We start from the raw sequence: 284201 nt of genomic DNA, 5'->3' as shown, positions 1-284201 counted from the left end.
CAACTTCTTGCGTGCGTTTATGTTCGCCGCGGCCAACACTTACCATGCACTGACCACAAAACATGGAGGAGCCGGGGCTTGAACCCGAGACCGTTCACACGCTAAGCGAACGATCTGCCAACTGAGCTACAGCTACACTCACGATCAAGCCTGGCTATTCTCCATTGTTTGCGACTCTGATGTGCACGGACACGATGGTTGGTTGGTTTGTAGCGGCGAAGGTACCAGAATACAAAGGCGCGGACACGTTCATATACACAAGAGTTCCAAGTACTTTCGATGCTCTGGCATTACGAATGCAAATTCCGTCTGTTTTGAACGTCTTAAATTGAAAGGGCGGTCACAAATTGGTCCATTTCACTCCTTGTCCACAATCACACAGCACCTGAGGTAACAAGCACATCTCGAGCCCCATTGTGCTCTCCATTGTTCATGCCAACTCAGTGCCTCGCTCTTTGCTACTGCGTAAAACTCTTGTCGTCCAACTGCAAAACACTGGGACACAATAAGTTTCCGCGTCCCCTTTGCACTGATCGTACTACGAAACGCTCCCCAAACTTGGCAATCACCCATGCAGATGACTTTTCCGACTTTACACTACGCTCACGCAACGCTCACGCTAGTGACAGCCTTATTTATAGTTCGACGTCGCGCCAAAGCGAATGAGCACATTTCGCCTACGGCTTAGGCCGCTCTTCTAGTGTGGCTGCTCTGTGTCTGCAGGCAGCGAGGGGCTGCAAGCTTCCTGTGTTCGCACCTATATCACCTGTGCTCCCTTGTCAGAGACAGACTATCGCAAAACATACAACTCACTCCATGAATTGATTGCTACGGCATCTGTTATCAGCAGTCACAACCAGCAACACCAGTAGCAGACGACTGCACGCAAAGAATGGGAACGTGCAGTGGGATTTACGTGAAATCGGCGCAATTGTGGATGCTAATCGTTCGCTTGTATCTGCCTACACACCTCTGCCGGTTGGGAATTATCCCACTTGCATGGCAAGGTGCGCATGTAGGTGTGTTAAAAATTCTGGAGGCGCTGGGTATCGATCCCAGTACCTCTCACACGCTAAGCGAGCGCCCTACCATCTGAGCTACGTCCACCTCCCCGATAACTAGTAGTGCTACATACAGTCATATCAACGTCACAGACCCTTGCACTCCCATTATTCCGCAGACAAACACTACTCTCTATGTATCAGTGAGGGTGTCTTTCAGGTTTCGTGCATTCTGTATAGAATCGTAGTTGGCCACAATGAAAGTGGCACGCATAACGTCGAAAATAGAGTTCAGACACCGCTCTGAGTAAGACGAACGTTTTGTCCACCTCTAGACTTCAATGACGTTAAGCCGTGATACCTAAGACAGATCTGCACTCGATGACACCACGATAACAGCCGGTCCCCACACTTACATCTTGCTCTCCTTATGACAGTATACATCATATCAGTCTGTGACGCTGGTTTTGCAACTTCTTGCGTGCGTTTATGTTCGCCGCGACCAACACTTACCATGCACTGACCACAACACATGGAGGAGCCGGGGCTTGAACCCGAGACCGTTCACACGCTAAGCGAACGATCTGCCAACTGAGCTACAGCTACACTCACGATCAAGCCTGGCTATTCTCCATTGTTTGCGACTCTGATGTGCACGGACACGATGGTTGGTTGGTTTGTAGCGGCGAAGGTACCAGAATACAAAGGCGCGGACACGTTCATATACACAAGAGTTCCAAGTACTTTCGATGCTCTGGCATTACGAATGCAAATTCCGTCTGTTTTGAACGTCTTAAATTGAAAGGGCGGTCACAAATTGGTCCATTTCACTCCTTGTCCACAATCACACAGCACCTGAGGTAACAAGCACATCTCGAGCCCCATTGTGCTCTCCATTGTTCATGCCAACTCAGTGCCTCGCTCTTTGCTACTGCGTAAAACTCTTGTCGTCCAACTGCAAAACACTGGGACACAATAAGTTTCCGCGTCCCCTTTGCACTGATCGTACTACGAAACGCTCCCCAAACTTGGCAATCACCCATGCAGATGACTTTTCCGACTTTACACGACGCTCACGCAACGCTCACGCTAGTGACAGTCTTATTTATAGTTCGACGTCGCGCCAAAGCGAATGAGCACATTTCGCCTACGGCTTAGGCCGCTCTTCTAGTGTGGCTGCTCTGTGTCTGCAGGCAGCGAGGGGCTGCAAGCTTCCTGTGTTCGCACCTATATCACCTGTGCTTCCTAGTCAGAGACAGACTATCGCAAAACATACAACTCACTCCATGAATTGATTGCTACGGCATCTGTTATCAGCAGTCACAACCAGCAACACCAGTAGCAGCCGACTGCACGCAAAGAATGGGAACGTGCAGTGGGATTTACGTGAAATCGGCGCAATTGTGGATGCTAATCGTTCGCTTGTATCTGCCTACACACCTCTGCCGGTTGGGAATTATTCCACTTGCATGGCAAGGTGCGCATGTAGGTGTGTTAAAAATTCTGGAGGCGCTGGGTATCGATCCCAGTACCTCTCACACGCTAAGCGAGCGCTCTACCATCTGAGCTACGTCCACCCCCCCGATAACTAGTAGTGCTACATACAGTCATATCAACGTCACAGACCCTTGCACTCCCATTATTCCGCAGACAAACACTACTCTCTATGTATCAGTGAGGGTGTCTTTCAGGTTTCGTGCATTCTGTATCGAATCGTAGTTGGCCACAATGAAAGTGGCACGCATAACGTCGAAAATAGAGTTCAGACACCGGTCTGAGTAAGACGAACGTTTTGTCCACATCTAGACTTCAATGACGTTAAGCCGTGATACCTAAGACAGATCTGCACTCGATGACACCACGATAACAGCCGGTCCCCACACTTACATCTTGCTCTCCTTATGACAGTATACATCATATCAGTCTGTGACGCTGGTTTTGCAACTTCTTGCGTGCGTTTATGTTCGCCGCGACCAACACTTACCATGCACTGACCACAAAACATGGAGGAGCCGGGGTTTGAACCCGAGACCGTTCACACGCTAAGCGAACGATCTGCCAACTGAGCTACAGCTACACACACGACCAAGCCTGGCTATTCTCCATTCTTTGCGACTCTGATGTGCACGGACACGATGGTTGGTTGGTTTGTAGCGGCGAAGGTACCAGAATACAAAGGCGCGGACACGTTCATATACACAAGAGTTCCAAGTAGTTTCGATGCTCTGGTATTACGAATGCAAATTCCGTCTGTTTTGAACGTCTTAAATTGAAAGGGCGGTCACAAATTGGTCCATTTCACTCCTTGTCCACAATCACACAGCACCTGAGGTAACAAGCACATCTCGAGCCCCATTGTGCTCTCCATTGTTCATGCAAACTCAGTGCCTCGCTCTTTGCTACTATGTCAAACTCTTGTCGTCCAACTGCAAAACACTGGGACACAACAAGTTTCCGCGTCCCCTTTGCACTGATCGTACTACGAAACGCTCCCCAAACTTGGCAATCACCCATGCAGATAACTTTTCCGACTTTACACGACGCTCACGCAACGCTCACGCTAGTGACAGCCTTATTTATAGTTCGACGTCGCGCCAAAGTGAATGAGCACATTTCGCCTACGGCTTAGGCCGCTCTTCTAGTGTGGCTGCTCTGTGTCTGCAGGCAGCGAGGGGCTGCAAGCTTCCTGTGTTCGCACCTATATCACCTGTGCTTCCTTGTCAGAGACAGACTATCGCAAAACATACAACTCACTCCATGAATTGATTGCTACGGCATCTGTTATCAGCAGTCACAACCAGCAACACCAGTAGCAGCCGACTGCACGCAAAGAATGGGAACGTGCAGTGGGATTTACGTGAAATCGGCGCAATTGTGGATGCTAATCGTTCGCTTGTATCTGCCTACACACCTCTGCCGGTTGGGAATTATTCCACTTGCATGGCAAGGTGCGCATGTAGGTGTGTTAAAAGTTCTGGAGGCGCTGGGTATCGATCCCAGTACCTCTCGCACGCTAAGCGAGCGCTGTACCATCTGAGCTACGCCCACCCCCGATAACTAGTAGTGCTACATACAGTCATATCAACGTCACAGAACCTTGCACTCCCATTATTCCGCAGACAAACACTACTCTCTATGTATCAGTGAGGGTGTCTTTCAGGTTTCGTGCATTCTGTATCGAATCGTAGTTGGCCACAATGAAAGTGGCACGCATAACGTCGAAAATAGAGTTCAGACACCGCTCTGAGTAAGACGAACGTTTTGTCCACCTCTAGACTTCAATGACGTTAAGCCGTGATACCTAAGACAGATCTGCACTCGATGACACCACGATAACAGCCGGTCCCCACACTTACATCTTGCTCTCCTTATGACAGTAAACATCATATCAGTCTGTGACGCTGGTTTTGCAACTTCTTGCGTGCGTTTATGTTCGCCGCGACCAACACTTACCATGCACTGACCACAAAACATGGAGGAGCCGGGGTTTGAACCCGAGACCGTTCACACGCTAAGCGAACGATCTGCCAACTGAGCTACAGCTACACACACGACCAAGCCTGGCTATTCTCCATTCTTTGCGACTCTGATGTGCACGGACACGATGGTTGGTTGGTTTGTAGCGGCGAAGGTACCAGAATACAAAGGCGCGGACACGTTCATATACACAAGAGTTCCATGTAGTTTCGATGCTCTGGTATTACGAATGCAAATTCCGTCTGTTTTGAACGTCTTAAATTGAAAGGGCGGTCACAAATTGGTCCATTTCACTCCTTGTCCACAATCACACAGCACCTGAGGTAACAAGCACATCTCGAGCCCCATTGTGCTCTCCATTGTTCATGCCAACTCAGTGCCTCGCTCTTTGCTACTATGTCAAACTCTTGTCGTCCAACTGCAAAACACTGGGACACAACAAGTTTCCGCGTCCCCTTTGCACTGATCGTACTACGAAACGCTCCCCAAACTTGGCAATCACCCATGCAGATAACTTTTCCTACTTTACACGACGCTCACGCAACGCTCACGCTAGTGACAGCCTTATTTATAGTTCGACGTCGCGCCAAAGTGAATGAGCACATTTCGCCTACGGCTTAGGCCGCTCTTCTAGTGTGGCTGCTGTGTGTCTGCAGGCAGCGAGGGGCTGCAAGCTTCCTGTGTTCGCACCTATATCACCTGTGCTTCCTTGTCAGAGACAGACTATCGCAAAACATACAACTCACTCCATGAATTGATTGCTACGGCATCTGTTATCAGCAGTCACAACCAGCAACACCAGTAGCAGCCGACTGCACGCAAAGAATGGGAACGTGCAGTGGGATTTACGTGAAATCGGCGCAATTGTGGATGCTAATCGTTCGCTTGTATCTGCCTACACACCTCTGCCGGTTGGGAATTATTCCACTTGCATGGCAAGGTGCGCATGTAGGTGTGTTAAAAGTTCTGGAGGCGCTGGGTATCGATCCCAGTACCTCTCGCACGCTAAGCGAGCGCTCTACCATCTGAGCTACGCCCACCCCGATAACTAGTAGTGCTACATACAGTCATATCAACGTCACAGACCCTTGCACTCCCATTATTCCGCAGACAAACACTACTCTCTATGTATCAGTGGGGGTGTCTTTCAGGTTTCGTGCATTCTGTATCGAATCGTAGTTGGCCACAATGAAAGTGGCACGCATAACGTCGAAAATAGAATTCAGACACCGCTCTGAGTAAGACGAACGTTTTGTCCACCTCTAGACTTCAATGACGTTAAGCCGTGATACCTAAGACAGATCTGCACTCGATGACACCACGATAAAAGCCGGTCCCCACACTTACATCTTGCTCTCCTTATGACAGTATACATCATATCAGTCTGTGACGCTGGTTTTGCAACTTCTTGCGTGCGTTTATGTTCGCCGCGACCAACACTTACCATGCACTGACCACAAAACATGGAGGAGCCGGGGCTTGAACCCGAGACCGTTTCACGCTAAGCGAACGATCTGCCAACTGAGCTACAGCTACACACACGACCAAGCCTGGCTATTCTCCATTCTTTGCGACTCTGATGTGCACGGACACGATGGTTGGTTGGTTTGTAGCGGCGAAGGTACCAGAATACAAAGGCGCGGACACGTTCATATACACAAGAGTTCCAAGTAGTTTCGATGCTCTGGTATTACGAATGCAAATTCCGTCTGTTTTGAACGTCTTAAATTGAAAGGGCGGTCACAAATTGGTCCATTTCACTCCTTGTCCACAATCACACAGCACCTGAGGTAACAAGCACATCTCGAGCCCCATTGTGCTCTCCATTGTTCATGCCAACTCAGTGCCTCGCTCTTTGCTACTATGTCAAACTCTTGTCGTCCAACTGCAAAACACTGGGACACAACAAGTTTCCGCGTCCCCTTTGCACTGATCGTACTACGAAACGCTCCCCAAACTTGGCAATCACCCATGCAGATAACTTTTCCGACTTTACACGACGCTCACGCAACGCTCACGCTAGTGACAGCCTTATTTATAGTTCGACGTCGCGCCAAAGTGAATGAGCACATTTCGCCTACGGCTTAGGCCGCTCTTCTAGTGTGGCTGCTCTGTGTCTGCAGGCAGCGAGGGGCTGCAAGCTTCTTGTGTTCGCACCTATATCACCTGTGCTTCCTTGTCAGAGACAGACTATCGCAAAACATACAACTCACTCCATGAATTGATTGCTACGGCATCTGTTATCAGCAGTCACAACCAGCAACACCAGTAGCAGCCGACTGCACGCAAAGAATGGGAACGTGCAGTGGGATTTACGTGAAATCGGCGCAATTGTGGATGCTAATCGTTCGCTTGTATCTGCCTACACACCTCTGCCGGTTGGGAATTATTCCACTTGCATGGCAAGGTGCGCATGTAGGTGTGTTAAAAGTTCTGGTGGCGCTGGGTATCGATCCCAGTACCTCTCGCACGCTAAGCGAGTGCTCTACCATCTGAGCTACGTCCACCCCCCCCCCCCCCCCGGGATAACTAGTAGTGCTACATACAGTCATATCAACGTCACAGACCCTTGCACTCCCATTATTCCGCAGACAAACACTACTCTCTATGTATCAGTGAGGGTGTCTTTCAGGTTTCGTGCATTCTGTATCGAATCGTAGTTGGCCACAATGAAAGTGGCAAACATAACGTCGAAAATAGAGTTCAGACACCGCTCTGAGTAAGACGAACGTGTTGTCCACCTCTAGACTTCAATGACGTTAAGCCGTGATACCTAAGACAGATCTGCACTCGATGACACCACGATAACAGCCGGTCCCCACACTTACATCATGCTCTCCTTATGACAGTATACATCATATCAGTCTGTGACGCTGGTTTTGCAACTTCTTGCGTGCGTTTATGATCGCCGCAACCAACACTTACCATGCACTGACCTCAAAACATGGAGGAGCCGGGGCTTGAACCCGAGACCGTTCACACGCTAAGCGAACGATCTGCCAACTGAGCTACAGCTACACACACGACCAAGCCTGGCTATTCTCCATTCTTTGCGACTCTGATGTGCACGGACACGATGGTTGGTTGGTTTGTAGCGGCGAAGGTACCAGAATACAAAGGCGCGGACACGTTCATATACACAAGAGTTCCAAGTACTTTCGATGCTCTGGCATTACGAATGCAAATTCCGTCTGTTTTGAACGTCTTAAATTGAAAGGGCGGTCACAAATTGGTCCATTTCACTCCTTGTCCACAATCACACAGCACCTGAGGTAACAAGCACATCTCGAGCCCCATTGTGCTCTCCATTGTTCATGCCAACTCAGTGCCTCGCTCTTTGCTACTGCGTAAAACTCTTGTCGTCCAACTGCAAAACACTGGGACACAATAAGTTTCCGCGACCCCTTTGCACTGATCGTACTACGAAACGCTCCCCAAACTTGGCAATCACCCATGCAGATGACTTTTCCGACTTTACACGACGCTCACGCAACGCTCACGCTAGTGACAGCCTTATTTATAGTTCGACGTCGCGCCAAAGCGAATGAGCACATTTCGCCTACGTCTTAGGCCGCTCTTCTAGTGTGGCTGCTCTGTGTCTGCAGGCAGCGAGGGGCTGCAAGCTTCCTGTGTTCGCACCTATATCACCTGTGCTTCCTTGTCAGAGACAGACTATCGCAAAACATACAACTCACTCCATGAATTGATTGCTACGGCATCTGTTATCAGCAGTCACAACCAGCAACACCAGTAGCAGCCGACTGCACGCAAAGAATGGGAACGTGCAGTGGGATTTACGTGAAATCGGCGCAATTGTGGATGCTAATCGTTCGCTTGTATCTGCCTACACACCTCTGCCGGTTGGGAATTATTCCACTTGCATGGCAAGGTGCGCATGTAGGTGTGTTAAAAATTCTGGAGGCGCTGGGTATCGATCCCAGTACCTCTCACACGCTAAGCGAGCGCTCTACCATCTGAGCTGCGCCCATCCCCCGCGATAACTAGTAGTGCTACATACAGTCATATCAACGTCACAGACCCTTGCACTCCCATTATTCCGCAAACAAACACTACTCTCTATGTATCAGTGAGGGTGTCTTTCAGGTTTCGTGCATTCTGTATCGAATCGTAGTTGGCCACAATGAAAGTGGCACGCATAACGTCGAAAATAGAGTTCAGACACCGCTCTGAGTAAGACGAACGTGTTGTCCACCTCTAGACTTCAATGACGTTAAGCCGTGATACCTAAGACAGATCTGCACTCGATGACACCACGATAACAGTCGGTCCCCACACTTACATCTTGCTCTCCTTATGACAGTATACATCATATCAGTCTGTGACGCTGGTTTTGCAACTTCTTGCGTGCGTTTATGTTCGCCGCGACCAACACTTACCATGCACTGACCACAAAACATGGGGGAGCCGGGGCTTGAACCCGAGACCGTTCACACGCTAAGCGAACGATCTGCCAACTGAGCTACAGCTACACACACGACCAAGCCTGGCTATTCTCCATTCTTTGCGACTCTGATGTGCACGGACACGATGGTTGGTTGGTTTGTAGCGGCGAAGGTACCAGAATACAAAGGCGCGGACACGTTCATATACACAAGAGTTCCAAGTAGTTTCGATGCTCTGGTATTACGAATGCAAATTCCGTCTGTTTTGAACGTCTTAAATTGAAAGGGCGGTCACAAATTGGTCCATTTCACTCCTTGTCCACAATCACACAGCACCTGAGGTAACAAGCTCATCTCGAGCCCCATTGTGCTCTCCATTGTTCATGCCAACTCAGTGCCTCGCTCTTTGCTACTGCGTAAAACTCTTGTCGTCCAACTGCAAAACACTGGGACACAGTAAGTTTCCGCGTCCCCTTTGCACTGATCGTACTACGAAACGCTCCCCAAACTTGGCAATCACCCATGCAGATGACTTTTCCGACTTTACACGACGCTCACGCAACGCTCACGCTAGTGACAGCCTTATTTATAGTTCGACGTCGCGCCAAAGCGAATGAGCACATTTCGCCTACGGCTTAGGCCGCTCTTCTAGTGTGGCTGCTCTGTGTCTGCAGGCAGCGAGGGGCTGCAAGCTTCCTGTGTTCGCACCTATATCACCTGTGCTTCCTTGTCAGAGACAGACTATCGCAAAACATACAACTCACTCCATGAATTGATTGCTACGGCATCTGTTATCAGCAGTCACAACCAGCAACACCAGTAGCAGCCGACTGCACGCAAAGAATGGGAACGTGCAGTGGGATTTACGTGAAATCGGCGCAATTGTGGATGCTAATCGTTCGCTTGTATCTGCCTACACACCTCTGCCGGTTGGGAATTATTCCACTTGCATGGCAAGGTGCGCATGTAGGTGTGTTAAAAATTCTGGAGGCGCTGGGTATCGATCCCAGTACCTCTCACACGCTAAGCGAGCGCTCTACCATCTGAGCTGCGCCCATCCCCCGCGATAACTAGTAGTGCTACATACAGTCATATCAACGTCACAGACCCTTGCACTCCCATTATTCCGCAAACAAACACTACTCTCTATGTATCAGTGAGGGTGTCTTTCAGGTTTCGTGCATTCTGTATCGAATCGTAGTTGGCCACAATGAAAGTGGCACGCATAACGTCGAAAATAGAGTTCAGACACCGCTCTGAGTAAGACGAACGTGTTGTCCACCTCTAGACTTCAATGACGTTAAGCCGTGATACCTAAGACAGATCTGCACTCGATGACACCACGATAACAGCCGGTCCCCACACTTACATCTTGCTCTCCTTATGACAGTATACATCATATCAGTCTGTGACGCTGGTTTTGCAACTTCTTGCGTGCGTTTATGTTCGCCGCGACCAACACTTACCATGCACTGACCACAACACATGGAGGAGCCGGGGCTTGAACCCGAGACCGTTCACACGCTAAGCGAACGATCTGCCAACTGAGCTACAGCTACACACACGACCAAGCCTGGCTATTCTCCATTCTTTGCGACTCTGATGTGCACGGACACGATGGTTGGTTGGTTTGTAGCGGCGAAGGTACCAGAATACAAAGGCGCGGACACGTTCATATACACAAGAGTTCCAAGTAGTTTCGATGCTCTGGTATTACGAATGCAAATTCCGTCTGTTTTGAACGTCTTAAATTGAAAGGGCGGTCACAAATTGGTCCATTTCACTCCTTGTCCACAATCACACAGCACCTGAGGTAACAAGCTCATCTCGAGCCCCATTGTGCTCTCCATTGTTCATGCCAACTCAGTGCCTCGCTCTTTGCTACTGCGTAAAACTCTTGTCGTCCAACTGCAAAACACTGGGACACAGTAAGTTTCCGCGTCCCCTTTGCACTGATCGTACTACGAAACGCTCCCCAAACTTGGCAATCACCCATGCAGATGACTTTTCCGACTTTACACGACGCTCACGCAACGCTCACGCTAGTGACAGCCTTATTTATAGTTCGACGTCGCGCCAAAGCGAATGAGCACATTTCGCCTACGGCTTAGGCCGCTCTTCTAGTGTGGCTGCTCTGTGTCTGCAGGCAGCGAGGGGCTGCAAGCTTCCTGTGTTCGCACCTATATCACCTGTGCTTCCTTGTCAGAGACAGACTATCGCAAAACATACAACTCACTCCATGAATTGATTGCTACGGCATCTGTTATCAGCAGTCACAACCAGCAACACCAGTAGCAGCCGACTGCACGCAAAGAATGGGAACGTGCAGTGGGATTTACGTGAAATCGGCGCAATTGTGGATGCTAATCGTTCGCTTGTATCTGCCTACACACCTCTGCCGGTTGGGAATTATTCCACTTGCATGGCAAGGTGCGCATGTAGGTGTGTTAAAAATTCTGGAGGCGCTGGGTATCGATCCCAGTACCTCTCACACGCTAAGCGAGCGCTCTACCATCTGAGCTACGCCCACCCCCCCCCCCCCCCCCCGATAACTAGTAGTGCTACATACAGTCATATCAACGTCACAGACCCTTGCACTCCCATTATTCCGCAGACAAACACTACTCTCTATGTATCAGTGAGGGTGTCTTTCAGGTTTCGTGCATTCTGTATCGAATCGTAGTTGGCCACAATGAAAGTGGCACGCATAACGTCGAAAATAGAATTCAGACACCGCTCTGAGTAAGACGAACGTTTTGTCCACCTCTAGACTTCAATGACGTTAAGCCGTGATACCTAAGACAGATCTGCACTCGATGACACCACGATAACAGCCGGTCCCCACACTTACATCTTGCTCTCCTTATGACAGTATACATCATATCAGTCTGTGACGCTGGTTTTGCAACTTCTTGCGTGCGTTTATGTTCGCCGCGACCAACACTTACCATGCACTGACCACAAAACATGGAGGAGCCGGGGCTTGAACCCGAGACCGTTCACACGCTAAGCGAACGATCTGCCAACTTTTTTTTTTTTTTTTTTTTTTTTTTTTTTTTTTATATTTCTTTTTTTTTTTGTCTTTTTTTTTTTTTTTTTTTTTTTTTTTTTTTTTTTTTTTATTCTTTTTTTATTTTTTTTTTTTTTTTTTTTTTAATGAAGTAGTGGCAGGCAGGCGGCGGCAAAGAGGGCAGGGGTCAAGAATCCTGAGGCCTGGCCTCGATGTCGCCCCCATACCAGTCACCCATTTGTATATGTGAAATTTTTTTAATTTTTTTATTTTTTATTTATAATTTTGTTTGAACCACTTTTTTTTTTCCTCTTTTTTTTTTTTTTTTTTTTTTTTTTTTTTTTTTTTTTTTTTTTTTTTTTTTTATGAGGATCTTCCAGAAGGGATCGATTCTTCCACCAGAACTCAATCCATTTCTTCTAGGTGAGTGAGGCGTTAACGGCAAAAAAAAAAATGATGACACTATCAACTATGTTAAGCAGTGTCGAACTAAAGTACCTTTTCTGGTTAGGATTAATAAATAAATAAATAAGAAATAAGTGATTAAAAAGGAATCTTCTCCTTTGTTGGTGCAAAATATAAGAAAACGAAAAGTGTTTGTTTTTTTCTCTAGTGTTGTCTTCACATCTTTCGTCTGTTATTGTCCTCTGCTGCTCCTCAATGATGTAGCGAATAGTCGGTTTCGCCTTACTTCGAAAGAAGGTTAAACATGCATTCATGTCTCGTGGTATAGTTTCGGGCGTTCTTTAAATATTACGTTCCCCGTCATGGCAAGACTGACGGGTCGAGTGTCGAATCGCATATCACACAATGGTCTTGCTTAAAAAGTTGGCAAAGGTCGCCTTGTAGTTACGTTCGCGTGCGATCATGCTGTGCTGCAGGGTCAGGTATAGAACGAAATCGTCTTTGTTCTTATCGCCAGTACTAAAAATATAGTGCACTGTGTGACCTATTATCCAGTTGACAGCATTCCGCTTTGTCCTGGGAAATGGGATTGCTTCAGGGTTGAGAAAGTCAGCTGGCGTTATCGCAGATGGTGAGGTCCTCTTGATGCTCGACAGTTTCTGTCGGGCGTAACCCCATATATCTTTCGTGGTACCACAGACGAAACGGTGTTCTTCGCTGTCTATGAGATTACACGTGACACACATTGGCGAGTCCTGCAAATGAATTGCATGAAGCCTGGACTGCGTCGGGATTTTTCTATTGACGGCAGCGTACCACGTCGCCTTTACTTGCGAAGGTAAGTAGGGGCTGTGGATGTTTTGCCACGTCGCGTCCCAGTTGTAGTTTGGAAATTTTTGTTCGATAACATTCCGTGATTTAGTTGCCACAAAGGAGTTGTAGATTGCCTTAACTGTCGTCAAATTCTTTTCAGAGACTGTTGTATGGACATAACTATACTCTAAGAGAAAACTCTTGAAGTGGTAGAGCGCAGTCGGTATATGGTGCACATCAATTGGCGGTTGAAGATCAGTCGGTGCGATTTCATTCAGGACAAGAGCGGTCAGACTGGTCGGTGACTGTTTCCATAGCTTGTAAGTTTTGCAGAAATAAAGAGCTTTCGCTTTTTTGTGTACATCGGTGAGACTGAGTCCGCCATCTCGCGTTGGGAGTGTCAAGGTGTCATATCGAACTTTAAAGATCTGGCCACGACATACAAAGTGTCCAAGCGCGGACAGCATGCATTTGGCTATATCGGTGGGGATGGGCAAAACTTGAGCCACATAATTGATTTTGGCAGTGATATAAATATTGGCCAATTCAACCTTTTGAAGCTCGTCCAATTTCCTGACGCTATGTAACTTCGCACAAGCACGAATTTTGTTGAGCAATTGCTTATAATTGGCGGCAATGGTGTGGCGGATGGTGTTCCGAAAATCGACACCGAGACACGTCATCCTAGTGATTTCTTTAAGCTGGCCATGACCGATCGCGCCTATGCCTTGCCCAACGTTCATGATCCCTGATTTCGTCCAATGCAGTTTCGCACCAGATGCCTTTTCATATTGTGAGATGATCAGGAGACCCCTCTCGACCTCATTGACATTCATAGCTAGGAAGGTAACATCATCAGCGTAAGCTCGGCACACTATCTTCTGCCCGTGTATGTGGAGTCCTTGTAAACGTTCCGTCAAGGTGACTAGCAGCGGTTCGATCGCAATGGCAAACAGCGCCATCGACATAGGGCAGCCCTGCCTAACAGAACTGTTTATCGGGACGGCGCGACTTGGCTGACCGTTAACGACAAGTTTGGATGTACTATTCCGTAACAATTTCTGTATGATGCTGATGAACTGCGGAGGAAAACCCAGAGTCTGCATTATCTGGAAAAGGTAAGGATGGTTCACTCTGTCGAAAGCCTGTGCGAAATCTAAAGTTACGATAGCACATCGGATTTTGCAAGCGTCCGCAACAGAAATCACATCTCGATAGTCTGATAATGTCTGATATATATCTCTGTCCTTTCCAACACTCGTTTGATGTGATCCAATGACGGTATGCATCACAGTTTTCATTCTCGTTGCGAGAATGCGAGCAAAAATTTTGTAGTCGCTGTTGAGCAACGTAATGGGTCGCAAAGTTGCGACGGTGTTATTGCTCGTCCGTTTCGGGAGTAAGACCACAAGTCCTTCACTGAATGGCGGAGGAATGGGCATGTCCGGTTGGAGAAGTTCGTTGCAGAGCACCGTCAGCTTTGTCTTCAGTTGTGGCCAGAAGACTTGATAAAGTTCCACCGGGAGACCGTCACATCCGGGAGATTTGTTTTTTGGACTGTGGAACACCACATCTTCCAGTTCATCTTCCGTGACATCGGTGACGAGTTCGGCTACATCCGCAGGGCGAAGCCTGTGCGTTAAGCTGCTCCGGAACTCTGCAAGGGCTTCGTCGTCGGTAGGTTTATTGGACATCAAGTCAGTGTAATAAGTTTGAACGGCGTCTCTGATATCGTGTTGCCGAGTTAGAATCGTGCCGTCTTCGGATTGTAGTTCAGTTAAGATCTTTGTCCGTGCTCGTTTAGTTTCACGTATCAGGTGATAAATGGATGGCTGTTCGCCTTTTGCCATAGTCGAAACCCGACCTCTAATTTTGTAACCTTCCATCTGTTTTCGTTTCAAAAGTAATATTTTTGCTTGCAGTCTTTTAATGCGGGGGTAGTTGTCAATCACAGTGGCATCAAGAGTATATAAGTCTCGAAGACATTGATAATAAAACTCCATCGTTCTCTTAAACCACCAGTTCTTATTCCGGGAATATTGTATCATGGATTTACGAATTTTCGGTTTAGCGCATTCGAGCCACCATTGCAATGCCGAGCCGTACGTACTGAATTTGGCTTCACTTTCATTCCACGCTCGAGTGAAGGCTTCTCTGCATTCAGGATCGTCTAAATGTGCAACATTTAGTTTCCATAGTCCTTTGCCTCGGTAGGTTTCCTGTTTCCCCAAATTCAGCGTGCAAATATAAGCCGCATGGTCGGAGAAACTGGTTGGCCAGACCTCAGTTTGTAAAATTCGCTGTCTGAGAGTGTCCGATACGTAAATGCGGTCCAATCTACTCGCTGAATGATTCGTGACGTGAGTAAAACCAGGTGTTGTACCAAACTTGTGCTCCCACGTATCGACTAAACGTAAATCCTTGACGATCTGTTCTAATTCAATCGATTTATTGAAATGCGGCGTCTGATCTTTGGCGTTAAGTACACAGTTAAAATCTCCCGCCAATATTAGGTGGTCATATTGTGTTGCAAAAAGCGGAAGTATTTCTTCCTTGAAAAAGTCCGCTCGGCGTCGCCTATTAGTTGAGCCGGATGGTGCATACAGATTTAGGAGTCTAACATTATTGATAGTCACGCCAATTCCCCTACAACTTATGAGTCGTTCTACATTCTGGACGATAATTCCTTCTTTCGTGAGAATAGCGGTGCCTAAATCGGAACCGTGTCCCGGATTGGCCGTCACATTATAACCGGGAATGTGGTTCAAAGCAATGTCGGCGACCTCCTGAAGCAAGAGGATATCAATGTCGGCGGCGTATAAGAGGTCTACGATGTTGTCGAGTTTGAGGGAACTGCGGATTTTATTTATATTTAATGTACCAATTTTATACGCCTGCTGATCAGTCATTCACGCTCTTACGAGAGTAAGAAGGAATCGGCGCCGTTTTAAAAGAAGTCAGAGTCCTCTTCTTTGTTTGCCTGCCGTGGATCCAGTAACTTATCATCATGTGCCGGTTCTACTGCCGTAGAAGGCTGTTCGGGAAATCGGGAAGTGACTGGAATATCAGTTGCATCAGCGTCCATGTGTTCGACCTCTGGTTCCGCCGCCCAGTCTATAGTGCTGGGGTTCTTGGACGCAAGAGGATGATGTTGTCGTTGTTCTTTTAAACAATGATCAACATCGTCACTGCACATGGGAGACACCTGGCCGGTAGCATCGCGAGAGGGCTCAGTTAGCGTGATTTCACGATCTTCATCCCGCAGGTGTGCAGAAGTTAGCGCCTGTTGTCGGGAGGATTCTGGTGATTTTGCACTGACTTTGTCCATGATTTGCTGCACCTTTCCCCGCAACGACGCCGCCGCCTCTTCCGCACCCTGGCGGGCGATTCTGCGTTTCTTGTTCTTCCGCGGGGATTTAGCAGGTGGACAACGCTCATCGGAATCCGAGATTTCATGGTGGGGTTGTGGGGAACGACATTCAGCAGTCACAGTCCTGACCTGCGTCTCTGAGGAGGTGGAATTTTGTTCTGTTGACAGAGTCGGGGACTGCGCTACGGAATCAACCACGTCACTCACACTCAGGTGTTGCTCTTGTCGCTCAGAAATGTCAACAAGTTGCTCGGCCGTTGGAGGAAGGGTTGGTTGGGGGCGAATGTCTACTTCGGTATCCATGGGCAGTTGGTCGGTCGGTTGGTCGCGAGCCACCGAAGCGTAAGTGGTGGACAAAATAGTCATCTCCGCGGACTTCACCGGTTCACCTGTCGGCAGCTGCACAACACGTCTTTGAATACATTCAGAACGAATATGACCTGGAGAATTGCAAGCTGCACACGTTCGTGGTTGACCATCATAAATGACGATACCTCGATAACCGCAAACGTTAATGTAAGACGGAATATGTCGTAATAAGTCCACCTTCAACTGCCTGACACCGTTCAAAACCGGATATTTGTGAGCACCGGACCATTTTTCTGCAAAATTACTGAGGACCTTCCCAAAGGGTGCAATAACAAGATTGATCGCATCTGTAGGAACTTCAAAGGGTAGCTCAAAAATTCGAATTGTTCGAATACCAAGTCCCACATGATCGACAGTAACTTCGCCAATATTTCCATCACTGTGTTTAAACTTAAGCTTACCACCGGTATTATTGACAACTCGTTCGCATAACTCAGGGTTTTTCAGCTTCAAGTACATCACACTACTCACAATTGACAAGTGAAAACCAACAGTATCTTCAAACGGAACTTGAACAACTTCCTCTAACCAATCCTCAATTTCGAAAGATTTAGGTCGAGCAAAACGTCGATCAAAGGTAAATTTCAGAGTGTCCTTTCTACTAAGTTGAGCCATTACTGCATTTTCGAACGTTGACAGAATATCTAACTACTGCGAAGCGCCGGCGAAAACGCACAGACTTACACAGCGGATGTAAACAAAGCCAGCCGCAGAGCGAAGCACAGCACGACGAACCGCTCGCCACCGCCGCTGCAGGCAGACTTGCCAACTGAGCTACAGCTACACACACGACCAAGCCTGGCTATTCTCCATTCTTTGCGACTCTGATGTGCACGGACACGATGGTTGGTTGGTTTGTAGCGGCGAAGGTACCAGAATACAAAGGCGCGGACACGTTCATATACACAAGAGTTCCAAGTAGTTTCGATGCTCTGGTATTACGAATGCAAATTCCGTCTGTTTTGAACGTCTTAAATTGAAAGGGCGGTCACAAATTGGTCCATTTCACTCCTTGTCCACAATCACACAGCACCTGAGGTAACAAGCACATCTCGAGCCCCATTGTGCTCTCCATTGTTCATGCCAACTCAGTGCCTCGCTCTTTGCTACTATGTCAAACTCTTGTCGTCCAACTGCAAAACACTGGGACACAACAAGTTTCCGCGACCCCTTTGCACTGATCGTACTACGAAACGCTCCCCAAACTTGGCAATCACCCATGCAGATAACTTTTCCGACTTTACACGACGCTCACGCAACGCTCACGCTAGTGACAGCCTTATTTATAGTTCGACGTCGCGCCAAAGTGAATGAGCACATTTCGCCTACGGCTTAGGCCGCTCTTCTAGTGTGGCTGCTCTGTGTCTGCAGGCAGCAAGGGGCTGCAAGCTTCCTGTGTTCGCACCTATATCACCTGTGCTTCCTTGTCAGAGACAGACTATCGCAAAACATACAGCTCACTCCATGAATTGATTGCTACGGCATCTGTTATCAGCAGTCACAACCAGCAACACCAGTAGCAGCCGACTGCACGCAAAGAATGGGAACGTGCAGTGGGATTTACGTGAAATCGGCGCAATTGTGGATGCTAATCGTTCGCTTGTATCTGCCTACACACCTCTGCCGGTTGGGAATTATTCCACTTGCATGGCAAGGTGCGCATGTAGGTGTGTTAAAAGTTCTGGAGGCGCTGGGTATCGATCCCAGTACCTCTGGCACGCTAAGCGAGCGCTGTACCATCTGAGCTACGCCCACCCCCCCCGATAACTAGTAGTGCTACATACAGTCATATCAACGTCACAGACCCTTGCACTCCCATTATTCCGCAGACAAACACTACTCTCTATGTATCAGTGAGGGTGTCTTTCAGGTTTCGTGCATTCTGTATCGAATCGTAGTTGGCCACAATGAAAGTGGCAAACATAACGTCGAAAATAGAGTTCAGACACCGCTCTGAGTAAGACGAACGTGTTGTCCACCTCTAGACTTCAATGACGTTAAGCCGTGATACCTAAGACAGATCTGCACTCGATGACACCACGATAACAGCCGGTCCCCACACTTACATCTTGCTCTCCTTATGACAGTATACATCATATCAGTCTGTGACGCTGGTTTTGCAACTTCTTGCGTGCGTTTATGTTCGCCGCGACCAACACTTACCATGCACTGACCTCAAAACATGGAGGAGCCGGGGTTTGAACCCGAGACCGTTCACACGCTAAGCGAACGATCTGCCAACTGAGCTACAGCTACACACACGACCAAGCCTGGCTATTCTCCATTCTTTGCGACTCTGATGTGCACGGACACGATGGTTGTTTGGTTTGTAGCGGCGAAGGTACAAGAATACAAAGGCGCGGACACGTTCATATACACAAGAGTTCCAAGTAGTTTCGATGCTCTGGTATTACGAATGCAAATTCCGTCTGTTTTGAACGTCTTAAATTGAAAGGGCGGTCACAAATTGGTCCATTTCACTCCTTGTCCACAATCACACAGCACCTGAGGTAACAAGCACATCTCGAGCCCCATTGTGCTCTCCATTGTTCATGCCAACTCAGTGCCTCGCTCTTTGCTACTATGTCAAACTCTTGTCGTCCAACTGCAAAACACTGGGACACAACAAGTTTCCGCGTCCCCTTTGCACTGATCGTACTACGAAACGCTCGCCAAACTTGGCAATCACCCATGCAGATAACTTTTCCGACTTTACACGACGCTCACGCAAACGCTCACGCTAGTGACAGCCTTATTTATAGTTCGACGTCGCGTCAAAGTGAATGAGCACATTTCGCCTACGGCTTAGGCCGCTCTTCTAGTGTGGCTGCTCTGTGTCTGCAGGCAGCGAGGGGCTGCAATCTTCCTGTGTTCGCACCTATATCACCTGTGCTTCCTTGTCAGAGACAGACTATCGCAAAACATACAACTCACTCCATGAATTGATTGCTACGGCATCTGTTATCAGCAGTCACAACCAGCAACACCAGTAGCAGCCGACTGCACGCAAAGAATGGGAACGTGCAGTGGGATTTACGTGAAATCGGCGCAATTGTGGATGCTAATCGTTCGCTTGTATCTGCCTACACACCTCTGCCGGTTGGGAATTATTCCACTTGCATGGCAAGGTGCGCATGTAGGTGTGTTAAAAGTTCTGGAGGCGCTGGGTATCGATCCCAGTACCTCTCGCACGCTAAGCGAGCGCTGTACCATCTGAGCTACGCCCACCCCCACCCCCGATAACTAGTAGTGCTACATACAGTCATATCAACGTCACAGACCCTTGCACTCCCATTATTCCGCAGACAAACACTACTCTCTATGTATCAGTGAGGGTGTCTTTCAGGTTTCGTGCATTCTGTATCGAATCGTAGTTGGCCACAATGAAAGTGGCACGCATAACGTCGAAAATAGAGTTCAGACACCGCTCTGAGTAAGACGAACGTTTTGTCCACCTCTAGACATCAATGACGTTAAGCCGTGATACCTAAGACAGATCTGCACTCGATAACACCACGATAACAGCCGGTCCCCACACTTACATCTTGCTCTCCTTATGACAGTATACATCATATCAGTCTGTGACGCTGGTTTTGCAACTTCTTGCGTGCGTTTATGTTCGCCGCGACCAACACTTACCATGCACTGACCACAAAACATGGAGGAGCCGGGGTTTGATCCCGAGACCGTTCACACGCTAAGCGAACGATCTGCCAACTGAGCTACAGGTACACACACGACCAAGCCTGGCTATTCTCCATTCTTTGCGACTCTGATGTGCACGGACACGATGGTTGGTTGGTTTGTAGCGGCGAAGGTACCAGAATACAAAGGCGCGGACACGTTCATATACACAAGAGTTCCAAGTAGTTTCGATGCTCTGGTATTACGAATGCAAATTCCGTCTGTTTTGAACGTCTTAAATTGAAAGGGCGGTCACAAATTGGTCCATTTCACTCCTTGTCCACAATCACACAGCACCTGAGGTAACAAGCACATCTCGAGCCCCATTGTGCTCTCCATTGTTCATGCCAACTCAGTGCCTCGCTCTTTGCTACTATGTCAAACTCTTGTCGTCCAACTGCAATACACTGGGACACAACAAGTTTCCGCGACCCCTTTGCACTGATCGTACTACGAAACGCTCCCCAAACTTGGCAATCACCCATGCAGATAACTTTTCCGACTTTACACGACGCTCACGCAACGCTCACGCTAGTGACAGCCTTATTTATAGTTCGACGTCGCGCCAAAGCGAATGAGCACATTTCGCCTACGGCTTAGGCCGCTCTTCTAGTGTGGCTGCTCTGTGTCTGCAGGCAGCGAGGGGCTGCAAGCTTCCTGTGTTCGCACCTATATCACCTGTGCTTCCTTGTCAGAGACAGACTATCGCAAAACATACAACTCACTCCATGAATTGATTGCTACGGCATCTGTTATCAGCAGTCACAACCAGCAACACCAGTAGCAGCCGACTGCACGCAAAGAATGGGAACGTGCAGTGGGATTTACGTGAAATCGGCGCAATTGTGGATGCTAATCGTTCGCTTGTATCTGCCTACACACCTCTGCCGGTTGGGAATTATTCCACTTGCATGGCAAGGTGCGCATGTAGGTGTGTTAAAAGTTCTGGAGGCGCTGGGTATCGATCCCAGTACCTCTCGCACGCTAAGCGAGCGCTGTACCATCTGAGCTACGCCCACCCCCACCCCCGATAACTAGTAGTGCTACATACAGTCATATCAACGTCACAGACCCTTGCACTCCCATTATTCCGCAGACAAACACTACTCTCTATGTATCAGTGAGGGTGTCTTTCAGGTTTCGTGCATTCTGTATCGAATCGTAGTTGGCCACAATGAAAGTGGCACGCATAACGTCGAAAATAGAGTTCAGACACCGCTCTGAGTAAGACGAACGTTTTGTCCACCTCTAGACATCAATGACGTTAAGCCGTGATACCTAAGACAGATCTGCACTCGATGACACCACGATAACAGCCGGTCCCCACACTTACATCTTGCTCTCCTTATGACAGTATACATCATATCAGTCTGTGACGCTGGTTTTGCAACTTCTTGCGTGCGTTTATGTTCGCCGCGACCAACACTTACCATGCACTGACCTCAAAACATGGAGGAGCCGGGGTTTGAACCCGAGACCGTTCACACGCTAAGCGAACGATCTGCCAACTGAGCTACAGCTACACACACGACCAAGCCTGGCTATTCTCCATTCTTTGCGACTCTGATGTGCACGGACACGATGGTTGTTTGGTTTGTAGCGGCGAAGGTACAAGAATACAAAGGCGCGGACACGTTCATATACACAAGAGTTCCAAGTAGTTTCGATGCTCTGGTATTACGAATGCAAATTCCGTCTGTTTTGAACGTCTTAAATTGAAAGGGCGGTCACAAATTGGTCCATTTCACTCCTTGTCCACAATCACACAGCACCTGAGGTAACAAGCACATCTCGAGCCCCATTGTGCTCTCCATTGTTCATGCCAACTCAGTGCCTCGCTCTTTGCTACTATGTCAAACTCTTGTCGTCCAACTGCAAAACACTGGGACACAACAAGTTTCCGCGTCCCCTTTGCACTGATCGTACTACGAAACGCTCGCCAAACTTGGCAATCACCCATGCAGATAACTTTTCCGACTTTACACGACGCTCACGCAACGCTCACGCTAGTGACAGCCTTATTTATAGTTCGACGTCGCGTCAAAGTGAATGAGCACATTTCGCCTACGGCTTAGGCCGCTCTTCTAGTGTGGCTGCTCTGTGTCTGCAGGCAGCGAGGGGCTGCAATCTTCCTGTGTTCGCACCTATATCACCTGTGCTTCCTTGTCAGAGACAGACTATCGCAAAACATACAACTCACTCCATGAATTGATTGCTACGGCATCTGTTATCAGCAGTCACAACCAGCAACACCAGTAGCAGCCGACTGCACGCAAAGAATGGGAACGTGCAGTGGGATTTACGTGAAATCGGCGCAATTGTGGATGCTAATCGTTCGCTTGTATCTGCCTACACACCTCTGCCGGTTGGGAATTATTCCACTTGCATGGCAAGGTGCGCATGTAGGTGTGTTAAAAGTTCTGGAGGCGCTGGGTATCGATCCCAGTACCTCTCGCACGCTAAGCGAGCGCTGTACCATCTGAGCTACGCCCACCCCCACCCCCGATAACTAGTAGTGCTACATACAGTCATATCAACGTCACAGACCCTTGCACTCCCATTATTCCGCAGACAAACACTACTCTCTATGTATCAGTGAGGGTGTCTTTCAGGTTTCGTGCATTCTGTATCGAATCGTAGTTGGCCACAATGAAAGTGGCACGCATAACGTCGAAAATAGAGTTCAGACACCGCTCTGAGTAAGACGAACGTTTTGTCCACCTCTAGACATCAATGACGTTAAGCCGTGATACCTAAGACAGATCTGCACTCGATAACACCACGATAACAGCCGGTCCCCACACTTACATCTTGCTCTCCTTATGACAGTATACATCATATCAGTCTGTGACGCTGGTTTTGCAACTTCTTGCGTGCGTTTATGTTCGCCGCGACCAACACTTACCATGCACTGACCACAAAACATGGAGGAGCCGGGGTTTGATCCCGAGACCGTTCACACGCTAAGCGAACGATCTGCCAACTGAGCTACAGGTACACACACGACCAAGCCTGGCTATTCTCCATTCTTTGCGACTCTGATGTGCACGGACACGATGGTTGGTTGGTTTGTAGCGGCGAAGGTACCAGAATACAAAGGCGCGGACACGTTCATATACACAAGAGTTCCAAGTAGTTTCGATGCTCTGGTATTACGAATGCAAATTCCGTCTGTTTTGAACGTCTTAAATTGAAAGGGCGGTCACAAATTGGTCCATTTCACTCCTTGTCCACAATCACACAGCACCTGAGGTAACAAGCACATCTCGAGCCCCATTGTGCTCTCCATTGTTCATGCCAACTCAGTGCCTCGCTCTTTGCTACTATGTCAAACTCTTGTCGTCCAACTGCAATACACTGGGACACAACAAGTTTCCGCGACCCCTTTGCACTGATCGTACTACGAAACGCTCCCCAAACTTGGCAATCACCCATGCAGATAACTTTTCCGACTTTACACGACGCTCACGCAACGCTCACGCTAGTGACAGCCTTATTTATAGTTCGACGTCGCGCCAAAGCGAATGAGCACATTTCGCCTACGGCTTAGGCCGCTCTTCTAGTGTGGCTGCTCTGTGTCTGCAGGCAGCGAGGGGCTGCAAGCTTCCTGTGTTCGCACCTATATCACCTGTGCTTCCTTGTCAGAGACAGACTATCGCAAAACATACAACTCACTCCATGAATTGATTGCTACGGCATCTGTTATCAGCAGTCACAACCAGCAACACCAGTAGCAGCCGACTGCACGCAAAGAATGGGAACGTGCAGTGGGATTTACGTGAAATCGGCGCAATTGTGGATGCTAATCGTTCGCTTGTATCTGCCTACACACCTCTGCCGGTTGGGAATTATTCCACTTGCATGGCAAGGTGCGCATGTAGGTGTGTTAAAAGTTCTGGAGGCGCTGGGTATCGATCCCAGTACCTCTCGCACGCTAAGCGAGCGCTGTACCATCTGAGCTACGCCCACCCCCACCCCCGATAACTAGTAGTGCTACATACAGTCATATCAACGTCACAGACCCTTGCACTCCCATTATTCCGCAGACAAACACTACTCTCTATGTATCAGTGAGGGTGTCTTTCAGGTTTCGTGCATTCTGTATCGAATCGTAGTTGGCCACAATGAAAGTGGCACGCATAACGTCGAAAATAGAGTTCAGACACCGCTCTGAGTAAGACGAACGTTTTGTCCACCTCTAGACATCAATGACGTTAAGCCGTGATACCTAAGACAGATCTGCACTCGATAACACCACGATAACAGCCGGTCCCCACACTTACATCTTGCTCTCCTTATGACAGTATACATCATATCAGTCTGTGACGCTGGTTTTGCAACTTCTTGCGTGCGTTTATGTTCGCCGCGACCAACACTTACCATGCACTGACCACAAAACATGGAGGAGCCGGAGTTTGATCCCGAGACCGTTCACACGCTAAGCGAACGATCTGCCAACTGAGCTACAGCTACACACACGACCAAGCCTGGCTATTCTCCATTCTTTGCGACTCTGATGTGCACGGACACGATGGTTGGTTGGTTTGTAGCGGCGAAGGTACCAGAATACAAAGGCGCGGACACGTTCATATACACAAGAGTTCCAAGTAGTTTCGATGCTCTGGTATTACGAATGCAAATTCCGTCTGTTTTGAACGTCTTAAATTGAAAGGGCGGTCACAAATTGGTCCATTTCACTCCTTGTCCACAATCACACAGCACCTGAGGTAACAAGCACATCTCGAGCCCCATTGTGCTCTCCATTGTTCATGCCAACTCAGTGCCTCGCTCTTTGCTACTATGTCAAACTCTTGTCGTCCAACTGCAATACACTGGGACACAACAAGTTTCCGCGACCCCTTTGCACTGATCGTACTACGAAACGCTCCCCAAACTTGGCAATCACCCATGCAGATAACTTTTCCGACTTTACACGACGCTCACGCAACGCTCACGCTAGTGACAGCCTTATTTATAGTTCGACGTCGCGCCAAAGCGAATGAGCACATTTCGCCTACGGCTTAGGCCGCTCTTCTAGTGTGGCTGCTCTGTGTCTGCAGGCAGCGAGGGGCTGCAAGCTTCCTGTGTTCGCACCTATATCACCTGTGCTTCCTTGTCAGAGACAGACTATCGCAAAACATACAACTCACTCCATGAATTGATTGCTACGGCATCTGTTATCAGCAGTCACAACCAGCAACACCAGTAGCAGCCGACTGCACGCAAAGAATGGGAACGTGCAGTGGGATTTACGTGAAATCGGCGCAATTGTGGATGCTAATCGTTCGCTTGTATCTGCCTACACACCTCTGCCGGTTGGGAATTATTCCACTTGCATGGCAAGGTGCGCATGTAGGTGTGTTAAAAGTTCTGGAGGCGCTGGGTATCGATCCCAGTACCTCTCACACGCTAAGCGAGCGCTGTACCATCTGAGCTACGCCCACCCCCCCCGATAACTAGTAGTGCTACATACAGTCATATCAACGTCACAGACCCTTGCACTCCCATTATTCCGCAGACAAACACTACTCTCTATGTATCAGTGAGGGTGTCTTTCAGGTTTCGTGCATTCTGTATCGAATCGTAGTTGGCCACAATGAAAGTGGCACGCATAACGTCGAAAATAGAATTCAGACACCGCTCTGAGTAAGACGAACGTTTTGTCCACCTCTAGACTTCAATGACGTTAAGCCGTGATACCTAAGACAGATCTGCACTCGATGACACCACGATAACAGCCGGTCCCCACACTTACATCTTGCTCTCCTTATGACAGTATACATCATATCAGTCTGTGACGCTGGTTTTGCAACTTCTTGCGTGCGTTTATGTTCGCCGCGACCAACACTTACCATGCACTGACCACAAAACATGGAGGAGCCGGGGCTTGAACCCGAGACCGTTCACACGCTAAGCGAACGATCTGCCAACTGAGCTACAGCTACACACACGACCAAGCCTGGCTATTCTCCATTCTTTGCGACTCTGATGTGCACGGACACGATGGTTGGTTGGTTTGTAGCGGCGAAGGTACCAGAATACAAAGGCGCGGACACGTTCATATACACAAGAGTTCCAAGTAGTTTCGATGCTCTGGTATTACGAATGCAAATTCCGTCTGTTTTGAACGTCTTAAATTGAAAGGGCGGTCACAAATTGGTCCATTTCACTCCTTGTCCACAATCACACAGCACCTGAGGTAACAAGCACATCTCGAGCCCCATTGTGCTCTCCATTGTTCATGCCAACTCAGTGCCTCGCTCTTTGCTACTATGTCAAACTCTTGTCGTCCAACTGCAAAACACTGGGACACAACAAGTTTCCGCGACCCCTTTGCACTGATCGTACTACGAAACGCTCCCCAAACTTGGCAATCACCCATGCAGATAACTTTTCCGACTTTACACGACGCTCACGCAACGCTCACGCTAGTGACAGCCTTATTTATAGTTCGACGTCGCGCCAAAGTGAATGAGCACATTTCGCCTACGGCTTAGGCCGCTCTTCTAGTGTGGCTGCTCTGTGTCTGCAGGCAGCAAGGGGCTGCAAGCTTCCTGTGTTCGCACCTATATCACCTGTGCTTCCTTGTCAGAGACAGACTATCGCAAAACATACAACTCACTCCATGAATTGATTGCTACGGCATCTGTTATCAGCAGTCACAACCAGCAACACCAGTAGCAGCCGACTGCACGCAAAGAATGGGAACGTGCAGTGGGATTTACGTGAAATCGGCGCAATTGTGGATGCTAATCGTTCGCTTGTATCTGCCTACACACCTCTGCCGGTTGGGAATTATTCCACTTGCATGGCAAGGTGCGCATGTAGGTGTGTTAAAAGTTCTGGAGGCGCTGGGTATCGATCCCAGTACCTCTCGCACGCTAAGCGAGCGCTGTACCATCTGAGCTACGCCCACCCCCCCCGATAACTAGTAGTGCTACATACAGTCATATCAACGTCACAGACCCTTGCACTCCCATTATTCCGCAGACAAACACTACTCTCTATGTATCAGTGAGGGTGTCTTTCAGGTTTCGTGCATTCTGTATCGAATCGTAGTTGGCCACAATGAAAGTGGCAAACATAACGTCGAAAATAGAGTTCAGACACCGCTCTGAGTAAGACGAACGTGTTGTCCACCTCTAGACTTCAATGACGTTAAGCCGTGATACCTAAGACAGATCTGCACTCGATGACACCACGATAACAGCCGGTCCCCACACTTACATCTTGCTCTCCTTATGACAGTATACATCATATCAGTCTGTGACGCTGGTTTTGCAACTTCTTGCGTGCGTTTATGTTCGCCGCGACCAACACTTACCATGCACTGACCTCAAAACATGGAGGAGCCGGGGTTTGAACCCGAGACCGTTCACACGCTAAGCGAACGATCTGCCAACTGAGCTACAGCTACACACACGACCAAGCCTGGCTATTCTCCATTCTTTGCGACTCTGATGTGCACGGACACGATGGTTGGTTGGTTTGTAGCGGCGAAGGTACAAGAATACAAAGGCGCGGACACGTTCATATACACAAGAGTTCCAAGTAGTTTCGATGCTCTGGTATTACGAATGCAAATTCCGTCTGTTTTGAACGTCTTAAATTGAAAGGGCGGTCACAAATTGGTCCATTTCACTCCTTGTCCACAATCACACAGCACCTGAGGTAACAAGCACATCTCGAGCCCCATTGTGGTCTCCATTGTTCATGCCAACTCAGTGCCTCGCTCTTTGCTACTATGTCAAACTCTTGTCGTCCAACTGCAAAACACTGGGACACAACAAGTTTCCGCGTCCCCTTTGCACTGATCGTACTACGAAACGCTCCCCAAACTTGGCAATCACCCATGCAGATAACTTTTCCGACTTTACACGACGCTCACGCAACGCTCACGCTAGTGACAGCCTTATTTATAGTTCGACGTCGCGTCAAAGTGAATGAGCACATTTCGCCTACGGCTTAGGCCGCTCTTCTAGTGTGGCTGCTCTGTGTCTGCAGGCAGCGAGGGGCTGCAATCTTCCTGTGTTCGCACCTATATCACCTGTGCTTCCTTGTCAGAGACAGACTATCGCAAAACATACAACTCACTCTATGAATTGATTGCTACGGCATCTGTTATCAGCAGTCACAACCAGCAACACCAGTAGCAGCCGACTGCACGCAAAGAATGGGAACGTGCAGTGGGATTTACGTGAAATCGGCGCAATTGTGGATGCTAATCGTTCGCTTGTATCTGCCTACACACCTCTGCCGGTTGGGAATTATTCCACTTGCATGGCAAGGTGCGCATGTAGGTGTGTTAAAAGTTCTGGAGGCGCTGGGTATCGATCCCAGTACCTCTCGCACGCTAAGCGAGCGCTGTACCATCTGAGCTACGCCCACCCCCACCCCCGATAACTAGTAGTGCTACATACAGTCATATCAACGTCACAGACCCTTGCACTCCCATTATTCCGCAGACAAACACTACTCTCTATGTATCAGTGAGGGTGTCTTTCAGGTTTCGTGCATTCTGTATCGAATCGTAGTTGGCCACAATGAAAGTGGCACGCATAACGTCGAAAATAGAGTTCAGACACCGCTCTGAGTAAGACGAACGTTTTGTCCACCTCTAGACATCAATGACGTTAAGCCGTGATACCTAAGACAGATCTGCACTCGATGACACCACGATAACAGCCGGTCCCCACACTTACATCTTGCTCTCCTTATGACAGTATACATCATATCAGTCTGTGACGCTGGTTTTGCAACTTCTTGCGTGCGTTTATGTTCGCCGCGACCAACACTTACCATGCACTGACCACAAAACATGGAGGAGCCGGGGTTTGATCCCGAGACCGTTCACACGCTAAGCGAACGATCTGCCAACTGAGCTACAGCTACACACACGACCAAGCCTGGCTATTCTCCATTCTTTGCGACTCTGATGTGCACGGACACGATGGTTGGTTGGTTTGTAGCGGCGAAGGTACCAGAATACAAAGGCGCGGACACGTTCATATACACAAGAGTTCCAAGTAGTTTCGATGCTCTGGTATTACGAATGCAAATTCCGTCTGTTTTGAACGTCTTAAATTGAAAGGGCGGTCACAAATTGGTCCATTTCACTCCTTGTCCACAATCACACAGCACCTGAGGTAACAAGCACATCTCGAGCCCCATTGTGCTCTCCATTGTTCATGCCAACTCAGTGCCTCGCTCTTTGCTACTATGTCAAACTCTTGTCGTCCAACTGCAATACACTGGGACACAACAAGTTTCCGCGACCCCTTTGCACTGATCGTACTACGAAACGCTCCCCAAACTTGGCAATCACCCATGCAGATAACTTTTCCGACTTTACACGACGCTCACGCAACGCTCACGCTAGTGACAGCCTTATTTATAGTTCGACGTCGCGCCAAAGTGAATGAGCACACTTCGCCTACGGCTTAGGCCGCTCTTCTAGTGTGGCTGCTCTGTGTCTGCAGGCAGCAAGGGGCTGCAAGCTTCCTGTGTTCGCACCTATATCACCTGTGCTTCCTTGTCAGAGACAGACTATCGCAAAACATACAACTCACTCCATGAATTGATTGCTACGGCATCTGTTATCAGCAGTCACAACCAGCAACACCAGTAGCAGCCGACTGCACGCAAAGAATGGGAACGTGCAGTGGGATTTACGTGAAATCGGCGCAATTGTGGATGCTAATCGTTCGCTTGTATCTGCCTACACACCTCTGCCGGTTGGGAATTATTCCACTTGCATGGCAAGGTGCGCATGTAGGTGTGTTAAAAGTTCTGGAGGCGCTGGGTATCGATCCCAGTACCTCTCGCACGCTAAGCGAACGCTCTACCATCTGAGCTACGCCCACCCCGATAACTAGTAGTGCTACATACAGTCATATCAACGTCACAGACCCTTGCACTCCCATTATTCCGCAGACAAACACTACTCTCTATGTATCAGTGAGGGTGTCTTTCAGGTTTCGTGCATTCTGTATCGAATCGTAGTTGGCCACAATGAAAGTGGCAAACATAACGTCGAAAATAGAGTTCAGACACCGCTCTGAGTAAGACGAACGTGTTGTCCACCTCTAGACTTCAATGACGTTAAGCCGTGATACCTAAGACAGATCTGCACTCGATGACACCACGATAACAGCCGGTCCCCACACTTACATCTTGCTCTCCTTATGACAGTATACATCATATCAGTCTGTGACGCTGGTTTTGCAACTTCTTGCGTGCGTTTATGTTCGCCGCGACCAACACTTACCATGCACTGACCTCAAAACATGGAGGATCCGGGGTTTGAACCCGAGACCGTTCACACGCTAAGCGAACGATCTGCCAACTGAGCTACAGCTACACACACGACCAAGCCTGGCTATTCTCCATTCTTTGCGACTCTGATGTGCACGGACACGATGGTTGGTTGGTTTGTAGCGGCGAAGGTACCAGAATACAAAGGCGCGGACACGTTCATATACACAAGAGTTCCAAGTAGTTTCGATGCTCTGGTATTACGAATGCAAATTCCGTCTGTTTTGAACGTCTTAAATTGAAAGGGCGGTCACAAATTGGTCCATTTCACTCCTTGTCCACAATCACACAGCACCTGAGGTAACAAGCACATCTCGAGCCCCTTTGTGCTCTCCATTGTTCATGCCAACTCAGTGCCTCGCTCTTTGCTACTATGTCAAACTCTTGTCGTCCAACTGCAAAACACTGGGACACAACAAGTTTCCGCGTCCCCTTTGCACTGATCGTACTACGAAACGCTCCCCAAACTTGGCAATCACCCATGCAGATAACTTTTCCGACTTTACACGACGCTCACGCAACGCTCACGCTAGTGACAGCCTTATTTATAGTTCGACGTCGCGCCAAAGTGAATGAGCACATTTCGCCTACGGCTTAGGCCGCTCTTCTAGTGTGGCTGCTCTGTGTCTGCAGGCAGCGAGGGGCTGCAAGCTTCCTGTGTTCGCACCTATATCACCTGTGCTTCCTTGTCAGAGACAGACTATCGCAAAACATACAACTCACTCCATGAATTGATTGCTACGGCATCTGTTATCAGCAGTCACAACCAGCAACACCAGTAGCAGCCGACTGCACGCAAAGAATGGGAACGTGCAGTGGGATTTACGTGAAATCGGCGCAATTGTGGATGCTAATCGTTCGCTTGTATCTGCCTACACACCTCTGCCGGTTGGGAATTATTCCACTTGCATGGCAAGGTGCGCATGTAGGTGTGTTAAAAGTTCTGGAGGCGCTGGGTATCGATCCCAGTACCTCTCGCACGCTAAGCGAGCGCTGTACCATCTGAGCTACGCCCACCCCCACCCCCGATAACTAGTAGTGCTACATACAGTCATATCAACGTCACAGACCCTTGCACTCCCATTATTCCGCAGACAAACACTACTCTCTATGTATCAGTGAGGGTGTCTTTCAGGTTTCGTGCATTCTGTATCGAATCGTAGTTGGCCACAATGAAAGTGGCACGCATAACGTCGAAAATAGAGTTCAGACACCGCTCTGAGTAAGACGAACGTTTTGTCCACCTCTAGACTTCAATGACGTTAAGCCGTGATACCTAACACAGATCTGCACTCGATGACACCACGATAACAGCCGGTCCCCACACTTACATCTTGCTCTCCTTATGACAGTATACATCATATCAGTCTGTGACGCTGGTTTTGCAACTTCTTGCGTGCGTTTATGTTCGCCGCGACCAACACTTACCATGCACTGACCACAAAACATGGAGGAGCCGGGGTTTGATCCCGAGACCGTTCACACGCTAAGCGAACGATCTGCCAACTGAGCTACAGCTACACACACGACCAAGCCTGGCTATTCTCCATTCTTTGCGACTCTGATGTGCACGGACACGATGGTTGGTTGGTTTGGAGCGGCGAAGGTATCAGAATACAAAGGCGCGGACACGTTCTTATACACAAGAGTTCCAAGTAGTTTCGATGCTCTGGTATTACGAATGCAAATTCCGTCTGTTTTGAACGTCTTAAATTGAAAGGGTGGTCACAAATTGGTCCATTTCACTCCTTGTCCACAATCACACAGCACCTGAGGTAACAAGCACATCTCGAGCCCCATTGTGCTCCCCATTGTTCATGCCAACTCAGTGCCTCGCTCTTTGCTACTGCGTAAAACTCTTGTCGTCCAACTGCAAAACACTGGGACACAATAAGTTTCCGCGTCCCCTTTGCACTGATCGTACTACGAAACGCTTACCAAACTTGGCAATCACCCATGCAGATGACTTTTCCGACTTTACACGACGCTCACGCTAGTGACAGCCTTATTTATAGTTCGACGTCGCGCCAAAGCGAATGAGCACATTTCGCCTACGGCTTAGGCCGCTCTTCTAGTGTGGCTGCTCTGTGTCTGCAGGCAGCGAGGGGCTGCAAGCTTCCTGTGTTCGCACCTATTTCACCTGTGCTTCCTTGTCAGAGACAAACTATCGCAAAACATACAACTCACTCCATGAATTGATTGCTACGGCATCTGTTATCAGCAGTCACAACCAGCAACACCAGTAGCAGCCGACTGCACGCAAAGAATGGGAACGTGCAGTGGGATTTACGTGAAATCGGCGCAATTGTGGATGCTAATCGTTCGCTCGTATCTGCCTACACACCTCTGCCGGTTGGGAATTATTCCACTTGCATGGCAAGGTGCGCATGTAGGTGTGTTAAAAATTCTGGAGGCGCTGGGTATCGATCCCAGAACCTCTCGCACGCTAAGCGAGCGCTCTACCATCTGAGCTACGCCCACCCCCCCGATAACTAGTAGTGCTACATACAGTCATATCAACGTCACAGACCCTTGCACTCCCATTATTCCGCAGACAAACACTACTCTCTATGTATTAGTGAGGGTGTCTTTCAGGTTTCGTGCATTCTGTATCGAATCGTAGTTGGCCACAATGAAAGTGGCAAACATAACGTCGAAAATAGAGTTCAGACACCGCTCTGAGTAAGACGAACGTGTTGTCCACCTCTAGACTTCAATGACGTTAAGCCGTGATACCTAAGACAGATCTGCACTCGATGACACCACGATAACAGCCGGTCCCCACACTTACATCTTGCTCTCCTTATGACAGTATACATCATATCAGTCTGTGACGCTGGTTTTGCAACTTCTTGCGTGCGTTTATGTTCGCCGCGACCAACACTTACCATGCACTGACCTCAAAACATGGAGCTTCCGGGGTTTGAAGCCGAGACCGTTTACACGCTAAGCGACCGATCTGCCAACTGAGCTACAGCTACACACACGACCAAGCCTAGCTATTCTCCAGTCTTTGCGAGTCTGATGTGCACGGACACGATGGTTGGTTGGTTTGTAGCGGCGAAGGTACCAGAATACAAAGGCGCGGACACGTTCATATACACAAGAGTTCCAAGTAGTTTCGATGCTCTGGTATTACGAATGCAAATTCCGTCTGTTTTGAACGTCTTAAATTGAAAGTGCGGTCACAAATTGGTCCATTTCACTCCTTGTCCACAATCACACAGCACCTGAGGTAACAAGCACATCTCGAGCCCCATTGTGCTCTCCATTGTTCATGCCAACTCAGTGCCACGCTCTTTGCTACTATGTCAAACTCTTGTCGTCCAACTGCAAAACACTGGGACACAACACGTTTCCGCGTCCCCTTTGCACTGATCGTACTACGAAACGCTCCCCAAACTTGGCAATCACCCATGCAGATGACTTTTCCGACTTTACACGACGCTCACGCAACGCTCACGCTAGTGACAGCCTTATTTATAGTTCGACGTCGCGCCAAAGTGAATGAGCACATTTCGCCTACGGCTTAGGCCGCTCTTCTAGTGTGGCTGCTCTGTGTCTGCAGGCAGCGAGGGGCTGCAAGCTTCCTGTGTTCGCACCTATATCACCTGTGCTTCCTTGTCAGAGACAGCCTATCGCAAAACATACAACTCAGTCCATGAATTGATTGCTACGGCATCTGTTATCAGCAGTCACAACCAGCAACACCAGTAGCAGCCGACTGCACGCAAAGAATGGGAACGTGCAGTGGGATTTACGTGAAATCGGCGCAATTGTGGATGCTAATCGTTCGCTTGTATCTGCCTACACACCTCTGCCGGTTGGGAATTATTCCACTTGCATGGCAAGGTGCGCATGTAGGTGTGTTAAAAATTCTGGAGGCGCTGGGTATCGATCCCAGTACCTCTCACACGCTAAGCGAGCGCTCTACCATCTGAGCTACGCCCACCCCCCCGATAACTAGTAGTGCTGCATACAGTCATATCAACGTCACAGACCCTTGCACTCCCATTATTCCGCAAACAAACACTACTCTCTATGTATCAGTGAGGGTGTCTTTCAGGTTTCGTGCATTCTGTATCGAATCGTAGTTGGCCACAATGAAAGTGGCACGCATAACGTCGAAAATAGAGTTCAGACACCGCTCTGAGTAAGACGAACGTTTTGTCCACCTCTAGACTTCAATGACGTTAAGCCGTGATACCTAAGACAGATCTGCACTCGATGACACCACGATAACAGCCGGTCCCCACACTTACATCTTGCTCTCCTTATGACAGTATACATCATATCAGTCTGTGACGCTGGTTTTGCAACTTCTTGCGTGCGTTTATGTTCACCGCGACCAACACATACCATGCACTGACCACAAAACATGGAGGAGCCGGGGTTTGAACCCGAGACCGTTCACACGCTAAGCGTACGATCTGCCAACTGAGCTACAGCTACACACACGACCAAGCCTGGCTATTCTCCATTCTTTGCGACTCTGATGTGCACGGACACGATGGTTGGTTGGTTTGTAGCGGCGAAGGTACCAGAATACAAAGGCGCGGACACGTTCATATACACAAGAGTTCCAAGTAGTTTCGATGCTCTGGTATTACGAATGCAAATTCCGTCTGTTTTGAACGTCTTAAATTGAAAGGGCGGTCACAAATTGGTCCATTTCACTCCTTGTCCACAATCACACAGCACCTGAGGTAACAAGCACATCTCGAGCCCCATTGTGCTCTCCATTGTTCATGCCAACTCAGTGCCTCGCTCTTTGCTACTGCGTAAAACTCTTGTCGTCCAACTGCAAAACACTGGGACACAATAAGTTTCCGCGTCCCCTTTGCACTGATCGTACTACGAAACGCTCCCTAAACTTGGCAATCACCCACGCAGATGACTTTTCCGGCTTTACACGACGCTCACGCAACGCTCACGCTAGTGACAGCCTTATTTATAGTTCGACGTCGCGCCAAAGTGAATGAGCACATTTTGCCTACGGCTTAGGCCGCTCTTCTAGTGTGGCTGCTCTGTGTCTGCAGGCAGCGAGGGGCTGCAAGCTTCCTGTGTTCGCACCTATATCACCTGTGCTTCCTTGTCAGAGACAGACTATCGCAAAACATACAACTCACTCCATGAATTGATTGCTACGGCATCTGTTATCAGCAGTCACAACCAGCAACACCAGTAGCAGCCGACTGCACGCAAAGAATGGGAACGTGCAGTGGGATTTACGTGAAATCGGCGCAATTGTGGATGCTAATCGTTCGCTTGTATCTGCCTACACACCTCTGCCGGTTGGGAATTATTCCACTTGCATGGCAAGGTGCGCATGTAGGTGTGTTAAAAATTCTGGAGGCGCTGGGTATCGATCCCAGTACCTCTCGCACGCTAAGCGAGCGCTGTACCATCTGGTATTACTTTGCACTGATCGTACTACGAAACGCTCCCTAAACTTGGCAATCACCCACGCAGATGACTTTTCCGGCTTTACACGACGCTCACGCAACGCTCACGCTAGTGACAGCCTTATTTATAGTTCGACGTCGCGCCAAAGTGAATGAGCACATTTTGCCTACGGCTTAGGCCGCTCTTCTAGTGTGGCTGCTCTGTGTCTGCAGGCAGCGAGGGGCTGCAAGCTTCCTGTGTTCGCACCTATATCACCTGTGCTTCCTTGTCAGAGACAGACTATCGCAAAACATACAACTCACTCCATGAATTGATTGCTACGGCATCTGTTATCAGCAGTCACAACCAGCAACACCAGTAGCAGCCGACTGCACGCAAAGAATGGGAACGTGCAGTGGGATTTACGTGAAATCGGCGCAATTGTGGATGCTAATCGTTCGCTTGTATCTGCCTACACACCTCTGCCGGTTGGGAATTATTCCACTTGCATGGCAAGGTGCGCATGTAGGTGTGTTAAAAATTCTGGAGGCGCTGGGTATCGATCCCAGTACCTCTCGCACGCTAAGCGAGCGCTGTACCATCTGAGCTACGCCCACCCCCCCGATAACTAGTAGTGCTACATACAGTCATATCAACGTCACAGACCCTTGCACTCCCATTATTCCGCAGACAAACACTACTCTCTATGTATCAGTGAGGGTGTCTTTCAGGTTTCGTGCATTCTGTATCGAATCGTAGTTGGCCACAATGAAAGTGGCACGCATAACGTCGAAAATAGAGTTCAGACACCGCTCTGAGTAAGACGAACGTGTTGTCCACCTCTAGACTTCAATGACGTTAAGCCGTGATACCTAAGACAGATCTGCACTCGATGACACCACGATAACAGCCGGTCCCCACACTTACACCTTGCTCTCCTTATGACAGTATACATCATATCAGTCTGTGACGCTGGTTTTGCAACTTCTTGCGTGCGTTTATGTTCGCCGCGACCAACACTTACCATGCACTGACCTCAAAACATGGAGGAGCCGGGGTTTGAACCCGAGACCGTTTACACGCTAAGCGAACGATCTGCCAACTGAGCTACATCTACACACACGACCAAGCCTGGCTATTCTCCAGTCTTTGCGAGTCTGATGTGCACGGACACGATGGTTGGTTGGTTTGTAGCGGCGAAGGTACCAGAATACAAAGGCGCGGACACGTTCATATACACAAGAGTTCCAAGTAGTTTCGATGCTCTGGTATTACGAATGCAAATTCCGTCTGTTTTGAACGTCTTAAATTGAAAGGGCGGTCACAAATTGGTCCATTTCACTCCTTGTCCACAATCACACAGCACCTGAGGTAACAAGCACATCTCGAGCCCCATTGTGCTCTCCATTGTTCATGCCAACTCAGTGCCACGCTCTTTGCTACTATGTCAAATTCTTGTCGTCCATCTGCAAAACACTGGGACACAACAAGTTTCCGCGTCCCCTTTGCACTGATCGTACTACGAAACGCTCCCCAAACTTGGCAATCACCCATGCAGATGACTTTTCCGACTTTACACGACGCTCACGCTAGTGACAGCCTTATTTATAGTTCGACATCGCGCCAAAGTGAATGAGCACATTTCGCCTACGGCTTAGGCCGCTCTTCTAGTGTGGCTGCTCTGTGTCTGCAGGCAGCGAGGGGCTGCAAGCTTCCTGTGTTCGCACCTATATCACCTGTGCTTCCTTGTCAGAGACAGCCTATCGCAAAACATACAACTCACTCCATGAATTGATTGCTACGGCATCTGTTATCAGCAGTCACAACCAGCAACACCAGTAGCAGCCGACTGCACGCAAAGAATGGGAACGTGCAGTGGGATTTACGTGAAATCGGCGCAATTGTGGATGCTAATCGTTCGCTTGTATCTGCCTACACACCTCTGCCGGTTGGGAATTAGTCCACTTGCATGGCAAGGTGCGCATATAGGTGTGTTAAAAGTTCTGGAGGCGCTGGGTATCGATCCCAGTACCTCTCGCACGCTAAGCGAACGCTCTACCATCTGAGCTACGCCCCCCCCCCCCCCCCCCCGATAACTAGTAGTGCTACATAAAGTCATATCAACGTCACAGACCCTTGCACTCCCATTATTCCGCAGACAAACACTACTCTCTATGTATCAGTGAGGGTGTCTTTCAGGTTTCGTGCATTCTGTATCGAATCGTAGTTGGCCACAATGAAAGTGGCACGCATAACGTCGGAAATAGAGTTCAGACACCGCTCTGAGTAAGACGAACGTGTTGTCCACCTCTAGACTTCAATGACGTTAAGCCGTGATACCTAAGACAGATCTGCACTCGATGACACCACGATAACAGCCGGTCCCCACACTTACACCTTGCTCTCCTTATGACAGTATACATCATATCAGTCTGTGACGCTGGTTTTGCACCTTCTTGCGTGCGTTTATGTTCGCCGCGACCAACACTTACCATGCACTGACCACAAAACATGGAGGAGCCGGGGCTTGAACCCGAGACCGTTCACACGCTAAGCGAACGATCTGCCAACTGAGCTACAGCTACACACACGACCAAGCCTGGCTATTCTCCATTCTTTGCGACTCTGATGTGCACTGACACGATGGTTGGTTTGTAGCGGCGAAGGTACCAGAATACAAAGGCGCGGACACGTTCATATACACAAGAGTTCCAAGTAGTTTCGATGCTCTGGTATTACGAATGCAAATTCCGTCTGTTTTGAACGTCTTAAATTGAAAGGGCGGTCACAAATTGGTCCATTTCACTCCTTGTCCACAATCACACAGCACCTGAGGTAACAAGCACATCTCGAGCCCCATTGTGCTCTCCATTGTTCATGCCAACTCAGTGCCTCGCTCTTTGCTACTGCGTAAAACTCTTGTCATCCAACTGCAAAACACTGGGACACAATAAGTTTCCGCGTCCCCTTTGCACTGATCGTACTACGAAACGCTCCCCAAACTTGGCAATCACCCATGCAGATGACTTTTCCGACTTTACACGACGCTCACGCAACGCTCACGCTAGTGACAGCCTTATTTATAGTTCGACGTCGCGCAAAAGCGAATGAGCACATTTCGCCTACGGCTTAGGCCGCTCTTCTAGTGTGGCTGCTCTGTGTCTGCAGGCAGCGAGGGGCTGCAAGCTTCCTGTGTTCGCACCTATATCACCTGTGCTTCCTTGTCAGAGACAGACTATCGCAAAACATACAACTCACTCCATGAATTGATTGCTACGGCATCTGTTATCAGCAGTCACAACCAGCAACACCAGTAGCAGCCGACTGCACGCAAAGAATGGGAACGTGCAGTGGGATTTACGTGAAATCGGCGCAATTGTGGATGCTAATCGTTCGCTTGTATCTGCCTACACACCTCTGCCGGTTGGGAATTATTCCACTTGCATGGCAAGGTGCGCATGTAGGTGTGTTAAAAATTCTGGAGGCGCTGGGTATCGATCCCAGTACCTCTCGCACGCTAAGCGAGCGCTGTACCATCTGAGCTACGCCCACCCCCCCCCCCCCCCCCGGATAACTAGTAGTTCTACATACAGTCATATCAACGTCACAGACCCTTGCACTCCCATTATTCCGCAGACAAACACTACTCTCTATGTATCAGTGAGGGTGTCTTTCAGGTTTCGTGCATTCTGTATCGAATCGTAGTTGGCCACAATGAAAGTGGCACGCATAACGTCGAAAATAGAGTTCAGACACCGCTCTGAGTAGGACGAACGTGTTGTCCACCTCTAGACTTCAATGACGTTAAGCCGTGATACCTAAGACAGATCTGCACTCGATGACACCACGATAACAGCCGGTCCCCACACTTACACCTAGCTCTCCTTATGACAGTATACATCATATCAGTCTGTGACGCTGGTTTTGCAACTTCTTGCGTGCGTTTATGTTCGCCGCGACCAACACTTACCATGCACTGACCACAAAACATGGAGGAGCCGGGGCTTGAACCCGAGACCGTTCACACGCTAAGCGAACGATCTGCCAACTGAGCTACAGCTACACACACGACCAAGCCTGGCTATTCTCCATTCTTTGCGACTCTGATGTGCACTGACACGATGGTTGGTTGGTTTGTAGCGGCGAAGGTACCAGAATACAAAGGCGCGGACACGTTCATATACACAAGAGTTCCAAGTAGTTTCGATGCTCTGGTATTACGAATGCAAATTCCGTCTGTTTTGAACGTCTTAAATTGAAAGGGCGGTCACAAATTGGTCCATTTCACTCCTTGTCCACAATCACACAGCACCTGAGGTAACAAGCACATCTCGAGCCCCATTGTGCTCTCCATTGTTCATGCCAACTCAGTGCCTCGCTCTTTGCTACTGCGTAAAACTCTTGTCGTCCAACTGCAAAACACTGGGACACAATAAGTTTCCGCGTCCCCTTAGCACTGATCGTACTACGAAACGCTCCCTAAACTTGGCAATCACCCATGCAGATGACTTTTCCGACTTTACACGACGCACACGCAACGCTCACGCTAGTGACAGCCTTATTTATAGTTCGACGTCGCGCCAAAGCGAATGAGCACATTTCGCCTACGGCTTAGGCCGCTCTTCTAGTGTGGCTGCTCTGTGTCTGCAGGCAGCGAGGGGCTGCAAGCTTCCTGTGTTCGCACCTATATCACCTGTGCTTCCTTGTCAGAGACAGACTATCGCAAAACATACAACTCACTCCATGAATTGATTGCTACGGCATCTGTTATCAGCAGTCACAACCAGCAACACCAGTAGCAGCCGACTGCACGCAAAGAATGGGAACGTGCAGTGGGATTTACGTGAAATCGGCGCAATTGTGGATGCTAATCGTTCGCTTGTATCTGCCTACACACCTCTGCCGGTTGGGAATTATTCCACTTGCATGGCAAGGTGCGCATGTAGGTGTGTTAAAAATTCTGGAGGCGCTGGGTATCGATCCCAGTACCTCTCACACGCTAAGCGAGCGCTCTACCATCTGAGCTACGCCCACCCCCCCGATAACTAGTAGTGCTACATACAGTCATATCAACGTCACAGACCCTTGCACTCCCATTATTCCGCAGACAAACACTACTCTCTATGTATCAGTGAGGGTGTCTTTCAGGTTTCGTGCATTCTGTATCGAATCGTAGTTGGCCACAATGAAAGTGGCACGCATAACGTCGAAAATTGAGTTCAGACACCGCTCTGAGTAAGACGAACGTGTTGTCCACCTCTAGACTTCAATGACGTTAAGCCGTGATACCTAAGACAGATCTGCACTCGATGACACCACGATAACAGCCGGTCCCCACACTTACACCTTGCTCTCCTTATGACAGTATACATCATATCAGTCTGTGGCGCTGGTTTTGCAACTTCTTGCGTGCGTTTATGTTCGCCGCGACCAACACTTACCATGCACTGACCACAAAACATGGAGGAGCCCGGGCTTGAACCCGAGACCGTTCACACGCTAAGCGAACGACCTGCCAACTGAGCTACAGCTACACACACGACCAAGCCTGGCTATTCTCCATTCTTTGCGACTCTGATGTGCACGGACACGACGGTTGGTTGGTTTGTAGCGGCGAAGGTACCAGAATACAAAGGCGCGGACACGTTCATATACACAAGAGTTCCAAGTAGTTTCGATGCTCTGGTATTACGAATGCAAATTCCGTCTGTTTTGAACGTCTTAAATTGAAAGGGCGGTCACAAATTGGTCCATTTCACTCCTTGTCCACAATCACACAGCACCTGAGGTAACAAGCACATCTCGAGCCCCATTGTGCTCTCCATTGTTCATGCCAACTCAGTGCCTCGCTCTTTGCTACTGCGTAAAACTCTTGTCATCCAACTGCAAAACACTGGGACACAATAAGTTTCCGCGTCCCCTTTGCACTGATCGTACTACGAAACGCTCCCCAAACTTGGCAATCACCCATGCAGATGACTTTTCCGACTTTACACGACGCTCACGCATCGCTCACGCTAGTGACAGACTTATTTATAGTTCGACGTCGTGCCAAAGCGAATGAGCACATTTTGCCTACGGCTTAGGCCGCTCTTCTAGTGTGGCTGCTCTGTGTCTGCAGGCAGCGAGGGGCTGCAAGCTTCCTGTGTTCGCACCTATATCACCTGTGCTTCCTTGTCAGAGACAGACTATCGCAAAACATACAACTCACTCCATGAATTGATTGCTACGGCATCTGTTATCAGCAGTCACAACCAGCAACACCAGTAGCAGCCGACTGCACGCAAAGAATGGGAACGTGCAGTGGGATTTACGTGAAATCGGCGCAATTGTGGATGCTAATCGTTCGCTTGTATCTGCCTACACACCTCTGCCGGTTGGGAATTATTCCACTTGCATGGCAAGGTGCGCATGTAGGTGTGTTAAAAATTCTGGAGGCGCTGGGTATCGATCCCAGTACCTCTCGCACGCTAAGCGAGCGCTGTACCATCTGAGCTACGCCCCCCCCCCCCCCCCCCGATAACTAGTAGTGCTACATACAGTCATATCAACGTCACAGACCCTTGCACTCCCATTATTCCGCAGACAAACACTACTCTCTATGTATCAGTGAGGGTGTCTTTCAGGTTTCGTGCATTCTGTATCGAATCGTAGTTGGCCACAATGAAAGTGGCACGCATAACGTCGAAAATAGAGTTCAGACACCGCTCTGAGTAGGACGAACGTGTTGTCCACCTCTAGACTTCAATGACGTTAAGCCGTGATACCTAAGACAGATCTGCACTCGATGACACCACGATAACAGCCGGTCCCCACACTTACACCTTGCTCTCCTTATGACAGTATACATCATATCAGTCTGTGACGCTGGTTTTGCAACTTCTTGCGTGCGTTTATGTTCGCCGCGACCAACACTTACCATGCACTGACCACAAAACATGGAGGAGCCGGGGCTTGAACCCGAGACCGTTCACACGCTAAGCGAAAGATCTGCCAACTGAGCTACAGCTACACACACGACCAAGCCTGGCTATTCTCCATTCTTTGCGACTCTGATGTGCACTGACACGATGGATGGTTGGTTTGTAGCGGCGAAGGTACCAGAATACAAAGGCGCGGACACGTTCATATACACAAGAGTTCCAAGTAGTTTCGATGCTCTGGTATTACGAATGCAAATTCCGTCTGTTTTGAACGTCTTAAATTGAAAGGGCGGTCACAAATTGGTCCATTTCACTCCTTGTCCACAATCACACAGCACCTGAGGTAACAAGCACATCTCGAGCCCCATTGTGCTCTCCATTGTTCATGCCAACTCAGTGCCTCGCTCTTTGCTACTGCGTAAAACTCTTGTCGTCCAACTGCAAAACACTGGCACACAATAAGTTTCCGCGTCCCCTTAGCACTGATCGTACTACGAAACGCTCCCTAAACTTGGCAATCACCCATGCAGATGACTTTTCCGACTTTACACGACGCTCACGCTAGGGACAGCCTTATTTATAGTTCGACGTCGCGCCAAAGCGAATGAGCACATTTCGCCTACGGCTTAGGCCGCTCTTCTAGTGTGGCTGCTCTGTGTCTGCAGGCAGCGAGGGGCTGCAAGCTTCCTGTGTTCGCACCTATATCACCTGTGCTTCCTTGTCAGAGACAGACTATCGCAAAACATACAACTCACTCCATGAATTGATTGCTACGGCATCTGTTATCAGCAGTCACAACCAGCAACACCAATAGCAGCCGACTGCACGCAAAGAATGGGAACGTGCAGTGGGATTTACGTGAAATCGGCGCAATTGTGGATGCTAATCGTTCGCTTGTATCTGCCTACACACCTCTGCCGGTTGGGAATTATTCCACTTGCATGGCAAGGTGCGCATGTAGGTGTGTTAAAAATTCTGGAGGCGCTGGGTATCGATCCCAGTACCTCTCGCACGCTAAGCGAGCGCTGTACCATCTGAGCTACGCCCACACCCCCCCGATAACTAGTAGTGCTACATACAGTCATATCAACGTCACAGACCCTTGCACTCCCATTATTCCGCAGACAAACACTACTCTCTATGTATCAGTGAGGGTGTCTTTCAGGTTTCGTGCATTCTGTATCGAATCGTAGTTGGCCACAATGAAAGTGGCACGCATAACGTCGAAAATAGAGTTCAGACACCGCTCTGAGTAGGACGAACGTGTTGTCCACCTCTAGACTTCAATGACGTTAAGCCGTGATACCTAAGACAGATCTGCACTCGATGACACCACGATAACAGCCGGTCCCCACACTTACACCTTGCTCTCCTTATGACAGTATACATCATATCAGTCTGTGACGCTGGTTTTGCACCTTCTTGCGTGCGTTTATGTTCGCCGCGACCAACACTTACCATGCACTGACCACAAAACATGGAGGAGCCGGGGCTTGAACCCGAGACCGTTCACACGCTAAGCGAACGATCTGCCAACTGAGCTACAGCTACACACACGACCAAGCCTGGCTATTCTCCATTCTTTGCGACTCTGATGTGCACTGACACGATGGATGGTTGGTTTGTAGCGGCGAAGGTACCAGAATACAAAGGCGCGGACACGTTCATATACACAAGAGTTCCAAGTAGTTTCGATGCTCTGGTATTACGAATGCAAATTCCGTCTGTTTTGAACGTCTTAAATTGAAAGGGCGGTCACAAATTGGTCCATTTCACTCCTTGTCCACAATCACACAGCACCTGAGGTAACAAGCACATCTCGAGCCCCATTGTGCTCTCCATTGTTCATGCCAACTAAGTGCCTCGCTCTTTGCTATTGCGTAAAACTCTTGTCGTCCAACTGCACAACACTGGGACACAATAAGTTTCCGCGTCCCCTTAGCACTGATCGTACTACGAAACGCTCCCCAAACTTGGCAATCACCCATGCAGATGACTTTTCCGACATTACACGACGCTCACGCAACGCTCACGCTAGTGACAGCCTTATTTATAGTTCGACGTCGCGCCAAAGCGAATGAGCACATATCGCCTACGGCTTAGGCCGCTCTTCTAGTGTGGCTGCTCTGTGTCTGCAGGCAGCGAGGGGCTGCAAGCTTCCTGTGTTCGCACCTATATCACCTGTGCTTCCTTGTCAGAGACAGACTATCGCAAAACATACAACTCACTCCATGAATTGATTGCTACGGCATCTGTTATCAGCAGTCACAACCAGCAACACCAATAGCAGCCGACTGCACGCAAAGAATGGGAACGTGCAGTGGGATTTACGTGAAATCGGCGCAATTGTGGATGCTAATCGTTCGCTTGTATCTGCCTACACACCTCTGCCGGTTGGGAATTATTCCACTTGCATGGCAAGGTGCGCATGTAGGTGTGTTAAAAATTCTGGAGGCGCTGGGTATCGATCCCAGTACCTCTCGCACGCTAAGCGAGCGCTGTACCATCTGAGCTACGCCCACACCCCCCCGATAACTAGTAGTGCTACATACAGTCATATCAACGTCACAGACCCTTGCACTCCCATTATTCCGCAGACAAACACTACTCTCTATGTATCAGTGAGGGTGTCTTTCAGGTTTCGTGCATTCTGTATCGAATCGTAGTTGGCCACAATGAAAGTGGCACGCATAACGTCGAAAATAGAGTTCAGACACCGCTCTGAGTGGGACGAACGTGTTGTCCACCTCTAGACTTCAATGACGTTAAGCCGTGATACCTAAGACAGATCTGCACTCGATGACACCACGATAACAGCCGGTCCCCACACTTACACCTTGCTCTCCTTATGACAGTATACATCATATCAGTCTGTGACGCTGGTTTTGCAACTTCTTGCGTGCGTTTATGTTCGCCGCGACCAACACTTACCATGCACTGACCACAAAACATGGAGGAGCCGGGGCTTGAACCCGAGACCGTTCACACGCTAAGCGAACGATCTGCCAACTGAGCTACAGCTACACACACGACCAAGCCTGGCTATTCTCCATTCTTTGCGACTCTGATGTGCACGGACACGATGGTTGGTTGGTTTGTAGCGGCGAAGGTACCAGAATACAAAGGCGCGGACACGTTCATATACACAAGAGTTCCAAGTAGTTTCGATGCTCTGGTATTACGAATGCAAATTCCGTCTGTTTTGAACGTCTTAAATTGAAAGGGCGGTCACAAATTGGTCCATTTCACTCCTTGTCCACAATCACACAGCACCTGAGGTAACAAGCACATCTCGAGCCCCATTGTGCTCTCCATTGTTCATGCCAACTCAGTGCCTCGCTCTTTGCTACTGCGTAAAACTCTTGTCGTCCAACTGCAAAACACTGGGACACAATAAGTTTCCGCGTCCCCTTAGCACTGATCGTACTACGAAACGCTCCCTAAACTTGGCAATCACCCATGCAGATGACTTTTCCGACTTTACACGACGCTCACGCAACGCTCACGCTAGTGACAGCCTTATTTATAGTTCGACGTCGCGCCAAAGCGAATGAGCACATTTCGCCTACGGCTTAGGCCGCTCTTCTAGTGTGGCTGCTCTGTGTCTGCAGGCAGCGAGGGGCTGCAAGCTTCCTGTGTTCGCACCTATATCACCTGTGCTTCCTTGTCAGAGACAGACTATCGCAAAACATACAACTCACTCCATGAATTGATTGCTACGGCATCTGTTATCAGCAGTCACAACCAGCAACACCAGTAGCAGCCGACTGCACGCAAAGAATGGGAACGTGCAGTGGGATTTACGTGAAATCGGCGCAATTGTGGATGCTAATCGTTCGCTTGTATCTGCCTACACACCTCTGCCGGTTGGGAATTATTCCACTTGCATGGCAAGGTGCGCATGTAGGTGTGTTAAAAATTGCGGAGGCGCTGGGTATCGATCCCAGTACCTCTCACACGCTAAGCGAGCGCTCTACCATCTGAGCTACGCCCACCCCCCCGATAACTAGTAGTGCTACATACAGTCATATCAACGTCACAGACCCTTGCACTCCCATTATTCCGCAGACAAACACTACTCTCTATGTATCAGTGAGGGTGTCTTTCAGGTTTCGTGCATTCTGTATCGAATCGTAGTTGGCCACAATGAAAGTGGCACGCATAACGTCGAAAATAGAGTTCAGACACCGCTCTGAGTAAGACGAACGTGTTGTCCACCTCTAGACTTCAATGACGTTAAGCCGTGATACCTAAGACAGATCTGCACTCGATGACACCACGATAACAGCCGGTCCCCACACTTACACCTTGCTCTCCTTATGACAGTATACATCATATCAGTCTGTGACGCTGGTTTTGCAACTTCTTGCGTGCGTTTATGTTCGCCGCGACCAACACTTACCATGCACTGACCACAAAACATGGAGGAGCCGGGGCTTGAACCCGAGACCGTTCACACGCTAAGCGAACGATCTGCCAACTGAGCTACAGCTACACACACGACCAAGCCTGGCTATTCTCCATTCTTTGCGACTCTGATGTGCACGGACACGATGGTTGGTTGGTTTGTAGCGGCGAAGGTACCAGAATACAAAGGCGCGGACACGTTCATATACACAAGAGTTCCAAGTAGTTTCGATGCTCTGGTATTACGAATGCAAATTCCGTCTGTTTTGAACGTCTTAAATTGAAAGGGCGGTCACAAATTGGTCCATTTCACTCCTTGTCCACAATCACACAGCACCTGAGGTAACAAGCACATCTCGAGCCCCATTGTGCTCTCCATTGTTCATGCCAACTCAGTGCCTCGCTCTTTGCTACTGCGTAAAACTCTTGTCATCCAACTGCAAAACACTGGGACACAATAAGTTTCCGCGTCCCCTTTGCACTGATCGTACTACGAAACGCTCCCCAAACTTGGCAATCACCCATGCAGATGACTTTTCCGACTTTACACGACGCTCACGCATCGCTCACGCTAGTGACAGACTTATTTATAGTTCGACGTCGTGCCAAAGCGAATGAGCACATTTCGCCTACGGCTTAGGCCGCTCTTCTAGTGTGGCTGCTCTGTGTCTGCAGGCAGCGAGGGGCTGCAAGCTTCCTGTGTTCGCACCTATATCACCTGTGCTTCCTTGTCAGAGACAGACTATCGCAAAACATACAACTCACTCCATGAATTGATTGCTACGGCATCTGTTATCAGCAGTCACAACCAGCAACACCAGTAGCAGCCGACTGCACGCAAAGAATGGGAACGTGCAGTGGGATTTACGTGAAATCGGCGCAATTGTGGATGCTAATCGTTCGCTTGTATCTGCCTACACACCTCTGCCGGTTGGGAATTATTCCACTTGCATGGCAAGGTGCGCATGTAGGTGTGTTAAAAATTCTGGAGGCGCTGGGTATCGATCCCAGTACCTCTCGCACGCTAAGCGAGCGCTGTACCATCTGAGCTACGCCCCCCCCCCCCCCCCCGATAACTAGTAGTGCTACATACAGTCATATCAACGTCACAGACCCTTGCACTCCCATTATTCCGCAGACAAACACTACTCTCTATGTATCAGTGAGGGTGTCTTTCAGGTTTCGTGCATTCTGTATCGAATCGTAGTTGGCCACAATGAAAGTGGCACGCATAACGTCGAAAATAGAGTTCAGACACCGCTCTGAGTAGGACGAACGTGTTGTCCACCTCTAGACTTCAATGACGTTAAGCCGTGATACCTAAGACAGATCTGCACTCGATGACACCACGATAACAGCCGGTCCCCACACTTACACCTTGCTCTCCTTATGACAGTATACATCATATCAGTCTGTGACGCTGGTTTTGCAACTTCTTGCGTGCGTTTATGTTCGCCGCGACCAACACTTACCATGCACTGACCACAAAACATGGAGGAGCCGGGGCTTGAACCCGAGACCGTTCACACGCTAAGCGAAAGATCTGCCAACTGAGCTACAGCTACACACACGACCAAGCCTGGCTATTCTCCATTCTTTGCGACTCTGATGTGCACTGACACGATGGATGGTTGGTTTGTAGCGGCGAAGGTACCAGAATACAAAGGCGCGGACACGTTCATATACACAAGAGTTCCAAGTAGTTTCGATGCTCTGGTATTACGAATGCAAATTCCGTCTGTTTTGAACGTCTTAAATTGAAAGGGCGGTCACAAATTGGTCCATTTCACTCCTTGTCCACAATCACACAGCACCTGAGGTAACAAGCACATCTCGAGCCCCATTGTGCTCTCCATTGTTCATGCCAACTCAGTGCCTCGCTCTTTGCTACTGCGTAAAACTCTTGTCGTCCAACTGCAAAACACTGGCACACAATAAGTTTCCGCGTCCCCTTAGCACTGATCGTACTACGAAACGCTCCCTAAACTTGGCAATCACCCATGCAGATGACTTTTCCGACTTTACACGACGCTCACGCAACGCTCACGCTAGGGACAGCCTTATTTATAGTTCGACGTCGCGCCAAAGCGAATGAGCACATTTCGCCTACGGCTTAGGCCGCTCTTCTAGTGTGGCTGCTCTGTGTCTGCAGGCAGCGAGGGGCTGCAAGCTTCCTGTGTTCGCACCTATATCACCTGTGCTTCCTTGTCAGAGACAGACTATCGCAAAACATACAACTCACTCCATGAATTGATTGCTACGGCATCTGTTATCAGCAGTCACAACCAGCAACACCAATAGCAGCCGACTGCACGCAAAGAATGGGAACGTGCAGTGGGATTTACGTGAAATCGGCGCAATTGTGGATGCTAATCGTTCGCTTGTATCTGCCTACACACCTCTGCCGGTTGGGAATTATTCCACTTGCATGGCAAGGTGCGCATGTAGGTGTGTTAAAAATTCTGGAGGCGCTGGGTATCGATCCCAGTACCTCTCGCACGCTAAGCGAGCGCTCTACCATCTGAGCTACGCCCCCCCCCCCCCCCCCCGGATAACTAGTAGTGCTACATACAGTCATATCAACGTCACAGACCCTTGCACTCCCATTATTCCGCAGACAAACACTACTCTCTATGTATCAGTGAGGGTGTCTTTCAGGTTTCGTGCATTCTGTATCGAATCGTAGTTGGCCACAATGAAAGTGGCACGCATAACGTCGAAAATAGAGTTCAGACACCGCTCTGAGTAGGACGAACGTGTTGTCCACCTCTAGACTTCAATGACGTTAAGCCGTGATACCTAAGACAGATCTGCACTCGATGACACCACGATAACAGCCGGTCCCCACACTTACACCTTGCTCTCCTTATGACAGTATACATCATATCAGTCTGTGACGCTGGTTTTGCACCTTCTTGCGTGCGTTTATGTTCGCCGCGACCAACACTTACCATGCACTGACCACAAAACATGGAGGAGCCGGGGCTTGAACCCGAGACCGTTCACACGCTAAGCGAACGATCTGCCAACTGAGCTACAGCTACACACACGACCAAGCCTGGCTATTCTCCATTCTTTGCGACTCTGATGTGCACTGACACGATGGATGGTTGGTTTGTAGCGGCGAAGGTACCAGAATACAAAGGCGCGGACACGTTCATATACACAAGAGTTCCAAGTAGTTTCGATGCTCTGGTATTACGAATGCAAATTCCGTCTGTTTTGAACGTCTTAAATTGAAAGGGCGGTCACAAATTGGTCCATTTCACTCCTTGTCCACAATCACACAGCACCTGAGGTAACAAGCACATCTCGAGCCCCATTGTGCTCTCCATTGTTCATGCCAACTAAGTGCCTCGCTCTTTGCTATTGCGTAAAACTCTTGTCGTCCAACTGCACAACACTGGGACACAATAAGTTTCCGCGTCCCCTTAGCACTGATCGTACTACGAAACGCTCCCCAAACTTGGCAATCACCCATGCAGATGACTTTTCCGACTTTACACGACGCTCACGCAACGCTCACGCTAGTGACAGCCTTATTTATAGTTCGACGTCGCGCCAAAGCGAATGAGCACATATCGCCTACGGCTTAGGCCGCTCTTCTAGTGTGGCTGCTCTGTGTCTGCAGGCAGCGAGGGGCTGCAAGCTTCCTGTGTTCGCACCTATATCACCTGTGCTTCCTTGTCAGAGACAGACTATCGCAAAACATACAACTCACTCCATGAATTGATTGCTACGGCATCTGTTATCAGCAGTCACAACCAGCAACACCAATAGCAGCCGACTGCACGCAAAGAATGGGAACGTGCAGTGGGATTTACGTGAAATCGGCGCAATTGTGGATGCTAATCGTTCGCTTGTATCTGCCTACACACCTCTGCCGGTTGGGAATTATTCCACTTGCATGGCAAGGTGCGCATGTAGGTGTGTTAAAAATTCTGGAGGCGCTGGGTATCGATCCCAGTACCTCTCGCACGCTAAGCGAGCGCTGTACCATCTGAGCTACGCCCACACCCCCCCGATAACTAGTAGTGCTACATACAGTCATATCAACGTCACAGACCCTTGCACTCCCATTATTCCGCAGACAAACACTACTCTCTATGTATCAGTGAGGGTGTCTTTCAGGTTTCGTGCATTCTGTATCGAATCGTAGTTGGCCACAATGAAAGTGGCACGCATAACGTCGAAAATAGAGTTCAGACACCGCTCTGAGTAGGACGAACGTGTTGTCCACCTCTAGACTTCAATGACGTTAAGCCGTGATACCTAAGACAGATCTGCACTCGATGACACCACGATAACAGCCGGTCCCCACACTTACACCTTGCTCTCCTTATGACAGTATACATCATATCAGTCTGTGACGCTGGTTTTGCACCTTCTTGCGTGCGTTTATGTTCGCCGCGACCAACACTTACCATGCACTGACCACAAAACATGGAGGAGCCGGGGCTTGAACCCGAGACCGTTCACACGCTAAGCGAACGATCTGCCAACTGAGCTACAGCTACACACACGACCAAGCCTGGCTATTCTCCATTCTTTGCGACTCTGATGTGCACTGACACGATGGATGGTTGGTTTGTAGCGGCGAAGGTACCAGAATACAAAGGCGCGGACACGTTCATATACACAAGAGTTCCAAGTAGTTTCGATGCTCTGGTATTACGAATGCAAATTCCGTCTGTTTTGAACGTCTTAAATTGAAAGGGCGGTCACAAATTGGTCCATTTCACTCCTTGTCCACAATCACACAGCACCTGAGGTAACAAGCACATCTCGAGCCCCATTGTGCTCTCCATTGTTCATGCCAACTAAGTGCCTCGCTCTTTGCTATTGCGTAAAACTCTTGTCGTCCAACTGCAAAACACTGGGACACAATAAGTTTCCGCGTCCCCTTAGCACTGATCGTACTACGAAACGCTCCCCAAACTTGGCAATCACCCATGCAGATGACTTTTCCGACTTTACACGACGCTCACGCAACGCTCACGCTAGTGACAGCCTTATTTATAGTTCGACGTCGCGCCAAAGCGAATGAGCACATTTCGCCTACAGCTTAGGCCGCTCTTCTAGTGTGGCTGCTCTGTGTCTGCAGGCAGCGAGGGGCTGCAAGCTTCCTGTGTTCGCACCTATATCACCTGTGCTTCCTTGTCAGAGACAGACTATCGCAAAACATACTACTCACTCCATGAATTGATTGCTACGGCATCTGTTATCAGCAGTCACAACCAGCAACACCAGTAGCAGCCGACTGCACGCAAAGAATGGGAACGTGCAGTGGGATTTACGTGAAATCGGCGCAATTGTGGATACTAATCGTTCGCTTGTATCTGCCTACACATCGCTGCCGGTTGGGAATTATTCCACTTGCATGGCAAGGTGCGCATGTAGGTGTGTTAAAAATTCTGGAGGCGCTGGGTATCGATCCCAGTACCTCTCGCACGCTAAGCGAGCGCTGTACCATCTGAGCTACGCCCACACCCCCCTGATAACTAGTAGTGCTACATACAGTCATATCAACGTCACAGACCCTTGCACTCCCATTATTCCGCAGACAAACACTACTCTCTATGTATCAGTGAGGGTGTCTTTCAGGTTTCGTGCATTCTGTATCGAATCGTAGTTGGCCACAATGAAAGTGGCACGCATAACGTCGAAAATAGAGTTCAGACACCGCTCTGAGTAAGACGAACGTGTTGTCCACCTCTAGACTTCAATGACGTTAAGCCGTGATACCTAAGACAGATCTGCACTCGATGACACCACGATAACAGCCGGTCCCCACACTTACACCTTGCTCTCCTTATGACAGTATACATCATATCAGTCTGTGACGCTGGTTTTGCAACTTCTTGCGTGCGTTTATGTTCGCCGCGACCAACACTTACCATGCACTGACCACAAAACATGGAGGAGCCGGGGCTTGAACCCGAGACCGTTCACACGCTAAGCGAACGATCTGCCAACTGAGCTACAGCTACACACACGACCAAGCCTGGCTATTCTCCATTCTTTGCGACTCTGATGTGCACGGACACGATGGTTGGTTGGTTTGTAGCGGCGAAGGTACCAGAATACAAAGGCGCGGACACGTTCATATACACAAGAGTTCCAAGTAGTTTCGATGCTCTGGTATTACGAATGCAAATTCCGTCTGTTTTGAACGTCTTAAATTGAAAGGGCGGTCACAAATTGGTCCATTTCACTCCTTGTCCACAATCACACAGCACCTGAGGTAACAAGCACATCTCGAGCCCCATTGTGCTCTCCATTGTTCATGCCAACTCAGTGCCTCGCTCTTTGCTACTGCGTAAAACTCTTGTCATCCAACTGCAAAACACTGGGACACAATAAGTTTCCGCGTCCCCTTTGCACTGATCGTACTACGAAACGCTCCCCAAAATTGGCAATCACCCATGCAGATGACTTTTCCGACTTTACACGACGCTCAAGCATCGCTCACGCTAGTGACAGACTTATTTATAGTTCGACGTCGTGCCAAAGCGAATGAGCACATTTCGCCTACGGCTTAGGCCGCTCTTCTAGTGTGGCTGCTCTGTGTCTTCAGGCAGCGAGGGGCTGCAAGCTTCCTGTGTTCGCACCTATATCACCTGTGCTTCCTTGTCAGAGACAGACTATCGCAAAACATACAACTCACTCCATGAATTGATTGCTACGGCATCTGTTATCAGCAGTCACAACCAGCAACACCAGTAGCAGCCGACTGCACGCAAAGAATGGGAACGTGCAGTGGGATTTACGTGAAATCGGCGCAATTGTGGATGCTAATCGTTCGCTTGTATCTGCCTACACACCTCTGCCGGTTGGGAATTATTCCACTTGCATGGCAAGGTGCGCATGTAGGTGTGTTAAAAATTCTGGAGGCGCTGGGTATCGATCCCAGTACCTCTCGCACGCTAAGCGAGCGCTGTACTATCTGAGCTACGCCCCCCCCCCCTCCCGGTAACTAGTAGTGCTACATACAGTCATATCAACGTCACAGACCCTTGCACTCCCATTATTCCGCAGACAAACACTACTCTCTATGTATCAGTGAGGGTGTCTTTCAGGTTTCGTGCATTCTGTATCGAATCGTAGTTGGCCACAATGAAAGTGGCACGCATAACGTCGAAAATAGAGTTCAGACACCGCTCTGAGTAGGACGAACGTGTTGTCCACCTCTAGACTTCAATGACGTTAAGCCGTGATACCTAAGACAGATCTGCACTCGATGACACCACGATAACAGCCGGTCCCCACACTTACACCTTGCTCTCCTTATGACAGTATACATCATATCAGTCTGTGACGCTGGTTTTGCAACTTCTTGCGTGCGTTTATGTTCGCCGCGACCAACACTTACCATGCACTGACCACAAAACATGGAGGAGCCGGGGCTTGAACCCGAGACCGTTCACACGCTAAGCGAACGATCTGCCAACTGAGCTACAGCTACACACACGACCAAGCCTGGCTATTCTCCATTCTTTGCGACTCTGATGTGCACTGACACGATGGATGGTTGGTTTGTAGCGGCGAAGGTACCAGAATACAAAGGCGCGGACACGTTCATATACACAAGAGTTCCAAGTAGTTTCGATGCTCTGGTATTACGAATGCAAATTCCGTCTGTTTTGAACGTCTTAAATTGAAAGGGCGGTCACAAATTGGTCCATTTCACTCCTTGTCCACAATCACACAGCACCTGAGGTAACAAGCACATCTCGAGCCCCATTGTGCTCTCCATTGTTCATGCCAACTCAGTGCCTCGCTCTTTGCTACTGCGTAAAACTCTTGTCGTCCAACTGCAAAACACTGGGACACAATAAGTTTCCGCGTCCCCTTTGCACTGATCGTACTACGAAACGCTCCCTAAACTTGGCAATCACCCATGCAGATGACTTTTCCGACTTTACACGACGCTCACGCAACGCTCACGCTAGTGACAGCCTTATTTATAGTTCGACGTCGCGCCAAAGCGAATGAGCACATTTCGCCTACGGCTTAGGCCGCTCTTCTAGTGTGGCTGCTCTGTGTCTGCAGGCAGCGAGGGGCTGCAAGCTTCCTGTGTTCGCACCTATATCACCTGTGCTTCCTTGTCAGAGACAGACTATCGCAAAACATACAACTCACTCCATGAATTGATTGCTACGGCATCTGTTATCAGCAGTCACAACCAGCAACACCAGTAGCAGCCGACTGCACGCAAAGAATGGGAACGTGCAGTGGGATTTACGTGAAATCGGCGCAATTGTGGATGCTAATCGTTCGCTTGTATCTGCCTACACACCTCTGCCGGTTGGGAATTATTCCACTTGCATGGCAAGGTGCGCATGTAGGTGTGTTAAAAATTCTGGAGGCGCTGGGTATCGATCCCAGTACCTCTCGCACGCTAAGCGAGCGCTGTACCATCTGAGCTACGCCCACCCCCCCCGATAACTAGTAGTGCTACATACAGTCATATCAACGTCACAGACCCTTGCACTCCCATTATTCCGCAGACAAACACTACTCTCTATGTATCAGTGAGGGTGTCTTTCAGGTTTCGTGCATTCTGTATCGAATCGTAGTTGGCCACAATGAAAGTGGCACGCATAACGTCGAAAATAGAGTTCAGACACCGCTCTGAGTAAGACGAACGTGTTGTCCACCTCTAGACTTCAATGACGTTAAGCCGTGATACCTAAGACAGATCTGCACTCGATGACACCACGATAACAGCCGGTCCCCACACTTACATCTTGCTCTCCTTATGACAGTATACATCATATCAGTCTGTGACGCTGGTTTTGCAACTTCTTGCGTGCGTTTATGTTCGCCGCGACCAACACTTACCATGCACTGACCTCAAAACATGGAGGAGCCGGGGATTGAACCCGAGACCGTTCACACGCTAAGCGAACGATCTGCCAACTGAGCTACAGCTACACACACGACCAAGCCTGGCTATTCTCCAGTCTTTGCGACTCTGATGTGCACGGACACGATGGTTGGTTGGTTTGTAGCGGCGAAGGTACCAGAATACAAAGGCGCGGACACGTTCATATACACAAGAGTTCCAAGTAGTTTCGATGCTCTGGTATTACGAATGCAAATTCCGTCTGTTTTGAACGTCTTAAATTGAAAGGGCGGTCACAAATTGGTCCATTTCACTCCTTGTCCACAATCACACAGCACCTGAGGTAACAAGCACATCTCGAGCCCCATTGTGCTCTCCATTGTTCATGCCAACTCAGTGCCTCGCTCTTTGCTACTGCGTAAAACTCTTGTCGTCCAACTGCAAAACACTGGGACACAATAAGTTTCCGCGTCCCCTTAGCACTGATCGTACTACGAAACGCTCCCCAAACTTGGCAATCACCCATGCAAATGACTTTTCCGACTTTACACGACGCTCACGCTAGTGACAGCCTTATTTATAGTTCGACGTCGCGCCAAAGCGAATGAGCACATTTCGCCTACGGCTTAGGCCGCTCTTCTAGTGTGGCTGCTCTGTGTCTGCAGGCAGCGAGGGGCTGCAAGCTTCCTGTGTTCGCACCTATATCACCTGTGCTTCCTTGTCAGAGACAGACTATCGCAAAACATACAACTCACTCCATGAATTGATTGCTACGGCATCTGTTATCAGCAGTCACAACCAGCAACACCAGTAGCAGCCGACTGCACGCAAAGAATGGGAACGTGCAGTGGGATTTACGTGAAATCGGCGCAATTGTGGATGCTAATCGTTCGCTTGTATCTGCCTACACACCTCTGCCGGTTGGGAATTATTCCACTTGCATGGCAAGGTGCGCATGTAGGTGTGTTAAAAATTCTGGAGGCGCTGGGTATCGATCCCAGTACCTCTCGCACGCTAAGCGAGCGCTGTACCATCTGAGCTACGCCCCCCCCGGTAACTAGTAGTGCTACATACAGTCATATCAACGTCACAGACCCTTGCACTCCCATTATTCCGCAGACAAACACTACTCTCTATGTATCAGTGAGGGTATCTTTCAGGTTTCGTGCATTCTGTATCGAATCGTAGTTGGCCACAATGAAAGTGGCACGCATAACGTCGAAAATAGAGTTCAGACACCGCTCTGAGTAAGACGAACGTGTTGTCCACCTCTAGACTTCAATGACGTTAAGCCGTGATACCTAAGACAGATCTGCACTCGATGACACCACGATAACAGCCGGTCCCCACACTTACACCTTGCTCTCCTTATGACAGTATACATCATATCAGTCTGTGACGCTGGTTTTGCAACTTCTTGCGTGCGTTTATGTTCGCCGCGACCAACACTTACCATGCACTGACCACAAAACATGGAGGAGCCGGGGCTTGAACCCGAGACCGTTCACACGCTAAGCGAACGATCTGCCAACTGAGCTACAGCTACACACACGACCAAGCCTGGCTATTCTCCATTCTTTGCGACTCTGATGTGCACGGACACGATGGTTGGTTGGTTTGTAGCGGCGAAGGTACCAGAATACAAAGGCGCGGACACGTTCATATACACAAGAGTTCCAAGTAGTTTCGATGCTCTGGTATTACGAATGCAAATTCCGTCTGTTTTGAACGTCTTAAATTGAAAGGGCGGTCACAAATTGGTCCATTTCACTCCTTGTCCACAATCACACAGCACCTGAGGTAACAAGCACATCTCGAGCCCCATTGTGCTCTCCATTGTTCATGCCAACTCAGTGCCACGCTCTTTGCTACTATGTCAAACTCTTGTCGTCCAACTGCAAAACACTGGGACACAACAAGTTTCCGCGTCCCCTTTGCACTGATCGTACTACGAAACGCTCCGCAAACTTGGCAATCACCCATGCAGATGATTTTTCCGACTTTACACGACGCTCACGCTAGTGACAGCCTTATTTATAGTTCGACGTCGCGCCAAAGCGAATGAGCACATTTCGCCTACGGCTTAGGCCGCTCTTCTAGTGTGGCTGCTCTGTGTCTGCAGGCAGCGAGGGGCTGCAAGCTTCCTGTGTTCGCACCTATATCACATGTGCTTCCTTGTCAGAGACAGACTATCGCAAAACATACAACTCACTCCATGAATTGATTGCTACGGCATCTGTTATCAGCAGTCACAACCAGCAACACCAGTAGCAGCCGACTGCACGCAAAGAATGGGAACGTGCAGTGGGATTTACGTGAAATCGGCGCAATTGTGGATGCTAATCGTTCGCTTGTATCTGCCTACACACCTCTGCCGGTTGGGAATTATTCCACTTGCATCGCAAGGTGCGCATGTAGGTGTGTTAAAAATTCTGGAGGCGCTGGGTATCGATCCCAGTACCTCTCGCACGCTAAGCGAGCGCTCTACCATCTTAGCTACGCCCACCCCCCCGATAACTAGTAGTGCTACATACAGTCATATCAACGTCACAGACCCTTGCACTCCCATTATTCCGCAGACAAACACTACTCTCTATGTATCAGTGAGGGTGTCTTTCAGGTTTCGTGCATTCTGTATCGAATCGTAGTTGGCCACAATGAAAGTGGCACGCATAACGTCGAAAATAGAGTTCAGACACCGCTCTGAGTAAGACGAACGTTTTGTCCACCTCTAGACTTCAATGACGTTATGCCGTGATACCTAAGACAGATCTGCACTCGATGACACCACGATAACAGCCGGTCCCCTCACTTACATCTTGCTCTCCTTATGACAGTATACATCATATCAGTCTGTGACGCTGGTTTTGCAACTTCTTGCGTGCGTTTATGTTCGCCGCGACCAACACTTACCATGCACTGACCACAAAACATGAAGGAGCCGGGGTTTGAACCCGAGACCGTTCACACGCTAAGCGAACGATGTGCCAACTGAGCTACAGCTACACACACGACCAAGCCTGGCTATTCTCCATTCTTTGCGACTCTGATGTGCACGGACACGATGGTTGGTTGGTTTGTAGCGGCGAAGGTACCAGAATACAAAGGCGCGGACACGTTCATATACACAAGAGTTCCAAGTAGTTTCGATGCTCTGGTATTACGAATGCAAATTCCGTCTGTTTTGAACGTCTTAAATTGAAAGGGCGGTCACAAATTGGTCCATTTCACTCCTTGTCCACAATCACACAGCACCTGAGGTAACAAGCACATCTCGAGCCCCATTGTGCTCTCCATTGTTCATGCCAACTCAGTGCCTCGCTCTTTGCTACTATGTCAAACTCTTGTCGTCCAACTGCAAAACACTGGGACACAACAAGTTTCCGCGTCCCCTTTGCACTGATCGTACTACGAAACGCTCCCCAAACTTGGCAATCACCCATGCAGATGACTTTTCCGACTTTACACGACGCTCACGCTAGTGACAGCCTTATTTATAGTTCGACGTCGCGCCAAAGTGAATGAGCACATTTCGCCTACGGCTTAGGCCGCTCTTCTAGTGTGGCTGCTCTGTGTCTGCAGGCAGCGAGGGGCTGCAAGCTTCCTGTGTTCGCACCTATATCACCTGTGCTTCCTTGTCAGAGACAGACTATCGCAAAACATACAACTCACTCCATGAATTGATTGCTACGGCATCTGTTATCAGCAGTCACAACCAGCAACACCAGTAGCAGCCGACTGCACGCAAAGAATGGGAACGTGCAGTGGGATTTACGTGAAATCGGCGCAATTGTGGATGCTAATCGTTCGCTTGTATCTGCCTACACACCTCTGCCGGTTGGGAATTATTCCACTTGCATGGCAAGGTGCGCATGTAGGTGTGTTAAAAATTCTGGAGGCGCTGGGTATCGATCCCAATACCTCTCGCACGCTAAGCGAGCGCTCTACCATCTGAGCTACGCCCACCCCCCCGATAACTAGTAGTGCTACATACAGTCATATCAACGTCACAGACCCTTGCACTCCCATTATTCCGCAGACAAACACTACTCTCTATGTATCAGTGAGGGTGTCTTTCAGGTTTCGTGCATTCCGTATCGAATCGTAGTTGGCCACAATGAAAGTGGCACGCATAACGTCGAAAATAGAGTTCAGACACCGCTCTGAGTAAGACGAACGTTTTGTCCACCTCTAGACTTCAATGACGTTAAGCCGTGATACCTAAGACAGATCTGCACTCGATGACACCACGATAACAGCCGGTCCCCTCACTTACATCTTGCTCTCCTTATGACAGTATACATCATATCAGTCTGTGACGCTGGTTTTGCAACTTCTTGCGTGCGTTTATGTTCGCCGCGACCAACACTTACCATGCACTGACCACAAAACATGAAGGAGCCGGGGTTTGAACCAGAGACCGTTCACACGCTAAGCGAAAGATCTGTCAACTGAGCTACAGCTACACACACGACCAAGCCTGGCTATTCTCCATTCTTTGCGACTCTGATGTGCACGGACACGATGGTTGGTTGGTTTGTAGCGGCGAAGGTACCAGAATACAAAGGCGCGGACACGTTCATATACACAAGAGTTCCAAGTAGTTTCGATGCTCTGGTATTACGAATGCAAATTCCGTCTTTTTGAACGTCTTAAATTGAAAGGGCGGTCACAAATTGGTCCATTTCACTCCTTGTCCACAATCACACAGCACCTGAGGTAACAAGCACATCTCGAGCCCCATTGTGCTCTCCATTGTTCATGCCAACTCAGTGCCACGCTCTTTGCTACTATGTCAAACTCTTGTCGTCCAACTGCAAAACCCTGGGACACAACAAGTTTCCGCGTCCCCTTTGCACTGATCGTACTACGAAACGCTCCCCAAACTTGGCAATCACCCATGCAGATGACTTTTCCGACTTTACACGACGCTCACGCTAGTGACAGCCTTATTTATAGTTCGACGTCGCGCCAAAGCGAATGAGCACATTTCGCCTACGGCTTAGGCCGCTCTTCTAGTGTGGCTGCTCTGTGTCTGCAGGCAGCGAGGGGCTGCAAGCTTCCTGTGTTCGCACCTATATCACCTGTGCTTCCTTGTCAGAGACAGACTATCGCAAAACATACAACTCACTCCATGAATTGATTGCTACGGCATCTGTTATCAGCAGTCACAACCAGCAACACCCGTAGCAGCCGACTGCACGCAAAGAATGGGAACGTGCAGTGGGATTTACGTGAAATCGGCGCAATTGTGGATGCTAATCGTTCGCTTGTATCTGCCTACACACCTCTGCCGGTTGGGAATTATTCCACTTGCATGGCAAGGTGCGCATGTAGGTGTGTTAAAAATTCTGGAGGCGCTGGGTATCGACCCCAGTACCTCTCGCACGCTAAGCGAGCGCTCTACCATCTGAGCTACGCCCACCCCCCCGATAACTAGCAGTGCTACATACAGTCATATCAACGTCACAGACCCTTGCACTCCCATTATTCCGCAGACAAACACTACTCTCTATGTATCAGTGAGGGTGTCTTTCAGGTTTCGTGCATTCTGTATCGAATCGTAGTTGGCCACAATGAAAGTGGCACGCATAACGTCGAAAATAGAGTTCAGACACCGCTCTGAGTAAGACGAACGTTTTGTCCACCTCTAGACTTCAATGACGTTAAGCCGTGATACCTAAGACAGATCTGCACTCGATGACACCACGATAACAGCCGGTCCCCTCACTTACATCTTGCTCTCCTTATGACAGTATACATCATATCAGTCTGTGACGCTGGTTTTGCAACTTCTTGCGTGCGTTTCTGTTCGCCGCGACCAACACTTACCATGCACTGACCACAAAACATGAAGGAGCCGGGGTTTGAACCCGAGACCGTTCACACGCTAAGCGAACGATCTGCCAACTGAGCTACAGCTACACACACGACCAAGCCTGGCTATTCTCCATTCTTTGCGACTCTGATGTGCACGGACACGATGGTTGGTTGGTTTGTAGCGGCGAAGGTACCAGAATACAAAGGCGCGGACACGTTCATATACACAAGAGTTCCAAGTAGTTTCGATGCTCTGGTATTACGAATGCAAATTCCGTCTGTTTTGAACGTCTTAAATTGAAAGGGCGGTCACAAATTGGTCCATTTCACTCCTTGTCCACAATCACACAGCACCTGAGGTAACAAGCACATCTCGAGCCCCATTGTGCTCTCCATTGTTCATGCCAACTCAGTGCCTCGCTCTTTGCTACTGCGTAAAACTCTTGTCGTCCAACTGCAAAACACTGGGACACAATAAGTTTCCGCGTCCCCTTAGCACTGATCGTACTACGAAACGCTCCCCAAACTTGGCAATCACCCATGCAGATGACTTTTCCGACTTTACACGACGCACACGCAACGCTCACGCTAGTGACAGCCTTATTTATAGTTCGACGTCGCGCCAAAGTGAATGAGCACATTTCGCCTACGGCTTAGGCCGCTCTTCTAGTGTGGCTGCTCTGTGTCTGCAGGCAGCGAGGGGCTGCAAGCTTCCTGTGTTCGCACCTATATCACCTGTGCTTCCTTGTCAGAGACAGACTATCGCAAAACATACAATTCACTCCATGAATTGATTGCTACGGCATCTGTTATCAGCAGTCACAACCAGCAACACCAGTAGCAGCCGACTGCACGCAAAGAATGGGAACGTGCAGTGGGATTTACGTGAAATCGGCGCAATTGTGGATGCTAATCGTTCGCTTGTATCTGCCTACACACCTCTGCCGGTTGGGAATTATTCCACTTGCATGGCAAGGTGCGCATGTAGGTGTGTTAAAAATTCTGGAGGCGCTGGGTATCGATCCCAGTACCTCTCGCACGCTAAGCGAGCGCTCTACCATCTTAGCTACGCCCACCCCCCCGATAACTAGTAGTGCTACATACAGTCATATCAACGTCACAGACCCTTGCACTCCCATTATTCCGCAGACAAACACTACTCTCTATGTATCAGTGAGGGTGTCTTTCAGGTTTCGTGCATTCTGTATCGAATCGTAGTTGGCCACAATGAAAGTGGCACGCATAACGTCGAAAATAGAGTTCAGACACCGCTCTGAGTAAGACGAACGTGTTGTCCACCTCTAGACTTCAATGACGTTAAGCCGTGATACCTAAGACAGATCTGCACTCGATGACACCACGATAACAGCCGGTCCCCACACTTACATCTTGCTCTCCTTATGACAGTATACATCATATCAGTCTGTGACGCTGGTTTTGCAACTTCTTGCGTGCGTTTATGTTCGCCGCGACCAACACTTACCATGCACTGACCTCAAAACTTGGAGGAGCCGGGGATTGAACCCGAGACCGTTCACACGCTAAGCGAACGATCTGCCAACTGAGCTACAGCTACACACACGACCAAGTCTGGCTATTCTCCAGTCTTTGCGACTCTGATGTGCACGGACACGATGGTTGGTTGGTTTGTAGCGGCGAAGGTACCAGAATACAAAGGCGCGGACACGTTCATATACACAAGAGTTCCAAGTAGTTTCGATGCTCTGGTATTACGAATGCAAATTCCGTCTGTTTTGAACGTCTTAAATTGAAAGGGCGGTCACAAATTGGTCCATTTCACTCCTTGTCCACAATCACACAGCACCTGAGGTAACAAGCACATCTCGAGCCCCATTGTGCTCTCCATTGTTCATGCCAACTCAGTGCCTCGCTCTTTGCTACTATGTCAAACTCTTGTCGTCCAACTGCAAAACACTGGGACACAACAAGTTTCCGCGTCCCCTTTGCACTGATCGTACTACGAAACGCTCCCCAAACTTGGCAATCACCCATGCAGATGACTTTTCCGACTTTAGACGACGCTCACGCTAGTGACAGCCTTATTTATAGTTCGACGTCGCGCCAAAGTAAATGAGCACATTTCGCCTACGGCTTAGGCCGCTCTTCTAGTGTGGCTGCTCTGTGTCTGCAGGCAGCGAGGGGCTGCAAGCTTCCTGTGTTCGCACCTATATCACCTGTGCTTCCTTGTCAGAGACAGACTATCGCAAAACATACAACTCACTCCATGAATTGATTGCTACGGCATCTGTTATCAGCAGTCACAACCAGCAACACCAGTAGCAGCCGACTGCACGCAAAGAATGGGAACGTGCAGTGGGATTTACGTGAAATCGGCGCAATTGTGGATGCTAATCGTTCGCTTGTATCTGCCTACACACCTCTGCCGGTTGGGAATTATTCCACTTGCATGGCAAGGTGCGCATGTAGGTGTGTTAAAAATTCTGGAGGCGCTGGGTATCGATCCCAATACCTCTCGCACGCTAAGCGAGCGCTCTACCATCTGAGCTACGCCCACCCCCCCCGATAACTAGTAGTGCTACATACAGTCATATCAACGTCACAGACCCTTGCACTCCCATTATTCCGCAGACAAACACTACTCTCTATGTATCAGTGAGGGTGTCTTTCAGGTTTCGTGCATTCTGTATCGAATCGTAGTTGGCCACAATGAAAGTGGCACGCATAACGTCGAAAATAGAGTTCAGACACCGCTCTGAGTAAGACGAACGTTTTGTCAACCTCTAGACTTCAATGACGTTAAGCCGTGATACCTAAGACAGATCTGCACTCGATGACACCACGATAACAGCCGGTCCCCTCACTTACATCTTGCTCTCCTTATGACAGTATACATCATATCAGTCTGTGACGCTGGTTTTGCAACTTCTTGCGTGCGTTTATGTTCGCCGTGACCAACACTTACCATGCACTGACCACAAAACATGAAGGAGCCGGGGTTTGAACCCGAGACCGTTCACACGCTAAGCGAAAGATCTGTCAACTGAGCTACAGCTACACACACGACCAAGCCTGGCTATTCTCCATTCTTTGCGACTCTGATGTGCACGGACACGATGGTTGGTTGGTTTGTAGCGGCGAAGGTACCAGAATACAAAGGCGCGGACACGTTCATATACACAAGAGTTCCAAGTAGTTTCGATGCTCTGGTATTACGAATGCAAATTCCGTCTTTTTGAACGTCTTAAATTGAAAGGGCGGTCACAAATTGGTCCATTTCACTCCTTGTCCACAATCACACAGCACCTGAGGTAACAAGCACATCTCGAGCCCCATTGTGCTCTCCATTGTTCATGCCAACTCAGTGCCTCGCTCTTTGCTACTGCGTAAAACTCTTGTCGTCCAACTGCAAAACACTGGGACACAATAAGTTTCCGCGTCCCCTTAGCACTGATCGTACTACGAAACGCTCCCCAAACTTGGCAATCACCCATGCAGATGACTTTTCCGACTTTACACGACGCACACGCAACGCTCACGCTAGTGACAGCCTTATTTATAGTTCGACGTCGCGCCAAAGTGAATGAGCACATTTCGCCTACGGCTTAGGCCGCTCTTCTAGTGTGGCTGCTCTGTGTCTGCAGGCAGCGAGGGGCTGCAAGCTTCCTGTGTTCGCACCTATATCACCTGTGCTTCCTTGTCAGAGACAGACTATCGCAAAACATACAACTCACTCCATGAATTGATTGCTACGGCATCTGTTATCAGCAGTCACAACCAGCAACACCAGTAGCAGCCGACTGCACGCAAAGAATGGGAACGTGCAGTGGGATTTACGTGAAATCGGCGCAATTGTGGATGCTAATCGTTCGCTTGTATCTGCCTACACACCTCTGCCGGTTGGGAATTATTCCACTTGCATGGCAAGGTGCGCATGTAGGTGTGTTAAAAATTCTGGAGGCGCTGGGTATCGATCCCAGTACCTCTCGCACGCTAAGCGAGCGCTCTACCATCTTAGCTACGCCCACCCCCCCGATAACTAGTAGTGCTACATACAGTCATATCAACGTCACAGACCCTTGCACTCCCATTATTCCGCAGACAAACACTACTCTCTATGTATCAGTGAGGGTGTCTTTCAGGTTTCGTGCATTCTGTATCGAATCGTAGTTGGCCACAATGAAAGTGGCACGCATAACGTCGAAAATAGAGTTCAGACACCGCTCTGAGTAAGACGAACGTGTTGTCCACCTCTAGACTTCAATGACGTTAAGCCGTGATACCTAAGACAGATCTGCACTCGATGACACCACGATAACAGCCGGTCCCCACACTTACATCTTGCTCTCCTTATGACAGTATACATCATATCAGTCTGTGACGCTGGTTTTGCAACTTCTTGCGTGCGTTTATGTTCGCCGTGACCAACACTTACCATGCACTGACCACAAAACATGAAGGAGCCGGGGTTTGAACCCGAGACCGTTCACACGCTAAGCGAAAGATCTGTCAACTGAGCTACAGCTACACACACGACCAAGCCTGGCTATTCTCCATTCTTTGCGACTCTGATGTGCACGGACACGATGGTTGGTTGGTTTGTAGCGGCGAAGGTACCAGAATACAAAGGCGCGGACACGTTCATATACACAAGAGTTCCAAGTAGTTTCGATGCTCTGGTATTACGAATGCAAATTCCGTCTTTTTGAACGTCTTAAATTGAAAGGGCGGTCACAAATTGGTCCATTTCACTCCTTGTCCACAATCACACAGCACCTGAGGTAACAAGCACATCTCGAGCCCCATTGTGCTCTCCATTGTTCATGCCAACTCAGTGCCACGCTCTTTGCTACTATGTCAAACTCTTGTCGTCCAACTGCAAAACCCTGGGACACAACAAGTTTCCGCGTCCCCTTTGCACTGATCGTACTACGAAACGCTCCGCAAACTTGGCAATCACCCATGCAGATGACTTTTCCGACTTTACACGACGCTCACGCTAGTGACAGCCTTATTTATAGTTCGACGTCGCGCCAAAGCGAATGAGCACATTTCGCCTACGGCTTAGGCCGCTCTTCTAGTGTGGCTGCTCTGTGTCTGCAGGCAGCGAGGGGCTGCAAGCTTCCTGTGTTCGCACCTATATCACCTGTGCTTCCTTGTCAGAGACAGACTATCGCAAAACATACAACTCACTCCATGAATTGATTGCTACGGCATCTGTTATCAGCAGTCACAACCAGCAACACCCGTAGCAGCCGACTGCACGCAAAGAATGGGAACGTGCAGTGGGATTTACGTGAAATCGGCGCAATTGTGGATGCTAATCGTTCGCTTGTATCTGCCTACACACCTCTGCCGGTTGGGAATTATTCCACTTGCATGGCAAGGTGCGCATGTAGGTGTGTTAAAAATTCTGGAGGCGCTGGGTATCGATCCCAGTACCTCTCGCACGCTAAGCGAGCGCTCTACCATCTGTGCTACGCCCACCCCCCCTATAACTAGTAGTGCTACATACAGTCATATCAACGTCACAGACCATTGCACTCCCATTATTCCGCAGACAAACTCTACTCTCTATGTATCAGTGAGGGTGTCTTTCAGGTTTCGTGCATTCTGTATCGAATCGTAGTTGGCCACAATGAAAGTGGCACGCATAACGTCGAAAATAGAGTTCAGACACCGCTCTGAGCTAGACGAACGTGTTGTCCACCTCTAGACTTCAATGACGCATAGCCGTGATACCTAAGACAGATCTGCACTCGATGACACCACGATAACAGCCGGTCCCCACACTTACACCTTGCTCTCCTTATGACAGTATACATCATATCAGTCTGTGACGCTAGTTTTGCAACTTCTTGCGTGCGTTTATGTTCGCCGCGACCAACACTTACCATGCACTGACCACAAAACATGGAGGAGCCGGGGCTTGAACCCGAGACCGTTCACACGCTAAGCGAACGATCTGCCAACTGAGCTACAACTACACACACGACCAAGCCTGGCTATTCTCCATTCTTTGCGACTCTGATGTGCACGTACACGATGGTTGGTTGGTTTGTAGCGGCGAAGGTACCAGAATACAAAGGCGCGGACACGTTCATATACACAAGAGTTCCAAGTAGTTTCGATGCTCTGGTATTACGAATGCAAATTCCGTCTGTTTTGAACGTCTTAAATTGAAAGGGCGGTCACAAATTGGTCCATTTCACTCCTTGTCCACAATCACACAGCACCTGAGGTAACAAGCACATCTCGAGCCCCATTGTGCTCTCCATAGTTCATGCCAACTCAGTGCCTCGCTCTTTGCTACTGCGTAAAACTCTTTTCGTCCAACTGCAAAACACTGGGACACAACAAGTTTCCGCGTCCCGTTTGCACTGATCGTACTACGAAACGCTCCCCAAACTTTCTCAATCACCCATGCAGATGACTTTTCCGACTTTACACGACGCTCACGCTAGTGACAGCCTTATTTATAGTTCGACGTCGCGCCAAAGCGAATGAGCACATTTCGCCTACGGCTTAGGCCGCTCTTCTAGTGTGGCTGCTCTGTGTCTGCACGCAGCGAGGGGCTGCAAGCTTCCTGTGTTCGCACCTATATCACCTGTGCTTCCTTGTCAGAGACAGACTATCGCAAAACATACAACTCACTCCATGAATTGATTGCTACGGCATCTGTTATCAGCAGTCACAACCAGCAACACCAGTAGCAGCCGACTGCACGCAAAGAATGGGAACGTGCAGTGGGATTTACGTGAAATCGGCGCAATTGTGGATGCTAATCGTTCGCTTGTATCTGCCTACACACCTCTGCCGGTTGGGAATTATTCCACTTGCATGGCAAGGTGCGCATGTAGGTGTGTTAAAAATTCTGGAGGCGCTAGGTATCGATCCCAGTACCTCTCGCACGCTAAGCGAGCGCTCTACCATCTGAGCTACGCCCACCACCCCAATAACTAGTAGTGCTACATACAGTCATATAAACGTCACAGACCCTTGCACTCCCATTATTCCGCAGACAAACACTACTCTCTATGTATCAGTGAGGGTGTCTTTCAGGTTTCGAGCATTCTGTATCGAATCGTAGTTGGCCACAATGAAAGTGGCACGCATAACGTCGAAAATAGAGTTCAGACACCGCTCTGAGTAAGACGAACGTGTTGTCCACCTCTAGACTTCAATGACGTTAAGCCGTGATACCTAAGACAGATCTGCACTCGATGACACCACGATAACAGCCGGTCCCCACACTTACACCTTGCTCTCCTTATGACAGTATACATCATATCAGTCTGTGACGCTGGTTTTGCAACTTCTTGCGTGCGTTTATGTTCGCCGCGACCAACACTTACCATGCACTGACCACAAAACATGGAGGAGCCGGGGCTTGAACCCGAGACCGTTCACACGCTAAGCGAACGATCTGCCAACTGAGCTACAGCTACACACACGACCAAGCCTGGCTATTCTCCATTCTTTGCGACTCTGATGTGCACGTACACGATGGTTGGTTGGTTTGTAGCGGCGAAGGTACCAGAATACAAAGGCGCGGACACGTTCATATACACAAGAGTTCCAAGTAGTTTCGATGCTCTGGTATTACGAATGCAAATTCCGTCTGTTTTGAACGTCTTAAATTGAAAGGGCGGTCACAAATTGGTCCATTTCACTCCTTGTCGACAATCACACAGCACCTGAGGTAACAAGCACATCTCGAGCCCCATTGTGCTCTCCATAGTTCATGCCAACTCAGTGCCTCGCTCTTTGCTACTGCGTAAAACTCTTGTCGTCCAACTGCAAAACACTGGGACACAACAAGTTTCCGCGTCCCGTTTGCACTGATCGTACTACGAAACGCTCCCCAAACTTGGCAATCACCCATGCAAATGACTTTTCCGACTTTACACGACGCTCACGCTAGTGACAGCCTTATTTATAGTTCGACGTCGCGCCAAAGCGAATGAGCACATTTCGCCTACGACTTAGACCGCTCTTCTAGTGTGGCTGCTCTGTGTCTGCAGGCAGCGAGGGGCTGCAAGCTTCCTGTGTTCGCACCTATATCACCTGTGCTTCCTTGTCAGAGACAGACTATCGCAAAACATACAACTCACTCCATGAATTGATTGCTACGGCATCTGTTATCAGCAGTCACAACCAGCAACACCAGTAGCAGCCGACTGCACGCAAAGAATGGGAACGTGCAGTGGGATTTACGTGAAATCGGCGCAATTGTGGATGCTAATCGTTCGCTTGTATCTGCCTACACACCTCTGCCGGTTGGGAATTATTCCACTTGCATGGCAAGGTGCGCATGTAGGTGTGTTAAAAATTCTGGAGGCGCTGGGTATCGATCCCAGTACCTCTCACACTCTAAACGAGCACTCTACCATCTGAGCTACGCCCACCCCCCCGATAACTAGTACTGCTACATACAGTCATATCAACGTCACAGACCCTTGCACTCCCATTACTCCGCAGACAAACACTACTCTGTATGTATCAGTGAGGGTGTCTTTCAGGTTTCGTGCATTCTGTATCGAATCGTAGTTGGCCACAATGAAAGTGGCACGCATAACGTCGAAAATAGAGTTCAGACACCGCTCTGAGTAAGACGAACGTGTTGTCCACCTCTAGACTTCAATGACGTTAAGCCGTGATACCTTAGACAGATCTGCACTCGATGACACCACGATAACAGCCGGTCCCCACACTTACACCTTGCTCTCCTTATGACAGTATACATCATATCAGTCTGTGACGCTGGTTTTGCGACTTCTTGCGTGCGTTTATGTTCGCCGGGACCAACACTTACCATGCACTGACCACAAAACATGGAGGAGCCGGGGCTTGAACCCGAGACCGTTCACACGCTAAGCGAACGATCTGCCAACTGAGCTACAGCTACACACACGACCAAGCCTGGCTATTCTCCATTCTTTGCGACTCTGATGTGCACGTACACGATGGTTTGTTGGTTTGTAGCGGCGAAGGTACCAGAATACAAAGGCGCGGACACGTTCATATACACAAGAGTTCCAAGTAGTTTCGATGCTCTGGTATTACGAATGCAAATTCCGTCTGTTTTGAACGTCTTAAATTGAAAGGGCGGTCACAAATTGGTCCATTTCACTCCTTGTCCACAATCACACAGCACCTGAGGTAACAAGCACATCTCGAGCCCCATTGTGCTCTCCATAGTTCATGCCAACTCAGTGTCTCGCTCTTTGCTACTGTGTAAAACCCTTGTCGTCCAACTGCAAAACACTGGGACACAACAAGTTTCCGCGTCCCGTTTGCACTGATCGTACTACGAAACGCTCCCCAAACTTGGCAATCACCCATGCAAATGACTTTTCCGACTTTACACGACGCTCACGCTAGTGACAGCCTTATTTATAGTTCGACGTCGCGCCAAAGCGAATGAGCACATTTCGCCTACGGCTTAGGCCGCTCTTCTAGTGTGGCTGCTCTGTGTCTGCAGGCAGCGAGGGGCTGCAAGCTTCCTGTGTTCGCACCTATATCACCTGTGCTTCCTTGTCAGAGACAGACTATCGCAAAACATACAACTCACTCCATGAATTGATTGCTACGGCATCTGTTATCAGCAGTCACAACCAGCAACACCAGTAGCAGCCGACTGCACGCAAAGAATGGGAACGTGCAGTGGGATTTACGTGAAATCGGCGGATGCTAATCGTTCGCTTGTATCTGCCTACACACCTCTGCCGGTTGGGAATTATTCCACTTGCATGGCAAGGTGCGCATGTAGGTGTGTTAAAAATTGTGGAGGCGCTGGGTATCGATCCCAGTACCTCTCGCACGCTAAGCGAGCGCTCTACCATCTGTGCTACGCCCACCCCCCCCCCCCCCGATATCTAGTAGTGCTACATACAGTCATATCAACGTCACAGACCCTTGCACTCCCATTATTCCGCAGACAAACACTACTCTCTATGTATCAGTGAGGGTGTCTTTCAGGTTTCGTGCATTCTGTATCGAATCGTAGTTGGCCACAATGAAAGTGGCACGCATAACGTCGAAAATAGAGTTCAGACACCGCTCTGAGTTAGACGAACGTGTTGTCCACCTCTAGACTTCAATGACGCTAAGCCGTGATACCTAAGACAGATCTGCACTCGATGACACCACGATAACAGCCGGTCCCCACACTTACACCTTGCTCTCCTTATGACAGTATACATCATATCAGTCTGTGACGCTGGTTTTGCAACTTCTTGCGTGCGTTTATGTTCGCCGCGACCAACACTTACCATGCACTGACCACAAAACATGGAGGAGCCGGGGCTTGAACCCGAGACCGTTCACACGCTAAGCGAACGATCTGCCAACTGAGCTACAACTACAAGCACGACCAAGCCTGGCTATTCTCCATTCTTTGCGACTCTGATGTGCACGGACACGATGGTTGGTCGGTTTGTAGCGGCGAAGGTACCAGAATACAAAGGCGCGGACACGTTCATATACACAAGAGTTCCAAGTAGTTTCGATGCTCTGGTATTACGAATGCAAATTCCGTCTGTTTTGAACGTCTTAAATTGAAAGGGCGGTCACAAATTGGTCCATTTCACTCCTTGTCCACAATCACACAGCACCTGAGGTAACAAGCACATCTCGAGCCCCATTGTGCTCTCCATAGTTCATGCCAACTCAGTGCCTCGCTCTTTGCTACTGCGTAAAACTCTTTTCGTCCAACTGCAAAACACTGGGACACAACAAGTTTCCGCGTCCCGTTTGCACTGATCGTACTACGAAACGCTCCCCAAACTTTCTCAATCACCCATGCAGATGACTTTTCCGACTTTACACGACGCTCACGCTAGTGACAGCCTTATTTATAGTTCGACGTCGCGCCAAAGCGAATGAGCACATTTCGCCTACGGCTTAGGCCGCTCTTCTAGTGTGGCTGCTCTGTGTCTGCAGGCAGCGAGGGGCTGCAAGCTTCCTGTGTTCGCACCTATATCACCTGTGCTTCCTTGTCAGAGACAGACTATCGCAAAACATACAACTCACTCCATGAATTGATTGCTACGGCATCTGTTATCAGCAGTCACAACCAGCAACACCAGTAGCAGCCGACTGCACGCAAAGAATGGGAACGTGCAGTGGGATTTACGTGAAATCGGCGCAATTGTGGATGCTAATCGTTCGCTTGTATCTGCCTACACACCTCTGCCGGTTGGGAATTATTCCACTTGCATGGCAAGGTGCGCATGTAGGTGTGTTAAAAATTCTGGAGGCGCTGGGTATCGATCCCCGTACCTCTCGCACGCTAAGCGAGCGCTCTACCATCTGAGCTACGCCCACCCCCACGATAACTAGTAGTGCTACATACAGTCATATCAACGTCACAGACCCTTGCACTCCCATTATTCCGCAGGCAAACACTACTCTCTATGTATCAGTGAGGGTGTCTTTCTGGTTTCGTGCATTCTGTATCGAATCGTAGTTGGCCACAATGAAAGTGGCACGCATAACGTCGAAAATAGAGTTCAGACACCGCTCTGAGTAAGACGAACGTGTTGTCCACCTCTAGACTTCAATGACGTTAAGCCGTGATACCTAAGACAGATCTGCACTCGATGACACCACGATAACAGCCGGTCCCCACACTTACACCTTGCTCTCCTTATGACAGTATACATCATATCAGTCTGTGACGCTAGTTTTGCAACTTCTTGCGTGCGTTTATGTTCGCCGCGACCAACACTTACCATGCACTGACCACAAAACATGGAGGAGCCGGGGCTTGAACCCGAGACCGTTCACACGCTAAGCGAACGATCTGCCAACTGAGCTACAACTACAAACACGATCAAACCTGGCTATTCTCCATTCTTTGCGACTCTGATGTGCACGTACACGATGGTTGGTCGGTTTGTAGCGGCGAAGGTACCAGAATACAAAGGCGCGGACACGTTCATATACACAAGAGTTCCAAGTAGTTTCGATGCTCTGGTATTACGAATGCAAATTCCGTCTGTTTTGAACGTCTTAAATTGAAAGGGCGGTCACAAATTGGTCCATTTCACTCCTTGTCCACAATCACACAGCACCTGAGGTAACAAGCACATCTCGAGCCCCATTGTGCTCTCCATAGTTCATGCCAACTCAGTGCCTCGCTCTTTGCTACTGCGTAAAACTCTTTTCGTCCAACTGCAAAACACTGGGACACAACAAGTTTCCGCGTCCCGTTTGCACTGATCGTACTACGAAACGCTCCCCAAACTTTCTCAATCACGAATGCAGATGACTTTTCCGACATTACACGACGCTCACGCTAGTGACAGCCTTATTTATAGTTCGACGTCGCGCCAAAGCGAATGAGCACATTTCGCCTACGGCTTAGGCCGCTCTTCTAGTGTGGCTGCTCTGTGTCTGCAGGCAGCGAGGGGCTGCAAGCTTCCTGTGTTCGCACCTATATCACCTGTGCTTCCTTGTCAGAGACAGACTATCGCAAAACATACAACTCACTCCATGAATTGATTGCTACGGCATCTGTTATCAGCAGTCACAACCAGCAACACCAGTAGCAGCCGACTGCACGCAAAGAATGGGAACGTGCAGTGGGATTTACGTGAAATCGGCGGATGCTAATCGTTCGCTTGTATCTGCCTACACACCTCTGCCGGTTGGGAATTATTCCACTTGCATGGCAAGGTGCGCATGTAGGTGTGTTAAAAATTCTGGAGGCGCTGGGTATCGATCCCAGTACCTCTCGCACGCTAAGCGAGCGCTCTACCATCTGAGCTACGCCAACCCCCCCCACGATAACTAGTAGTGCTACATACAGTCATATCAACGTCACAGACCCTTGCACTCCCATTATTCCGCAGACAAACACTACTCTCTATGTATCAGTGAGGGTGTCTTTCAGGTTTCGTGCATTCTGTATCGAATCGTAGTTGGCCACAATGAAAGTGGCACGCATAACGTCGAAAATAGAGTTCAGACACCGCTCTGAGTAAGACGAACGTGTTGTCCACCTCTAGACTTCAATGACGTTAAGCCGTGATACCTAAGACAGATCTGCACTCGATGACACCACGATAACAGCCGGTCCCCACACTTACACCTTGCTCTCCTTATGACAGTATACATCATATCAGTCTGTGACGCTGGTTTTGCTACTTCTTGCGTGCGTTTATGTTCGCCGCGACCAACACTTACCATGCACTGACCACAAAACATGGAGGAGCCGGGGCTTGAACCCGAGACCGTTCACACGCTAAGCGAACGATCTGCCAACTGAGCTACAGCTACACACACGACCAAGACCGGCTATTCTCCATTCTTTGCGACTCTGATGTGCACGTACACGATGGTTGGTCGGTTTGTAGCGGCGAAGGTACCAGAATACAAAGGCGCGGACACGTTCATATACACAAGAGTTCCAAGTAGTTTCGATGCTCTGGTATTACGAATGCAAATTCCGTCTGTTTTGAACGTCTTAAATTGAAAGGGCGGTCACAAATTGGTCCATTTCACTCCTTGTCCACAATCACACAGCACCTGAGGTAACAAGCACATCTCGAGCCCCATTGTGCTCTCCATAGTTCATGCCAACTCAGTGCCTCGCTCTTTGCTACTGCGTAAAACTCTTTTCGTCCAACTGCAAAACACTGGGACACAACAAGTTTCCGCGTCCCGTTTGCACTGATCGTACTACGAAACGCTCCCCAAACTTTCTCAATCACCCATGCAGATGACTTTTCCGACATTACACGACGCTCACGCTAGTGACAGCCTTATTTATAGTTCGACGTCGCGCCAAAGCGAATGAGCACATTTCGCCTACGGCTTAGGCCGCTCTTCTAGTGTGGCTGCTCTGTGTCTGCAGGCAGCGAGGGGCTGCAAGCTTCCTGTGTTCGCACCTATATCACCTGTGCTTCCTTGTCAGAGACAGACTATCGCAAAACATACAACTCACTCCATGAATTGATTGCTACGGCATCTGTTATCAGCAGTCACAACCAGCAACACCAGTAGCAGCCGACTGCACGCAAAGAATGGGAACGTGCAGTGGGATTTACGTGAAATCGGCGGATGCTAATCGTTCGCTTGTATCTGCCTACACACCTCTGCCGGTTGGGAATTATTCCACTTGCATGGCAAGGTGCGCATGTAGGTGTGTTAAAAATTCTGGAGGCGCTGGGTATCGATCCCAGTACCTCTCGCACGCTAAGCGAGCGCTCTACCATCTGAGCTACGCCAACCCCCCCCCCCCACGATAACTAGTAGTGCTACATACAGTCATATCAACGTCACAGACCCTTGCACTCCCATTATTCCGCAGACAAACACTACTCTCTATGTATCAGTGAGGGTGTCTTTCAGGTTTCGTGCATTCTGTATCGAATCGTAGTTGGCCACAATGAAAGTGGCACGCATAACGTCGAAAATAGAGTTCAGACACCGCTCTGAGTAAGACGAACGTGTTGTCCACCTCTAGACTTCAATGACGTTAAGCCGTGATACCTAAGACAGATCTGCACTCGATGACACCACGATAACAGCCGGTCCCCACACTTACACCTTGCTCTCCTTATGACAGTATACATCATATCAGTCTGTGACGCTGGTTTTGCTACTCCTTGCGTGCGTTTATGTTCGCCGCGACCAACACTTACCATGCACTGACCACAAAACATGGAGGAGCCGGGGCTTGAACCCGAGACCGTTCACACGCTAAGCGAACGATCTGCCAACTGAGCTACAGCTACACACACGACCAAGACCGGCTATTCTCCATTCTTTGCGACTCTGATGTGCACGTACACGATGGTTGGTCGGTTTGTAGCGGCGAAGGTACCAGAATACAAAGGCGCGGACACGTTCATATACACAAGAGTTCCAAGTAGTTTCGATGCTCTGGTATTACGAATGCAAATTCCGTCTGTTTTGAACGTCTTAAATTGAAAGGGCGGTCACAAATTGGTCCATTTCACTCCTTGTCCACAATCACACAGCACCTGAGGTAACAAGCACATCTCGAGCCCCATTGTGCTCTCCATAGTTCATGCCAACTCAGTGCCTCGCTCTTTGCTACTGCGTAAAACCCTTGTCGTCCAACTGCAAAACACTGGGACACAACAAGTTTCCGCGTCCAGTTTGCACTGATCGTACTACGAAATGCTCCCCAAACTTTCTCAATCACCCATGCAGATGACTTTTCCGACTTTACACGACGCTCACGCTAGTGACAGCCTTATTTATAGTTCGACGTCGCGCCAAAGCGAATGAGCACATTTCGCCTACGGCTTAGGCCGCTCTTCTAGTGTGGCTGCTCTGTGTCTGCAGGCAGCGAGGGGCTGCAAGCTTCCTGTGTTCGCACCTATATCACCTGTGCTTCCTTGTCAGAGACAGACTATCGCAAAACATACAACTCACTCCATGAATTGATTGCTACGGCATCTGTTATCAGCAGTCACAACCAGCAACACCAGTAGCAGCCGACTGCACGCAAAGAATGGGAACGTGCAGTGGGATTTACGTGAAATCGGCGCAATTGTGGATGCTAATCGTTCGCTTGTATCTGCCTACACACCTCTGCCGGTTGGGAATTACTCCACTTGCATGGCAAGGTGCGCATGTAGGTGTGTTAAAAATTCTGGAGGCGCTGGGTATCGATCCCAGTACCTCTCGCACGCTAAGCGAGCGCTCTACCATCTGAGCTACGCCAACCCCCCCGATAACTAGTAGTGCTACATACAGTCATATCAACGTCACAGACCCTTGCACTCCCATTATTCCGCAGACAAACACTACTCTCTATGTATCAGTGAGGGTGTCTTTCAGGTTTCGTGCATTCTGTATCGAATCGTAGTTGGCCACAATGAAAGTGGCACGCATAACGTCGAAAATAGAGTTCAGACACCGCTCTGAGTAAGACGAACGTGTTGTCCACCTCTAGACTTCAATGACGTTAAGCCGTGATACCTAAGACAGATCTGCACTCGATGACACCACGATAACAGCCGGTCCCCACACTTACACCTTGCTCTCCTTATGACAGTATACATCATATCAGTCTGTGACGCTGGTTTTGCAACTTCTTGCGTGCGTTTATGTTCGCCGCGATCAACACTTACCATGCACTGACCACAAAACATGGAGGAGCCGGGGCTTGAACCCGAGCCCGTTCACACGCTAAGCGAACGATCTGCCAACTGAGCTACAGCTACACACACGACCAAGCCTGGCTATTCTCCATTCTTTGCGACTCTGATGTGCACGTACACGATGGTTGGTCGGTTTGTAGCGGCGAAAGTACCAGAATACAAAGGCGCGGACACGTTCATATACACAAGAGTTCCAAGTGGTTTCGATGCTCTGGTATTACGAATGCAAATTCCGTCTGTTTTGAACGTCTTAAATTGAAAGGGCGGTCACAAATTGGTCCATTTCACTCCGTGTCCACAATCACACAGCACCTGAGGTAACAAGCACATCTCGAGCCCCATTGTGCTCTCAATAGTTCATGCCAACTCAGTGCCTCGCTCTTTGCTACTGTGTAAAACTCTTGTCGTCCAACTGCAAAACACTGGGACACAACAAGTTTCCGCGTCCCGTTTGCACTGATCGTACTACGAAACGCTCCCCAAACTTTCTCAATCACCCATGCAGATGACTTTTCCGACTTTACACGACGCTCACGCTAGTGACAGCCTTATTTATAGTTCGACGTCGCGCCAAAGCGAATGAGCACATTTCGCCTACGGCTTAGGCCGCTCTTCTAGTGTGGCTGCTCTGTGTCTGCAGGCAGCGAGGGGCTGCAAGCTTCCTGTGTTCGCACCTATATCACCTGTGCTTCCTTGTCAGAGACAGACTATCGCAAAACATACAACTCACTCCATGAATTGATTGCTACGGCATCTGTTATCAGCAGTCACAACCAGCAACACCAGTAGCAGCCGACTGCACGCAAAGAATGGGAACGTGCAGTGGGATTTACGTGAAATCGGCGCAATTGTGGATGCCAATCGTTCGCTTGTATCTGCCTACACACCTTTGCCGGTTGGGAATTATTCCACTTGCATGGCAAGGTGCGCATGTAGGTGTGTTAAAAATTCTGGAGGCGCTGGGTATCGATCCCAGCACCTCTCGCACGCTAAGCGAGCGCTCTACCATCTGAGCTACGCCCACCCCCCCGGTAACTAGTAGTGCTACATACAGTCATATCAACGTCACAGACCCTTGCACTCCCATTATTCCGCAGACAAACACTACTCTCTATGTATCAGTGAGGGTGTCTTTCAGGTTTCGTGCATTCTGCATCGAATCGTAGTTGGCCACAATGAAAGTGGCACGCATAACGTCGAAAATAGAGTTCAGACACCGCTCTGAGTAAGACGAACGTGTTGTCCACCTCTAGACTTCAATGACGTTAAGCTGTGATACCTAAGACAGATCTGCACTCGATGACACCACGATAACAGCCGGTCCCCACACTTACACCTTGCTCTCCTTATGACAGTATACATCATATCAGTCTGTGACGCTGGTTTTGCAACTTCTTGCGTGCGTTTATGTTCGCCGCGACCAACACTTACCATGCACTGACCACAAAACATGGAGGAGCCGGGTCTTGAACCCGAGACCGTTCACACGCTAAGCGAACGATCTGCCAACTGAGCTACAGCTACACACACGACCAAGCCTGGCTATTCTCCATTCTTTGCGACTCTGATGTGCACGTACACGATGATTGGTTGGTTTGTAGCGGCGAAGGTACCAGAATACAAAGGCGCGGACACGTTCATATACACAAGAGTTCCAAGTAGTTTCGATGCTCTGGTATTACGAATGCAAATTCCGTCTGTTTTGAACGTCTTAAATTGAAAGGGCGGTCACAAATTGGTCCATTTCACTCGTTGTCCACAATCACACAGCACCTGAGGTAACAAGCACATTATAGCCCCATTGTGCTCTCCATTGTTCATGCCAACTCAGTGCCTCGCTCTTTGCTACTGCGTAAAACTCTTGTCGTCCAACTGCAAAACACTGGGACACAATAAGTTTCCGCGTCCCCTTTGCACTGATCGTACTACGAAACGCTCCCCAAACTTTCTCAATCACCCATGCAGATGACTTTTCCGACTTTACACGACGCTCACGCTAGTGACAGCCTTATTTATAGTTGGACGTCGCTCCAAAGCGAATGAGCACATTTCGCCTACGGCTTAGGCCGCTCTTCTAGTGTGGCTGCTCTGTGTCTGCAGGCAGCGAGGGGCTGCAAGCTTCCTGTGTTCGCACCTATATCACCTGTGCTTCCTTGTCAGAGACAGACTATCGCAAAACATACCATGAATTGATTGCTATGGCATCTGTTATCAGCAGTCACAACCAGCAACACCAGTAGCAGCCGACTGCACGCAAAGAATGGGAACGTGCAGTGGGATTTACGTGAAATCGGCGCAATTGTGGATGCTAATCGTTCGCTTGTATCTGCCTACACACCTCTTCCGGTTGGGAATTATTCCACCTGCATGGCAAGGTGCGCATGTAGGTGTGTTAAAAATTCTGGAGGCGCTGGATATCGATCCCAGTACCTCTCGCACGCTAAGCGAGCGCTCTACCATCTTAGCTACGCCCACCCCCCCAATAACCAGTAGTGCTACATACAGTCATATCAATGTCACAGACCCTTGCACTCCCATTATTCCGCAGACAAACACTACTCTCTATGTATCAGTGAGGGTGTCTTTCAGGTTTCGTGCATTCTGTATCGAATCGTAGTTGGCCACAATGAAAGTGGCACGCATAACGTCGAAAATAGAGTTCAGACACCGCTCTGAGTAAGACGAACGTGTTGTCCACCTCTAGACTTCAATGACGTTAAGCCGTGATACCTAAGACAGATCTGCACTCGATGACACCACGATAACAGCCGGTCCCCACACTTACACCTTGCTCTCCTTATGACAGTATACATCATATCAGTCTGTGACGCTGGTTTTGCAACTTCTTGCGTGCGTTTATGTTCGCCGCGACCAACACTTACCATGCACTGACCACAAAACATGGAGGAGCCGGGGCTTGAACCCGAGACCGTTCACACGCTAAGCGAACGATCTGCCAACTGAGCTACAGCTACACACACGACCAAGCCTGGCTATTCTCCATTCTTTGCGACTCTGATGTGCACGTACACGATGGTTGGTCGGTTTGTAGCGGCGAAGGTACCAGAATACAAAGGACACGTTCATATACACAAGAGTTCCAAGTAGTTTCGATGCTCTGGTATTACGAATGCAAATTCCGTCTGTTTTGAACGTCTTAAATTGAAAGGGCGGTCACAAATTGGTCCATTTCACTCCTTGTCCACAATCACACAGCACCTGAGGTAACAAGCACATCTCGAGCCCCATTGTGCTCTCCATTGTTCATGCCAACTCAGTGCCTCGCTCTTTGCAACTGTGTAAAACTCTTGTCGTCCAACTGCAAAACACTGGGACACAACAAGTTTCCGCGTCCCCATTGCACTGATCGCACTACGAAACGCTCCCCAAACTTGGCAATCACCCATGCAGATGACTTTTCCGACTTTACACGACGCTCACGCTAGTGACAGCCTTATTTATAGTTGGACGTCGCGCCAAAGCGAATGAGCACATTTCGCCTACGGCTTAGGCCGCTCTTCTAGTGTGGCTGCTCTGTGTCTGCAGGCAGCGAGGTGCTGCAAGCTTCCTGTGTTCGCACCTATATCACCTGTGCTTCCTTGTCAGAGACAGACTATCGCAAAACATACAACTCACTCCATGAATTGATTGCTACGGCATCTGTTATCAGCAGTCACAACCAGCAACACCAGTAGCAGCCGACTGCACGCAAAGATTGGGAACGTGCAGTGGGATTTACGTGAAATCGGCGCAATTGTGGATGCTAATCGTTCGCTTGTATCTGCCTACACACCTCTGCCGGTTGGGAATTATTCCACTTGCATGGCAAGGTGCGCATGTAGGTGTGTTAAAAATTCTGGAGGCGCTGGGTATCGATCCCAGTACCTCTCGCACACTAAGCGAGCGCTCTACCATCTGAGCTACGCCCACCCCCTCCCCCGATAACTAGTAGTGCTACATTCAGTCATATCAACGTCACAGACCCTTGCACTCCAATTATTCCGCAGACAAACACTACTCTCTATGTATCAGTGAGTGTGTCTTTCAGGTTTCGTGCATTCTGTATCGAATCGTAGTTGGCCACAATGAAAGTGGCACGCATAACGTCGAAAATAGAGTTCAGACACCGCTCTGAGTAAGACGAACGTTTTGTCCACCTCTAGACTTCAATGACGTTAAGCCGTGATACCTAAGACAGATCTGCACTCGATGACACCACGATAACAGCCGGTCCCCACACTTACACCTTGCTCTCCTTATGACAGTATACATCATATCAGTCTGTGACGCTGGTTTTGCAACTTCTTGCGTGCGTTTATGTTCGCCGCGACCAACACTTACCATGCACTGACCACAAAACATGGAGGAGCCGGGGCTTGAACCCGAGACCGTTCACACGCTAAGCGAACGATCTGCCAACTGAGCTACAGCTACACACACGACCAAGCCTGGCTTTTCTCCATTCTTTGCGACTCTGATGTGCACGTACACGATGGTTGGTTGGTTTGTAGCGGCGAAGGTACCAGAATACAAAGGCGCGGACACGTTCTTATACACAAGAGTTCCAAGTAGTTTCGATGCTCTGGTATTACGAATGCAAATTCCGTCTGTTTTGAACGTCTTAAATTGAAAGGGCGGTCACAAATTGGTCCATTTCACTCGTTGTCCACAATCACACAGCACCTGAGGTAACAAGCACATCTCGAGCCCCATTGTGCTCTCCATTGTTCATGCCAACTCAGTGCCTCGCTCTTTGCTACTGTGTAAAACTCTTGTCGTCCAACTGCAAAACACTGGGAAACAACAAGTTTCCGCGTCCCCATTGCACTGATCGCACTACGCAACGCTCCCCAAACTTGGCAATCACCCATGCAGATGACTTTTCCGACTTTACACGACGCTCACGCTAGTGACAGCCTTATTTATAGTTGGACGTCGCGCCAAAGCGAATGAGCACATTTCGCCTACGGCTTAGGCCGCTCTTCTAGTGTGGCTGCTCTGTGTCTGCAGGCAGCGAGGGGCTGCAAGCTTCCTGTGTTCGCACCTATATCACCTGTGCTTCCTTGTCAGAGACAGACTATCGCAAAACATACAACTCACTCCATGAATTGATTGCTACGGCATCTGTTATCAGCAGTCACAACCAGCAACACCAGTAGCAGCCGACTGCACGCAAAGAATGGGAACGTGCAGTAGGATTTACGTGAAATCGGCGCAATTGTGGATGCTAATCGTTCGCTTGTATCTGCCTACACACCTCTGCCGGTTGGGAATTATTCCACTTGCATGGCAAGGTGCGCATGCAGGTGTGTTAAAAATTCTGGAGGCGCTGGGTATCGATCCCAGTACCTCTCACACGCTAAGCGAGCGCTCTACCATCTGAGCTACGCCCACCCCCCCCCCGATAACTAGTAGTGCTACATACAGTCATATCAACGTCACAGACCCTTGCACTCCCATTATTCCGCAGACAAACACTACTCTCTATGTATCAGTGAGGGTGTCTTTCAGGTTTCGTGCATTCTGTATCGAATCGTAGTTGGCCACAATGAAAGTGGCACGCATAACGTCGAAAATAGAGTTCAGACACCGCTCTGAGTAAGACGAACGTGTTGTCCACCTCTAGACTTCAATGACGTTAAGCCGTGATACCTAAGACAGATCTGCACTCGATGACACCACGATAACAGCCGGTCCCCACACTTACACCTTGCTCTCCTTATGACAGTATACATCATATCAGTCTGTGACGCTGGTTTTGCAACTTCTTGCGTGCGTTTACGTTCACCGCGACCAACACTTACCATGCACTGACCACAAAACATGGAGGAGCCGGAGCTTGAACCCGAGACCGTTCACACGCTAAGCGAACGATCTGCCAACTGAGCTACAGCTACACACACGACCAAGCCTGGCTATTCTCCATTCTTTGCGACTCTGATGTGCACGGACACGATGGTTCGTTGGTTTGTAGCGGCGAAGGTACCAGAATACAAAGGCGCGGACACGTTCATATTCACAAGAGTTCCAAGTAGTTTCGATGCTCTGGTATTACGAATGCAAATTCCGTCTGTTTTGAACGTCTTAAATTGAAAGGGCGGTCACAAATTGGTCCATTTCACTCCTTGTCCACAATCACACAGCACCTGAGGTAACAAGCACATCTCGAGCCCCATTGTGCTCTCCATTGTTCATGCCAACTCAGTGCCTCGCTCTTTGCTACTGTGTCAAACTCTTGTCGTCCAACTGCAAAACACTGGGACACAACAAGTTTCCGCGTCCCCTTTGCACTGATCGTACTACGAAACGCTCCCCAAACTTGGCAATCACCCATGCAGATGACTTTTCCGACTTTACACGACGCTCACGCTAGTGACAGCCTTATTTATAGTTGGACGTCGCGCCAAAGTGAATGAGCACATTTCGCCTACGGCTTAGGCCGCTTTTCTAGTGTGGCTGCTCTGTGTCTGCAGGCAGCGAGGGGCTGCAAGCTTTCTGTGTTCGCACCTATATCACCTGTGCTTCCTTGTCAGAGACAGACTATCGCAAAACATACAACTCACTCCATGAATTGATTGCTACGGCATCTGTTATCAGCAGTCACAACCAGCAACACCAGTAGCAGCCGACTGCACGCAAAGAATGGGAACGTGCAGTAGGATTTACGTGAAATCGGCGCAATTGTGGATGCTAATCGTTCGCCTGTATCTGCCTACACACCTCTGCCGGTTGGGAATTATTCCACTTGCATGGCAAGGTGCGCATGTAGGTGTGTTAAAAATTCTGGAGGCGCTGGGTATCGATCCCAGTACCTCTCACACGCTAAGCGAGCGCTCTACCATCTGAGCTACGCCCACCCCCTCCCCCGATAACTAGTAGTGCTACATTCAGTCATATCAACGTCACAGACCCTTGCACTCCAATTATTCCGCAGACAAACACTACTCTCTATGTATCAGTGAGGGTGTCTTTCAGGTTTCGTGCATTCTGTATCGAATCGTAGTTGGCCACAATGAAAGTGGCACGCATAACGTCGAAAATAGAGTTCAGACACCGCTCTGAGTAAGACGAACGTTTTGTCCACCTCTAGACTTCAATGACGTTAAGCCGTGATACCTAAGACAGATCTGCACTCGATGACACCACGATAACAGCCGGTCCCCACACTTACACCTTGCTCTCCTTATGACAGTATACATCATATCAGTCTGTGACGCTGGTTTTGCAACTTCTTGCGTGCGTTTATGTTCGCCGCGACCAACACTTACCATGCACTGACCACAAAACATGGAGGAGCCGGGGCTTGAACCCGAGACCGTTCACACGCTAAGCGAACGATCTGCCAACTGAGCTACAGCTACACACACGACCAAGCCTGGCTTTTCTCCATTCTTTGCGACTCTGATGTGCACGTACACGATGGTTGGTTGGTTTGTAGCGGCGAAGGTACCAGAATACAAAGGCGCGGACACGTTCATATACACAAGAGTTCCAAGTAGTTTCGATGCTCTGGTATTACGAATGCAAATTCCGTCTGTTTTGAACGTCTTAAATTGAAAGGGCGGTCACAAATTGGTCCATTTCACTCGTTGTCCACAATCACACAGCACCTGAGGTAACAAGCACATCTCGAGCCCCATTGTGCTCTCCATTGTTCATGCCAACTCAGTGCCTCGCTCTTTGCTACTGTGTAAAACTCTTGTCGTCCAACTGCAAAACACTGGGAAACAACAAGTTTCCGCGTCCCCATTGCACTGATCGCACTACGCAACGCTCCCCAAACTTGGCAATCACCCATGCAGATGACTTTTCCGACTTTACACGACGCTCACGCTAGTGACAGCCTTATTTATAGTTGGACGTCGCGCCAAAGCGAATGAGCACATTTCGCCTACGGCTTAGGCCGCTCTTCTAGTGTGGCTGCTCTGTGTCTGCAGGCAGCGAGGGGCTGCAAGCTTCCTGTGTTCGCACCTATATCACCTGTGCTTCCTTGTCAGAGACAGACTATCGCAAAACATACAACTCACTCCATGAATTGATTGCTACGGCATCTGTTATCAGCAGTCACAACCAGCAACACCAGTAGCAGCCGACTGCACGCAAAGAATGGGAACGTGCAGTAGGATTTACGTGAAATCGGCGCAATTGTGGATGCTAATCGTTCGCTTGTATCTGCCTACACACCTCTGCCGGTTGGGAATTATTCCACTTGCATGGCAAGGTGCGCATGCAGGTGTGTTAAAAATTCTGGAGGCGCTGGGTATCGATCCCAGTACCTCTCACACGCTAAGCGAGCGCTCTACCATCTGAGCTACGCCCACCCCCCCCCCCCCCCCGATAACTAGTAGTGCTACATACAGTCATATCAACGTCACAGACCCTTGCACTCCCATTATTCCGCAGACAAACACTACTCTCTATGTATCAGTGAGGGTGTCTTTCAGGTTTCGTGCATTCTGTATCGAATCGTAGTTGGCCACAATGAAAGTGGCACGCATAACGTCGAAAATAGAGTTCAGACACCGCTCTGAGTAAGACGAACGTGTTGTCCACCTCTAGACTTCAATGACGTTAAGCCGTGATACCTAAGACAGATCTGCACTCGATGACACCACGATAACAGCCGGTCCCCACACTTACACCTTGCTCTCCTTATGACAGTATACATCATATCAGTCTGTGACGCTGGTTTTGCAACTTCTTGCGTGCGTTTATGTTCGCCGCGACCAACACTTACCATGCACTGACCACAAAACATGGAGGAGCCGGAGCTTGAACCCGAGACCGTTCACACGCTAAGCGAACGATCTGCCAACTGAGCTACAGCTACACACACGACCAAGCCTGGCTATTCTCCATTCTTTGCGACTCTGATGTGCACGGACACGATGGTTCGTTGGTTTGTAGCGGCGAAGGTACCAGAATACAAAGGCGCGGACACGTTCATATACACAAGAGTTCCAAGTAGTTTCGATGCTCTGGTATTACGAATGCAAATTCCGTCTGTTTTGAACGTCTTAAATTGAAAGGGCGGTCACAAATTGGTCCATTTCACTCCTTGTCCACAATCACACAGCACCTGAGGTAACAAGCACATCTCGAGCCCCATTGTGCTCTCCATTGTTCATGCCAACTCAGTGCCTCGCTCTTTGCTACTGTGTCAAACTCTTGTCGTCCAACTGCAAAACACTGGGACACAACAAGTTTCCGCGTACCCATTGCACTGATCGCACTACGAAACGCTCCCCAAACTTGGCAATCACCCATGCAGATGACTTTTCCGACTTTACACGACGCTCACGCTAGTGACAGCCTTATTTATAGTTGGACGTCGCGCCAAAGCGAATGAGCACATTTCGCCTACGGCTTAGGCCGCTCTTCTAGTGTGGCTGCTCTGTGTCTGCAGGCAGCGAGGGGCTGCAAGCTTTCTGTGTTCGCACCTATATCACCTGTGCTTCCTTGTCAGAGACAGACTATCGCAAAACATACAACTCACTCCATGAATTGATTGCTACGGCATCTGTTATCAGCAGTCACAACCAGCAACACCAGTAGCAGCCGACTGCACGCAAAGAATGGGAACGTGCAGTAGGATTTACGTGAAATCGGCGCAATTGTGGATGCTAATCGTTCGCCTGTATCTGCCTACACACCTCTGCCGGTTGGGAATTATTCCACTTGCATGGCAAGGTGCGCATGTAGGTGTGTTAAAAATTCTGGAGGCGCTGGGTATCGATCCCAGTACCTCTCACACGCTAAGCGAGCGCTCTACCATCTGAGCTACGCCCACCCCCCCGATAACTAGTAGTGCTACATACAGTCATATCAACGTCACAGACCCTTGCACTCCCATTATTCCGCAGACAAACACTACTCTCTATGTATCAGTGAGGGTGTCTTTCAGGTTTCGTGCATTCTGTATCGAATCGTAGTTGGCCACAATGAAAGTGGCACGCATAACGTCGAAAATAGAGTTCAGACTCCGCTCTGAGTAAGACGAACGTGTTGTCCACCTCTAGACTTCAATGACGTTAAGCCGTGATACCTAAGACAGATCTGCACTCGATGACACCACGATAACAGCCGGTCCCCACACTTACACCTTGCTCTCCTTATGACAGTATACATCATATCAGTCTGTGACGCTGGTTTTGCAACTTCTAGCGTTCGTTTATGTTCGCCGCGACCAACACTTACCATGCACTGACCACAAAACATGGAGGAGCCGGAGCTTGAACCCGAGACCGTTCACACGCTAAGCGAACGATCTGCCAACTGAGCTACAGCTACACACACGACCAAGCCTGGCTATTCTCCATTCTTTGCGACTCTGATGTGCACGGACACGATGGTTGGTTGGTTTGTAGCGGCGAAGGTACCAGAATACAAAGGCGCGGACACGTTCATATACACAAGAGTTCCAAGTAGTTTCGATGCTCTGGTATTACGAATGCAAATTCCGTCTGTTTTGAACTTCTTAAATTGAAAGGGCGGTCACAAATTGGTCCATTTCACTCCTTGTCCACAATCACACAGCACCTGAGGTAACAAGCACATCTCGAGCCCCATTGTGCTCTCCATTGTTCATGCCAACTCAGTGCCTCGCTCTTTGCTACTATGTCAAACTCTTTTCGTCCAACTGCAAAACACTGGGACACAACAAGTTTCCGCGTCCCCTTTGCACTGATCGTACTACGAAACGCTCCCCAAACTTGGCAATCACCCATGCAGATGACTTTTCCGACATTACACGACGCTCACGCAACGCTCACGCTAGTGACAGCCTTATTTATAGTTCGACGTCGCGCCAAAGTGAATGAGCACATTTCGCCTACGGCTTAGGCTGCTCTTCTAGTGCGGCTGCTCTGTGTCTGCAGGCAGCGAGGGGCTGCAAGCTTCCTGTGTTCGCAACTATATCACCTGTGCTTCCTTGTCAGAGACAGACTATCGCAAAACATACAACTCACTCCATGAATTGATTGCTACGGCATCTGTTATCAGCAGTCACAACCAGCAACACCAGTAGCAGCCGACTGCACGCAAAGAATGGGAACGTGCAGTGGGATTTACGTGAAATCGGCGCAATTGTGGATGCTAATCGTTCGCTTGTATATGCCTACACACCTCTGCCGGTTGGGAATTATTCCACTTGCATGGCAAGGTGCGCATGTAGGTGTGTTAAAAATTCTGGAGGCGCTGGGTATCGATCCCAGTACCTCTCGCACACTAAGCGAGCGCTCTACCATCTGAGCTACGCCCACCCCCTCCCCCGATAACTAGTAGTGCTACATACAGTCATATCAACGTCACAGACCCTTGCACTCCAATTATTCCGCAGACAAACACTACTCTCTATGTATCAGTGAGGGTGTCTTTCAGGTTTCGTGCATTCTGTATCGAATCGTAGTTGGCCACAATGAAAGTGGCACGCATAACGTCGAAAATAGAGTTCAGACACCGCTCTGAGTAAGACGAACGTGTTGTCCACCTCTAGACTTCAATGACGTTAAGCCGTGATACCTAAGACAGATCTGCACTCGATGACACCACGATAACAGCCGGTCCCCACACTTACACCTTGCTCTCCTTATGACAGTATACATCATATCAGTCTGTGACGCTGGTTTTGCAACTTCTTGCGTGCGTTTATGTTCGCCGCGACCAACACTTACCATGCACTGACCACAAAACATGGAGGAGCCGGAGCTTGAACCCGAGACCGTTCACACGCTAAGCGAACGATCTGCCAACTGAGCTACAGCTACACACACGACCAAGCCTGGCTATTCTCCATTCTTTGCGACTCTGATGTGCACGGACACGATGGTTCGTTGGTTTGTAGCGGCGAAGGTACCAGAATACAAAGGCGCGGACACGTTCATATACACAAGAGTTCCAAGTAGTTTCGATGCTCTGGTATTACGAATGCAAATTCCGTCTGTTTTGAACGTCTCAAATTGAAAGGGCGGTCACAAATTGGTCCATTTCACTCCTTGTCCACAATCACACAGCACCTGAGGTAACAAGCACATCTCGAGCCCCATTGTGCTCTCCATTGTTCATGCCAACTCAGTGCCTCGCTCTTTGCTACTGTGTAAAACTCTTGTCGTCCAACTGCAAAACACTGGGAAACAACAAGTTTCCGCGTCCCCATTGCACTGATCGCACTACGCAACGCTCCCCAAACTTGGCAATCACCCATGCAGATGACTTTTCCGACTTTACACGACGCTCACGCTAGTGACAGCCTTATTTATAGTTCGACGTCGCGCCAAAGCGAATGAGCACATTTCGCCTACGGCTTAGGCCGCTCTTCTAGTGTGGCTGCTCTGTGTCTGCAGGCAGCGAGGGGCTGCAAGCTTCCTGTGTTCGCACCTATATCACCTGTGCTTCCTTGTCAGAGACAGACTATCGCAAAACATACAACTCACTCCATGAATTGATTGCTACGGCATCTGTTATCAGCAGTCACAACCAGCAACACCAGTAGCAGCCGACTGCACGCAAAGAATGGGAACGTGCAGTAGGATTTACGTGAAATCGGCGCAATTGTGGATGCTAATCGTTCGCCTGTATCTGCCTACACACCTCTGCCGGTTGGGAATTATTCCACTTGCATGGCAAGGTGCGCATGTAGGTGTGTTAAAAATTCTGGAGGCGCTGGGTATCGATCCCAGTACCTCTCACACGCTAAGCGAGCGCTCTACCATCTGAGCTACGCCCACCCCCCCGATAACTAGTACTGCTACATACAGTCATATCAACGTCACAGACCCTTGCACTCCCATTATTCCGCAGACAAACACTACTCTCTATGTATCAGTGAGGGTGTCTTTCAGGTTTCGTGCATTCTGTATCGAATCGTAGTTGGCCACAATGAAAGTGGCACGCATAACGTCGAAAATAGAGTTCAGACTCCGCTCTGAGTAAGACGAACGTGTTGTCCACCTCTAGACTTCAATGACGTTAAGCCGTGATACCTAAGACAGATCTGCACTCGATGACACCACGATAACAGCCGGTCCCCACACTTACACCTTGCTCTCCTTATGACAGTATACATCATATCAGTCTGTGACGCTGGTTTTGCAACTTCTTGCGTGCGTTTATGTTCGCCGCGACCAACACTTACCATGCACTGACCACAAAACATGGAGGAGCCGGAGCTTGAACCCGGGACCGTTCACACGCTAAGCGAACGATCTGCCAACTGAGCTACAGCTACACACACGACCAAGCCTGGCTATTCTCCATTCTTTGCGACTCTGATGTGCACGGACACGATGGTTGGTTGGTTTGTAGCGGCGAAGGTACCAGAATACAAAGGCGCGGACACGTTCATATACACAAGAGTTCCAAGTAGTTTCGATGCTCTGGTATTACGAATGCAAATTCCGTCTGTTTTGAACGTCTTAAATTGAAAGGGCGGTCACAAATTGGTCCATTTCACTCGTTGTCCACAATCACACAGCACCTGAGGTAACAAGCACATCTCGAGCCCCATTGTGCTCTCCATTGTTCATGCCAACTCAGTGCCTCGCTCTTTGCTACTGTGTCAAACTCTTGTCGTCCAACTGCAAAACACTGGGACACAACAAGTTTCCGCGTCCCCTTTGCACTGATCGTACTACGAAACGCTCCCCAAACTTGGCAATCACCCATGCAGATGACTTTTCCGACTTTACACGACGCTCACGCAACGCTCACGCTAGTGACAGCCTTATTTATAGTTCGACGTCGCGCCAAAGTGAATGAGCACATTTCGCCTACGGCTTAGGCCGCTCTTCTAGTGCGGCTGCTCTGTGTCTGCAGGCAGCGAGGGGCTGCAAGCTTCCTGTGTTCGCAACTATATCACCTGTGCTTCCTTGTCAGAGACAGACTATCGCAAAACATACAACTCACTCCATGAATTGATTGCTACGGCATCTGTTATCAGCAGTCACAACCAGCAACACCAGTTGCAGCCGACTGCACGCAAAGAATGGGAACGTGCAGTGGGATTTACGTGAAATCGGCGCAATTGTGGATGCTAATCGTTCGCTTGTATTTGCCTACACACCTCTGCCGGTTGGGAATTATTCCACTTCATGGCAAGGTGCGCATGTAGGTGTGTTAAAAATTCTGGAGGCGCTGGGTATCGATCCCAGTACCTCTCGCACGCTAAGCGAGCGCTCTACCATCTGAGCTACGCCCACCCCCCCGATAACTAGTAGTGCTACATACAGTCATATCAACGTCACAGACCCTTGCACTCCCATTATTCCGCAGACAAACACTACTCTCTATGTATCAGTGAGGGTGTCTTTCAGGTTTCGTGCATTCTGTATCGAATCGTAGTTGGCCACAATGAAAGTGGCACGCATAACGTCGAAAATAGAGTTCAGACACCGCTCTGAGTAAGACGAACGTGTTGTCCACCTCTAGACTTCAATGACGTTAAGCCGTGATACCTAAGACAGATCTGCACTCGATGACACCACGATAACAGCCGGTCCCCACACTTACACCTTGCTCTCCTTATGACAGTATACATCATATCAGTCTGTGACGCTGGTTTTGCAACTTCTTGCGTGCGTTTATGTTCGCCGCGACCAACACTTACCATGCACTGACCACAAAACATGGAGGAGCCGGAGCTTGAACCCGAGACCGTTCACACGCTAAGCGAACGATCTGCCAACTGAGCTACAGCTACACACACGACCAAGCCTGGCTATTCTCCATTCTTTGCGACTCTGATGTGCACGGACACGATGGTTGGTTGGTTTGTAGCGGCGAAGGTACCAGAATACAAAGGCGCGGACACGTTCATATACACAAGAGTTCCAACTAGTTTCGATGCTCTGGTATTACGAATGCAAATTCCGTCTGTTTTGAACGTCTTAAATTGAAAGGGCGGTCACAAATTGGTCCATTTCAGTCGTTGTCCACAATCACACAGCACCTGAGGTAACAAGCACATCTCGAGCCCCATTGTGCTCTCCATTGTTCATGCCAACTCAGTGACTCGCTCTTTGCTACTGTGTCAAACTCTTGTCGTCCAACTGCAAAACACTGGGACACAGCAAGTTTCCGCGTCCCCTTTGCACTGATCGTACTACGAAACGCTCCCCAAACTTGGCAATCACCCATGCAGATGACTTCTCCGACTTTATACGACGCTCACGCTAGTGACAGCCTTATTTATAGTTCGACGTCGCGCCAAAGTGAATGAGCACATTTCGCCTACGTCTTAGGCCGCTCTTCTAGTGCGGCTGCTCTGTGTCTGCAGGCAGCGAGGGGCTGCAAGCTTCCTGTGTTCGCAACTATATCACCTGTGCTTCCTTGTCAGAGACAGACTATCGCAAAACATACACCTCACTCCATGAATTGATTGCTACGGCATCTGTTATCAGCAGTCACAACCAGCAACACCAGTTGTAGCCGACTGCACGCAAAGAATGGGAACGTGCAGTGGGATTTACGTGAAATCGGCGCAATTGTGGATGCTAATCGTTCGCTTGTATCTGCCTACACACCTCTGCCGGTTGGGAATTATTCCACTTGCATGGCAAGGTGCGCATGTAGGTGTGTTAAAAATTCTGGAGGCGCTGGGTATCGATCCCAGTACCTCTCGCACGCTAAGCGAGCGCTCTACCATCTGAGCTACGCCCACCCCCCCGATAACTAGTAGTGCTACATACAGTCATATCAACGTCACAGACCCTTGCACTCCCATTATTCCGCAGACAAACACTACTCTCTATGTATCAGTGAGGGTGTCTTTCAGGTTTCTGTATCGAATCGTAGTTGGCCACAATGAAAGTGGCACGCATAACGTCGAAAATAGAGTTCAGACACCGCTCTGAGTAAGACGAACGTGTTGTCCACCTCTAGACTTCAATGACGTTAAGCCGTGATACCTAAGACAGATCTGCACTCGATGACACCACGATAACAGCCGGTCCCCACACTTACATCTTGCTCTCCTTATGACAGTATACATCATATCAGTCTGTGACGCTGGTTTTGCAACTTCTTGCGTGCTTTTATGTTCGCCGCGACCAACACTTACCATGCACTGACCACAAAATATGGAGAAGCCGGGGCTTGAACCCGAGACCGTTCACACGCTAAGCGAACGATCTGCCAACTGAGCTACAGCTACACACACGACCAAGCCTGGCTATTCTCCATTCTTTGCGACTCTGATGTGCACGGACACGATGGTTGGTTGGTTTGTAGCGGCGAAGGTACCAGAATACAAAGGCGCGGACACGTTCATATACACAAGAGTTCCAAGTAGTTTCGATGCTCTGGTATTACGAATGCAAATTCCGTCTGTTTTGAACGTCTTAAATTGAAAGGGCGGTCACAAATTGGTCCATTTCACTCGTTGTCCACAATCACACAGCACCTGAGGTAACAAGCACATCTCGAGCCCCATTGTGCTCTCCATTGTTCATGCCAACTCAGTGCCTCGCTCTTTGCTACTGTGTCAAACTCTTGTCGTCCAACTGCAAAACACTGGGACACAACAAGTTTCCGCGTCCCCTTTGCACTGATCGTACTACGAAACGCTCCCCAAACTTGGCAATCACCCATGCAGATGACTTTTCCGACTTTACACGACGCTCACGCTAGTGACAGCCTTATTTATAGTTCGACGTCGCGCCAAAGTGAATGAGCACATTTCGCCTACGGCTTAGGCCGCTCTTCTAGTGCGGCTGCTCTGTGTCTGCAGGCAGCGAGGGGCTGCAAGCTTCCTGTGTTCGCAACTATATCACCTGTGCTTCCTTGTCAGAGACAGACTATCGCAAAACATACAACTCACTCCATGAATTGATTGCTACGGCATCTGTTATCAGCAGTCACAACCAGCAACACCAGTTGCAGCCGACTGCACGCAAAGAATGGGAACGTGCAGTGGGATTTACGTGAAATCGGCGCAATTGTGGATGCTAATCGTTCGCTTGTATTTGCCTACACACCTCTGACGGTTGGGAATTATTCCACTTCATGGCAAGGTGCGCATGTAGGTGTGTTAAAAATTCTGGAGGCGCTGGGTATCGATCCCAGTACCTCTCGCACGCTAAGCGAGCGCTCTACCATCTGAGCTACGCCCACCCCCCCGATAACTAGTAGTGCTACATACAGTCATATCAACGTCACAGACCCTTGCACTCCCATTATTCCGCAGACAAACACTACTCTCTATGTATCAGTGAGGGTGTCTTTCAGGTTTCGTGCATTCTGTATCGAATCGTAGTTGGCCACAATGAAAGTGGCACGCATAACGTCGAAAATAGAGTTCAGACACCGCTCTGAGTAAGACGAACGTGTTGTCCACCTCTAGACTTCAATGACGTTAAGCCGTGATACCTAAGACAGATCTGCACTCGATGACACCACGATAACAGCCGGTCCCCACACTTACACCTTGCTCTCCTTATGACAGTATACATCATATCAGTCTGTGACGCTGGTTTTGCAACTTCTTGCGTGCGTTTATGTTCGCCGCGACCAACACTTACCATGCACTGACCACAAAACATGGAGGAGCCGGGGCTTGAACCCGAGACCGTTCACACGCTAAGCGAACGATCTGCCAACTGAGCTACAGCTACACACACGACCAAGACCGGCTATTCTCCATTCTTTGCGACTCTGATGTGCACGTACACGATGGTTGGTCGGTTTGTAGCGGCGAAGGTACCAGAATACAAAGGCGCGGACACGTTCATATACACAAGAGTTCCAAGTAGTTTCGATGCTCTGGTATTACGAATGCAAATTCCGTCTGTTTTGAACGTCTTAAATTGAAAGGGCGGTCACAAATTGGTCCATTTCACTCCTTGTCCACAATCACACAGCACCTGAGGTAACAAGCACATCTCGAGCCCCATTGTGCTCTCCATAGTTCATGCCAACTCAGTGCCTCGCTCTTTGCTACTGCGTAAAACTCTTTTCGTCCAACTGCAAAACACTGGGACACAACAAGTTTCCGCGTCCCGTTTGCACTGATCGTACTACGAAACGCTCCCCAAACTTTCTCAATCACCCATGCAGATGACTTTTCCGACATTACACGACGCTCACGCTAGTGACAGCCTTATTTATAGTTCGACGTCGCGCCAAAGCGAATGAGCACATTTCGCCTACGGCTTAGGCCGCTCTTCTAGTGTGGCTGCTCTGTGTCTGCAGGCAGCGAGGGGCTGCAAGCTTCCTGTGTTCGCACCTATATCACCTGTGCTTCCTTGTCAGAGACAGACTATCGCAAAACATACAACTCACTCCATGAATTGATTGCTACGGCATCTGTTATCAGCAGTCACAACCAGCAACACCAGTAGCAGCCGACTGCACGCAAAGAATGGGAACGTGCAGTGGGATTTACGTGAAATCGGCGGATGCTAATCGTTCGCTTGTATCTGCCTACACACCTCTGCCGGTTGGGAATTATTCCACTTGCATGGCAAGGTGCGCATGTAGGTGTGTTAAAAATTCTGGAGGCGCTGGGTATCGATCCCAGTACCTCTCGCACGCTAAGCGAGCGCTCTACCATCTGAGCTACGCCAACCCCCCCCCCCACGATAACTAGTAGTGCTACATACAGTCATATCAACGTCACAGACCCTTGCACTCCCATTATTCCGCAGACAAACACTACTCTCTATGTATCAGTGAGGGTGTCTTTCAGGTTTCGTGCATTCTGTATCGAATCGTAGTTGGCCACAATGAAAGTGGCACGCATAACGTCGAAAATAGAGTTCAGACACCGCTCTGAGTAAGACGAACGTGTTGTCCACCTCTAGACTTCAATGACGTTAAGCCGTGATACCTAAGACAGATCTGCACTCGATGACACCACGATAACAGCCGGTCCCCACACTTACACCTTGCTCTCCTTATGACAGTATACATCATATCAGTCTGTGACGCTGGTTTTGCTACTCCTTGCGTGCGTTTATGTTCGCCGCGACCAACACTTACCATGCACTGACCACAAAACATGGAGGAGCCGGGGCTTGAACCCGAGACCGTTCACACGCTAAGCGAACGATCTGCCAACTGAGCTACAGCTACACACACGACCAAGACCGGCTATTCTCCATTCTTTGCGACTCTGATGTGCACGTACACGATGGTTGGTCGGTTTGTAGCGGCGAAGGTACCAGAATACAAAGGCGCGGACACGTTCATATACACAAGAGTTCCAAGTAGTTTCGATGCTCTGGTATTACGAATGCAAATTCCGTCTGTTTTGAACGTCTTAAATTGAAAGGGCGGTCACAAATTGGTCCATTTCACTCCTTGTCCACAATCACACAGCACCTGAGGTAACAAGCACATCTCGAGCCCCATTGTGCTCTCCATAGTTCATGCCAACTCAGTGCCTCGCTCTTTGCTACTGCGTAAAACCCTTGTCGTCCAACTGCAAAACACTGGGACACAACAAGTTTCCGCGTCCAGTTTGCACTGATCGTACTACGAAATGCTCCCCAAACTTTCTCAATCACCCATGCAGATGACTTTTCCGACTTTACACGACGCTCACGCTAGTGACAGCCTTATTTATAGTTCGACGTCGCGCCAAAGCGAATGAGCACATTTCGCCTACGGCTTAGGCCGCTCTTCTAGTGTGGCTGCTCTGTGTCTGCAGGCAGCGAGGGGCTGCAAGCTTCCTGTGTTCGCACCTATATCACCTGTGCTTCCTTGTCAGAGACAGACTATCGCAAAACATACAACTCACTCCATGAATTGATTGCTACGGCATCTGTTATCAGCAGTCACAACCAGCAACACCAGTAGCAGCCGACTGCACGCAAAGAATGGGAACGTGCAGTGGGATTTACGTGAAATCGGCGCAATTGTGGATGCTAATCGTTCGCTTGTATCTGCCTACACACCTCTGCCGGTTGGGAATTACTCCACTTGCATGGCAAGGTGCGCATGTAGGTGTGTTAAAAATTCTGGAGGCGCTGGGTATCGATCCCAGTACCTCTCGCACGCTAAGCGAGCGCTCTACCATCTGAGCTACGCCAACCCCCCCGATAACTAGTAGTGCTACATACAGTCATATCAACGTCACAGACCCTTGCACTCCCATTATTCCGCAGACAAACACTACTCTCTATGTATCAGTGAGGGTGTCTTTCAGGTTTCGTGCATTCTGTATCGAATCGTAGTTGGCCACAATGAAAGTGGCACGCATAACGTCGAAAATAGAGTTCAGACACCGCTCTGAGTAAGACGAACGTGTTGTCCACCTCTAGACTTCAATGACGTTAAGCCGTGATACCTAAGACAGATCTGCACTCGATGACACCACGATAACAGCCGGTCCCCACACTTACACCTTGCTCTCCTTATGACAGTATACATCATATCAGTCTGTGACGCTGGTTTTGCAACTTCTTGCGTGCGTTTATGTTCGCCGCGATCAACACTTACCATGCACTGACCACAAAACATGGAGGAGCCGGGGCTTGAACCCGAGCCCGTTCACACGCTAAGCGAACGATCTGCCAACTGAGCTACAGCTACACACACGACCAAGCCTGGCTATTCTCCATTCTTTGCGACTCTGATGTGCACGTACACGATGGTTGGTCGGTTTGTAGCGGCGAAAGTACCAGAATACAAAGGCGCGGACACGTTCATATACACAAGAGTTCCAAGTGGTTTCGATGCTCTGGTATTACGAATGCAAATTCCGTCTGTTTTGAACGTCTTAAATTGAAAGGGCGGTCACAAATTGGTCCATTTCACTCCGTGTCCACAATCACACAGCACCTGAGGTAACAAGCACATCTCGAGCCCCATTGTGCTCTCAATAGTTCATGCCAACTCAGTGCCTCGCTCTTTGCTACTGTGTAAAACTCTTGTCGTCCAACTGCAAAACACTGGGACACAACAAGTTTCCGCGTCCCGTTTGCACTGATCGTACTACGAAACGCTCCCCAAACTTTCTCAATCACCCATGCAGATGACTTTTCCGACTTTACACGACGCTCACGCTAGTGACAGCCTTATTTATAGTTCGACGTCGCGCCAAAGCGAATGAGCACATTTCGCCTACGGCTTAGGCCGCTCTTCTAGTGTGGCTGCTCTGTGTCTGCAGGCAGCGAGGGGCTGCAAGCTTCCTGTGTTCGCACCTATATCACCTGTGCTTCCTTGTCAGAGACAGACTATCGCAAAACATACAACTCACTCCATGAATTGATTGCTACGGCATCTGTTATCAGCAGTCACAACCAGCAACACCAGTAGCAGCCGACTGCACGCAAAGAATGGGAACGTGCAGTGGGATTTACGTGAAATCGGCGCAATTGTGGATGCCAATCGTTCGCTTGTATCTGCCTACACACCTTTGCCGGTTGGGAATTATTCCACTTGCATGGCAAGGTGCGCATGTAGGTGTGTTAAAAATTCTGGAGGCGCTGGGTATCGATCCCAGCACCTCTCGCACGCTAAGCGAGCGCTCTACCATCTGAGCTACGCCCACCCCCCCGGTAACTAGTAGTGCTACATACAGTCATATCAACGTCACAGACCCTTGCACTCCCATTATTCCGCAGACAAACACTACTCTCTATGTATCAGTGAGGGTGTCTTTCAGGTTTCGTGCATTCTGCATCGAATCGTAGTTGGCCACAATGAAAGTGGCACGCATAACGTCGAAAATAGAGTTCAGACACCGCTCTGAGTAAGACGAACGTGTTGTCCACCTCTAGACTTCAATGACGTTAAGCTGTGATACCTAAGACAGATCTGCACTCGATGACACCACGATAACAGCCGGTCCCCACACTTACACCTTGCTCTCCTTATGACAGTATACATCATATCAGTCTGTGACGCTGGTTTTGCAACTTCTTGCGTGCGTTTATGTTCGCCGCGACCAACACTTACCATGCACTGACCACAAAACATGGAGGAGCCGGGTCTTGAACCCGAGACCGTTCACACGCTAAGCGAACGATCTGCCAACTGAGCTACAGCTACACACACGACCAAGCCTGGCTATTCTCCATTCTTTGCGACTCTGATGTGCACGTACACGATGATTGGTTGGTTTGTAGCGGCGAAGGTACCAGAATACAAAGGCGCGGACACGTTCATATACACAAGAGTTCCAAGTAGTTTCGATGCTCTGGTATTACGAATGCAAATTCCGTCTGTTTTGAACGTCTTAAATTGAAAGGGCGGTCACAAATTGGTCCATTTCACTCGTTGTCCACAATCACACAGCACCTGAGGTAACAAGCACATTATAGCCCCATTGTGCTCTCCATTGTTCATGCCAACTCAGTGCCTCGCTCTTTGCTACTGCGTAAAACTCTTGTCGTCCAACTGCAAAACACTGGGACACAATAAGTTTCCGCGTCCCCTTTGCACTGATCGTACTACGAAACGCTCCCCAAACTTTCTCAATCACCCATGCAGATGACTTTTCCGACTTTACACGACGCTCACGCTAGTGACAGCCTTATTTATAGTTGGACGTCGCTCCAAAGCGAATGAGCACATTTCGCCTACGGCTTAGGCCGCTCTTCTAGTGTGGCTGCTCTGTGTCTGCAGGCAGCGAGGGGCTGCAAGCTTCCTGTGTTCGCACCTATATCACCTGTGCTTCCTTGTCAGAGACAGACTATCGCAAAACATACCATGAATTGATTGCTATGGCATCTGTTATCAGCAGTCACAACCAGCAACACCAGTAGCAGCCGACTGCACGCAAAGAATGGGAACGTGCAGTGGGATTTACGTGAAATCGGCGCAATTGTGGATGCTAATCGTTCGCTTGTATCTGCCTACACACCTCTTCCGGTTGGGAATTATTCCACCTGCATGGCAAGGTGCGCATGTAGGTGTGTTAAAAATTCTGGAGGCGCTGGATATCGATCCCAGTACCTCTCGCACGCTAAGCGAGCGCTCTACCATCTTAGCTACGCCCACCCCCCCAATAACCAGTAGTGCTACATACAGTCATATCAATGTCACAGACCCTTGCACTCCCATTATTCCGCAGACAAACACTACTCTCTATGTATCAGTGAGGGTGTCTTTCAGGTTTCGTGCATTCTGTATCGAATCGTAGTTGGCCACAATGAAAGTGGCACGCATAACGTCGAAAATAGAGTTCAGACACCGCTCTGAGTAAGACGAACGTGTTGTCCACCTCTAGACTTCAATGACGTTAAGCCGTGATACCTAAGACAGATCTGCACTCGATGACACCACGATAACAGCCGGTCCCCACACTTACACCTTGCTCTCCTTATGACAGTATACATCATATCAGTCTGTGACGCTGGTTTTGCAACTTCTTGCGTGCGTTTATGTTCGCCGCGACCAACACTTACCATGCACTGACCACAAAACATGGAGGAGCCGGGGCTTGAACCCGAGACCGTTCACACGCTAAGCGAACGATCTGCCAACTGAGCTACAGCTACACACACGACCAAGCCTGGCTATTCTCCATTCTTTGCGACTCTGATGTGCACGTACACGATGGTTGGTCGGTTTGTAGCGGCGAAGGTACCAGAATACAAAGGACACGTTCATATACACAAGAGTTCCAAGTAGTTTCGATGCTCTGGTATTACGAATGCAAATTCCGTCTGTTTTGAACGTCTTAAATTGAAAGGGCGGTCACAAATTGGTCCATTTCACTCCTTGTCCACAATCACACAGCACCTGAGGTAACAAGCACATCTCGAGCCCCATTGTGCTCTCCATTGTTCATGCCAACTCAGTGCCTCGCTCTTTGCAACTGTGTAAAACTCTTGTCGTCCAACTGCAAAACACTGGGACACAACAAGTTTCCGCGTCCCCATTGCACTGATCGCACTACGAAACGCTCCCCAAACTTGGCAATCACCCATGCAGATGACTTTTCCGACTTTACACGACGCTCACGCTAGTGACAGCCTTATTTATAGTTGGACGTCGCGCCAAAGCGAATGAGCACATTTCGCCTACGGCTTAGGCCGCTCTTCTAGTGTGGCTGCTCTGTGTCTGCAGGCAGCGAGGTGCTGCAAGCTTCCTGTGTTCGCACCTATATCACCTGTGCTTCCTTGTCAGAGACAGACTATCGCAAAACATACAACTCACTCCATGAATTGATTGCTACGGCATCTGTTATCAGCAGTCACAACCAGCAACACCAGTAGCAGCCGACTGCACGCAAAGATTGGGAACGTGCAGTGGGATTTACGTGAAATCGGCGCAATTGTGGATGCTAATCGTTCGCTTGTATCTGCCTACACACCTCTGCCGGTTGGGAATTATTCCACTTGCATGGCAAGGTGCGCATGTAGGTGTGTTAAAAATTCTCTAGGCGCTGGCCATCGATCCCAGTACCTCTCACACGCTAAGCGAGCGCTCAACCATCTGAGCTACGCCCACCCCCCCGATAACTAGTAGTGCTACATACAGTCATATCAACGTCACAGACCCTTGCACTCCCATTATTCCGCAGACAAACACTACTCTCTATGTATCAGTGAGGGTGTCTTTCAGGTTTCGTGCATTCTGTATCGAATCGTAGTTGGCCACAATGAAAGTGGCACGCATAACGTCGAAAATAGAGTTCAGACACCGCTCTGAGTAAGACGAACGTGTTGTCCACCTCTAGACTTCAATGACGTTAAGCCGTGATACCTAAGACAGATCTGCACTCGATGACACCACGATAACAGCCGGTCCCCACACTTACACCTTGCTCTCCTTATGACAGTATACATCATATCAGTCTGTGACGCTGGTTTTGCAACTTCTAGCGTTCGTTTATGTTCGCCGCGACCAACACTTACCATGCACTGACCACAAAACATGGAGGAGCCGGAGCTTGAACCCGAGACCGTTCACACGCTAAGCGAATGATCTGCCAACAGAGCTACAGCTACACACACGACCAAGCCTGGCTATTCTCCATTCTTTGCGACTCTGATGTGCACGGACACGATGGTTGGTTGGTTTGTAGCGGCGAAGGTACCAGAATACAAAGGCGCGGACACGTTCATATACACAAGAGTTCCAAGTAGTTTCGATGCTCTGGTATTACGAATGCAAATTCCGTCTGTTTTGAACTTCTTAAATTGAAAGGGCGGTCACAAATTGGTCCATTTCACTCCTTGTCCACAATCACACAGCACCTGAGGTAACAAGCACATCTCGAGCCCCATTGTGCTCTCCATTGTTCATGCCAACTCAGTGCCTCGCTCTTTGCTACTATGTCAAACTCTTTTCGTCCAACTGCAAAACACTGGGACACAACAAGTTTCCGCGTCCCCTTTGCACTGATCGTACTACGAAACGCTCCCCAAACTTGGCAATCACCCATGCAGATGACTTTTCCGACATTACACGACGCTCACGCAACGCTCTCGCTAGTGACAGCCTTATTTATAGTTGGACGTCGCGCCAAAGTGAATGAGCACATTTCGCCTACGGCTTAGGCTGCTCTTCTAGTGCGGCTGCTCTGTGTCTGCAGGCAGCGAGGGGCTGCAAGCTTCCTGTGTTCGCAACTATATCACCTGTGCTTCCTTGTCAGAGACAGACTATCGCAAAACATACAACTCACTCCATGAATTGATTGCTACGGCATCTGTTATCAGCAGTCACAACCAGCAACACCAGTAGCAGCCGACTGCACGCAAAGAATGGGAACGTGCAGTGGGATTTACGTGAAATCGGCGCAATTGTGGATGCTAATCGTTCGCTTGTATATGCCTACACACCTCTGCCGGTTGGGAATTATTCCACTTGCATGGCAAGGTGCGCATGTAGGTGTGTTAAAAATTCTGGAGGCGCTGGGTATCGATCCCAGTACCTCTCGCACACTAAGCGAGCGCTCTACCATCTGAGCTACGCCCACCCCCTCCCCCGATAACTAGTAGTGCTACATTCAGTCATATCAACGTCACAGACCCTTGCACTCCAATTATTCCGCAGACAAACACTACTCTCTATGTATCAGTGAGTGTGTCTTTCAGGTTTCGTGCATTCTGTATCGAATCGTAGTTGGCCACAATGAAAGTGGCACGCATAACGTCGAAAATAGAGTTCAGACACCGCTCTGAGTAAGACGAACGTTTTGTCCACCTCTAGACTTCAATGACGTTAAGCCGTGATACCTAAGACAGATCTGCACTCGATGACACCACGATAACAGCCGGTCCCCACACTTACACCTTGCTCTCCTTATGACAGTATACATCATATCAGTCTGTGACGCTGGTTTTGCAACTTCTTGCGTGCGTTTATGTTCGCCGCGACCAACACTTACCATGCACTGACCACAAAACATGGAGGAGCCGGGGCTTGAACCCGAGACCGTTCACACGCTAAGCGAACGATCTGCCAACTGAGCTACAGCTACACACACGACCAAGCCTGGCTTTTCTCCATTCTTTGCGACTCTGATGTGCACGTACACGATGGTTGGTTGGTTTGTAGCGGCGAAGGTACCAGAATACAAAGGCGCGGACACGTTCTTATACACAAGAGTTCCAAGTAGTTTCGATGCTCTGGTATTACGAATGCAAATTCCGTCTGTTTTGAACGTCTTAAATTGAAAGGGCGGTCACAAATTGGTCCATTTCACTCGTTGTCCACAATCACACAGCACCTGAGGTAACAAGCACATCTCGAGCCCCATTGTGCTCTCCATTGTTCATGCCAACTCAGTGCCTCGCTCTTTGCTACTGTGTAAAACTCTTGTCGTCCAACTGCAAAACACTGGGAAACAACAAGTTTCCGCGTCCCCATTGCACTGATCGCACTACGCAACGCTCCCCAAACTTGGCAATCACCCATGCAGATGACTTTTCCGACTTTACACGACGCTCACGCTAGTGACAGCCTTATTTATAGTTGGACGTCGCGCCAAAGCGAATGAGCACATTTCGCCTACGGCTTAGGCCGCTCTTCTAGTGTGGCTGCTCTGTGTCTGCAGGCAGCGAGGGGCTGCAAGCTTCCTGTGTTCGCACCTATATCACCTGTGCTTCCTTGTCAGAGACAGACTATCGCAAAACATACAACTCACTCCATGAATTGATTGCTACGGCATCTGTTATCAGCAGTCACAACCAGCAACACCAGTAGCAGCCGACTGCACGCAAAGAATGGGAACGTGCAGTAGGATTTACGTGAAATCGGCGCAATTGTGGATGCTAATCGTTCGCTTGTATCTGCCTACACACCTCTGCCGGTTGGGAATTATTCCACTTGCATGGCAAGGTGCGCATGCAGGTGTGTTAAAAATTCTGGAGGCGCTGGGTATCGATCCCAGTACCTCTCACACGCTAAGCGAGCGCTCTACCATCTGAGCTACGCCCACCCCCCCCGATAACTAGTAGTGCTACATACAGTCATATCAACGTCACAGACCCTTGCACTCCCATTATTCCGCAGACAAACACTACTCTCTATGTATCAGTGAGGGTGTCTTTCAGGTTTCGTGCATTCTGTATCGAATCGTAGTTGGCCACAATGAAAGTGGCACGCATAACGTCGAAAATAGAGTTCAGACACCGCTCTGAGTAAGACGAACGTGTTGTCCACCTCTAGACTTCAATGACGTTAAGCCGTGATACCTAAGACAGATCTGCACTCGATGACACCACGATAACAGCCGGTCCCCACACTTACACCTTGCTCTCCTTATGACAGTATACATCATATCAGTCTGTGACGCTGGTTTTGCAACTTCTTGCGTGCGTTTACGTTCACCGCGACCAACACTTACCATGCACTGACCACAAAACATGGAGGAGCCGGAGCTTGAACCCGAGACCGTTCACACGCTAAGCGAACGATCTGCCAACTGAGCTACAGCTACACACACGACCAAGCCTGGCTATTCTCCATTCTTTGCGACTCTGATGTGCACGGACACGATGGTTCGTTGGTTTGTAGCGGCGAAGGTACCAGAATACAAAGGCGCGGACACGTTCATATTCACAAGAGTTCCAAGTAGTTTCGATGCTCTGGTATTACGAATGCAAATTCCGTCTGTTTTGAACGTCTTAAATTGAAAGGGCGGTCACAAATTGGTCCATTTCACTCCTTGTCCACAATCACACAGCACCTGAGGTAACAAGCACATCTCGAGCCCCATTGTGCTCTCCATTGTTCATGCCAACTCAGTGCCTCGCTCTTTGCTACTGTGTCAAACTCTTGTCGTCCAACTGCAAAACACTGGGACACAACAAGTTTCCGCGTCCCCTTTGCACTGATCGTACTACGAAACGCTCCCCAAACTTGGCAATCACCCATGCAGATGACTTTTCCGACTTTACACGACGCTCACGCTAGTGACAGCCTTATTTATAGTTGGACGTCGCGCCAAAGTGAATGAGCACATTTCGCCTACGGCTTAGGCCGCTTTTCTAGTGTGGCTGCTCTGTGTCTGCAGGCAGCGAGGGGCTGCAAGCTTTCTGTGTTCGCACCTATATCACCTGTGCTTCCTTGTCAGAGACAGACTATCGCAAAACATACAACTCACTCCATGAATTGATTGCTACGGCATCTGTTATCAGCAGTCACAACCAGCAACACCAGTAGCAGCCGACTGCACGCAAAGAATGGGAACGTGCAGTAGGATTTACGTGAAATCGGCGCAATTGTGGATGCTAATCGTTCGCCTGTATCTGCCTACACACCTCTGCCGGTTGGGAATTATTCCACTTGCATGGCAAGGTGCGCATGTAGGTGTGTTAAAAATTCTGGAGGCGCTGGGTATCGATCCCAGTACCTCTCACACGCTAAGCGAGCGCTCTACCATCTGAGCTACGCCCACCCCCTCCCCCGATAACTAGTAGTGCTACATACAGTCATATCAACGTCACAGACCCTTGCACTCCAATTATTCCGCAGACAAACACTACTCTCTATGTATCAGTGAGGGTGTCTTTCAGGTTTCGTGCATTCTGTATCGAATCGTAGTTGGCCACAATGAAAGTGGCACGCATAACGTCGAAAATAGAGTTCAGACACCGCTCTGAGTAAGACGAACGTTTTGTCCACCTCTAGACTTCAATGACGTTAAGCCGTGATACCTAAGACAGATCTGCACTCGATGACACCACGATAACAGCCGGTCCCCACACTTACACCTTGCTCTCCTTATGACAGTATACATCATATCAGTCTGTGACGCTGGTTTTGCAACTTCTTGCGTGCGTTTATGTTCGCCGCGACCAACACTTACCATGCACTGACCACAAAACATGGAGGAGCCGGGGCTTGAACCCGAGACCGTTCACACGCTAAGCGAACGATCTGCCAACTGAGCTACAGCTACACACACGACCAAGCCTGGCTTTTCTCCATTCTTTGCGACTCTGATGTGCACGTACACGATGGTTGGTTGGTTTGTAGCGGCGAAGGTACCAGAATACAAAGGCGCGGACACGTTCATATACACAAGAGTTCCAAGTAGTTTCGATGCTCTGGTATTACGAATGCAAATTCCGTCTGTTTTGAACGTCTTAAATTGAAAGGGCGGTCACAAATTGGTCCATTTCACTCGTTGTCCACAATCACACAGCACCTGAGGTAACAAGCACATCTCGAGCCCCATTGTGCTCTCCATTGTTCATGCCAACTCAGTGCCTCGCTCTTTGCTACTGTGTAAAACTCTTGTCGTCCAACTGCAAAACACTGGGAAACAACAAGTTTCCGCGTCCCCATTGCACTGATCGCACTACGCAACGCTCCCCAAACTTGGCAATCACCCATGCAGATGACTTTTCCGACTTTACACGACGCTCACGCTAGTGACAGCCTTATTTATAGTTGGACGTCGCGCCAAAGCGAATGAGCACATTTCGCCTACGGCTTAGGCCGCTCTTCTAGTGTGGCTGCTCTGTGTCTGCAGGCAGCGAGGGGCTGCAAGCTTCCTGTGTTCGCACCTATATCACCTGTGCTTCCTTGTCAGAGACAGACTATCGCAAAACATACAACTCACTCCATGAATTGATTGCTACGGCATCTGTTATCAGCAGTCACAACCAGCAACACCAGTAGCAGCCGACTGCACGCAAAGAATGGGAACGTGCAGTAGGATTTACGTGAAATCGGCGCAATTGTGGATGCTAATCGTTCGCTTGTATCTGCCTACACACCTCTGCCGGTTGGGAATTATTCCACTTGCATGGCAAGGTGCGCATGCAGGTGTGTTAAAAATTCTGGAGGCGCTGGGTATCGATCCCAGTACCTCTCACACGCTAAGCGAGCGCTCTACCATCTGAGCTACGCCCACCCCCCCCCCCCCCCCGATAACTAGTAGTGCTACATACAGTCATATCAACGTCACAGACCCTTGCACTCCCATTATTCCGCAGACAAACACTACTCTCTATGTATCAGTGAGGGTGTCTTTCAGGTTTCGTGCATTCTGTATCGAATCGTAGTTGGCCACAATGAAAGTGGCACGCATAACGTCGAAAATAGAGTTCAGACACCGCTCTGAGTAAGACGAACGTGTTGTCCACCTCTAGACTTCAATGACGTTAAGCCGTGATACCTAAGACAGATCTGCACTCGATGACACCACGATAACAGCCGGTCCCCACACTTACACCTTGCTCTCCTTATGACAGTATACATCATATCAGTCTGTGACGCTGGTTTTGCAACTTCTTGCGTGCGTTTATGTTCGCCGCGACCAACACTTACCATGCACTGACCACAAAACATGGAGGAGCCGGAGCTTGAACCCGAGACCGTTCACACGCTAAGCGAACGATCTGCCAACTGAGCTACAGCTACACACACGACCAAGCCTGGCTATTCTCCATTCTTTGCGACTCTGATGTGCACGGACACGATGGTTCGTTGGTTTGTAGCGGCGAAGGTACCAGAATACAAAGGCGCGGACACGTTCATATACACAAGAGTTCCAAGTAGTTTCGATGCTCTGGTATTACGAATGCAAATTCCGTCTGTTTTGAACGTCTTAAATTGAAAGGGCGGTCACAAATTGGTCCATTTCACTCCTTGTCCACAATCACACAGCACCTGAGGTAACAAGCACATCTCGAGCCCCATTGTGCTCTCCATTGTTCATGCCAACTCAGTGCCTCGCTCTTTGCTACTGTGTCAAACTCTTGTCGTCCAACTGCAAAACACTGGGACACAACAAGTTTCCGCGTACCCATTGCACTGATCGCACTACGAAACGCTCCCCAAACTTGGCAATCACCCATGCAGATGACTTTTCCGACTTTACACGACGCTCACGCTAGTGACAGCCTTATTTATAGTTGGACGTCGCGCCAAAGCGAATGAGCACATTTCGCCTACGGCTTAGGCCGCTCTTCTAGTGTGGCTGCTCTGTGTCTGCAGGCAGCGAGGGGCTGCAAGCTTTCTGTGTTCGCACCTATATCACCTGTGCTTCCTTGTCAGAGACAGACTATCGCAAAACATACAACTCACTCCATGAATTGATTGCTACGGCATCTGTTATCAGCAGTCACAACCAGCAACACCAGTAGCAGCCGACTGCACGCAAAGAATGGGAACGTGCAGTAGGATTTACGTGAAATCGGCGCAATTGTGGATGCTAATCGTTCGCCTGTATCTGCCTACACACCTCTGCCGGTTGGGAATTATTCCACTTGCATGGCAAGGTGCGCATGTAGGTGTGTTAAAAATTCTGGAGGCGCTGGGTATCGATCCCAGTACCTCTCACACGCTAAGCGAGCGCTCTACCATCTGAGCTACGCCCACCCCCCCGATAACTAGTAGTGCTACATACAGTCATATCAACGTCACAGACCCTTGCACTCCCATTATTCCGCAGACAAACACTACTCTCTATGTATCAGTGAGGGTGTCTTTCAGGTTTCGTGCATTCTGTATCGAATCGTAGTTGGCCACAATGAAAGTGGCACGCATAACGTCGAAAATAGAGTTCAGACTCCGCTCTGAGTAAGACGAACGTGTTGTCCACCTCTAGACTTCAATGACGTTAAGCCGTGATACCTAAGACAGATCTGCACTCGATGACACCACGATAACAGCCGGTCCCCACACTTACACCTTGCTCTCCTTATGACAGTATACATCATATCAGTCTGTGACGCTGGTTTTGCAACTTCTAGCGTTCGTTTATGTTCGCCGCGACCAACACTTACCATGCACTGACCACAAAACATGGAGGAGCCGGAGCTTGAACCCGAGACCGTTCACACGCTAAGCGAACGATCTGCCAACTGAGCTACAGCTACACACACGACCAAGCCTGGCTATTCTCCATTCTTTGCGACTCTGATGTGCACGGACACGATGGTTGGTTGGTTTGTAGCGGCGAAGGTACCAGAATACAAAGGCGCGGACACGTTCATATACACAAGAGTTCCAAGTAGTTTCGATGCTCTGGTATTACGAATGCAAATTCCGTCTGTTTTGAACTTCTTAAATTGAAAGGGCGGTCACAAATTGGTCCATTTCACTCCTTGTCCACAATCACACAGCACCTGAGGTAACAAGCACATCTCGAGCCCCATTGTGCTCTCCATTGTTCATGCCAACTCAGTGCCTCGCTCTTTGCTACTATGTCAAACTCTTTTCGTCCAACTGCAAAACACTGGGACACAACAAGTTTCCGCGTCCCCTTTGCACTGATCGTACTACGAAACGCTCCCCAAACTTGGCAATCACCCATGCAGATGACTTTTCCGACTTTACACGACGCTCACGCTAGTGACAGCCTTATTTATAGTTGGACGTCGCGCCAAAGTGAATGAGCACATTTCGCCTACGGCTTAGGCCGCTTTTCTAGTGTGGCTGCTCTGTGTCTGCAGGCAGCGAGGGGCTGCAAGCTTTCTGTGTTCGCACCTATATCACCTGTGCTTCCTTGTCAGAGACAGACTATCGCAAAACATACAACTCACTCCATGAATTGATTGCTACGGCATCTGTTATCAGCAGTCACAACCAGCAACACCAGTAGCAGCCGACTGCACGCAAAGAATGGGAACGTGCAGTAGGATTTACGTGAAATCGGCGCAATTGTGGATGCTAATCGTTCGCCTGTATCTGCCTACACACCTCTGCCGGTTGGGAATTATTCCACTTGCATGGCAAGGTGCGCATGTAGGTGTGTTAAAAATTCTGGAGGCGCTGGGTATCGATCCCAGTACCTCTCACACGCTAAGCGAGCGCTCTACCATCTGAGCTACGCCCACCCCCTCCCCCGATAACTAGTAGTGCTACATACAGTCATATCAACGTCACAGACCCTTGCACTCCAATTATTCCGCAGACAAACACTACTCTCTATGTATCAGTGAGGGTGTCTTTCAGGTTTCGTGCATTCTGTATCGAATCGTAGTTGGCCACAATGAAAGTGGCACGCATAACGTCGAAAATAGAGTTCAGACACCGCTCTGAGTAAGACGAACGTTTTGTCCACCTCTAGACTTCAATGACGTTAAGCCGTGATACCTAAGACAGATCTGCACTCGATGACACCACGATAACAGCCGGTCCCCACACTTACACCTTGCTCTCCTTATGACAGTATACATCATATCAGTCTGTGACGCTGGTTTTGCAACTTCTTGCGTGCGTTTATGTTCGCCGCGACCAACACTTACCATGCACTGACCACAAAACATGGAGGAGCCGGGGCTTGAACCCGAGACCGTTCACACGCTAAGCGAACGATCTGCCAACTGAGCTACAGCTACACACACGACCAAGCCTGGCTTTTCTCCATTCTTTGCGACTCTGATGTGCACGTACACGATGGTTGGTTGGTTTGTAGCGGCGAAGGTACCAGAATACAAAGGCGCGGACACGTTCATATACACAAGAGTTCCAAGTAGTTTCGATGCTCTGGTATTACGAATGCAAATTCCGTCTGTTTTGAACGTCTTAAATTGAAAGGGCGGTCACAAATTGGTCCATTTCACTCGTTGTCCACAATCACACAGCACCTGAGGTAACAAGCACATCTCGAGCCCCATTGTGCTCTCCATTGTTCATGCCAACTCAGTGCCTCGCTCTTTGCTACTGTGTAAAACTCTTGTCGTCCAACTGCAAAACACTGGGAAACAACAAGTTTCCGCGTCCCCATTGCACTGATCGCACTACGCAACGCTCCCCAAACTTGGCAATCACCCATGCAGATGACTTTTCCGACTTTACACGACGCTCACGCTAGTGACAGCCTTATTTATAGTTGGACGTCGCGCCAAAGCGAATGAGCACATTTCGCCTACGGCTTAGGCCGCTCTTCTAGTGTGGCTGCTCTGTGTCTGCAGGCAGCGAGGGGCTGCAAGCTTCCTGTGTTCGCACCTATATCACCTGTGCTTCCTTGTCAGAGACAGACTATCGCAAAACATACAACTCACTCCATGAATTGATTGCTACGGCATCTGTTATCAGCAGTCACAACCAGCAACACCAGTAGCAGCCGACTGCACGCAAAGAATGGGAACGTGCAGTAGGATTTACGTGAAATCGGCGCAATTGTGGATGCTAATCGTTCGCTTGTATCTGCCTACACACCTCTGCCGGTTGGGAATTATTCCACTTGCATGGCAAGGTGCGCATGCAGGTGTGTTAAAAATTCTGGAGGCGCTGGGTATCGATCCCAGTACCTCTCACACGCTAAGCGAGCGCTCTACCATCTGAGCTACGCCCACCCCCCCCCCCCCCCCGATAACTAGTAGTGCTACATACAGTCATATCAACGTCACAGACCCTTGCACTCCCATTATTCCGCAGACAAACACTACTCTCTATGTATCAGTGAGGGTGTCTTTCAGGTTTCGTGCATTCTGTATCGAATCGTAGTTGGCCACAATGAAAGTGGCACGCATAACGTCGAAAATAGAGTTCAGACACCGCTCTGAGTAAGACGAACGTGTTGTCCACCTCTAGACTTCAATGACGTTAAGCCGTGATACCTAAGACAGATCTGCACTCGATGACACCACGATAACAGCCGGTCCCCACACTTACACCTTGCTCTCCTTATGACAGTATACATCATATCAGTCTGTGACGCTGGTTTTGCAACTTCTTGCGTGCGTTTATGTTCGCCGCGACCAACACTTACCATGCACTGACCACAAAACATGGAGGAGCCGGAGCTTGAACCCGAGACCGTTCACACGCTAAGCGAACGATCTGCCAACTGAGCTACAGCTACACACACGACCAAGCCTGGCTATTCTCCATTCTTTGCGACTCTGATGTGCACGGACACGATGGTTCGTTGGTTTGTAGCGGCGAAGGTACCAGAATACAAAGGCGCGGACACGTTCATATACACAAGAGTTCCAAGTAGTTTCGATGCTCTGGTATTACGAATGCAAATTCCGTCTGTTTTGAACGTCTTAAATTGAAAGGGCGGTCACAAATTGGTCCATTTCACTCCTTGTCCACAATCACACAGCACCTGAGGTAACAAGCACATCTCGAGCCCCATTGTGCTCTCCATTGTTCATGCCAACTCAGTGCCTCGCTCTTTGCTACTGTGTCAAACTCTTGTCGTCCAACTGCAAAACACTGGGACACAACAAGTTTCCGCGTACCCATTGCACTGATCGCACTACGAAACGCTCCCCAAACTTGGCAATCACCCATGCAGATGACTTTTCCGACTTTACACGACGCTCACGCTAGTGACAGCCTTATTTATAGTTGGACGTCGCGCCAAAGCGAATGAGCACATTTCGCCTACGGCTTAGGCCGCTCTTCTAGTGTGGCTGCTCTGTGTCTGCAGGCAGCGAGGGGCTGCAAGCTTTCTGTGTTCGCACCTATATCACCTGTGCTTCCTTGTCAGAGACAGACTATCGCAAAACATACAACTCACTCCATGAATTGATTGCTACGGCATCTGTTATCAGCAGTCACAACCAGCAACACCAGTAGCAGCCGACTGCACGCAAAGAATGGGAACGTGCAGTAGGATTTACGTGAAATCGGCGCAATTGTGGATGCTAATCGTTCGCCTGTATCTGCCTACACACCTCTGCCGGTTGGGAATTATTCCACTTGCATGGCAAGGTGCGCATGTAGGTGTGTTAAAAATTCTGGAGGCGCTGGGTATCGATCCCAGTACCTCTCACACGCTAAGCGAGCGCTCTACCATCTGAGCTACGCCCACCCCCCCGATAACTAGTAGTGCTACATACAGTCATATCAACGTCACAGACCCTTGCACTCCCATTATTCCGCAGACAAACACTACTCTCTATGTATCAGTGAGGGTGTCTTTCAGGTTTCGTGCATTCTGTATCGAATCGTAGTTGGCCACAATGAAAGTGGCACGCATAACGTCGAAAATAGAGTTCAGACTCCGCTCTGAGTAAGACGAACGTGTTGTCCACCTCTAGACTTCAATGACGTTAAGCCGTGATACCTAAGACAGATCTGCACTCGATGACACCACGATAACAGCCGGTCCCCACACTTACACCTTGCTCTCCTTATGACAGTATACATCATATCAGTCTGTGACGCTGGTTTTGCAACTTCTAGCGTTCGTTTATGTTCGCCGCGACCAACACTTACCATGCACTGACCACAAAACATGGAGGAGCCGGAGCTTGAACCCGAGACCGTTCACACGCTAAGCGAACGATCTGCCAACTGAGCTACAGCTACACACACGACCAAGCCTGGCTATTCTCCATTCTTTGCGACTCTGATGTGCACGGACACGATGGTTGGTTGGTTTGTAGCGGCGAAGGTACCAGAATACAAAGGCGCGGACACGTTCATATACACAAGAGTTCCAAGTAGTTTCGATGCTCTGGTATTACGAATGCAAATTCCGTCTGTTTTGAACTTCTTAAATTGAAAGGGCGGTCACAAATTGGTCCATTTCACTCCTTGTCCACAATCACACAGCACCTGAGGTAACAAGCACATCTCGAGCCCCATTGTGCTCTCCATTGTTCATGCCAACTCAGTGCCTCGCTCTTTGCTACTATGTCAAACTCTTTTCGTCCAACTGCAAAACACTGGGACACAACAAGTTTCCGCGTCCCCTTTGCACTGATCGTACTACGAAACGCTCCCCAAACTTGGCAATCACCCATGCAGATGACTTTTCCGACATTACACGACGCTCACGCAACGCTCACGCTAGTGACAGCCTTATTTATAGTTCGACGTCGCGCCAAAGTGAATGAGCACATTTCGCCTACGGCTTAGGCTGCTCTTCTAGTGCGGCTGCTCTGTGTCTGCAGGCAGCGAGGGGCTGCAAGCTTCCTGTGTTCGCAACTATATCACCTGTGCTTCCTTGTCAGAGACAGACTATCGCAAAACATACAACTCACTCCATGAATTGATTGCTACGGCATCTGTTATCAGCAGTCACAACCAGCAACACCAGTAGCAGCCGACTGCACGCAAAGAATGGGAACGTGCAGTGGGATTTACGTGAAATCGGCGCAATTGTGGATGCTAATCGTTCGCTTGTATATGCCTACACACCTCTGCCGGTTGGGAATTATTCCACTTGCATGGCAAGGTGCGCATGTAGGTGTGTTAAAAATTCTGGAGGCGCTGGGTATCGATCCCAGTACCTCTCGCACACTAAGCGAGCGCTCTACCATCTGAGCTACGCCCACCCCCTCCCCCGATAACTAGTAGTGCTACATACAGTCATATCAACGTCACAGACCCTTGCACTCCAATTATTCCGCAGACAAACACTACTCTCTATGTATCAGTGAGGGTGTCTTTCAGGTTTCGTGCATTCTGTATCGAATCGTAGTTGGCCACAATGAAAGTGGCACGCATAACGTCGAAAATAGAGTTCAGACACCGCTCTGAGTAAGACGAACGTGTTGTCCACCTCTAGACTTCAATGACGTTAAGCCGTGATACCTAAGACAGATCTGCACTCGATGACACCACGATAACAGCCGGTCCCCACACTTACACCTTGCTCTCCTTATGACAGTATACATCATATCAGTCTGTGACGCTGGTTTTGCAACTTCTTGCGTGCGTTTATGTTCGCCGCGACCAACACTTACCATGCACTGACCACAAAACATGGAGGAGCCGGAGCTTGAACCCGAGACCGTTCACACGCTAAGCGAACGATCTGCCAACTGAGCTACAGCTACACACACGACCAAGCCTGGCTATTCTCCATTCTTTGCGACTCTGATGTGCACGGACACGATGGTTCGTTGGTTTGTAGCGGCGAAGGTACCAGAATACAAAGGCGCGGACACGTTCATATACACAAGAGTTCCAAGTAGTTTCGATGCTCTGGTATTACGAATGCAAATTCCGTCTGTTTTGAACGTCTCAAATTGAAAGGGCGGTCACAAATTGGTCCATTTCACTCCTTGTCCACAATCACACAGCACCTGAGGTAACAAGCACATCTCGAGCCCCATTGTGCTCTCCATTGTTCATGCCAACTCAGTGCCTCGCTCTTTGCTACTGTGTAAAACTCTTGTCGTCCAACTGCAAAACACTGGGAAACAACAAGTTTCCGCGTCCCCATTGCACTGATCGCACTACGCAACGCTCCCCAAACTTGGCAATCACCCATGCAGATGACTTTTCCGACTTTACACGACGCTCACGCTAGTGACAGCCTTATTTATAGTTCGACGTCGCGCCAAAGCGAATGAGCACATTTCGCCTACGGCTTAGGCCGCTCTTCTAGTGTGGCTGCTCTGTGTCTGCAGGCAGCGAGGGGCTGCAAGCTTCCTGTGTTCGCACCTATATCACCTGTGCTTCCTTGTCAGAGACAGACTATCGCAAAACATACAACTCACTCCATGAATTGATTGCTACGGCATCTGTTATCAGCAGTCACAACCAGCAACACCAGTAGCAGCCGACTGCACGCAAAGAATGGGAACGTGCAGTAGGATTTACGTGAAATCGGCGCAATTGTGGATGCTAATCGTTCGCCTGTATCTGCCTACACACCTCTGCCGGTTGGGAATTATTCCACTTGCATGGCAAGGTGCGCATGTAGGTGTGTTAAAAATTCTGGAGGCGCTGGGTATCGATCCCAGTACCTCTCACACGCTAAGCGAGCGCTCTACCATCTGAGCTACGCCCACCCCCCCGATAACTAGTACTGCTACATACAGTCATATCAACGTCACAGACCCTTGCACTCCCATTATTCCGCAGACAAACACTACTCTCTATGTATCAGTGAGGGTGTCTTTCAGGTTTCGTGCATTCTGTATCGAATCGTAGTTGGCCACAATGAAAGTGGCACGCATAACGTCGAAAATAGAGTTCAGACTCCGCTCTGAGTAAGACGAACGTGTTGTCCACCTCTAGACTTCAATGACGTTAAGCCGTGATACCTAAGACAGATCTGCACTCGATGACACCACGATAACAGCCGGTCCCCACACTTACACCTTGCTCTCCTTATGACAGTATACATCATATCAGTCTGTGACGCTGGTTTTGCAACTTCTTGCGTGCGTTTATGTTCGCCGCGACCAACACTTACCATGCACTGACCACAAAACATGGAGGAGCCGGAGCTTGAACCCGGGACCGTTCACACGCTAAGCGAACGATCTGCCAACTGAGCTACAGCTACACACACGACCAAGCCTGGCTATTCTCCATTCTTTGCGACTCTGATGTGCACGGACACGATGGTTGGTTGGTTTGTAGCGGCGAAGGTACCAGAATACAAAGGCGCGGACACGTTCATATACACAAGAGTTCCAAGTAGTTTCGATGCTCTGGTATTACGAATGCAAATTCCGTCTGTTTTGAACGTCTTAAATTGAAAGGGCGGTCACAAATTGGTCCATTTCACTCGTTGTCCACAATCACACAGCACCTGAGGTAACAAGCACATCTCGAGCCCCATTGTGCTCTCCATTGTTCATGCCAACTCAGTGCCTCGCTCTTTGCTACTGTGTCAAACTCTTGTCGTCCAACTGCAAAACACTGGGACACAACAAGTTTCCGCGTCCCCTTTGCACTGATCGTACTACGAAACGCTCCCCAAACTTGGCAATCACCCATGCAGATGACTTTTCCGACTTTACACGACGCTCACGCAACGCTCACGCTAGTGACAGCCTTATTTATAGTTCGACGTCGCGCCAAAGTGAATGAGCACATTTCGCCTACGGCTTAGGCCGCTCTTCTAGTGCGGCTGCTCTGTGTCTGCAGGCAGCGAGGGGCTGCAAGCTTCCTGTGTTCGCAACTATATCACCTGTGCTTCCTTGTCAGAGACAGACTATCGCAAAACATACAACTCACTCCATGAATTGATTGCTACGGCATCTGTTATCAGCAGTCACAACCAGCAACACCAGTTGCAGCCGACTGCACGCAAAGAATGGGAACGTGCAGTGGGATTTACGTGAAATCGGCGCAATTGTGGATGCTAATCGTTCGCTTGTATTTGCCTACACACCTCTGCCGGTTGGGAATTATTCCACTTCATGGCAAGGTGCGCATGTAGGTGTGTTAAAAATTCTGGAGGCGCTGGGTATCGATCCCAGTACCTCTCGCACGCTAAGCGAGCGCTCTACCATCTGAGCTACGCCCACCCCCCCGATAACTAGTAGTGCTACATACAGTCATATCAACGTCACAGACCCTTGCACTCCCATTATTCCGCAGACAAACACTACTCTCTATGTATCAGTGAGGGTGTCTTTCAGGTTTCGTGCATTCTGTATCGAATCGTAGTTGGCCACAATGAAAGTGGCACGCATAACGTCGAAAATAGAGTTCAGACACCGCTCTGAGTAAGACGAACGTGTTGTCCACCTCTAGACTTCAATGACGTTAAGCCGTGATACCTAAGACAGATCTGCACTCGATGACACCACGATAACAGCCGGTCCCCACACTTACACCTTGCTCTCCTTATGACAGTATACATCATATCAGTCTGTGACGCTGGTTTTGCAACTTCTTGCGTGCGTTTATGTTCGCCGCGACCAACACTTACCATGCACTGACCACAAAACATGGAGGAGCCGGAGCTTGAACCCGAGACCGTTCACACGCTAAGCGAACGATCTGCCAACTGAGCTACAGCTACACACACGACCAAGCCTGGCTATTCTCCATTCTTTGCGACTCTGATGTGCACGGACACGATGGTTGGTTGGTTTGTAGCGGCGAAGGTACCAGAATACAAAGGCGCGGACACGTTCATATACACAAGAGTTCCAACTAGTTTCGATGCTCTGGTATTACGAATGCAAATTCCGTCTGTTTTGAACGTCTTAAATTGAAAGGGCGGTCACAAATTGGTCCATTTCACTCGTTGTCCACAATCACACAGCACCTGAGGTAACAAGCACATCTCGAGCCCCATTGTGCTCTCCATTGTTCATGCCAACTCAGTGACTCGCTCTTTGCTACTGTGTCAAACTCTTGTCGTCCAACTGCAAAACACTGGGACACAGCAAGTTTCCGCGTCCCCTTTGCACTGATCGTACTACGAAACGCTCCCCAAACTTGGCAATCACCCATGCAGATGACTTCTCCGACTTTATACGACGCTCACGCTAGTGACAGCCTTATTTATAGTTCGACGTCGCGCCAAAGTGAATGAGCACATTTCGCCTACGTCTTAGGCCGCTCTTCTAGTGCGGCTGCTCTGTGTCTGCAGGCAGCGAGGGGCTGCAAGCTTCCTGTGTTCGCAACTATATCACCTGTGCTTCCTTGTCAGAGACAGACTATCGCAAAACATACACCTCACTCCATGAATTGATTGCTACGGCATCTGTTATCAGCAGTCACAACCAGCAACACCAGTTGTAGCCGACTGCACGCAAAGAATGGGAACGTGCAGTGGGATTTACGTGAAATCGGCGCAATTGTGGATGCTAATCGTTCGCTTGTATCTGCCTACACACCTCTGCCGGTTGGGAATTATTCCACTTGCATGGCAAGGTGCGCATGTAGGTGTGTTAAAAATTCTGGAGGCGCTGGGTATCGATCCCAGTACCTCTCGCACGCTAAGCGAGCGCTCTACCATCTGAGCTACGCCCACCCCCCCGATAACTAGTAGTGCTACATACAGTCATATCAACGTCACAGACCCTTGCACTCCCATTATTCCGCAGACAAACACTACTCTCTATGTATCAGTGAGGGTGTCTTTCAGGTTTCTGTATCGAATCGTAGTTGGCCACAATGAAAGTGGCACGCATAACGTCGAAAATAGAGTTCAGACACCGCTCTGAGTAAGACGAACGTGTTGTCCACCTCTAGACTTCAATGACGTTAAGCCGTGATACCTAAGACAGATCTGCACTCGATGACACCACGATAACAGCCGGTCCCCACACTTACATCTTGCTCTCCTTATGACAGTATACATCATATCAGTCTGTGACGCTGGTTTTGCAACTTCTTGCGTGCTTTTATGTTCGCCGCGACCAACACTTACCATGCACTGACCACAAAATATGGAGAAGCCGGGGCTTGAACCCGAGACCGTTCACACGCTAAGCGAACGATCTGCCAACTGAGCTACAGCTACACACACGACCAAGCCTGGCTATTCTCCATTCTTTGCGACTCTGATGTGCACGGACACGATGGTTGGTTGGTTTGTAGCGGCGAAGGTACCAGAATACAAAGGCGCGGACACGTTCATATACACAAGAGTTCCAAGTAGTTTCGATGCTCTGGTATTACGAATGCAAATTCCGTCTGTTTTGAACGTCTTAAATTGAAAGGGCGGTCACAAATTGGTCCATTTCACTCGTTGTCCACAATCACACAGCACCTGAGGTAACAAGCACATCTCGAGCCCCATTGTGCTCTCCATTGTTCATGCCAACTCAGTGCCTCGCTCTTTGCTACTGTGTCAAACTCTTGTCGTCCAACTGCAAAACACTGGGACACAACAAGTTTCCGCGTCCCCTTTGCACTGATCGTACTACGAAACGCTCCCCAAACTTGGCAATCACCCATGCAGATGACTTTTCCGACTTTACACGACGCTCACGCTAGTGACAGCCTTATTTATAGTTCGACGTCGCGCCAAAGTGAATGAGCACATTTCGCCTACGGCTTAGGCCGCTCTTCTAGTGCGGCTGCTCTGTGTCTGCAGGCAGCGAGGGGCTGCAAGCTTCCTGTGTTCGCAACTATATCACCTGTGCTTCCTTGTCAGAGACAGACTATCGCAAAACATACAACTCACTCCATGAATTGATTGCTACGGCATCTGTTATCAGCAGTCACAACCAGCAACACCAGTTGCAGCCGACTGCACGCAAAGAATGGGAACGTGCAGTGGGATTTACGTGAAATCGGCGCAATTGTGGATGCTAATCGTTCGCTTGTATTTGCCTACACACCTCTGACGGTTGGGAATTATTCCACTTCATGGCAAGGTGCGCATGTAGGTGTGTTAAAAATTCTGGAGGCGCTGGGTATCGATCCCAGTACCTCTCGCACGCTAAGCGAGCGCTCTACCATCTGAGCTACGCCCACCCCCCCGATAACTAGTAGTGCTACATACAGTCATATCAACGTCACAGACCCTTGCACTCCCATTATTCCGCAGACAAACACTACTCTCTATGTATCAGTGAGGGTGTCTTTCAGGTTTCGTGCATTCTGTATCGAATCGTAGTTGGCCACAATGAAAGTGGCACGCATAACGTCGAAAATAGAGTTCAGACACCGCTCTGAGTAAGACGAACGTGTTGTCCACCTCTAGACTTCAATGACGTTAAGCCGTGATACCTAAGACAGATCTGCACTCGATGACACCACGATAACAGCCGGTCCCCACACTTACACCTTGCTCTCCTTATGACAGTATACATCATATCAGTCTGTGACGCTGGTTTTGCAACTTCTTGCGTGCGTTTATGTTCGCCGCGACCAACACTTACCATGCACTGACCACAAAACATGGAGGAGCCGGAGCTTGAACCCGAGACCGTTCACACGCTAAGCGAACGATCTGCCAACTGAGCTACAGCTACACACACGACCAAGCCTGGCTATTCTCCATTCTTTGCGACTCTGATGTGCACGGACACGATGGTTGGTTGGTTTGTAGCGGCGAAGGTACCAGAATACAAAGGCGCGGACACGTTCATATACACAAGAGTTCCAACTAGTTTCGATGCTCTGGTATTACGAATGCAAATTCCGTCTGTTTTGAACGTCTTAAATTGAAAGGGCGGTCACAAATTGGTCCATTTCACTCGTTGTCCACAATCACACAGCACCTGAGGTAACAAGCACATCTCGAGCCCCATTGTGCTCTCCATTGTTCATGCCAACTCAGTGACTCGCTCTTTGCTACTGTGTCAAACTCTTGTCGTCCAACTGCAAAACACTGGGACACAACAAGTTTCCGCGTCCCCTTTGCACTGATCGTACTACGAAACGCTCCCCAAACTTGGCAATCACCCATGCAGATGACTTCTCCGACTTTATACGACGCTCACGCTAGTGACAGCCTTATTTATAGTTCGACGTCGCGCCAAAGTGAATGAGCACATTTCGCCTACGTCTTAGGCCGCTCTTCTAGTGCGGCTGCTCTGTGTCTGCAGGCAGCGAGGGGCTGCAAGCTTCCTGTGTTCGCAACTATATCACCTGTGCTTCCTTGTCAGAGACAGACTATCGCAAAACATACACCTCACTCCATGAATTGATTGCTACGGCATCTGTTATCAGCAGTCACAACCAGCAACACCAGTTGTAGCCGACTGCACGCAAAGAATGGGAACGTGCAGTGGGATTTACGTGAAATCGGCGCAATTGTGGATGCTAATCGTTCGCTTGTATCTGCCTACACACCTCTGCCGGTTGGGAATTATTCCACTTGCATGGCAAGGTGCGCATGTAGGTGTGTTAAAAATTCTGGAGGCGCTGGGTATCGATCCCAGTACCTCTCGCACGCTAAGCGAGCGCTCTACCATCTGAGCTACGCCCACCCCCCCGATAACTAGTAGTGCTACATACAGTCATATCAACGTCACAGACCCTTGCACTCCCATTATTCCGCAGACAAACACTACTCTCTATGTATCAGTGAGGGTGTCTTTCAGGTTTCTGTATCGAATCGTAGTTGGCCACAATGAAAGTGGCACGCATAACGTCGAAAATAGAGTTCAGACACCGCTCTGAGTAAGACGAACGTGTTGTCCACCTCTAGACTTCAATGACGTTAAGCCGTGATACCTAAGACAGATCTGCACTCGATGACACCACGATAACAGCCGGTCCCCACACTTACATCTTGCTCTCCTTATGACAGTATACATCATATCAGTCTGTGACGCTGGTTTTGCAACTTCTTGCGTGCTTTTATGTTCGCCGCGACCAACACTTACCATGCACTGACCACAAAATATGGAGAAGCCGGGGCTTGAACCCGAGACCGTTCACACGCTAAGCGAACGATCTGCCAACTGAGCTACAGCTACACACACGACCAAGCCTGGCTATTCTCCATTCTTTGCGACTCTGATGTGCACGGACACGATGGTTGGTTGGTTTGTAGCGACGAAGGTACCAGAATACAAAGGCGCGGACACGTTCATATACACAAGAGTTCCAAGTAGTTTCGATGCTCTGGTATTACGAATGCAAATTCCGTCTGTTTTGAACGTCTTAAATTGAAAGGGCAGTCACAAATTGGTCCATTTCACTCCTTGTCGACAATCACACAACACCTGAGGTAACAAGCACATCTCGAGCCCCATTGTGCTCTCCATTGTTCATGCCAACTCAGTGCCTCGCTCTTTGCTACTGCGTAAAACTCTTGTCGTCCAACTGCAAAACACTGGGACACAATAAGTTTCCGCGTCCCCTTTGCACTGATCGTACTACGAAACGCTCCCCAAACTTGGCAATCACCCATGCAGATGACTTTTCCGACTTTACACGACGCTCACGCAACGCTCACGCTAGTGACAGCCTTATTTATAGTTCGACGTCGCGCCAAAGCGAATGAGCACATTTCGCCTACGGCTTAGGCCGCTCTTCTAGTGTGGCTGCTCTGTGTCTGCAGGCAGCGAGGGGCTGCAAGCCTCCTGTGTTCGCACCTATATCACCTGTGCTTCCTTGTCAGAGACAGACTATCGCTAAACATACAACTCACTCCATGAATTGATTGCTACGGCATCTGTTATCAGCAGTCACAACCAGCAACACCAGTAGCAGCCGACTGCACGCAAAGAATGGGAACGTGCAGTGGGATTTACGTGAAATCGGCGCAATTGTGGATGCTAATCGTTCGCTCGTATCTGCCTACACACCTCTGCCGGTTGGGAATTATTCCACTTGCATGGCAAGGTGCGCATGTAGGTGTGTTAAAAATTCTGGAGGCGCTGGGTATCGATCCCAGTACCTCTCGCACGCTAAGCGAGCGCTCTACCATCTGAGCTACGCCCACCCCCCCCCCCCCCGATAGCTAGAAGTGCTACATACAGTCATATCATCGTCACAGACCCTTGCACTCCCATTATTCCGCAGACAAACACTACTCTCTATGTATCAGTGAGGGTGTCTTTCAGGTTTCGTGCATTCTGTATCGAATCGTAGTTGGCCACAATGAAAGTGGCACGCATAACGTCGAAAATAGAGTTCAGACACCGCTCTGAGTAAGACCAACGTGTTGTCCACCTCTAGACTTCAATGACGTTAAGCCGTGATACCTAAGACAGATCTGCACTCGATGACACCACGATAACAGCCGGTCCCCACACCTACATCTTGCTCTCCTTATGACAGTATACATCATATCAGTCTGTGACGCTGGTTTTGCAACTTCTTACGTGCGTTTATGTTCGCCGCGACCAACACTTACCATGCACTGACCACAAAACATGGAGAAGCCGGGGCTTGAAGCCGAGACCGTTCACACGCTAAGCGAACGATCTGCCAACTGAGCTACAGCTACACACACGACCAAGCCTTGCTATTCTCCATTCTTTGCGACTCTGATGTGCACAGACACGATGGTTGGTTGGTTTGTAGCGGCGAAGGTACCAGAATACAAAGGCGCGGACACGTTCATATACACAAGAGTTCCAAGTAGTTTCGATGCTCTGGTATTACGAATGCAAATTCCGTCTGTTTTGAACGTCTTAAATTGAAAGGGCGGTCACAAATTGGTCCATTTCACTCCTTGTCCACAATCACACAGCACCTGAGGTAACAAGCACATCTCGAGCCCCATTGTGCTCTCCATTGTTCATGCCAACTCAGTGCCTCGCTCTTTGCTACTGTGTAAAACTCTTGTCGTCCAACTGCAAAACACTGGGACACAACAAGTTTCCGCGTCCCCTTTGCACTGATTGTACTACGAAACGCTCCCCAAACTTGGCAATCACCCATGCAGATGACTTTTCCGACTTTACACGACGCTCACGCAACGCTCACGCTAGTGACAGCCTTATTTATAGTTGGACGTCGCGCCAAAGCGAATGAGCACATTTCGCCTACGGCTTAGGCCGCTCTTCTAGCGTGGCTGCTCTGTGTCTGCAGGCAGCGAGGGGCTGCAAGCTTCCTGTGTTCGCACCTATATCACCTGTGCTTCCTTGTCAGAGACAGACTATCGCAAAACATACAACTCACTCCATGAATTGATTGCTACGGCATCTGTTATCAGCAGTCACAACCAGCAACACCAGTAGCAGCCGACTGCACGCAAAGAATGGGAACGTGCAGTGGGATTTACGTGAAATCGGCGCAATTGTGGATGCTAATCGTTCGCTTGTATCTGCCTACACACCTCTGCCGGTTGGGAATTATTCCACTTGCATGGCAAGGTGCGCATGTAGGTGTGTTAAAAATTCTGGAGGCGCTGGGTATCGATCCCAGTACCTCTCACACGCTAAGCGAGCGCTGTACCATCTGAGCTACGCCCCCCCCCCCCCCCCCGATAACTAGTAGTGCTACATACAGTCATATCAACGTCACAGACCCTTGCACTCCCATTATTCCGCAGACAAACACTACTCTCTATGTATCAGTGAGGGTGTCTTTCAGGTTTCGTGCATTCTGTATCGAATCGTAGTTGGCCACAATGAAAGTGGCACGCATAACGTCGAAAATAGAGTTCAGACACCGCTCTGAGTAAGACGAACGTGTTGTCCACCTCTAGACTTCAATGACGTTAAGCCGTGATACCTAAGACAGATCTGCACTCGATGACACCACGATAACAGCCGGTCCCCACACTTACACCTTGCTCTCCTTATGACAGTATACATCATATCAGTCTGTGACGCTGGTTTTGCAACTTCTTGCGTGCGTTTATGTTCGCCGCGACCAACACTTACCATGCACTGACCACAAAACATGGAGGAGCCGGAGCTTGAACCCGAGACCGTTCACACGCTAAGCGAACGATCTGCCAACTGAGCTACAGCTACACACACGACCAAGCCTGGCTATTCTCCATTCTTTGCGACTCTGATGTGCACGGACACGATGGTTGGTTGGTTTGTAGCGGCGAAGGTACCAGAATACAAAGGCGCGGACACGTTCATATACACAAGAGTTCCAAGTAGTTTCGATGCTCTGGTATTACGAATGCAAATTCCGTCTGTTTTGAACGTCTTAAATTGAAAGGGCGGTCACAAATTGGTCCATTTCACTCGTTGTCCACAATCACACAGCACCTGAGGTAACAAGCACATCTCGAGCCCCATTGTGCTCTCCATTGTTCATGCCAACTCAGTGCCTCGCTCTTTGCTACTGTGTCAAACTCTTGTCGTCCAACTGCAAAACACTGGGACACAACAAGTTTCCGCGTCCCCATTGCACTGATCGTACTACGAAACGCTCCCCAAACTTGGCAATCACCCATGCAGATGACTTTTCCGACTTTACACGACGCTCACGCAACGCTCACGCTAGTGACAGCCTTATTTATAGTTCGACGTCGCGCCAAAGTGAATGAGCACATTTCGCCTACGGCTTAGGCCGCTCTTCTAGTGCGGCTGCTCTGTGTCTGCAGGCAGCGAGGGGCTGCAAGCTTCCTGTGTTCGCAACTATATCACCTGTGCTTCCTTGTCAGAGACAGACTATCGCAAAACATACAACTCACTCCATGAATTGATTGCTACGGCATCTGTTATCAGCAGTCACAACCAGCAACACCAGTTGCAGCCGACTGCACGCAAAGAATGGGAACGTGCAGTGGGATTTACGTGAAATCGGCGCAATTGTGGATGCTAATCGTTCGCTTGTATCTGCCTACACACCTCTGCCGGTTGGGAATTATTCCACTTGCATGGCAAGGTGCGCATGTAGGTGTGTTAAAAATTCTGGAGGCGCTGGGTATCGATCCCAGTACCTCTCGCACGCTAAGCGAGCGCTCTACCATCTGAGCTACGCCCACCCCCCCGGTAACTAGTAGTGTTACATACAGTCATATCAACGTCACAGACCCTTGCACTCCCTTTATTCCGCAGACAAACACTACTCTCTATGTATCAGTGAGGGTGTCTTTCAGGTTTCGTGCATTCTGTATCGAATCGTAGTTGGCCACAATGAAAGTGGCACGCATAACGTCGGAAATAGAGTTCAGACACCGCTCTGAGTAAGACGAACGTGTTGTCCACCTCTAGACTTCAATGACGTTAAGCCGTGATACCTAAGACAGATCTGCACTCGATGACACCACGATAACAGCCGGTCCCCACACTTACACCTTGCTCTCCTTATGACAGTATACATCATATCAGTCTGTGACGCTGGTTTTGCAACTTCTTGCGTGCGTTTATGTTCGCCGCGACCAACACTTACCATGCACTGACCACAAAACATGGAGGAGCCGGAGCTTGAACCCGAGACCGTTCACACGCTAAGCGAACGATCTGCCAACTGAGCTACAGCTACACACACGACCAAGCCTGGCTATTCTCCATTCTTTGCGACTCTGATGTGCACGGACACGATGGTTGGTTGGTTTGTAGCGGCGAAGGTACCAGAATACAAAGGCGCGGACACGTTCATATACACAAGAGTTCCAAGTAGTTTCGATGCTCTGGTATTACGAATGCAAATTCCGTCTGTTTTGAACGTCTTAAATTGAAAGGGCGGTCACAAATTGGTCCATTTCACTCGTTGTCCACAATCACACAGCACCTGAGGTAACAAGCACATCTCGAGCCCCATTGTGCTCTCCATTGTTCATGCCAACTCAGTGCCTCGCTCTTTGCTACTTTGTCAAACTCTTGTCGTCCAACTGCAAAACACTGGGACACAACAAGTTTCCGCGTCCCCTTTGCACTGATCGTACTACGAAAAGCTCCCCAAACTTTCTCAATCACCCATGCAGATGACTTTTCCGACTTTACACGACGCTCACGCTAGTGACAGCCTTATTTATAGTTCGACGTCGCGCCAAAGCGAATGAGCACATTTCGCCTACGGCTTAGGCCGCTCTTCTAGTGTGGCTGCTCTGTGTCTGCAGGCAGCGAGGGGCTGCAAGCTTCCTGTGTTCGCAACTATATCACCTGTGCTTCCTTGTCAGAGACAGACTATCGCAAAACATACAACTCACTCCATGAATTGATTGCTACGGCATCTGTTATCAGCAGTCACAACCAGCAACACCAGTTGCAGCCGACTGCACGCAAAGAATGGGAACGTGCAGTGGGATTTACGTGAAATCGGCGCAATTGTGGATGCTAATCGTTCGCTTGTATCTGCCTACACACCTCTGCCGGTTGGGAATTATTCCACTTGCATGGCAAGGTGCGCATGTAGGTGTGTTAAAAATTCTGGAGGCGCTGGGTATCGATCCCAGTACCTCTCGCACGCTAAGCGAGCGCTCTACCATCTGAGCTACGCCCACCCCCCCGATAACTAGTAGTGTTACATACAGTCATATCAACGTCACAGACCCTTGCACTCCCTTTATTCCGCAGACAAACACTACTCTCTATGTATCAGTGAGGGTGTCTTTCAGGTTTCGTGCATTCTGTATCGAATCGTAGTTGGCCACAATGAAAGTGGCACGCATAACGTCGGAAATAGAGTTCAGACACCGCTCTGAGTAAGACGAACGTGTTGTCCACCTCTAGACTTCAATGACGTTAAGCCGTGATACCTAAGACAGATCTGCACTCGATGACACCACGATAACAGCCGGTCCCCACACTTACACCTTGCTCTCCTTATGACAGTATACATCATATCAGTCTGTGACGCTGGTTTTGCAACTTCTTGCGTGCGTTTATGTTCGCCGCGACCAACACTTACCATGCACTGACCACAAAACATGGAGGAGCCGGAGCTTGAACCCGAGACCGTTCACACGCTAAGCGAACGATCTGCCAACTGAGCTACAGCTACACACACGACCAAGCCTGGCTATTCTCCATTCTTTGCGACTCTGATGTGCACGGACACGATGGTTGGTTGGTTTGTAGCGGCGAAGGTACCAGAATACAAAGGCGCGGACACGTTCATATACACAAGAGTTCCAAGTAGTTTCGATGCTCTGGTATTACGAATGCAAATTCCGTCTGTTTTGAACGTCTTAAATTGAAAGGGCGGTCACAAATTGGTCCATTTCACTCGTTGTCCACAATCACACAGCACCTGAGGTAACAAGCACATCTCGAGCCCCATTGTGCTCTCCATTGTTCATGCCAACTCAGTGCCTCGCTCTTTGCTACTTTGTCAAACTCTTGTCGTCCAACTGCAAAACACTGGGACACAACAAGTTTCCGCGTCCCCTTTGCACTGATCGTACTACGAAACGCTCCCCAAACTTTCTCAATCACCCATGCAGATGACTTTTCCGACTTTACACGACGCTCACGCTAGTGACAGCCTTATTTATAGTTCGACGTCGCGCCAAAGCGAATGAGCACATTTCGCCTACGGCTTAGGCCGCTCTTCTAGTGTGGCTGCTCTGTGTCTGCAGGCAGCGAGGGGCTGCAAGCTTCCTGTGTTCGCAACTATATCACCTGTGCTTCCTTGTCAGAGACAGACTATCGCAAAACATACAACTCACTCCATGAATTGATTGCTACGGCATCTGTTATCAGCAGTCACAACCAGCAACACCAGTTGCAGCCGACTGCACGCAAAGAATGGGAACGTGCAGTGGGATTTACGTGAAATCGGCGCAATTGTGGATGCTAATCGTTCGCTTGTATCTGCCTACACACCTCTGCCAGTTGGGAATTATTCCACTTGCATGGCAAGGTGCGCATGTAGGTGTGTTAAAAATTCTGGAGGCGCTGGGTATCGATCCCAGTACCTCTCGCACGCTAAGCGAGCGCTCTACCATCTGAGCTACGCCCACCCCCCCGATAACTAGTAGTGTTACATACAGTCATATCAACGTCACAGACCCTTGCACTCCCTTTATTCCGCAGACAAACACTACTCTCTATGTATCAGTGAGGGTGTCTTTCAGGTTTCGTGCATTCTGTATCGAATCGTAGTTGGCCACAATGAAAGTGGCACGCATAACGTCGGAAATAGAGTTCAGACACCGCTCTGAGTAAGACGAACGTGTTGTCCACCTCTAGACTTCAATGACGTTAAGCCGTGATACCTAAGACAGATCTGCACTCGATGACACCACGATAACAGCCGGTCCCCACACTTACACCTTGCTCTCCTTATGACAGTATACATCATATCAGTCTGTGACGCTGGTTTTGCAACTTCTTGCGTGCGTTTATGTTCGCCGCGACCAACACTTACCATGCACTGACCACAAAACATGGAGGAGCCGGAGCTTGAACCCGAGACCGTTCACACGCTAAGCGAACGATCTGCCAACTGAGCTACAGCTACACACACGACCAAGCCTGGCTATTCTCCATTCTTTGCGACTCTGATGTGCACGGACACGATGGTTGGTTGGTTTGTAGCGGCGAAGGTACCAGAATACAAAGGCGCGGACACGTTCATATACACAAGAGTTATAAGTAGTTTCGATGCTCTGGTATTACGAATGCAAATTCCGTCTGTTTTGAACGTCTTAAATTGAAAGGGCGGTCACAAATTGGTCCATTTTACTCGTTGTCCACAATCACACAGCACCTGAGGTAACAAGCACATCTCGAGCCCCATTGTGCTCTCCATTGTTCATGCCAACTCAGTGCCTCGCTCTTTGCTACTTTGTCAAACTCTTGTCGTCCAACTGCAAAACACTGGGACACAACAAGTTTCCGCGTCCCCTTTGCACTGATCGTACTACGAAACGCTCCCCAAACTTTCTCAATCACCCATGCAGATGACGTTTCCGACTTTACACGACGCTCACGCTAGTGACAGCCTTATTTATAGTTCGACGTCGCGCCAAAGCGAATGAGCACATTTCGCCTACGGCTTAGGCCGCTCTTCTAGTGTGGCTGCTCTGTGTCTGCAGGCAGCGAGTGGCTGCAAGCTTCCTGTGTTCGCACCTATATCACCTGTGCTTCCTTGTCAGAGACAGACTATCGCAAAACATACAACTCACTCCATGAATTGATTGCTACGGCATCTGTTATCAGCAGTCACAACCAGCAACACCAGTAGCAGCCGACTGCACGCAAAGAATGGGAACGTGCAGTGGGATTTACGTGAAATCGGCGCAATTGTGGATGCTAATCGTTCGCTTGTATCTGCCTACACACCTCTGCCGGTTGGGAATTATTCCACTTGCATGGCAAGGTGCGCATGTAGGTGTGTTAAAAATTCTGGAGGCGCTGGGTATCGATCCCAGTACCTCTCGCACGCTAAGCGAGCGCTCTACCATCTGAGCTACGCCCACCCCCCCGATAACTAGTAGTGTTACATACAGTCATATCAACGTCACAGACCCTTGCACTCCCTTTATTCCGCAGACAAACACTACTCTCTATGTATCAGTGAGGGTGTCTTTCAGGTTTCGTGCATTCTGTATCGAATCGTAGTTGGCCACAATGAAAGTGGCACGCATAACGTCGGAAATAGAGTTCAGACACCGCTCTGAGTAAGACGAACGTGTTGTCCACCTCTAGACTTCAATGACGTTAAGCCGTGATACCTAAGACAGATCTGCACTCGATGACACCACGATAACAGCCGGTCCCCACACTTACACCTTGCTCTCCTTATGACAGTATACATCATATCAGTCTGTGACGCTGGTTTTGCAACTTCTTGCGTGCGTTTATGTTCGCCGCGACCAACACTTACCATGCACTGACCACAAAACATGGAGGAGCCGGAGCTTGAACCCGAGACCGTTCACACGCTAAGCGAACGATCTGCCAACTGAGCTACAGCTACACACACGACCAAGCCTGGCTATTCTCCATTCTTTGCGACTCTGATGTGCACGGACACGATGGTTGGTTGGTTTGTAGCGGCGAAGGTACCAGAATACAAAGGCGCGGACACGTTCATATACACAAGAGTTCCAAGTAGTTTCGATGCTCTGGTATTACGAATGCAAATTCCGTCTGTTTTGAACGTCTTAAATTGAAAGGGCGGTCACAAATTGGTCCATTTCACTCGTTGTCCACAATCACACAGCACCTGAGGTAACAAGCACATCTCGAGCCCCATTGTGCTCTCCATTGTTCATGCCAACTCAGTGCCTCGCTCTTTGCTACTTTGTCAAACTCTTGTCGTCCAACTGCAAAACACTGGGACACAACAAGTTTCCGCGTCCCCTTTGCACTGATCGTACTACGAAACGCTCCCCAAACTTTCTCAATCACCCATGCAGATGACGTTTCCGACTTTACACGACGCTCACGCTAGTGACAGCCTTATTTATAGTTCGACGTCGCGCCAAAGCGAATGAGCACATTTCGCCTACGGCTTAGGCCGCTCTTCTAGTGTGGCTGCTCTGTGTCTGCAGGCAGCGAGGGGCTGCAAGCTTCCTGTGTTCGCACCTATATCACCTGTGCTTCCTTGTCAGAGACAGACTATCGCAAAACATACAACTCACTCCATGAATTGATTGCTACGGCATCTGTTATCAGCAGTCACAACCAGCAACACCAGAAGCAGCCGACTGCACGCAAAGAATGGGAACGTGCAGTGGGATTTACGTGAAATCGGCGCAATTGTGGATGCTAATCGTTCGCTTGTATCTGCCTACACACCTCTGCCGGTTGGGAATTATTCCACTTGCATGGCAAGGTGCGCATGTAGGTGTGTTAAAAATTCTGGAGGCGCTGGGTATCGATCCCAGTACCTCTCGCACGCTAAGCGAGCGCTCTACCATCTGAGCTACGCCCACCCCCCCGATAACTAGTAGTGTTACATACAGTCATATCAACGTCACAGACCCTTGCACTCCCTTTATTCCGCAGACAAACACTACTCTCTATGTATCAGTGAGGGTGTCTTTCAGGTTTCGTGCATTCTGTATCGAATCGTAGTTGGCCACAATGAAAGTGGCACGCATAACGTCGGAAATAGAGTTCAGACACCGCTCTGAGTAAGACGAACGTGTTGTCCACCTCTAGACTTCAATGACGTTAAGCCGTGATACCTAAGACAGATCTGCACTCGATGACACCACGATAACAGCCGGTCCCCACACTTACACCTTGCTCTCCTTATGACAGTATACATCATATCAGTCTGTGACGCTGGTTTTGCAACTTCTTGCGTGCGTTTATGTTCGCCGCGACCAACACTTACCATGCACTGACCACAAAACATGGAGGAGCCGGAGCTTGAACCCGAGACCGTTCACACGCTAAGCGAACGATCTGCCAACTGAGCTACAGCTACACACACGACCAAGCCTGGCTATTCTCCATTCTTTGCGACTCTGATGTGCACGGACACGATGGTTGGTTGGTTTGTAGCGGCGAAGGTACCAGAATACAAAGGCGCGGACACGTTCATATACACAAGAGTTCCAAGTAGTTTCGATGCTCTGGTATTACGAATGCAAATTCCGTCTGTTTTGAACGTCTTAAATTGAAAGGGCGGTCACAAATTGGTCCATTTCACTCGTTGTCCACAATCACACAGCACCTGAGGTAACAAGCACATCTCGAGCCCCATTGTTCTCTCCATTGTTCATGCCAACTCAGTGCCTCGCTCTTTGCTACTTTGTCAAACTCTTGTCGTCCAACTGCAAAACACTGGGACACAACAAGTTTCCGCGTCCCCATTGCACTGATCGTACTACGAAACGCTCCCCAAACTTGGCAATCACCCATGCAGATGACTTTTCCGACTTTACACGACGCTCACGCTAGTGACAGCCTTATTTATAGTTCGACGTCGCGCCAAAGTGAATGAGCACATTTCGCCTACGGCTTAAGCCTCTCTTCTAGTGCGGCTGCTCTGTGTCTGCAGGCAGCGAGGGGCTGCAAGCTTCCTGTGTTCGCAACTATATCACCTGTGCTTCCTTGTCAGAGACAGACTATCGCAAAACATACAACTCACTCCATGAATTGATTGCTACGGCATCTGTTATCAGCAGTCACAACCAGCAACACCAGTTGCAGCCGACTGCACGCACAGAATGGGAACGTGCAGTGGGATTTACGTGAAATCGGCGCAATTGTGGATGCTAATCGTTCGCTTGTATCTGCCTACACACCTCTGCCGGTTGGGAATTATTCCACTTGCATGGCAAGGTGCGCATGTAGGTGTGTTAAAAATTCTGGAGGCGCTGGGTATCGATCCCAGTACCTCTCGCACGCTAAGCGAGCGCTCTACCATCTGAGCTACGTCCACCCCCCCGATAACTAGTAGTGTTACATACAGTCATATCAACGTCACAGACCCTTGCACTCCCTTTATTCCGCAGACAAACACTACTCTCTATGTATCAGTGAGGGTGTCTTTCAGGTTTCGTGCATTCTGTATCGAATCGTAGTTGGCCACAATGAAAGTGGCACGCATAACGTCGGAAATAGAGTTCAGACACCGCTCTGAGTAAGACGAACGTGTTGTCCACCTCTAGACTTCAATGACGTTAAGCCGTGATACCTAAGACAGATCTGCACTCGATGACACCACGATAACAGCCGGTCCCCACACTTACACCTTGCTCTCCTTATGACAGTATACATCATATCAGTCTGTGACGCTGGTTTTGCAACTTCTTGCGTGCGTTTATGTTCGCCGCGACCAACACTTACCATGCACTGACCACAAAACATGGAGGAGCCGGAGCTTGAACCCGAGACCGTTCACACGCTAAGCGAACGATCTGCCAACTGAGCTACAGCTACACACACGACCAAGCCTGGCTATTCTCCATTCTTTGCGACTCTGATGTGCACGGACACGATGGTTGGTTGGTTTGTAGCGGCGAAGGTACCAGAATACAAAGGCGCGGACACGTTCATATACACAAGAGTTCCAAGTAGTTTCGATATTCTGGTATTACGAATGCAAATTCCGTCTGTTTTGAACGTCTTAAATTGAAAGGGCGGTCACAAATTGGTCCATTTCACTCGTTGTCCACAATCACACAGCATCTGAGGTAACAAGCACATCTCGAGCCCCATTGTGCTCTCCATTGTTCATGCCAACTCAGTGCCTCGCTCTTTGCTACTTTGTCAAACTCTTGTCGTCCATCTGAAAAACACTGGGACACAACAAGTTTCCGCGTCCCCTTTGCACTGATCGTACTACGAAACGCTCCCCAAACTTTCTCAATCACCCATGCAGATGACGTTTCCGACTTTACACGACGCTCACGCTAGTGACAGCCTTATTTATAGTTCGACGACGCGCCAAAGCGAATGAGCACATTTCGCCTACGGCTTAGGCCGCTCTTCTAGTGTGGCTGCTCTGTGTCTGCAGGCAGCGAGGGGCTGCAAGCTTCCTGTGTTCGCACCTATATCACCTGTGCTTCCTTGTCAGAGACAGACTATCGCAAAACATACAACTCACTCCATGAATTGATTGCTACGGCATCTGTTATCAGCAGTCACAACCAGCAACACCAGTAGCAGCCGACTGCACGCAAAGAATGGGAACGTGCAGTGGGATTTACGTGAAATCGGCGCAATTGTGGATGCTAATCGTTCGCTTGTATCTGCCTACACACCTCTGCCGGTTGGGAATTATTCCACTTGCATGGCAAGGTGCGCATGTAGGTGTGTTAAAAATTCTGGAGGCGCTGGGTATCGATCCCAGTACCTCTCGCACGCTAAGCGAGCGCTCTACCATCTGAGCTACGCCCACCCCCCCGATAACTAGTAGTGTTACATACAGTCATATCAACGTCACAGACCCTTGCACTCCCTTTATTCCGCAGACAAACACTACTCTCTATGTATCAGTGAGGGTGTCTTTCAGGTTTCGTGCATTCTGTATCGAATCGTAGTTGGCCACAATGAAAGTGGCACGCATAACGTCGGAAATAGAGTTCAGACACCGCTCTGAGTAAGACGAACGTGTTGTCCACCTCTAGACTTCAATGACGTTAAGCCGTGATACCTAAGACAGATCTGCACTCGATGACACCACGATAACAGCCGGTCCCCACACTTACACCTTGCTCTCCTTATGACAGTATACATCATATCAGTCTGTGACGCTGGTTTTGCAACTTCTTGCGTGCGTTTATGTTCGCCGCGACCAACACTTACCATGCACTGACCACAAAACATGGAGGAGCCGGAGCTTGAACCCGAGACCGTTCACACGCTAAGCGAACGATCTGCCAACTGAGCTACAGCTACACACACGACCAAGCCTGGCTATTCTCCATTCTTTGCGACTCTGATGTGCACGGACACGATGGTTGGTTGGTTTGTAGCGGCGAAGGTACCAGAATACAAAGGCGCGGACACGTTCATATACACAAGAGTTCCAAGTAGTTTCGATGCTCTGGTATTACGAATGCAAATTCCGTCTGTTTTGAACGTCTTAAATTGAAAGGGCGGTCACAAATTGGTCCATTTCACTCGTTGTCCACAATCACACAGCACCTGAGGTAACAAGCACATCTCGAGCCCCATTGTGCTCTCCATTGTTCATGCCAACTCAGTGCTCTCTCTCTTTGCTACTTTGTCAAACTCTTGTCGTCCAACTGCAAAACACTGGGACACAACAAGTTTCCGCGTCCCCTTTGCACTGATCGTACTACGAAACGCTCCCCAAACTTTCTCAATCACCCATGCAGATGACGTTTCCGACTTTACACGACGCTCACGCTAGTGACAGCCTTATTTATAGTTCGACGTCGCGCAAAAGCGAATGAGCACATTTCGCCTACGGCTTAGGCCGCTCTTCTAGTGTGGCTGCTCTGTGTCTGCAGGCAGCGAGGGGCTGCAAGCTTCCTGTGTTCGCACCTATATCACCTGTGCTTCCTTGTCAGAGACAGACTATCGCAAAACATACAACTCACTCCATGAATTGATTGCTACGGCATCTGTTATCAGCAGTCACAACCAGCAACACCAGTAGCAGCCGACTGCACGCAAAGAATGGGAACGTGCAGTGGGATTTACGTGAAATCGGCGCAATTGTGGATGCTAATCGTTCGCTTGTATCTGCCTACACACCTCTGCCGGTTGGGAATTATTCCACTTGCATGGCAAGGTGCGCATGTAGGTGTGTTAAAATTTCTGGAGGCGCTGGGTATCGATCCCAGTACCTCTCGCACGCTAAGCGAGCGCTCTACCATCTGAGCTGCGCCCACCTCCCCGATAACTAGTAGTGCTACATACAGTCATATCAACGTCACAGACCCTTGCACTCCCATTATTCCGCAGACAAACACTACTCTCTATGTATCAGTGAGGGTGTCTTTCAGGTTTCGTGCATTCTGTATCAAATCGTAGTTGGCCACAATGAAAGTGGCACGCATAACGTCGAAAATAGAATTCAGACACCGCTCTGAGTAAGACGAACGTGTTGTCCACCTCTAGACTTCAATGACGTTAAGCCGTGATACCTAAGACAGATCTGCACTCGATGACACCACGATAACAGCCGGTCCCCACACTTACACCTTGCTCTCCTTATGACAGTATACATCATATCAGTCTGTGACGCTGGTTTTGCAACTTCTTGCGTGCGTTTATGTTCGCCGCGACCAACACTTACCATGCACTGACCACAAAACATGGAGGAGCCGGGGCTTGAACCCGAGACCGTTCACACGCTAAGCGAAAGATCTGCCAACTGAGCTACAGCTACACAAACGACCAAGCCTGGCTATTCTCCATTCTTTGCGACTCTGATGTGCACGGACACGATGGTTGGTTGGTTTGTAGCGGCGAAGGTACCAGAATACAAAGGCGCGGACACGTTCATATACACAAGAGTTCCAAGTAGTTTCGATGCTCTGGTATTACGAATGCAAATTCCGTCTGTTTTGAACGTCTTAAATTGAAAGGGCGGTCACAAATTGGTCCATTTCACTCCTTGTCCACAATCACACAGCACCTGAGGTAACAAGCACATCTCGAGCCCCATTGTGCTCTCCATTGTTCATGCCAACTCAGTGCCTCGCTCTTTGCTACTGTGTCAAACTCTTGTCGTCCAACTGCAAAACACTGGGACACAACAAGTTTCCGCGTCGCCTTTGCACTGATCGTACTACGAAACGCTCCCCAAACTTGGCAATCACCCATGCAGATGACTTTTCCGACTTTACACGACGCTCACGCTAGTGACAGCCTTATTTATAGTTCGACGTCGCGCCAAAGCGAATGAGCACATTTCGCCTACGGCTTAGGCCGCTCTTCTAGTGTGGCTGCTCTGTGTCTGCAGGCAGCGAGGGGCTGCAAGCTTCCTGTGTTCGCACCTATATCACCTGTGCTTCCTTGTCAGAGACAGACTATCGCAAAACATACAACTCACTCCATGAATTGATTGCTACGGCATCTGTTATCAGCAGTCACAACCAGCAACACCAGTAGCAGCCGACTGCACGCAAAGAATGGGAACGTGCAGTGGGATTTACGTGAAATCGGCGCAATTGTGGATGCTAATCGTGCGCTTGTATCTGCCTACACACCTCTGCCGGTTGGGAATTATTCCACTTGCATGGCAAGGTGCGCATGTAGGTGTATTAAAAATTCTGGAGGCGCTGGGTATCGATCGCAGTACCTCTCGCACGCTAAGCGAGCGCTCTACAATCTGAGCTACGCCCACCCCCCCGATAACTAGTAGTGCTACATACAGTCATATCAACGTCACAGACCCTTGCACTCCCATTATTCCGCAGACAAACACTACTCTCTATGTATCAGTGAGGGTGTCTTTCAGGTTTCGTGCATTCTGTATCGAATCGTAGTTGGCCACAATGAAAGTGGCACGCATAACGTCGAAAATAGAGTTCAGACACCGCTCTGAGTAAGACGAACGTGTTGTCCACCTCTAGACTTCAATGACGTTAAGCCGTGATACCTAAGACAGATCTGCACTCGATGACACCACGATAACAGCCGGTCCCCACACTTACACCTTGCTCTCCTTATGACAGTATACATCATATCAGTCTGTGACGCTGGTTTTGCACCTTCTTGCGTGCGTTTATGTTCGCCGCGACCAACACTTACCATGCACTGACCACAAAACATGGAGGAGCCGGGGCTTGAACCCGAGAGCGTTCACACGCTAAGCGAACGATCTGCCAACTGAGCTACAGCTACACACACGACCAAGCCAGGCTATTCTCCATTCTTTGCGACTCTGATGTGCACGGACACGATGGTTGGTTGGTTTGTAGCGGCGAAGGTACCAGAATACAAAGGCGCGGACACGTTCATATACACAAGAGTTCCAAGTAGTTTCGATGCTCTGGTATTACGAATGCAAATTCCGTCTGTTTTGAACGTCTTAAATTGAAAGGGCGGTCACAAATTGGTCCATTTCACTCCTTGTCCACAATCACACAGCACCTGAGGTAACAAGCACATCTCGAGCCCCATTGTGCTCTCCATTGTTCATGCAAACTCAGTGCCTCGCTCTTTCCTACTGTGTCAAACTCTTGTCGTCCAACTGCAAAACACTGGGACACAACAAGTTTCCGCGTCGCCTTTGCACTGATCGTACTACGAAACGCTCCCCAAACTTGGCAATCACCCATGCAGATGACTTTTCCGACTTTACACGACGCTCACGCTAGTGACAGCCTTATTTATAGTTCGACGTCGCGCCAAAGCGAATGAGCACATTTCGCCTACGGCTTAGGCCGCTCTTCTAGTGTGGCTGCTCTGTGTCTGCAGGCAGCGAGGGGCTGCAAGCTTCCTGTGTTCGCACCTATATCACCTGTGCTTCCTTGTCAGAGACAGACTATCGCAAAACATACAACTCACTCCATGAATTGATTGCTACGGCATCTGTTACCAGCAGTCACAACCAGCAACACCAGTTGCAGCCGACAGCACGCAAAGAATGGGAACGTGCAGTGGGATTTACGTGAAATCGGCGCAATTGTGGATGCTAATCGTTCGCTTGTATCTGCCTACACACCTCTGCCGGTTGGGAATTATTCCACCTGCATGGCAAGGTGCGCATGTAGGTGTGTTAAAAATTCTGGAGGCGCTGGGTATCGATCCCAGTACTTCCCGCACGCTAAGCGAGCGCTCTACCATCTGAGCTACGCCCACCCCCCCCGATAACTAGTAGTGCTACATACAGTCATATCAACGTCACAGACCCTTGCACTCCCATTATTCCGCAGACAAACACTACTCTCTATGTATCAGTGAGGGTGTCTTTCAGGTTTCGTGCATTCTGTATCGAATCGTAGTTGGCCACAATGAAAGTAGCACGCATAACGTCGAAAATAGAGTTCAGACACCGCTCTGAGTAAGACGAACGTGTTGTCCACCTCTAGACTTCAATGACGTTAATCCGCGATACCTAAGACAGATCTGCACTCGATGACACCACGATAACAGCCGGTCCCCACACTTACACCTTGCTCTCCTTATGACAGTATACATCATATCAGTCTGTGACGCTGGTTTTGCAACTTCTTGCGTGCGTTTATGTTCGCCGCGACCAACACTTACCATGCACTGACCACAAAACATGGAGGAGCCGGGGCTTGAACCCGAGACCGTTCACACGCTAAGCGAACGATCTGCCAACTGAGCTACAGCTACACACACGACCAAGCCTGGCTATTCTCCATTCTTTGCGACTCTGATGTGCACGGACACGATGGTTGGTTGGTTTGTAGCGGCGAAGGTACCAGAATACAAAGGCGCGGACACGTTCATATACACAAGAGTTCCAAGTAGTTTCGATGCTCTGGTATTACGAATGCAAATTCCGTCTGTTTTGAACGTCTTAAATTGAAAGGGCGGTCACAAATTGGTCCATTTCACTCCTTGTCGACAATCACACAGCACCTGAGGTAACAAGCACATCTCGAGCCCCATTGTGCTCTCCATTGTTCATGCCAACTCAGTGCCTCGCTCTTTGCTACTTTGTCAAACTCTTGTCGTCCAACTGCAAAACACTGGGACACAACAAGTTTCCGCGTCCCCTTTGCACTGATCGTACTACGAAACGCTCCCCAAACTTTCTCAATCACCCATGCAGATGACGTTTCCGACTTTACACGACGCTCACGCTAGTGACAGCCTTATTTATAGTTCGACGTCGCGCCAAAGCGAATGAGCACATTTCGCCTACGGCTTAGGCCGCTCTTCTAGTGTGGCTGCTCTGTGTCTGCAGGCAGCGAGGGGCTGCAAGCTTCCTGTGTTCGCACCTATATCACCTGTGCTTCCTTGTCAGAGACAGACTATCGCAAAACATACAACTCACTCCATGAATTGATTGCTACGGCATCTGTTATCAGCAGTCACAACCAGCAACACCAGTAGCAGCCGACTGCACGCAAAGAATGGGAACGTGCAGTGGGATTTACGTGAAATCGGCGCAATTGTGGATGCTAATCGTTCGCTTGTATCTGCCTACACACCTCTGCCGGTTGGGAATTATTCCACTTGCATGGCAAGGTGCGCATGTAGGTGTGTTAAAAATTCTGGAGGCGCTGGGTATCGATCCCAGTACCTCTCGCACGCTAAGCGAGCGCTCTACCATCTGAGCTACGCCCACCCCCCCGATAACTAGTAGTGTTACATACAGTCATATCAACGTCACAGACCCTTGCACTCCCTTTATTCCGCAGACAAACACTACTCTCTATGTATCAGTGAGGGTGTCTTTCAGGTTTCGTGCATTCTGTATCGAATCGTAGTTGGCCACAATGAAAGTGGCACGCATAACGTCGGAAATAGAGTTCAGACACCGCTCTGAGTAAGACGAACGTGTTGTCCACCTCTAGACTTCAATGACGTTAAGCCGTGATACCTAAGACAGATCTGCACTCGATGACACCACGATAACAGCCGGTCCCCACACTTACACCTTGCTCTCCTTATGACAGTATACATCATATCAGTCTGTGACGCTGGTTTTGCAACTTCTTGCGTGCGTTTATGTTCGCCGCGACCAACACTTACCATGCACTGACCACAAAACATGGAGGAGCCGGAGCTTGAACCCGAGACCGTTCACACGCTAAGCGAACGATCTGCCAACTGAGCTACAGCTACACACACGACCAAGCCTGGCTATTCTCCATTCTTTGCGACTCTGATGTGCACGGACACGATGGTTGGTTGGTTTGTAGCGGCGAAGGTACCAGAATACAAAGGCGCGGACACGTTCATATACACAAGAGTTCCAAGTAGTTTCGATGCTCTGGTATTACGAATGCAAATTCCGTCTGTTTTGAACGTCTTAAATTGAAAGGGCGGTCACAAATTGGTCCATTTCACTCGTTGTCCACAATCACACAGCACCTGAGGTAACAAGCACATCTCGAGCCCCATTGTGCTCTCCATTGTTCATGCCAACTCAGTGCCTCGCTCTTTGCTACTTTGTCAAACTCTTGTCGTCCAACTGCAAAACACTGGGACACAACAAGTTTCCGCGTCCCGTTTGCACTGATCGTACTACGAAACGCTCCCCAAACTTTCTCAATCACCCATGCAGATGACGTTTCCGACTTTACACGACGCTCACGCTAGTGACAGCCTTATTTATAGTTCGACGTCGCGCCAAAGCGAATGAGCACATTTCGCCTACGGCTTAGGCCGCTCTTCTAGTGTGGCTGCTCTGTGTCTGCAGGCAGCGAGGGGCTGCAAGCTTCCTGTGTTCGCACCTATATCACCTGTGCTTCCTTGTCAGAGACAGACTATCGCAAAACATACAACTCACTCCATGAATTGATTGCTACGGCATCTGTTATCAGCAGTCACAACCAGCAACACCAGTAGCAGCCGACTGCACGCAAAGAATGGGAACGTGCAGTGGGATTTACGTGAAATCGGCGCAATTGTGGATGCTAATCGTTCGCTTGTATCTGCCTACACACCTCTGCCGGTTGGGAATTATTCCACTTGCATGGCAAGGTGCGCATGTAGGTGTGTTAAAAATTCTGGAGGCGCTGGGTATCGATCCCAGTACCTCTCGCACGCTAAGCGAGCGCTCTACCATCTGAGCTGCGCCCACCTCCCCGATAACTAGTAGTGCTACATACAGTCATATCAACGTCACAGACCCTTGCACTCCCATTATTCCGCAGACAAACACTACTCTCTATGTATCAGTGAGGGTGTCTTTCAGGTTTCGTGCATTCTGTATCAAATCGTAGTTGGCCACAATGAAAGTGGCACGCATAACGTCGAAAATAGAGTTCAGACACCGCTCTGAGTAAGACGAACGTGTTGTCCACCTCTAGACTTCAATGACGTTAAGCCGTGATACCTAAGACAGATCTGCACTCGATGACACCACGATAACAGCCGGTCCCCACACTTACACCTTGCTCTCCTTATGACAGTATACATCATATCAGTCTGTGACGCTGGTTTTGCACCTTCTTGCGTGCGTTTATGTTCGCCGCGACCAACACTTACCATGCACTGACCACAAAACATGGAGGAGCCGGGGCTTGAACCCGAGAGCGTTCACACGCTAAGCGAACGATCTGCCAACTGAGCTACAGCTACACACACGACCAAGCCAGGCTATTCTCCATTCTTTGCGACTCTGATGTGCACGGACACGATGGTTGGTTGGTTTGTAGCGGCGAAGGTACCAGAATACAAAGGCGCGGACACGTTCATATACACAAGAGTTCCAAGTAGTTTCGATGCTCTGGTATTACGAATGCAAATTCCGTCTGTTTTGAACGTCTTAAATTGAAAGGGCGGTCACAAATTGGTCCATTTCACTCCTTGTCCACAATCACACAGCACCTGAGGTAACAAGCACATCTCGAGCCCCATTGTGCTCTCCATTGTTCATGCCAACTCAGTGCCTCGCTCTTTCCTACTGTGTCAAACTCTTGTCGTCCAACTGCAAAACACTGGGACACAACAAGTTTCCGCGTCGCCTTTGCACTGATCGTACTACGAAACGCTCCCCAAACTTGGCAATCACCCATGCAGATGACTTTTCCGACTTTACACGACGCTCACGCTAGTGACAGCCTTATTTATAGTTCGACGTCGCGCCAAAGCGAATGAGCACATTTCGCCTACGGCTTAGGCCGCTCTTCTAGTGTGGCTGCTCTGTGTCTGCAGGCAGCGAGGGGCTGCAAGCTTCCTGTGTTCGCACCTATATCACCTGTGCTTCCTTGTCAGAGACAGACTATCGCAAAACATACAACTCACTCCATGAATTGATTGCTACGGCATCTGTTACCAGCAGTCACAACCAGCAACACCAGTTGCAGCCGACAGCACGCAAAGAATGGGAACGTGCAGTGGGATTTACGTGAAATCGGCGCAATTGTGGATGCTAATCGTTCGCTTGTATCTGCCTACACACCTCTGCCGGTTGGGAATTATTCCACCTGCATGGCAAGGTGCGCATGTAGGTGTGTTAAAAATTCTGGAGGCGCTGGGTATCGATCCCAGTACTTCCCGCACGCTAAGCGAGCGCTCTACCATCTGAGCTACGCCCACCCCCCCCGATATCTAGTAGTGCTACATACAGTCATATCAACGTCACAGACCCTTGCACTCCCATTATTCCGCAGACAAACACTACTCTCTATGTATCAGTGAGGGTGTCTTTCAGGTTTCGTGCATTCTGTATCGAATCGTAGTTGGCCACAATGAAAGTAGCACGCATAACGTCGAAAATAGAGTTCAGACACCGCTCTGAGTAAGACGAACGTGTTGTCCACCTCTAGACTTCAATGACGTTAATCCGCGATACCTAAGACAGATCTGCACTCGATGACACCACGATAAAAGCCGGTCCCCACACTTACACCTTGCTCTCCTTATGACAGTATACATCATATCAGTCTGTGACGCTGGTTTTGCAACTTCTTGCGTGCGTTTATGTTCGCCGCGACCAACACTTACCATGCACTGACCACAAAACATGGAGGAGCCGGGGCTTGAACCCGAGACCGTTCACACGCTAAGCGAACGATCTGCCAACTGAGCTACAGCTACACACACGACCAAGCCTGGCTATTCTCCATTCTTTGCGACTCTGATGTGCACGGACACGATGGTTGGTTGGTTTGTAGCGGCGAAGGTACCAGAATACAAAGGCGCGGACACGTTCATATACACAAGAGTTCCAAGTAGTTTCGATGCTCTGGTATTACGAATGCAAATTCCGTCTGTTTTGAACGTCTTAAATTGAAAGGGCGGTCACAAATTGGTCCATTTCACTCCTTGTCCACAATCACACAGCACCTGAGGTAACAAGCACATCTCGAGCCCCATTGTGCTCTCCATTGTTCATGCCAACTCAGTGCCTCGCTCTTTGCTACTGTGTTAAACTCTTGTCGTCCAACTGCAAAACACTGGGACACAACAAGTTTCCGCGTCGCCTTTGCACTGATCGTACTACGAAACGCTCCCCAAACTTGGCAATCACCCATGCAGATGATTTTTCCGACTTTACACGACGCTCACGCTAGTGACAGCCTTATTTATAGTTCGACGTCGCGCCAAAGCGAATGAGCACATTTCGCCTACGGCTTAGGCCGCTCTTCTAGTGTGGCTGCTCCGTGTCTGCAGGCAGCGAGGGGCTGCAAGCTTCCTGTGTTCGCACCTATATCACCGGTGCTTCCTTGTCAGAGACAGACTATCGCAAAACATACAACTCACTCCATGAATTGATTGCTACGGCATCTGTTATCAGCAGTCACAACCAGCAACACCAGTAGCAGCCGACTGTACGCAAAGAATGGGAACGTGCAGTGGGATTTACGTGAAATCGGCGCAATTGTGGATGCTAATCGTTCGCTTGTATCTGCCTACACACCTCTGCCGGTTGGGAATTATTCCACTTGCATGGTAAGGTGCGCATGTAGGTGTGTTAAAAATTCTGGAGGCGCTGGGTATCGATCCCAGTACCTCTCGCACGCTAAGCGAGCGCTCTACCATCTGAGCTACGCCCACCCCCCCCGATAACTAGTAGTGCTACATACAGTCATATCAACGTCACAGACCCTTGCACTCCCATTATTCCGCAGACAAACACTACTCTCTATGTATCAGTGAGGGTGTCTTTCAGGTTTCGTGCATTCTGTATCGAATCGTAGTTGGCCACAATGAAAGTGGCACGCATAACGTCGAAAATAGAGTTCAGACACCGCTCTGAGTAAGACGAACGTGTTGTCCACCTCTAGACTTCAATGACGTTAAGCCGTGATACCTAAGACAGATCTGCACTCGATGACACCACGATAACAGCCGGTCCCCACACTTACACCTTGCTCTCCTTATGACAGTATACATCATATCAGTCTGTGACGCTGGTTTTGCAACTTCTTGCGTGCGTTTATGTTCGCCGCGACCAACACTTACCATGCACTGACCACAAAACATGGAGGAGACGGGGCTTGAAGCCGAGACCGTTCACACGCTAAGCGAACGATCTGCCAACTGAGCTACAGCTACACACACGACCAAGCCTGGCTATTCTCCATTCTTTGCGACTCTGATGTGCACGGACACGATGGTTGGTTGGTTTGTAGCGGCGAAGGTACCAGAATACAAAGGCGCGGACACGTTCATATACACAAGAGTTCCAAGTAGTTTCGATGCTCTGGTATTACGAATGCAAATTCCGTCTGTTTTGAACGTCTTAAATTGAAAGGGCGGTCACAAATTGGTCCATTTCACTCCTTGTCCACAATCACACAGCACCTGAGGTAACAAGCACATCTCGAGCCCCATTGTGCTCTCCATTGTTTATGCCAACTCAGTGCCTCGCTCTTTGCTACTGCGTCAAACTCTTGTCGTCCAACTGCAAAACACTGGGACACAACAAGTTTCCGCGTCGCCTTTGCACTGATCGTACTACGAAACGCTCCCCAAACTTGGCAATCACCCATGCAGATGACTTTTCCGACTTTACACGACGCTCACGCTAGTGACAGCCTTATTTATAGTTCGACGTCGCGCCAAAGCGAATGAGCACATTTCGCCTACGGCTTAGGCCGCTCTTCTAGTGTGGCTGCTCCGTGTCTGCAGGCAGCGAGGGGCTGCAAGCTTCTTGTGTTCGCACCTATATCACCTGTGCTTCCTTGTCAGAGACAGACTATCGGAAAACATACAACTCACTCCATGAATTGATTGCTACGGCATCTGTTATCAGCAGTCACATCCAGCAACACCAGTAGCAGCCGACTGCACGCAAAGAATGGGAACGTGCAGTGGGATTTACGTGAAATCGGCGCAATTGTGGATGCTAATCGTTCGCTTGTATCTGCCTACACACCTCTGCCGGTTGGGAATTATTCCACTTGCATGGCAAGGTGCGCATGTAGGTGTGTTAAAAATTCTGGAGGCGCTGGGTATCGATCCCAGTACCTCTCGCACGCTAAGCGAGCGCTCTACCATCTGAGCTACGCCCACCCCCCCGATAACTAGTAGTGCTACATACAGTCATATCAACGTCACAGACCCTTGCACTCCCATTATTCCGCAGACAAACACTACTCTCTATGTATCAGTGAGGGTGTCTTTCAGGTTTCGTGCATTCTGTATCGAATCGTAGTTGGCCACAATGAAAGTGGCACGCATAACGTCGAAAATAGAGTTCAGACACCGCTCTGAGTAAGACGAACGTGTTGTCCACCTCTAGACTTCAATGACGTTAAGCCGTGATACCTAAGACAGATCTGCACTCGATGACACCACGATAACAGCCGGTCCCCACACTTACACCTTACTCTCCTTATGACAGTATACATCATATCAGTCTGTGACATTGGTTTTGCACCTTCTTGCGTGCGTTTATGTTCGCCGCGACCAACACTTACCATGCACTGACCACAAAACATGGAGGAGCCGGGGCTTGAACCCGAGACCGTTCACACGCTAAGCGAACGATCTGCCAACTGAGCTACAGCTACACACACGACCAAGCCTGGCTATTCTCCATTCTTTGCGACTCTGATGTGCACGGACACGATGGTTGGTTGGTTTGTAGCGGCGAAGGTACCAGAATACAAAGGCGCGGACACGTTCATATACACAAGAGTTCCAAGTAGTTTCGATGCTCTGGTATTACGAATGCAAATTCCGTCTGTTTTGAACGTCTTAAATTGAAAGGGCGGTCAGAAATTGGTCCATTTCACTCCTTGTCCACAATCACACAGCACCTGAGGTAACAAGCACATCTCGAGCCCCATTGTGCTCTCCATTGTTCATGCCAACTCAGTGCCTCGCTCTTTGCTACTGTGTCAAACTCTTGTCGTCCAACTGCAAAACACTGGGACACAACAAGTTTCCGCGTCGCCTTTGCACTGATCGTACTACGAAACGCTCCCCAAACTTGGCAATCACCCATGCAGATGACTTTTCCGACTTTACACGACGCTCACGCTAGTGACAGCCTTATTTATAGTTCGACGTCGCGCCAAAGCGAATGAGCACATTTCGCCTACGGCTTAGGCCGCTCTTCTAGTGTGGCTGCTCTGTGTCTGCAGGCAGCGAGGGGCTGCAAGCTTCCTGTGTTCGCACCTATATCACCTGTGCTTCCTTGTCAGAGACAGACTATCGCAAAACATACAACTCACTCCATGAATTGATTGCTACGGCATCTGTTATCAGCAGTCACAACCAGCAACGCCAGTAGCAGCCGACTGCACGCAAAGAATGGGAACGTGCAGTGGGATTTACGTGAAATCGGCGCAATTGTGGATGCTAATCGTTCGCTCGTATCTGCCTACACACCTCTGCCGGTTGGGAATTATTCCACTTGCATGGCAAGGTGCGCATGTAGGTGTGTTAAAAATTCTGGAGGCGCTGGGTATCGATCCCAGTACCTCTCGCACGCTAAGCGAGCGCTCTACCATCCGAGCTACGCCCACACCCCCGATAACTAGTAGTGCTACATACAGTCATATCAACGTCACAGACCCTTGCACTCCCATTATTCCGCAGACAAACACTACTCTCTATGTATCAGTGAGGGTGTCTTTCAGGTTTCGTGCATTCTGTATCGAATCGTAGTTGGCCACAATGAAAGTGGCACGCATAACGTCGAAAATAGAGTTCAGACACCGCTCTGAGTAAGACGAACGTGTTGTCCACCTCTAGACTTCAATGACGTTAAGCCGTGATACCTAAGACAGTTCTGCACTCGATGACACCACGATAACAGCCGGTCCCCACACTTACACCTTGCTCTCCTTATGACAGTATACATCATATCAGTCTGTGACGCTGGTTTTGCACCTTCTTGCGTGCGTTTGTGTTCGCCGCGACCAACACCTACCATGCACTGACCACAAAACATGGAGGAGCCGGGGCTTGAACCCGAGACCGTTCACACGCTAAGCGAACGATCTGCCAACTGAGCTACAGCTACACACACGACCAAGCCTGGCTATTCTCCATTCTTTGCGACTCTGATGTGCACGGACACGATGGTTGGTTGGTTTGTAGCGGCGAAGGTACCAGAATACAAAGGCGCGGACACGTTCATATACACAAGAGTTCCAAGTAGTTTCGATGCTCTGGTATTACGAATGCAAATTCCGTCTGTTTTGAACGTCTTAAATTGAAAGGGCGGTCACAAATTGGTCCATTTCACTCGTTGTCCACAATCACACAGCACCTGAGGTAACAAGCACATCTCGAGCCCCATTGTGCTCTCCATTGTTCATGCCAACTCAGTGCCTCGCTCTTTGCTACTGTGTCAAACTCTTGTCGTCCAACTGCAAAACACTGGGACACAACAAGTTTCCGCGTCGCCTTTGCACTGATCGTACTACGAAACGCTCCCCAAACTTGGCAATCACCCATGCAGATGACTTTTCCGACTTTACACGACGCTCACGCTAGTGACAGCCTTATTTATAGTTCGACGTCGCGGCAAAGCGAATGAGCACATTTCGCCTACGGCTTAGGCCGCTCTTCTAGTGTGGCTGCTCTGTGTCTGCAGGCAGCGAGGGGCTGCAAGCTTCCTGTGTTCGCACCTATATCACCTGTGCTTCCTTGTCAGAGACAGACTATCGCAAAACATACAACTCACTCCATGAATTGATTGCTACGGCATCTGTTATCAGCAGTCACAACCAGCAATGCCAGTAGCAGCCGACTGCACGCAAAGAATGGGAACGTGCAGTGGGATTTACGTGAAATCGGCGCAATTGTGGATGCTAATCGTTCGCTCGTATCTGCCTACACACCTCTGCCAGTTGGGAATTATTCCACTTGCATGGCAAGGTGCGCATGTAGGTGTGTTAAAAATTCTGGAGGCGCTGGGTATCGATCCCAGTACCTCTCGCACGCTAAGCGAGCGCTCTACCATCCGAGCTACGCCCACCCCCCCCGATAACTAGTAGTGCTACATACAGTCATATCAACGTCACAGACCCTTGCACTCCCATTATTCCGCAGACAAACACTACTCTCTATGTATCAGTGAGGGTGTCTTTCAGGTTTCGTGCATTCTGTATCGAATCGTAGTTGGCCACAATGAAAGTGGCACGCATAACGTCGAAAATAGAGTTCAGACACCGCTCTGAGTAAGACGAACGTGTTGTCCACCTCTAGACTTCAATGACGTTAAGCCGTGATACCTAAGACAGATCTGCACTCGATGACACCACGATAACAGCCGGTCCCCACACTTACACCTTGCTCTCCTTATGACAGTATACATCATATCAGTCTGTGACGCTGGTTTTGCAACTTCTTGCGTGCGTTTATGTTCGCCGCGACCAACACTTACCATGCACTGACCACAAAACATGGAGGAGCCGGGGCTTGAACCCGAGACCGTTCACACGCTAAGCGAACGATCTGCCAACTGAGCTACAGCTACACACACGACCAAGCCTGGCTATTCTCCATTCTTTGCGACTCTGATGTGCACGGACACGATGGTTGGTTGGTTTGTAGCGGCGAAGGTACCAGAATACAAAGGCGCGGACACGTTCATATACACAAGAGTTCCAAGTAGTTTCGATGCTCTGGTATTACGAATGCAAATTCCGTCTGTTTTGAACGTCTTAAATTGAAAGGGCGGTCACAAATAGGTCCATTTCACTCCTTGTCCACAATCACACAGCACCTGAGGTAACAAGCACATCTCGAGCCCCATTGTGCTCTCCATTGTTCATGCCAACTCAGTGCCTCGCTCTTTGCTACTGTGTCAAACTCTTGTCGTCCAACTGCAAAACACTGGGACACAACAAGTTTCCGCGTCGCCTTTGCACTGATCGTACTACGAAACGCTCCCCAAACTTGGCAATCACCCATGCAGATGACTTTTCCGACTTTACACGACGCTCACGCTAGTGACAGCCTTATTTATAGTTCGACGTCGCGGCAAAGCGAATGAGCACATTTCGCCTACGGCTTAGGCCGCTCTTCTAGTGTGGCTGCTCTGTGTCTGCAGGCAGCGAGGGGCTGCAAGCTTCCTGTGTTCGCACCTATATCACCTGTGCTTCCTTGTCAGAGACAGACTATCGCAAAACATACAACTCACTCCATGAATTGATTGCTACGGCATCTGTTATCAGCAGTCACAACCAGCAATGCCAGTAGCAGCCGACTGCACGCAAAGAATGGGAACGTGCAGTGGGATTTACGTGAAATCGGCGCAATTGTGGATGCTAATCGTTCGCTCGTATCTGCCTACACAGCTCTGCCAGTTGGGAATTATTCCACTTGCATGGCAAGGTGCGCATGTAGGTGTGTTAAAAATTCTGGAGGCGCTGGGTATCGATCCCAGTACCTCTCGCACGCTAAGCGAGCGCTCTACCATCCGAGCTACGCCCACCCCCCCGATAACTAGTAGTGCTACATACAGTCATATCAACGTCACAGACCCTTGCACTCCCATTATTCCGCAGACAAACACTACTCTCTATGTATCAGTGAGGGTGTCTTTCAGGTTTCGTGCATTCTGTATCGAATCGTAGTTGGCCACAATGAAAGTGGCACGCATAACGTCGAAAATAGAGTTCAGACACCGCTCTGAGTAAGACGAACGTGTTGTCCACCTCTAGACTTCAATGACGTTAAGCCGTGATACCTAAGACAGATCTGCACTCGATGACACCACGATAACAGCCGGTCCCCACACTTACACCTTGCTCTCCTTATGACAGTATACATCATATCAGTCTGTGACGCTGGTTTTGCAACTTCTTGCGTGCGTTTATGTTCGCCGCGACCAACACTTACCATGCACTGACCACAAAACATGGAGGAGCCGGGGCTTGAAGCCGAGACCGTTCACACGCTAAGCGAACGATCTGCCAACTGAGCTACAGCTACACACACGACCAAGCCTGGCTATTCTCCATTCTTTGCGACTCTGATGTGCACGTACACGATGGTTGGTTGGTTTGTAGCGGCGAAGGTACCAGAATACAAAGGCGCGGACACGTTCATATACACAAGAGTTCCAAGTAGTTTCGATGCTCTGGTATTACGAATGCAAATTCCGTCTGTTTTGAACGTCTTAAATTGAAAGGGCGGTCACAAATTGGTCCATTTCACTCCTTGCCCACAATCACACAGCACCTGAGGTAACAAGCACATCTCGAGCCCCATTGTGCTCTCCATTGTTCATGCCAACTCAGTGCCTCGCTCTTTGCTACTGTGTCAAACTCTTGTCGTCCAACTGCAAAACACTGAGACACAACAAGTTTCCGCGTCGCCTTTGCACTGATCGTACTACGAAAAGCTCGCCAAACTTGGCAATCACCCATGCAGATGACTTTTCCGACTTTACACGACGCTCACGCTAGTGACAGCCTTATTTATAGTTCGACGTCGCGCCAACGCGAATGAGCACATTTCGCCTACGGCTTAGGCCGCTCTTCTAGTGTGGCTGCTCTGTGTCTGCAGGCAGCGAGGGGCTGCAAGCTTCCTGTGTTCGCACCTATATCACCTGTGCTTCCTTGTCAGAGACAGACTATCGCAAAACATACAACTCACTCCATGAATTGATTGCTACGGCATCTGTTATCAGCAGTCACAACCAGCAACGCCAGTAGCAGCCGACTGCACGCAAAGAATGGGAACGTGCAGTGGGATTTACGTGAAATCGGCGCAATTGTGGATGCTAATCGTTCGCTCGTATCTGCCTACACACCTCTGCCGGTTGGGAATTATTCCACTTGCATGGCAAGGTGCGCATGTAGGTGTGTTAAAAATTCTGGAGGCGCTGGGTATCGATCCCAGTACCTCTCGCACGCTAAGCGAGCGCTCTACCATCTGAGCTACGCCCACCCCCCGATAACTAGTAGTGCTACATACAGTCATATCAACGTCACAGACCCTTGCACTCCCATTATTCCGCAGACAAACACTACTCTCTATGTATCAGTGAGGGTGTCTTTCAGGTTTCGTGCATTCTGTATCGAATCGTAGTTGGCCACAATGAAAGTGGCACGCATAACGTCGAAAATAGAGTTCAGACACCGCTCTGAGTAAGACGAACGTGTTGTCCACCTCTAGACTTCAATGACGTTAAGTCGTGATACCTAAGACAGATCTGCACTCGATGACACCACGATAACAGCCGGTCCCCACACTTACACCTTGCTCTCCTTATGACAGTATACATCATATCAGTCTGTGACGCTGGTTTTGCACCTTCTTGCGTGCGTTTATGTTCGCCGCGACCAACACTTACCATGCACTGACCACAAAACATGGAGGAGCCGGGGCTTGAACCCGAGACCGTTCACACGCTAAGCGAACGACCTGCCAACTGAGCTACAGCTACACACACGGCCAAGCCTGGCTATTCTCCATTCTTTGCGACTCTGATGTGCACGGACACGATGGTTGGTTGGTTTGTAGCGGCGAAGGTACCAGAATACAAAGGCGCGGACACGTTCATATACACAAGAGTTCCAAGTAGTTTCGATGCTCTGGTATTACGAATGCAAATTCCGTCAGTTTTGAACGTCTTAAATTGAAAGGGCGGTCACAAATTGGTCCATTTCACTCCTTGTCCACAATCACACAGCACCTGAGGTAACAAGCACATCTCGAGCCCCATTGTGCTCTCCATTGTTCATGCCAACTCAGTGCCTCGCTCTTTGCTACTGTGTCAAACTCTTGTCGTCCAACTGCAAAACACTGGGACACAACAAGTTTCCGCGTCGCCTTTGCACTGATCGTACTACGAAACGCTCCCCAAACTTGGCAATCACCCATGCAGATGACTTTTCCGACTTTACACGACGCTCACGCTAGTGACAGCCTTATTTATAGTTCGACGTCGCGCCAAAGCGAATGAGCACATTTCGCCTACGGCTTAGGCCGCTCTTCTAGTGTGGCTGCTCTGTGTCTGCAGGCAGCGAGGGGCTGCAAGCTTCCTGTGTTCGCACCTATATCACCTGTGCTTCCTTGTCAGAGACAGACTATCGCAAAACATACAACTCACTCCATGAATTGATTGCTACGGCATCTGTTATCAGCAGTCACAACCAGCAACACCAGTAGCAGCCGACTGCACGCAAAGAATGGGAACGTGCAGTGGGATTTACGTGAAATCGGCGCAATTGTGGATCCTAATCGTTCGCTTGTATCTGCCTACACACCTCTGCCGGTTGGGAATTATTCCACTTGCATGGCAAGGTGCGCATGTAGGTGTGTTAAAAATTCTGGAGGCGCTGGGTATCGATCCCAGTACCTCCCGCACGCTAAGCGAGCGCTCTACCATCTGAGCTACGCCCACCCCCCCGATAACTAGTAGTGCTACATACAGTCATATCAACGTCACAGACCCTTGCACTCCCATTATTCCGCAGACAAACACTACTCTCTATGTATCAGTGAGGGTGTCTTTCAGGTTTCGTGCATTCTGTATCGAATCGTAGTTGACCACAATGAAAGTGGCACGCATAACGTCGAAAATAGAGTTCAGACACCGCTCTGAGTAAGACGAACGTGTTGTCCACCTCTAGACTTCAATGACGTTAAGCCGTGATACCTAAGACAGGTCTGCACTCGATGACACCACGATAACAGCCGGTCCCCACACTTACACCTTGCTCTCCTTATGACAGTATATATCATATCAGTCTGTGACGCTGGTTTTGCAACTTCTTGCGTGCGTTTATGTTCGCCGCGACCAACACTTACCATGCACTGACCACAAAACATGGAGGAGCCGGGGCTTGAACCCGAGACCGTTCACACGCTAAGCGAACGATCTGCCAACTGAGCTACAGCTACACACACGACCAAGCCTGGCTATTCTCCATTCTTTGCGACTCTGATGTGCACGGACACGATGGTTGGTTGGTTTGTAGCGGCGAAGGTACCAGAATACAAAGGCGCGGACACGTTCATATACACAAGGGTTCCAAGTAGTTTCGATGCTCTGGTATTACGAATGCAAATTCTGTCTGTTTTGAACGTCTTAAATTGAAAGGGCGGTCACAAATTGGTCCATTTCACTCCTTGTCCACAATCACACAGCACCTGAGGTAAAAAGCACATCTCGAACCCCATTGTGCTCTCCATTGTTCATGCCAACTCAGTGCCTCGCTCTTTGCTACTGTGTCAAACTCTTGTCGTCCAACTGCAAAACACTGGGACACAACAAGTTTCCGCGTCGCCTTTGCACTGATCGTACTACGAAACGCTCCCCAAACTTGGCAATCACCCATGCAGATGACTTTTCCGACTTTACACGACGCTCACGCTAGTGACAGCCTTATTTATAGTTCGACGTCGCGCCATAGCGAATGAGCACATTTCGCCTACGGCTTAGGCCGCTCTTCTAGTGTGGCTGCTCTGTGTCTGCAGGCAGCGAGGGGCTGCAAGCTTCCTGTGTTCGCACCTATATCACCTGTGCTTCCTTGTCAGAGACAGACTATCGCAAAACATACAACTCACTCCATGAATTGATTGCTACGGCATCTGTTATCAGCAGTCACAACCAGCAACACCAGTAGCAGCCGACTGCACGCAAAGAATGGGAACGTGCAGTGGGATTTACGTGAAATCGGCGCAATTGTGGATGCTAATCGTTCGCTCGTATCTGCCTACACACCTCTGCCGGTTGGGAATTATTCCACTTGCATGGCAAGGTGCGCACGTAGGTGTGTTAAAAATTCTGGAGGCGCTGGGTATCGATCCCAGTACCTCTCGCACGCTAAGCGAGCGCTCTACCATCTGAGCTACGCCCACCCCCCCGATAACTAGTAGTGCCACATACAGTCATATCAACGTCACAGACCCTTGCACTCCCATTATTCCGCAGACAAACACTACTCTCTATGTATCAGTGAGGGTGTCTTTCAGGTTTCGTGCATTCTGTATCGAATCGTAGTTGGCCACAATGAAAGTGGCACGCATAACGTCGAAAATAGAGTTCAGACACCGCTCTGAGTAAGACGAACGTGTTGTCCACCTCTAGACTTCAATGACGTTAAGCCGTGATACCTAAGACAGATCTGCACTCGATGACACCACGATAACAGCCGGTCCCCACACTTACACCTTGCTCTCCTTATGACAGTATACATCATATCAGTCTGTGACGCTGGTTTTGCAACTTCTTGCGTGCGTTTATGTTCGCCGCGACCAACACTTACCATGCACTGACCACAAAACATGGAGGAGCCGGGGCTTGAACCCGAGACCGTTCACACGCTAAGCGAACGATCTGCCAACTGAGCTACAGCTACACACACGACCAAGCCTGGCTATTCTCCATTCTTTGCGACTCTGATGTGCACGGACACGATGGTTGGTTGGTTTGTAGCGGCGAAGGTACCAGAATACAAAGGCGCGGACACGTTCATATACACAAGAGTTCCAAGTAGTTTCGATGCTCTGGTATTACGAATGCAAATTCCGTCTGTTTTGAACGTCTTAAATTGAAAGGGCGGTCACAAATTGGTCCATTTCACTCCTTGTCCACAATCACACAGCACCTGAGGTAACAAGCACATCTCGAGCCCCATTGTGCTCTCCATTGTTCATGCCAACTCAGTGCCTCGCTCTTTGCTACTGTGTCAAACTCTTGTCGTCCAACTGCAAAACACTGGGACACAACAAGTTTCCGCGTCGCCTTTGCACTGATCGTACTACGAAACGCTCCCCAAACTTGGCAATCACCCATGCAGATGACTTTTCCGACTTTACACGACGCTCACGCTAGTGACAGCCTTATTTATAGTTCGACGTCGCGCCAAAGCGAATGAGCACATTTCGCCTACGGCTTAGGCCGCTCTTCTAGTGTGGCTGCTCTGTGTCTGCAGGCAGCGAGGGGCTGCAAGCTTCCTGTGTTCGCACCTATATCACCTGTGCTTCCTTGTCAGAGACAGACTATCGCAAAACATACAACTCACTCCATGAATTGATTGCTACGCCATCTGTTATCAGCAGTCACAACCAGCAACACCAGTAGCAGCCGACTGCACGCAAAGAATGGGAACGTGCAGTGGGATTTACGTGAAATCGGCGCAATTGTGGATGCTAATCGTTCGCTTGTATCTGCCTACACACCTCTGCCGGTTGGGAATTATTCCACTTGCATGGCAAGGTGCGCATGTAGGTGTGTTAAAAATTCTGGAGGCGCTGGGTATCGATCCCAGTACCTCCCGCACGCTAAGCGAGCGCTCTACCATCTGAGCTACGCCCACCCCCCCGATAACTAGTAGTGCTACATACAGTCATATCAACGTCACAGACCCTTGCACTCCCATTATTCCGCAGACAAACACTACTCTCTATGTATCAGTGAGGGTGTCTTTCAGGTTTCGTGCATTCTGTATCGAATCGTAGTTGGCCACAATGAAAGTGGCACGCATAACGTCGAAAATAGAGTTCAGACACCGCTCTGAGTAAGACGAACGTGTTGTCCACCTCTAGACTTCAATGACGTTAAGCCGTGATACCTAAGACAGATCTGCACTCGATGACACCACGATAACAGCCGGTCCCCACACTTACACCTTGCTCTCCTTATGACAGTATATATCATATCAGTCTGTGACGCTGGTTTTGCAACTTCTTGCGTGCGTTTATGTTCGCCGCGACCAACACTTACCATGCACTGACCACAAAACATGGAGGAGCCGGGGCTTGAACCCGAGACCGTTCACACGCTAAGCGAACGATCTGCCAACTGAGCTACAGCTACACACACGACCAAGCCTGGCTATTCTCCATTCTTTGCGACTCTGATGTGCACGGACACGATGGTTGGTTGGTTTGTAGCGGCGAAGGTACCAGAATACAAAGGCGCGGACACGTTCATATACACAAGAGTTCCAAGTAGTTTCGATGCTCTGGTATTACGAATGCAAATTCCGTCTGTTTTGAACGTCTTAAATTGAAAGGGCGGTCACAAATTGGTCCATTTCACTCCTTGTCCACAATCACACAGCACCTGAGGTAACAAGCACATCTCGAGCCCCATTGTGCTCTCCATTGTTCATGCCAACTCAGTGCCTCGCTCTTTGCTACTGTGTCAAACTCTTGTCGTCCAACTGCAAAACACTGGGACACAACAAGTTTCCGCGTCGCCTTTGCACTGATCGTACTACGAAACGCTCCCCAAACTTGGCAATCACCCATGCAGATGACTTTTCCGACTTTACACGACGCTCACGCTAGTGACAGCCTTATTTATAGTTCGACGTCGCGCCAAAGCGAATGAGCACATTTCGCCTACGGCTTAGGCCGCTCTTCTAGTGTGGCTGCTCTGTGTCTGCAGGCAGCGAGGGGCTGCAAGCTTCCTGTGTTCGCACCTATATCACCTGTGCTTCCTTGTCAGAGACAGACTATCGCAAAACATACAACTCACTCCATGAATTGATTGCTACGGCATCTGTTATCAGCAGTCACAACCAGCAACACCAGTAGCAGCCGACTGCACGCAAAGAATGGGAACGTGCAGTGGGATTTACGTGAAATCGGCGCAATTGTGGATGCTAATCGTTCGCTCGTATCTGCCTACACACCTCTGCCGGTTGGGAATTATTCCACTTGCATGGCAAGGTGCGCACGTAGGTGTGTTAAAAATTCTGGAGGCGCTGGGTATCGATCCCAGTACCTCTCGCACGCTAAGCGAGCGCTAAGCGAGCGCTCTACCATCTGAGCTACGCCCACCCCCCCGATAACTAGTAGTGCCACATACAGTCATATCAACGTCACAGACCCTTGCACTCCCATTATTCCGCAGACAAACACTACTCTCTATGTATCAGTGAGGGTGTCTTTCAGGTTTCGTGCATTCTGTATCGAATCGTAGTTGGCCACAATGAAAGTGGCACGCATAACGTCGAAAATAGAGTTCAGACACCGCTCTGAGTAAGACGAACGTGTTGTCCACCTCTAGACTTCAATGACGTTAAGCCGTGATACCTAAGACAGATCTGCACTCGATGACACCACGATAACAGCCGGTCCCCACACTTACACCTTGCTCTCCTTATGACAGTATACATCATATCAGTCTGTGACGCTGGTTTTGCAACTTCTTGCGTGCGTTTATGTTCGCCGCGACCAACACTTACCATGTACTGACCACAAAACATGGAGGAGCCGGGGCTTGAACCCGAGACCGTTCACACGCTAAGCGAACGATCTGCCAACTGAGCTACAGCTACACACACGACCAAGCCTGGCTATTCTCCATTCTTTGCGACTCTGATGTGCACGGACACGATGGTTGGTTGGTTTGTAGCGGCGAAGGTACCAGAATACAAAGGCGCGGACACGTTCATATACACAAGAGTTCCAAGTAGTTTCGATGCTCTGGTATTACGAATGCAAATTCCGTCTGTTTTGAACGTCTTAAATTGAAAGGGCGGTCACAAATTGGTCCATTTCAGTCCTTGTCGACAATCACACAGCACCTGAGGTAACAAGCACATCTCGAGCCCCATTGTGCTCTCCATTGTTCATGCCAACTCAGTGCCTCGCTCTTTGCTACTGTGTCAAACTCTTGTCGTCCAACTGCAAAACACTGGGACACAACAAGTTTCGGCGTCGCCTTTGCACTGATCGTACTACGAAAAGCTCCCTAAACTTTTCAATCACCCATGCAGATGACTTTTCCGACTTTACACGACGCTCACGCTAGTGACAGCCTTATTTATAGTTCGACGTCGCGCCAAAGCGAATGAGCACATTTCGCCTACGGCTTAGGCCGCTCTTCTAGTGTGGCTGCTCTGTGTCTGCAGGCAGCGAGGGGCTGCAAGCTTCCTGTGTTCGCACCTATATCACCTGTGCTTCCTTGTCAGAGACAGACTATCGCAAAACATACAACTCACTCCATGAATTGATTGCTACGGCATCTGTTATCAGCAGTCACAACCAGCAACACCAGTAGCAGCCGACTGCACGCAAAGAATGGGAACGTGCAGTGGGATTTACGTGAAATCGGCGCAATTGTGGATGCTAATCGTTCGCTCGTATCTGCCTACACACCTCTGCCGGTCGGGAATTATTCCACTTGCATGGCAAGGTGCGCATGTAGGTGTGTTAAAAATTCTGGAGGCGCTGGGTATCGATCCCAGTACCTCTCGCACGCTAAGCGAGCGCTCTACCATCTGAGCTACGCCCACCCCCCCGATAACTAGTAGTGCTACATACAGTCATATCAACGTCACAGACCCTTGCACTCCCATTATTCCACAGACAAACACTACTCTCTATGTATCAGTGAGGGTGTCTTTCAGGTTTCGTGCATTCTGTATCGAATCGTAGTTGGCCACAATGAAAGTGGCACGCATAACGTCTAAAATAGAGTTCAGACACCGCTCTGAGTAAGACGAACGTGTTGTCCACCTCTAGACTTCAATGACGTTAAGTCGTGATACCTAAGACAGATCTGCACTCGATGACACCACGATAACAGCCGGTCCCCACACTTACACCTTGCTCTCCTTATGACAGTATACATCATATCAGTCTGTGACGCTGGTTTTGCACCTTCTTGCGTGCGTTTATGTTCGCCGCGACCAACACTTACCATGCACTGACCACAAAACATGGAGGAGCCGGGGCTTGAACCCGAGACCGTTCACACGCTAAGCGAACGATCTGCCAACTGAGCCACAGCTACACACACGACCAAGCCTGGCTATTCTCCATTCTTTGCGACTCTGATGTGCACGGACACGATGGTTGGTTGGTTTGTAGCGGCGAAGGTACCAGAATACAAAGGCGCGGACACGTTCATATACACAAGAGTTCCAAGTAGTTTCGATGCTCTGGTATTACGAATGCAAATTCCGTCTGTTTTGAACGTCTTAAATTGAAAGGGCGGTCACAAATTGGTCCATTTCACTCCTTGTCCACAATCACACAGCACCTGAGGTAACAAGCACATCTCGAGCCCCATTGTGCTCTCCATTGTTCATGCCAACTCAGTGCCTCGCTCTTTGCTACTGTGTCAAACTCTTGTCGTCCAACTGCAAAAAACTGGGACACAACAAGTTTCCGCGTCGCCTTTGCACTGATCGTACTACGAAACGCTCCCCAAACTTGGCAATCACCCATGCAGATGACTTTTCCGACTTTACACGACGCTCACGCAACGCTCACGCTAGTGACAGCCTTATTTATAGTTCGACGTCGCGCCAAAGCGAATGAGCACATTTCGCCTACGGCTTAGGCCGCTCTTCTAGTGTGGCTGCTCTGTGTCTGCAGGCAGCGAGGGGCTGCAAGCTTCCTGTGTTCGCACCTATATCACCTGTGCTTCCTTGTCAGAGACAGACTATCGCAAAACATACAACTCACTCCATGAATTGATTGCTACGCCATCTGTTATCAGCAGTCACAACCAGCAACACCAGTAGCAGCCGACTGCACGCAAAGAATGGGAACGTGCAGTGGGATTTACGTGAAATCGGCGCAATTGTGGATGCTAATCGTTCGCTCGTATCTGCCTACACACCTCTGCCGGTTGGGAATTATTCCACTTGCATGGCAAGGTGCGCACGTAGGTGTGTTAAAAATTCTGGAGGCGCTGGGTATCGATCCCAGTACCTCTCGCACGCTAAGCGAGCGCTCTACCATCTGAGCTACGCCCACCCCCCCGATAACTAGTAGTGCCACATACAGTCATATCAACGTCACAGACCCTTGCACTCCCATTATTCCGCAGACAAACACTACTCTCTATGTATCAGTGAGGGTGTCTTTCAGGTTTCGTGCATTCTGTATCGAATCGTAGTTGGCCACAATGAAAGTGGCACGCATAACGTCGAAAATAGAGTTCAGACACCGCTCTGAGTAAGACGAACGTGTTGTCCACCTCTAGACTTCAATGACGTTAAGCCGTGATACCTAAGACAGATCTGCACTCGATGACACCACGATAACAGCCGGTCCCCACACTTACACCTTGCTCTCCTTATGACAGTATACATCATATCAGTCTGTGACGCTGGTTTTGCAACTTCTTGCGTGCGTTTATTTTCGCCGCGACCAACACTTACCATGTACTGACCACAAAACATGGAGGAGCCGGGGCTTGAACCCGAGACCGTTCACACGCTAAGCGAACGATCTGCCAACTGAGCTACAGCTACACACACGACCAAGCCTGGCTATTCTCCATTCTTTGCGACTCTGATGTGCACGGACACGATGGTTGGTTGGTTTGTAGCGGCGAAGGTACCAGAATACAAAGGCGCGGACACGTTCATATACACAAGAGTTCCAAGTAGTTTCGATGCTCTGGTATTACGAATGCAAATTCCGTCTGTTTTGAACGTCTTAAATTGAAAGGGCGGTCACAAATTGGTCCATTTCACTCCTTGTCCACAATCACACAGCACCTGAGGTAACAAGCACATCTCGAGCCCCATTGTGCTCTCCATTGTTCATGCCAACTCAGTGCCTCGCTCTTTGCTACTGTGTCAAACTCTTGTCGTCCAACTGCAAAACACTGGGACACAACAAGTTTCCGTGTCGCCTTTGCACTGATCGTACTACGAAACGCTCCCCAAACTTGGCAATCACCCATGCAGATGACTTTTCCGACTTTACACGACGCTCACGCTAGTGACAGCCTTATTTATAGTTCGACGTCGCGCCAAAGCGAATGAGCACATTTCGCCTACGGCTTAGGCCGCTCTTCTAGTGTGGCTGCTCTGTGTCTGCAGGCAGCGAGGGGCTGCAAGCTTCCTGTGTTCGCACCTATATCACCTGTGCTTCCTTGTCAGAGACAGACTATCGCAAAACATACAACTCACTCCATGAATTGATTGCTACGCCATCTGTTATCAGCAGTCACAACCAGGAACACCAGTAGCAGCCGACTGCACGCAAAGAATGGGAACGTGCAGTGGGATTTACGTGAAATCGGCGCAATTGTGGATGCTAATCGTTCGCTCGTATCTGCCTACACACCTCTGCCGGTTGGGAATTATTCCACTTGCATGGCAAGGTGCGCACGTAGGTGTGTTAAAAATTCTGGAGGCGCTGGGTATCGATCCCAGTACCTCTCGCACGCTAAGCGAGCGCTCTACCATCTGAGCTACGCCCACCCCCCCGATAACTAGTAGTGCCACATACAGTCATATCAACGTCACAGACCCTTGCACTCCCATTATTCCGCAGACAAACACTACTCTCTATGTATCAGTGAGGGTGTCTTTCAGGTTTCGTGCATTCTGTATCGAATCGTAGTTGGCCACAATGAAAGTGGCACGCATAACGTCGAAAATAGAGTTCAGACACCGCTCTGAGTAAGACGAACGTGTTGTCCACCTCTAGACTTCAATGACGTTAAGCCGTGATACCTAAGACAGATCTGCACTCGATGACACCACGATAACAGCCGGTCCCCACACTTACACCTTGCTCTCCTTATGACAGTATACATCATATCAGTCTGTGACGCTGGTTTTGCAACTTCTTGCGTGCGTTTATGTTCGCCGCGACCAACACTTACCATGTACTGACCACAAAACATGGAGGAGCCGGGGCTTGAACCCGAGACCGTTCACACGCTAAGCGAACGATCTGCCAACTGAGCTACAGCTACACACACGACCAAGCCTGGCTATTCTCCATTCTTTGCGACTCTGATGTGCACGGACACGATGGTTGGTTGGTTTGTGGCGGCGAAGGTACCAGAATACAAAGGCGCGGACACGTTCATATACACAAGAGTTCCAAGTAGTTTCGATGCTCTGGTATTACGAATGCAAATTCCGTCTGTTTTGAACGTCTTAAATTGAAAGGGCGGTCACAAATTGGTCCATTTCAGTCCTTGTCGACAATCACACAGCACCTGAGGTAACAAGCACATCTCGAGCCCCATTGTGCTCTCCATTGTTCATGCCAACTCAGTGCCTCGCTCTTTGCTACTGTGTCAAACTCTTGTCGTCCAACTGCAAAACACTGGGACACAACAAGTTTCCGTGTCGCCTTTGCACTGATCGTACTACGAAACGCTCCCCAAACTTGGCAATCACCCATGCAGATGACTTTTCCGACTTTACACGACGCTCACGCTAGTGACAGCCTTATTTATAGTTCGACGTCGCGCCAACGCGAATGAGCAGATTTCGCCTACGGCTTAGGCCGCTCTTCTAGTGTGGCTGCTCTGTGTCTGCAGGCAGCGAGGGGCTGCAAGCTTCCTGTGTTCGCACCTATATCACCTGTGCTTCCTTGTCAGAGACAGACTATCGCAAAACATACAACTCACTCCATGAATTGATTGCTACGGCATCTGTTATCAGCAGTCACAACCAGCAACGCCCGTAGCAGCCGACTGCACGCAAAGAATGGGAACGTGCAGTGGGATTTACGTGAAATCGGCGCAATTGTGGATGCTAATCGTTCGCTCGTATCTGCCTACACACCTCTGCCGGTTGGGAATTATTCCACTTGCATGGCAAGGTGCGCATGTAGGTGTGTTAAAAATTCTGGAGGCGCTGGGTATCGATCCCAGTACCTCTCGCACGCTAAGCGAGCGCTCTACCATCTGAGCTACGCCCACCCCCCCGATAACTAGTAGTGCTACATACAGTCATATCAACGTCACAGACCCTTGCACTCCCATTATTCCGCAGACAAACACTACTCTCTATGTATCAGTGAGGGTGTCTTTCAGGTTTCGTGCATTCTGTATCGAATCGTAGTAGGCCACAATGAAAGTGGCACGCATAACGTCGAAAATAGAGTTCAGACACCGCTCTGAGTAAGACGAACGTGTTGTCCACCTCTAGACTTCAATGACGTTAAGTCGTGATACCTAAGACAGATCTGCACTCGATGACACCACGATAACAGCCGGTCCCCACACTTACACCTTGCTCTCCTTATGACAGTATACATCATATCAGTCTGTGACGCTGGTTTTGCACCTTCTTGCGGGCGTTTATGTTCGCTGCGACCAACACATACCATGCACTGACCACAAAACATGGAGGAGCCGGGGCTTGAACCCGAGACCGTTCACACGCTAAGCGAACGACCTGCCAACTGAGCTACAGCTACACACACGACCAAGCCTGGCTATTCTCCATTCTTTGCGACTCTGATGTGCACGGACACGATGGTTGGTTGGTTTGTAGCGGCGAAGGTACCAGAATACAAAGGCGCGGACACGTTCATATACACAAGAGTTCCAAGTAGTTTCGATGCTCTGGTATTACGAATGCAAATTCCGTCTGTTTTGAACGTCTTAAATTGAAAGGGCGGTCACAAATTGGTCCATTTCACTCCTTGTCCACATTCACACAGCACCTGAGGTAACAAGCACATCTCGAGCCCCATTGTGCTCTCCATTGTTCATGCCAACTCAGTGCCTCGCTCTTTGCTACTTTGTCAAACTCTTGTCGTCCAACTGCAAAACACTGGGACACAACAAGTTTCCGCGTCGCCTTTGCACTGATCGTACTACGAAACGCTCCCCAAACTTGGCAATCACCCATGCAGATGACTTTTCCGACTTTACACGACGCTCACGCTAGTGACAGCCTTATTTATAGTTCGACGTCGCGCCAAAGCGAATGAGCACATTTCGCCTACGGCTTACGCCGCTCTTCTAGTGTGGCTGCTCTGTGTCTGCAGGCAGCGAGGGGCTGCAAGCTTCCTGTGTTCGCACCTATATCACCTGTGCTTCCTTGTCAGAGACAGACTATCGCAAAACATACAACTCACTCCATGAATTGATTGCTACGCCATCTGTTATCAGCAGTCACAACCAGCAACACCAGTAGCAGCCGACTGCACGCAAAGAATGGGAACGTGCAGTGGGATTTACGTGAAATCGGCGCAATTGTGGATGCTAATCGTTCGCTCGTATCTGCCTACACACCTCTGCCGGTTGGGAATTATTCCACTTGCATGGCAAGGTGCGCACGTAGGTGTGTTAAAAATTCTGGAGGCGCTGGGTATCGATCCCAGTACCTCTCGCACGCTAAGCGAGCGCTCTACCATCTGAGCTACGCCCACCCCCCCGATAACTAGTAGTGCCACATACAGTCATATCAACGTCACAGACCCTTGCACTCCCATTATTCCGCAGACAAACACTACTCTCTATGTATCAGTGAGGGTGTCTTTCAGGTTTCGTGCATTCTGTATCGAATCGTAGTTGGCCACAATGAAAGTGGCACGCATAACGTCGAAAATAGAGTTCAGACACCGCTCTGAGTAAGACGAACGTGTTGTCCACCTCTAGACTTCAATGACGTTAAGCCGTGATACCTAAGACAGATCTGCACTCGATGACACCACGATAACAGCCGGTCCCCACACTTACACCTTGCTCTCCTTATGACAGTATACATCATATCAGTCTGTGACGCTGGTTTTGCAACTTCTTGCGTGCGTTTATGTTCGCCGCGACCAACACTTACCATGTACTGACCACAAAACATGGAGGAGCCGGGGCTTGAACCCGAGACCGTTCACACGCTAAGCGAACGATCTGCCAACTGAGCTACAGCTACACACACGACCAAGCCTGGCTATTCTCCATTCTTTGCGACTCTGATGTGCACGGACACGATGGTTGGTTGGTTTGTGGCGGCGAAGGTACCAGAATACAAAGGCGCGGACACGTTCATATACACAAGAGTTCCAAGTAGTTTCGATGCTCTGGTATTACGAATGCAAATTCCGTCTGTTTTGAACGTCTTAAATTGAAAGGGCGGTCACAAATTGGTCCATTTCAGTCCTTGTCGACAATCACACAGCACCTGAGGTAACAAGCACATCTCGAGCCCCATTGTGCTCTCCATTGTTCATGCCAACTCAGTGCCTCGCTCTTTGCTACTGTGTCAAACTCTTGTCGTCCAACTGCAAAACACTGGGACACAACAAGTTTCCGTGTCGCCTTTGCACTGATCGTACTACGAAACGCTCCCCAAACTTGGCAATCACCCATGCAGATGACTTTTCCGACTTTACACGACGCTCACGCTAGTGACAGCCTTATTTATAGTTCGACGTCGCGCCAACGCGAATGAGCAGATTTCGCCTACGGCTTAGGCCGCTCTTCTAGTGTGGCTGCTCTGTGTCTGCAGGCAGCGAGGGGCTGCAAGCTTCCTGTGTTCGCACCTATATCACCTGTGCTTCCTTGTCAGAGACAGACTATCGCAAAACATACAACTCACTCCATGAATTGATTGCTACGGCATCTGTTATCAGCAGTCACAACCAGCAACGCCCGTAGCAGCCGACTGCACGCAAAGAATGGGAACGTGCAGTGGGATTTACGTGAAATCGGCGCAATTGTGGATGCTAATCGTTCGCTCGTATCTGCCTACACACCTCTGCCGGTTGGGAATTATTCCACTTGCATGGCAAGGTGCGCATGTAGGTGTGTTAAAAATTCTGGAGGCGCTGGGTATCGATCCCAGTACCTCTCGCACGCTAAGCGAGCGCTCTACCATCTGAGCTACGCCCACCCCCCCGATAACTAGTAGTGCTACATACAGTCATATCAACGTCACAGACCCTTGCACTCCCATTATTCCGCAGACAAACACTACTCTCTATGTATCAGTGAGGGTGTCTTTCAGGTTTCGTGCATTCTGTATCGAATCGTAGTAGGCCACAATGAAAGTGGCACGCATAACGTCGAAAATAGAGTTCAGACACCGCTCTGAGTAAGACGAACGTGTTGTCCACCTCTAGACTTCAATGACGTTAAGTCGTGATACCTAAGACAGATCTGCACTCGATGACACCACGATAACAGCCGGTCCCCACACTTACACCTTGCTCTCCTTATGACAGTATACATCATATCAGTCTGTGACGCTGGTTTTGCACCTTCTTGCGGGCGTTTATGTTCGCTGCGACCAACACATACCATGCACTGACCACAAAACATGGAGGAGCCGGGGCTTGAACCCGAGACCGTTCACACGCTAAGCGAACGACCTGCCAACTGAGCTACAGCTACACACACGACCAAGCCTGGCTATTCTCCATTCTTTGCGACTCTGATGTGCACGGACACGATGGTTGGTTGGTTTGTAGCGGCGAAGGTACCAGAATACAAAGGCGCGGACACGTTCATATACACAAGAGTTCCAAGTAGTTTCGATGCTCTGGTATTACGAATGCAAATTCCGTCTGTTTTGAACGTCTTAAATTGAAAGGGCGGTCACAAATTGGTCCATTTCACTCCTTGTCCACATTCACACAGCACCTGAGGTAACAAGCACATCTCGAGCCCCATTGTGCTCTCCATTGTTCATGCCAACTCAGTGCCTCGCTCTTTGCTACTGTGTCAAACTCTTGTCGTCCAACTGCAAAACACTGGGACACAACAAGTTTCCGCGTCGCCTTTGCACTGATCGTACTACGAAACGCTCCCCAAACTTGGCAATCACCCATGCAGATGACTTTTCCGACTTTACACGACGCTCACGCTAGTGACAGCCTTATTTATAGTTCGACGTCGCGCCAAAGCGAATGAGCACATTTCGCCTACGGCTTACGCCGCTCTTCTAGTGTGGCTGCTCTGTGTCTGCAGGCAGCGAGGGGCTGCAAGCTTCCTGTGTTCGCACCTATATCACCTGTGCTTCCTTGTCAGAGACAGACTATCGCAAAACATACAACTCACTCCATGAATTGATTGCTACGGCATCTGTTATCAGCAGTCACAACCAGCAACACCAGTAGCAGCCGACTGCACGCAAAGAATGGGAACGTGCAGTGGGATTTACGTGAAATCGGCGCAATTGTGGATGCTAATCGTTCGCTTGTATCTGCCTACACACCTCTGCCGGTTGGGAATTATTCCACTTGCATGGCAAGGTGCGCATGTAGGTGTGTTAAAAATTCTGGAGGCGCTGGGTATCGATCCCAGTACCTCTCGCACGCTAAGCGAGCGCTCTACCATCTGAGCTACGCCCACCTCCCCGATAACTAGTAGTGCTACATACAGTCATATCAACGTCACAGACCCTTGCACTCCAATTATTCCGCAGACAAACACTACTCTCTATGTATCAGTGAGGGTGTCTTTCAGGTTTCGTGCATTCTGTATCGAATCGTAGTTGGCCACAATGAAAGTGGCACGCATAACGTCGAAAATAGAGTTCAGACACCGCTCTGAGTAAGACGAACGTGTTGTCCACCTCTAGACTTCAATGACGTTAAGCCGTGATACCTAAGACAGATCTGCACTCGATGACACCACGATAACAGCCGGTCCCCACACTTACACCTTGCTCTCCTTATGACAGTATACATCATATCAGTCTGTGACGCTGGTTTTGCACCTTCTTGCGTGCGTTTATGTTCGCTGCGACCAACACTTACCATGCACTGACCACAAAACATGGAGGAGCCGGGGCTTGAACCCGAGACCGTTCACACGCTAAGCGAACGACCTGCCATCTGAGCTACAGCTACACACACGACCAAGCCTGGCTATTCTCCATTCTTTGCGACTCTGATGTGCACGGACACGATGGTTGGTTGGTTTGTAGCGGCGAAGGTACCAGAATACAAAGGCGCGGACACGTTCATATACACAAGAGTTCCAAGTAGTTTCGATGCTCTGGTATTACGAATGCAAATTCCGTCTGTTTTGAACGTCTTAAATTGAAAGGGCGGTCACAAATTGGTCCATTTCACTCGTTGTCCACAATCACACAGCACCTGAGGTAACAAGCACATCTCGAGCCCCATTGTGCTCTCCATTGTTCATGCCAACTCAGTGCCTCGCTCTTTGCTACTGTGTCAAACTCTTGTCGTCCAACTGCAAAACACTGGGACACAACAAGTTTCCGCGTCGCCTTTGCACTGATCGTACTACGAAACGCTCCCCAAACTTGGCAATCACCCATGCAGATGACTTTTCCGACTTTACACGACGCTCACGCTAGTGACAGCCTTATTTATAGTTCGACGTCGCGCCAAAGCGAATGAGCACATTTCGCCTACGGCTTAGGCCGCTCTTCTAGTGTGGCTGCTCTGTGTCTGCAGGCAGCGAGGGGCTGCAAGCTTCCTGTGTTCGCACCTATATCACCTGTGCTTCCTTGTCAGAGACAGACTATCGCAAAACATACAACTCACTCCATGAATTGATTGCTACGGCATCTGTTATCAGCAGTCACAACCAGCAACGCCAGTAGCAGCCGTCTGCACGCAAAGAATGGGAACGTGCAGTGGGATTTACGTGAAATCGGCGCAATTGTGGATGCTAATCGTTCGCTCGTATCTGCCTACACACCTCTGCCGGTTGGGAATTATTCCACTTGCATGGCAAGGTGCGCATGTAGGTGTGTTAAAACTTCTGGAGGCGCTGGGTATCGATCCCAGTACCTCTCGCACGCTAAGCGAGCGCTCTACCATCTGAGCTACGCCCACCCTCCCCGATAACTAGTAGTGCTACATACAGTCATATCAACGTCACAGACCCTTGCACTCCCATTATTCCGCAGACAAACACTACTCTCTATGTATCAGTGAGGGTGTCTTTCAGGTTTCGTGCATTCTGTATCGAATCGTAGTTGGCCACAATGAAAGTGGCACGCATAACGTCGAAAATAGAGTTCAGACACCGCTCTGAGTAAGACGAACGTGTTGTCCACCTCTAGACTTCAATGACGTTAAGTCGTGATACCTAAGACAGATCTGCACTCGATGACACCACGATAACAGCCGGTACCCACACTTACACCTTGCTCTCCTTATGACAGTATACATCATATCAGTCTGTGACGCTGGTTTTGCACCTTCTTGCGTGCGTTTATGTTCGCCGCGAGCAACACTTACCATGCACTGACCACAAAACATAGAGGAGCCGGGGCTTGAACCCGAGACCGTTCACACGCTAAGCGAACGATCTGCCAACTGAGCTACAGCTACACATACGACCAAGCCTGGCTATTCTCCATTCTTTGCGACTCTGATGTGCACGGACACGATGGTTGGTTGGTTTGTAGCGGCGAAGGTACCAGAATACAAAGGCGCGGACACGTTCATATACACAAGAGTTCCAAGTAGTTTCGATGCTCTGGTATTACGAATGCAAATTCCGTCTGTTTTGAACGTCTTAAATTGAAAGGGCGGTCACAAATTGGTCCATTTCACTCCTTGTCCACAATGACACAGCACCTGAGATAACAAGCACATCTCGAGCCCCATTGTGCTCTCCATTGTTCATGCCAACTCAGTGCCTCGCTCTTTGCTACTGCGTAAAACTCTTGTCGTCCACCTGCAAAACACTGGGACACAACAAGTTTCCGCGTCGCCTTGGCACTGATCGTACTACGAAACGCTCCCCAAACTTGGCAATCACCCATGCAGATGACTTTTCCGACTTTACACGACGCTCACGCTAGTGACAGCCTTATTTATAGTTCGACGTCGCGCCAAAGCGAATGAGCACATTTCGCCTACGGCTTAGGCCGCTCTTCTAGTGTGGCTGCTCTGTGTCTGCAGGCAGCGAGGGGCTGCAAGCTTCCTGTGTTCGCACCTATATCACCTGTGCTTCCTTGTCAGAGACAGACTATCGCAAAACATACAACTCACTCCATGAATTGATTGCTACGGCATCTGTTATCAGCAGTCACAACCAGCAACACCAGTAGCAGCCGACTGCACGCAAAGAATGGGAACGTGCAGTGGGATTTACGTGAAATCGGCGCAATTGTGGATGCTAATCGTTCGCTTGTATCTGCCTACACACCTCTGCCGGTTGGGAATTATTCCACTTGCATGGCAAGGTGCGCATGTAGGTGTGTTAAAAATTCTGGAGGCCCTGGGTATCGATCCCAGTACCTCTCGCACGCTAAGCGAGCGCTCTACCATCTGAGCTACGCCCACCCCCCCCGATAACTAGTAGTGCTACATACAGTCATATCAACGTCACAGACCCTCGCACTCCCATTATTCCGCAGACAAACACTACTCTCTATGTATCAGTGAGGGTGTCTTTCAGGTTTCGTGCATTCTGTATCGAATCGTAGTTGGCCACAATGAAAGTGGCACGCATAACGTCGAAAATAGAGTTCAGACACCGCTCTGAATAAGACGAACGTGTTGTCCACCTCTAGACTTCAATGACGTTAAGCCGTGATACCTAAGACAGATCTGCACTCGATGACACCACGATAACAGCCGGTCCCCACACTTACACCTTGCTCTCCTTATGACAGTATACATCATATCAGCCTGTGACGCTGGTTTTGCAACTTCTTGCGTGCGTTTATGTTCGCCGCGACCAACACTTACCATGCACTGACCACAAAACATGGAGGAGCCGGGGCTTGAACCCGAGACCGTTCACACGCTAAGCGAACGATCTGCCAACTGAGCTACAGCTACACACACGACCAAGCCTGGCTATTCTCCATTCTTTGCGACTCTGATGTGCACGGACACGATGGTTGGTTGGTTTGTAGCGGCGAAGGTACCAGAATACAAAGGCGCGGACACGTTCATATACACAAGAGTTCCAAGTAGTTTCGATGCTCTGGTATTACGAATGCAAATTCCGTCTGTTTTGAACGTCTTAAATTGAAAGGGCGGTCACAAATTGGTCCATTTCACTCCTTGTCCTCAATCACACAGCACCTGAGGTAACAAGCACATCTCGAGCCCCATTGTGCTCTCCATTGTTCATGCCAACTCAGTGCCTCGCTCTTTGCTACTGTGTCAAACTCTTGTCGTCCAACTGCAAAACACTGGGACACAACAAGTTTCCGCGTCGCCTTTGCACTGATCGTACTACGAAACGCTCCCCAAACTTGGCAATCACCCATGCAGATGACTTTTCCGACTTTACACGACGCTCATGCAACGCTCACGCTAGTGACAGCCTTATTTATAGTTCGACGTCGCGTCAAAGCGAATGAGCACATTTCGCCTACGGCTTAGGCCGCTCTTCTAGTGTGGCTGCTCTGTGTCTGCAGGCAGCGAGGGGCTGCAAGCTTCCTGTGTTCGCACCTATATCACCTGTGCTTCCTTGTCAGAGACAGACTATCGCAAAACATACAACTCACTCCATGAATTGATTGCTACGGCATCTGTTATCAGCAGTCACAACCAGCAACGCCAGTAGCAGCCGACTGCACGCAAAGAATGGGAACGTGCAGTGGGATTTACGTGAAATCGGCGCAATTGTGGATGCTAATCGTTCGCTCGTATCTGCCTACACACCTCTGCCGGTTGGGAATTATTCCACTTGCATGGCAAGGTGCGCATGTAGGTGTGTTAAAAATTCTGGAGGCGCTGGGTATCGATCCCAGTACCTCTCGCACGCTAAGCGAGCGCTCTACCATCTGAGCTACGCCCACCACCCCGATAACTAGTAGTGCTACATACAGTCATATCAACGTCACAGACCCTTGCACTCCCATTATTCCGCAGACAAACACTACTCTCTATGTATCAGTGAGGGTGTCTTTCAGGTTTCGTGCATTCTGTATCGAATCGTAGTTGGCCACAATGAAAGTGGCACGCATAACGTCGAAAATAGAGTTCAGACACCGCTCTGAGTAAGACGAACGTGTTGTCCACCTCTAGACTTCAATGACGTAAAGTCGTGATACCTAAGACAGATCTGCACTCGATGACACCACGATAACAGCCGGTCCCCACACTTACACCTTGCTCTCCTTATGACAGTATACATCATATCAGCCTGTGACGCTGGTTTTGCAACTTCTTGCGTGCGTTTATGTTCGCCGCGACCAACACTTACCATGCACTGACCACAAAACATGGAGGAGCCGGGGCTTGAACCCGAGACCGTTCACACGCTAAGCGAACGATCTGCCAACTGAGCTACAGCTACACACACGACCAAGCCTGGCTATTCTCCATTCTTTGCGACTCTGATGTGCACGGACACGATGGTTGGTTGGTTTGTAGCGGCGAAGGTACCAGAATACAAAGGCGCGGACACGTTCATATACACAAGAGTTCCAAGTAGTTTCGATGCTCTGGTATTACGAATGCAAATTCCGTCTGTTTTGAACGTCTTAAATTGAAAGGGCGGTCACAAATTGGTCCATTTCACTCCTTGTCCTCAATCACACAGCACCTGAGGTAACAAGCACATCTCGAGCCCCATTGTGCTCTCCATTGTTCATGCCAACTCAGTGCCTCGCTCTTTGCTACTGTGTCAAACTCTTGTCGTCCAACTGCAAAACACTGGGACACAACAAGTTTCCGCGTCGCCTTTGCACTGATCGTACTACGAAACGCTCCCCAAACTTGGCAATCACCCATGCAGATGACTTTTCCGACTTTACACGACGCTCATGCAACGCTCACGCTAGTGACAGCCTTATTTATAGTTCGACGTCGCGTCAAAGCGAATGAGCACATTTCGCCTACGGCTTAGGCCGCTCTTCTAGTGTGGCTGCTCTGTGTCTGCAGGCAGCGAGGGGCTGCAAGCTTCCTGTGTTCGCACCTATATCACCTGTGCTTCCTTGTCAGAGACAGACTATCGCAAAACATACAACTCACTCCATGAATTGATTGCTACGGCATCTGTTATCAGCAGTCACAACCAGCAACGCCAGTAGCAGCCGACTGCACGCAAAGAATGGGAACGTGCAGTGGGATTTACGTGAAATCGGCGCAATTGTGGATGCTAATCGTTCGCTCGTATCTGCCTACACACCTCTGCCGGTTGGGAATTATTCCACTTGCATGGCAAGGTGCGCATGTAGGTGTGTTAAAAATTCTGGAGGCGCTGGGTATCGATCCCAGTACCTCTCGCACGCTAAGCGAGCGCTCTACCATCTGAGCTACGCCCACCACCCCGATAACTAGTAGTGCTACATACAGTCATATCAACGTCACAGACCCTTGCACTCCCATTATTCCGCAGACAAACACTACTCTCTATGTATCAGTGAGGGTGTCTTTCAGGTTTCGTGCATTCTGTATCGAATCGTAGTTGGCCACAATGAAAGTGGCACGCATAACGTCGAAAATAGAGTTCAGACACCGCTCTGAGTAAGACGAACGTGTTGTCCACCTCTAGACTTCAATGACGTAAAGTCGTGATACCTAAGACAGATCTGCACTCGATGACACCACGATAACAGCCGGTCCCCACACTTACACCTTGCTCTCCCTATGACAGTATACATCATATCAGTCTGTGACGCTGGTTTTGCACCTTCTTGCGTGCGTTTATTTTCGCCGCGACCAACACTTACCATGCACTGACCACAAAACATGGAGGAGCCGGGGCTTGAACCCGAGACCGTTCACACGCTAAGCGAACGTTCTGCCAACTGAGCTACAGCTACACACACGACCAAGCCTGGCTATTCTCCATTCTTTGCGGCTCTGATGTGCACGTACACGATGGTTGGTTGGTTTGTAGCGGCGAAGGTACCAGAATACAAAGGCGCGGACACGTTCATATACACAAGAGTTCCAAGTAGTTTCGATGCTCTGGTATTACGAATGCAAATTCCGTCTGTTTTGAACGTCTTAAATTGAAAGGGTGGTCACAAATTGGTCCATTTCACTCCTTGTCCACAATCACACAGCACCTGAGGTAACAAGCACATCTCGAGCCCCATTGTGCTCTCCATAGTTCATGCCAACTCAGTGCCTCGCTCTTTGCTACTGCGTAAAACTCTTGTCGTCCAACTGCAAAACACTGGGACACAACAAGTTTCCGCGTCCCGTTTGCACTGATCGTACTACGAAACGCTCCCCAAACTTTCTCAATCACCCATGCAGATGACTTTTCCGATTTTACACGACGCTCACGCTAGTGACAACCTTATTTATAGTTCGACGTCGCGCCAAAGCGAATGAGCACATTTCGCCTACGGCTTAGGCCGCTCTTCTAGTGTGGCTGCTCTGTGTCTGCAGGCAGCGAGGGGCTGCAAGCTTCCTGTGTTCGCACCTATATCACCTGTGCTTCCTTGTCAGAGACAGACTATCGCAAAACATACAACTCACTCCATGAATTGATTGCTACGGCATCTGTTATCAGCAGTCACAACCAGCAACGCCAGTAGCAGCCGACTGCACGCAAAGAATGGGAACGTGCAGTGGGATTTACGTGAAATCGGCGCAATTGTGGATGCTAATCGTTCGCTCGTATCTGCCTACACACCTCTGCCGGTTGGGAATTATTCCACTTGCATGGCAAGGTGCGCATGTAGGTGTGTTAAAAATTCTGGAGGCGCTGGGTATCGATCCCAGTACCTCTCGCACGCTAAGCGAGCGCTCTACCATCTGAGCTACGCCCACCACCCCGATAACTAGTAGTGCTACATACAGTCATATCAACGTCACAGACCCTTGCACTCCCATTATTCCGCAGACAAACACTACTCTCTATGTATCAGTGAGGGTGCCTTCAGGTTTCGTGCATTCTGTATCGAATCGTAGTTGGCCACAATGAAAGTGGCACGCATAACGTCGAAAATAGAGTTCAGACACCGCCCTGAGTAAGACGAACGTGTTGTCCACCTCTAGACTTCAATGACGTTAAGCCGTGATACCTAAGACAGATCTGCACTCGATGACACCACGATAACAGCCGGTCCCCACACTTACACCTTGCTCTCCTTATGACAGTATACGTCATATCAGTCTGTGACGCTGGTTTTGCAACTTCTTGCGTGCGTTTATTTTCGCCGCGACCAACACTTACCATGCACTGACCACAAAACATGGAGGAGCCGGGGCTTGAACCCGAGACCGTTCACACGCTAAGCGATCGATCTGCCAACTGAGCTACAGCTACACACACGACCAAGCCTGGCTATTCTCCATTCTTTGCGACTCTGATGTGCACGGACACGATGGTTGGTTGGTTTGTAGCGGCGAAGGTACCAGAATACAAAGGCGCGGACACGTTCATATACACAAGAGTTCCAAGTAGTTTCGATGCTCTGGTATTACGAATGCAAATTCCGTCTGTTTTGAACGTCTTAAATTGAAAGGGCGGTCACAAATTGGTCCATTTCACTCCTTGTCCTCAATCACACAGCACCTGAGGTAACAAGCACATCTTGAGCCCCATTGTGCTCTCCATTGTTCATGCCAACTCAGTGCCTCGCTCTTTGCTACTGTGTCAAACTCTTGTCGTCCAACTGCAAAACACTGGGACACAACAAGTTTCCGCGTCGCCTTTGCACTGATCGTACTACGAAACGCTCCCCAAATTTGGCAATCACCCATGCAGAGGACTTTTCCGACTTTACACGACGCTCACGCTAGTGACAGCCTTATTTATAGTTCGACGTCGCGCCAAAGCGAATGAGCACATTTCGCCTACGGCTTAGGCCGCTCTTCTAGTGTGGCTGCTCTGTGTCTGCAGGCAGCGAGGGGCTGCAAGCTTCCTGTGTTCGCACCTATATCACCTGTGCTTCCTTGTCAGAGACAGACTATCGCAAAACATACAACTCACTCCATGAATTGATTGCTACGGCATCTGTTATCAGCAGTCACAACCAGCAACACCAGTAGCAGCCGACTGCACGCAAAGAATGGGAACGTGCAGTGGGATTTACGTGAAATCGGCGCAATTGTGGATGCTAATCGTTCGCTTGTATCTGCCTACACACCTCTGCCGGTTGGGAATTATTCCACTTGCATGGCAAGGTGCGCATGTAGGTGTGTTAAAAATTCTGGAGGCGCTGGGTATCGATCCCAGTACCTCTCGCACGCTAAGCGAGCGCTCTACCATCTGAGCTACGCCCACCCCCCCCGATAGCTAGTAGTGCTACATACAGTCATATCAACGTCACAGACCCTTGCACTCCCATTATTCCGCAGACAAACACTACTCTCTATGTATCAGTGAGGGTGTCTTTCAGGTTTCGTGCATTCTGTATCGAATCGTAGTTGGCCACAATGAAAGGGGCACGCATAACGTCGAAAATAGAGTTCAGACACCGCTCTGAGTAAGACGAACGTGTTGTCCACCTCTAGACTTCAATGACGTTAAGTCGTGATACCTAAGACAGATCTGCACTCGATGACACCACGATAACAGCCGGTCCCCACACTTACACCTTGCTCTCCTTATGACAGTATACATCATATCAGTCTGTGACGCTGGTTTTGCACCTTCTTGCGTGCGTTTATTTTCGCCGCGACCAACACTTACCATGCACTGACCACAAAACATGTAGGAGCCGGGGCTTGAACCCGAGACCGTTCACACGCTAAGCGAACGATCTGCCAACTGAGCTACAGCTACACACACGACCAAGCCTGGCTATTCTCCATTCTTTGCGACTCTGATGTGCACGGACACGATGGTCGGTTGGTTTGTAGCGGCGAAGGTACCAGAATACAAAGGCGCGGACACGTTCATATACAGAAGAGTTCCAAGTAGTTTCGATGCTCTGGTATTACGAATGCAAATTCCGTCTGTTTTGAACGTCTTAAATTGAAAGGGCGGTCACAAATTGGTCCATTTCACTCCTTGTCCACAATCACACAGCACCTGAGGTAACAAGCACATCTCGAGCCCCATTGTGCTCTCCATTGTTCATGCCAACTCAGTGCCTCGCTCTTTGCTACTGTGTCAAACTCTTGTCGTCCAACTGCAAAACACTGGGACACAACAAGTTTCCGCGTCGCCTTTGCACTGATCGTACTACGAAACGCTCCCCAATCTTGGCAATCACCCATGCAGATGACTTTTCCGACTTTACACGACGCTCACGCTAGTGACAGCCTTATTTATAGTTCGACGTCGCGCCAAAGCGAATGAGCACATTTCGCCTACGGCTTAGGCCGCTCTTCTAGTGTGGCTGCTCTGTGTCTGCAGGCAGCGAGGGCTGCAAGCTTCCTGTGTTCGCACCTATATCACCTGTGCTTCCTTGTCAGAGACAGACTATCGCAAAACATACAACTCACTCCATTAATTGATTGCTACGGCATCTGTTATCAGCAGTCACAACCAGCAACACCAGTAGCAGCCGACTGCACGCAAAGAATTGGAACGTGCAGTGGGATTTACGTGAAATCGGCGCAATTGTGGATGCTAATCGTTCGCTCGTATCTGCCTACACACCTCTGCCGGTTGGGAATTATTCCACTTGCATGGCAAGGTGCGCACGTAGGTGTGTTAAAAATTCTGGAGGCGCTGGGTATCGATCCCAGTACCTCTCGCACGCTAAGCGAGCGCTCTACCATCTGAGCTACGCCCACCCCCCCGATAACTAGTAGTGCCACATACAGTCATATCAACGTCACAGACCCTTGCACTCCCATTATTCCGCAGACAAACACTACTCTCTATGTATCAGTGAGGGTGTCTTTCAGGTTTCGTGCATTCTGTATCGAATCGTAGTTGGCCACAATGAAAGTGGCACGCATAACGTCGAAAATAGAGTTCAGACACCGCCCTGAGTAAGACGAACGTGTTGTCCACCTCTAGACTTCAATGACGTTAAGCCGTGATACCTAAGACAGATCTGCACTCGATGACACCACGATAACAGCCGGTCCCCACACTTACACCTTGCTCTCCTTATGACAGTATACATCATATCAGTCTGTGACGCTGGTTTTGCAACTTCTTGCGTGCGTTTATGTTCGCCGCGACCAACACTTACCATGCACTGACCACAAAACATGGAGGAGCCGGGGCTTGAACCCGAGACCGTTCACACGCTAAGCGAACGATCTGCCAACTGAGCTACAGCTACACACACGACCAAGCCTGGCTATTCTCCATTCTTTGCGACTCTGATGTGCACGGACACGATGGTTGGTTGGTTTGTAGCGGCGAAGGTACCAGAATACAAAGGCGCGGACACGTTCATATACACAAGAGTTCCAAGTAGTTTCGATGCTCTGGTATTACGAATGCAAATTCCGTCTGTTTTGAACGTCTTAAATTGAAAGGGCGGTCACAAATTGGTCCATTTCACTCCTTGTCCTCAATCACACAGCACCTGAGGTAACAAGCACATCTTGAGCCCCATTGTGCTCTCCATTGTTCATGCCAACTCAGTGCCTCGCTCTTTGCTACTGTGTCAAACTCTTGTCGTCCAACTGCAAAACACTGGGACACAACAAGTTTCCGCGTCGCCTTTGCACTGATCGTACTACGAAACGCTCCCCAAATTTGGCAATCACCCATGCAGAGGACTTTTCCGACTTTACACGACGCTCACGCTAGTGACAGCCTTATTTATAGTTCGACGTCGCGCCAAAGCGAATGAGCACATTTCGCCTACGGCTTAGGCCGCTCTTCTAGTGTGGCTGCTCTGTGTCTGCAGGCAGCGAGGGGCTGCAAGCTTCCTGTGTTCGCACCTATATCACCTGTGCTTCCTTGTCAGAGACAGACTATCGCAAAACATACAACTCACTCCATGAATTGATTGCTACGGCATCTGTTATCAGCAGTCACAACCAGCAACACCAGTAGCAGCCGACTGCACGCAAAGAATGGGAACGTGCAGTGGGATTTACGTGAAATCGGCGCAATTGTGGATGCTAATCGTTCGCTTGTATCTGCCTACACACCTCTGCCGGTTGGGAATTATTCCACTTGCATGGCAAGGTGCGCATGTAGGTGTGTTAAAAATTCTGGAGGCGCTGGGTATCGATCCCAGTACCTCTCGCACGCTAAGCGAGCGCTCTACCATCTGAGCTACGCCCACCCCCCCCGATAGCTAGTAGTGCTACATACAGTCATATCAACGTCACAGACCCTTGCACTCCCATTATTCCGCAGACAAACACTACTCTCTATGTATCAGTGAGGGTGTCTTTCAGGTTTCGTGCATTCTGTATCGAATCGTAGTTGGCCACAATGAAAGGGGCACGCATAACGTCGAAAATAGAGTTCAGACACCGCTCTGAGTAAGACGAACGTGTTGTCCACCTCTAGACTTCAATGACGTTAAGTCGTGATACCTAAGACAGATCTGCACTCGATGACACCACGATAACAGCCGGTCCCCACACTTACACCTTGCTCTCCTTATGACAGTATACATCATATCAGTCTGTGACGCTGGTTTTGCACCTTCTTGCGTGCGTTTATTTTCGCCGCGACCAACACTTACCATGCACTGACCACAAAACATGTAGGAGCCGGGGCTTGAACCCGAGACCGTTCACACGCTAAGCGAACGATCTGCCAACTGAGCTACAGCTACACACACGACCAAGCCTGGCTATTCTCCATTCTTTGCGACTCTGATGTGCACGGACACGATGGTCGGTTGGTTTGTAGCGGCGAAGGTACCAGAATACAAAGGCGCGGACACGTTCATATACAGAAGAGTTCCAAGTAGTTTCGATGCTCTGGTATTACGAATGCAAATTCCGTCTGTTTTGAACGTCTTAAATTGAAAGGGCGGTCACAAATTGGTCCATTTCACTCCTTGTCCACAATCACACAGCACCTGAGGTAACAAGCACATCTCGAGCCCCATTGTGCTCTCCATTGTTCATGCCAACTCAGTGCCTCGCTCTTTGCTACTGTGTCAAACTCTTGTCGTCCAACTGCAAAACACTGGGACACAACAAGTTTCCGCGTCGCCTTTGCACTGATCGTACTACGAAACGCTCCCCAATCTTGGCAATCACCCATGCAGATGACTTTTCCGACTTTACACGACGCTCACGCTAGTGACAGCCTTATTTATAGTTCGACGTCGCGCCAAAGCGAATGAGCACATTTCGCCTACGGCTTAGGCCGCTCTTCTAGTGTGGCTGCTCTGTGTCTGCAGGCAGCGAGGGCTGCAAGCTTCCTGTGTTCGCACCTATATCACCTGTGCTTCCTTGTCAGAGACAGACTATCGCAAAACATACAACTCACTCCATTAATTGATTGCTACGGCATCTGTTATCAGCAGTCACAACCAGCAACACCAGTAGCAGCCGACTGCACGCAAAGAATTGGAACGTGCAGTGGGATTTACGTGAAATCGGCGCAATTGTGGATGCTAATCGTTCGCTCGTATCTGCCTACACACCTCTGCCGGTTGGGAATTATTCCACTTGCATGGCAAGGTGCGCACGTAGGTGTGTTAAAAATTCTGGAGGCGCTGGGTATCGATCCCAGTACCTCTCGCACGCTAAGCGAGCGCTCTACCATCTGAGCTACGCCCACCCCCCCGATAACTAGTAGTGCCACATACAGTCATATCAACGTCACAGACCCTTGCACTCCCATTATTCCGCAGACAAACACTACTCTCTATGTATCAGTGAGGGTGTCTTTCAGGTTTCGTGCATTCTGTATCGAATCGTAGTTGGCCACAATGAAAGTGGCACGCATAACGTCGAAAATAGAGTTCAGACACCGCCCTGAGTAAGACGAACGTGTTGTCCACCTCTAGACTTCAATGACGTTAAGCCGTGATACCTAAGACAGATCTGCACTCGATGACACCACGATAACAGCCGGTCCCCACACTTACACCTTGCTCTCCTTATGACAGTATACATCATATCAGTCTGTGACGCTGGTTTTGCAACTTCTTGCGTGCGTTTATGTTCGCCGCGACCAACACTTACCATGCACTGACCACAAAACATGGAGGAGCCGGGGCTTGAACCCGAGACCGTTCACACGCTAAGCGAACGATCTGCCAACTGAGCTACAGCTACACACACGACCAAGCCTGGCTATTCTCCATTCTTTGCGACTCTGATGTGCACGGACACGATGGTTGGTTGGTTTGTAGTGGCGAAGGTACCAGAATACAAAGGCGCGGACACGTTCATATACACAAGAGTTCCAAGTAGTTTCGATGCTCTGGTATTACGAATGCAAATTCCGTCTGTTTTGAACGTCTTAAATTGAAAGGGCGGTCACAAATTGGTCCATTTCACTCCTTGTCCACAATCACACAGCACCTGAGGTAACAAGCACATCTCGAGCCCCATTGTGCTCTCCATTGTTCATGCCAACTCAGTGCCTCGCTCTTTGCTGCTGTGTCAAACTCTTGTCGTCCAACTGCAAAACACTGGGACACAACAAGTTTCCGCGTCGCCTTTGCACTGATCGTACTACGAAACGCTCCCCAAACTTGGCAATCACCCATGCAGATGACTTTTCCGACTTTACACGACGCTCACGCTAGTGACAGCCTTATTTATAGTTCGACGTCGCGCCAAAGCGAATGAGCACATTTCGCCTACGGCTTAGGCCGCTCTTCTAGTGTGGCTGCTCTGTGTCTGCAGGCAGCGAGGGGCTGCAAGCTTCCTGTGTTCGCACCTATATCACCTGTGCTTCCTTGTCAGAGACAGACTATCGCAAAACATACAACTCACTCCATTAATTGATTGCTACGGCATCTGTTATCAGCAGTCACAACCAGCAACACCAGTAGCAGCCGACTGCACGCAAAGAATGGGAACGTGCAGTGGGATTTACGTGAAATCGGCGCAATTGTGGATGCTAATCGTTCGCTTGTATCTGCCTACACACCTCTGCCGGTTGGGAATTATTCCACCTGCATTGCAAGGTGCGCATGTAGGTGTGTTAAAAATTCTGGAGGCGCTGGGTATCGATCCCAGTACCTCTCGCACGCTAAGCGAGCGCTCTACTATCTGAGCTACGCCCACCCCCCCCCCGATAACTAGTAGTGCTACATACAGTCATATCAACGTCACAGACCCTTGCACTCCCATTATTCCGCAGACAAACACTACTCTCTATGTATCAGTGAGGGTGTCTTTCAGGTTTCGTGCATTCTGTAACGAATCGTAGTTGGCCACAATGAAAGTGGCACGCATAACGTCGAAAATAGAGTTCAGACACCGCCCTGAGTAAGACGAACGTGTTGTCCACCTCTAGACTTCAATGACGTTAAGCCGTGATACCTAAGACAGATCTGCACTCGATGACACCACGATAACAGCCGGTCCCCACACTTACACCTTGCTCTCCTTATGACAGTATACATCATATCAGTGTGTGACGCTGGTTTTGCAACTTCTTGCGTGCGTTTATGTTCGCCGCAACCAACACTTACCATGCACTGACCACAAAACATGGAGGAGCCGGGGCTTGAACCCGAGACCGTTCACACGCTAAGCGAACGATCTGCCAACTGAGCTACAGCTACACACACGACCAAGCCTGGCTATTCTCCATTCTTTGCGACTCTTATGTGCACGGACACGATGGTTGGTTGGTTTGTAGTGGCGAAGGTACCAGAATACAAAGGCGCGGACACGTTCATATACACAAGAGTTCCAAGTAGTTTCGATGCTCTGGTATTACGAATGCAAATTCCGTCTGTTTTGAACGTCTTAAATTGAAAGGGCGGTCACAAATTGGTCCATTTCACTCCTTGTCCACAATCACACAGCACCTGAGGTAACAAGCACATCTCGAGCCCCATTGTGCTCTCCATTGTTCATGCCAACTCAGTGCCTCGCTCTTTGCTACTGTGTCAAACTCCTGTCGTCAACTGCAAAACACTGGGACACAACAAGTTTCCGCGTCGCCTTTGCACTGATCGTACTACGAAACGCTCCCCAAACTTGGCAATCACCCATGCAGGTGACTTTTCCGACTTTACACGACGCTCACGCAACGCTCACGCTAGTGACAGCCTTATTTATAGTTCGACGTCGCGCCAAAGCGAATGAGCACATTTCGCCTACGGCTTAGGCCGCTATTCTAGTGTGGCTGCTCTGTGTCTGCAGGCAGCGAGGGGCTGCAAGCTTCCTGTGTTCGCACCTATATCACCTGTGCTTCCTTGTCAGAGACAGACTATCGCAAAACATACAACTCACTCCATGAATTGATTGCTACGGCATCTGTTATCAGCAGTCACAACCAGCAACACCAGTAGCAGCCGACTGCACGCAAAGAATGGGAACGTGCAGTGGGATTTACGTGAAATCGGCGCAATTGTGGATGCTAATCGTTCGCTTGTATCTGTCTACACACCTCTGCCGGTTGGGAATTATTCCACTTGCATGGCAAGGTGCGCATGTAGGTGTGTTAAAAATTCTGGAGGCGCTGGGTATCGATCCCAGTACCTCTCGCACGCTAAGCGAGCGCTCTACCATCTGAGCTACGCCCACCCCCCCGATAACTAGTAGTGCTACATACAGTCATATCAACGTCACAGACCCTTGCACTCCCATTATTCCGCAGACAAACACTACTCTCTATGTATCAGTGAGGGTGTCTTTCAGGTTTCGTGCATTCTGTATCGAATCGTAGTTGGCCACAATGAAAGTGGCACGCATAACGTCGAAAATAGAGTTCAGACAACGCCCTGAGTAAGACGAACGTGTTGTCCACTTCTAGACTTCAATGACGTTAAGCCGTGATACCTAAGACAGATCTGCACTCGATGACACCACGATAACAGCCGGTCCCCACACTTACACCTTGCTCTCCTTATGACAGTATACATCATATCAGTCTGTGACGCTGGTTTTGCAACTTCTTGCGTGCGTTTATGTTCGCCGCGACCAACACTTACCATGCACTGACCACAAAACATGGAGGAGCCGGGGCTTGAACCCGAGACCGTTCACACGCTAAGCGAACGATCTGCCAACTGAGCTACAGCTACACACACGACCAAGCCTGGCTATTCTCCATTCTTTGCGACTCTGATGTGCACGTACACGATGGTTGGTTGGTTTGTAGCGGCGAAGGTACCAGAATACAAAGGCGCGGACACGTTCATATACACAAGATTTCCAAGTAGTTTCGATGCTCTGGTATTACGAATGCAAATTCCGTCTGTTTTGAACGTCTTAAATTGAAAGGGCGGTCACAAATTGGTCCATTTCACTCCTTGTCCACAATCACACAGCACCTGAGGTAACAAGCACATCTCGAGCCCCATTGTGCTCTCCATTGTTCATGCCAACTCAGTGCCTCGCTCTTTGCTGCTGTGTCAAACTCTTGTCGTCCAACTGCAAAACACTGGGACACAACAAGTTTCCGCGTCGCCTTTGCACTGATCGTACTAGGAAACGCTCCCCAAACTTGGCAATCACCCATGCAGATCACTTTTCCGACTTTACACGACGCTCACGCAACGCTCACGCTAGTGACAGCCTTATTTATAGTTCGACGTCGCGCCAAAGCGAATGAGCACATTTCGCCTACGGCTTAGGCCGCTCTTCTAGTGTGGCTGCTCTGTGTCTGCAGGCAGCGAGGGGCTGCAAGCTTCCTGTGTTCGCACCTATATCACCTGTGCTTCCTTGTCAGAGACAGACTATCGCAAAACATACAACTCACTCCATGAATTGATTGCTACGGCATCTGTTATCAGCAGTCACAACCAGCAACACCAGTAGCAGCCGACTGCACGCAAAGAATGGGAACGTGCAGTGGGATTTACGTGAAATCGGCGCAATTGTGGATGCTAATCGTTCGCTTGTATCTGCCTACACACCCCTGCCGGTTGGGAATTATTCCACCTGCATGGCAAGGTGCGCATGTAGGTGTGTTAAAAATTCTGGAGGCGCTGGGTATCGATCCCAGTACCTCTCACACGCTAAGCGAGCACTCTACCATCTGAACTACGCCCACCCCCCCGATAGCTAGTAGTGCTACATACAGTCATATCAACGTCACAGACCCTTGCACTCCCATTATTCCGCAGACAAACACTACTCTCTATGTATCAGTGAGGGTGTCTTTCAGGTTTCGTGCATTCTGTATCGAATCGTAGTTGGCCACAATGAAAGTGGCACGCATAACGTCGAAAATAGAGTTCAGACACCGCCCTGAGTAAGACGAACGTGTTGTCCACCTCTAGACTTCAATGACGTTAAGCCGTGATACCTAAGACAGATCTGCACTCGATGACACCACGATAACAGCCGGTCCCCACACTTACACCTTGCTCTCCTTATGACAGTATACATCATATCAGTCTGTGACGCTGGTTTTGCAACTTCTTGCGTGCGTTTATGTTCGCCGCGACCAACACTTACCATGCACTGACCACAAAACATGGAGGAGCCGGGGCTTGAACCCGAGACCGTTCACACGCTAAGCGAACGATCTGCCAACTGAGCTACAGCTACACACACGACCAAGCCTGGCTATTCTCCATTCTTTGCGACTCTGATGTGCACGGACACGATGGTTGGTTGGTTTGTAGCGGCGAAGGTACCAGAATACAAAGGCGCGGACACGTTCATATACACAAGAGTTCCAAGTAGTTTCGATGCTCTGGTATTACGAATGCAAATTCCGTCTGTTTTGAACGTCTTAAATTGAAAGGGCGGTCACAGATTGGTCCATTTCACTCCTTGTCCACAATCACACAGCACCTGAGGTAACAAGCACATCTCGAGCCCCATTGTGCTCTCCATTGTTCATGCCAACTCAGTGCCTCGCTCTTTGCTACTGTGTCAAACTCTTGTCGTCAACTGCAAAACACTGGGACACAACAAGTTTCCGCGTCGCCTTTGCACTGATCGTACTACGAAACGCTCCCCAAACTTGGCAGTCACCCATGCAGATGACTTTTCCGACTTTACACGACGCTCACGCTAGTGACAGCCTTATTTATAGTTCGACGTCGCGCCAAAGCGAATGAGCACATTTCGCCTACGGCTTAGGCCGCTGTTCTAGTGTGGCTGCTCTGTGTCTGCAGGCAGCGAGGGGCTGCAAGCTTCCTGTGTTCGCACCTATATCACCTGTGCTTCCTTGTCAGAGACAGACTATCGCAAAACATACAACTCACTCCATGAATTGATTGCTACGGCATCTGTTATCAGCAGTCACAACCAGCAACACCAGTAGCAGCCGACTCCACGCAAAGAATGGGAACGTGCAGTGGGATTTACGTGAAATCGGCGCAATTGTGGATGCTAATCGTTCGCTTGTATCTGCCTACACACCTCTGCCGGTTGGGAATTATTCCACTTGCATGGCAAGGTGCGCATGTAGGTGTGTTAAAAATTCTGGAGGCGCTGGGTATCGATCCCAGTACCTCTCGCACGCTAAGCGAGCGCTCTACCATCTGAGCTACGCCCACCCCCCCCGATAACTAGTAGTGCTACATACAGTCATATCAACGTCACAGACCCTTGCACTCCCATTATTCCGCAGACAAACACTACTCTCTATGTATCAGTGAGGGTGTCTTTCAGGTTTCGTGCATTCTGTATCGAATCGTAGTTGGCCACAATGAAAGTGGCACGCATAACGTCGAAAATAGAGTTCAGACAACGCCCTGAGTAAGACGAACGTGTTGTCCACTTCTAGACTTCAATGACGTTAAGCCGTGATACCTAAGACAGATCTGCACTCGATGACACCACGATAACAGCCGGTCCCCACACTTACACCTTGCTCTCCTTATGACAGTATACATCATATCAGTCTGTGACGCTGGTTTTGCAACTTCTTGCGTGCGTTTATGTTCGCCGCGACCAACACTTACCATGCACTGACCACAAAACATGGAGGAGCCGGGGCTTGAACCCGAGACCGTTCACACGCTAAGCGAACGATCTGCCAACTGAGCTACAGCTACACACACGACCAAGCCTGGCTATTCTCCATTCTTTGCGACTCTGATGTGCACGTACACGATGGTTGGTTGGTTTGTAGCGGCGAAGGTACCAGAATACAAAGGCGCGGACACGTTCATATACACAAGAGTTCCAAGTAGTTTCGATGCTCTGGTATTACGAATGCAAATTCCGTCTGTTTTGAACGTCTTAAATTGAAAGGGCGGTCACAAATTGGTCCATTTCACTCCTTGTCCACAATCACACAGCACCTGAGGTAACAAGCACATCTCGAGCCCCATTGTGCTCTCCATTGTTCATGCCAACTCAGTGCCTCGCTCTTTGCTACTGTGTCAAACTCTTGTCGTCAACTGCAAAACACTGGGACACAACAAGTTTCCGCGTCGCCTTTGCACTGATCGTACTACGAAACGCTCCCCAAACTTGGCAGTCACCCATGCAGATGACTTTTCCGACTTTACACGACGCTCACGCTAGTGACAGCCTTATTTATAGTTCGACGTCGCGCCAAAGCGAATGAGCACATTTCGCCTACGGCTTAGGCCGCTCTTCTAGTGTGGCTGCTCTGTGTCTGCAGGCAGCGAGGGGCTGCAAGCTTCCTGTGTTCGCACCTATATCACCTGTGCTTCCTTGTCAGAGACAGACTATCGCAAAACATACAACTCACTCCATGAATTGATTGCTACGGCATCTGTTATCAGCAGTCACAACCAGCAACACCAGTAGCAGCCGACTGCACGCAAAGAATGGGAACGTGCAGTGGGATTTACGTGAAATCGGCGCAATTGTGGATGCTAATCGTTCGCTTGTATCTGCCTACACACCTCTGCCGGTTGGGAATTATTCCACTTGCATGGCAAGGTGCGCATGTAGGTGTGTTAAAAATTCTGGAGGCGCTGGGTATCGATCCCAGTACCTCTCGCACGCTAAGCGAGCGCTCTACCATCTGAGCTACGCCCACCCCCCCGATAGCTAGTAGTGCTACATACAGTCATATCAACGTCACAGACCCTTGCACTCCCATTATTCCGCAGACAAACACTACTCTCTATGTATCAGTGAGGGTGTCTTTCAGGTTTCGTGCATTCTGTATCGAATCGTAGTTGGCCACAATGAAAGTGGCACGCATAACGTCGAAAATAGAGTTCAGACACCGCCCTGAGTAAGACGAACGTGTTGTCCACCTCTAGACTTCAATGACGTTAAGCCGTGATACCTAAGACAGATCTGCACTCGATGACACCACGATAACAGCCGGTCCCCACACTTACACCTTGCTCTCCTTATGACAGTATACATCATATCAGTCTGTGACGCTGGTTTTGCAACTTCTTGCGTGCGTTTATGTTCGCCGCGACCAACACTTACCATGCACTGACCACAAAACATGGAGGAGCCGGGGCTTGAACCCGAGAACGTTCACACGCTAAGCGAACGATCTGCCAACTGAGCTACAGCTACACGCACGACCAAGCCTGGCTATTCTCCATTCTTTGCGACTCTGATGTGCACGGACACGATGGTTGGTTGGTTTGTAGCGGCGAAGGTACCAGAATACAAAGGCGCGGACACGTTCATATACACAAGAGTTCCAAGTAGTTTCGATGCTCTGGTATTACGAATGCAAATTCCGTCTGTTTTGAACGTCTTAAATTGAAAGGGCGGTCACAAATTGGTCCATTTCACTCCTTGTCCACAATCACACAGCACCTGAGGTAACAAGCACATCTCGAGCCCCATTGTGCTCTCCATTGTTCATGCCAACTCAGTGCCTCGCTCTTTGCTACTGTGTCAAACTCTTGTCGTCAACTGCAAAACACTGGGACACAACAAGTTTCCGCGTCGCCTTTGCACTGATCGTACTACGAAACGCTCCCCAAACTTGGCAGTCACCCATGCAGATGACTTTTCCGACTTTACACGACGCTCACGCTAGTGACAGCCTTATTTATAGTTCGACGTCGCGCCAAAGCGAATGAGCACATTTCGCCTACGGCTTAGGCCGCTCTTCTAGTGTGGCTGCTCTGTGTCTGCAGGCAGCGAGGGGCTGCAAGCTTCCTGTGTTCGCACCTATATCACCTGTGCTTCCTTGTCAGAGACAGACTATCGCAAAACATACAACTCACTCCATGAATTGATTGCTACGGCATCTGTTATCAGCAGTCACAACCAGCAACACCAGTAGCAGCCGACTGCACGCAAAGAATGGGAACGTGCAGTGGGATTTACGTGAAATCGGCGCAATTGTGGATGCTAATCGTTCGCTTGTATCTGCCTACACACCTCTGCCGGTTGGGAATTATTCCACTTGCATGGCAAGGTGCGCATGTAGGTGTGTTAAAAATTCTGGAGGCGCTGGGTATCGATCCCAGTACCTCTCGCACGCTAAGCGAGCGCTCTACCATCTGAGCTACGCCCACCCCCCCGATAGCTAGTAGTGCTACATACAGTCATATCAACGTCACAGACCCTTGCACTCCCATTATTCCGCAGACAAACACTACTCTCTATGTATCAGTGAGGGTGTCTTTCAGGTTTCGTGCATTCTGTATCGAATCGTAGTTGGCCACAATGAAAGTGGCACGCATAACGTCGAAAATAGAGTTCAGACACCGCCCTGAGTAAGACGAACGTGTTGTCCACCTCTAGACTTCAATGACGTTAAGCCGTGATACCTAAGACAGATCTGCACTCGATGACACCACGATAACAGCCGGTCCCCACACTTACACCTTGCTCTCCTTATGACAGTATACATCATATCAGTCTGTGACGCTGGTTTTGCAACTTCTTGCGTGCGTTTATGTTCGCCGCGACCAACACTTACCATGCACTGACCACAAAACATGGAGGAGCCGGGGCTTGAACCCGAGAACGTTCACACGCTAAGCGAACGATCTGCCAACTGAGCTACAGCTACACGCACGACCAAGCCTGGCTATTCTCCATTCTTTGCGACTCTGATGTGCACGGACACGATGGTTGGTTGGTTTGTAGCGGCGAAGGTACCAGAATACAAAGGCGCGGACACGTTCATATACACAAGAGTTCCAAGTAGTTTCGATGCTCTGGTATTACGAATGCAAATTCCGTCTGTTTTGAACGTCTTAAATTGAAAGGGCGGTCACAAATTGGTCCATTTCACTACTTGTCCACAATCACACAGCACCTGAGGTAACAAGCACATCTCGAGCCCCATTGTGCTCTCCATTGTTCATGCCAACTCAGTGCCTCGCTCTTTGCTACTGTGTCAAACTCTTGTCGTCAACTGCAAAACACTGGGACACAACAAGTTTCCGCGTCGCCTTTGCACTCGTCGTACTACGAAACGCTCCCCAAACTTGGCAATCACCCATGCAGATGACTTTTCCGACTTTACACGACGCTCACGCTAGTGACAGCCTTATTTATAGTTCGACGTCGCGCCAAAGCGAATGAGCACAGTTCGCCTACGGCTTAGGCCGCTATTCTAGTGTGGCTGCTCTGTGTCTGCAGGCAGCGAGGGGCTGCAAGCTTCCTGTGTTCGCACCTATATCACCTGTGCTTCCTTGTCAGAGACAGACTATCGCAAAACATACAACTCACTCCATGAATTGATTGCTACGGCATCTGTTATCAGCAGTCACAACCAGCAACACCAGTAGCAGCCGACTGCACGCAAAGAATGGGAACGTGCAGTGGGATTTACGTGAAATCGGCGCAATTGTGGATGCTAATCGTTCGCTTGTATCTGCCTACACACCTCTGCCGGTTGGGAATTATTCCACTTGCATGGCAAGGTGCGCATGTAGGTGTGTTAAAAATTCTGGAGGCGCTGGGTATCGCACGCTAAGCGAGCGCTCTACCATCTGAGCTACGCCCACCCCCCCCGATAACTAGTAGTGCTACATACAGTCATATCAACGTCACAGACCCTTGCACTCCCATTATTCCGCAGACAAACACTACTCTCTATGTATCAGTGAGGGTGTCTTTCAGGTTTCGTGCATTCTGTATCGAATCGTAGTTGGCCACAATGAAAGGGGCACGCATAACGTCGAAAATAGAGTTCAGACACCGCTCTGAGTAAGACGAACGTGTTGTCCACCTCTAGACTTCAATGACGTTAAGCCGTGATACCTAAGACAGATCTGCACTCGATGACACCACGATAACAGCCGGTCCCCACACTTACACCTTGCTCTCCTTATGACAGTATACATCATATCAGTCTGTGACGCTGGTTTTGCAACTTCTTGCGTGCGTTTATGTTCGCCGCGACCAACACTTACCATGCACTGACCACAAAACATGGAGGAGCCGGGGCTTGAACCCGAGACCGTTCACACGCTAAGCGAACGATCTGCCAACTGAGCTACAGCTACACACACGACCAAGCCTGGCTATTCTCCATTCTTTGCGACTCTGATGTGCACGTACACGACGGTTGGTTGGTTTGTAGCGGCGAAGGTACCAGAATACAAAGGCGCGGACACGTTCATATACACAAGAGTTCCAAGTAGTTTCGATGCTCTGGTATTACGAATGCAAATTCCGTCAGTTTTGAACGTCTTAAATTGAAAGGGCGGTCACAAATTGGTCCATTTCACTCCTTGTCCACAATCACACAGCACCTGAGGTAACAAGCACATCTCGAGCCCCATTGTGCTCTCCATTGTTCATGCCAACTCAGTGCCTCGCTCTTTGCTACTGTGTCAAACTCTTGTCGTCCAACTGCAAAACACTGGGACACAACAAGTTTCCGCGTCGCCTTTGCACTGATCGTACTACGAAACGCTCCCCAAACTTGGCAATCACCCATGCAGATGACTTTTCCGACTTTACACGACGCTCACGCAACGCTCACGCTAGTGACAGCCTTATTTATAGTTCGACGTCGCGCCAAAGCGAATGAGCACATTTCGCCCACGGCTTAGGCCGCTCTTCTAGTGTGGCTGCTCTGTGTCTGCAGGCAGCGAGGGGCTGCAAGCTTCCTGTGTTTGCACCTATATCACCTGTGCTTCCTTGTCAGAGACAGACTATCGCAAAACATACAACTCACTCCATGAATTGATTGCTACGGCATCTGTTATCAGCAGTCACAACCAGCAACACCAGTAGCAGCCGACTGCACGCAAAGAATGGGAATGTGCAGTGCGATTTACGTGAAATCGGCGCAATTGTGGATGCTAATCGTTCGCTTGTATCTGCCTACACACCTCTGCCGGTTGGGAATTATTCCACTTGCATGGCAAGGTGCGCATGTAGGTGTGTTAAAAATTCTGGAGGCGCTGGGTATCGATCCCAGTACCTCTCGCAGGCTGAGCTACGCCCACCCCCCCGATAACTAGTAGTGCTACATACAGTCATATCAACGTCACAGACCCTTGCACTCCCATTATTCCGCAGACAAACACTACTCTCTATGTATCAGTGAGGGTGTCTTTCAAGTTTCGTGCATTCTGTATCGAATCGTAGTTGGCCACAATGAAAGTGGCACGCATAACGTCGAAAATAGAGTTCAGACACCGCTCTGAGTAAGACGAACGTGTTGTCCACCTCTAGACTTCAATGACGTTAAGCCGTGATACCTAAGACAGATCTGCACTCGATGACACCACGATAACAGCCGGTCCCCACACTTACACCTTGCTCTCCTTATGACAGTATACATCATATCAGTCTGTGACGCTGGTTTTGCAACTTCTTGCGTGCGTTTATGTTCGCCGCAACCAACACTTACAATGCACTGACCACAAAACATGGAGGAGCCGGGGCTTGAACCCGAGACCGTTCACACGCTAAGCGAACGATCTGCCAACTGAGCTACAGCTACACACACGACCAAGCCTGGCTATTCTCCATTCTTTGCGACTCTGATGTGCACGGACACGATGGTTGGTTGGTTTGTAGCGGCGAAGGTACCAGAATACAAAGGCGCGGACACGTTCATATACACAAGAGTTCCAAGTAGTTTCGATGCTCTGGTATTACGAATGCAAATTCCGTCTGTTTGGACCGTCTTAAATTGGAATGGCGGTCACAAATTTGTCCATTTCACTCCTTGTCCACAATCACACAGCACCTGAGGTAACAAGCACATCTCGAGCCCCATTGTGCTCTCCATTGTTCATGCCAACTCAGTGCCTCGCTCTTTGCTACTGTGTCAAACTCTTGTCGTCCAACTGCAAAACACTGGGACACAACAAGTTTCCGCGACCCCTTTGCACTGATCGTACTACGAAACGCTCCCCAAACCTGGCAATCACCCATGCAGATGACTTTTCCGACTTTACACGACGCTCACGCTAGTGACAACCTTATTTATAGTTCGACGTCGCGCCAAAGCGAATGAGCACATTTCGCCTACGGCTTAGGCCGCTCTTCTAGTGTGGCTGCTCTGTGTCTGCAGGCAGCGAGGGGCTGCAAGCTTCCTGTGTTCGCACCTATATCACCTGTGCTTCCTTGTCAGAGACAGACTATCGCAAAACATACAACTCACTCCATGAATTGATTGCTACGGCATCTGTTATCAGCAGTCACAACCAGCAACACCAGTAGCAGCCGACTGCACCCAAAGAATGGGAACGTGCAGTGGGATTTACGTGAAATCGGCGCAATTGTGGATGCTAATCGTTCGCTTGTATCTGCCTACACACCTCTGCCGGTTGGGAATTATTCCACTTGCATGGCAAGGTGCGCATGTAGGTGTGTTAAAAATTCTGGAGGCGCTGGGTATCGATCCCAGTACCTCTCGCACGCTAAGCGAGCGCTCTACCATCTGAGCTACGCCCACCCCCCGGATAACTAGTAGTGCTACATACAGTCATATCAACGCCACAGACCCTTGCACTCCCATTATTCCGCAGACAAACACTACTCTCTATGTATCAGTGAGGGTGTCTTTCAGGTTTCGTGCATTCTGTATCGAATCGTAGTTGGCTACAATGAAAGTGGCACGCATAACGTCGAAAATAGAGTTCAAACACCGCTCTGAGTAAGACGAACGTGTTGTCCACCTCTAGACTTCAATGACGTTAAGCCGTGATACCTAAGACAGATCTGCACTCGATGACACCACGATAACAGCCGGTCCCCACACTTACACCTTGCTCTCCTTATGACAGTATACATCATATCAGTCTGTGACGCTGGTTTTGCAACTTCTTGCGTGAGTTTATGTTCGCCGCGACCAACACTTACCATGCACTGACCACAAAACATGGAGGAGCCGGGGCTTGAACCCGAGACCGTTCACACGCTAAGCGAACGATCTGCCAACTGAGCTACAGCTACACACACGACCAAGCCTGGCTATTCTCCATTCTTTGCGACTCTGATGTGCACGGACACGATGGTCGGTTGGTTTGTAGCGGCGAAGGTACCACAATACAAAGGCGCGGACACGTTCATATACACAAGAGTTCCAAGTAGTTTCGATGCTCTGGTATTACGAATGCAAATTCCGTCTGTTTTGACCGTCTTAAATTGAAATGGCGGTCACAAATTTGTCCATTTCACTCCTTGTCCACAATCACACAGCACCTGAGGTAACAAGCACATCTCGAGCCCCATTGTACTCTCCATTGTTCATGCCAACTCAGTGCCTCGCTCTTTGCTACTGTGTCAAACTCTTGTCGTCAACTGCAAAACACTGGGACACAACAAGTTTCCGCGTCCCCTTTGCACTGATCGTACTACGAAACGCTCCCCAAACTTAGCAAACACCCATGCAGATGACTTTTCCGACTTTACACGACGCTCACGCTAGTGACAGCCTTATTTATAGTTCGACGTCGCGCCAAAGCGAATGAGCACATTTCGCCTACGGCTTAGGCCGCTCTTCTAGTGTGGCTGCTCTGTGTCTGCAGGCAGCGAGGGGCTGCAAGCTTCCTGTGTTCGCACCTATATCACCTGTGCTTCCTTGTCAGAGACAGACTATCGCAAAACATACAACTCACTCCATGAATTGATTGCTACGGCATCTGTTATCAGCAGTCACAACCAGCAACACCAGTAGCAGCCGACTGCACGCAAAGAATGGGAACGTGCAGTGGGATTTACGTGAAATCGGCGCAATTGTGGATGCTAATCGTTCGCTTGTATCTGCCTACACACCTCTGCCGGTTGGGAATTATTCCACTTGCATGGCAAGGTGCGCATGTAGGTGTGTTAAAAATTGTGGAGGCGCTGGGTATCGATCCCAGTACCTCTCGCACGCTAAGCGAGCGCTCTACCATCTGAGCTACGCCCACCCCCCCGATAACTAGTAGTGTTACATACAGTCATATCAACGTCACAGACCCTTGCACTCCCTTTATTCCGCAGACAAACACTACTCTCTATGTATCAGTGAGGGTGTCTTTCAGGTTTCGTGCATTCTGTATCGAATCGTAGTTGGCCACAATGAAAGTGGCACGCATGACGTCGGAAATAGAGTTCAGACACCGCTCTGAGTAAGACGAACGTGTTGTCCACCTCTAGACTTCAATGACGTTAAGCCGTGATACCTAAGACAGATCTGCACTCGATGACACCACGATAACAGCCGGTCCCCACACTTACACCTTGCTCTCCTTATGACAGTATACATCATATCAGTCTGTGACGCTGGTTTTGCAACTTCTTGCGTGCGTTTATGTTCGCCGCGACCAACACTTACCATGCACTGACCACAAAACATGGAGGAGCCGGAGCTTGAACCCGAGACCGTTCACACGCTAAGCGAACGATCTGCCAACTGAGGTACAGCTACACACACGACCAAGCCTGGCTATTCTCCATTCTTTGCGACTCTGATGTACACGGACACGATGGTTGGTTGGTTTGTAGCGGCGAAGGTACCAGAATACAAAGGCGCGGACACGTTCATATACACAAGAGTTCCAAGTAGTTTCGATGCTCTGGTATTACGAATGCAAATTCCGTCTGTTTGGACCGTCTTAAATTTGAATGGCGGTCACAAATTTGTCCATTTCACTCCTTGTCCACAATCACACAGCACCTGAGGTAACAAGCACATCTCGAGCCCCATTGTGCTCTCCATTGTTCATGCCAACTCAGTGCCTCGCTCTTTGCTACTGTGTAAAACTCTTGTCGTCCAACTGCAAAACACTGGGACACAACAAGTTTCCGCGACCCCTTTGCACTGATCGTACTACGAAACGCTCCCCAAACCTGGCAATCACCCATGCAGATGACTTTTCCGACTTTACACGACGCTCACGCTAGTGACAGCCTTATTTATAGTTCGACGTCGCGCCAAAACGAATGAGCACATTTCGCCTACGGCTTAGGCCGCTCTTCTAGTGTGGCTGCTCTGTGTCTGCAGGCAGCGAGGGGCTGCAAGCTTCCTGTGTTCGCACCTATATCACCTGTGCTTCCTTGTCAGAGACAGACTATCGCAAAACATACAACTCACTCCATGAATTGATTGCTACGGCATCTGTTATCAGCAGTCACAACCAGCAACACCAGTAGCAGCCGACTGCACGCAAAGAATGGGAACGTGCAGTGGGATTTACGTGAAATCGGCGCAATTGTGGATGCTAATCGTTCGCTTGTATCTGCCTACACACCTCTGCCGGTTGGGAATTATTCCACTTGCATGGCAAGGTGCGCATGTAGGTGTGTTAAAAATTCTGGAGGCGCTGGGTATCGATCCCAGTACCTCTCGCACGCTAAGCGAGCGCTCTACCATCTGAGCTACGCCCACCCCTCCCGGTAACTAGTAGTGCTACATACAGTCATATCAACGTCACAGACCCTTGCACTCCCATTATTCCGCAGACAAACACTACTCTCTATGTATCAGTGAGGGTGTCTTTCAGGTTTCGTGCATTCTGTATCGAATCGTAGTTGGTCACAATGAAAGTGGCACGCATAACGTCGAAAATAGAGTTCAGACACCGCTCTGAGTAAGACGAACGTTTTGTCCACCTCTAGACTTCAATGACGTTAAGCCGTGATACCTAAGACAGATCTGCACTCGATGACACCACGATAACAGCCGGTCCCCACACTTACATCTTGCTCTCCTTATGACAGTATACATCATATCAGTCTGTGACGCTGGTTTTGCAACTTCTTGCGTGCGTTTATGTTCGCCGCGACCAACACTTACCATGCACTGACCACAAAACATGGAGGAGCCGGGGCTTGAACCCGAGACCGTTCACACGCTAAGCGAACGATCTGCCACCTGAGCTACAGCTACACACACGACCAAGCCTGGCTATTCTCCATTCTTTGCGACTCTGATGTGCACGGACACGATGGTTGGTTGGTTTGTAGCGGCGAAGGTACCAGAATACAAAGGCGCGGACACGTTCATATACACAAGAGTTCCAAGTAGTTTCGATGCTCTGGTATTACGAATGCTAATTCCGTCTGTTTTGAACGTCTTAAATTTAAAGGGCGGTCACAAATTGGTCCATTTCACTCCTTGTCCACAATCACACAGCACCTGAGGTAACAATCACATCTCGAGCCCCATTGTGCTCTCCATTGTTCATGCCAACTCAGTGCCTCGCTCTTTGCTACTGTGTAAAACTCTTGTCGTCCAACTGCAAAACACTGGGACACAACAAGTTTCCGCGTCCCCATTGCACTGATCGCACTACGAAACGCTCCCCAAACTTGGCAACCACCCATGCTGATGACTTTTCCGACTTTACACGACGCTCACGCTAGTGACAGCCTTATTTATAGTTCGACGTCGCGCCAAAGCGAATGAGCACATTTCGCCTACGGCTTAGGCCGCTCTTCTAGTGTGGCTGCTCTGTGTCTGCAGGCAGCGAGGGGCTGCAAGCTTCCTGTGTTCGCACCTATATCACCTGTGCTTCCTTGTCAGAGACAGACTATCGCAAAACATACAACTCACTCCATGAATTGATTGCTACGGCATCTGTTATCAGCAGTCACAACCAGCAACACCAGTAGCAGCCGACTGCACCCAAAGAATGGGAACGTGCAGTGGGATTTACGTGAAATCGGCGCAATTGTGGATGCTAATCGTTCGCTTGTATCTGCCTACACACCTCTGCCGGTTGGGAATTATTCCACTTGCATGGCAAGGTGCGCATGTAGGTGTGTTAAAAATTCTGGAGGCGCTGGGAACCGATCCCAGTACCTCTCGCACGCTAAGCGAGCGCTCTACCATCTGAGCTACGCCCACCACCCCGATAACTAGTAGTGCTACATACAGTCATATCAACGTCACAGACCCTTGCACTCCCATTATTCCGCAGACAAACACTACTCTCTATGTATCAGTGAGGGTGTCTTTCAGGTTTCGTGCATTCTGTATCGAATCGTAGTTGGCCACAATGAAAGTGGCACGCATAACGTCGAAAATAGAGTTCAGACACCGCTGTGAGTAAGACGAACGTGTTGTCCACCTCTAGACTTCAATGACGTTAAGCCGTGATACCTAAGACAGATCTGCACTCGATGACACCACGATAACAGCCGGTCCCCAAACTTACACCTTGCTCTCATTATGACAGTATACATCATATCAGTCTGTGACGCTGGTTTTGCAACTTCTTGCGTGCGTTTGTGTTCGCCGCGACCAACACTTACCATGCACTGACCACAAAACATGGAGGAGCCGGGGCTTGAACCCGAGACCGTTCACACGATAAGCGAACGATCTGCCAACTGAGGTACAGCTACACACACGACCAAGCCTGGCTATTCTCCATTCTTTGCGACTCTGATGTGCACGGACACGATGGTTGGTTGGTTTGTAGCGGCGAAGGTACCAGAATACAAAGGCGCGGACACGTTCATATACACAAGAGTTCCAAGTAGTTTCGATGCTCTGGTATTACGAATGCAAATTCCGTCTGTTTGGACCGTCTTAAATTTGAATGGCGGTCACAAATTTGTCCATTTCACTCCTTGTCCACAATCACACAGCACCTGAGGTAACAAGCACATCTCGAGCCCCATTGTGCTCTCCATTGTTCATGCCAACTCAGTGCCTCGCTCTTTGCTACTGTGTAAAACTCTTGTCGTCCAACTGCAAAACACTGGGACACAACAAGTTTCCGCGACCCCTTTGCACTGATCGTACTACGAAATGCTCCCCAAACCTGGCAATCACCCATGCAGATGACTTTTCCGACTTTACACGACGCTCACGCTAGTGACAGCCTTATTTATAGTTCGACGTCGCGCCAAAACGAATGAGCACATTTCGCCTACGGCTTAGGCCGCTCTTCTAGTGTGGCTGCTCTGTGTCTGCAGGCAGCGTGGGGCTGCAAGCTTCCTGTGTTCGCACCTATATCACCTGTGCTTCCTTGTCAGAGACAGACTATCGCAAAACATACAACTCACTCCATGAATTGATTGCTACGGCATCTGTTATCAGCAGTCACAACCAGCAACACCAGTAGCAGCCGACTGCACGCAAAGAATGGGAACGTGCAGTGGGATTTACGTGAAATCGGCGCAATTGTGGATGCTAATCGTTCGCTTGTATCTGCCTACACACCTCTGCCGGTTGGGAATTATTCCACTTGCATGGCAAGGTGCGCATGTAGGTGTGTTAAAAATTCTGGAGGCGCTGGGTATCGATCCCAGTACCTCTCGCACGCTAAGCGAGCGCTCTACCATCTGAGCTACGCCCACCCCTCCCGATAACTAGTAGTGCTACATACAGTCATATCAACGTCACAGACCCTTGCACTCCCATTATTCCGCAGACAAACACTACTCTCTATGTATCAGTGAGGGTGTCTTTCAGGTTTCGTGCATTCTGTATCGAATCGTAGTTGGCCACAATGAAAGTGGCACGCATAACGTCGAAAATAGAGTTCAGACACCGCTCTGAGTAAGACGAACGTGTTGTCCACCTCTAGACTTCAATGACGTTAAGCCGTGATACCTAAGACAGATCTGCACTCGATGACACCACGCTAACAGCCGGTCCCCACACTTACACCTTGCTCTCCTTATGACAGTATACATCATATCAGTCTGTGACGCTGGTTTTGCAACTTCTTCCGTGCGTTTATGTTCGCCGCGACCAACACTTACCATGCACTGACCAAAAAACATGGAGTAGCCGGGGCTTGAACCCGAGACCGTTGACACGCTAAGCGAACGTTCTGCCAACTGAGCTACAGCTACACACAAGAGCAAGCCTGGCTATTCTCCATTCTTTGCGACTCTGATGTGCACGGACACGATGGTTGGTTGGTTTGTAGCGGCGAAGGTACCAGAATACAAAGGCGCGGACACGTTCATATACACAAGAGTTCCAAGTAGTTTCGATGCTCTGGTATTACGAATGCAAATTCCGTCTGTTTTGAACGTCTTAAATTGAAAGGGCGGTCACAAATTGGTCCATTTCACTCCTTGTCCACAATCACACAGCTCCTGAGGTAACAAGCACATCTCGAGCCCCATTGTGCTCTCCATTGTTCATGCCAACTCAGTGCCTCGCTCTTTGCTACTGTGTCAAACTCTTGTCGTCCAACTGCAAAACACTGGGAAACAGCAAGTTTCGGCGTCCCCTTTGCACTGATCTTACTACGAAACGCTCCCCAAACTTGGCAATCACCCATGCAGATGACTTTTCCGACTTTACACGACGCTCACGCTAGTGACAGCCTTATTTATAGTTCGACGTCGCGCCAAAGCGAATGAGCACATTTCGCCTACGGCTTAGGCCGCTCTTCTAGAGTGGCTGCTCTGTGTCTGCAGGCAGCGAGGGGCTGCAAGCTTCCTGTGTTCGCACCTATATCACCTGTGCTTCCTTGTCAGAGACAGACTATCGCAAAACATACAACTCACTCCATGAATTGATTGCTACGGCATCTGTTATCAGCAATCACAACCAGCAACACCAGTAGCAGCCGACTGCACGCAAAGAATGGGAACGTGCAGTGGGATTTACGTGAAATCGGCGCAATTGTGGATGCTAATCGTTCGCTTGTATCTGCCTACACACCTCAGCTGGTTGGGAATAATTCCACTTGCATGGCAAGGTGCGCATGTAGGTGTGTTAAAAATTCTGGAGGGGCTGGGTATCGATCCCAGTACCTCTCGCACGCTAAGCGAGCGCTCTACAATCTGAGCTCCGCCCACCCTCCCGATAACTAGTAGTGCTACATACAGTCATATCAACGTCACAGACACTTGCACTCCCATTATTCCGCAGACAAACACTACTCTCTATGTATCAGTGAGGGTGTCTTTCAGGTTTCGTGCATTCTGTATCGAATCGTAGTTGGCCACAATGAAAGTGGCACGCATAACGTCGAAAATAGAGTTCAGACACCGCTCTGAGTAAGACGAACGTTTTGTCCACCTCTAGACTTCAATGACGTTAAGCCGTGATACCTAAGACAGATCTGCACTCGATGACACCACGATAACAGCCGGTCCCCACACTTACACCTTGCTCTCCTTATGACAGTATACATCATATCAGTCTGTGACGCTGGTTTTGCAACTTCTTGCGTGCGTTTATGTTCGCCGCGACCAACACTTACCATGCACTGACCACAAAACATGGAGGAGCCGGGGCTTGAACCCGAGACCGTTCACACGATAAGCGAACGATCTGCCAACTGAGGTACAGCTACACACACGACCAAGCCTGGCTGTTCTCCATTCTTTCCGACTCTGATGTGCACGGACACGATGGTTGGTTGGTTTGTAGCGGCGAAGGTACCAGAATACAAAGGCGCGGACACGTTCATATACACAAGAGTTCCAAGTAGTTTCGATGCTCTGGTATTACGAATGCAAATTCCGTCTGTTTGGACCGTCTTAAATTTGAATGGCGGTCACAAATTTGTCCATTTCACTCCTTGTCCACAATCACACAGCACCTGAGGTAACAAGCACATCTCGAGCCCCATTGTGCTCTCCATTGTTCATGCCAACTCAGTGCCTCGCTCTTTGCTACTGTGTAAAACTCTTGTCGTCCAACTGCAAAACACTGGGACACAACAAGTTTCCGCGACCCCTTTGCACTGATCGTACTACGAAACGCTCCCCAAACCTGGCAATCACGCATGCAGATGACTTTTCCGACTTTACACGACGCAAACCCTAGTGACAGCCTTATTTATAGTTCGACGTCGCGCCAAAACGAATGAGCACATTTCGCCTACGGCTTAGGCCGCTCTTCTAGTGTGGCTGCTCTGTGTCTGCAGGCAGCGAGGGGCTGCAAGCTTCCTGTGTTCGCACCTATATCACCTGTGCTTCCTTGTCAGAGACAGACTATCGCAAAACATACAACTCACTCCATGAATTGATTGCTATGGCATCTGTTATCAGCAGTCACAACCAGCAACACCAGTAGCAGCCGACTGCACGCAAAGAATGGGAACGTGCAGTGGGATTTACGTGAAATCGGCGCAATTGTGGATGCTAATCGTTCGCTTGTATCTGCCTACACACCTCTGCGGTTGGGAATTATTCCACTTGCATGGCAAGGTGCGCATGTAGGTGTGTTAAAAATTGTGGGGGCGCTGGGTATCGATCCCAGTACCTCTCGCACGCTAAGCGAGCGCTCTACCATCTGAGCTACGCCCACCCCTCCCGTTAACTTGTAGTGCTACATACAGTCATATCAACGTCACAGACCCTTGCACTCCCATTATTCCGCAGACAAACACTACTCTCTATGTATCAGTGAGGGTGTCTTTCAGGTTTCGTGCATTCTGTATCGAATCGTAGTTGGCCACAATGAAAGTGGCACGCATAACGTCGAAAATAGAGTTCAGACACCGCTCTGAGTAAGACGAACGTGTTGTCCACCTCTAGACTTCAATGACGTTAAGCCGTGATACCTAAGACAGATCTGCACTCGATGACACCACGCTAACAGCCGGTCCCCACACTTACACCTTGCTCTCCTTATGACAGTATACATCATATCAGTCTGTGACGCTGGTTTTGCAACTTCTTGCGTGCGTTTATGTTCGCCGCGACCAACACTTACCATGCACAGACCAAAAAACTTGGAGTAGCCGGGGCTTGAACACGAGACCGTTCACACGCTAAGCGAACGATCTGCCAACTGAGCTACAGCTACACACACGAGCAAGCCTGGCTATTCTCCATTCTTTGCGACTCTGATGTGCACGGACACGATGGTTGGTTGGTTTGTAGCGGCGAAGGTACCAGAATACAAAGGCGCGGACACGTTCATATACACAAGAGTTCCAAGTAGTTTCGATGCTCTGGTATTACGAATGCAAATTCCGTCTGTTTTGAACGTCTTAAATTGAAAGGGCGGTCACAAATTGGTCCATTTCACTCCTTGTCCACAATCACACAGCTCCTGAGGTAACAAGCACATCTCGAGCCCCATTGTGCTCTCCATTGTTCATGCCAACTCAGTGCCTCGCTCTTTGCTACTGTGTCAAACTCTTGTCGTCCAACTGCAAAACACTGGGACACAACAAGTTTCCGCGACCCCATTGCACTGATAGCACTACGAAACGCTCCCCAAACATGGCAATCACCCATGCAGATGACTTTTCCGACTTTACACGACGCTCACGCTAGTGACAGCCTTATTTATAGTTCGACGTCGCGCCAAAGCGAATGAGCACATTTCGCCTACGGCTTAGGCAGCTCTTCTAGTGTGGCTGCACTGTGTCTGCAAGCAGCGAGGGGCTGCAAGCTTCCTGTGTTCGCACCTATATCACCTGTGCTTCCTTGTCAGAGACAAACTATCGCAAAACATACAACTCACTCCATGAATTGATTGCTACGGCATCTGTTATCAGCAGTCACAACCAGCAACACCAGTAGCAGCCGACTGCACGCAAAGAATGGGAACGTGCAGTGGGATTTACGTGAAATCGGCGCAATTGTGGATGCTAATCGTTCGCTTGTATCTGCCTACACACCTCTGCCGGTTGGGAATTATTCCACTTGCATTTCAAGGTGCGCATGTAGGTGTGTTAAAAATTCTGGAGGCGCTGGGTATCGATCCCAGTACCTCTCGCACGCTAAGCGAGCGCTCTATCATCTGAGCTACGCCCACCCCCCCGATAACTAGTAGTGCTACATACAGTCATATCAACGTCACAGACCCTTGCACTCCCATTATTCCGCAGACAAACACTACTCTCTATGTATCAGTGAGGGGGTCTTTCAGGTTTCGTGCATTCTGTATCGAATCGTAGATGGCCACAATGAAAGTGGCACGCATAACGTCGAAAATAGAGTTCAGACACCGATCTGAGTAAGACGAACGTTTTGTCCACCTCTAGACTTCAATGACGTTAAGCCGTGATACCTAAGACAGATCTGCACTCGATGACACCACGATAACAGCCGGTCCACACACTTACATCTTGCTCTCCTTATGACAGTATACATCATATCAGTGTGTGACGCTGGTTTTGCAACTTCTGGCGTGCGTTTATGTTCGCCGCGACCAACACTTACCATGCACTGACCACAAAACATGGAAGAGCCGGGGCGTGAACCCGAGACCGTTCACACGCTAAGCGAACGATCTGCCAACTGAGCTACAGCTACACACACGACCAAGCCTGGCTATTCTCCATTCTTTGCGACTCTGATGTGCACAGACACGATGGTTGGTTGGTTTGTAGCGGCGAAGGTACCAGAATACAAAGGCGCGGACACGTTTATATACACAAGAGTTCCAAGTAGTTTCGATGCTCTGGTATTACGAATGCAAATACCGTCTGTTTTGAACGTCTTAAATTGAAAGGGCGGTCACAAATTGGTCCATTTCACTCCTTGTCGACAATCACACAGCACCTGAGGTAACAAGCACATCTCGAGCGCCATTGTGCTCTCCATTGTTCATGCCAACTCAGTGCCTCGCTCTTTGCTACTGTGTAAAACTCTAGTCCTCCAACTGCAAAACACTGGGACACAACAAGTTTCCGCGACCCCATTGCACTGATCGCACTACGAAACGCTCCCCAAACTTGGCAATCACCCATGCAGATGACTTTTCCGACTTTACACGACGCTCACGCTAGTGACAGCCTTATTTATAGTTCGACGTCGCGCCAAAGCGAATGAGCACATTTCGCCTACGGCTTAGGCCGCTCTTCTAGTGTGGCTGCTCTGTGTCTGCAGGCAGCGAGGGGCTGCAAGCTTCCTGTGTTCGCACCTATATCACCTGTGCTTCCTTGTCAGAGACAGACTATCGCAAAACATACAACTCACTCCATGAATTGATTGCTACGGCATCTGTTATCAGCAGTCACAACCAGCAACACCAGTAGCAGCCGACTGCACGCAAAGAATGGGAACGTGCAGTGGGATTTACGTGAAATCGGCGCAATTGTGGATGCTAATCGTTCGCTTGTATCTGCCTACACACCTCTGCGGTTGGGAATTATTCCACTTGCATGGCAAGGTGCGCATGTAGGTGTGTTAAAAATTCTGGAGGCGCTGGGTATCGATCCCAGTACCTCTCGCACGCTAAGCGAGCGCTCTACCATCTGAGCTACGCCCACCCCCCGATGACTCGTAGTGCTACATACAGTCATATCAACGTCACAGACCCTTGCACTCCCATTATTCCGCAGACAAACACTACTCTCTATGTATCAGTGAGGGTGTCTTTCAGGTTGGTTGGTTTGTAGCGGTGAAGGGAGCAGAGTACAAAGGCGCAGACACGTTCATATACACAAAAGTTCCAAGTAGTTTCGATGCTCTGGTATTACAAATGCAAATTCCGTCTGTTTTTAACGTCTTAAATAGAAAGAGCCGTCACAAATTGCTCCGTTTTCACTCCTTGTCGACAATCATACAACACCTGAGGTAACAAACACATCTCGAGCCCCATTGTGCACTCCATTATTCCTGCCAACTCAGTGCCTCGCTCTTTACTACTGTGTACCAATCTTGTCGTCCAACTGCAAAACACTGGGCCACAACAAGTTTCCGCATCTCCATTGCACTTCGCATACTACGAAACGCTCCCCAAACTTGGCACTCACCCACGCAGCCGACTTTTCCGACTTTCCACGACGCTCACGCTAGTGAGAGCATTATTTATAGTTCGACGTCGCGCCAAAGCGAATGAGCACATTTCGCCTACGGCTTAGGCCGCCCTCCTAGTGTGGCTGCTCGGTGTCTGCAGGCAGCGAGCGTCTGCAAGCTTCCTGTGTTCGCAACTATGTCACCTGTGCTTGCTTGTCAGAGACAGACTATAGCAAAACATACAACTCACTCCATGAATTGATTGCTACGGCATTTGTTATCAGCAGTCACAACTAGCAACACCAGTAGCAGCCGACTGCACGCAAAGAATAGGAATGTGCAGTGGGATTTACGTGAACTCGGCGCAAGGCAGATCTTTCCGACATAGGCTTGAGAATCTTACGGGAACACTTGTACTGTTTCTAAATTAAGTGTAGGCGTGGGAGGAGGGTGCTTCCCGCGCACTAATAACAGCACGCTTGCCAATTGTGGATGCTAATCATTCGCTTGTATCTTCCTAGACACATCTGCTGGCTGTGAATTATTCCACTTGCATGGCAAGGTGCGCATGTAGGTGTGTTAAAAACTCTGGAAGCACTGGGTATTGATCCCAGTACCTCTCGCACAGTAAGCGAGCGCTCTACCATCTGAGCTACGCCCGCCCCCCGAAGACTAATGGTGCTTCATACAGCCATATAGACGACACAGACCCATGCACTCCCATTATTCAGCAGACAAACGCTACTCTCTATGTATCCGTTAGGGTGTCTTTCAGGTTTCGTGCATTCTGTATCGAATCGTAGTTGGCCACAATGAAAGTGGCACGTATAACGTCGAAAATAGAGTTCGGACACCGCTCTGAGTAAGACGAACGTGTTGTCCACCCTCTAGACTTCAATGAGGTTAAGCCGTGATACCTAAGACAGATCTGCACTCGATGACACCTCGATAACAGCCGGTCCCCACACTTACATCTTGCTCTCCTTACGTCAGTATACATCATATCAGTCTGTGACGCTGGCTTTGCAACATCTTGCGTGCCTTTAGGTTCGCCGCAACCAACACTTACCATGTACTGACCACAAAAAATGGAGGCGCCGCGGCTTGAACCCTGGACCTTTCACATGCGAAGCGAACGCTCTAACAACTGAGCTACGCCCCATGCACGACCAAACTGCGCTATTCCCCATTCTTTGCAACTCTGATGCGCACGGACACGATGGTTGGTTGGTTTGTAGCGGTGAAGGGAGCAGAGTACAAAGGCGCGGACACGTTCATATACACAAAAGTTCCAAGTAGTTTCGATGCTCTGGTATTACAAATGCAATTTCCGTCTGTTTCTAACGTCTTAAATTGAAAGAGCCGTCACAAATTGCTCCGTTTTCACTCCTTGTCGACAATCATACAGCACCTGAGGTAACAAACACATCTCAAGCCCCATTGTGGACTCCATTATTCCTGCCAACACAGTGCCTCGCTCTATACTACTGTGTACCAGTCTTGTCGTCCAACTGCAAAACACTGGGCAACAACAAGTTTCCGCATCTCCATTGCACTTCGCATACTACGAAACGCTTCCGACTTTCCACGACGCTCATGCAACGCTCACGCTAGTGACAGCATTATTTATAGTTCGACGTCGCGCCAAAGCGAATGAGCACATTTCGCCTACGGCTTAGGCCGCCCTCCTAGTGTGGCTGCTCGGTGTCTGCAGGCAGCGAGGGTCTGCAAGCTTCCTGTGTTCGCACCTATGTCACCTGTGCTTGCTTGTCAGAGACAGACTATCGCAAAACATACAACTCACTCCATGAATTGATTGCTACGGCATCTGTTATCAGCAGTCACAACTAGCAACACCAGTAGCAGCCGACTGCACGCAAAGAATAGGAATGTGCAGTGGGATTTACGTGAACTCGGCGCAAGGCAGATCTTTCCGACATAGGCTTGAGAATCTTACGGGAAAACTTGTACTGTTTCTAAATTAAGTGTAGGCGTGGGAGGAGGGTGCTTCCCGCGCACTAATAACAGCACGCTTGCCAATTGTGGATGCTAATCATTCGCTTGTATCTTCCTAGACACATCTGCTGGCTGTGAATTATTCCACTTGCATGGCAAGGTGCGCATGTAGGTGTGTTAAAAATTCTGGAGGCACTGGGTATTGATCCCAGTACCTCTCGCATTCTAAGCGTGCGCTCTACCATCTGAGCTACGCCCGCCCCCCACGAAGACTAATGGTGCTACATACAGCCATAAAGACGACACAGACCCTTGCACTCCCATTATTCAGCAGACAAACACTACTCTCTATGTATCCGTTAGGGTGTCTTTCAGGTTTCGTGCATTCTGTATCGAATCGTAGTTGGCCACAATGAAAGTGGCACGTATAACGTCGAAAATAGAGTTCGGACACCGCTCTGAGTAAGACGAACGTGTTGTCCACCCTCTAGACTTCAATGAGGTTAAGCCGTGATACCTAAGACAGATCTGCACTCGATGACACCTCGATAACAGCCGGTCCCCACACTTACATCTTGCTCTCCTTACGTCAGTATACATCATATCAGTCTGTGACGCTGGCTTTGCAACATCTTGCGTGCCTTTAGGTTCGCCGCGACAAACACTTACAATGCACTGACCACAAAAAATGCAGGCGCCGCGGCTTGAACCCTGCAGCTTTCACATGCGAAGCGAACGCTCTACCAACTGAGCTACGCCACATGCACGAGCAAACTCCGAGAATCCCCATTCTTTGCGACTCTGATGCGCACGGACACGATGGTTGGTTGGTTTGTAGCGGTGAAGGGAGCAGAGTACAAATGCGCGGACACGTTCATATACACAAAAGTTCCAAGTAGTTTCGATGCTCTGGTGTTACAAATGCAAATTCCGTCTGTTTTTAACGTCTTAAATTGAAAGAGCCGTCACAAATTGCTCCGTTTTCACTCCTTGTCGACAATCATACAGCACCTGAGGTAACAAACACATCTCGAGCCCCATTGTGCACTCCATTATTCATGCCAACTCAGTGCCTCGCTCTTTACCACTGTGTACCAATCTTGTCGTCCAACTGCAAAACACTAGGCCACAACAAGTTTCCGCGTCTCCATTGCACTGCGCATACTACAAAACGCTCCCCAAACTTGGCACTCACCCACGCAGCCGACTTTTCCGACTTTCCACGACGCTCACGCTAGTGACAGCATTATTTATAGTTCGACGTCGCGCCAAAGCGAATGAGCACATTTCGCCTACGGCTTAGGCCGCCCTCCTAGTGTGGCTGCTCGGTGTCTGCAGGCAGCGAGCGTCTGCAAGCTTCCTGTGTTCGCACCTATGTCACCTGTGCTTGCTTGTCAGAGACAGACTATCGCAAAACATACAACTCACTCCATGAATTGATTGCTACGGCATCTGTTATCAGCAGTCACAACTAGCAACACCAGTAGCAGCCGACTGCACGCAAAGAATAGGAATGTGCAGTGGGATTTACGTGAACTCGGCACAAGGCAGATCTTTAAGACATAGGCTTGAGAATCTTACGGGAACACTTGTACTGTTTCTAAATAAAGTGTAGGCGTGGGAGGAGGGTGCTTCCCGCGCACTAATAACAGCACGCTTGCCAATTGTGGATGCTAATCATTCGCTTGTATCTTCCTAGACACATCTGCAGGCTGAAAATTATTCCACTTGCATGGCAAGGTGCGCATGTAGGTGTGTTAAAAGTTCTGGAGGCACTGGGTATTGATCCCAGTACCTCTCGCATTCTAAGCGAGCGCTCTACCATCTGAGCTACGCCCCACCCCCGAAGACTAATGGTGCTACATGCAGCAATATAGACGACACAGACCCTTGCACTCCCATTATTCAGCAGACAAACAGTACTCTCTATGTATCCGTTAGGGTGTCTTTCAGGTTTCGTGCATTCTGTATCGAATCGTAGTTTGCCACAATGAAAGTGGCACGTATAACGTTGAAAATAGAGTTCGGACACCGCTCTGAGAAAGACGAACGTGTTGTCCACCCTCTAGACTTCAATGAGGTTAAGCCGTGATACCTAAGACACATCTGCACTCGATGACACCTCGATAACAGCCGGTCCCCACACTTACATCTTGCTCTCCTTACGTCAGTATACATCATATCAGTCTGTGACGCTGGCTTTGCAACATCTTGCGTGCCTTTAGGTTCGCCGCGACCAACACTTACAATGCACTGACCACAAAATATGCAGGCGCCGCGGCTTGAACCCTGCACCTTTCACATGCGAAGCGAACGCTCTTCCAACTGAGATACGCCACATGCACCACCAAACTGCGAGAATCCCCATTCTTTGCGACTCTGATGCGCACGGACACGATGGTTGGTTGGTTTGTAGCGGTGAAGGGAGCAGAGTACAAAGGCGCGGACACGTTCATATACACAAAAGTTCCAAGTAGTTTCGATGCTCTGGTATTACAAATGCAAATTCCGTCTGTTTTTAACGTCTTAAATTGAAAGAGCCGTCACAAATTGCTCCGTTTTCACTCCTTGTCGACAATCATACAGCACCTGAGGTAACAAACACATCTCGAGCCCCATTGTGCACTCCATTATTCATGCCAACTCAGTGCCTCGCTCTTTACTACTGTGTACCAATCTTGTCGTCCAACTGCAAAAAACTAGGCCACAACAAGTTTCCGCGTCTCCATTGCACTGCGCATAGTACAAAACGCTCCACAAACTTGGCACTCACCCTCGCAGCCGACTTTTCCGACTTTCCACTACGCTCACGCACGCTCACGCTATTGACAGCATTATTTATAGTTCGATGTCGCGCCAAAGCGAATGAGCACATTTCGCCTACGGCTTAGGCCGCCCTCCTAGTGTGGCTGCTAGGTGTCTGCAGGCAGCGACGGTCTGCTAGCTTCCTGTGTTCGCACCTATGTCACCTGTGCTTGCTTGTCAGAGACAGACTATCGCAAAACATACAACTCACTCCATGAATTGATTGCTATGGCATCTGTTATCAGCAGTCACAACTAGCAACACCAGTAGCAGCCGACTGCACGCAAAGAATAGGAATGTGCAGTGGGATTTACGTGAACTCGGCGCAAGGCAGATCTTTCCGACATAGGCTTGAGAATCTTACGGGAACACTTGTACTGTTTCTAAATAAAGTGTAGGCGTGGGAGGAGGGTGCTTCCCGCGCACTAATAACAGCACGCTTGCCAATTGTGGATGCTAATCATTCGATTGTATCTTCCTAGACACATCTGCAGGCTGAGAATTATTCGACTTGCATGGCAAGGTGCGCATGTAGGTGTGTTAAAAATTCTGGAGGCACTGGGTATTAATCCCAGTACCTCTCGCATTCTAAGCGTGCGCTCTACCATCTGAGCTACGCCCGCCCCGCACGAAGACTAATGGTGCTACATACAGCCATATAGACGACACAGACCCTTGCACTCCCATTATTCAGCAGACAAACACTACTCTCTATGTATCCGTTAGGGTGTCTTTTAGGTTTCGTGCATTCTGTATCGAATCGTAGTTGGCCACAATGAAAATGGCACTTATAACGCCGAAAATAGAGTTCGGACACCGCTCTGAGTAAGACGAACGTGTTGTCCACCCTCTAGACTTCAATGAGGTTAAGCCGTGATACCAAAGACAGATCTGCACTCGATGACACCTCGATAACAGCCGGTCCCCACACTTACATCTTGCTCTCCTTACGTCAGTATACATCATATCAGTCTGTGACGCTGGCTTTGCAACATCTTGCGTGCCTTTAGGTTCGCCGCGACAAACACTTACAATGCACTGACCACAAAAAATGGAGGCGCCGCGGCTTGAACCCTGCACCTTTCACATGCGAAGCGAACGCTCTACCAACTGAGCTACGCCACATGCACGACCAAACTGCGAGAATCCCCATTCTTTGCGACTCTGATGCGCACGGACACGATGGTTGGTTGGTTTGTAGCGGTGAAGGGAGCAGAGTACAAAGGCGCGGACACGTTCATATACACAAAAGTTCCAAGTAGTTTCGATGCTCTGGTATTACAAATGCAAATTCCGTCTGTTTTTAACGTCTTAAATTGAAAGAGCCGTCACAAATTGCTCCGTTTTCACTCCTTGTCGACAATCATACAGCACCTGAGGTAACAAACACATCTCGAGCCCCATTGTGCACTCCATTATTCATGCCAACTCAGTGCCTCGCTCTTTACCACTGTGTACCAATCTTGTCGTCCAACTGCAAAACACTGGGCCACAACAAGTTTCCGCGTCTCCATTGCACTGCGCATACTACAAAACGCTCCCGAAACTTGGCACTCACCCACGCAGCCGACTTTTCCGACTTTCCACGGAGCTCACGCTAGTGACAGCATTATTTATAGTTCGACGTCGCGCCAAAGCGAATGAGCACATTTCGCCTACGGCTTAGGCCGCCCTCCTAGTGTGGCTGCTCGGTGTCTGCAGACAGCGAGGGTCTGCTAGCTTCCTGTGTTCGCACCTATGTCACCTGTGCTTGCTTGTCAGAGACAGACTATCGCAAAACATACAACTCACTCCATGAATTGATTGCTACGGCATCTGTTATCAGCAGTCACAACTAGCAACACCAGTAGCAGCCGACTGCACGCAAAGAATAGGAATGTGCAGTGGGATTTACGTGAACTCGGCGCAAGGCAGATCTTTCCGAAATAGGCTTGAGAATCTTACGGGAACACTTGTACTGTTTCTAAATAAAGTGTAGGCGTGGGAGGAGGGTGCTTCCCGCGCACTAATAACAGCACGCTTGCCAATTGTGGATGCTAATCATTCGCTTGTATCTTCCTAGACACATCTGCAGGCTGAGAATTATTCCACTTGCATGGCAAGGTGCACATGTAGGTGTGTTAAAAATTCTGGAGGCACTGGGTATTGATCCCAGTACCTCTCGCATACTAAGCGAGCGCTCTACCATCTGAGCTACGCCCGCCCCCCCGAAGACTAATGGTGCCATATAGACGACACAGACCCTTGCACTCCCATTATTCAGCAGACAAACACTACTCTCTATGTATCCGTTAGGGTGTCATTCAGGTTTCGTGCATTCTGTATCGAATCGTAGTTGGCCACAATGAAAGTGGCACGTATAACGTCGAAAATAGAGATCGGACACCGCTCTGAGTAAGACGAACGTGTTGTCCACCCCCTAGACTTCAATGAGGTTAAGCCGTGATACCTAAGACAGATCTGCACTCGATGACACTTCGATAACAGCCGGTCCCCACACTTACATCTTGCTCTCCTTACGTCAGTATACATCATATCAGTCTGTGACGCTGGCTTTGCAACATCTTGCGTGCCTTTAGGTTCGCCGCGACCAACACTTACCATGCACTGACCACAAAAAAATGGAGGCGCCGCGGCTTGAACCCTGCACTTTTCACATGCGAAGTGAACGCTCTACCAACTGAGCTACGCCACATGCACGACCAAACTGCGCTATTCCCCCTCCTTTGTGACTCTGATGCGCAAGGACACGATAGTTGGTTAGTTTGTAGCGGTGAAGGGAGCAGAGTACAAAGGCGCGGACACGTTCATATACACAAAAGTACCAAATAGTTTCGATGCTCTGGTATTACAAATGCAAATTCCGTCTGTTTTTAACGTCTTAAATTGAAAGAGCCGTCACAAATTGCTCCGTTTTCACTCCTTGTCGACAATCATACAGCACCTGAGGTAACAAACACATCTCGAGCCCCATTGTGTACTCCATTATTCATGCCAACTCAGTGCCTCGCTCTTTACTACTGTGTACTAATCTTGTCGTCCAACTGCAAAACACTGGGCCACAACAAGTTTCCGCGTCTCCATTGCACTGCGCATACTACAAAACGCTCAGCAAACTTGGCACTCACCCACGCAGCCGACTTTTCCGACTTTCCACGACGCTCACGCAACGCTCACGCTAGTGACAGCATTATTTATAGTTCGACGTCGCGCCAAAGTGAATGAGCACATTTCGCCTACGGCTTAGGCCGCCCTCCTAGTGTGGCTGCTCGGTGTCTGCAGGCAGCGAGGGTCTGCTAGCTTCCTGTGTTCGCACCTATGTCACCTGTGCTTGCTTGTCAGAGACAGACTATCGCAAAACATACAACTCACTCCATGAATTGATTGCTACGGCATCTGTTATCAGCAAGCACACCTAGCAACACCAGTAGCAGCCGACTGCACGCAAAGAATAGGAATGTGCAGTGGGATTTACGTGAATTCGGCGCAAGGCAGATCTTTCCGAAATAGGCTTGAGAATCTTACGGGAACACTTGTACTGTTTCTAAATAAAGTGTAGGCGTGGGAGGAGGGTGCTTCCCGCGCACTAATAACAGCACGCTTGCCAATTGTGGATGCTAATCATTCGCTTGTATCTTCCTAGACACATCTGCAGGCTGAGAATTATTCCACTTGCATGGCAAGGTGCGCATGTAGGTGTGTTAAAAATTCTGGAGGCACTGGGTATTGATCCCAGTACCTCTCGCATACTAAGCGAGCGCTCTACCATCTGAGCTACGCCCGCCCAGCGCAAAGACTAATGGTGCTACATACAGCCATATAGACGACACAGACCCTTGCACTCCCATTATTCAGCAGACAAACACTACTCTCTATGTATCCGTTAGGGTGTCTTTCAGGTTTCGTGCATTCTGTATCGAATCGTAGTTGGCCACAATGAAAGTGGCACGTATAACGTTGAAAATAGAGTTCGGACACCGCTCTGAGTAAGACGAACGTGTTGTCCACCCTCTAGACTTCAATGAGGTTAAGCCGTGATACCTAGGACAGATCTGCACTCGATGACACCTCGATAACAGCCGGTCCCCACACTTACATCTTGCTCTCCTTACGTCAGTATACATCATATCAGTGTGTGACGCTGGCTTTGCAACATCTTGCGTGCCTTTAGGTTCGTCGCGACCAACACTTACCATGCACTGACCACAAAAAATGGAGGCGCCGCGGCTTGAACCCTGCACCTTTCACATGCGAAGCGAAAGCTCTACCAACTGAGCTACGCCACATGCACGACCAAACTGCGAGAATCCCCATTCTTTGCGACTCTGATGCGCACGGACACGATGGTTGGTTGGTTTGTAGCGGTGAAGGGAGCAGAGTACAAAGGCGCGGACACGTTCATATACACAAAAGTTCCAAGTAGTTTCGATGCTCTGGTATTACAAATGCAAATTCCGTCTGTTTTTAACGTCTTAAATTGAAAGAGCCGTCACAAATTGCTCCGTTTTCACTCCTTGTGGACAATCATACAGCACCTGAGGTAACAAACACATCTCGAGCCCCATTGTGCACTCCATTATTCATGCCAACTCAGTGCCTCGCTCTTTACTACTGTGTACCAATCTTGTCGTCCAACTGCAAAACACTAGGCCACAACAAGTTTCCGCGTCTCCATTGCACTGCGCATACTACAAAACGCTCCCCAAACTTGGCACTCACCCACGCAGCCGACTTTTCCGACTTTTCACGACGGTCACGCAACGCTCACGCTAGTGACAGCATTATTTATAGTTCGACGTCGCGCCAAAGCGAATGAGCACATTTCGCCTACGGCTTAGGCCGCCCTCCTAGTGTGGCTGCTAGGTGTCTGCAGGCAGCGACGGTCTGCTAGCTTCCTGTGTTCGCACCTATGTCACCTGTGCTTGCTTGTCAGAGACAGACTATCGCAAAACATACAACTCACTCCATGAATTGATTGCTACGGCATCTGTTATCAGCAGTCACAACTAGCAACACCAGTAGCAGCCGACTGCACGCAAAGAATAGGAATGTGCAGTGGGATTTACGTGAACTCGGCGCAAGGCAGATCTTTCCGACATAGGCTTGAGAATCTTAGGGGAACACTTGTACTGTTTCTAAATAAAGTGTAGGCGTGGGAGGAGGGTGCTTCCCGCGCACTAATAACAGCACGCTTGCCAATTGTGGATGCTAATCATTCGCTTGTATCTTCCTACACACATCTGCAGGCTGAGAATTATTCCACTTGCATGGCAAGGTGCACATGTAGGTGTGTTAAAAATTCTGGAGGCACTGGGTATTGATCCCAGTACCTCTCGCATACTAAGCGAGCGCTCTACCATCTGAGCTACGCCCGCCCCCCCGAAGACTAATGGTGCCATATAGACGACACAGACCCTTGCACTCCCATTAGTCAGCAGACAAACACTACTCTCTATGTATCCGTTAGGGTGTCTTTCAGGTTTCGTGCATTCTGTATCGAATCGTAGTTGGCCACAATGAAAGTGGCACGTATAACGTCGAAAATAGAGATCGGACACCGCTCTGAGTAAGACGAACGTGTTGTCCACCCCCTAGACTTCAATGAGGTTAAGCCGTGATACCTAAGACAGATCTGCACTCGATGACACCTCGATAACAGCCGGTCCCCACACTTACATCTTGCTCTCCTTACGTCAGTATACATCATATCAGTCTGTGACGCTGGCTTTGCAACATCTTGCGTGCCTTTAGGTTCGCCGCGACCAACACTTACCATGCACTGACCACAAAAAAATGGAGGCGCCTCGGCTTGAACCCTGCACCTTTCACATGCGAAGTAAACGCTCTACCAACTGAGCTACGCCACATGCACGACCAAACTGCGCTATTCCCCCTTCTTTGTGACTCTGATGCGCAAGGACACGATAGTTGGTTAGTTTGTAGCGGTGAAGGGAGCAGAGTACAAAGCCGCGGACACGTTCATATACACAAAAGTTCCAAATAGTTTCGATGCTCTGGTATTACAAATGCAAATTCCGTCTGTTTTTAACGTCTTAAATTGAAAGAGCCGTCACAAATTGCTCCGTTTTCACTCCTTGTCGACAATCATACAGCACCTGAGGTAACAAACACATCTCGAGCCCCATTGTGTACTCCATTATTCTTGCCAACTCAGTGCCTCGCTCTTTACTACTGTGTACTAATCTTGTCGTCCAACTGCAAAACACTGGGCCACAACAAGTTTCCGCGTCTCCATTGCACTGCGCATACTACAATACGCTCCCCAAACTTGGCACTCACCCACGCAGCCGACTTTTCCGACTTTCCACGACGCTCACGCTAGTGACAGCAATATTTATAGTTCGACGTCGCGCCAAAGCGAATGAGCACATTTCGCCTACGGCTTAGGCCGCCCTCCTAGTGTGGCTGCTCGGTGTCTGCAGGCAGCGAGGGTCTGCTAGCTTCCTGTGTTCGCACCTATGTCACCTGTGCTTGCTTGTCAGAGACAGAGTATCGCAAAACATACAACTCACTCCATGAATTGATTGCTACGGCATCTGTTATCAGCAAGCACAACTAGCAACACCAGTAGCAGCCGACTGCACGCAAAGAATAGGAATGTGCAGTGGGATTTACGTGAACTCGGCGCAAGGCAGATCTTTCCGAAATAGGCTTGAGAATCTTACGGGAACACTTGTACTGTTTCTAAATAAAGTGTAGGCGTGGGAGGAGGGTGCTTCCCGTGCACTAATAACAGCACGCTTGCCAATTGTGGATGCTAATCATTCGCTTGTATCTTCCTAGACACATCTGCAGGCTGAGAATTATTCCACTTGCATGGCAAGGTGCGCATGTAGGTGTGTTAAAAATTCTGGAGGCACTGGGTATTGATCCTAGTACCTCTCGCATACTAAGCGAGCGCTCTACCATCTGAGCTACGCCCGCCCCCCGTAGACTAATGGTGCCATATAGACGACACAGACCCTTGCACTCCCATTATTCAGCAGACAAACACTACTCTCTATGTATCCGTTAGGGTGTCATTCAGGTTTTGTGCATTCTGTATCGAATCGTAGTTGGCCACAATGAAAGTGGCACGTATAACGTCGAAAATAGAGATCGGACACCGCTCTGAGTAAGACGAACGTGTTGTCCACCCCCTAGACTTCAATGAGGTTAAGCCGTGATACCTAAGACAGATCTGCACTCGATGACACCTCGATAACAGCCGGTCCCCACACTTACATCTTGCTCTCCTTACGTCAGTATACATCATATCAGTCTGTGACGCTGGCTTTGCAACATCTTGCGTGCCTTTATTTTCGCCGCGACCAACACTTACCATGCACTGACCACAAAAAAATGGAGGCGCCGCGGCTTGAACCCTGCACCTTTCACATGCGAAGCGAACGCTCTACCAACTGAGCTACGCCACATGCACGACCAAACTGCGCTATTCCCCCTTCTTTGTGACTCTGATGCGCAAGGACACGATAGTTGGTTAGTTTGTAGCCGCGAAGGGAGCAGAGTACAAAGGCGCGGACACGTTCATATACACAAAAGTTCCAAATAGTTTCGATGCTCTGGTATTACAAATGCAAATTCCGTCTGTTTTTAACGTCTTAAATTGAAAGAGCCGTCACAAATTGCTCCGTTTTCACTCCTTGTCGACAATCATACAGCACCTGAGGTAACAAACACATCTCGAGCCCCATTGTGCACTCTATTATTCATGCCAACTCAGTGCCTCGCTCTTTACTACTGTGTACTAATCTTGTCGTCCAACTGCAAAACACTGAGCCACAACAAGTTTCCGCGTCTCCATTGCACTGCGCATACTACAAAACGCTCCCCAAACTTGGCCCTCACCCACGCAGCCGACTTTTCCGACTTTCCACGACGCTCACGCAACGCTCACGCTAGTGACAGCATTATTTATATTTCGACGTCGCGCCAAAGCGAATGAGCACATTTCGCCTACGGCTTAGGCCGCCCTCCTAGTGTGGCTGCTCGGTGTCTGCAGGCAGCGAGGGTCTGCTAGCTTCCTGTGTTCGCACCTATGTCACCTGTGCTTGCTTGTCAGAGACAGACTATCGCAAAACATACAACTCACTCCATGAATTGATTGCTACGGCATCTGTTATCAGCAAGCACAACTAGCAACACCAGTAGCAGCCGACTGCACGCAAAGAATAGGAATGTGCAGTGGGATTTACGTGAACTCGGCGCAAGGCAGATCTTTCCGAAATAGGCTTGAGAATCTTACGGGAACACTTGTACTGTTTCTAAATAAAGTGTAGGCGTGGGAGGAGGGTGCTTCCCGTGCACTAATAACAGCACGCTTGCCAATTGTGGATGCTAATCATTCGCTTGTATCTTCCTAGACACATCTGTAGGCTGAGAATTATTCCACTTGCATGGCAAGGTGCGCATGTAGGTGTGTTAAAAATTCTGGAGGCACTGGGTATTGATCCTAGTACCTCTCGCATACTAAGCGAGGGCTCTACCATCTGAGCTACGCCCGCCCCCCGTAGACTAATGGTGCCATATAGACGACACAGACCCTTGCACTCCCATTATTCAGCAGACAAACACTACTCTCTATGTATCCGTTAGGGTGTCTTTCAGGTTTCGTGCATTCTGTATCGAATCGTAGTTGGCCACAATGAAAGTGGCACGTATAACGTTGAAAATAGAGTTCGGACACCGCTCTGAGTAAGACGAACGTGTTGTCCACACTCTACACTTCAATGAGGTTAAGCCGTGATACCTAAGACAGATCTGCACTCGATGACACCTCGATAACAGCCGGTCCCCACACTTACATCTTGCTCTCCTTACGTCAGTATACATCATATCAGTCTGTGACGCTGGCTTTGCAACATCTTGCGTGCCTTTAGGTTCGCCGCGACCAACACTTACCATGCACTGACCACAAAAAAATGGAGGCGCCTCGGCTTGAACCCTGCACCTTTCACATGCGAAGCGAACGCTCTACCAACTGAGCTACGCCACATGCACGACCAAACTGCGCTATTCCCCCTTCTTTGTGACTCTGATGCGCAAGGACACGATAGTTGGTTAGTTTGTAGCGGTGAAGGGAGCAGAGTACAAAGCCGCGGACACGTTCATATACACAAAAGTTCCAAATAGTTTCGATGCTCTGGTATTACAAATGCAAATTCCGTCTGTTTTTAACGTCTTAAATTGAAAGAGCCGTCACAAATTGCTCCGTTTTCACTCCTTGTCGACAATCATACAGCACCTGAGGTAACAAACACATCTCGAGCCCCATTGTGTACTCCATTATTCTTGCCAACTCAGTGCCTCGCTCTTTACTACTGTGTACTAATCTTGTCGTCCAACTGCAAAACACTGGGCCACAACAAGTTTCCGCGTCTCCATTGCACTGCGCATACTACAATACGCTCCCCAAACTTGGCACTCACCCACGCAGCCGACTTTTCCGACTTTCCACGACGCTCACGCTAGTGACAGCAATATTTATAGTTCGACGTCGCGCCAAAGCGAATGAGCACATTTCGCCTACGGCTTAGGCCGCCCTCCTAGTGTGGCTGCTCGGTGTCTGCAGGCAGCGAGGGTCTGCTAGCTTCCTGTGTTCGCACCTATGTCACCTGTGCTTGCTTGTCAGAGACAGAGTATCGCTAAACATACAACTCACTCCATGAATTGATTGCTACGGCATCTGTTATCAGCAAGCACAACTAGCAACACCAGTAGCAGCCGACTGCACGCAAAGAATAGGAATGTGCAGTGGGATTTACGTGAACTCGGCGCAAGGCAGATCTTTCCGAAATAGGCTTGAGAATCTTACGGGAACACTTGTACTGTTTCTAAATAAAGTGTAGGCGTGGGAGGAGGGTGCTTCCCGTGCACTAATAACAGCACGCTTGCCAATTGTGGATGCTAATCATTCGCTTGTATCTTCCTAGACACATCTGCAGGCTGAGAATTATTCCACTTGCATGGCAAGGTGCGCATGTAGGTGTGTTAAAAATTCTGGAGGCACTGGGTATTGATCCTAGTACCTCTCGCATACTAAGCGAGCGCTCTACCATCTGAGCTACGCCCGCCCCCCGTAGACCAATGGTGCCATATAGACGACACAGACCCTTGCACTCCCATTATTCAGCAGACAAACACTACTCTCTATGTATCCGTTAGGGTGTCATTCAGGTTTTGTGCATTCTGTATCGAATCGTAGTTGGCCACAATGAAAGTGGCACGTATAACGTCGAAAATAGAGATCGGACACCGCTCTGAGTAAGACGAACGTGTTGTCCACCCCCTAGACTTCAATGAGGTTAAGCCGTGATACCTAAGACAGATCTGCACTCGATGACACCTCGATAACAGCCGGTCCCCACACTTACATCTTGCTCTCCTTACGTCAGTATACATCATATCAGTCTGTGACGCTGGCTTTGCAACATCTTGCGTGCCTTTATTTTCGCCGCGACCAACACTTACCATGCACTGACCACAAAAAAATGGAGGCGCCGCGGCTTGAACCCTGCACCTTTCACATGCGAAGCGAACGCTCTACCAACTGAGCTACGCCACATGCACGACCAAACTGCGCTATTCCCCCTTCTTTGTGACTCTGATGCGCAAGGACACGATAGTTGGTTAGTTTGTAGCCGCGAAGGGAGCAGAGTACAAAGGCGCGGACACGTTCATATACACAAAAGTTCCAAATAGTTTCGATGCTCTGGTATTACAAATGCAAATTCCGTCTGTTTTTAACGTCTTAAATTGAAAGAGCCGTCACAAATTGCTCCGTTTTCACTCCTTGTCGACAATCATACAGCACCTGAGGTAACAAACACATCTCGAGCCCCATTGTGCACTCTATTATTCATGCCAACTCAGTGCCTCGCTCTTTACTACTGTGTACTAATCTTGTCGTCCAACTGCAAAACACTGAGCCACAACAAGTTTCCGCGTCTCCATTGCACTGCGCATACTACAAAACGCTCCCCAAACTTGGCCCTCACCCACGCAGCCGACTTTTCCGACTTTCCACGACGCTCACGCAACGCTCACGCTAGTGACAGCATTATTTATATTTCGACGTCGCGCCAAAGCGAATGAGCACATTTCGCCTACGGCTTAGGCCGCCCTCCTAGTGTGGCTGCTCGGTGTCTGCAGGCAGCGAGGGTCTGCTAGCTTCCTGTGTTCGCACCTATGTCACCTGTGCTTGCTTGTCAGAGACAGACTATCGCAAAACATACAACTCACTCCATGAATTGATTGCTACGGCATCTGTTATCAGCAAGCACAACTAGCAACACCAGTAGCAGCCGACTGCACGCAAAGAATAGGAATGTGCAGTGGGATTTACGTGAACTCGGCGCAAGGCAGATCTTTCCGAAATAGGCTTGAGAATCTTACGGGAACACTTGTACTGTTTCTAAATAAAGTGTAGGCGTGGGAGGAGGGTGCTTCCCGTGCACTAATAACAGCACGCTTGCCAATTGTGGATGCTAATCATTCGCTTGTATCTTCCTAGACACATCTGCAGGCTGAGAATTATTCCACTTGCATGGCAAGGTGCGCATGTAGGTGTGTTAAAAATTCTGGAGGCACTGGGTATTGATCCTAGTACCTCTCGCATACTAAGCGAGGGCTCTACCATCTGAGCTACGCCCGCCCCCCGTAGACTAATGGTGCCATATAGACGACACAGACCCTTGCACTCCCATTATTCAGCAGACAAACACTACTCTCTATGTATCCGTTAGGGTGTCTTTCAGGTTTCGTGCATTCTGTATCGAATCGTAGTTGGCCACAATGAAAGTGGCACGTATAACGTTGAAAATAGAGTAAGACGAACGTGTTGTCCACACTCTACACTTCAATGAGGTTAAGCCGTGATACCTAAGACAGATCTGCACTCGATGACACCTCGATAACAGCCGGTCCCCACACTTACATCTTGCTCTCCTTACGTCAGTATACATCATATCAGGCTGTGACGCTGGCTTTGCAACATCTTGCGTGCCTTTAGGTTCGCCGCGACCAACACTTACCATGCACTGACCACAAAAAATGGAGGCGCCGCTGCTTGAACCCTGCACCTTTCTCATGCGAAGCGAACGCTCTACCTACTTAGCTACGCCACATGAATGACCAAACTGCGCTATTCCCCATTCTTTGCGACTCTGATACGCACGGACACGATGGTTGGTTGGTTTGTAGCGGTGAAGGGAGCAGAGTACAAAGGCGCGGACACATTCATATACACAAAAGTTCCAAGTAGTTTCGATGCTCTGGTATTACAAATGCAAATTCCGACTGTTTTTAACGTCTTAAATTGAAAGAGCCGTCACAAATTGCTCCGTTTTCACTCCTTGTCGACAATCATACAGCACCTGAGGTAACAAACACATCTCGAGTCCCATTGTGCACTCCATTATTCATGCCAACTCAGTGCCTCGCTCTTTACTACTGTGTACTAATCTTGTCGTCCAACTGCAAAACACTGGGCCACAACAAGTTTCCGCGTCTCCATTGCACTGCGCATACTACAAAACGCTCCCCAAACTTGGCACTCACCCACGCAGCCGACTTATCCGACTTTCCACGACGCTCACGCTAGTGACAGCATTATTTATAGTTCGACGTCGCGCCAAAGCGAATGAGCACATTTCGCCTACGGCTTAGGCCGCCCTCCTAGTGTGGCTGCTCGGTGTCTGCAGGCAGCGAGGGTCTGCTAGCTTCCTGTGTTCGCACCTATGTCACCTGTGCTAGCTTGTCAGAGACAGACTATCGCAAAACATACAACTCACTCCATGAATTGATTGCTACGGCATCTGTTATCAGCAGTCACAACTAGCAACACCAGTAGCAGCCAACTGCACGCAAAGAATAGGAATGTGCAGTGGGATTTACGTGAACTCGGCGCAAGGCAGATCTTTCCGAAATAGGCTTGAGAATCTTACGGGAACACTTGTACTGTTTCTAAATAAAGTGTAGGCGTGGGAGGAGGGTGCTTCCCGCGCACTAATAACAGCACGCTTGCCAATTGTGGATGCTAATCATTCGCTTGTATCTTCCTAGACACATCTGCAGGCTGAGAATTATTCTACTTGCATGGCAAGGTGCGCATGTAGGTGTGTTAAAAATTCTGGAGGCACTGGGTATTGTTCCCAGTACCTCTCGCATACTAAGGGAGCGCTCTACCATCTGAGGTACGCCCGCCCCCCCCCCGAAGACTAATGGTGCTACATACAGCCATATAGACGACACAGAACCTTGCACTCCCATTATTCAGCAGACAAACACTACTCTCTATGTATCCGTTAGGGTGTCATTCAGGTTTCGTGCATTCTGTATCGAATCGTAGTTGGCCACAATGAAAGTGGCACGTATAACGTCGAAAATAGAGATCGGACACCGCTCTGAGTAAGACGAACGTGTTGTCAACCCCCTAGACTTCAATGAGGTTAAGCCGTGATACCTAAGACAGATCTGCACTCGATGACACCTCGATAACAGCCGGTCCCCACACTTACATCTTGCTCTCCTTACGTCAGTATACATCATATCAGTCTGTGACGCTGGCTTTGCAACATCTTGCGTGCCTTTAGGTTCGCCGCGACCAACACTTACCATGCACTGACCACAAAAAATGGAGGCGCCGCAGCTTGAACCCTGCACCTTTCACATGTGAAGCGAACGCTCTACCAACTGAGCTACGCCGCAGGCACGACCAAACTGCGCTATTCCCCATTCTTTGCGACTCTGATGCGCACTGACACGATGGTTGGTTGGTTTGTAGCGGTGAAGGGAGCAGAGTACAAAGGCGCGGACACGTTCATATGCACAAAAGTTCCAAGTAGTTTCGATGCTCTGGTATTACAAATGCAAATTCCGTCTGTTTTTAACGTCTTAAATTGAAAGAGCCGTCACAAATTGCTCCGTTTTCACTCCTTGTGGACAATCATACAGCACCTGAGGTAACAAACACATCTCGAGCCCCATTGTGCACTCCATTATTCATGCCAACTCAGTGCCTCGCTCTTTACTACTGTGTACTAATCTTGTCGTCCAACTGCAAAACACTGGGCCACAACAAGTTTCCGCGTCTCCATTGCACTGCACATACTACAAAACGCTCCCCCAACTTGGCACTAACCCACGCAGCCGACTTTTACGACTTTCCACGACGCTCACGCAACGCTCACGCTAATGACAACATTATTTATAGTTCGACGTCGCGCCAAAGCGAATGAGCACATTTCGCCTACGGCTTAGGCCGCCCTCCTAGTGTGGCTGCTCGGTGTCTGCAGGCAGCGAGGGTCTGCAAGCTTCCTGTGTTCGCACCTATGTCACCTGTGCTTGCTTGTCAGAGACAGACTATCGCAAAACATACAACTCACTCCATGAATTGATTGCTACGGCATCTGTTATCAGCAGTCACAACTAGCAACACCAGTAGCAGCCGACTGCACGCAAAGAATAGGAATGTGCAGTGGGATTTACGTGAACTCGGCGCAAGGCAGATCTTTCCGACATAGGCTTGAGAATCTTACGGGAACACTTGTACTGTTTCTAAATAAAGTGTAGGCGTGGGAGGAGGGTGCTTCCCGCGCACTAATAACAGCACGCTTGCCAATTGTGGATGCTAATCATTCGCTTGTATCTTCCTAGACACATCTGCAGGCTGAGAATTATTCCACTTGCATGGCAAGGTGCGCATGTAGGTGTGTTAAAAATTCTTTAGGCACTGGGTATTGATCCCAGTACCTCTCGCATACTAAGCGAGCGCTCTACCATCTGAGCTACGCACGCCCGCCCCTCCGAAGACTAATGGTGCTACATAAAGCTATATAGACGACACAGACCCTTGCACTCCCATTATTCAGCAGACAAACACTACTCTCTATGTATCCGTTAGGGTGTCTTTCAGGTTTCGTGCATTCTGTATCGAATCGTAGTTGGCCACAATGAAAGTGGCACGTATAACGTTGAAAATAGAGTTCGGACACCGCTCTGAGTAAGACGAACGTGTTGTCCACCCTCTAGACTTCAATGAGGTTAAGCCGTGATACCTAAGACAGATCTGCACTCGATGACACCTCGATAACAGCCGGTCCCCACACTTACATCTTGCTCTCCTTACGTCAGTATACATCATATCAGTGTGTGACGCTGGCTTTGCAACATCTTGCGTGCCTTTAGGTTCGCCGCGACCAACACTTACCATGCACTGACCACAAAAAATGGAGGCGCCGCTGGTTGAACCCTGCACCTTTCTCATGCGAAGCGAACGCTCTACCAACTTACCTACGCCACATGCACGACCAAACTGCGCTATTCCCCATTCTTTGCGACTCTGATGCGCACGGACACGATGGTTGGTTGGTTTGTAGCGGTGAAGGGAGAAGAGTACAAAGGCGCGGACACGTTCATATACACAAAAGTTCCAAGTAGTTTCGATGCTCTGGTATTACAAATGCAAATTCCGTCTGTTTTTAACGTCTTAAATTGAAAGAGCCGTCACAAATTGCTCCTTTTTCACTCCTTGTCGACAATGGTACAGCACCTGAGGTAACAAACACATCTCGAGCCCCATTGTGCACTCCATTATTCATGCCAACTCAGTGCCTCGCTCTTTACTACTGTGTACTAATCTTGTCGTCCAACTGCAAACACTGGGCCACAAAAAGTTTCCGCATCTCCATTGCACTGCGCATACTACAAAACGCTCCCCAAACTTGGCACTCACCCACGCAGCCGACTTTTCCGACTTTCCACGACGCTCACGCTAGTGACAGCATTATTTATAGTTCGACGTCGCGCCAAAGCGAATGAGCACATTTCGCCTACGGCTTAGGCCGCCCTCCTAGTGTGGCTGCTCGGTGTCTGCAGGCAGCGAGGGTCTGCTAGCTTCCTGTGTTCGCACCTATGTCACCTGTGCTTGCTTGTCAGAGACAGACTATCGCAAAACATACAACTCACTCCATGAATTGATTGCTACGGCATCTGTTATCAGCAGTCACAACTAGCAACACCAGTAGCAGCCGACTGCACGCAAAGAATAGGAATGTGCAGTGGGATGTACGTGAACTCGGCGCAAGACAGATCTTTCCGACATAGGCTTGAGAATCTTACGGGAACACTTGTACTGTTTCTAAATAAAGTGTAGGCGTGGGAGGAGGGTGCTTCCCGCCCACTAATAACAGCACGCTTGCCAATGGTGGATGCTAATCCTTCGCTTGTATCTTCCTAGACACATCTGCAGGCTGAGAATTATTCCACTTACATGGCAAGGTGCGCATGTAGGAGTGTTAAAAATTATGGAGGCACTGGGTATTGATCCCAGTACCTCTCGCATACTAAGCGAGCGCTCTACCATCTGAGCTACGTCCGCCCCCCCGAAGGCTAATGGTGCTACATACAGCCATATAGACGACACAGACCCTTGCACTCCCATTATTCAGCAGACAAACACTACTCTCTATGTATCTGTTAGGGTGTCTTTCAGGTTTCGTGCATTCTGTATCGAATCGTAGTTGGCCACAATGAAAGTGGCACGTATAACGTTGAAAATAGAGTTCGGACACCGCTCTGGGTAAGACGAACGTGTTGTCCACCCTCTAGACTTCAATGAGGTTAAGCCGTGATACCTAAGACAGATCTGCACTCGATGACACCTCGATAACAGCCGGTCCCCACACTTACATCTTGGTCTCCTTACGTCAGTATACATCATATCAGTCTGTGACGCTGGCTTTGCAACATCTTGCGTGCCTTTAGGTTCGCCGCGACCAACACTTACCATGCACTGACCACAAAAAATGGAAGCGCCTCAGCTTGAACCCTGCACCTCTCACATGCGAAGCGAACGCTCCACCTACTTAGCTACGCCACATGCGCGACCAAACTGCGCTATTCCCCATTCTTTGCGACTCTGATGCGCACGGACACGATGGTTGGTTGGTTTGTAGCGGTGAAGGGAGCAGAGTACAAAGGCGCGGACACGTTCATATACACAAAAGTTCCAAGTAGTTTCGATGCTCTGGTATTACAAATGCAAATTCCGTCTGCTTTTAACGTCTTAAATTGAAAGAGCCGTCACAAATTGCTCCGTTTTCACTCCTTGTCCACAATCATACAGCACCTGAGGTAACAAACACATCTCGAGCCCCATTGTGCACTCCATTATTCATGCCAACTCAGTGCCTCGCTCTTTACTACTGTGTACCAATCTTGTCGTCCAACTGCAAAACACTGGGCCACAACAAGTTTCCGCGTCTCCATTGCACTGCGCATACTACAAAACGCTCCCCAAACTTGGCACTCACCCACGCAGCCGACTTTTCCGACTTTCCACGACGCTCACGCTAGTGACAGCATTATTTATAGTTCGACGTCGCGCCAAAGCGAATGAGCACATTTCGCCTACGGCTTAGGCCGCCCTCCTAGTGTGGCTGCTCGGGGTCTGCAGGCAGCGAGGGTCTGCTAGCTTCCTGTGTTCGCACCTATGTCACCTGTGCTTGCTTGTCAGAGACAGACTATCGCAAAACATACAACTCACTCCATGAATTGATTACTACGGCATCTGTTATCAGCAGTCACAACTAGCAACACCAGTAGCAGCCGACTGCACGCAAAGAATAGGAATGTGCAGTGGGATTTACGTGAACTCGGCGCAAGGCAGATCTTTCCGACATAGGCTTGAGAATCTTAAGGGAACACTTGTACTGTTTCTAAATTAAGTGTAGGCGTGGGATTAGGGTTCTTCCCGCGCACTAATAACAGCACGCTTGCCAATTGTGGATGCTAATCATTCGCTTGTATCTTCCTAGACACATCTGCAGGCTGAGAATTATTCCACTTGCATGGCAAGGTGCGCATGTAGGTGTGTTAAAAATTCTGGAGGCACTGGGTATTGATCCCAGTACCTCTCGCATACCAAGCGAGCGCTCTACCATCTGAGCTACGCCCGTCCCCCCAAAGACTAATGGTGCTACATACAGCCATATAGACGACACAGACCCTTGCACTCCCATTATTCAGCAGACAAACACTACTCTCTATGTATCCGTTAGGGTGTCTTTCAGGTTTCGTGCATTCTGTATCGAATCGTAGTTGGCCACAATGAAAGTGGCACGTATAACGTCGAAAATAGAGTTCGGACACCGCTCTGAGTAAGACGAACGTGTTGTCCACCCTCTAGACTTCAATGAGGTTAAGCCGTGATACCTAAGACAGATCTGCACTCGATGACACCTCGATAACAGCCGGTCCCCACACTTACATCTTGCTCTCCTTACGTCAGTATACATCATATCTGTCTGTGACGCTGGCTTTGCAACATCTTGCGTGCCTTTAGGTTCGCCGCGACCAACACTTACCATGCACTGACCACAAAAAATGGAGGCGCCGCGGCTTCAACCCTGCAGCTTTCACATGAGAAGCGAACGCTCTACCAAATGAGCTACGCCACATGCACGACCAAACTGCGCTATTCCCCATTCTTTGCGACTCTGATGCGCACGGACACGATGGTTGGTTGGTTTGTAGCGGTGAAGGGAGCAGAGTACAAAGGCGCGGACACGTTCATATACACAAAAGTTCCAAGTAGTTTCGATGCTCTGGTATTACAAATGCAAATTCCGTCTGTTTTTAACGTGTTAAATTGAAAGAGCCGTCACAAATTGCTCCGTTTTCACTCCTTGTCGACAATCATACAGCACCTGAGGTAACAAACACATCTCGAGCCCCATTGTGCACTCCATTATTCATGCCAACTCAGTGCCTCGCTCTTTACTACTGTGTACTAATCTTGTCGTCCAACTGCAAAACAATGGGCCACAACAAGTTTCCGCGTCTCCATTGCACGGCGCATACTACAAAACGCTCCCCAAACTTGGCACTCACCCACGCAGCCGGCTTTTCCGACTTTCCACGACGCTCACGCTAGTGACAGCATTATTTATAGTTCGACGTCGCGCCAAAGCGAATGAGCACATTTCGCCTACGGCTTAGGCCGCCCTCCTAGTGTGGCTGCTCGGTGTCTGCAGGCAGCGAGGGTCTGCTAGCTTCCTGTGTTCGCACCTATGTCACCTGTGCTTGCTGGTCAGAGACAGACTATCGCAAAACATACAACTCACTCCATGAATTGATTGCTACGGCATCTGTTATCAGCAGTCACAACTAGCAACACCAGTAGCAGCCGACTGCACGCAAAGAATAGGAATGTGCAGTGGGATTTACGTGAACTCGGCGCAAGGCAGATCTTTCCGACATAGGCTTGAGAATCTTACGGGAACACTTGTACTGTTTCTAAATAAAGTGTAGGCGTGGGAGGAGGGTGCTCCCCGCGCACTAATAACAGCACGCTTGCCAATTGTGGATGCTAATCATTCGCTTGTATCTTCCTAGACACATCTGCAGGCTGAGAATTATTCCACTTGCATGGCAAGGTGCGCATGTAGGTGTGTTAAAAATTCTGGAGGCACTGGGTATTGATCCCAGTACCTCTCGCATACTAAGCGAGCGCTCTACCATCTGAGCTACGCCCGCCCCCCCGGAGGCTAATGTTGCTACATACAGCCATATAGACGACACAGACCCTTGCACTCCCATTATTCAGCAGACAAACACTACTCTCTATGTATCCGTTAGGGTGTCTTTCAGGTTTCGTGCATTCTGTATCGAATCGTAGTTGGCCACAATGAAAGTGGCACGTATAACGTTGAAAATAGAGTTCGGACACCGCTCTGAGTAAGACGAACGTGTTGTCCACCCTCTAGACTTCAATGAGGTTAAGCCGTGATACCTAAGACAGATCTGCACTCGCTGACACCTCGATAACAGCCGGTCCCCACACTTACATCTTGCTCTCCTTACATCAGTTTACATCATATCAGTCTGTGACGCTGGCTTTGCAACATCTTGCGTGCCTTTAGGTTCGCCGCGACCAACACTTACCATGCACTGACCACAAAAAATGGAGGCGCCGTGGCTTGAACCTTGCACCTTTCACATGCGAAGCGAACGATCTACCAACTGAGCTACGCCACATGCACGACCAAACAGCGCTATTCCCCATTCTTTGCGACTCTGATGCACATGGACACGATGGTTGGTTGGTTTGTAGCGGTGAAGGGAGCAGAGTACAAAGGCGCGGACACGTTCATATACACAAAAGTTCCAAGTAGTTTCGATGCTCTGGTATTACAAATGCAAATTCCGTCTGTTTTTAAAGTCTTAAATTGAAAGAGCCGTTACAAATTGCTCCGTTTTCACTCCTTGTCGACAATCATACAGCACCTGAGGTAACAAACACATCTCGAGCCCCATTGTGCACTCCATTATTCATGCCAACTCAGTGCCTCGCTCTTTACTACTGTGTACCAATCTTGTCGTCCAACTGCAAAACACTGAGCCACAACAAGTTTCCGCGTCTCCATTGCACTGCGCATACTACAAAACGCTCCCCAAACTTGGCACTCACCCACGCAGTTGACTTTTCCGTCTATCCACGACGCTCACGCTAGTGACAGCATTATTTATAGTTCGACGTCGCGCCAAAGCGAATGAGCACATTTCGCCTACGGCTTAGGCCGCCCTCCTAGTGTGGCTGCTCGGTGTCTGCAGGCAGCGAGGGTCTGCTAGCTTCCTGTGTTCGCACCTATGTCACCTGTGCTTGCTGGTCAGAGACAGACTATCGCAAAACATACAACTCACTCCACGAATTGATTGCTACGGCATCTGTTATCAGCAGTCACAACTAGCAACACCAGTAGCAGCCGACTGCACGCAAAGAATAGGAATGTGCAGTGGGATTTACGTGAACTCGGCGCAAGGCAGATCTTTCCGACATAGGCTTGAGAATCTTACGGGAACACTTGTACTGTTTCTAAATAAAGTGTAGGCGTGGGAGGAGGGTGCTCCCCGCGCACTAATAACAGCACGCTTGCCAATTGTGGATGCTAATCATTCGCTTGTATCTTCCTAGACACATCTGCAGGCTGAGAATTATTCCACTTGCATGGCAAGGTGCGCATGTAGGTGTGTTAAAAATTCTGGAGGCACTGAGTATTGATCCCAGCACCTCTCGCATACTAAGCGAGCGCTCTACCATCTGAGCTACGCCCGCCCCCCCGAAGACTGATGGTGCTACATACAGCCATATAGACGACACAGACCCTTGCACTCCCATTATTCAGCAGACAAACACTTCTCTCTATGTATCCGTTAGGGTGTCATTCAGGTTTCGGGCATTCTGTATCGAATCGTAGTTGGCCACAATGAAAGTGGCACGTATAACGTTGAAAATAGAGTTCGGACACCGCTCTGACTAAGAAGAACGTGTTGTCCACCCTCTAGACTTCAATGAGGTTAAGCCGTGATACCTAAGACAGATCTGCACTCGATGACACCTCGATAACAGCTGGTCCCCACACTTACATCTTGCTCTCCTTACGTCAGTATACATCATATCAGTCTGTGACGCTGGCTTTGCAACATCTTGCGTGCCTTTAGGTTCGCCGCGACCAACACTTACCATGCACTGACCTCAAAAAATGGAGGCGCCGCAGCTTGAACCCTGCACCTTTCACATGAGAAGCGAACGCTCTACCAACTGAGCTACGCCACATGCACGACCAAACTGCGCTATTCCCCATTCTTTGCGACTCTGATGCGCACGGACACGATGGTTGGTTGGTTTGTAGCGGTGAAGGGAGCAGAGTACAAAGGCGCGGACACGTTCATATACACAAAAGTTCCAAGTAGTTTCGAAGCTCTGGTATTACAAATGCAAATTCCGTCTGTTTTTAACGTCTTAAATTGAAAGAGCCGTCACAAATTGCTCCGTTTTCACTCCTTGTCGACAATCATACAGCACCTGAGGTAACAAACACATCTCGAGCCCCATTGTGCACTCCATTATTCATGCCAACTCAGTGCCTCGCTCTTTACTATTGTGTACCAATCTTGTCGTCCAACTGCAAAACACTGAGCCACAACAAGTTTCCGCGTCTGCATTGCACTGCGCATACTACAAAACGCTCCCCAAACTTGGCACTCACCCACGCAGCCGACTTTTCCGTCTTTCCACGACGCTCACGCTAGTGACAGCATTATTTATAGTTCGACGTCAAGACAAAGCGAATGAGCACATTTCGCCTACGGCTTAGGCCGCCCTCCTACTGTGGCTGCTCGGTGTCTGCAGGCAGCGAGGGTCTGCTAACTTCCTGTGTTCACACCTATGTCACCTGTGCTTGCTTGTCAGAGACAGACTATCGCAAAACATACAACTCACTCCATGAATTGATTGCTGCGGCATCTGTTATCAGCAGTCACAACTAGCAACACCAGTAGCAGCCGACTGCACGCAAAGAATAGGAATGTGCAGTGGGATTTACGTGAACTCGGCGCAAGGCAGATCTATCCGACATAGGCTTGAGAATCTTACGGGAACACTTGTACTGTTTCTAAATTAAGTGTAGGCGTGGGAGGAGGGTGCTTCCCACGCACTAATAACAGCACGCTTGCCAATTGTGGATGCTAATCATTCGCTTGTATCTTCCTAGACACATCTGCAGGCTGAGAATTATTCCACTTGCACGGCAAGGTGCGCATGTAGGTGTGTTAAAAATTCTGGAGGCACTGGGTATTGATCCCAGTACCTCTCGCATACTAAGCGAGCGCTCTACCATCTGAGCTACGCCCGCCCCTCCGAAGCCTAATGGTGCTACATACAGCCATATAGACGACACAGACCCTTGCACTCCCATTATTCAGCAGACAAACACTACTCTCTATGTATCCGTTAGGGTGTCTTTCAGGTTTCGTGCATTCTGTATCGAATCGTAGTTGGCCACAATGAAAGTGGCACGTATAACGTTGAAAATAGAGTTCGGACACCGCTCTGAGTAAGACGAACGTGTTGTCCACCCTCTAGACTTCAATGAGGTTAAGCCGTGATACCTAAGACAGATCTGCACTCGATGACACCTCGATAACAGCCGGTCCCCACACTTACATCTTGCTCTCCTTACGTCAGTATACATCATATCAGTCTGTGACGCTGGCTTTGCAACATCTTGCGTGCCTTTAGGTTCGCCGCGACCAACACTTACCATGCACTGACCACAAAAAATGGAGGCGCCGTGGCTTGAATCTTGCACCTTTCACATGCGAAGCGAACGATCTTCCAACTGAGCTACGCCACATGCACGACCAAACTGCGCTATTCCCCATTCTTTGCGACTCTGATGCGCACGGACACGATGGTTGGTTGGTTTGTAGCGGTGAAGGGAGCAGAGTACAAAGGCGCGGACACGTTCATATACACAAAGGTTCCAAGTAGTTTCGATGCTCTGGTATTACAAATGCAAATTCCGTCTGTTTTTAAAGTCTTAAATTGAAAGAGCCGTCACAAATTGCTCCGTTTTCACTCCTTGTCGACAATCATACAGCACCTGAGGTAACAAACACATCTCGAGCCCCATTGTGCACTCCATTGTTCATGCCAACTCAGTGCCTCGCTCTTTACTACTGTGTACCAATCTTGTCGTCCAACTGCAAAACACTGAGCCACAACAAGTTTCCGCGTCTCCATTGCACTGCGCATACTACAAAACGCTCCCCAAACTTGGCACTCACCCACGCAGCGGACTTTTCCGACTTTCCACGACGCTCACGCAACGCTCAGGCTAGTGACAGCATTATTTATAGTTCGACGTCGCGCCAAAGCGAATGAGCACATTTCGCCTACGGCTTAGGCCGCCCTCCTAGTGTGGCTGCTCGGTGTCTGCAGGCAGCGAGGGTCTGCTAGCTTCCTATGTTCGCACCTATGTCACATGTGCTTGCTTGTCAGAGACAGACTATCACAAAACATACAACTCACTCCATGAATTGATTGCTACGGCATCTGTTATCAGCAGTCACAATTAGCAACACCAGTAGCAGCCGCTTGCACGCAAAGAATAGGAATGTGCAGTGGGATTTACGTGAACTCGGCGCAAGGCAGATCTTTCCGACATAGGCTTGAGAATCTTACGGGAACACTTGTACTGTTTCTAAATTAAGTGTAGGCGTGGGAGGAGGGTGTGTGCCGCGCACTAATAACAGCACGCTTGCCAATTGTGGATGCTAATCATTCGCTTGTATCTTCCTTGACACATCTGCTGGCTGTGAATTATTCCACTTGCATGCCAAGGTGCACATGTAGTTGTGTTAAAAATTCTGGAGGCACTGGGTACTGTTCCCAGTACCTCTCGCACACTAAGCGAGCGCTCTACCATCTCAGCTACGCCCGCCACCCAGAAGACTAATGGTGCTACATACAGCCATATAGACGACACAGACCCTTGCACTCCCATTATTCAGCAGACAAACACTACTCTCTATGTATCCGTTAGGGTGTCTTTCAGGTTTCGTGCATTCTGTATCGAATCGTAGTTGGCCACAATGAAAGTGGCACGTATAACGTTGAAAATAGAGATCGGACACCGCTCTGAGTAAGACGAACGTGTTGTCCACCCTCTAGACTTCAATGTGGTTAAGCCGTGATACCTAAGACAGATCTGCACTCGATGACACCTCGATAACAGCCGGTCCCCACACTTACATCTTGCTCTCCTTACGTCAGTATACATCATATCAGTCTGTGACGCTGGCTTTGCAACATCTTGCGTGCCTTTAGGTTCGCCGCGACCAACACTTACCATGCACTGACCACAAAAAATGGAGGCGCCGCGGCTTGAACCCTGCACCTTTCACATGTGAAGCGAACGCTCTACCAACTGAGCTACGCCACATGCACGACCAAACTGCGCTATTCCCCATTCTTTGCGACTCTGATGCGACCGGACACGATGGTTGGTTGGTTTGTAGCGGTGAAGGGAGCAGAGTACAAAGGCGCGGACACGTTCATATACACAAAAGTTCCAAGTGGTTTCGATGCTCTGGTATTACAAATGCAAATTCCATCTGTTTTTAACGTCTTAAATTGAAAGAGCCGTCACAAATTGCTCCGTTTTCACTCCTTGTCGACAATCATACAGCACCTGAGGTAACAAACACATCTCGAGCCCCATTGTGCACTCCATTATTCATGCCAACTCAGTGCCTCGCTCTTTAAAACTGTGTACCAATCTTGTCGTCCAACTGCAAAACACTGGGCCACAACAAGTTTCCGCGTCTCCATTGCACTGCGCATACTACGAAACGATCCCCAAACTTGGCACTCACCCACGCAGCCGATTTTTCCGACATTCCACGTTGCTCACGCTAGTGACAGCATTATTTATAGTTCGACGTCGCGCCAAAGCGAATGAGCACATTTCGCCTACGGCTTAGGCCGCCCTCCTAGTGTGGCTGCTCGGTGTCTGCAGGCAGCGCGGGTTTGCTAGCTTCCTGTGTTCGCACCTATGTCACCTGTGCTTGCTTGTCAGAGACAGACTATCGCAAAACATACAACTCACTCCATGAATTGATTGCTACGGCATCTGTTATCAGCAGTCACAACTAGCAACACCAGTAGCAGCCGACTGCACGCAAAGAATAGGAATGTGCAGTGGGATTTACGTGAACTCGGCGCAAGGCAGATCTTTCCGACATAGGCTTGAGAATCTTACGGGAACACTTGTACTGTTTCTAAATTAAGTGTAGGCGTGGGAGGAGGGTGCTTCCCGCGCACTAATAACAGCCCGCTTGCCAATTGTGGATGCTAATCATTCGCTTGTATCTTCCTAGACACATCTGCAGGCTGAGAATTATTCCACTTGCATGGCAAGGTGCGCATGTAGGTGTGTTAAAAATTCTGGAGGCACTGGGTATTGATCCCAGTACCTCTCGCATACTAAGCGAGCGCTCTACCATCTGAGCTACGCCCGCCCCTCCGAAGCCTAATGGTGCTACATACAGCCATATAGACGACACAGACCCTTGCACTCCCATTATTCAGCAGACAAACACTACTCTCTATGTATCCGTTAGGGTGTATTTCAGGTTTCGTGCATTCTGTATCGAATCGTAGTTGGCCACAATGAAAGTGGCACGTATAACGTTGAAAATAGAGTTCGGACACCGCTCTGAGTAAGACGAACGTGTTGTCCACCCTCTAGACTTCAATGAGGTTAAGCCGTGATACCTAAGACAGATCTGCACTCGATGACACCTCGATAACAGCCGGTCCCCACACTTACATCTTGCTCTCCTTACGTCAATATACATCATATCAGTCTGTGACGCTGGCTTTGCAACATCTTGCGTGCCTTTAGGTTCGCCGCGACCAACACTTACCATGCACTGACCACAAAAAATGGAGGCGCCGCGGCTTGAACCCTGCACCTTTCACATGTGAAGCGAACGCTCTACCAACTGAGCTACGCCACATGCACGACCAAACTGCGCTGTTCCCCATTCTTTGCGACTCTGATGCGCACGGACACGATGGTTGGTTGGTTTGTAGCGGTGAAGGGAGCAGAGTACAAAGGCGCGGACACGTTCATATACACAAAAGTTCCAAGTAGTTTCGATGCTCTGGTATTACAAATGCAAATTCCGTCTGTTTTTAACGTCTCAAATTGAAAGAGCCGTCACAAATTGCTCCGTTTCCACTCCTTGTCGACAATCATACAGCACTTGAGGTAACAAACACATCTCGAGCCCCATTGTGCACTCCATTATTCATGCCAAATCAGTGCCTCGCTCTTTACTACTGTGTACCAATCTTGTCGTCCAACTGCAAAACACTGGGCCACAACTAGTTTCCGCGTCTCCATTGCACTGCGCATACTACAAAACGCTCCCCAAACTTGGCACTCACCCACGCAGCCGACTTTTCCGACTTTCCACGACGCTCACGCTAGTGACAGCATTATTTACAGTTCGACGTCGCGCCAAAGCGAATGAGCACATTTCGCCTACGGCTTAGGCCGCCCTCCTAGTGTGGCTGCTCGGTGTCTGCAGGCAGCGAGGGTCTGCTAGCATCCTGTGTTCGCACCTATGTCACCTGTGATTGCTTGTCAGAGACAGACTATCGCAAAACATACAACTCACTCCATGACTTGATTGCTACGGCATCTGTTATCAGCAGTCACAACTAGCAACACCAGTAGCAGCGGACTGCACGCAAAGAATAGGAATGTGCAGTGGGATTTACGTGAACTCGGCGCAAGGCAGATCTTTCCGACATAGGCTTGAGAATCTTACGGGAACACTTGTACTGTTTCTAAATAAAATGTCGGCGTGGGAGGAGGGTGCTTCCCGCGCACTAATAACAGCAGGCTTGCCAATTGTGGATGCTAATCATTCGCTTGTATCTTCCTAGACACATCTGCTGGCTGTGAATTATTCCACTTGCATGGCAAGGTGCGCATGTAGGTGTGTTAAAAATTCTGGAGGCACTGGGTATTGATCCCAGTACCTCTCGCATACTAAGCGAGCGCTCTACCATCTGAGCTACGCCCGCCCCTCCGAAGCCTAATGGTGCTACATACAGCCATATAGACGACACAGACCCTTGCACTCCCATTATTCAGCAGACAAACACTACTCTCTATGTATCCGTTAGGGTGTATTTCAGGTTTCGTGCATTCTGTATCGAATCGTAGTTGGCCACAATGAAAGTGGCACGTATAACGTTGAAAATAGAGTTCGGACACCGCTCTGAGTAAGACGAACGTGTTGTCCACCCTCTAGACTTCAATGAGGTTAAGCCGTGATACCTAAGACAGATCTGCACTCGATGACACCTCGATAACAGCCGGTCCCCACACTTACATCTTGCTCTCCTTACGTCAATATACATCATATCAGTCTGTCACGCTGGCTTTGCAACATCTTGCGTGCCTTTAGGTTCGCCGCGACCAACACTTACCATGAACTGACCACAAAAAATGGAGGCGCCGCGGCTTGAACCCTGCACCTTTCACATGTGAAGCGAACGCTCTACCAACTGAGCTACGCCACATGCACGACCAAACTGCGCTGTTCCCCATTCTTTGCGACTCTGATGCGCACGGACACGATGGTTGGTTGGTTTGTAGCGGTGAAGGGAGCAGAGTACAAAGGCGCGGACACGTTCATATACACAAAAGTTCCAAGTAGTTTCGATGCTCTGGTATTACAAATGCAAATTCCGTCTGTTTTTAACGTCTCAAATTGAAAGAGCCGTCACAAATTGCTCCGTTTCCACTCCTTGTCGACAATCATACAGCACTTGAGGTAACAAACACATCTCGAGCCCCATTGTGCACTCCATTATTCATGCCAAATCAGTGCCTCGCTCTTTACTACTGTGTACCAATCTTGTCGTCCAACTGCAAAACACTGGGCCACAACAAGTTTCCGCGTCTCCATTGCACTGCGCATACTACAAAACGCTCCCCAAACTTGGCACTCACCCACGCAGCCGACTTTTCCGACTTTCCACGACGCTCACGCTAGTGACAGCATTATTTACAGTTCGACGTCGCGCCAAAGCGAATGAGCACATTTCGCCTACGGCTTAGGCCGCCCTCCTAGTGTGGCTGCTCGGTGTCTGCAGGCAGCGAGGGTCTGCAAGCTTCCTGTGTTCGCACCTATGTCACCTGTGCTTGCTTGTCAGAGACAGACTATCGCAAAACATACAACTCACTCCATGAATTGATTGCTACGGCATCTGTTATCAGCAGTCACAACTAGCAACACCAGTAGCAGCCGACTGCACGCAAACAATAGGAATGTGCAGTGGGATTTACGTGAACTCGGCGCAAGGCAGATCTTTCCGACATAGGCTTGAGAATCTTACGGGAACACTTGTACTGTTTCTAAATAAAGTGTAGGCGTGGGAGGAGGATGCTTCCCGCGCACTAATAACAGCACGCTTGCCAATTGTGGATGCTAATCATTCGCTTGTATCTTCCTAGACACATCTGCTGGCTGTGAATTATTCCACTTGCATGGCAAGGTGAGCATGTAGGTGTGTTAAAAATTCTGGAGGCACTGGGTATTGATCCCAGTACCTCTCGCATACTAAGCGAGCGCTCTACCATCTGAGCTACGACCGCCCCCCGCCCCCAAATACTAATGGTGCTACATACAGCCATATAGACGACACAGACCCCTTCACTCCCATTATTCAGCAGACAAACACTACTCTCTTTGTATCCGTTAGGGTGTCTTTCAGGTTTCGTGCATTCTGTATCGAATCGTAGTTGGCCACAGTGAAAGTGGCACGTATAACGTCGAAAATAGAGTTCGGACACCGCTCTGAGTAAGACGAACGTGTTGTCCACCCTCTAGACTTCAATGAGGTTAAGCCGTGATACCTAAGACAGATCTGCACTCGATGACACCTCGATAACAGCCGGTCCCCACACTTACATCTTGCTCTCCTAACGTCAGTATACATCATATCAGTCTGTGACGCTGGCTTTGCAACATCTTGCGTGCCTTTAGGTTCGCCGCGACCAACACTTACCATGCACTGACCACAAAAAATGGAAGCGCCGCGGCTTGAACCCTGCACCTTTCACATGTGAAGCGAACGCTCTACCAACTGAGCTACGCCACATGCACGACCAAACTGCGCTATTCCCCATTCTTTGCGACTCTGATGCGCACGGACACGATGGTTGGTTGGTTTGTAGCGGTGAAGGGAGCAGAGTACAAAGGCGCGGACACGTTCATATACACAAAATTTCCAAGTAGTTTCGATGCTCTGGTATTACAAATGCAAATTCCGTCTGTTTTTAACGTCTTAAATTGAAAGAGCCGTCACAAATTGCTCCGTTTTCACTCCTTGTCGACAATCATACAGCAACTGAGGTAACAAACACATCTCGAGCCCCATTGTGCACTCCATTATTCATGCCAACTCAGTGCCTCGCTCTTTACTACTGTGTACCAATCTTGTCGTCCAACTGCAAAACACTGGGCCACAACAAGTTTCCGCGTCACCATTAAACTGCGCATACTACAAAACGCAACCCAAACTTGGCACTCACCCACGCAGCCGACTTTTCCGACTTTCCACGACGCTCACGCTAGTGACAGCATTATTTATAGTTCGACGTCGCGCCAAAGCGAATGAGCACATTTCGCCTACGGCTTAGGCCGCCCTCCTAGTGTGGCTGCTCGGTGTCTGCAGGCAGCGAGGGTCTGCTAGCTTCCTGTGTTCGCACCTATGTCACCTGTGCTTGCTTGTCAGAGACAGACTATCGCAAAACATACAACTCACTCCATGAATTGATTGCTACGGCATCTGTTATCAGCAGTCACAACTAGCAACACCAGTAGCAGCCGACTGCACGCAAACAATAGGAATGTGCAGTGGGATTTACGTGAACTCGGCGCAAGGCAGATCTTTCCGACATAGGCTTGAGAATCTTACGGGAACACTTGTACTGTTTCTAAATAAAGTGTAGGCGTGGGAGGAGGATGCTTCCCGCGCACTAATAACAGCACGCTTGCCAATTGTGGATGCTAATCATTCGCTTGTATCTTCCTAGACACATCTGCGGGCTGAGAATTATTCCACTTGCATGGCAAGGTGCGCATGTAGGTGTGTTAAAAATTCTGGAGGCACTGGGTATTGATCCCAGTACCTCTCGCATACTAAGCGAGCGCTCTACCATCTGAGCTACGCCCGCCCCCCACGAAGACTAATGGTGCTACATACAGCCATATAGACGACACAGACCCTTGCACTCCCATTATTCAGCAGACAAACACTACTCTCTATGTATCCGTTAGGGTGTCTTTCAGGTTTCGTGCATTCTGTATCGAATCGTAGTTGGCCACAATGAAAGTGGCACGTATAACGTTGAAAATAGAGTTCGGACACCGCTCTGAGTAAGACGAACGTGTTGTCCACCCTCTAGACTTCAATGAGGTTAAGCCGTGGTACCTAAGACAGATCTGCACTCGATGACACCTCGATAACAGCCGGTCCCCACACTTACATCTTGCTCTCCTTACGTCAGTATACATCATATCAGTCTGTGACGCTGGCTTTGCAACATCTTGCGTGCATTTAGGTTCGTCGCGACCAACACTTACAATGCACTGACCACAAAAAATTGAGGCGCCGCGGCTTGAACCCTGCACCTTTCACATGCGAAGCGAACGCTCTACCAACTGAGCTACGTCCCAGGCACGACCAAACTGCGCTATTCCCCATTCTTTGCGACTCTGATGCGCACGGACACGATGGTTGGTTGGTTTGTAGCGGTGAAGGGAGCAGAGTACAAAGGCGCGGACACGTTCATATACACAAAAGTTCCAAGTAGTTTCGATGCTCTGGTATTACAAATGCAAATTCCGTCTGTTTTTAACGTCTTAAATTGAAAGAGCTGTCACAAATTGCTCCGTTTTCACTCCTTGTCGACAATCATACAGCACCTGAGGTAACAAACACATCTCGAGCCCCATTGTGCACTCCATTATTCATGCCCACTCAGTGCCTCGCTCTTTACTACTGTGTACCAATCTTGTCGTCCAACTGCAAAACACTGGGCCACAACAAGTTTCCGCGTCACCATTAAACTGCGCATACTACAAAACGCAACCCAAACTTGGCACTCACCCACGCAGCCGACTTTTCCGACTTTCTACGACGCTCACGCTAGTGACAGCATTATTTATAGTTCGACGTCGCGCCAAAGCGAATGAGCACATTTCGCCTACGGCTTAGGCCGCCCTCCTAGTGTGGCTGCTCGGTGTCTGCAGGCAGCGAGGGTCTGCTAGCTTCCTGTGTTCGCACCTATGTCACCTGTGCTTGCTTGTCAGAGACAGACTATCGCAAAACATACAACTCACTCCATGAATCGATTGCTACGGCATATGTTATCAGCAGTCACAACTAGCAACACCAGTAGCAGCCGACTGCACGCAAAGAATAGGAATGTGCAGTGGGATTTACGTGAACTCGGCGCAAGGCAGATCTTTCCGACATAGGCTTGAGAATCTTACGGGAACACTTGTACTGTTTCTAAATAAAGTGTAGGCGTGGGAGGAGGATGCTTCCCGCGCACTAATAACAGCACGCTTGCCAATTGTGGATGCTAATCATTCGCTTGTATCTTCCTAGACACATCTGCGGGCTGAGAATTATTCCACTTGCATGGCAAGGTGCGCATGTAGGTGTGTTAAAAATTCTGGAGGCACTGGGTATTGATCCCAGTACCTCTCGCATACTAAGCGAGCGCTCTACCATCTGAGCTACGCCCGCCCCCCACGAAGACTAATGGTGCTACATACAGCCATATAGACGACACAGACCCTTGCACTCCCATTATTCAGCAGACAAACACTACTCTCTATGTATCCGTTAGGGTGTCTTTCAGGTTTCGTGCATTCTGTATCGAATCGTAGTTGGCCACAATGAAAGTGGCACGTATAACGTTGAAAATAGAGTTCGGACACCGCTCTGAGTAAGACGAACGTGTTGTCCACCCTCTAGACTTCAATGAGGTTAAGCCGTGATACCTAAGACAGATCTGCACTCGATGACACCTCGATAACAGCCGGTCCCCACACTTACATCTTGCTCTCCTTACGTCAGTATACATCATATCAGTCTGTGACGCTGGCTTTGCAACATCTTGCGTGCCTTTAGGTTCGCCGCGACCAACACTTACCATGCACTGACCACAAAAAATGGAAGCGCCGCGGCTTGAACCCCGCTCCTTTTACATGCGAAGCGAACGCTCTACCAACTGAGCTACGCCACATGCACGACCAAACTGCGCTATTCCCCATTCTTTGCGACTCTGATGCGCACGGACACGATGGTTGGTTGGTTTGTAGCGGTGAAGGGAGCAGAGTACAAAGGCGCGGACACGTTCATATACACAAAAGTTCCAAGTAGTTTCGATGCTCTGGTATTACAAATGCAAATTCCGTCTGTTTTTAACGTCTTAAATTGAAAGAGCCGTCACAAATTGCTCCGTTTTCACTCCTTGTCGACAATCATACAGCACCTGAGGTAACAAACACATCTCGAGCCCCATTGTGCACTCCATTATTCATGCCAACTCAGTGCCTCGCTCTTTACTACTGTGTACCAATCTTGTCGTCCAACTGCAAAACACTGGGCCACAACAAGTTTCCGCGTCACCATTAAACTGCGCATACTACAAAACGCAACCCAAACTTGGCACTCACCCACGCAGCCGACTTTTCCGACTTTCCACGACGCTCACGCTAGTGACAGCATTATTTATAGTTCGACGTCGCGCCAAAGCGAATGAGCACATTTCGCCTACGGCTTAGGCCGCCCTCCTAGTGTGGCTGCTCGGTGTCTGCAGGCAGCGAGGGTCTGCTAGCTTCCTGTGTTCGCACCTATGTCACCTATGCTTGCTTGTCAGAGACAGACTATCGCAAAACATACAACTCACTCCATGAATCGATTGCTACGGCATCTGTTATCAGCAGTCACAACTAGCAACACCAGTAGCAGCCGACTGCACGCAAAGAATAGGAATGTGCAGTGGGATTTACGTGAACTCGGCGCAAGGCAGATCTTTCCGACATAGGCTTGAGAATCTTACGGGAACACTTGTACTGTTTCTAAATAAAGTGTAGGCGTGGGAGGAGGATGCTTCCCGCGCACTAATAACAGCACGCTTGCCAATTGTGGATGCTAATCATTCGCTTGTATCTTCCTAGACACATCTGCGGGCTGAGAATTATTCCACTTGCATGGCAAGGTGCGCATGTACGTGTGTTAAAAATTCTGGAGGCACTGGGTATTGATCCCAGTACCTCTCGCATACTAAGCGAGCGCTCTACCATCTGAGCTACGCCCGCCCCCCACGAAGACTACTGGTGCTACATACAGCCATATAGACGACACAGACCCTTGCACTCCCATTATTCAGCAGACAAACACTACTCTCTATGTATCCGTTAGGGTGTCTTTCAGGTTTCGTGCATTCTGTATCGAATCGTAGTTGGCCACAATGAAAGTGGCACGTATAACGTTGAAAATAGAGTTCGGACACCGCTCTGAGTAAGACGCACGTGTTGTCCACCCTCTAGACTTCAATGAGGTTAAGCCGTGATACCTAAGACAGATCTGCACTCGATGACACCTCGATAACAGCCGGTCCCCACACTTACATCTTGCTCTCCTTACGTCAGTATACATCATATCAGTCTGTGACGCTGGCTTTGCAACATCTTGCGTGCCTTTAGGTTCGCCGCAACCAACACTTACAATGCACTGACCACAAAAAATTGAAGCGCCGCGGCTTGAACCCTGCACCTTTTACATGCGAAGCGAACGCTCTACCAACTGAGCTACGCCACATGCACGACCAAACTGCGCTATTCCCCATTCTTTGCGACTCTGATGCGCACGGACACGATGGTTGGTTGGTTTGTAGCGGTGAAGGGAGCAGAGTACAAAGGCGCGGACACATTCATATACACAAAAGTTCCAAGTAGTTTCGATGCTCTGGTATTACAAATGCAAATTCCGTCTGTTTTTAACGTCTTAAATTGAAAGAGCTGTCACAAATTGCTCCGTTTTCACTCCTTGTCGACAATCATACAGCACCTGAGGTAACAAACACATCTCGAGCCCCATTGTGCACTCCATTATTCATGCCCACTCAGTGCCTCGCTCTTTACTACTGTGTACCAATCTTGTCGTCCAACTGCAAAACACTGGGCCACAACAAGTTTCCGCGTCACCATTAAACTGCGCATACTACAAAACGCAACCCAAACTTGGCACTCACCCACGCAGCCGACTTTTCCGACTTTCCACGACGCTCACGCTAGTGACAGCATTATTTATAGTTCGACGTCGCGCCAAAGCGAATGAGCACATTTCGCCTACGGCTTAGGCCGCCCTCCTAGTGTGGCTGCTCGGTGTCTGCAGGCAGCGAGGGTCTGCTAGCTTCCTGTGTTCGCACCTATGTCACCTGTGCTTGCTTGTCACAGACAGACTATCGCAAAACATACAACTCACTCCATGAATCGATTGCTACGGCATCTGTTATCAGCAGTCACAACTAGCAACACCAGTAGCAGCCGACTGCACGCAAAGAATAGGAATGTGCAGTGGGATTTACGTGAACTCGGCGCAAGGCAGATCTTTCCGACATAGGCTTGAGAATCTTACGGGAACACTTGTACTGTTTCTAAATAAAGTGTAGGCGTGGGAGGAGGATGCTTCCCGCGCACTAATAACAGCACGCTTGCCAATTGTGGATGCTAATCATTCGCTTGTATCTTCCTAGACACATCTGCGGGCTGAGAATTATTCCACTTGCATGGCAAGGTGCGCATGTACGTGTGTTAAAAATTCTGGAGGCACTGGGTATTGATCCCAGTACCTCTCGCATACTAAGCGAGCGCTCTACCATCTGAGCTACGCCCGCCCCCCACGAAGACTAATGGTGCTACATACAGCCATATAGACGACACAGACCCTTGCACTCCCATTATTCAGCAGACAAACACTACTCTCTATGTATCCGTTAGGGTGTCTTTCAGGTTTCGTGCATTCTGTATCGAATCGTAGTTGGCCGCAATGAAAGTGGCACGTATAACGTTGAAAATAGAGTTCGGACACCGCTCTGAGTAAGACGAACGTGTTGTCCACCCTCTAGACTTCAATGAGGTTAAGCCGTGATACCTAAGACAGATCTGCACTCGATGACACCTCGATAACAGCCGGTCCCCACACTTACATCTTGCTCTCCTTACGTCAGTATACATCATATCAGTCTGTGACGCTGGCTTTGCAACATCTTGCGTGCCTTTAGGTTCGCCGCGACCAACACTTACCATGCACTGACCACAAAAAATGGAAGCGCCGCGGCTTGAACCCTGCTCCTTTTACATGCGAAGCGAACGCTCTACCAACTGAGCTACGCCACATGCACGACCAAACTGCGCTATTCCCCATTCTTTGCGACTCTGATGCGCACGGACACGATGGTTGGTTGGTTTGTAGCGGTGAAGGGAGCAGAGTACAAAGGCGCGGACACGTTCATATACACAAAAGTTCCAAGTAGTTTTGATGCTCTGGTATTACAAATGCAAATTCCGTCTGTTTTTAACGTCTTAAATTGAAAGAGCCGTCACAAATTGCTCCGTTTTCACTCCTTGTCGACAATCATACAGCACCTGAGGTAACAAACACATCTCGAGCCCCATTGTGCACTCCATTATTCATGCCAACTCAGTGCCTCGCTCTTTACTACTGTGTACCAATCTTGTCGTCCAACTGCAAAACACTGGGCCACAACAAGTTTCCGCGTCACCATTAAACTGAGCATACTACAAAACGCAACCCAAACTTGGCACTCACCCACGCAGCCGACTTTTCCGACTTTCCACGACGCTCACGCTAGTGACAGCATTATTTATAGTTCGACGTCGCGCCAAAGCGAATGAGCACATTTCGCCTACGGCTTAGGCCGCCCTCCTAGTGTGGCTGCTCGGTGTCTGCAGGCAGCGAGGGTCTGCTAGCTTCCTGTGTTCGCACCTATGTCACCTGTGCTTGCTTGTCAGAGACAGACTATCGCAAAACATACAACTCACTCCATGAATCGATTGCTACGGCATCTGTTATCAGCAGTCACAACTAGCAACACCAGTAGCAGCCGACTGCACGCAAAGAATAGGAATGTGCAGTGGGATTTACGTGAACTCGGCGCAAGGCAGATCTTTCCGACATAGGCTTGAGAATCTTACGGGAACACTTGTACTGTTTCTAAATAAAGAGTAGGCGTGGGAGGAGGATGCTTCCCGCGCACTAATAACAGCACGCTTGCCAATTGTGGATGCTAATCATTCGCTTGTATCTTCCTAGACACATCTGCGGGCTGAGAATTATTCCACTTGCATGGCAAGGTGCGCATGTAGGTGTGTTAAAAATTCTGGAGGCACTGGGTATTGATCCCAGTACCTCTCGCATACTAAGCGAGCGCTCTACCCTCTGAGCTACGCCAGCTCGCCCGCCCGAAGACTAATGGTGCTACATACAGCCATATAGACGACACAGACCCTTGCACTCCCATTATTCAGCAGACAAACACTACTACTCTCTTTGTATCCGTTAGGGTGTCTTTCAGGTTTCGTGCATTCTGTATCGAATCGTAGTTGGCCACAATGAAAGTGGCACGTATAACGTTGAAAATAGAGTTCGGACACCGCTCTGAGTAAGACGAATTCAATGAGGTTAAGCCGTGATACCTAAGACAGATCTGCACTCGATGACACCTCGATAACAGCCGGTCCCCACACTTACATCTTGCTCTCCTTACGTCAGTATACATCATATCAGTCTGTGACGCTGGCTTTGCAACATCTTGCGTGCCTTTAGGTTCGCCGCGACCAACACTTGCCATGCACTGACCACAAAAAATGGAAGCGCCGCGGCTTGAACCCTGCTCCTTTTACATGCGAAGCGAACGCTCTACCAACTGAGCTACGCCACATGCACGACCAAACTACGCTATTCCCCATTCTTTGCGACTCTGATGCGCACGGACACGATGGTTGGTTGGTTTGTAGCGGTGAAGGGAGCAGAGTACAAAGGCGCGGACACGTTCATATACACAAAAGTTCCAAGTAGTTTCGATGCTCTGGTATTACAAATGCAAATTCCGTCTGTTTTTAACGTCTTAAATTGAAAGAGCCGTCACAAATTGCTCCGTTTTCACTCCTTGTCGACAATCATACAGCACCTGAGGTAACAAACACATCTCGAGCCCTATTGTGCACTCTATTATTCATGCCAACTCAGTGCCTCGCTCTTTACTACTGTGTACTAATCTTGTCGTCCAACTGCAAAACACTGGGCCACAACAAGTTTCCGCGTCTCCATTGCACTGCGCATACTACAAAACGCTCCCCAAACTTGGCACTCACCCACGCAGCCGACTTTTCCGACATTCCACGACGCTCACGCTAGTGACAGCATTATTTATAGTTCGACGTCGCGCCAAAGCGAATGAGCACATTTCGCCTACGGCTTAGGCCGCCCTCCTAGTGTGGCTGCTCGGTGTCTGCAGGCAGCGAGGGTCTGCTAGCTTCCTGTGTTCGCACCTATGTCACCTGTGCTTGCTTGTCAGAGACAGACTATCGCAAAACATACAACTCACTCCATGAATTGATTGCTACGGCATCTGTTATCAGCAGTCACAACTAGCAACACCAGTAGCAGCCGACTGCACGCAAAGAATAGGAATGTGCAGTGGGATTTACGTGAACTCGGCGCAAGGCAGATCTTTCCGACATAGGCTTGAGAATCTTACGGGAACACTTGTACTGTTTCTAAATAAAGTGTAGGCGTGGGAGGAGGATGCTTCCCGCGCACTAATAACAGCACGCTTGCCAATTGTGGATGCTAATCATTCGCTTGTATCTTCCTAGACACATCTGCGGGCTGAGAATTATTCCACTTGCATGGCAAGGTGCGCATGTAGGTGTGTTAAAAATTCTGGAAGCACTGGGTATTGATCCCAGTACCTCTCGCATACTAAGCGAGCGCTCTACCATCTGAGCTACGCCCGCCCCCCACGAAGACTAATGGTGCTACATACAGCCATATAGACGACACAGACCCTTGCACTCCCATTATTCAGCAGACAAACACTACTACTCTCTTTGTATCCGTTAGGGTGTCTTTCAGGTTTCGTGCATTCTGTATCGAATCGTAGTTGGCCACAATGAAAGTGGCACGTATAACGTTGAAAATAGAGTTCGGACACCGCTCTGAGTAAGACGAACGTGTTGTCCACCCTCTAGACTTCAATGAGGTTAAGCCGTGATACCTAAGACAGATCTGCACTCGATGACACCTCGATAACAGCCGGTCCCCACACTTACATCTTGCTCTCCTTACGTCAGTATACATCATATCAGTCTGTGACGCTGGCTTTGCAACATCTTGCGTGCCTTTAGGTTCGCCGCGACCAACACTTACCATGCACTGACCACAAAAAATGGAAGCGCCGCGGCTTGAACCCTGCTCCTTTTACATGCGAAGCGAACGCTCTACCAACTGAGCTACGCCACATGCACGACCAAACTGCGCTATTCCCCATTCTTTGCGACTCTGATGCGCACGGACACGATGGTTGGTTGGTTTGTAGCGGTGAAGGGAGCAGAGTACAAAGGCGCGGACACGTTCATATACACAAAAGTTCCAAGTAGTTTCGATGCTCTGGTATTACAAATGCAAATTCCGTCTGTTTTTAACGTCTTAAATTGAAAGAGCCGTCACAAATTGCTCCGTTTTCACTCCTTGTCGACAATCATACAGCACCTGAGGTAACAAACACATCTCGAGCCCTATTGTGCACTCTATTATTCATGCCAACTCAGTGCCTCGCTCTTTACTACTGTGTACTAATCTTGTCGTCCAACTGCAAAACACTGGGCCACAACAAGTTTCCGCGTCTCCATTGCACTGCGCATACTACAAAACGCTCCCCAAACTTGGCACTCACCCACGCAGCCGACTTTTCCGACATTCCACGACGCTCACGCTAGTGACAGCATTATTTATAGTTCGACGTCGCGCCAAAGCGAATGAGGACATTTCGCCTATGGCTTAGGCCGCCCTCCTAGTGTGGCTGCTCGGTGTCTGCAGGCAGCGAGGGTCAGCTAGCTTCCTGTGTTCGCACCTATGTCACGTGTGCTTGCTTGTCAGAGACAGACTATCGCAAAACATACAACTCACTCCATGAATTGATTGCTACGGCATCTGTTATCAGCAGTCACAACTAGCAACACCAGTAGCAGCCGACTGCACGCAAAGAATAGGAATGTGCAGTGGGATTTACGTGAACACGGCGCAAGGCAGATGTTTCCGACATAGGCTTGAGAATCTTACGGGAACACTTGTACTGTTTCTAAATAAAGTGTAGGCGTGGGAGGAGGGTGCTTCCCGCGCACTAATAACAGCACGCTTGCCAATTGTGGATGCTAATCATTCGCTTGTATCTTCCTAGACACATCTGCAGGCTGAGAATTATTCCACTTGCATGGCAAGGTGCACATGTAGGTGTGTTAAAAATTCTGGAGGCACTGGGTATTGATCCCAGTACCTCTCGCATACTAAGCGAGCGCTCTACCTTCTGAGCTACGCCCGCCCGCCCGCCCGCCCGAAGGCTAATGGTGCTACATACAGCCATATAGACGACACAGACCCTTGCACTCCCTTTATTCAGGAGACTAACACTACTCTCTTTGTATCCGTTAGGGTGTCTTTCAGGTTTCGTGCATTCTGTATCGAATCGTAGTTGGCCACAATGAAAGTGGCACGTATAACGTTGAAAATAGAGTTCGGACACCGCTCTGAGTAAGACGAACGTGTTGTCCACCCTCTAGACTTCAATGAGGTTAAGCCGTGATACCTAAGACAGATCTGCACTCGATGACACCTCGATAACAGCCGGTCCCCACACTTACATCTTGCTCTCCTTACGTCAGTATACATCATATCAGTCTGTGACGCTGGCTTTGCAACATCTTGCGTGCCTTTAGGTTCGCCGCAACCAACACTTACCATGCACTGACCACAAAAAATTGAAGCGCCGCGGCTTGAACCCTGCACCTTTTACATGCGAAGCGAACGCTCTACCAACTGAGCTACGCCACATGCACGACCAAACTGCGCTATTCCCCATTCTTTGCGACTCTGATGCGCACGGACACGATGGTTGGTTGGTTTGTAGCGGTGAAGGGAGCAGAGTACAAAGGCGCGGACACGTTCATATACACAAAAGTTCCAAGTAGTTTCGATGCTCTGGTATTACAAATGCAAATTCCGTCTGTTTTTAACGTCTTAAATTGAAAGAGCCGTCACAAATTGCTCCGTTTTCACTCCTTGTCGACAATCATACAGCACCTGAGGTAACAAACACATCTCGAGCCCTACTGTGCACTCTATTATTCATGCCAACTCAGTGCCTCGCTCTTTACTACTGTGTACTAATCTTGTCGTCCAACTGCAAAACACTGGGCCACAACAAGTTTCCGCGTCTCCATTGCACTGCGCATACTACAAAACGCTCCCCAAACTTGGCACTCACCCACGCAGCCGACTTTTCCGACATTCCACGACGCTCACGCTAGTGACAGCATTATTTATAGTTCGACGTCGCGCCAAAGCGAATGAGGACATTTCGCCTATGGCTTAGGCCGCCCTCCTAGTGTGGCTGCTCGGTGTCTGCAGGCAGCGAGGGTCAGCTAGCTTCCTGTGTTCGCACCTATGTCACCTGCGCTTGCTTGTCAGAGACAGACTATCGCAAAACATACAACTCACTCCATGAATTGATTGCTACGGCATCTGTTATCAGCAGTCACAACTAGCAACACCAGTAGCAGCCGACTGCACGCAAAGAATAGGAATGTGCAGTGGGATTTACGTGAACTCGGCGCAAGGCAGATCTTTCCGACATAGGCTTGAGAATCTTACGGGAACACTTGTACTGTTTCTAAATAAAGTGTAGGCGTGGGAGGAGGATGCTTCCCGCGCACTAATAACAGCACGCTTGCCAATTGTGGATGCTAATCATTCGCTTGTATCTTCCTAGACACATCTGCGGGCTGAGAATTATTCCACTTGCATGGCAAGGTGCGCATGTAGGTGTGTTAAAAATTCTGGAGGCACTGGGTATTGATCCCAGTACCTCTCGCATACTAAGCGAGCGCTCTACCATCTGAGCTACGCCCGCCCCCCACGAAGACTAATGGTGCTACATACAGCCATATAGACGACACAGACCCTTGCACTCCCATTATTCAGCAGACAAACACTACTACTCTCTTTGTATCCGTTAGGGTGTCTTTCAGGTTTCGTGCATTCTGTATCGAATCGTAGTTGGCCACAATGAAAGTGGCACGTATAACGTTGAAAATAGAGTTCGGACACCGCTCTGAGTAAGACGAACGTGTTGTCCACCCTCTAGACTTCAATGAGGTTAAGCCGTGATACCTAAGACAGATCTGCACTCGATGACACCTCGATAACAGCCGGTCCCCACACTTACATCTTGCTCTCCTTACGTCAGTATACATCATATCAGTCTGTGACGCTGGCTTTCCAACATCTTGCGTGCCTTTAGGTTCGAAGCGACCAACACTTACCATGCGCTGACCACAAAAAATGGAGACGCCGCAGCTTGAACCCTGCACCTTTCACATGCGAAGCGAACGCTCTACCAACTGAGCTACGCCACATGCAGGACCAAACTGCGCTATTCCCCATTCTTTGCGACTCTGGTGCGCACGGACCCGATGGTTGGTTGGTTTGTAGCGGTGAAGGCAGCAGAGTTCAAAGGCGCGGACACGTTCATATACACAATAGTTCCAAGTAGTTTCGATGCTCTGGTATTACAAATGCAAATTCCGTCTGTTTTTAACGTCTTAAATTGAAAGAGCCGTCACAAATTGCTCCGTTTTCACTCCTTGTCGACAATCATACAGCACCTGAGGTAACAAACACATCTCGAGCCCCATTGTGCACTCCATTATTCATGCCAACTCAGTGCCTCGCTCTTTACTACTGTGTACTAATCTTGTCGTCCAACTGCAAAACACTGGGCCACAACAAGTTTCCGGGTCTCCATTGCACTGCGCATACTACAAAACGCTCCCCAAACTTGGCACTCACCCACGCAGCCGACTTTTCCGACTTTCCACGACGCTCACGCTAGTGACAGCATTATTTATAGTTCGACGTCGCGCCAAAGCGAATGAGCACATTTCGCCTACGGCTTAGGCCGCCCTCCTAGTGTGGCTGCTCGGTGTCTGCAGGCAGCGAGGGTCTGCTAGCTTCCTGTGTTCGCACCTATGTCACCTGTGCTTGCTTGTCAGAGACAGACTATCGCAAAACATACAACTCACTCCATGAATTGATTGCTACGGCATCTGTTATCAGCAGTCACAACTAGCAACACCAGTAGCAGCCGACTGCACGCAAAGAATAGGAATGTGCAGTGGGATTTACGTGAACTCGGCGCAAGGCAGATCTTTCCGACATAGGCTTGAGAATCTTACGGGAACACTTGTACTGTTTCTAAATAAAGTGTAGGCGTGGGAGGAGGATGCTTCCCGCGCACTAATAACAGCACGCTTGCCAATTGTGGATGCTAATCATTCGCTTGTATCTTCCTACACACATCTGCAGGCTGAGAATTATTCCACTTGCATGGCAAGGTGCGCATGTAGGTGTGTTAAAAATTCTGGAGGCACTGGGTATTGATCCCAGTACCTCTCGCATACTAAGCGAGCGCTCTACCATCTGAGCTACGCCCGCCCGCCCGAAGACTAATGGTGCTACATACAGCCATATAGACGACACAGACCCTTGCACTCCCATTATTCAGCAGACTAACACTACTACTCTCTTTGTATCCGTTAGGGTGTCTTTCAGGTTTCGTGCATTCTGTATCGAATCGTAGTTGGCCACAATGAAAGTGGCACGTATAACGTTGAAAATAGAGTTCGGACACCGCTCTGAGTAAGACGAACGTGTTGTCCACCCTCTAGACTTCAATGAGGTTAAGCCGTGATACCTAAGAAAGATCTGCACTCGATGACACCTCGATAACAGCCGGTCCCCACACTTACATCTTGCTCTCCTTACGTCAGAATACATCGTATCAGTCTGTGACGCTGGCTTTCCAAAATCTTGCGTCCCTTTAGGTTCGCCGAAACCAACACGTACCATGCACTGACCACAAAAAATTGAAGCGCCGCGGCTTGAACCCTGCACATTTCACATGCGAAGCGAACGCTCTACCAACTGAGCTACGCCACATGCAAGACCAAACTGCGCTATTCCCCATTCTTTGCTACTCTGATGCGCACGGACACGATGGTTGGTTGGTTTGTAGCGGTGAAGGGAGCAGAGTACAAAGGCGCGGACACGTTCATATACACAAAAGTTCCAAGTAGTTTCGATGCTCTGGTATTACAAATGCAAATTCCGTCTGTTTTTAACGTCTTAAATTGAAAGAGCCGTCACAAATTGCTCCGTTTACACTCCTTGTCGACAATCATACAGCACCTGAGGTAACAAACACATCTCGAGCCCCATTGTGCACTCTATTATTCATGCCAACTCAGTGCCTCGCTCTTTACTACTGTGTACTAATCTTGTCGTACAACTGCAAAACACTGGGCCACAACAAGTTTCCGCGTCTCCATTGCACTGCGCATACTACAAAACGCTCCCCAAACTTGGCACTCACCCACGCAGCCGACTTTTCCGACATTCCACGACGCCCACGCTAGTGACAGCATTATTTATAGTTCGACGTCGCGCCAAAGCGAATGAGGACATTTCGCCTATGGCTTAGGCCGCCCTCCTAGTGTGGCTGCTCGGTGTCTGCAGGCAGCGAGGGTCAGCTAGCTTCCTGTGTTCGCAGCTATGTCACCTGTGCTTGCTTGTCAGAGACAGACTATCGCAAAACATACAACTCACTCCATGAATTGTTTGCTACGGCATCTGTTATCAGCAGTCACAACTAGCAACACCAGTAGCAGCCGACTGCACGCAAAGAATAGGAATGTGCAGTGGGATTTACGTGAACTCGGCGCAAGGCAGATCTTTCCGACATAGGCTTGAGAATCTTACGGGAACACTTGTACTGTTTCTAAATAAAGTGTAGGCGTGGGAGGAGGGTGCTTCCCGCGCACTAATAACAGCACGCTTGCCAATTGTGGATGCTAATCATTCGCTTGTATCTTCCTAGACACATCTGCAGGCTGAGAATTATTCCACTTGCATGGCAAGGTGCGCATGTAGGAGTGTTAAAAATTCTGGAGGCACTGGGTATTGATCCCAGTACCTCTCGCATACTAAGCGAGCGCTCTACCATCTTAGCTACGACCGCCCCCCCCCCCCCCCCCCAAATACTAATGGTGCTACATACAGCCATATAGACGACACAGACCCTTGCACTCCCATTATTCAGCAGACAAACACTACTCTCTATGTATCCGTTAGGGTGTCTTTCAGGTTTCGTGCATTCTGTATCGAATCGTAGTTGGCCACAATGAAAGTGGCACGTATAACGTCGAAAATAGAGTTCGGACACCGCTCTGAGTAAGACGAACGTGTTGTCCACCCTCTAGACTTCAATGAGGTTAAGCCGTGATACCTAAGACAGATCTGCACTCGATGACACCTCGATAACAACCGGTCCCCACACTTACATCTTGCTCTCCTTACGTCAGTATACATCATATCAGTCTGTGACGCTGGCTTTGCAACATCTTGCGTGCCTTTAGGTTCGCCGCGACCAATACTTACAATGCACTGACCACAAAAAATGGAGGCGCCGCGGCTTGAACCCTGCACCTTTCACATGCGAAGCGAACGCTCTACCAATTGAGCTACGCCACATGCACGACCAAACTGCGCTATTCCCCATTCTTTGCGACTCTGATGCGCACGGACACGATGGTTGGTTGGTTTGTAGCGGTGAAGGGAGCAGAGTACAAAGGCGCGGACACGTTCATATACACAAAAGTTCCAAGTAGTTTCGATGCTCTGGTATTACAAATGCAAATTCCGTCTGTTTTTAACGTCTTAAATTGAAAGAGCCGTCACAAATTGCTCCGTTTTCACTCCTTGTCGACAATCATACAGCACCTGAGGTAACAAACACATCTCGAGCCCCACTGTGCACTCCATTATTCATGCCAACTCAGTGCCTCGCTCTTTACTACTGTGTACCAATCTTGTCGTCCAACTGCAAAACACTGGGCCACAACAAGTTTCCGCGTCTCCATTGCACTGCGCATACTACAAAACGCTCCCCAAACTTGGCACTCACCCACGCAGCCGACTTTTCCGACATTCCACGACGCTCACGCTAGTGACAGCATTATTTATAGTTCGACGTCGCGCCAAAGCGAATGAGCACATTTCGCCTACGGCTTAGGCCGCCCTCATAGTGTGGCTGCTCGGTGTCTGCAGGCAGCGAGGGTCTGCTAGCTTCCTGTGTTCGCAACTATGTCACCTGTGCTTCCATGTCAGAGACGGACTATCGCAAAACATACAACTCACTCCATGAATTGATTGCTATGGCATCTGTTATCAGCAGTCACCACTAGCAACACCAGTAGCAGCCGACTGCACGCAAAGAATAGGAATGTGCAGTGGGATTTACGTGAACTCGGCGCAAGGCATATCTTTCCGACATAGGCTTGAGAATCTTACGGGAACCCTTGTACTGTTTCTAAATAAAGTGTAGGCGTGGGAGGAGGGTGCTTCCCGCGCACTAATAACAGCACTCTTGCCAATTGTGGATGCTAATCATTCGCTTGTATCTTCCTAGACACATCTGCAGGCTGAGAATTATTCCACTTGCATGGCAAGGTGCGCATGTAGGTGTGTTAAAAACTCTGGAGGCACTGGGTATTGATCCCAGTACCTCTCGCATACTAAGCGAGCGCTCTACCATCTGAGGTACGCCCGCCCGCCCGAAGACTAATGGTGCTACATACAGCCATATAGACGACACAGACCCTTGCACTCCCATTATTCAGCAGACTAACACTACTCTCTTTGTATGCGTTAGGGTGTCTTTCAGGTTTCGTGCATTCTGTATCGAATCGTAGTTGGCCACAATGAAAGTGGCACGTATAACGTTGAAAATAGAGTTCGGACACCGCTCTGAGTAAGACGAACGTGTTGTCCACCCTCTAGACTTCAATGAGGTTAAGCCGTGATACCTATGACAGATCTGCACTCGATGACACCTCGATAACAGCCGGTCCCCACACTTACATCTTGCTCTCCTTACGTCAGTATACATCATATCAGTCTGTGACGCTGGCTTTGCAACATCTTGCGTGCCTTTAGGTTCGCCGCGACCAACACTTACCATGCACTGACCACAAAAAATGGAAGCGCCGCGGCTTGAACCCTGCACCTTTCACATGCGAAGCGAATGCTCTACCAACTGAGCTACGCCACATGCACGACCAAACTGCGCTATTCCCCATTCTTTGCGACTCTGATGCGCACGGACACGATGGTTGGTTGGTTTGTAGCGGTGAAGGGAGCAGAGTACAAAGGCGCGGACACGTTCATATACACAAAAGTTCCAACTAGTTTCGATGCTCTGGTATTACAAATGCAAATTCCGTCTGTTTTTAACGTCTTAAATTGAAAGAGCCGTCACAAATTGCTCCGTTTTCACTCCTTGTCGACAATCATACAGCACCTGAGGTAATAAACACATCTCGAGCCCCATTGTGCACTCCATTATTCATGCCAACTCAGTGCCTCGCTCTTTACTACTGTGTACTAATCTTGTCGTCCAACTGCAAAACACTGGGCCACAACAAGTTTCCGCGTCTCCATTGCACTGCGCATACCACAAAACGCTCCCCAAACTTGGCACTCACCCACGCAGATGACTTTTCCGACTTTCCACGACGCTCACGCTATTGACAGCATTATTTATAGTTCGACGTCGCGCCAAAGCGAATGAGCATATTTCGCCTACGGCTTAGGCCGCCCTCCTAGTGTGGCTGCTCGGTGTCTGCAGGCAGCGAGGGTCTGCTAGCTTCCTGTGTTCGCACCTATGTCACCTGTGCTTGCTTGTCAGAGACAGACTATCGCAAAACATACAACTCACTCCATGAATTGATTGCTACGGCATCTATTATCAGCAGTCACAACTAGCAACACCAGTAGCAGCCGACTGCACGCAAAGAATAGGAATGTGCAGTGGGATTTACGTGAACTCGGCGCAAGGCAGATCTTTCCGACATAGGCTTGAGAATCTTACGGGAACACTTGTACTGTTTCTAAATAAAGTGTAGGCGTGGGAGGAGGATTCTTCCCGCGCACTAATAACAGCACGCTTGCCAATTGTGGATGCTAATCATTCGCTTGTATCTTCCTAGACACATCTGCGGGCTGAGAATTATTCCACTTGCATGGCAAGGTGCGCATGTAGGTGTGTTAAAAATTCTGGAGGCACTGGGTATTGATCCCAGTACCTCTCGCATACTAAGCGAGCGCTCTACCATCTGAGCTACGCCCGCCCCCCCCGAAGACTGATGGTGCTACATACAGCCATATAGACGACACAGACCCTTGCACTCCCATTATTCAGCAGACAAACACTACTCTCTATGTATCCGTTAGGGTGTCTTTCAGGTTTCGTGCATTCTGTATCGAATCGTAGTTGGCCACAATGAAAGTGGCACGTATAACGTCGAAAATAGAGTTCGGACACCGCTCTGAGTAAGACGAACGTATTGTCCACCCTCTAGACTTCAATGAGGTTAAGCCGTGATACCTAAGACAGATATGCACTCGATGACACCTCGATAACAGCCGGTCCCCACACTTACATCTTGCTCTCCTTACGTCAGTATACATCATATCAGTCTGTGACGCTGGCTTTGCAACATCTTGCGTGCCTTTAGGTTCGCCGCGACCAACACTTACCATGCACTGACCACAAAAAATGGAAGCGCCGCGGCTTGAACACTGCAACTTTCACATGCGAAGCGAACGCTCTACCAACTGAGCTACGCCACATGCACGACCAAACTCTGCTATTCCCCATTCTTTGCGACTCTGATGCGCACGGACACGATGGTTGGTTGGTTTGTAGCGGTGAAGGGAGCAGAGTACATAGGCGCGGACACGTTCATATACACAAAAGTTCCAAGTAGTTTCGATGCTCTGGTATTACAAATGCAAATTCCGTCTGTTTTTAACGTCTTAAATTGAAAGAGCCGTCACAAATTGCTCCGTTTTCACTCCTTGTCGACAATCATACAGCACCTGAGGTAACAAACACATCTCGAGCCCCATTGTGCACTCCATTATTCATGCCAACTCAGTGCCTCGCTCTTTACTACTGTGTACTAATCTTGTCGTCCAACTGCAAAACACTGGGCCACAACAAGTTTCCGCGTCTCCATTGCGCTGCGCATATTACAAAACGCTCCCCAAACTTGGCACTCACCCACGCAGCCGACTTTTCCGACTTTCCACGACGCTCACGCTAGTGACAGCATTATTTATAGTTCGACGTCGCGCCAAAGCGAATGAGCACATTTCGCCTACGGCTTAGGCCGCCCTCCTAGTGTGGCTGCTCGGTGTCTGCAGGCAGCGAGGGTCTGCTAGCTTCCTGTGTTCGCACCTATGTCACCTGTGCTTGCTTGTCAGAGACAGACTATCGCAAAACATACAACTCACTCCATGAATTGATTGCTACGGCATCTGTTATCAGCAGTCACAACTAGCAACACCAGTAGCAGCCGACTGCACGCAAAGAATAGGAATGTGCAGTGGGATTTACGTGAACTCGGCGCAAGGCAGATCTTTCCGACATAGGCTTGAGAATCTTACGGGAACCCTTGTACTGTTTCTAAATAAAGTGTAGGCGTGGGAGGAGGGTGCTTCCCGCGCACTAATAACAGCACTCTTGCCAATTGTGGATGCTAATCATTCGCTTGTATCTTCCTAGACACATCTGCAGGCTGAGAATTATTCCACTTGCATGGCAAGGTGCGCATGTAGGTGTGTTAAAAATTCTGGAGGCACTGGGTATCGATCCCAGTACCTCTCGCATACTAAGCGAGCGCTCTACCATCTGAGCTACGCCCGCCCGCCCGAAGACTAATGGTGCTACATACAGCCATATAGACGACACAGACCCTTGCACTCCCATTATTCAGCAGACTTACACTACTCTCTTTGTATCCGTTAGGGTGTCTTTCAGGTTTCGTGCATTCTGTATCGAATCGTAGTTGGCCACAATGAAAGTGGCACGTATAACGTTGAAAATAGAGTTCGGACACCGCTCTGAGTAAGACGAACGTGTTGTCCACCCTCTAGACTTCAATGAGGTTAAGCCGTGATACCTAAGACAGATCTGCACTCGATGACACCTCGATAACAGCCGGGCCCCACACTTACATCTTGCTCTCCTTACGTCAGTATACATCATATCAGTCTGTGACGCTGGCTTTGCAACATCTTGCGTGCCTTTAGGTTCGCCGCGACCAACACTTACCATGCACTGACCACAAAAAATGGAAGCGCCGCGGCTTGAACCCTGCACCTTTCACATGCGAAGCGAATGCTCTACCAACTGAGCTACGCCACATGCACGACCAAACTGCGCTATTCCCCATTCTTTGCGACTCTGATGCGCACGGACACGATGGTTGGTTGGTTTGTAGCGGTGAAGGGAGCAGAGTACAAAGGCGCGGACACGTTCATATACACAAAAGTTCCAACTAGTTTCGATGCTCTGGTATTACAAATGCAAATTCCGTCTGTTTTTAACGTCTTAAATTGAAAGAGCCGTCACAAATTGCTCCGTTTTCACTCCTTGTCGACAATCATACAGCACCTGAGGTAATAAACACATCTCGAGCCCCATTGTGCACTCCATTATTCATGCCAACTCAGTGCCTCGCTCTTTACTACTGTGTACTAATCTTGTCGTCCAACTGCAAAACACTGGGCCACAACAAGTTTCCGCGTCTCCATTGCACTGCGCATACTACAAAACGCTCCCCAAACTTGGCACTCACCCACGCAGATGACTTTTCCGACTTTCCACGACGCTCACGCTATTGACAACATTATTTATAGTTCGACGTCGCGCCAAAGCGAATGAGCACATTTCGCCTACGGCTTAGGCCGCCCTCCTAGTGTGGCTGCTCGGTGTCTGCAGGCAGCGAGGGTCTGCTAGCTTCCTGTGTTCGCACCTATGTCACCTGTGCTTGCTTGTCAGAGACAGACTATCGCAAAACATATAACTCACTCCATGAATTGATTGCTACGGCATCTGTTATCAGCAGTCACAACTAGCAACACCAGTAGCAGCCGACTGCACGCAAAGAATAGGAATGTGCAGTGGGATTTACGTGAACTCGGCGCAAGGCAGTTCTTTCCGACATAGGCTTGAGAATCTTACGGGAACACTTGTACTGTTACTAAATAAAGTGTAGGCGTGGGAGGAGGATGCTTCCCGCGCACTAATAACAGCACGCTTGCCAATTGTGGATGCTAATCATTCGCTTGTATCTTCCTAGACACATCTGCGGGCTGAGAATTATTCCACTTGCATGGCAAGGTGCGCATGTAGGTGTGTTAAAAATTCTGGAGGCACTGGGTATTGATCCCAGTACCTCTCGCATACTAAGCGAGCGCTCTACCATCTGAGCTACGCCCGCCCGCCCGAAGACTAATGGTGCTACATATAGCCATATAGACGACACAGACCCTTGCACTCCCATTATTCAGCAGACTAACACTACTCTCTATGTATCCGTTAGGGTGTCTTTCAGGTTTCGTGCATTCTGTATCGAATCGTAGTTGGCCACAATGAAAGTGGCACGTATAACGCTGAAAATAGAGTTCGGACACCGCTCTGAGTAAGACGAACGTGTTGTCCACCCTCTAGACTTCAATGAGTTTAAGCCGTGATACCTAAGACAGATCTGCACTCGATGACACCTCGATAACAGCCGGTCCCCACACTTACATCTTGCTCTCCTTACGTCAGTATACATCATATCAGTCTGTGACGCTGGCTTTGCAACATCTTGCGTGCCTTTAGGTTCGCCGCGACCAACACTTACCATGCACTGACCACAAAAAATGGAAGCGCCGCTGCTTGAACCCTGCACCTTTCACAAATGCGAAGCGAACGCTCTACCAACTAAGCTACGCCACATGCACGACGAAACTGCGCTATTCCCCATTCTTTGCGACTCTGATGCGCACGGACACGATGGTTGGTTGGTTTGTAGCGGTGAAGGGAGCAGAGTACAAAGGCGCGGACACGTTCATATACACAAAAGTTCCAAGTAGTTTCGATGCTCTGGTATTACAAATGCAAATTCCGTCTGTTTTTAACGTCTTAAATTGAAAGAGCCGTCAGAAATTGCTCCGGTTTCACTCCTTGTCGACAATCATACAGCACCTGAGGTAACAAACACATCTCGAGCCCCATTGTGCACTCCATTATTCATGCCAACTCAGTGCCTCGCTCTTTACTACTGTGTACTAATCTTGTCGTCCAACTGCAAAACACTGGGCCACAACAAGTTTCCGCGTCACCATTGCACTGCGCATACCACAAAACGCTCCCCAAACTTGGCACTCACCCACGCAGCCGACTTTTCCGACTTTCCACGACGCTCATGCAACGCTCACGCTAGTGACAGCATTATTTATAGTTCGACGTCGCGCCAAAGCGAATGAGCACATTTCGCCTACGGCTTAGGCCGCCCTCCTAGTGTGGCTGCTCGGTGTCTGCAGGCAGCGAGGGTCTTCTAGCTTCCTGTGTTCGCACCTATGTCAGCTGTGCTTGCTTGTCAGAGACAGACTATCGCAAAACATACAACTCACTCCATGAATTGATTGCTACGGCATCTGTTATCAGCAGTCACAACTAGCAACACCAGTAGCAGCCGACTGCGCGCAAAGAATAGGAATGTGCAGTGGGATTTACGTGAACTCGGCGCAAGGCAGATCTTTCCGACATAGGCTTGAGAATCTTACGGGAACACTTGTACTGTTTCTAAATAAAGTGTAGGCGTGGGAGGAGGGTGCTCCCCGCGCACTAATAACAGCACGCTTGCCAATTGTGGATGCTAATCATTCGCTTGTATCTTCCTAGACACATCTGCAGGCTGAGAATTATTCCACTTGCATGGCAAGGTGCGAATGTAGGTGTGTTAAAAATTCTGGAGGCACTGGGTGTTGATCCCAGTAACTCTCGCATACTAAGCGAGCGCTCTACCATCTGAGCTACGCCCGCCCCCACGGAGACTAAAGGTGCTACATACAGCCATATAGACGACACAGACCCTTGCACTCCCATTATTCAGCAGACAAACACTACTCTCTATGTATCCGTTAGGGTGTATTTCAGGTTTCGTGCATTCTGTATCGAATCGTAGTTGGCCACAATGAAAGTGGCACGTATAACGTTGAAAATAGAGTTCGGACACCGCTCTGAGTAAGACGAACGTGTTGTCCACCCTCTAGACTTCAATGAGGTTAAGCCGTGATACCTAAGACAGATCTGCACTCGATGACACCTCGATAACAGCCGGTCCCCACACTTACATCTTGCTCTCCTTACGTCAGTATACATCATATCAGTCTGTGACGCTGGCTTTGCAACATCTTGCGTGCCTTTAGGTTCGCCGCGACCAACACTTACCATGCACTGACCACAAAAAATGGAAGCGCCGCGGCTTGAACCCTGCACCTTTCACATGCGAAGCGAACGCTCTACCAACTGAGCTACGCCACATGCACGACCAAACTTCGCTATTCCCCATTCTTTACGACTCTGATGCGCACGGACACGATGGTTGGTTGGTTTGTAGCGGTGAAGGGAGCAGAGTACAAAGGCGCGGACACGTTCATATACACAAAAGTTCCAGTTAGTTTCGATGCTCTGGTATTACAAATGCAAATTCCGTCTGTTTTTAACGTCTTAAATTGAAAGAGCCGTCACAAATTGCTCCGTTTTCACTCCTTGTCGACAATCATACAGCACCTGAGGTAACAAACACATCTCGAGCCCCATTGTGCACTCCATTATTCATGCCAACTCAGTGCCTCGCTCTTTACTACTGTGTACTAATCTTGTCGTCCAACTGCAAAACACTGGGCCACAACAAGTTTCCGCGTCTCCATTGCACTGCGCATATTACAAAACGCTCCCGAAACTTTGCACTCACCCACGCAGCCGACTTTTCCGACTTTCCACGACGCTCACGCTAGTGACAGCATTATTTATAGTTCGACGTCGCGCCAAAGCGAATGAGCACATTTCGCCTACGGCTTAGGCCGCCCTCCTAGTGTGGCTGCTCGGTGTCTGCAGGCAGCGAGGGTCTGCTAGCTTCCTGTGTTCGCACCTATGTCACCTGTGCTTGCTTGTCAGAGACAGACTATCGCAAAACATACAACTCACTCCATGAATTGATTGCTACGGCATCTGTTATCAGCAGTCACAACTAGCAACACCAGTAGCAGCCGACTGCACGCAAAGAATAGGAATGTGCAGTGGGATTTACGTGAACTCGGCGCAAGGCAGATCTTTCCGACATAGGCTTGAGAATCTTACGGGAACACTTGTACTGTTACTAAATAAAGTGTAGGCGTGGGAGGAGGATGCTTCCCGCGCACTAATAACAGCACGCTTGCCAATTTTGGATGCTAATCATTCGCTTGTATCTTCCTAGACACATCTGCGGGCTGAGAATTATTCCACTTGCATGGCAAGGTGCGCATGTAGGTGTGTTAAAAATTCTGGAGGCACTGGGTATTGATCCCAGTACCTCTCGCATACTAAGCGAGCGCTCTACCATCTGAGCTACGCCCGCCCGCCCGAAGACTAATGGTGCTACATACAGCCATATAGACGACACAGACCCTTGCACTCCCATTATTCAGCAGACTAACACTACTCTCTATGTATCCGTTAGGGTGTATTTCAGGTTTCGTGCATTCTGTATCGAATCGTAGTTGGCCACAATGAAAGTGGCACGTATAACGTTGAAAATAGAGTTCGGACACCGCTCTGAGTAAGACGAACGTGTTGTCCACCCTCTAGACTTCAATGAGTTTAAGCCGTGATACCTAAGACAGATCTGCACTCGATGACACCTCGATAACAGCCGGTCCCCACACTTACATCTTGCTCTCCTTACGTCAGTATACATCATATCAGTCTGTGACGCTGGCTTTGCAACATCTTGCGTGCCTTTAGGTTCGCCGCGACCAACACTTACCATGCACTGACCACAAAAAATGGAAGCGCCGCGGCTTGAACCCTGCACCTTTCACATGCGAAGCGAACGCTCTACCAACTAAGCTACGCCACATGCACGACGAAACTGCGCTATTCCCCATTCTTTGCGACTCTGATGCGCACGGACACGATGGTTGGTTGGTTTGTAGCGGTGAAGGGAGCAGAGTACAAAGGCGCGGACACGTTCATATACACAAAAGTTCCAAGTAGTTTCGATGCTCTGGTATTACAAATGCAAATTCCGTCTGTTTTTAACGTCTTAAATTGAAAGAGCCGTCAGAAATTGCTCCGTTTTCACTCCTTGTCGACAATCATACAGCACCTGAGGTAACAAACACATCTCGAGCCCCATTGTGCACTCCATTATTCATGCCAACTCAGTGCCTCGCTCTTTACTACTGTGTACTAATCTTGTCGTCCAACTGCAAAACACTGGGCCACAACAAGTTTCCGGGTCACCATTGCACTGCGCATACCACAAAACGCTCCCCAAACTTGGCACTCACCCACTCAGCCGACTTTTCCGACTATCCACGAAGCTCATGCAACGCTCACGCTAGTGACAGCATTATTTATAGTTCGACGTCGCGCCAAAGCGAATGAGCACATTTCGCCTACGGCTTAGGCCGCCCTCCTAGTGTGGCTGCTCGGTGTCTGCAGGCAGCGAGGGTCTTCTAGCTTCCTGTGTTCGCACCTATGTCAGCTGTGCTTGCTTGTCAGAGACAGACTATCGCAAAACATACAACTCACTCCATGAATTGATTGCTACGGCATCTGTTATCAGCAGTCACAACTAGCAACACCAGTAGCAGCCGACTGCACGCAAAGAATAGGAATGTGCAGTGGGATTTACGTGAACTCGGCGCAAGGCAGATCTTTCCGACATAGGCTTGAGAATCTTACGGGAACACTTGTACTGTTTCTAAATAAAGTGTAGGCGTGGGAGGAGGGTGCTTCCCGCGCACTAATAACAGCACGCTTGCCAATTGTGGATGCTAATCATTCGCTTGTATCTTCCTAGACACATCTGCAGGCTGAGAATTATTCCACTTGCATGGCAAGGTGCGAATGTAGGTGTGTTAAAAATTCTGGAGGCACTGGGTGTTGATCCCAGTAACTCTCGCATACTAAGCGAGCGCTCTACCATCTGAGCTACGCCCGCCCCCACGAAGACTAAAGGTGCTACATACAGCCATATAGACGACACAGACCCTTGCACTCCCATTATTCAGCAGACAAACACTACTCTCTATGTATCCGTTAGGGTGTATTTCAGGTTTCGTGCATTCTGTATCGAATCGTAGTTGGCCACAATGAAAGTGGCACGTATAACGTTGAAAATAGAGTTCGGACACCGCTCTGAGTAAGACGAACGTGTTGTCCACCCTCTAGACTTCAATGAGGTTAAGCCGTGATACCTAAGACAGATCTGCACTCGATGACACCTCGATAACAGCCGGTCCCCACACTTATATCTTGCTCTCCTTACGTCAGTATACCTCATATCAGTCTGTGACGCTGGCTTTGCAACATCTTGCGTGCCTTTAGGTTCGCCGCGACCAACACTTACCATGCACTGACCACAAAAAATGGAGACGCCGCGGCTTGAACCCTGCACCTTTCACATGTGAAGCGAGCGCTCTACCATCTGTGCTACGCCACATGCATGACCAAACTGCGCTATTCCCCATTCTTTGCGACTCTGATGCGCACGGACACGATGGTTGGTTGGTTTGTAGCGGTGAAGGGAGCAGAGTACAAAGGCGCGGACACGTTCATATACAGAAAAGTTCCAACTAGTTTCGATGCTCTGGTATTACAAATGCAAATTCCGTCTGTTTTTAACGTCTTAAATTGAAAGAGCCGTCACAAATTGCTCCGTTTTCACTCCTTGTCGACAATCATACAGCACCTGAGGTAACAAACACATCTCGAGCCCCATTGTGCACTCCATTATTCATGCCAACTCAGTGCCTCGCTCTTTACTACTGTGTACTAATCTTGTCGTCCAACTGCAAAACACTGGGCCACAACAAGTTTCCGCGTCTCCATTGCACTGCGCATATTACAAAACGCTCCCCAAACTTTGCACTCACCCACGCAGCCGACTTTTCCGACTTTCCACGACGCTCACGCTAGTGACAGCATTATTTATAGTTCGACGTCGCGCCAAAGCGAATGAGCACATTTCGCCTACGGCTTAGGCCGCCCTCCTAGTGTGGCTGCTCGGTGTCTGCAGGCAGCGAGGGTCTGCTAGCTTCCTGTGTTCGCACCCATGTCACCTGTGCTTGCTTGTCAGAGACAGACTATCGCAAAACATACAACTCACTCCATGAATTGATTGCTACGGCATCTGTTATCAGCAGTCACAACTAGCAACACCAGTAGCAGCCGACTGCACGCAAAGAATAGGAATGTGCAGTGGGATTTACGTGAACTCGGCGCAAGGCAGATCTTTCCGACATAGGCTTGAGAATCTTAAGGGAACACTTGTACTGTTTCTAAATAAAGTGTAGGCGTGGGAGGAGCGTGCTTCCCGCGCACTAATAACAGCACGCTTGCCAATTGTGGATGCTAATCATTCGCTTGTATCTTCCTAGACACATCTGCAGGCTGAGAATTATTCCACTTGCATGGCAAGGTGCGCATGTAGGTGTGTTAAAAATTCTGGAGGCAATGGGTATTGATCCCAGTACCTCTCGCATACTAAGCGAGCGCTCTACCATCTGAGCTACGCCCGCCCGCCCGAAGGCTAATGGTGCTACATACAGCCATATAGACGACACAGACCCTTGCACTCCCATTCTTCAGCAGACTAACACTACTCTCTATGTATCCGTTAGGGTGTCTTTCAGGTTTCGTGCATTCTGTATCGAATCGTAGTTGGCCACAATGAAAGTGGCACGTATAACGCTGAAAATAGAGTTCGGACACCGCTCTGAGTAAGACGAACGTGTTGTCCACCCTCTAGACTTCAATGAGTTTAAGCCGTGATACCTAAGACAGATCTGCACTCGATGACACCTCGATAACAGCCGGTCCCCACACTTACATCTTGCTCTCCTTACGTCAGTATACATCATATCAGTCTGTGACGCTGGCTTTGCAACATCTTGCGTGCCTTTAGGTTCGCCGCGACCAACACTTACCATGCACTGACCACAAAAAATGGAAGCGCCGCGGCTTGAACCCTGCACCTTTTACATGCGAAGCGAACGCTCTACCAACTGAGCTACGCCACATGCACGACCAAACTGCGCTATTCCCCATTCTTTACGACTCTGATGCGCACGGACACGATGGTTGGTTGGTTTGTAGCGGTGAAGGGAGCAGAGTACAAAGGCGCGGACACGTTCATATACACAAAAGTTCCAGTTAGTTTCGATGCTCTGGTATTACAAATGCAAATTCCGTCTGTTTTTAACGTCTTAAATTGAAAGAGCCGTCAGAAATTGCTCCGTTTTCACTCCTTGTCGACAATCATACAGCACCTGAGGTAACAAACACATCTCGAGCCCCATTGTGCACTCCATTATTCATGCCAACTCAGTGCCTCGCTCTTTACTACTGTGTACTAATCTTCGCCAAAGCGAATGAGCACATTTCGCCTACGGCTTAGGCCGCCCTCCTAGTGTGGCTGCTCGGTGTCTGCAGGCAGCGAGGGTCTTCTAGCTTCCTGTGTTCGCACCTATGTCAGCTGTGCTTGCTTGTCAGAGACAGACTATCGCAAAACATACAACTCACTCCATGAATTGATTGCTACGGCATCTGTTATCAGCAGTCACAACTAGCAACACCAGTAGCAGCCGACTGCACGCAAAGAATAGGAATGTGCAGTGGGATTTACGTGAACTCGGCGCAAGGCAGATCTTTCCGACATAGGCTTGAGAATCTTACGGGAACACTTGTACTATTTCTAAATAAAGTGTAGGCGTGGGAGGAGGGTGCTTCCCGCGCACTAATAACAGCACGCTTGCCAATTGTGGATGCTAATCATTCGCTTGTATCTTCCTAGACACATCTGCAGGCTGAGAATTATTCCACTTGCATGGCAAGGTGCGAATGTAGGTGTGTTAAAAATTCTGGAGGCACTGGGTGTTGATCCCAGTAACTCTCGCATACTAAGCGAGCGCTCTACCATCTGAGCTACGCCCGCCCCCACGAAGACTAAAGGTGCTACATACAGCCATATAGACGACACAGACCCTTGCACTCCCATTATTCAGCAGACAAACACTACTCTCTATGTATCCGTTAGGGTGTATTTCAGGTTTCGTGCATTCTGTATCGAATCGTAGTTGGCCACAATGAAAGTGGCACGTATAACGTTGAAAATAGAGTTCGGACACCGCTCTGAGTAAGACGAACGTGTTGTCCACCCTCTAGACTTCAATGAGGTTAAGCCGTGATACCTAAGACAGATCTGCACTCGATGACACCTCGATAACAGCCGGTCCCCACACTTACATCTTGCTCTCCTTACGTCAGTATACCTCATATCAGTCTGTGACGCTGGCTTTGCAACATCTTGCGTGCCTTTAGGTTCGCCGCGACCAACACTTACCATGCACTGACCACAAAAAATGGAGACGCCGCGGCTTGAACCCTGCACCTTTCACATGTGAAGCGAGCGCTCTACCATCTGAGCTACGCCACATGCATGACCAAACTGCGCTATTCCCCATTCTTTGCGACTCTGATGCGCACGGACACGATGGTTGGTTGGTTTGTAGCGGTGAAGGGAGCAGAGTACAAAGGCGCGGACACGTTCATATACACAAAAGTTCCAACTAGTTTCGATGCTCTGGTATTACAAATGCAAATTCCGTCTGTTTTTAACGTCTTAAATTGAAAGAGCCGTCACAAATTGCTCCGTTTTCACTCCTTGTCGACAATCATACAGCACCTGAGGTAACAAACACATCTCGAGCCCCATTGTGCACTCCATTATTCATGCCAACTCAGTGCCTCGCTCTTTACTACTGTGTACTAATCTTGTCGTCCAACTGCAAAACACTGGGCCACAACAAGTTTCCGCGTCTCCATTGCACTGCGCATACTACAAAACGCTCCCCAAACTTGGCACTCACCCACGCAGATGAATTTTCCGACTTTCCACGACGCTCACGCTAGTGACAGCTTTATTTATAGTTCGACGTCGCGACAAAGCGAATGAGCACATTTCGCCTACGGCTTAGGCCGCCCTCCTAGTGTGGCTGCTCGGTGTCTGCAGGCAGCGAGGGTCTGCTAGCTTCCTGTGTTCGCACCTATGTCACCTGTGCTTGCTTGTCAGAGACAGACTATCGCAAAACATACAACTCACTCCATGAATTGATTGCTACGGCATCTGTTATCAGCAGTCACAACTAGCAACACCAGTAGCAGCCGACTGCACGCAAAGAATAGGAATGTGCAGTGGGATTTACGTGAACTCGGCGCAAGGCAGATCTTTCCGACATAGGCTTGAGAATCTTACGGGAACACTTGTACTGTTTCTAAATAAAGTGTAGGCGTGGGAGGAGGGTGCTTCCCGCGCACTAATAACAGCACGCTTGCCAATTGTGGATGCTAATCATTCGCTTGTATCTTCCTTGACACATCTGCTGGCTGTGAATTATTCCACTTGCATGGCAAGGTGCACATGTAGTTGTGTTAAAAATTCTGGAGGCACTGGGTATTGATCCCAGTACCTCTCGCACACTAAGCGAGCGCTCTACCATCTTTTTTTTTTTTTTTTTTTTTTTAACAAGCGTGACAGGATTCGAGCCTGTAATCTTCAGATCCGAAGTCCGACGTCTGATCCATTTTTTTTTTTTTTTTTTTTTTTTTTTTTTTTTTTTTTTTTGGGCCTCCCTTCTCCCCACACAGCCCATCCATTCGCTCTCCTTTTATGCCTTCTTCGGCGAGCTTCTATGCTATATCGACTGATTTTTTTTCAAATTTACTGTGACAGTTAGGGAAATGAAATGATGTTTGGCTTCTTCGCCATGTGAGGCTTCTCCTCCGTAGAACTGAAAATTGAAAAATTAAGGCTTCTTGGGAATTAATAAATTGTCACTCTTGCTTCATACTGAAAAAATTAAACAAAAATAGAAAGATTGTAACTGAGGAACACGTGCAAGAAGCTTCCACTGCATTGTGTGCAACGAAACCACCTTTCGATATTACCGAGATCCTGGAAAATCATCATAGATGAAAGTAGTTGCTGGAGATATGGGGTTCATCCAGCAGTAAGTGTGAAGCCGCAGTGCCGTTTCGGGGTTCTGTCCGAGGCCTTCACGGCTACCGTAGCGGCCCTGGGGCACACGAAGTCCCCACCGTACTTCACCCTCAACAGCGATCCCCTACTTTGGCCTGTGACTACATTTTTCGTAGACGAGGGCTATTAAGATGTTTATCCAATCCCTTGTCTCTGAAACAGAATGTGTAACATGTTACCAAAAGTTTTTTTGTGGTCCCTGTGCGTACATATCTGATAATATTTTGCTCGTTCGTATAATTCGTATTCTAAAACACGGTCATTGCCGTGTTCAGATATAACGTAATGTACATAATTGCCAAACAACCACAACACAGCATTGGTTTTCTGGACAGGGAAGAAAACACCATCGGGGAAGAGTAATTTTTCAACATTGATCTCAGTACTAACAGTTCTGGTTATAAAGGCTACCCGCCGTTGGAGTCCCCTCCATATTTCGGCGTATCCGCCACAGAGAAAGCGGTGGATCAATGTGTCAACTGCGTCACATCGGGTGCACACAATCGTGTCACTAAGACCAATGGAGTGCAACTTTTCGTTAGTGGAAACTACGTTATTAACAACTCGGTACCAGGTTGCCTGAATGTCGGAAGACAGTTCACGATTACTAATATTTTTCCAAATTCTTTTCCAGTCTTTGTCGGGATATCTGCACTCCATTTTGTTGACATGTTCTTTCGTTGTTAAGAGTTCCATTAATTTCCTGCAATTCCTTGATTGTGGATTCGTGACAATACTGTCCATGTAGCTAATCTCTAAAAAGAACTGGCGAATATATTTCAATTTATAATTAATTCCGCATATATTTATGGGTGGACGTAAATTTTCTGGCTGTAGGAGTCGATACAGCCTGGCTGTAATACTATGTGGATGTTTTTCTATAATTTGTAGGGTCCTCTTTATATATAACGCCGTAGTCTTCCGCCATATATCTGTTAAACCTAGGCCACCTTCAGCGGAAGGTAACGTAACTGTATCGACTGCTACTCTAAAAATATTCCCTGTCCATATAAATCGGCAAATGATACTCATTATACGTTTGGCAATGGGTTTCGAAACTGGCAATATTTGACCTATATATATAGCTTTTGATAAAATGGAACAATTAATTATTCTGATTCGTTGTTTAATGTTCAGATGTCTGGTCTGATTGAGTATTGTGGCTCCTCTGATTGTATCCAGTACTTTCTTCCAATTGTAGGTCATGGTCTGAAGCGGACATCGGTAAAAGGTGACACCCAGAGCGGTGTGACGATCGACGGAGCGTGCCCATTCCAAACGGACATCTTGAAGACCTTTAAGATTTAAAAACGAACTCTTCACCTCGTTAACCCTAGCGCCTGTAGCTTCACAAAAGATCTGAATATTCGTAGTTAATTTCTCTAAATCTTCGTTACTACGAATAACCACTCCAACGTCATCAGCATATGCATTGGTGACGTTGTTAACGCCAGATATCGTGATGCCCTCAAGATCGACATCGAGTCTCCTTAGTAAAGGCTCCAGTGCAACAACATACAGGAGCATTGACAAAGGACTTCCCTGCGGGACGCCGTTGCGAATTTCAATGGGTGGAGTGAAATGCCCATTTACAGACACTTGTGTTTGGATGCCTTCAACAATGTTAATTAAAACTTGCACAAAATGTTGACTAAAACCCACATAGGTCAACGTTCTGAACAAAAATAAGTGGTTGACCCTGTCAAAAGCCTTTGAGAAGTCGATAAAGGCAAGGCCTCCTGGTGAGGATGACGTTGCAAAAATTGCAGAGACATCCCTATATTCACAAACAGTTTTAAAAATATTCCGCCCCGAGAGACAGGTTTGGTGGTCACCTATGATCTTCTCCATTAGAGGTCTCAGTCTTTCCTTCAGTACACGTGCAATTATTTTATAATCCGAGTTCATCAAACATATTGGTCTCAATTGATTGAGATCTTTAACTGTCGCGTTCCTTCCCTTTGGTATTAGCACAGTTACGCTTTCTTTGAACTCGCGTGGAACAGTAACACCTTGCAACACTTCATTTATCACTTCTGTGAATTGATTACCGATGAGAGGCCAAAATTTACAATAAAACTCTACAGGCAAGCCATCAGGCCCTGGGGACTTACGGGTAGGCGAATATTTAAGTATATCAAACACCTCCTCACATGTGATCGCAGTGGTAAGGGACACATTGTCCTCGTCATTGATAACGTTGTCGATACCTGTAGTTCGTAGCAAATCGTTCGCACAGTCTAGATTATACCGGGTATCAGTATATAACGTACGATAAAATCCATAAACTGCATTTAAAATGTCAGAGTGTTCCGTCAGCACCCGGTTATCGCCCACTCTAAGACAAGCAATAAACGCTCGTCTTCTATTTCTTTCATGTTCGAGTAAGTGGTACAGCGATGCGTTTTCGTCCTCCACCGTTGTCGGGACACGAGATTTAATTTTTAAACCCTCCAGCTGTTGTCGCTTGAGACTTATGAGGTGAGCCTTGATCTTCTTTATTTCAATGAAAACCTCATCAGTCATCTGCTGAGCTGATAGTTCCCTTAAGCATGTATAGTAAAATTCAACGGTATTGCGAGACCACATCGCTCGCTCCCTCCCGTAAGCTATTAGGGATGATCTCAATTTCTTTTTAGCACATGATGTCCACCACGCAAGGCGAGAGCTGTATTTATGGCGCATACGTAGAGCAGCCTGCCATACCTCCGCTACTGTTCTTGATAGGGCACCCTCGAACAACATATGGGTATTCAGCTTCCATAAGGGGCGACCCCAATACGTTCCTTGCTTCTGAAACCGAATGCTGCATTTCACTGCGAGATGGTCCGAAAAGGTAGTGGGAATTACTTCGATACTACTGATTTTATTTTCCAGGTTTGCTGTGACGTATATTCTGTCTATTCTGCTTTGCGAGCGACTACTGATGTACGTAAATTTGACTAACGTGGGGTATTTGCTTTCCCACACGTCTGTCCACTTCATGTTTGTCACCAAAGCCGCCAGTTCCCTGGAGAAGTTAAAATTTGGTCGCTGATCCTTTTTGTGAAGTACACAATTAAAGTCACCACCGATTAAAGCTTCCGCCGGATTCCCCTTAAGTAAATAGACCATATCGTTCTTAAAAAAATTAGCCCTATCATCTCTAGCGTTGTTACCAGAGGGGACATATACATTTAAAACAGTAGTAGTAAAAATTTTACAACTGATGCCCCTCCCATTTTCTAACAGACAGATATCCTTCACATCAATACCATCTTTGACAAGGATCGCAGTCCCACATGTGGCTTCCGGTGCAATATTTAAAATCTCTTGAAAACCTGGGACATAAAAGTTGTGGACATTAAATTCCTGTAGGAGGGCTATATCAGTATCCGACTGGTAAAGGAAATCTTTTAAAGAAGCGACTTTCGTTTCACTGCGAATCCGATTTATATTGATCGTGGTCACATTATATGTCAGTTCCGTTGGCATAGGTGCAGGTAAAAGAAATTGGCTAATGAAGTATACCCCATGCAGAGTCACGTCTGTACCATTCCATTCTGTCTGTCAGAAAGAAAAATAGACATTAAAAAAAAAAAAAATTAAATGCCACTAGCATGTGTCAGGTCCATCTCCATTCCGTGGTCGGTGCGATCTTCTTGGGCATCGGCCCAATCAAGTCCTTTTCCTGAGACAGTTCGGTCTAAATCCATAGTAGTGCCGGTCTGCAAACCTGCGACGCCAAGCGGTGCGCGAGGTTGTTGTTGAAGATCATCTGCATCGGCACGACTCATCTCCGCTTCAGTACACTCGTTAACTCGTGCTACTGGGCATTGTTCTCGTAGTCGTTCATTATCCCTTAAATGTTTTAACTTTTCCCGCAATGCAGGAGCTAAACTCTCTGCTGCTTTGTGTGCCAATCTCCTCTTCTTGCCTTTCTTCGAAGATCTCTTCGGCGATCTAGCAGGAGATGAAGTTTGCGACCTGTCAGGAGAAGTACCGGATGATACGTCTGACGTCGCCTGTTCCTTTTTTCGGACAAAAGTCCGCGTATCGCATTCCACAACGGCAGAAGGAGGCGCATCTTTTTCCATGGCTCCCACTGGTAGCAACCCAGTCTCCAATTCTACACTATCGCTCGTTGTGGTTTCCTTGACGCAAGTGTCTTCTGTGGGCGCCAACGTGAAACCAATGTCCAGATTGCTATCTTCGTTCATAGTTCCCGCAGAGTGGATGCCTGGAGCGTCCACTCCTCGGAAGCTAGTGGCAATATCCTCACGTTGGTGGGAATCCTGACGACGCAAGGAAACCTCCGTTGCGGGTATTTGGGGATCTTCGGCCGAGTCCGCGGAAGAACGAGCAACCACAGTGGGAGAGTTGGAAAAAGTTGGCGTCGGCATAGATTCGAGGGGCGCGGAGCTGATCGGCAGACCATCCGCAAATCTAGAGCTTGAAGCCGGAGTATCATCGACAACCGCCCGCGAGGCAGCAGGCTCCCCGCGCACAGGCGGCACCGACTCGCCTCGGCTGCGGAAGTCAGCAGCGGCAGCGTATGACAACTTCATACCAACAACAGGGCCGGAGCTCGGCATCTCGTCACGCGGTAACTGCGGGACACGCCTCCGTGAACATTCTGCACGAATGTGTTCCGTGGAATTGCATAAAGCGCAAGTCCGCGGTTGCCCATCATAGATAATCAAAGCACGATACCCACAAATATTAAGATAAGAGGGGACATGCTTCTGTAATTCAATCTTAATTTGCCTTACGCCGTTCAAGACAGGAAACATATGAGCTTCAGACCACCTTCCTGCCACATTGGAAATAATTCTGCCATAAGGCCGAAGGGCAACATTAAGTTCTTCGGGCGGAATTTCAAAAGGGAGCTCAAACACTCTGATCGTACGAATCCCGTACCCAGCATGGCTAACAGCAACGTCACTCACATTCCCATCAGAATGATTAAACTTCACGCTACCTCCGCAACGATCCACAATGGAACTACATAATTCTGGACTTTTCATCTTCAGATACACAGCATTTGTCACAAACGAGAGATAAACTCCGACAACATCATCACCGTTAATCAATACTTTTTCGATAAACCATGCTTTAATTTCAAATGCTTTAGGTCGAACGAAATTTCGATCGAAAGTAAACTTGATTGTGTCTTTCCTCAAATAATTCGACCTATTCATTCTAGAACTTCATGAATACAAGTGCAACACGAATAGCGGCTTAGCAGCACCACTAACCTCAAACGCAGCGACTCAGCCTATGTTTACTACAGCCAGACGTCCAGCTCCGCCACACGTCCGTCCCGCTCGGCGGCTGACTCGCAACTGATCTGAGCTACGCCCGCCCCCCACGAAGACTAATGGTGCTACATACAGCCATATAGACGACACAGACCCTTGCACTCCCATTATTCAGCAGACAAACACTACTCTCTATGTATCCGTTAGGGTGTCTTTCAGGTTTCGTGCATTCTGTATCGAATCGTAGTTGGCCACAATGAAAGTGGCACGTATAACGTCGAAAATAGAGTTCGGACACCGCTCTGAGTAAGACGAACGTGTTGTCCACCCTCTAGACTTCAATGAGGTTAAGCCGTGATACCTAAGACAGATCTGCACTTGATGACACCTCGATAACAGCCGGTCCCCACACTTACATCTTGCTCTCCTTACGTCAGTATACATCATATCAGTCTGTGACGCTGGCTTTGCAACATCTTGCGTGCCTTTAGGTTCGCCGCGACCAACACTTACCATGCACTGACCACAAAAAATGGAAGCGCCGCGGCTTGAACCCTGCACATTTCACATGCGAAGCGAACGCTCTACCAACTGAGCTACGCCCCAGGCACGACCAAACTGTGCTATTCCCCATGCTTTGCGACTCTGATGCGCACGGACACGATGGTTGGTTGGTTTGTAGCGGTGAAGGGAGCAGAGTACATAGGCGCGGACACGTTCATATACACAAAAGTTCCAAGTAGTTTCGATGCTCTGGTATTACAAATGCAAATTCCGTCTGTTTTTAACGTCTTAAATTGAAAGAGCCGTCAGAAATTGCTCCGTTTTCACTCCTTGTCGACAATCATACAGCACCTGAGGTAACAAACACATCTCGAGCCCCATTGTGCACTCCATTATTCATGCCAACTCAGTGCCTCGCTCTTTACTACTGTGTACTAATCTTGTCGTCGAACTGCAAAACACTGGGCCACAACAAGTTTCCGCGTCTCCATTGCACTGCGCATATTACAAAACGCTCCCCAAACTTGGCACTCACCCACGCAGCCGACTTTTCCGACTTTCCACGACGCTCACGCTAGTGACAGCATTATTTATAGTTCGACGTCGCGCCAAAGCGAATGAGCACATTTCGCCTACGGCTTAGGCCGCCCTCCTAGTGTGGCTGCTCGGTGTCTGCAGGCAGCGAGGGTCTGCTAGCTTCCTGTGTTCGCACCTATGTCACCTGTGCTTGCTTGTCAGAGACAGACTATCGCAAAACATACAACTCACTCCATGAATTGATTGCTACGGCATCTGTTATCAGCAGTCACAACTAGCAACACCAGTAGCAGCCGACTGCACGCAAAGAATAGGAATGTGCAGTGGGATTTACGTGAACTCGGCGCAAGGCAGATCTTTCCGACATAGGCTTGAGAATCTTACGGGAACACTTGTACTGTTTCTAAATAAAGTGTAGGCGTGGGAGGAGGGTGCTTCCCGCGCACTAATAACAGCACGCTTGCCAATTGTGGATGCTAATCATTCGCTTGTATCTTCCTAGACACATCTGCAGGCTGAGAATTATTCCACTTGCATGGCAAGGTGCGCATGTAGGTGTGTTAAAAATTCTGGAGGCAATGGGTATTGATCCCAGTACCTCTCGCATACTAAGCGAGCGCTCTACCATCTGAGCTACGCCCGCCCGCCCAAAGACTAATGGTGCTACATACAGCCATATAGACGACACAGACCCTTGCACTCCCATTATTCAGCAGACTAACACTACTCTCTATGTATCCGTTAGGGTGTCTTTCAGGTTTCGTGCATTCTGTATCGAATCGTAGTTGGCCACAATGAAAGTGGCACGTATAACGTTGAAAATAGAGTTCGGACACCGCTCTGAGTAAGACGAACGTGTTGTCCACCCTCTAGACTTCAATGAGGTTCAGCCGTGATACCTAAGACAGATCAGCACTCGATGACACCTCGATAACAGCCGGTCCCCACACTTACATCTTGCTCTCCTTACGTCAGTATACATCATATCAGTCTGTGACGCTGGCTTTGCAACATCTTGCGTGCCTTTAGGTTCGCCGCGACCAACACTTACCATGCACTGACCACAAAAAATGGAAGCGCCGCGGCTTGAACCCTGCACCTTTCACATGCGAAGCGAACGCTCTACCAACTGAGCTACGCCACATGCACGACCAAACTGCGCTATTCCCCATTCTTTGCGACTCTGATGCGCACGGACACGATGGTTGGTTGGTTTGTAGCGGTGAAGGGAGCAGAGTACAAAGGCGCGGACACGTTCATATACACAAAAGTTCCAAGTAGTTTCGATGCTCTGGTATTACAAATGCAAATTCCGTCTGTTTTTAACGTCTTAAATTGAAAGAGCCGTCACAAATTGCTCCGTTTTCACTCCTTGTCGACAATCATACAGCACCTGAGGTAACAAACACATCTCGAGCCCCATTGTGCACTCCATTATTCATGCCAACTCAGTGCCTCGCTCTTTACTACTGTGTACTAATCTTGTCGTCCAACTGCAAAACACTGGGCCACAACAAGTTTCCGGGTCACCATTGCACTGCGCATACCACAAAACGCTCCCCAAACTTGGCACTCACCCACGCAGCCGACTTTTCCGACTTTCCACGACGCTCATGCAACGCTCACGCTAGTGACAGCATTATTTATAGTTCGACGTCGCGCCAAAGCGAATGAGCACATTTCGCCTACGGCTTAGGCCGCCCTCCTAGTGTGGCTGCTCGGTGTCTGCAGGCAGCGAGGGTCTTCTAGCTTCCTGTGTTCGCACCTATGTCAGCTGTTCTTGCTTGTCAGAGACAGACTATCGCAAAACATACAACTCACTCCATGAATTGATTGCTACGGCATCTGTTATCAGCAGTCACAACTAACAACACCAGTAGCAGCCGACTGCACGCAAAGAATAGAAATGTGCAGTGGGATTTACGTGAACTCTTCGCAAGGCAGATCTTTCCGACATAGGCTTGAGAATCTTACGGGAACACTTGTACTGTTTCTAAATAAAGTGTAGGCGTGGGAGGAGGGTGCTTCCCGCGCACTAATAACAGCGCGCTTGCCAATTGTGGATGCTAATCATTCGCTTGTATCTTCCTAGACACACACCTGCTGGCTGTGAATTATTCCACTTGCATGGCAAGGTGCGCATGTAGGTGTGTTAAAAATTCTGGAGGCACTGGGTATTGATCCCAGTACCTCTCACATTCTAAGCCAGCGCTCTACCATCTGAGCTACGCCCGCCCCCCACGAAGAATAATGGTGCTACATACAGCCATATAGACGACACAGACCCTTGCACTCCCATTATTCAGCAGACAAACACTACTCTCTATGTATCCGTTAGGGTGTCTTTCAGGTTTCGTGTATTCTGTATCGAATCGTAGTTGGCCACAATGAAAGTGGCACGTATAACGTTGAAAATAGAGTTCGGACACCGCTCTGAGTAAGACGAACGTGTTGTCCACCCTCTAGACTTCAATGAGGTTAAGCCGTGATACCTAAGACAGATCAGCACTCGATGACACCTCGATAACAGCCGGTCCCCACACTTACATCTTGCTCTCCTTACGTCAGTATACATCATATCAGTCTGTGACGCTGGCTTTGCAACATCTTGCGCGCCTTTAGGTTCGCCGCGACCAACACTTACCATGCACTGACCACAAAAAATGGAGGCGCCGCTGGTTGAACCCTGCACCTTTCTCATGCGAAGCGAACGCTCTACCAACTTACCTACACCACATGCACGACCAAACTGCGCTATTCCCCATTCTTTGCGACTCTGATGCGCACGGACACGATGGTTGGTTGGTTTGTAGCGGTGAAGGCAGCAGAGTACAAAGGCGCGGACACGTTCATATACACAAAAGTTCCAAGTAGTTTCGATGCTCTGGTATTACAAATGCAAATTCCGTCCGTTTTTAACGTCTTAAATTGAGAGAGCCGTCAGAAATTGCTCCGTTTTCACTCCTTGTCGACAATCATACAGCACCTGAGGTAACAAACACATCTCGAGCCCCATTGTGCACTCCATTATTCATGCCAACTCAGTGCCTCGCTCTTTACTACTGTGTACCAATCTTGTCGTCCAACTGCAAAACACTGGGCCACAACAAGTTTCCGCGTCTCCATTGCACTGCGCATACTACAAAACGCTCCCCAAACTTGGCACTCACCCACGCAGCCGACTTTTCCGACTTTCCACGACGCTCACGCTAGTGACAGCATTATTTATAGTTCGACGTCGCGCCAAAGCGAATGAGCACATTTTGCCTACGGCTTAGGCCGCCCTCCTAGTGTGGCTGCTCGGTGTCTGCAGGCAGCGAGGGTCTGCTAGCTTCCTGTGTTCGCACCTATGTCACCTGTGCTTGCTTGTCAGAGACAGACTATCGCAAAACATACAACTCACTCCATGAATTGATTGCTACGGCATCTGTTATCAGCAGTAACAACTAGCGACACCAGTAGCAGCCGACTGCACGCAAAGAATAGAAATGTGCAGTGGGATTTACGTGAACTCTTCGCAAGGCAGATCTTTCCGACATAGGCTTGAGAATCTTACGGGTACACTTGTACTGTTTCTAAATAAAGTGTAGGCGTGGGAGGAGGGTGCTTCCCGCGCACTAATAACAGCACGCTTGCCAATTGTG

General features: G+C 49.2%; 66 non-coding genes across 66 annotated transcripts; all 66 read right to left on the bottom strand.

Annotated features, from left to right (window-relative positions):
• Positions 1–5445: 5445 nt before the first annotated feature.
• Positions 5446–5519, bottom strand: Trnaa-agc (transfer RNA alanine (anticodon AGC)). Its single transcript has one exon. It is a non-coding gene; the product is annotated as a tRNA-Ala (tRNA).
• Positions 5520–6912: 1393 nt separating this feature from the next.
• On the bottom strand, positions 6913–6986 carry Trnaa-agc (transfer RNA alanine (anticodon AGC)). Its single transcript has one exon. It is a non-coding gene; the product is annotated as a tRNA-Ala (tRNA).
• Positions 6987–30322: 23336 nt separating this feature from the next.
• On the bottom strand, positions 30323–30396 carry Trnaa-agc (transfer RNA alanine (anticodon AGC)). Its single transcript has one exon. It is a non-coding gene; the product is annotated as a tRNA-Ala (tRNA).
• A 2858-nt stretch (positions 30397–33254) lies between these two features.
• Trnaa-agc (transfer RNA alanine (anticodon AGC)) lies at positions 33255–33328 on the bottom strand. Its single transcript has one exon. It is a non-coding gene; the product is annotated as a tRNA-Ala (tRNA).
• A 4907-nt stretch (positions 33329–38235) lies between these two features.
• Positions 38236–38308, bottom strand: Trnaa-agc (transfer RNA alanine (anticodon AGC)). The gene has a single exon. It is a non-coding gene; the product is annotated as a tRNA-Ala (tRNA).
• Positions 38309–42663: 4355 nt separating this feature from the next.
• Positions 42664–42736, bottom strand: Trnaa-agc (transfer RNA alanine (anticodon AGC)). Its single transcript has one exon. It is a non-coding gene; the product is annotated as a tRNA-Ala (tRNA).
• Positions 42737–48547: 5811 nt separating this feature from the next.
• Trnaa-agc (transfer RNA alanine (anticodon AGC)) lies at positions 48548–48620 on the bottom strand. The gene has a single exon. It is a non-coding gene; the product is annotated as a tRNA-Ala (tRNA).
• A 1404-nt stretch (positions 48621–50024) lies between these two features.
• Positions 50025–50097, bottom strand: Trnaa-agc (transfer RNA alanine (anticodon AGC)). The gene has a single exon. It is a non-coding gene; the product is annotated as a tRNA-Ala (tRNA).
• A 7288-nt stretch (positions 50098–57385) lies between these two features.
• Trnaa-agc (transfer RNA alanine (anticodon AGC)) lies at positions 57386–57458 on the bottom strand. The gene has a single exon. It is a non-coding gene; the product is annotated as a tRNA-Ala (tRNA).
• A 17458-nt stretch (positions 57459–74916) lies between these two features.
• Trnaa-agc (transfer RNA alanine (anticodon AGC)) lies at positions 74917–74992 on the bottom strand. Its single transcript has one exon. It is a non-coding gene; the product is annotated as a tRNA-Ala (tRNA).
• A 1380-nt stretch (positions 74993–76372) lies between these two features.
• Positions 76373–76448, bottom strand: Trnaa-agc (transfer RNA alanine (anticodon AGC)). The gene has a single exon. It is a non-coding gene; the product is annotated as a tRNA-Ala (tRNA).
• A 1392-nt stretch (positions 76449–77840) lies between these two features.
• Trnaa-agc (transfer RNA alanine (anticodon AGC)) lies at positions 77841–77916 on the bottom strand. The gene has a single exon. It is a non-coding gene; the product is annotated as a tRNA-Ala (tRNA).
• Positions 77917–79301: 1385 nt separating this feature from the next.
• Positions 79302–79375, bottom strand: Trnaa-agc (transfer RNA alanine (anticodon AGC)). Its single transcript has one exon. It is a non-coding gene; the product is annotated as a tRNA-Ala (tRNA).
• Positions 79376–82207: 2832 nt separating this feature from the next.
• On the bottom strand, positions 82208–82281 carry Trnat-agu (transfer RNA threonine (anticodon AGU)). The gene has a single exon. It is a non-coding gene; the product is annotated as a tRNA-Thr (tRNA).
• A 7257-nt stretch (positions 82282–89538) lies between these two features.
• Trnat-agu (transfer RNA threonine (anticodon AGU)) lies at positions 89539–89612 on the bottom strand. The gene has a single exon. It is a non-coding gene; the product is annotated as a tRNA-Thr (tRNA).
• Positions 89613–92472: 2860 nt separating this feature from the next.
• On the bottom strand, positions 92473–92546 carry Trnaa-agc (transfer RNA alanine (anticodon AGC)). Its single transcript has one exon. It is a non-coding gene; the product is annotated as a tRNA-Ala (tRNA).
• Positions 92547–93932: 1386 nt separating this feature from the next.
• Trnaa-agc (transfer RNA alanine (anticodon AGC)) lies at positions 93933–94006 on the bottom strand. Its single transcript has one exon. It is a non-coding gene; the product is annotated as a tRNA-Ala (tRNA).
• A 1377-nt stretch (positions 94007–95383) lies between these two features.
• On the bottom strand, positions 95384–95457 carry Trnaa-agc (transfer RNA alanine (anticodon AGC)). Its single transcript has one exon. It is a non-coding gene; the product is annotated as a tRNA-Ala (tRNA).
• A 1379-nt stretch (positions 95458–96836) lies between these two features.
• On the bottom strand, positions 96837–96912 carry Trnaa-agc (transfer RNA alanine (anticodon AGC)). The gene has a single exon. It is a non-coding gene; the product is annotated as a tRNA-Ala (tRNA).
• Positions 96913–98303: 1391 nt separating this feature from the next.
• On the bottom strand, positions 98304–98379 carry Trnaa-agc (transfer RNA alanine (anticodon AGC)). The gene has a single exon. It is a non-coding gene; the product is annotated as a tRNA-Ala (tRNA).
• A 1385-nt stretch (positions 98380–99764) lies between these two features.
• On the bottom strand, positions 99765–99838 carry Trnaa-agc (transfer RNA alanine (anticodon AGC)). Its single transcript has one exon. It is a non-coding gene; the product is annotated as a tRNA-Ala (tRNA).
• Positions 99839–104141: 4303 nt separating this feature from the next.
• On the bottom strand, positions 104142–104215 carry Trnat-agu (transfer RNA threonine (anticodon AGU)). Its single transcript has one exon. It is a non-coding gene; the product is annotated as a tRNA-Thr (tRNA).
• Positions 104216–115863: 11648 nt separating this feature from the next.
• Positions 115864–115937, bottom strand: Trnat-agu (transfer RNA threonine (anticodon AGU)). Its single transcript has one exon. It is a non-coding gene; the product is annotated as a tRNA-Thr (tRNA).
• Positions 115938–118797: 2860 nt separating this feature from the next.
• On the bottom strand, positions 118798–118871 carry Trnaa-agc (transfer RNA alanine (anticodon AGC)). Its single transcript has one exon. It is a non-coding gene; the product is annotated as a tRNA-Ala (tRNA).
• Positions 118872–120257: 1386 nt separating this feature from the next.
• Positions 120258–120331, bottom strand: Trnaa-agc (transfer RNA alanine (anticodon AGC)). Its single transcript has one exon. It is a non-coding gene; the product is annotated as a tRNA-Ala (tRNA).
• Positions 120332–121708: 1377 nt separating this feature from the next.
• On the bottom strand, positions 121709–121782 carry Trnaa-agc (transfer RNA alanine (anticodon AGC)). The gene has a single exon. It is a non-coding gene; the product is annotated as a tRNA-Ala (tRNA).
• A 1386-nt stretch (positions 121783–123168) lies between these two features.
• Trnaa-agc (transfer RNA alanine (anticodon AGC)) lies at positions 123169–123242 on the bottom strand. The gene has a single exon. It is a non-coding gene; the product is annotated as a tRNA-Ala (tRNA).
• Positions 123243–124631: 1389 nt separating this feature from the next.
• Positions 124632–124705, bottom strand: Trnaa-agc (transfer RNA alanine (anticodon AGC)). The gene has a single exon. It is a non-coding gene; the product is annotated as a tRNA-Ala (tRNA).
• A 2881-nt stretch (positions 124706–127586) lies between these two features.
• Trnaa-agc (transfer RNA alanine (anticodon AGC)) lies at positions 127587–127660 on the bottom strand. The gene has a single exon. It is a non-coding gene; the product is annotated as a tRNA-Ala (tRNA).
• A 1387-nt stretch (positions 127661–129047) lies between these two features.
• Positions 129048–129121, bottom strand: Trnaa-agc (transfer RNA alanine (anticodon AGC)). The gene has a single exon. It is a non-coding gene; the product is annotated as a tRNA-Ala (tRNA).
• Positions 129122–130508: 1387 nt separating this feature from the next.
• Positions 130509–130582, bottom strand: Trnaa-agc (transfer RNA alanine (anticodon AGC)). The gene has a single exon. It is a non-coding gene; the product is annotated as a tRNA-Ala (tRNA).
• A 1387-nt stretch (positions 130583–131969) lies between these two features.
• On the bottom strand, positions 131970–132043 carry Trnaa-agc (transfer RNA alanine (anticodon AGC)). Its single transcript has one exon. It is a non-coding gene; the product is annotated as a tRNA-Ala (tRNA).
• A 1387-nt stretch (positions 132044–133430) lies between these two features.
• On the bottom strand, positions 133431–133504 carry Trnaa-agc (transfer RNA alanine (anticodon AGC)). The gene has a single exon. It is a non-coding gene; the product is annotated as a tRNA-Ala (tRNA).
• Positions 133505–134890: 1386 nt separating this feature from the next.
• On the bottom strand, positions 134891–134964 carry Trnaa-agc (transfer RNA alanine (anticodon AGC)). Its single transcript has one exon. It is a non-coding gene; the product is annotated as a tRNA-Ala (tRNA).
• A 1387-nt stretch (positions 134965–136351) lies between these two features.
• On the bottom strand, positions 136352–136425 carry Trnaa-agc (transfer RNA alanine (anticodon AGC)). The gene has a single exon. It is a non-coding gene; the product is annotated as a tRNA-Ala (tRNA).
• A 5770-nt stretch (positions 136426–142195) lies between these two features.
• Positions 142196–142269, bottom strand: Trnaa-agc (transfer RNA alanine (anticodon AGC)). The gene has a single exon. It is a non-coding gene; the product is annotated as a tRNA-Ala (tRNA).
• A 4308-nt stretch (positions 142270–146577) lies between these two features.
• Positions 146578–146651, bottom strand: Trnaa-agc (transfer RNA alanine (anticodon AGC)). The gene has a single exon. It is a non-coding gene; the product is annotated as a tRNA-Ala (tRNA).
• Positions 146652–148038: 1387 nt separating this feature from the next.
• Trnaa-agc (transfer RNA alanine (anticodon AGC)) lies at positions 148039–148112 on the bottom strand. The gene has a single exon. It is a non-coding gene; the product is annotated as a tRNA-Ala (tRNA).
• A 5767-nt stretch (positions 148113–153879) lies between these two features.
• On the bottom strand, positions 153880–153953 carry Trnaa-agc (transfer RNA alanine (anticodon AGC)). The gene has a single exon. It is a non-coding gene; the product is annotated as a tRNA-Ala (tRNA).
• A 2845-nt stretch (positions 153954–156798) lies between these two features.
• On the bottom strand, positions 156799–156872 carry Trnaa-agc (transfer RNA alanine (anticodon AGC)). The gene has a single exon. It is a non-coding gene; the product is annotated as a tRNA-Ala (tRNA).
• A 4317-nt stretch (positions 156873–161189) lies between these two features.
• Positions 161190–161263, bottom strand: Trnaa-agc (transfer RNA alanine (anticodon AGC)). Its single transcript has one exon. It is a non-coding gene; the product is annotated as a tRNA-Ala (tRNA).
• Positions 161264–162660: 1397 nt separating this feature from the next.
• Positions 162661–162734, bottom strand: Trnaa-agc (transfer RNA alanine (anticodon AGC)). Its single transcript has one exon. It is a non-coding gene; the product is annotated as a tRNA-Ala (tRNA).
• Positions 162735–164120: 1386 nt separating this feature from the next.
• On the bottom strand, positions 164121–164194 carry Trnaa-agc (transfer RNA alanine (anticodon AGC)). Its single transcript has one exon. It is a non-coding gene; the product is annotated as a tRNA-Ala (tRNA).
• A 1386-nt stretch (positions 164195–165580) lies between these two features.
• On the bottom strand, positions 165581–165654 carry Trnaa-agc (transfer RNA alanine (anticodon AGC)). Its single transcript has one exon. It is a non-coding gene; the product is annotated as a tRNA-Ala (tRNA).
• Positions 165655–167040: 1386 nt separating this feature from the next.
• Trnaa-agc (transfer RNA alanine (anticodon AGC)) lies at positions 167041–167114 on the bottom strand. The gene has a single exon. It is a non-coding gene; the product is annotated as a tRNA-Ala (tRNA).
• Positions 167115–168500: 1386 nt separating this feature from the next.
• On the bottom strand, positions 168501–168574 carry Trnaa-agc (transfer RNA alanine (anticodon AGC)). The gene has a single exon. It is a non-coding gene; the product is annotated as a tRNA-Ala (tRNA).
• Positions 168575–169960: 1386 nt separating this feature from the next.
• Trnaa-agc (transfer RNA alanine (anticodon AGC)) lies at positions 169961–170034 on the bottom strand. The gene has a single exon. It is a non-coding gene; the product is annotated as a tRNA-Ala (tRNA).
• Positions 170035–171420: 1386 nt separating this feature from the next.
• Positions 171421–171494, bottom strand: Trnaa-agc (transfer RNA alanine (anticodon AGC)). Its single transcript has one exon. It is a non-coding gene; the product is annotated as a tRNA-Ala (tRNA).
• Positions 171495–174353: 2859 nt separating this feature from the next.
• Positions 174354–174427, bottom strand: Trnaa-agc (transfer RNA alanine (anticodon AGC)). The gene has a single exon. It is a non-coding gene; the product is annotated as a tRNA-Ala (tRNA).
• A 1397-nt stretch (positions 174428–175824) lies between these two features.
• Trnaa-agc (transfer RNA alanine (anticodon AGC)) lies at positions 175825–175898 on the bottom strand. Its single transcript has one exon. It is a non-coding gene; the product is annotated as a tRNA-Ala (tRNA).
• A 1387-nt stretch (positions 175899–177285) lies between these two features.
• On the bottom strand, positions 177286–177359 carry Trnaa-agc (transfer RNA alanine (anticodon AGC)). Its single transcript has one exon. It is a non-coding gene; the product is annotated as a tRNA-Ala (tRNA).
• Positions 177360–178744: 1385 nt separating this feature from the next.
• Trnaa-agc (transfer RNA alanine (anticodon AGC)) lies at positions 178745–178818 on the bottom strand. The gene has a single exon. It is a non-coding gene; the product is annotated as a tRNA-Ala (tRNA).
• Positions 178819–180204: 1386 nt separating this feature from the next.
• Trnaa-agc (transfer RNA alanine (anticodon AGC)) lies at positions 180205–180278 on the bottom strand. The gene has a single exon. It is a non-coding gene; the product is annotated as a tRNA-Ala (tRNA).
• Positions 180279–181664: 1386 nt separating this feature from the next.
• On the bottom strand, positions 181665–181738 carry Trnaa-agc (transfer RNA alanine (anticodon AGC)). The gene has a single exon. It is a non-coding gene; the product is annotated as a tRNA-Ala (tRNA).
• Positions 181739–183124: 1386 nt separating this feature from the next.
• Positions 183125–183198, bottom strand: Trnaa-agc (transfer RNA alanine (anticodon AGC)). Its single transcript has one exon. It is a non-coding gene; the product is annotated as a tRNA-Ala (tRNA).
• Positions 183199–186057: 2859 nt separating this feature from the next.
• Positions 186058–186131, bottom strand: Trnaa-agc (transfer RNA alanine (anticodon AGC)). The gene has a single exon. It is a non-coding gene; the product is annotated as a tRNA-Ala (tRNA).
• Positions 186132–188987: 2856 nt separating this feature from the next.
• On the bottom strand, positions 188988–189061 carry Trnaa-agc (transfer RNA alanine (anticodon AGC)). Its single transcript has one exon. It is a non-coding gene; the product is annotated as a tRNA-Ala (tRNA).
• A 1386-nt stretch (positions 189062–190447) lies between these two features.
• On the bottom strand, positions 190448–190521 carry Trnaa-agc (transfer RNA alanine (anticodon AGC)). The gene has a single exon. It is a non-coding gene; the product is annotated as a tRNA-Ala (tRNA).
• Positions 190522–191906: 1385 nt separating this feature from the next.
• Trnaa-agc (transfer RNA alanine (anticodon AGC)) lies at positions 191907–191980 on the bottom strand. Its single transcript has one exon. It is a non-coding gene; the product is annotated as a tRNA-Ala (tRNA).
• Positions 191981–196261: 4281 nt separating this feature from the next.
• On the bottom strand, positions 196262–196335 carry Trnaa-agc (transfer RNA alanine (anticodon AGC)). The gene has a single exon. It is a non-coding gene; the product is annotated as a tRNA-Ala (tRNA).
• Positions 196336–197720: 1385 nt separating this feature from the next.
• On the bottom strand, positions 197721–197794 carry Trnaa-agc (transfer RNA alanine (anticodon AGC)). The gene has a single exon. It is a non-coding gene; the product is annotated as a tRNA-Ala (tRNA).
• A 1386-nt stretch (positions 197795–199180) lies between these two features.
• On the bottom strand, positions 199181–199254 carry Trnaa-agc (transfer RNA alanine (anticodon AGC)). The gene has a single exon. It is a non-coding gene; the product is annotated as a tRNA-Ala (tRNA).
• Positions 199255–202101: 2847 nt separating this feature from the next.
• On the bottom strand, positions 202102–202175 carry Trnaa-agc (transfer RNA alanine (anticodon AGC)). The gene has a single exon. It is a non-coding gene; the product is annotated as a tRNA-Ala (tRNA).
• A 2846-nt stretch (positions 202176–205021) lies between these two features.
• On the bottom strand, positions 205022–205095 carry Trnaa-agc (transfer RNA alanine (anticodon AGC)). Its single transcript has one exon. It is a non-coding gene; the product is annotated as a tRNA-Ala (tRNA).
• Positions 205096–207941: 2846 nt separating this feature from the next.
• On the bottom strand, positions 207942–208015 carry Trnaa-agc (transfer RNA alanine (anticodon AGC)). Its single transcript has one exon. It is a non-coding gene; the product is annotated as a tRNA-Ala (tRNA).
• A 23134-nt stretch (positions 208016–231149) lies between these two features.
• Trnat-ggu (transfer RNA threonine (anticodon GGU)) lies at positions 231150–231224 on the bottom strand. The gene has a single exon. It is a non-coding gene; the product is annotated as a tRNA-Thr (tRNA).
• Positions 231225–284201: the final 52977 nt, after the last annotated feature.

This window comes from Schistocerca gregaria, chromosome 3 (genome assembly GCF_023897955.1).
Source record: "Schistocerca gregaria isolate iqSchGreg1 chromosome 3, iqSchGreg1.2, whole genome shotgun sequence".
Classification (NCBI taxonomy): Eukaryota; Metazoa; Arthropoda; class Insecta; order Orthoptera; family Acrididae; genus Schistocerca; species Schistocerca gregaria.
The sequence above is the reverse complement of the archived record's forward strand: the minus strand, read 5'-3'. Positions and strand labels throughout refer to the sequence as shown.